General features: G+C 43.1%; 10 protein-coding genes and 1 pseudogene across 29 annotated transcripts in view; 5 read left to right on the top strand and 6 right to left on the bottom strand.

The window, feature by feature from the left end:
- Positions 1-8,217: 8,217 nt before the first annotated feature.
- On the top strand, positions 8,218-28,341 carry LOC118369676 (rap1 GTPase-GDP dissociation stimulator 1-like). Of its 2 annotated transcripts, XM_052498516.1 has the most exons (14): positions 8,218-8,441; positions 12,131-12,235; positions 21,697-21,819; positions 22,583-22,708; positions 22,955-23,083; positions 23,449-23,574; positions 23,739-23,882; positions 24,238-24,369; positions 24,589-24,723; positions 24,946-25,071; positions 25,784-25,923; positions 26,239-26,365; positions 26,695-26,823; positions 26,937-28,341. In XM_052498516.1, exons 1-14 carry the CDS (start codon positions 8,429-8,431, stop codon positions 27,062-27,064), a joined length of 1,683 nt encoding a protein of 560 aa, XP_052354476.1. In that variant the 5' UTR covers positions 8,218-8,428; the 3' UTR covers positions 27,065-28,341. The 2 variants fall into 2 exon arrangements, with proteins under 2 accessions (XP_052354476.1, XP_035610162.1); XM_035754269.2 differs by lacking the exon at positions 12,131-12,235 and having other exon boundaries at positions 8,219-8,441.
- Positions 28,342-33,640: 5,299 nt separating this feature from the next.
- si:dkey-191g9.7 (uncharacterized) lies at positions 33,641-52,027 on the top strand. 2 transcript variants are annotated; one of them, XM_035754268.2, is made up of 3 exons: positions 33,641-33,878; positions 42,629-42,864; positions 48,183-52,027. In XM_035754268.2, the coding sequence occupies exon 3, from the start codon at positions 48,192-48,194 to the stop codon at positions 49,755-49,757; it is 1,566 nt and encodes a 521-aa protein (XP_035610161.1). In that variant the 5' UTR covers positions 33,641-33,878; positions 42,629-42,864; positions 48,183-48,191; the 3' UTR covers positions 49,758-52,027. The 2 variants fall into 2 exon arrangements, with proteins under 2 accessions (XP_035610161.1, XP_035610160.1); XM_035754267.2 differs by having other exon boundaries at positions 33,642-33,878; positions 42,316-42,864.
- Positions 52,028-53,382: 1,355 nt separating this feature from the next.
- zgc:153981 (dual specificity protein phosphatase family protein) lies at positions 53,383-55,522 on the bottom strand. Its single transcript, XM_035754683.2, has 3 exons — positions 55,319-55,522; positions 54,620-54,837; positions 53,383-54,473 (listed from the first exon to the last, which is right to left on the bottom strand). The coding sequence occupies exons 1-3, from the start codon at positions 55,438-55,440 to the stop codon at positions 54,262-54,264; spliced, it is 552 nt and encodes a 183-aa protein (XP_035610576.1). The 5' UTR covers positions 55,441-55,522; the 3' UTR covers positions 53,383-54,261.
- A 7,810-nt stretch (positions 55,523-63,332) lies between these two features.
- Positions 63,333-70,331, top strand: LOC118369674 (DNA-directed RNA polymerases I and III subunit RPAC1-like; annotated as a pseudogene).
- A 691-nt stretch (positions 70,332-71,022) lies between these two features.
- On the top strand, positions 71,023-77,087 carry LOC118369673 (F-box only protein 28-like). Its single transcript, XM_035754265.2, has 5 exons — positions 71,023-71,490; positions 72,344-72,453; positions 73,147-73,285; positions 73,685-73,880; positions 74,045-77,087. Exons 1-5 carry the CDS (start codon positions 71,302-71,304, stop codon positions 74,536-74,538), a joined length of 1,128 nt encoding a protein of 375 aa, XP_035610158.1. The 5' UTR covers positions 71,023-71,301; the 3' UTR covers positions 74,539-77,087.
- Positions 77,088-88,637: 11,550 nt separating this feature from the next.
- Positions 88,638-109,384, top strand: LOC118369672 (sphingolipid delta(4)-desaturase DES1-like). Of its 2 annotated transcripts, none has more exons than XM_035754264.2 (3): positions 88,638-89,143; positions 105,611-106,353; positions 107,283-109,384. In XM_035754264.2, exons 1-3 carry the CDS (start codon positions 89,062-89,064, stop codon positions 107,427-107,429), a joined length of 972 nt encoding a protein of 323 aa, XP_035610157.1. In that variant the 5' UTR covers positions 88,638-89,061; the 3' UTR covers positions 107,430-109,384. The 2 variants fall into 2 exon arrangements, with proteins under 2 accessions (XP_035610157.1, XP_052354474.1); XM_052498514.1 differs by lacking the exon at positions 88,638-89,143 and adding an exon at positions 99,244-99,391.
- Positions 109,385-110,277: 893 nt separating this feature from the next.
- Positions 110,278-129,314, bottom strand: LOC118369671 (nuclear valosin-containing protein-like). 4 transcript variants are annotated; one of them, XM_035754262.2, is made up of 25 exons: positions 129,260-129,314; positions 122,884-122,930; positions 120,431-120,496; positions 120,219-120,289; positions 120,066-120,118; positions 119,822-119,912; positions 119,666-119,726; positions 119,260-119,505; positions 119,016-119,151; positions 118,616-118,692; positions 118,207-118,341; positions 117,932-118,033; positions 117,699-117,816; positions 117,196-117,340; positions 116,747-117,101; positions 116,370-116,588; positions 115,568-115,672; positions 115,399-115,461; positions 114,807-114,926; positions 114,590-114,689; positions 114,335-114,441; positions 114,139-114,215; positions 111,858-111,946; positions 111,526-111,623; positions 110,278-110,775 (listed from the first exon to the last, which is right to left on the bottom strand). In XM_035754262.2, exons 3-25 carry the CDS (start codon positions 120,482-120,484, stop codon positions 110,731-110,733), a joined length of 2,667 nt encoding a protein of 888 aa, XP_035610155.1. In that variant the 5' UTR covers positions 120,485-120,496; positions 122,884-122,930; positions 129,260-129,314; the 3' UTR covers positions 110,278-110,730. The 4 variants fall into 4 exon arrangements, with proteins under 4 accessions (XP_035610155.1, XP_035610153.1, XP_035610154.1 ...); XM_035754260.2 differs by lacking the exons at positions 122,884-122,930; positions 129,260-129,314 and adding an exon at positions 120,728-120,895; XM_035754261.2 differs by lacking the exons at positions 122,884-122,930; positions 129,260-129,314 and adding an exon at positions 120,590-120,725.
- Positions 129,315-130,743: 1,429 nt separating this feature from the next.
- On the bottom strand, positions 130,744-136,334 carry si:ch211-195b21.5 (uncharacterized). Of its 2 annotated transcripts, none has more exons than XM_035754259.2 (8): positions 135,933-136,334; positions 135,587-135,729; positions 134,838-135,474; positions 133,891-134,665; positions 132,556-132,629; positions 132,289-132,385; positions 131,961-132,079; positions 130,744-131,719 (listed from the first exon to the last, which is right to left on the bottom strand). In XM_035754259.2, the coding sequence occupies exons 1-8, from the start codon at positions 136,155-136,157 to the stop codon at positions 131,210-131,212; spliced, it is 2,580 nt and encodes an 859-aa protein (XP_035610152.1). In that variant the 5' UTR covers positions 136,158-136,334; the 3' UTR covers positions 130,744-131,209. The 2 variants fall into 2 exon arrangements, with proteins under 2 accessions (XP_035610152.1, XP_035610150.1); XM_035754257.2 differs by having other exon boundaries at positions 130,744-131,722; positions 135,933-136,333.
- Positions 136,335-136,527: 193 nt separating this feature from the next.
- On the bottom strand, positions 136,528-144,812 carry fam98a (family with sequence similarity 98 member A). Its single transcript, XM_035754256.2, is given in 9 exon segments — positions 136,528-137,389; positions 137,392-137,964; positions 138,180-138,347; positions 138,510-138,626; positions 138,853-138,933; positions 139,064-139,248; positions 139,364-139,498; positions 139,609-139,757; positions 144,648-144,812. Coding segments are annotated over 9 exon segments (1,575 nt in total). The 5' UTR covers positions 144,686-144,812; the 3' UTR covers positions 136,528-137,260.
- A 4,611-nt stretch (positions 144,813-149,423) lies between these two features.
- Positions 149,424-206,074, bottom strand: rasgrp3 (RAS guanyl releasing protein 3 (calcium and DAG-regulated)). Of its 6 annotated transcripts, none has more exons than XM_052498511.1 (18): positions 205,876-206,074; positions 176,350-176,432; positions 166,709-166,889; positions 166,480-166,582; positions 164,866-164,928; positions 163,828-163,959; positions 163,495-163,642; positions 162,916-163,089; positions 160,936-161,052; positions 159,467-159,742; positions 159,185-159,265; positions 158,929-159,042; positions 158,525-158,640; positions 157,550-157,697; positions 156,323-156,359; positions 156,030-156,179; positions 155,568-155,932; positions 149,424-152,016 (listed from the first exon to the last, which is right to left on the bottom strand). In XM_052498511.1, exons 3-18 carry the CDS (start codon positions 166,776-166,778, stop codon positions 152,008-152,010), a joined length of 2,103 nt encoding a protein of 700 aa, XP_052354471.1. In that variant the 5' UTR covers positions 166,779-166,889; positions 176,350-176,432; positions 205,876-206,074; the 3' UTR covers positions 149,424-152,007. The 6 variants fall into 6 exon arrangements, with proteins under 6 accessions (XP_052354471.1, XP_035610146.1, XP_052354470.1 ...); XM_035754253.2 differs by lacking the exon at positions 205,876-206,074 and adding an exon at positions 193,339-193,594; XM_052498510.1 differs by lacking the exon at positions 176,350-176,432.
- A 2,810-nt stretch (positions 206,075-208,884) lies between these two features.
- The window catches only part of ltbp1 (latent transforming growth factor beta binding protein 1), a 147,131-nt gene continuing 104,462 nt past the window's right edge, over positions 208,885-251,553 (bottom strand). For 5 of the 8 annotated variants that reach the window (XM_052498504.1, XM_052498501.1, XM_052498502.1 and 2 more), the window contains 17 exons: positions 250,322-250,444; positions 249,520-249,642; positions 247,383-247,505; positions 246,209-246,334; positions 245,598-245,726; positions 242,694-242,816; positions 242,398-242,529; positions 239,453-239,581; positions 234,071-234,211; positions 232,754-232,915; positions 232,577-232,666; positions 231,299-231,427; positions 229,900-230,040; positions 229,492-229,710; positions 224,975-225,139; positions 223,362-223,511; positions 208,885-210,113 (listed from right to left, as the gene is read on the bottom strand). In XM_052498504.1, coding sequence (XP_052354464.1) covers positions 209,935-210,113; positions 223,362-223,511; positions 224,975-225,139; positions 229,492-229,710; positions 229,900-230,040; positions 231,299-231,427; positions 232,577-232,666; positions 232,754-232,915; positions 234,071-234,211; positions 239,453-239,581; positions 242,398-242,529; positions 242,694-242,816; positions 245,598-245,726; positions 246,209-246,334; positions 247,383-247,505; positions 249,520-249,642; positions 250,322-250,444 — 2,384 coding nt within the window. In that variant the 3' untranslated portion in view covers positions 208,885-209,934. The remainder of the gene's footprint in view (positions 210,114-223,361; positions 223,512-224,974; positions 225,140-229,491; positions 229,711-229,899; positions 230,041-231,298; positions 231,428-232,576; positions 232,667-232,753; positions 232,916-234,070; positions 234,212-239,452; positions 239,582-242,397; positions 242,530-242,693; positions 242,817-245,597; positions 245,727-246,208; positions 246,335-247,382; positions 247,506-249,519; positions 249,643-250,321; positions 250,445-251,553) is intronic. The other 3 variants (XM_052498503.1, XM_052498507.1, XM_052498506.1) reach the window with 2 other exon arrangements.

Raw genomic sequence — 251,553 nt, 5'->3', positions numbered from 1 at the left:
TTGTTTTTACAATTAGAATACTTTTCTCAAATGCAGCTTGTGCTGCGTTTATCCTTTTGCTTCTTGGTAGCAGAGGCACAGGTTTTCTGGTGAGTCAGGGCATATTTTGGTGGGCTTTGGGTAGACCTTTTCCTGATAATTAAGGCTACCTTCTCACTAGCCACACGCTTGGATATTTGAAAGGATCACATAAAGTAATACGTTAAAATTGTCTCCCTGTCAATCAAAAGGCAAGGTGGTTGTTCAGTGGCTATGGATAAGGGGTCGATTAGTAATGCCGGCTACCATATTTACATAACTTGGAGGCAGTAGTGGCTCGAGGTGGGAGTTACGTTCCTCATGCAATTCTAAACACACAATATACAGACTAAAAAAGATTCCAAGTAAACTGAATGTACAAACTGTCAATGTTCTGTATGTTTTAACATACCAGTTTTAAATGATATGAATGTAGTTCTCTTTCAGTTTCTCTTGGAGATTTCGACTTCACTGGCTTCTGTGATTTTCAACGTCTTCACATTGCAATTTTGTGGGTACACATGTATTAGTTGCCTGTGTCAGCACCAGTGTTTAACCCACGGCGACAGTACCCAGTCCAGAGTGTCCAGCGACAGTACCCAGTCCAGAGCGTCCAGCGACAGTACCCAGTCCAGAGCGTCCAGCGACAGTACCCAGTCCGGAACCTCCAACGACGGGCCACAGACCGGAACCTCCAACGACGGGCCACAGACCGGAACCTCCAACGACGGGCCACAGTCCGGAACCTCCAACGACGGGCCACAGACCGGAACCTCCAACGACGGGCCACAGACAGGAACCTCCAACGACGGGCCACAGACCGGAACCTCCAACGACGGGCCACAGACCGGAACCTCCAACGACGGGCCACAGACCGGAACCTCCAACGACGGGCCACAGACCGGAACCTCCAACGACGGGCCACAGTCCGGAACCTCCAACGACGGGCCACAGACCGGAACCTCCAACGACGGGCCACAGACCGGAACCTCCAACGACGGGCCACAGACCGGAACCTCCAACGACGGGCCACAGACCGGAACCTCCAACGACGGGCCACAGACCGGAACCTCCAACGACGGGCCACAGTCCGGAACCTCCAACGACGGGCCACAGACCGGAACCTCCAACGACGGGCCACAGACCGGAACCTCCAACGACGGGCCACAGACCGGAACCTCCAACGACGGGCCACAGACCGGAACCTCCAACGACGGGCCACAGACCGGAACCTCCAACGACGGGCCACAGTCCGGAACCTCCAACGACGGGCCACAGACCGGAACCTCCAACGACGGGCCACAGACAGGAACCTCCAACGACGGGCCACAGACCGGAACCTCCAACGACGGGCCACAGTCCGGAACCTCCAACGACGGGCCACAGACAGGAACCTCCAACGACGGGCCACAGTCCGGAACCTCCAACGACGGGCCACAGTCCGGAACCTCCAACGACGGGCCACAGACTGGAACCTCCAACGACGGGTCCCCAGCCCGGGGTCTCCAGCGACAGTCCTCAGACCGGGGTCTCCAGCAACAGTCACCAGCCCTCAGTGTAAAGAAGGGGGGCGGCGTCCAGAACCAAAGCTGGGAGTCTGCGGCCAGGAGTCTGGGAGGGGGGGTACTGTCACGCCCTGACCTTAGTTATCTTTGTTTACTTTATTATTTGTATTGTCTAGGGTTTTTTCTAGTCTAGAGGTTAATATGTCTATGTTTGCCTGGATTGGTTCTCAATCAGAGGCAGCTGTTTATCATTGTCTCTGATTGGGAACCATATTTAGGTAGCCATATTCCTTGGTTTATCTGTGGGTTATAGTCTATGTATTAGTTGCCTGTGTCCGCACCAGTGTTTATAGCGTCACGGTCGTTTTGTTAGTTTGTTTAAGTGTTCTTCCTTTTATTAAGAGGAATGTATTCTCATCACGCAGCGCCTTGGTCTCCTCGTCACAACGAACGTGACAAACCAATGCAATAAACAATGCAAAGTCCACCATTTTAACATGTCAGGGGTCCTGTTGGCGAGTAACATTTGCATTTTTTTCTAATCCAACTACCATGGTTTCTTCAATGTTACTCCCTTCTTCCACTCTTCACCACCTCCGGATAGGAGACATGCTGGATAGCCCTTACTCTTGTCACCCTGGTCTCCTTCACCCTAACAGGGCACTTCATGAATTTGTGCACATACTCGCCACCACAATTGCAGCATTTCGCCTCAACTGGCATACGATACTCTTCCCGTCTACATACAAATGGTTTACATTTATTACACTGCATATGTTTGGGCACATAGGTTCTTACAGGGTATCTCACATAACCCAAATATACTGTATATGTGAAGGAAGAATGGATGGAGTGGGCTCACTCTATCAACCAATCGGGTCAGTCGGCGTGCACCAATCACGGCATCTACTTTTTCAGCTACATCCTTTGAACTCACGTCTAGCGCCACTCCAGAGATGACACCCTTGATAGGCAATCTGTTACACACACACAACACATTCCAATCCGATATATTTTTCAGTTGCAAAGCTCCTTCTACTCCTCGGACACACAATAAAACAAAACAAGCCCACTTCTTGTTATCCTCACTGACGCAACCTTATCCAAAGCATCTATGATATTCATGGATGTCAGACGGATCTCCCAGATAACACTTATCGATCCAAAACCCCTCACTCCAACAAAAAAAAAAGAGTCAGGTCAAGACTTTGCTTGACTAGATTCCACTAGATTCCACATTACCCATCATATACCCCTCATATACCAGTAGTAGTCACTGTTCAGGCAGGAATCGTTCGCCTGTGACTTATTTCAATATAGGTATCTGTTTATGTAGGTTGATGGCATGACATTGAGACAGTGACATTGATTCAAACATACCATTTTACAATCAACATTTAAACAAAGTCAAATCAAATATGTCTAATCAAATATGAAATTCAACATAATTTCAACCACCCAAGTATATTGAATATAGGATGAAAAACAGACATTGATTAAACAGTGAGAATATGCAAAAACTGTCAACATCTAAAATATGTTGAATATGTGGCGTAGATCTGATGTAGCACGTTCAGTATATTTACACGCATGACATGAATTGTGTTGCAATTTCCACACACATTTTTAACCACTCTATGTGGAATTTTCTACGCAATTTCAACGTATACATAGTTTTTATGATTACGTCGAAATTAGATTGATGTAACAACCTGTTAGTCAGGTTAAGTTATTGTATTTAAATTGATGCCTAATTTCAATGTTTGCAACGCTGGTGGAAATGATATGAAAACAGTACTGGTTGATACCTTTTTGCAAATCCAAATGTGTTTCAAACATAGATTCAACATCACAATACGTTGACAAATGTTGACAAATGTTGATTCAACCAGTTTGTGCCCAGTGGGCATGCAAAGAGATAAAGAGAACTGCTGGAGGAATTGATGTTTTGACACATTGTCGTAATAAGCCATATGAGAGCTTTGGGATTTGACTCTGAGTGTAGTTTTGCATAATGGTCGTTCAATTAATAAAACAGGATAGCTTTGAGGAATTCATCAGTATATGTCAAATCAGTTTACAGCTTCATCTGTCAGAACTACACAGCCCCGGCATCTATAAAAGCGAGTTTGAAGGAGATTTATCTGACAGAGCCTCAAGAACTGGCACTCTCAAATCTCTACAGTCCACATGAGAGCAAATTAAGAAAAGGGGTGTGTGCTTCCCCTTTCATCCAGTCTTAAATATGCAGTTCTGAGTATACTGTAGGGTTGTCATTATATTTCAAATGCTTTGCATGATGTAGGGTACTCTCCAGGGGGATGAAGGGGGTCCCTGTGTTTTGGTGCTTTTGAATATTTGATGAGGGCGTAAGGTCTGGGAGCTGTCTCAGCTGGCACAGGGGGTAACACCCCGACAGGGGGAAGGGGGGCGGAGGACCCTTCCTCTGATCCACCATAGAGCCTTGGTCCACCACCCCAGCAGTCAGAGAGAGAGAGAGAGAGAGAGAGAGAGAGAGAGAGGAACCCCACCCACTCACTCATAAACTCTATAGTAATATGCAGGAGGAGACCTTAACAAATGTCCAGTTTGAACCCATTAGAGTACTTATTGCATTGACAACCATTTTATTTACACTTGTTATGGGACTGTCCTATGCGTCTCAACAGATAATTGTTTTTATCTGAATGAATGTTATCATTTAGTTGGTCATTCTTTTCAAGGAGGCTGTAGTAAATCACATTGCGTCATGACAGGCCTATTGGGCAGTCAAACAGGGAAAGGCATGAGCATGTACAGTATCTCCAATGTCACTGCCTAGGGTAAAAGCCTAGGGTAAAAGACAAACAGAAACAAAGCATGGTTTCTGGGTAGGTGAAAGAGATGGAATAAGGAGAAAACAGAGAAACGAGGGAGAGAGAGTGAAAGAAAGTGGGCACAGAGCACCACTCCCAGAAATTACACTACGTACTGTCTAGGATGGAAAAGGGATGTCTGGGAGACTGAATGGATTAGTCCTGGACAAGGCTATTAGCTAATGAAGGCTGTCTGGGAAAGACAACAGCACCACTCCCAGAAATTACCTTCCTTACTTACCTAACACTGGGTTTATCTGGCCAGTGGAGGGAGTCCTGACAACACTACAAAATCCACTGGTATTGTCAAATACCATGCGTAACAGCTGTTAAATAGATGTAATTTTAATTTTTTTCCTTTATTTAACCAGGCAAGTCAGTTAAGAACAAATTCTTATTTTCAATAACAGCCTAGGAACAGTGGGTTAACTGCCTGTTCAGGGGCAGAACGACAGATTTGTACCGTGTTGGCTCAGGGGTTTGAACTTGCAACCTTCCGGTTACGAGTCCAACACTCTAACCACTAGGCTACCCTGCCGCCCCAGATCATTCAGTTTGGACCAGATGTGACTTTCTGACACAAACTACTACGGTACATAAACTATAGACAGTTCTATTAGGGAATTTAGAGTATGCCTGATGCGCTGACTTTGACGTCATGCAGAAGGGCACAATGAATCACAAAGCTGCCCTTATGCTCTTGTGCATTAGTGTGAATAATGTCTCTGTTATAAGGCATGACATGAGGAAGGAACGTGTGAATACGAATGACCGCTTCTCTGTCATAAGAGCTGATGCACTTCTGAAGTGCTCCTGGACTCTTCTCTTAGAACAGCCCAGAGGTTGATCTCAACTTGCTCTGTCCATGAAATAGAGTTATCTGAACTGCTCCAATTAGATTGTCTGGTGGGTTAATTGAATGCCGTGTTTTCTCTGCGGCAGGCACACGTGCTATGAATAAATGTTCTTGGTTTTGTTTCATCAGTCTAACAAAATAGGATTCTCTGTCTATGTACGGAGCATTTAACATACAAATGATGCATTTGATCTGGGTCTAGGATATATAAATATCACTGAACAAGATGTATTTCTTTAACTCTGAAGCTTCACCATTGGTCGGAATCTGTCAACAGGACACAATAAATAGTCCCTCTGTGCCCAGTAACCTTCTAGACCATTTTCAGACCTTCCAGTACGTTTAGCTGACTTGTCTGCGGCACAATCCCTAATAAGTTGTGTCAGAGAGAACTGGGTTTCCCCATGATTGTCTTGTGATCACGTGTCTTGTCTGGTCATGATGGATTCTGTTCATTGGGTTAAATTGAACAGATAGACAGGCCATGTTGAAAGTCAATAAGGGGGAAACTATTTACAGACTTCCTGACTTCGTCGTCGTTGTCCCAGGTGGGACATAACTCGTAAACAAAGAACAGGCCTGGATATTGTGTCCACATTATTGGTACAGAGTGGAGGAATCAAACAAGCCACTGAAGCTTTGGCCAATGGCATTGCCATTTTTACATGACCGTTTTTCACTAGACACCGCAACTGTCACGAACATTGAGAAAGGATCCAAGTTGGGGAGCCAAAATGTTATCATCAACCTTGGAGCATTAAAAAAAAATGTACTTTAGTGATCTGTCTTACACTGCCACCTGCTGATCAAAAGCAGGCTAGGAGAAATTGAACGATCCAATCATGTGGCTCTTAGCCGGAGGTATTCATAAGTTAATGTCCTCTGCTGGTGACTTCTATGCTCATCCATCGTCATGGTAATACAATTATTCTTGGCATCAATTTGGTTTTAAAACTCCCCACACAGTATCGGTATGGATCATCTTGCTGACAGAAGCTCTTCATGTGTACCAGCAGTTCCTGGCACCGCTCCAGCAATGGCTTCTATTTGTATTTCTATCTTTATTTGTATTCATTTACATTATGTGTCGCCGGTGGGGCCTCATTTTGCTACTTCTTATGAAATGAATGTCTCTTGCTCTGTTGGCCGAGCAAGTCTTGTCGATAGGATGGAATTATGATGTAATAAGACGTATTAAAATGAGGTCAGATAGATAGTCCAATCACAGCAGCTTACCCGTTGTAGTTTATATTTGCATTATGACCTTTATTCAGTAATCACACCATCATTTTTTATTTGTTGTTCTTGTTCCTTTTTAAAGTAATCTTAGAAGGTCTTACAATGAGGCTGAATCCATAAAGGGAATCAGTGTTTTGTGTCATTATTATGGCTTCTTGTATTTCAGTCTCAGTGTCTCCTGGGAGCTATTAGTCGGCTGATGAGCTTTGGAGAGATTTAGGATTTAGAGCGTATTAGAAAGGAAGCGAGAAGGAGGGCTGGATGGAGGTAGAGAGCATCGAAAGGAGAGAGCATCGAAAGGAGAGAGCATCGAAAGGAGAGAGCATCGAAAGGAGAGAGCATCGAAAGGAGAGAGAGAGAGAGAGAGAGAGAGAGAGAGAGAGAGAGAGAGAGAGAGAGAGAGAGAGAGAGAGAGAGAGAGAGAGAGAGAGAGAGAGAGAGAGAGAGAGAGAGAGAGAGAGAGAGAGACATTAAATTCTACAACCACCTAAAAGGAAGTGATAAAAGCTTCCATAACAAAGCCATCACCTACGGAGAGATTAACCTAGAGAAGAGTCCCCCCTAAGCATGCTGGTCCTGGGGCTCTGTTCACAAACACAAACAGACCCCACAGAGCCCAAGGACAATTAGAAACACAATTAGACCCAACCAAATAATGAGAAAACCATAAGATAAGTACTTGACACGTTGGAAAGAAATGACAAAACAATAGAGCAAACTGGAATGCTATTTGGCCCTAAATAGAGAGCACACAGTGGCAGAATACCTGACCACTGTGACTGACCCACAATTAAGTAAAGCATTGAGTATGTACAGACTCAGTGAGCCTTGTTATTGAGGGAGGCTGCTGTAGGCAGACCTGGCTCTCAAGAGAAGACAGGCTATGTGCACACTGCCCACAAAACGTGGTGGAAACTAAGCTGATCGATTTTGATAAACTCCAATATCTACAGGGTGAAATACCACAGTGTGCCATCCCAGCAGCAAGATGTGTGACCTGTTGTCACAAGAAAAGGGCAACCAGTGAAGAACAAACACCATTGTAAATACAACCCATATTTATGTTCATTTATTTTCCCTTTTGTACTTTAACTATTCACACATTGTTATAACATTGTACATAGCCATAATACGACATTTGAAATGTCTCTATTCCTCAGAAACTTTTCTGAGTGTAATGTTTTTTTAATTGTTTATTTCACTTTAGTTTATTATCTATTTCACTTGCTTTGGCAATGTAAACAACTGTCTATCATGCCAATAAAGCCATTTGAAGGAGAAGAAGGAGAAGAAGGAGAAGGAGAAGGAGGACGAGAGAGAATTAGAAAACAGAGGCAGGGACGGAGCGATACAGACAAGACTGACAGTTTTCCGAACCCTCATTGGTTTGAATGGTGTCAGCAATTTTTATCAAGTATTCTTTTGAACTTAACATGAATTGGGGTATTGAGAGTACTATATAGGTAGAGAACATTGAACAGGAGAAGGCTACGTCAAGAACTACATTTTGACAAAAATACAGAGAGAACCCTCTAGTCCCAAGCTCTGGTACTGTGTGTGAGAGAGACAGAGGGAAATAAAGACAGAGAGGGGGAGTGGGAGAGAGGGAAAGAGAACGCAAGCGCAGTGGTGAGAGGGGGAGCAGGGTGGTAGAGCAGAGAGAGAGGGAGGGAGGGAGACACAGGCTGCTTAGCTGACTGAAGCAGAGCTGGGAGAAGAGGCACGCCTGGCCTGAAGGAGGGCTGCTCTTCTCTCATTACTAAGCCAACACACACACACACACACACACACACACACACACACACACACACACACACACACACACACACACACACACACACACACACACACACACACACACACACACACACACACACACACACACACACACACACAGCCAGGGAGCCGGGATAGAATCCTAGGGAGACAGAGTGAGCGCCTGCCGACCTGCAACCATGGCCGACATGGGTGAGTAGAAAAACCCTTTCTGAAATCCTCCCTTACAGCGTGTGCATGCCAATGAGTGCGTTTAGCAATGGAGGCTTTGACAATATTTGGAGCCGGGTGGGGATGTACAGTACAGTAGGGATCGACACGGACGTAGCTCAGGCTAGACTCCAGGAGACAAGGAGTTTTCCTTTCATGTCTTGTGTTTAAAGGTCATAGAAACATAGGCTGATATTACCAGCTCAGGTAAGTCCGTTGGGATAGACAAAGGTAGCAGGGGGCTGTTGCAGTAGAAACCCTGGAGACAGGGAGAAGAGTGGACAGAGAGCCTGTAGGGCTGGAAATGTCTAAATGGAAGCGCACTCCCACTGGTTGAATCAACATTGTTTCCACGTCATTTCAATGAAATGATGTTGAACTATCGTGGAATAGACGTTGAATTGATGTCTGTGCCCTGTTGGTGGGCTGTTGGTGGGATGTCAGTGGCAATAAGGACCAGGGGGGGGTTCCTATAGCGCTCGGTGGGACAGATTAACACTCTGCTGTAGGCAGCATTTCCCCTGTCTAGACACGCACACACATATACACACACAGACTGACTGACAAATGGAAACAGGGAAATGGGGGTCTGTATGATAATTGACACTGTGCATATAACCCTGATAGTACCCTACTGCAGACTCTATTTCCACACTGCTTACCAGGGATTAGCCAAAGTGATTCGTCTCTGTGCTGTGACTCTCTCTGTGCTGTGACTCTCTCTGTGCTGTGACTCTCTCTGTGCTGTGACGCTCTCTGTGCTGTGACTCTCTCTGTGCTGTGACGCTCTCTGTGCTGTGACACTCTCTGTGCTGTGACTCTCTCTGTGCTGTGACTTTCTCTGTGCTGTGGCTCTCTCTGTGCTGTGACTCTCTCTGTGCTGTGACGCTCTCAGTGCTGTGACGCTCTCTGTGCTGTGACTCTCTCTGTGCTGTGACTCTCTCTGTGCTGTGACGCTCTCAGTGCTGTGACGCTCTCTGTGCTGTGACTCTCTCTGTGCTGTGACTCTCTCTGTGCTGTGACACTCTCTGTGCTGTGACTCTCTCTGTGCTGTGACTCTCTCTGTGCTGTGACTCTCTCTGTGCTTTGACGCTCTCCTTGCTGTGACTCTGTGCTGTGATGCTCTCTGTGCTGTGACTCTCTCTGTGGCGCTGCTCAGAAAGTGTGTTAACAGAACAGCACAGTGGACAGCTGATGGTCACACCCACACATTGACGAGGCTCTGCCTTTCTCTCTCTTTCTCTCTTTCTCTCTGCTCTCAATTTAAGGATGATTTTTTGTTCATATGGCTTTATTTTCAGATCGGTTAAATTAAGTTGGAAAGGGATTTACGGCCAAGACTATAGTAATCAATAACAGTCTTGGCTACAAAGTATTGTAAGACAACTCTTTGATTAGTCTACAAGTAGACTATATGGGGAGACCAATGGAGAGCCTGAATGGCGAGACCGCCCCCATGCACACGTGCCACACGCACGCACACTGTGTCCCCTGTCACAACAACATCCTCAAGCAGGAAAGTGTGTGACGTGACAAAACACTGTCGCACCAAGCGGTCAGGTATTTGCTAGCTGGAGGGGACAGAGGTATGTTGGAGAAATGATGTACACACACACCATCCCCCCTTCTCTCCCGAGCCTCTGGCATGGGGGATACCAGTGCCAGCCATCCCTTGCAATCTCTGATGTAAAACGGCATGATGCGACTTGATCTCTCAGCCTGTGTATTCATATCTTCATGTGACTCTGGTCCGATACAGTATGTGCCAATGTGTATTGTAGAGGTGCATTGCAGCAACATTTATTTGCGATCACTGCAGTGTGTTTGGGGGAGTCACTTGAAATATCCAGAATTCACAGAAAAGCACCTTTATTGTAGCTTGTGTTGGGTTTGCATTTATTGACAGAAGGCAGGATGATGAATGAGTGTAATTATTTTATACCAGTACTGATGTGTATGCGCATTGGCAAGCCACTTTGAGATTGGAATAGCCTGAAGGTTCATGAGGGGTTTCAGTGTAGATGTTTTTGTGTGTGTGTTTACAGTGTACAACATCAAAATGTACAGCACAGGCATGTATTGTTTCTACAGAAATATTATGTAGTACATGTAAGTAGTGTAGTTGTTCTGCAGGAGGATGTGACTAATATACAGTGGGGCAAAAAGTATTTAGTCAGCCACCAATTGTGCAAGTTCTCCCACTTAAAAAGATGAGAGAGGCCTGTAATTTTCATCATAGGTACACTTCATCTCTGACAGACAAAATGAGAAAAAAAATCCAGAAAATCACATTGTAGGATTTTTTATGAATTTATTTGCAAATTATGGTGGAACATAAGTATTTGGTCAATAACAAAAGTTTATCTCAATACTTTGTTATATACCCTTTGTTGGCAATGACAGAGGTCAAACGTTTTCTATAAGTCTTCACAAGGTTTTCACACACTGTTGCTGGTATTTTGGTCCATTCCTCCATGCAGATCTCCTTTAGAGCAGTGATGTTTTGGGGCTGTTGCTGGGCAACACAGACTTTCAACTCCCTCCAAAGATTTTCTATGGGGTTGAGATCTGGAGACTGGCTAGGCCACTCCAGGACCTTGAAATGCTTCTTACGAAGCCACTCCTTCATTGCCCGGGCGGTGTGTTTGGGATCATTGTCATGCTGAAAGACCCAGCCACGTTTCATCTTCAATGCCCTTGCTGATGGAAGGAGGTTTTCACTCAAAATCTCACGATACATGGCCCCATTCATTCTTTCCTTTACACAGATCAGTCGTCCTGGTCCCTTTACAGAAAAACAGCCCCAAAGCATGATGTTTCCACCCCCATGCTTCACAGTAGGTATGGTGTTCTTTGAGTGCTCTCTAGCAAACTTCAGACGGGCCTGGACATGTACTGGCTTAAGCAGGGGGACACGTCTGGCACTGCAGGATTTGAGTCCCTGGCGGCGTAGTGTGTTACTGATGGTAGGCTTTGTTACTTTGGTCCCAGCTCTCTGCAGGTCATTCACTAGGTCCCCCCGTGTGGTTCTGGGATTTTTGCTCACCGTTCTTGTGATAATTTTGACCCCACGGGGTCAGATCTTGCATGGAGCCCCAGATCGAGGGAGATTATCAGTGGTCTTGTATGTCTTCCATTTCCTAATAATTGCTCCCACAGTTGATTTCTTCAAACCAAGCTGCTTACCTATTGCAGATTCAGTCTTCCCTGGTGCAGGTCTACAATTTTGTTTCTGGTGTCCTTTGACAGCTCTTTGGTCTTGGCCATAGTGGCGTTTGGAGTGTGACTGTTTGAGGTAGTGGACAGGTGTCTTTTATACTGATAACAAGTTCAAACAGGTGCCATTAATACAGGTAACGAGTGGAGGACAGAGGAGCCTCTTAAAGAAGAGGTCTGTGAGAGCCAGAAATCTTGCTTGTTTGTAGGTGACCAAATACTTATTTTCCACCATAATTTGCAAATAAATGTATTAAAAATCCTACAATGTGATTTTCTGGATTTTTTTTTCCATTTTGTCTGTCATAGTTGAAGTGTACCTATGATGAAAATTACAGGCCTCTCTCATCTTTTTAAGTGGGAGAACTTGCACAATTGGTGGCTGACCAAATACTTTTTTTGCCCCACTTTACAATGTGTGTGCGTGCACACGTGCATGTGTGTATGTGTTACAGAATCTCTAACAGAGGCATTGAGTGCCATCAGTGTGAGCACTGAGCTGGTAGAGCAGGAGTTGAAGCCTCATCTGGACACCCTGCTGGCTGTGCTACTGGAGAAGAGTGAGTTTGTACTCTACACACACCACTCTACACACACCACTCGACACACACACACACACATCACTCTACACACACACACCACTCTACACACACACCACTCTACACACACCACTCCACACACACACACACATCACTCTACACACACCACTCTACACACACACCACTCTACACACACCACTCTACACACACACCACTCTACACACACACCACTCTACTCACACACCACTCTACACACACACCACTCTACACACACCACTCTACACACACCACTCTACACACACACACCACTCTACACACACACACCACTCTACACACACCACTCTACACACACACCACTCTACACACACCACTCTACACACACACACCACTCTACACACACACCACTCTACACACACACCACTCTACACACACCACTCTACACACACACACCACTCTACACACACACACCACTCTACACACACACACACACACCACTCTACACACACACCACTCTACACACACCACTCTACACACACACCACTCTACACACACCACTCTACTCACACACCACTCTACACACACACACACCACTCTACACACACACACCACTCTACACACACACCACTCTACACACACCACTCTACTCACACACCACTCTACACACACCACTCTACACACACACCACTCTACACACACACACCACTCTACACACACCACTCCACACACCACTCTACACATACCACTCTACACACTCACCACTCTACACACACCACTCTACTCACATACCACTCTACACACACCACTCTACACACACACCACTCTACACACACACCACTCTACACACACCACTCTACACACACACACCACTCTACACACACACCACTCTACACACACACCACTCTACACACACACACCACTCTACACACTCACACCACTCTATACACAGTACTCTACACAACACTCTACACACACCACTCTACACACACACACACCACTCTACACACACACACCACTCTACACACACCACTCTACACACACACACCACTCTACACACACCACTCTACACACACATCACTCTACACACACACCACTCTACACACACCACTCTACACACACATACCACTCTACACACACCACTCTACACACACCACTCTACACACACCACTCTACACACACACCACTCTACACACACACCACTCTACACACACACCACTCTACACACACACGCCACTCTACACACACACACCACTCTACACACACACAGCACTCTACACACACATCACCACTCTACACACACACCACTCTACACACACCACTCTATACACATTACTCTACACACCACTCTACACACACCACTCTACACACACACCACTCTACACACACCACTCTACACACACACGCCACTCTACACACACACCACTCTACACACACACAGCACTCTACACACACACACCACTCTACACACACACACCACTCTACACACACACCACTCTACACACACCACTCTACACACACCACTCTACTCACATACCACTCTACACACACCACTCTACACACACACACACCACTCTACACACACACACCACTCTACACACACTACTCTACACACACCACTCTACACACACACCACTCTACTCACACACCACTCTACACACACCACTCTACACACACACCACTCTACACACACACACCACTCTTCACACACACCACTCTACACACACCACTCTACACACACCACTCTACTCACACACCACTCTACACACACCCCTCTACACACACACCACTCTACACACACACACACCACTCTACACACACCACTCTACTCACACACCACTCTACACACACACCACTCTACACACACACACCACTCTACACACACACCACTCTACACACACCACTCTACACACACACACCACTCTACACACACACACCACTCTATACACAGTACTCTACACACCACTCTACACACACCACTCTACACACACACACACCACTCTACACACACACCACTCTACACACACCACTCTACACACACACCACTCTACACACACCACTCTACACACACACCACTCTACACACACACCACTCTACACACACACACACAGACACACATCACTCTACACACACACACCACTCTACACACACCACTCTACACACACACACCACTCTACACACACCACTCTACACACACATACCACTCTACACACACCACTCTACACACACACCACTCTACACACACACACCACTCTACACACACACACCACTCTACACACACACGCCACTCTACACACACACCACTCTACACACACACAGCACTCTACACACACATCACCACTCTACACACACACCACTCTACACACACCACTCTATACACATTACTCTACACACCACTCTACACACACCACTCTACACACACACCACTCTCTACACACACACCACTCTACACACACACCACTCTACACACACCACTCTACACACACATACCACTCTACACACACCACTCTACACACACCACTCTACACACACCACTCTACACACACACCACTCTACACACACACACCACTCTACACACACACACCACTCTACACACACACACCACTCTACACACACACACCACTCTACACACACACCACTCTACACACACACCACTCTACACACACCACTCTATACACATTACTCTACACACCACTCTACACACACACAAGTAGACACTGACCTCGGATTCATCAATCTTACTCCTGTCCTGTTCCCAGCAGTTAGCTTTTATGACATTGCTTTGGCCATGGCAAGCAAGGCCAGTGCATTTAGAAACGATATATCGTCTCAGCTTCAATTATCTCAGCATATTTATCATGTTGTTTAGGGATCTATCATTCCCCCCTTTTTTGATTTGCTAGGCTGAGGCACAAACGTTCGCTTTTCTGATCATATTTTGGATGCCTGACGTAGTCTCGGCCCAAATCTTCAGTTATAAAAAGACTGAGTGTTACAGCAGCGTTCAGAACACCCCTGCTGTTTCTCATCTGTATTCATTAAACATCATAGTGCTGTGGAGAGGGGGAGGGGTGTCTTAAGAATGAAAGGAAGGAAGAGTGACAGGTCAGGTTATTCTCCAGCTCTCCCTCTTTCTGGTTCGGCAAATATACAATTTATATGAGGTTGCACTGTGCACAAGCAGCCACATTTGGTTCTCCTCAAAAACGGGCAAGGGGACGTTACCATAGCAGCGCGGCCTAGTGCCTGACAACCTGAGCTGCCTCCTCGGCTGTTGTGACATTCTCTGAAAGGAGAAATGCTAACATTAAGTCTTCCTCTGTGTCTATTGCATCTTGCTGCTTTAATAATCACAAGGAATGTCCCTCCCAAGCTCAACAGAGGAGGATTCTGTTTTAGTTTCTCTCTCCGGTCTTCTCCTGACATCACAGATGGGTTAGAGTCACTGTTAATCGGAGAGAGGAGAAGAGAGAGGAAGTCCAGACAAGCGGTGCACTCAGTGATCCTGATCAATCTCATCAAAGAGAAGGGGTGGATCAGCTTTAATCTTGTGGAAAGATTGCTGCTACCATCAATGTAATTGTCTGCATCATTTCCAATCCCCCATATATTTTTGGGGTAAATGTATATATCCATGTACAGTGCCTTGCAAAAGTATTCATCCCCTTTGTGTTTTTTTTTATTTTGTTGCATTACAACCTGTAATTTAAATTGAATTTTATTTGGATTTCATGTAATGGACATACACAAAATAGTCCAAATTGGTGAAGTTAAATTTGAAAAATGACTTGTTTCAAAAAATAAAAATAAATTAAAACGGAAAAGTGGTGTGTGCATATGTATTCACCCCCATTGCTATGAAGCTTCTAAATAAGATCTGGTGCAACCAATTAAGTCACATAAGTAGTTAAATAAAGTCCACCTGTGTGCAATCTAAGTGTCACATGATCTGTCACATGGTCTCAGTATATATACACCTGTTCTGAAAGGCCCCAGAGTCTGCAACACCACTAAGCAAGTGGCCCCATGAAGACCAAGGAGCTCTCCAAACAGGTCAGGGACAAAGTTGTGGAAAAGTACAGATCAGGGTTGGGTTATAAAAATATCCCACGGAGCACCATTAAATCCATTATTAAAAAATTTAAAGAATATGACACCACAACAAACCTGCCAAGAGAGAGCCGACCACCAAAACTCACAGACCAGGCAAGGAGGGCATTAATCAGAGAGACAACAAAGACACCAAGGTTAACCCTGAAGGAGCTGCAAAGCTCCACAGTGGAGATAGGAGTATCTGTCCATAGGACCACTTTAAGCCGTACACTCCACAGAGCTGGGCTTTACGGAAGAGTGGCCAGAAAAAAGCCATTGCTAAAAGCAAAAAATAAGCAGACACGTTTGGTGTTCAGTAAAAGGCATGTGGGAGACTTCCCAAACATATGGAAGAAGGTTCTCTGGTCAGATGAGACTAAAATGTTGCTTTTTGGCCGTCAAGGAAAATGTCTGGCGCAAACTCAACACCTCTCATCACCCCGAGAACTATTTCCCAACTATTTAGCAATTTATATAGCATTTATATAGCTGTCCATTTTTTCCATTTGAAATTAAATTGATATATGTTTTTATTTATCACAATTTTCTTTAACCATTTAAGGTCTTTAATGCAGGGCCGAGAGACAAGTTCCTTACTTTTTCCCCCTTCTACTTGCCTCTTCCATTTTTGTGGTAATGCTGCAATTAGTTGGTTGTAATTTTGGGTAGAGCAGACATTTCCATATATCTGTGTTAGCTGCATGTGTGACATAACTCCATCAGTCCTATTTATAATATCATTCCCAAAAATGATAATAAAAAAATAAAACATTTTATCGAAAAATATGAGTTTTTTTTTAGCAATTAGTATATTTGAGTTTAAACACAATATTTGTTGTATCATTTGTTCTGTATTTTCAGGTGGATTAAACTGAAATTGCAACCAACTCTCTAAGGCTTGTTTAAAAAATAACTATATTTTGGAGATTATTTTGTTTTCGAACAGCCGAAAGTGAACAGTTGTAATCTGAATAAAGGGAAAAAGGCCATTCTTGAACATGGGGTGAGGCATTCCTACCAATTTACTAGAGAACCAGTTTGGATTTAAGTATAACTTTTGTGTGACTGATGCCTTTAGTGAGAGGTCTAATGCTTTAATATTTCATCATTTCTGCCCTCCGAATTCATATTTGGCCATATAAATAGGCCCTTTTAATTTTGTCTGGCTTGCCATTCCAAATAAAATTGAATATTTTTTGTTCATATAATTTAAAAGCAGGTCACTAGGTGTAGGCAAAACCATAAGCAAACAGGTCAACTGTGATATGATTAAAGAGTTAATCAGGGTGACAGGTATTTTCCTTTACATTGTAGCAAGATCTTATCTATTTTTGCTAACTTTCTATAAACATTTATTGGAGGGAGATCATTTCTTTCTTTCGGGATTTGTATAGTGAGTATGTCCACATCCCTGTCAGACCATTTTATTAGTAAACTACATGGTAATGTAAAAGTATATTTTTTTGTGATCCAATAAATAATATTGTACACTTATCATAATTTGGTTTTAATCCAGAGAGTTTAGCAAAAGTATCTACAGTTGAAGTCGGAAGTTTACATAGTGTCTCTTTGCTTGACATAATGGGAAAATTGAAAAAAATCAGCCAATTTGTTGACCTCCCAAGTCTGGTTCATCCTTGGGAGCAATTTCCAAACGCCTGAAGGTACCATGTTCATCTGTACAAACAATAGTATGCAAGTATAAACACCATGGGACCACGCAGCCTTCATTCCGCTCAGGAAGGAGACGCATTCTGTCTCCTAGAGATTAACGTAATTTGGTGCGAAAAGTGCAAATCAATCCCAGAACAACAGCAAAGGACCATGTGACGATGCTAGAGGAAACAGGTACAAAAGTATCTATATCCACAGTAAAACTAGTCCTATTTCGATATAACCTGAAAGGCCGCTCAGCAAGGAAGAAGCCACTGCTCCAAAACCGCCGTACAAAAGCCAGACTACGGTTTTCAACTGCACATGGGGACAAAGATTGTACTTTTTGAAGAAATGTCCTCTGGTCTGATGAAACAAAAATAGAACTGTTTGTCCATAATGACCATCGTTATGTTTGGAGGAAAAGGTGGGAGGCATGCAAGCCAAAGAACACCATCCCAACCGTGAAACATGGGAGTGGCAGCATCATGTTGTGGGGTTGCTTTGCTGCAGGAGGGACTGGTGCACTCCACAAAATAGATGGCATCACAAGGAAAGAAAATTGTGTGGATATATTGAAGAAAATCTCAAGACATCAGTCAGGAAGTTAAAGCTTGGTCACAAATGGGTCTTCCAAATGGACAATGACCCCAAGCATACATCCAAAGTTGCGGCAAAATGGCTTAAGGACAACAAAGTCAAGGTATTGGAGTGGCCATCACAAAGCCCTGACCTCAAAGCGTATGCGAGCAAGGAGGCCTTCAAACCTGACTCAGTTACACCAGCTCTATCAGAAGGAAACAATTTAAAGGAACTGCTACCAAATACTAATTGCGTGTATGTAAACTTCTGACCAACTGGGAATGTGATCAAATAAATAAAAGCTGAAATAAATCATTCTCTCTGCTATTATTCTGAAATTTCACATTCTTAAAATGAAGTGGTGATCCTAACTGACCTAAAACAGGGAATTTTTACGAGGATTGAATGTCAGGAATTGTGAAAAACTGAGTTTAAATGTATTTGGCTAAGGTGTATGTAAACTTCTGACTTCAACTGTAGATCCTCTATGAGGCTGTGGAGGGATTGCAATTGTGGTTTTAAAATAAAACATGAATCATCACCGTACAACGACACCTTTGTTTTTAAGCCACGGATTTCTAATCCCTTAATATTTTTTTTCTCATTTTAACAGCTAACATTTCGATGGCAATAATAAATAGATATGCCGACAGTGGACAACCTTGTTTTACTCCTCTTGACAGTTTAAAACTTTCTGAGATGAAGCCATTATTTACTATTTTACACCTAGGGTTACTATACATACAGTAACTTTGATCCATTTTATAGGAGATTCTCAAAATTATATATAAACTCCAGTCGTACTTTATCAAAAGACTTTTCAAAATCAGCTATGAAAACTAGGCCTGGTGTCCAAGATTTTTTATAGTATTCTATTGTTTCCAGTACTTCTCTTATATTATCTCCAATGTATTGTCCATGTAAAAAAACCTGTCTGTTTAGGAGGAATAATATCTGACAATACCTTTTTAATTCTATGTGCCAAGCATTTAGCTAGAATTTTTGCATCACAACACTGAAGTGTAAGAGGCCACCAATTTTTTTAATGGACTGGATCTTTATATATACCAATTGGATCATATTTCAGTAATAATGAAATCAGACCTTCTTGTTGCATGTCCAATGATCTACCATTTATATAGGAGTGGTTAAAACATGCTAATAATGGTCCTCTGAGTATATAAAAAAGTTTGGTATACTTCCACTGGTATCCATCCAGCCCTGGAGTTTTCCCAGCCTTAAAGGCTTTAATTGCGTCATAAAGTTCCTCCTCTGTAATTTGGCCTTCACTTGAGTCTTTCTGTACAGATGTTCATTTTACATTATTAACAGGGAAAAAATCCATGCAATTAGCTTCGGTTAGTGGAGATGGAGTAGACTGAAACGAAAACATATTCTTAAACTACTTTACTTCCTCTTTCAAAATATAATTCAGTGAATCATGCGTGACTCCATCATTTCTAAACAAGTTTCAATACATTTTTGGGGGTAGCATTTCTATATTGAAGATTGAAAAATTATTTGGTGCATTTTCCCCCATATTCCATCCAGTTTGATTTATTTTTATAATATATTACACTGGATCCATTTATTTTTGTTTTTCCTCTAACTTATTCTGTGCCTCTATGGTACAGTTTTTATTGCTATCTAACTGTACTGTTAGTCCTTCAATTTCCTTTGTTAATATGGACTCTTTTGATATAAATTGCTTTTGTTTTATAGATGAGTAGTGAATTGCATGGCCTCTAAAGGCACATTTAAATGTTTCCCATACAATAAGGGGATCTGCTGTACCTATGTTATGTCAGAAAAGTCAGTTATAAATTATTCTGCCCTAGTTATAAACAAGTTATCATCCAGTAGGATTTGAGTACATTTCCAATATCCTCGCCCATGTGGAAATTCTGTAAGAGTAATATATATATGCCAATTATGTGATGATCCGACCGCATTCTGTCCCCTATCAACACTTTTAAAACGTTTAGTGCCAGAGAGAATGACATAAGAAAGTAATCAAGACGACTAGCTTGATTAAGCCTCCGCCATGTATATCTCACTAGGTCAGGGTATTTAAGCCTCCATATATCCACTAATTCCAATATATTCATGACATTCATGATTTCCTGTGCCTGAGGGTGATAGTTAGTTTGTAGTGTGATTTCTTTTACGGTCCATAGATGTGTTTAAACCCGTATTAAAATCCCCCACCATAATAATAGAGTCTAGTGTTGCTTGTAGAGTTAATACATTCTTATATATATTTTCAAAGAAGCTTGTATAATCATTATTTGGACCTATAGGTTAATAAGCCTTATCTGTTAACTGTCCAATAACATATTTAAAATAATCCATCTACGTTGATGATCTGTTTGGACAATTTGCACATTTGGATCAAAATTCCTGTCAATTAATATCATCATCCTTTTGAATTTCTTTGCCCATGGGAGAAATATATTTCTCCCCCCCCAGTCCTTTTTCCACAAAACTTAATCTAAAATTGTTGAATGAGATAACTGTAAATAATAGATATTATATTCCTTCTCTTCTCGAACATGTGTTTGAGACACGTTTCAATTAAATTATAACTGGCTATACTTATTTCACCACTTACCATAATGAGACACATGTTTCAATTCTATTTATCAAAATATATGTTTCAAAATATATGTTTGTAATCGTACTATTAACAAGTAAAATTATTTGAGTGTCTATATAGCTGTACCATGATATTTGCATTGTTACTAAGTAAACCTCCAATTGGTCCTCACTATTCCACCCGCTAAAAGCCCTCCTCATCCCGGGTTGGGTTGTCATCCCAATGCCCGGCAGACCACCCCCGAACCCTCGGATCCCATAGCCACAGAGAGACCGGGACCCATCCTTCGAAAAGAGTACACAGTGCCACCCACAGAACAGATGCAGAGAAGAGACTTGGCACAGGAAATGGAATGACAGTTAATGCTGGGACACTTTCATTTGCAAAAATTGTGTCTGGATTAGTTTCTGGTTAACAATTAGCTGGTTTGTCTATAAGTCAATAAAGATGATTTATGTAACTATAAAACCATTTGTCATTTTCCGTCTTCAGTTATATTCCATTCCATTGTATCTCCATGCCAAGGAGTAGTTGACATATAAGTATGTGTATGATCTGTCCCCAGAGAAGGGTGCTGCTGAGGAGATCGCCTCCAGTGGGATCCTTCCCATCTTAGCCCAGTCCCTCAGGGTGAAGAGTCCTCTCACCAACCAAGTGGCGTTGGTGGTTGCAGAAATGGCCAGGGAAGGTGAGATGAGATGCCAGCCCACAAGACAGAGGAACAGGGGGCATGAATACCAATCTGAGTTTAATAGAGAGAACCAAGCTCTTAATCACTACTACTCTGACTCACACTGTGTTTGAAAGACTCACTGATTAAAATAAAATAAGTTGATTTTATTGTCTGGCTGCAATCAAACTATTACCATTGATGGACAGTTTAGACAGAAAAGTGGTCTCTGTGCTACTTCACCTGCTCCTACTCATTACCTATCAACTAATATTCATGACCTCTACTAAGTACCCACTGGGCACAGACGTCAATTCAACTACTATTCCACGTGGGTTCAATGTCATTTCATTGAAATGACGTGACATGGAAACAACGTTGATTCAACCAGTGTGTGCCCAGTGGGCACTTGAGGTTCAAAGTGCCCTTTCAAAATAAGTTATGCTAATGTGCTATTTTAATTAGCTTTATGTAGATGATATCTATGCATAATATATGTTACTGATGTGCCCTCTGCTTCCTTCACTATCCTTTGTTCTTTAATCTATGCATTTTCTATGCATAAAGCAGAACTTCTGTCACTGACTTTTGTGCATTCTGTAAGAACCGCTCCCTGAATCAAAAATGAGGGGGTGGTTTTGGTTGCTACTCATTGACAGCAGCAGGACTTCTTTCTATTTGCATCTACCAAGATCCAGTCCTCCGTTTGCAAACACACCAATTCCATAGGCTTACTGTGGGTACAAACAGAGATTGAGGAAATGCTGTCCCTGTGTTCCAGCGGCGGTGAGGGACCCGTGCATTGATGCGGGGCTGGTGACGGTTCTGGTGCCCCTGCTGAACAGTGCAGACGAGGAGCTGCTGCTCCACACTGGCAGAGCCATCGGACGCATCTGCTTCGACAACAGTGAGTGGGACTGACTCTCGCAGGCCCTTCCCAGGGGGAATCGGGCTTTACCTGCAGTGATAGGATGAATCGGAACCAGAACCTGCCTACTAAATTAATATGTAATCTTACTACGCAATGCTTGTCCTGATGGATTAGCTGGGTGTGCCTCCACCTCTCCAAGTCTATTTATCTCAGTCTCACTCCATTACTCTCTACCTCCTCCTCTCCCTTCTCCTTTTATCCCTCTCCTCCTCCCTCTCTCAGCGGCCCAGCAGGATCAGCTGGTGCAGTGTGGGGTGATCCCCAGGCTGGTGGCCATCATGAGGGAGAACCTAGAGAACGACCCACTGGTCAACGTGTGTCTGCTGGCCCTCTGTAACCTGGCCGACATGGGTGAGGAACACGAGAGGAACTTTAGTATACTCTAGACAGGGTCACAGAGAGGACCCATTGGGCACACACTGCTTGAATCAATGTTGTTTCCACAATATTTCAATGACATTATGTTGAACCAACACGGAATAGACTTTGAATTGACCTCTGTAGCCAGTGGGGAGGAAAGCCTGTTTGTTTTTGGTTACATTTCTGAACCAAAATGGTGTGCTTGTCTCATTTGTTTACTTGGAGACTGCGTATACTGAGTTGAACCAGTTATTGTGTTTCTCACATTCTTATCTGTGAATGAGAATTGTTTCTTAACTGACAGGCCTGGTTTGATAAAGGTGTCAATTCAAATATGTGGCCTCTGACCCCTGCAGACACGACGCGGGAGGCTCTGGTAGAGGTGGGTGTGGCGGAGGTGCTGATGGCCCAGCTAAAACTGGCTACTGACGCAGAGAGAAGACACATCATACTGGAGATTCTGGGATCACTGGGAGAGAGTGGTACATCTGGGCAAGGGCCTGAAATGTGGTCATTCAAATGATGATAATTTATACAGACACGGATGAGATTAAATAGGCTGCAAGTGAGGTTTAAGCTTTTCACATAGAGGGTTGAATGAATGTGTGCTCAGACTAACACACTCCTCCTGTGCTGCTGTTGTCAGATGTTCTGAAGCTGCAGTTTGTGGAGTCGGGGGTTCCTGAGGCTCTGTCCGAGATGATTCGGGGGCTACAGGGTGGCTCTGACCCCCATGACCTCTGCAGCATCAAGATTGCCTCTAACCTCATCGTTTCCCTCCTGCTGGGAGGTAAGGAACGCAACCTGACCTGGAGGCACCAGAATCCCTCTATGGTTCTCCCCTTGAACCTAACCCCATAGTCCATGCCTCACTCACCCACACCCCTTCACTGTCTGTCAGCTCACATCACTCAAATTGATTGATGTTTGATTCCGAATGTAATCGAGCAAAGATACTCTCAGACTAAGAATCACATTTTATCCATAAAAATTAGCTCATGCGATGTGTTGATGATGATGATACGTGGTTTTCTTGTTTATTTCTTTTATCTGTTTCGATTTCTTTGCTAAATTAAATATGGATGATTGGTGACTGACTAGTTTGATGTGCTGCCTGTCCCTGTGTGCTGTATTTGGTACATTAGATGAGTCCATGCAGAAGTGTTTTGGCGAGGGCACGGGTGTGGTGTACCGGGATGTACTCTCTTGGCTACAGTCCTCCAACACTCAGCTGCAACTGTCTGGAGCCCTGGCCATCGCCAACTTTGCCAGGAACGGTGAGATGGCAAAATGCCTTCAGATTGACTTATCTGCATTGACTGCTTTAGTTTTGAGAAGTGATTCTCCTCAGTCTCTGATGTTCTTAGCCCATGTCTATATTCATATTCAATTACCTTATAACCTCTCTTCACCTTTCTCTCTCTGTATCTTCTCTCTGCCTCTTCTCGTCAATTATTGTATCCTCTCTCTCTCTCTCTCTCTTTCACCCTTCTCAGACAGTAACTGTGTGAAGATGTTGGAGTTAGGGGTGGTTCCTCATATCCTGACCCTACTGGAGCAGCATGTGGACGAAGGCGACGTGTCCGTCCAGCATGCCGGACTGAGTGCGCTCAGAAACCTGGCGATCCCAGGTACATAGTAGGATGGATAACCACAAACACATGCGCACGCACACACAGACACACACAGACAAACACACACACACACACAAACTGACCCCACTGAACCCACCACTGAATGACCAACTGGCAGCGGGAAATGAATGACTAATGTGTTTATCTTGTAAGCTGTTCTTACACTGAGGACTCTCAGCTCTGAGACCACTGTGACCCCTCTTCTCCCTGGTGTTTCAGCCAGTAATAAGGTGAGGATGCTGGAGGATGGGGTGACAGAGAGAATAAGGACCTTGCTGCGCTCTGACATGCCCCCAGTGCAGTTCAAACTGCTGGGCACCCTGCGCATGATGGTGGATGGACAAGGTTCGTGGGAAAGGTGTATGGTGAAGAAGAATGGGATGTGTGCTTAACGTAGAGGTCTGGGTTATACTGTATGTGACTAAACTAAAATCACATAGGTCAAATGCATTTATCTAGTGCAGAGTTAACTAAATGTGTGTTGTAGTCATTTTTATTTATGATAAACTAAGAAACAGGGCTGTTGTTCCTAATAACTGTAGGATATTTATTTCAGCCCCAGTAGATGCTGTAAAATGATTCTATGTCCAAAGGCACAGTTGGAATCACAGCCTATTTACACTGTATGTGGGATATAAAATCCACCACAGGCACTACTATGACCTGTCACAGTAAATTGCAGGGTACAGTGTGTCCCCTTGATTACTGTAGTCTACTGAGGTAATATACTCCTATAAAGGGAATCACCACTCTGAGTCTGCTTTCTCACTTCTAATCCTTTCATTGTTTATTTCCCCCCCATTTCTCTCTCTCTCTCTCTATCTTTCTCTCCCCTTCTCTCTGTCTCTATCTTTCTCTCCCTTTCTGTCTCTCTCTCTCTCTCTCTATCATTCCCTCACTTTCTTTGTCTCTGTCTCTATCTTTCTCTCTGTCTCTCTCTATCTCTTTCTAACCATTTTTCTCTCATCTCTAATCTCCTCCCTCACTCAATTTCTCACCCCCCACTCTCTATCTCTGACTCTCTCCTACTCCACTCCCTCCTCTTGTCCTCTCTCAGAGGAGGCAGCTGCAGTGCTGGGTAAAGATGAGGTTTTGTTGGCGAGGATAATGGAGTGGTGTGAGGCACGGGACCATGCAGGGGTCAGGGGAGAGGCCAATCGCCTCCTGGCCGCCCTTATTAGACATAGCCGTGCCCCGGTGAGTCAATCGTGGGCATGCACACACACACACACACACACACACACACACACACACACACACACACACACACACACACACACATACATACATACATACATACATACATACATACATACATACATACATACATACATACATACATACATACATACATACATACATACATACATACATACATACATACATACATACATACATACATACACACACAGTACGTGGATTACATACACACACAGTACGAGGATTACATACTGTATGTGTGTAATCCTCATCTCTTCTAGAGACTGATTCTCTCCATTCCGACTCTTACAGGAAGTCATCAATGCTGTAACCAAAGCAGATGGGGTGCGACACCTCATCTCCATGGCAACCAGTGAACACTTGATCATGCAGAATGAAGCCCTGGTGGCCCTGGCGATTGCATCTGCCATTGACATCGGTGAGGGATTCTACTATCCTTTGAGAGCAAAGAGGGAAAGATCAATACATCTAAAGCTATCCTTTGGACTGACAGAACGTAGCTAGATACAGGTTTACTGACAGAAACCAAAATAAATAGATTTGTAATAATATCTGTATATACTGTATTATGTCAGCATGTAATAATATATAATGCTTATATTTTACAATGGTGAATTACTCTAAACTCTTTTTTAGGTTATACTAATTCCCCTGCATACCAACGTTCAATACCATAATGTACTTCCTGTAAATGAGAGACTAACACTCCTTGCATGTGTGCTTGTGACATGTCCTTCTGTTTTCCAGCCTCCATGCAGGAATCATTCCGAGAGGCAGAGCTCTTGCCCACACTGCAGAAGATGCTGGATGACCCAGTGGCGACGGTGGAGTTCAAGTTCAGTGCCCTAGGGCTTATCTGTAGCCTGGCCAACTCCAGTAGGTACCCCACGCATGCACGTGCATCCACACCCACACGCATGTTCTCTCGCTCCTTCTTTCTGTCTCTTACTCTCTCTCTTTATCGTTGTCTCTATACTCCTCCCTCTTAGGCTCGATGAAGGAAGAAATGGAATCTCTTAACCTGAAGGAGACGCTCAACAAGCTCTCTGGTCACTCCAGCATCAACGTAGCCACACAGGCCGACACAGTGCTGGCCATGCTTTCTGAAACCAGCTAGACTGGCCTGACCGGACCACTGCCCGGGTCAATGTGACCATAGACTCTCAGCACCACGTGCCACCACAACCTCCCCTACTATCGTGACTACAACATTCTCTCCATGAAAAGAAGCAGATATTGAGTCTTCCAAAGCTGGGCCTCCATTCACCTGGTCTATGGAGAGCACAGCTGGACAGAGCTACATTAAGACTGACCAACCCAATCTGACAGAGCGCTAACAAGGTGATAGCCTATGTTCTAAGCACAAGCTGAATGAGCCAACCCATGAAAACACACACGAATCACAACAACCCCAGTTCAGTCCTCATGACCATCTGTAAAAATAGTGTTTATGTGTGAAATAGCTCTTATAATCAGTACTCCAATCAATTCAATGTATGTATGATTTCCGATAATGACCAGTGTATATTATCAAAGGAAAGGTTTGCATATAGGGTTAATCATGGCTACTGTTTCATAGCATCTAATGTGCTTACCCTCAATGAAAAACACAAAACTAATGCCTGACACTGTTTATCCATGTGATGTTCTATCTATACTCTGTATTGACCAATGTACATGGATGTAAATGTTCCTAGAATAGGACCTGTCTCTTCTCTGTGGATCTTGCATAGTGAGATCCCCTCTGTAATATCTACAGTTTACAGCTCAAGAAAAGCATTCAAAGCCAATATCTCTGATATTTTACCAAAGTACATTTTAATTAGTGATAGTTATCTGAGAGCACAGGTGGGTGGGCACTGGGGATAATCATTACAGAGCTGTAAGAGTGTCAGGCAGCTCCCCCACTTGTTGCCAGCTCCAAAATTCAGACTGAAAGGGATCAATATGTTATGTTGATGCTGGGCCAGCAAAGGGCTTGTGATGAAGGGAGCTTTAATGTTGCACTCAGAGCCCTGCTGATTCAACTCCTTTTAACACCAATTTGTTAAGGGGTCTTGAGCCCAACAGAGACTGACTGGCTATTTCAAAAGGATTAATAGAGCTAGTAGCAACTGAAAAACAGCTCTCCATCTGTCTTTCCTTTTAGTACCTAATAGGCTACTCAATGGGAGCTGAGTTGGTAAATTAGCTTTTAATGTTGAATGAAATTATGAAACAGATTGGTGGGTTTACTCACTATCTAATCGTGGCATGTGGTTGTTCAATGACAGACATGTATTTGTTTAAAATCTATAACTTTTTCATTTCAAACACATATTCATGTTTTTTTTGCAAATTGCTAACAAATATGTAACAAATAACTACATTTTTAATAAAGAAATGTAGAAATTACACTTTTGTGGCATCAATAGTATTTAATTTTCTAAATAAGTTATTCAATACAGTAATATGAGTTCTGTATGTAAAACATTTACATTTGACATTTTTGTCATTTAGCAAATGCTCTTATCTAGAGTGACTTAGAGTAAGTGCATTCACCTTAAAATAGCTAGGAGAGACATCCACATATCACAGTCAAATATACAGGACATGAACATTCCATTCCAGCTAAACAATGGATATATAGCGTTTTGCAAATAAACACATTTTCATACACATCTCATATCTATTATATACAAATCTAAGAATAGTAATAGTTTACACACACATGAAGGTAACCATAAGCAATCATTTCTGATGCAAAAACACAAATGTGAAAAATGTGTGGATATAGCGGTATGGAAATAAACTCTCAAATGTGTGGATATAGCGGTATGGAAATAAACTCTAAAATGTGTGGATATAGCGGTATGGAAATAAACTCTAAAATGTGTGGATATAGCGTTATGGAAATAAACTCTAAAATGTGTGGATATAGCGTTATGGAAATAAACTCTAAAATGTGTGGATATAGCGTTATGGAAATAAACTCTAAAATGTGTAGATATAGCGGTATGGAAATAAACTCTCAAATGTATGGATATAGCGTTATGGAAATAAACTCTCAAATGTGTGGATATAGTGTTATGGAAATAAACTCTAAAATGTGTGGATATAGCGTTATGGAAATAAACTCTAAAATGTGTGGATATAGCGTTATGGAAATAAACTCTAAAATGTGTGGATATAGCGTTATGGAAATAAACTCTCAAATGTATGGATATAGCGTTATGGAAATAAACTCTCAAATGTGTGGATATAGTGTTATGGAAATAAACTCTAAAATATGTGGATATAGCGGTATGGAAATAAACTCTAAAATATGTGGATATAGCGTTATGGAAATAAACTCTAAAATATGTGGATATAGTGTTATGGAAATAAACTCTAAAATAAAATGTGTGATATGGAAATAAACTCTAAAATATAGTGTTATGGAAATAAACTCTAAAATATGTGGAAATAAATATAGTGTTATGGAAATAAACTCTAAAATATGTGGAAATATAGTGTTATGGAAATAAACTCTAAAAAAATATGTGGAAATAAACTCTAAAATATAGTGTTATGGAAATAAACTCTAAAATATGTGGATATAGCGGTATGGAAATAAACTCTAAAATATGTGGATATAGCGTTATGGAAATAAACTCTAAAAATGTGGATATAGCGGTATGGAAATAAACTCTGGAAAAAATATGTGGATATAGCGTTATGGAAATAAACTCTAAAATGTGTGGATATAGCATTATGGAAATAAACTCTAAAATGTGTGGATATAGTGTTGTGGAAATAAACTCTAAAATGTGTGGATATAGTGTTATGGAAATAAACTCTCAAATGTGTGGATATAGCGGTATGGAAATAAACTCTAAAATGTGTGGATATGGTGTTATGGAAATAAACTCTAAAATATGTGGATATAGCGGTATGGAAATAAACTCTAAAATATGTGGATATAGCGGTATGGAAATAAACTCTAAAATATGTGGATATAGCGGTATGGAAATAAACTCTAAAATGTGTGGATATAGCATTATGGAAATAAACTCTCAAATGTGTAGATATAAAATGTGTGGATATAGTATGGAAATAAACTCTAAAAATGATATGTGGAAATAAATATGGTGTTATGGAAATAAACTCTAAAATATGTGGATATAGCGGTATGGAAATAAACTCTAAAATATGTGGATATAGCGGTATGGAAATAAACTCTAAAATATGTGGATATATATAGAAATAAACTCTAAAATATGGATATAGCGGTATGGAAATAAACTCTAAAAAAAATAAATAGTGTTATGGAAATAAATAAAATAGCATTATGGAAATAAACTCTAAAATGTGTGGATATAGTGTTATGGAAATAAACGTTATGGAAATAAACTCAAATGTGTGGATATAGCGTTATGGAAATAAACTCTAAAATGTGTGGATATAGTGTTATGGAAATAAACTTTAAAATGTGTGGATATAGCGGTATGGAAATAAACTCTAAAATGTGTGGATATGGTGTTATGGAAATAAACTCTAAAATGAAATAAACTCTAAAATATGTGGATATAGCGGTATGGAAATAAACTCTAAAATATGTGGATATAGCGGTATGGAAATAAACTCTAAAATATGTGGATATAGCGGTATGGAAATAAACTCTAAAAATAAAGTGTTATGGAAATCTAAAATATGTGGATATAGCGTTATGGAAATAAACTCTAAAATATGTGGATATAGTGTTATGGAAATAAACTCTAAAATATGTGGATATAGCGGTATGGAAATAAACTCTAAAATATGTGGATATAGCGGTATGGAAATAAACTCTAAAATATGTGGATATAGCGTTATGGAAATAAACTCTAAAATATGTGGATATAGCGTTATGGAAATAAACTCTAAAATATGTGGATATAGCGGTATGGAAATAAACTCTAAAATATGTGGATATAGCGGTATGGAAATAAACTCTAAAATATGTGGATATAGTGTTATGGAAATAAACTCTTCAATTGATCTTTGAAATAACTATGTTGGTGTTTTAATAAAAAAAGGATGGCTTACAGAAACAACTGGCAATGGCCTGTAACTTATCTGTTCATTGGAGTATGTACTGTATGACTGAATGTGGGTGTGTGAAAAGTCCAGGCTGGAGAAGCACAGGGAAACAACGTGCCACATTACGGAGAAGACAACCACTCTGACCACTAGGTGGCAACATTGTCTTTACACTACAGTCAATGCTTATTCAAAGCTCTTTATTGAAATGTGGCTCAGTATGTACACAATTACATGACTCAGTGTGTGGGTGTGTGTTTGTTTGTGTGTGTGTGTATGTATGTGTCTGTTTACTGTGTGTGAGTACAAGCTTGCGCGTGTATCATTGGGTAGTGGCTGATTTTCAGAGATTGCACTGTAAAATTGTTGATCTCTGCACACTGCCGGCGAGTGGGATTCTGGGCCAGGAGCCCAGATGTGTGTGTGTGTGTGTGTGTCTGTACGTGCCTGTGTCTGCACATTCAACTGCCTGCTATTTCCTGAGCAATCTGTTAAGACAGATAAACATCAGTTGAACCAGGGAAAACCACAGCAATACATGGGACTGCTATCAATGAAACCACCCCTTTAACAACTGGTGTTGGGAAAAAGATTGCGTGTGTGTGTGTGTGTGTGTGTGTGTGTGTGTGTGTGTGTGTGTGTGTGTGTGTGTGTGTGTGTGTGTGTGTGTGTGTGTGTGTGTGTGTGTGTGTGCGTGTGCGTGCGTGTGTGTGTGTGTGACTCACACCAGGCAGAGCACAGCTGAGTCCTGAGTGTGTCATTAACACTTCTGTACCCTGAACCAATTGGATAACCTCCTCTATAATCACTATGGTTGTGTACCAGGTTGTATTTGTTGTAGTCGCACTGCACATCTCCCATTGGAGTTACAGCCTGGAATGTGCCTTTCATGTCAGTGGCTTCCATTTCTATTGCAGTATTTACTGTTTGGGATAAACATTTAGGACCGCATAACCTACTAGTAATAGACATCTATAATAGTCACCCAGTCGCAAGATGGCACCAACATAGATGGTCGCCTCGCTTCAGGTCCTTAGAAAACTATGCAGTTATTTGTTTTTTTATGTATTATTTCTTACATTGTTACCCCAGAAAATCTCACGGGTTTTTACATAGAGCTGGGAAGAACTATTAGATATAAAAGCAATGTCAACTTACCATCATTACAACCAGGAATGCACCTTTCCAGAAGCAAATCCTTTGTTCAAACCTCCACCCTGGACATGCGATCTTATCCCAGAGGCTGACCCAAAACAATGCGGTCGTGGCAGGAGAGGCAGACGGAGCGGCCTACTGGTCAGACTCAGAAGGTGAGCTCACCATCCACCGCTTCCGAGCATATTACCCGCCAATGTCCAATCTCTAGACAACAAGGTGGATGTAATTGGTGCACGAGTTGCCTTCCAGAGAGACATCAGAGATTGTAACATTCTCTGTTTCACCGAAACAATGCTCACTCGGGATACGTTGTCAAAGTCGGTACAGCCACCCGGGTTCTTCACGCATCGCGCCGACAGAAACAAACATTTCTCTGGTATGAAGAAGGGCGGGGTGTATGCCTTATGATTAACGACTCTTGGTATAATCACAACAACATACAGGAACTCAAGTCCTTTTGTTTACCCAACCCAGAATTCCTTACAATCAAATGCCAACCGCATTATCTTCCAAGAGAATTCTCTTCGATTACAAGCAGATCCCTCGTCGGCCCTGAAAGAACTTCATTGATGTATACGCTGACTCTGTGAGCGAGTTTATTAGCAAGTGCATTGGAGATGTCATACCCTCTGTGACCATTAAAACCTTCCCTAACCAGAAACCATGGATTGATGGCAGCATTCGCGTGAAACTGAAAGCACTAACCACCACTTTTAATCATGGCAAGTTTATCGGAAACACGACCGAATACAAACAGTGCAGCTATTCCCTCCACAAGGCAATCAAACAAGCAAATCATCAGTATAGAGACAAACTAGAGTCGTATGTGGCAGGGTCTACAGTCAATCACGAATTATGTGGCAGGGTCTACAGTCAATCAATACTGTTAATTTAACCTTGTGTTAGTTAGTTAGTTACAGGTTTTCAGTGAATTTATATAACTCCTTTATGTAAAACAGAGTGATCAAATTCAGAACCTACATCTGTATATTGTCTGTCTATTGTAGCTCCATCGCTTTAATCTCAATTTAGATTGCTGCTGTTGATCCTCGCCCTTTGACCTCAGTTGATTACAGGCCATGTTAACTTATAGGTGATGATCCTAAAGCTTTGACAACTTCTACTGTCAATCTGAAAGGTGTAGATAAAGTATGACAAAGCAACCCGCAATAAAACACATTCAATATCTATAGTTTATGAGGAGTCACACTCTGTAGAATCTGCATACTGCGACTCGCAATGTAATATCATTTGTTATTTCCTTTATTTCAGCTCAAAATGTCATCCTAGGTTTCAAAATGAAACAGTGCTTTGTATGAATCACAGAAAGCCATCAGACGAGAATCATGCATGCTATGCAGATTCCTTCTATCAGGCAGTGAAGCCAGAATAGGAAAAACAAATGGGTTTAGGAATGCATTCTAGGTCAAGGTGAGTCTGTGTGTGAAACTGAATTTGCAGATATACTGTAGAGTAGATGTGTCTCAGGGTTGTGTGCGTAGGCGTGTTTGCAGGGCCAGAATACAAGGAACTGAGCTCTAAAAAGCACCTGTGAATGAACAATAGTGCACTTTGGAACTGCTGATACGCTCTACACTGAATCCACAGTTTTCGCAGGATCAGGCGTGAGCAACCACAGTCAGAGAGGGGTGTTGTGGCTAATGCAGAGGTCGCTAAAACAACAAGAGAACGAAGAAACCAGAGAGGAGCATTGGAGCACCATAGATCTGAAGGTAATACTATTCGTGAAATGGGACAGGACAAGTTAAAACGCCTTACAATTTGTCCAATTACCACATACCTGCATGGCTTTGTGTGATCTTCAGTTGGTGAAAGGTGATTATACTGTATAAGATAATAGGTTTGAATCCAGATAAGAATTTTAAAGTGTCCAACAGGTCAAATGTTTTGCTGTGTTGTATGTGTGTTGTATGTGTGTTGTATGTGTGTTGTATGTGTGTTGTATGTGTGTTGTATGTGTGTTGTATGTGTGTTGTATGTGTGTTGTATGTGTGTTGTATATTCCATTACCATATGGTTCTGTTCCTTTATGTACATTTTTGACATGGTGTGTAAACATTTTTTCTTGTAATATCAAAATTGGCTCGCAGGCCAAAGAAGTTCAGGAACCCCTTTAGTTTAGTTTTAGTTTTTTAATTAAACCATTTAAAAAAACAAGCACACATAAAACCTGAAAAAGCCATACATGCACATGAATAAAATCATTGAGGATAACACACAATAAAGTCTGGGACTTGTTTCCATTGTGGTCCTCTTGAGACAAGATGGCTGGACAAGATGGAACACAGTATGGCAGTGAAATAATACAACAACAACAGAGAAGAAGAACATCTATCTCATCATCCCAGTCACATCATAGGGGTTATTCATATGGGCACAGAAGACATCAAGCTTATTTTTAATTTATTTTTAAAGCTGCCCAGAGAGGACATTGTTTTTATAAGCAGAGGAAACTCTTCCATTCTGGGGCTCCAGTATACAAGCTAGTACCTTACCCAGCATTACTCCTGAACCTGTATAAGCACACATCAGCAACACCTGCTCTGGTGCTGTGATTGTGTGCATCCCCAACACGAGGAAAGTAATCACTTAGATATCTGGGTGCAGGACCATAAATACTCCTGTAAACCAAACCTAGTCTAATCTGGGAAACCCTAGCCTCAACAGGCAACCAGTTTAGTTCCTGAAAGCAGCTCCTGCCTATGTGAGTAGTACATGGACTCACCTTCAATACTAACCTGATCAGTTTATTCTGGGCTATCTGGAGCTTCCCCTTCATATGTTTAGATAAGCCCCCAAACGAGGAAGTACTATTATAGTCAAAATGGTATTGAATGAGGGCAGTAGCTAGCACTTTCATGGAGTCCTTATCAAGCAGCTTGGACTTTCTTGACAAAAACGTAGTCCTGGCATCTAACCTTCTCTAGCACCTTATTGGCCATGCTCACACCTCCAAAGCTTCCATCAAGGATACATCCCAAGTAGCTAACAGAGGTTTTAATAGTCAACACCTCCCCCCCTAACTCCACTCTGATTTCAGACGACCTACACAATTTATGTCTGGATCCAAAATAATTACTTCAGTTTTCCCTAAGTGCAGAGATAGATTATTATCTCCAAGCCATTTGCTAATGTTAGTAAGCTCTGTGCTAAGTATGCTCTCCAACATAGTTTTACTTTTGTGAGACACCAGAAGTGTAGAGTCATCCGCATAAAGAAAAAGACAGCAAGAACAAGCATCTTTCATATTGTTAATATACAATAAAACAGCTGATGCCCAAGCACGCTCCCTTGCGGAACGCCACAACTCATTGGTTTTGCCTGAGACAGTGAACCATTAACCTCTAATACTTGGTCACCTGACAAATAGGACTTTACCCAGCCTAGAGGGATACTGCTTATCCCCAGTGCTAGTTTGGAGATTAGGAGACAGTGGTTGACTGTATCAAAGGCCTTCTGTAGGTCAAGCCGTACCATTCCACACAGATTTCCCTCATCAATCTCTTTCCTGATGAAGTCAGTCAAGTAAAGTAGACAGGAATCAGTGGAGTATGTTTTTCTAAAACCTGACTGAAAATCATACATTAGACCCTGTTTGTTAACATATTCATACATTTGCTCATCTACAATTCTCTCCAGGATCTTTAATGTTACACAGAGGATAGATACAGGCCTATAATTCCCAGGATCATAATTCCCCTTCTTATATAGAGGTATAACTTTAGCTTGTTTCATGTCCCTGGGAGAGAGATTAACGATATGCGTAATACAAGGGCCAATTTGCTCAGCAGAATCTATAAGAAACCTTTCAGGAATATTATCCAGGCCTGTGGCTGGATAAACTCTGCCAGCATACTGACTATTTTGGCTGTTGCTACCTTTGCAAAAGAAAAAGAGTTTGGCTGAACCCCTAACTCTACATAAAACTTCTTGACTTGGTTGCTTCCATACAAACCAGAACTGGTGGGCAGCTTGCTAACCAGCTTGCTGAATTCAATGGCAACCTCTGCTTTTTCATATACCATCTGCCCTTTGATGTTCAGTCCAATACTATTTAGTTTGTTTTTGGTAGTACTACTACAGCCTAGTTCCTTAAATGATTTCCGAAGCTTTTTAGGGTCATTTTTGTTCTCAATTATTTTCTCAGCAAAGTAACCCCTCTTAGCTTCCTCCATCCTGCTCTGTGCTTCATCCATCCTGCTCGGTGCTTCATCCATCCTGCTCTGTGCTTCATTTCTGTGACGTTTATATAGTACAAAATCATGATGCTCTTGAAAGTTCTTACATTTTTTAAGTAAAGACCTTATTCCTTGATTGGATAGATTCTAGAATATCATGATTAAACCAAGGGCTAGATCTCTGCTTTACCCTGACCCGTCTAATGGGAGCCATCACATTCACCACATCAAGGAATCTACATTTAAAGACTTCCCAGGCACTGTCTTACCCCTACACTCTCTAGCACAGGTGACCAGTCAATTTTACCCACTTCCTCCCTAAACCTTTCAACACCTTTCAACCTTTTTTGAGTCCTCTAATATCTTTACAAATCCTCCTTGTGCAAAATGTAATAAAAGGATCACTGATTCCATATACTATTACTCCACTCTGCGAGTCCACTCCCTCTCCACTCCCTGTCATACAGTATATACAATATGTACACAGCACAAGAGCTCAAAGGCAGCACATGTGGCACTTTCCTTTTGTTCGCTGTCGTGAACACAAACATGGATATTAGAGTGCAGGTCCGCAGATTAAACTGTCCCCAAGGGGAGAACAGCTTTACTGAATATGCAAAATGTTGTAAAGTGAAACTTGACCGAGGAGAATGACCTATTATGACAGATAATGTTCAATGCACATATAGGTGTCGTCTTCTCTTTCCAAGAGAAAAGGTTTAGCCTACAGTTGATGCTTGAATAGTGCTATAAAGTTTCTAGCCTTACTCAATCAATCAATCAATCACATGTATTTATAAAGCCCTTTTTACATCAGCCAATGTCAAAAAGTGCTGTACAGAAACACACACTAAAACACCAAACAGCAAGCAATGCAGGTGTAGAAGCACGGTGGATAGGAAAAACTCCCTAGAAAGGCCAGAACCTAGGAAGAAACCTAGCGAGGAACCAGGCTATAAGGGGTGGCCAGTCCTCTTCTGGCTGCGCCGGGTGGATATTATAACAGAACATGGCCAAGATGTTCAAATGTTCATAGATGACCTGCAGGGTCAGATAATATTAATCACAGTGGTTGTCGAGGGTGCAACAGGACAGTACTACCTGGTAGAGTTTCTCACACCACAGATGTTTTACTGCTGATGCACCTCTTATGTGTTTGCTTCAGGCCAATGGAACTCCAAGGAGATGGTGTATATATTTTTTTGTTATTTTCTTACATTTTTTTACCTTTATTTAACTAGGCAAGTCGGTTAAAGAACAAATTCTTATTTTCAATGACGGCCTAGGAACAGTGGGTTAACCGCCTTGTTCAAGGGCAGAACCTCTGCAGCTCGGGGATCCAATCTTGCAACCTTTCGGTTACTGGCCCAACGCTCTAACCACTAGGCTACCCTGCCTCCCCATGTGTATCTTTATCTCTGACGGTCGTTGTTGGGAACGAGGCATACTGAAACAAAGCATTATTCAGATATCAATGCCTGCTCCAGTTTTTTTTAAATCACAGACATTGTTGATAAAAGGTGTTTTTGTAATGTTTATTCAAATTTTCACGGATAGTTTGCATATAGAATTGGAGAGTTGTTTGTGTGTGCAGGGATTAGGAGGGGATCTATTCAGTGAGCCGAGTGTGTCAGTCATCCATACTCTTTTCAGACAGTTTTTTTCTTAGTGCTCTTCTCTGCCGGTAATTATATCTGAGCAGCTCGGGCTTTCTTGTCTCTCACAATGCCGGGAAGATAACACGACCATGTTAGGGCATTGCTGTTGCTGAGATCCCTTGTCGAAGCAGGGTTGTATGGTAGTGCATCTAATTTCATTTCAGTCTGAAATTCAACAGACAATTTGTCAATCTGTCTCATTACCCCTTCTGTCTGATTCTATTCAGGTCCTGAAACTGTTACTATAATTGGAACAGGAGTTCTGACATCATTCTTAGCAGTGTAGGTTGTCAGTCAGCAGGGTAACACACTATGGGTCTGCCTCAATCCTCCATCCCTCGCTTACTGTCACTCTTTGAAGATAACCCTTAATCCCCACCTATATGTCCCTGGTACAGCCCCCCTCCAGATGTTCAGTCTGTCTTAATGAGACTGGTGCTCCTAATAATAACTCTTCCTCCCTCCCCTCCCCCCAAGGCCGCTACAACAATCACAACCACTGATATACAGACACACATTTACATTTACATTTAAGTCATTTAGCAGACGCTCTTATCCACACAAGCATAGCCCATCCGATCAAACGCAACCCCTTTCCACACCTCGATAAGACTTGTTAACAATGCAACTCCAGGCAATGTGTGAAAATGATGTTCGCTTTTTCATAAAAGCATGAAACGTAGTACGCTTGTATAGTTTTGGGTCCTGGACATTTTCAGAAAGGGAGCCATTGCAAAAACGCCTCTTGGCAGCCAATTCTATTTTCTGCCATAGCCGGTCAATCCATTTTCCTTCATATGATTACAATGGTAATATGAATACGGATTACTGCCAGTACAACATCATAAACAGTTTTCATTATTATATAATGGTCGTTTCTAAAAACGTACAAAATAGAATATATATATTTTTCATACATAATGCTGGAAAGTGAAGCTCAGTTTGGGGGTAATGCCATCAAGCATTTTTTAGTCAACCATTTTTGATTCTGCATCACAAAAATGTATGGAGTCAGCCATTGACACCAAGCTAAGGCAGGAGCAAGCAGGATTCTGGGACAAGGATGTATGGTCCCTGTCAGGATTTGGCCAGGGTTGTTCCGGTTTTTGGTCACTAGATGCCCCCATTGTGCTTTTTTTACCTTTTGTTTTCCCTTGATCCCCATTATTATTTGCACCTGTGCCTCGTTTCCCCTGATTGTATTTAAACCCTTAGTTTTCCTCAGTTCTTTGCTCTGTGTTTGTATGTTAGCACCCAGCCCTAGTATTCTGTGAACTCTTGTTGATCCCGGCTCTTGTGGAATTCTGTTTTTTGTTCTTGTTTATTTATTTTTGAGTATCTTTTGAGGCTTTTTATGCTATACCTACCACCTTGTGGATTTACCTTTTTGTCTTGGAGGATTACCTTTGTTCTTGTGGAATTCCTTTTGAGGTTGCGGAGTTACATGTTTTCCTGAAGGACTTCACTTTTTACTTCATTAAATACACCGTCTCAAGTACTGCTGTGTCTGCCTCATCTTCTGGGTTCTGCCGACTATTCGTGGCTCAGTTGGTTAAGTGACTGTTTCTCACTCCGGAGACCCGGGTTCGTAACCGGGTCCTGACAGTCCCCCCACTTCCCCATTCTCACTTCATAGACGTCAAGGCTTTTGCTAGTATACATGGTAAAACTCTCTGGAAGACCTTGAGATCCGATTCAATATACACTAATCAAGGTATACTATTTTTGCGCCAGGTCGCAATTGTAAATGAGAACTTGTTCTCAACTTGCCTACCTGGTTAAATAAAAAAATAAATACAATTTTTGACCACTTTGAATGCAGTGTCATTATGGGCAAGTCTGCGTGGTTCACTGTGCAGTCTGGAGTGAGACAGGGTTCCATCATCTCTCAGATCCTCTTCCTTATTACTATTGACTGGATCATGACCAAAACCACATCATACAAACCCAGAGATATTCAGTGGACCCTGTTTTCCCAGATGGAAGATCTCTAAACTTAACCAAAAACCTCACATTGTGCACATGCCCAACTCATCCCATCTGGAGATCTGATCAATTCAGCGTCAAAATAAATACCCCCTATATAACAGCAATGTCAAATCAGTTGTATTGTATGCTTTGTCCGTGTTTGGAGACAAATCTCAGGCTCGGGTCTTGTACACTCTGATCTACTATGACCCTGTTGGTCATCCATGTACTTATTATAACTCGTCTTGCCTAAATGAACAACTGTCTGGTGGTCAGATGTACTCTGCTGTACTTTCTTGCCTAAATTGACAGCTTGTCAGAGCTCACACTCCAACCTTTTACTATGTACAGCTAAAGAAGGTTTCTTCCAGCCACATAGCTGCTGCTTGCTCTTTGGGGTCTCGGCCAGGTTGTTGTAAAGCACTCTGTGAAAATCGCTGTTGTGAAAAACGCTATGTAAATAACATTTGTTTTCATTGATTTTGATGTGATGTGAAATGAGCTTAATTGATGTTATATTGACTGCTAGTGCCATCATAAAGGAGAATTGTGAAGTGTTCAAAAATGAAAATGTTCTGTTCAGAAATATAAGCTGAGGAGTGGTGAGTGGCATTTGGGACCAGCAATCGCTTGAGGTACATACCTGCCCATGAAATCACCCCATGAGCTCCCTGGGTGCAGACCAATCAAATGCCCTTCCTGTGTTCTGTAAATTTAAGCAGCATCACACAATATCCACTTTCATAACCAGGAGCAAGAAGACAGCAGCTGTATGGCTTTTTATGCCACATACATGATATTCTATTGTGTAAACATTGTCAGAAACTGAAATTTTACTGGATTGTCTTCCATGGCTTACCATGGTGGTCCACTAGTAAATAATCATCTGAACAATTTGTGATGTTGTCCATGGCAACATTGTAATCCGTAACCATCAAAACATAGGTGTACACATCATCTTTTCTGTGTTATCAGGTTTGGTTCAGCAAATACGAAGTAAAGTACATTGTCCAGTTATGTCAGAATAGAGAAATGTCCGCCACGGCCATCAGGAGGCGTTTTGCGATGGCTCCCTTTCTGAAAATGTTCATGCTTTTATGAAAAAGTGAACATATCACCTAAAATTAGTCACATATCACCTGGGCTATAAATAACAATATTTTTTGTATCTATCTCAGCAGCATGCACTATGCACAGCTAATTAGGAAGATCAAAGGTTACTTTTGTTCCCTCTGCTAGATAAATAATAATTATTTAATTTGACCCTCCATGTACAACTACGATATCCCAAACAAGGACATTTGATATGTCTGATAGGCTTTGTCATGACTGCCTTTTGTTTGATCACACATTTTCTGTCTTCCTATCAAACACCATCCCTGCCTGTGTTTTTCACCAGTTACCGCGGTGAGGATAGGTCCTTTACTGATCTTTACCCTTCTCTCGCACAGCCAATGGACTCACACTGTTGCATTTGAATGTTGTCCAGGAGTGTCTGACTCACATGTTATCAAAGCAGGATATAGTATGTTGGTTGCCCCTGGATACTTATCTACAGTCAGTTATGCATTCCCAATTTTTAAGGTTATGATTTGGGAAAGGTAAGCTGATCCTAGATCTGTGCTGAAGGGAAACCTTATGAATTACAATAAGTACTGTTTTATAGTGTCATAGTTATCTAATCCATTCTACCACATAGTACTACAATACTCCCATATTCCCATTACTTTTCATCTTAATATGCCAACTCAAGCAAATTACATTCATGCTTTTGGTTGGTTGGTTGTCATGCAAAGACGGACATACAGTACCATGGCATGTGACATCCATGCAGAAGTAGTAGACTTAAAATCACATTGTTCTCTTGTTACTTGACAACTATGAGCACTGTCAATTCCAGGTGGACATGTTTTCACTGTCTGTCGCCACCCAGCAACTTAGAAAATGAACATTCATCCGGGTCCCATTGAGTATTGCAGTTTCCATAGCAACAGGGACAGAGTGATGGAGAGTGTTCGAGAGTGATGGGGAGTGTGACAGGGAGTAGGTGAGGTAGAAGTCGAAATAATGTGTGTGTGTTTGTGTGTGTGGGGGGGGAGCAAGAGAGAAAGGAGGATGAGAGAGAAAGAGGAGGATGAGAGAGAGAGAGAAAGAGAGAAAGAGGAGGATGAGAGAGGGAGCGAGAGAGGAGGAAGAGAGAGAGAGAGGGGGGAGGATGAGAGAGAGAGGAGGATGCAAGAGAGACAGAATGTCTGTGTGAGGGGGTGTTTTTTTCACCATCAAACCTTCTATTTTTGCCAGAGCATTCATTCATGCAATTTCCTCTCTCTCTCTTCTTCTTCCAGGTGGATGGAGTGGCAATGAAGCTGTCTGCCTGACTGAGCATCTCCTCATTATCATTCCCCCTCCCCTCTCTACATCCATTTCCCTAGTCCTATCTGCCATCCCCTTCTCCACCACATACAGAGCCAAACAACTACCACCACCGATCACTAACACCATCGCACACACATATAGAGACACACACACACACACACAAACACACACTACCCCTCTCTCCTGGGATACGATTTGAAGATTTACAAGTGCAGCCTCTCATTTGTAATCAGATGAAAGAGAGTATTATCTCAAGGTTTGCCCAATCTTGTTCCCGGCCAGGATCGAGGGACGGAGTAGGAAGAGGAGGAAGAGACTGGAGAGGAGGGAGGGCTCTGTGGATGGTGCGTGGCGAGAGGAGGTCACCTGTAGAGAACCACTTTCCTTTCCTTTCAAACAACCTGGACTAACAGAGGTTTATCCTGGGATCCTGGGGGATAACTTGACTCTGACACAAAGAAAGAGAGAGAGAGTAAATAAAGAAGAGGAACATAAGGATCTTATATTTTTTCTAAAAGGTAAGCAGGGGTTACAACAGAGACCTTTCAGGTTGAAAAAAGTGAAATCGCTGCATTCCAGAGGTGTAGAAATATTGTTGTTGTGTTTGTGTGTGTGTGTGGGGGGTAATGGATTTTACTTACAGGTTATTTGGGGGGGTAATGCAGGCCTTGAGTGAGTCAGTCAGTCACCATCTGGCCCTGGTCTCATACACACTTCAGATACTTGGCGCATTAGTATTGTTTAGGTGTGTCTATAGCATAGTAGCAGGAATATCCCGTTGTTGCATTACGTGAGGTACATTCTAAAATGTTTGAAGCATTTATGTAAAAAGAAAAAAGGCAACTAATGCATTTATCTGACTTCTCACACCTCCACTTTCATACTACCACACATCAGGTGTTGTGTTCTGGTGTTGTGGGCAAAGTGTTGGTATTCCTTTCTTTATTACTGACTGGTCGCATGCTCCTATAAACCTTTAGGCTATATCACCTGCCTGCTTTGTCTATTTCCAGAAGTGACCTAACCTCTGATTTTACCAGCTTAGACGTAACCAATTTATAGGAGACAGATGACTTGTTGTGCCTCTGTGTGTAACGGATGTGAAACAGCTAGCTTAGTTAGCGGTGGTGCGCACTAAATAGTGTTTCAATCAGTGATGTCACTTGCTCTGAGACCTTGAAGTAGTAGTTCCCCTTGCTCTGCAAGGGCCGTGGCTTTTGTGGAGCGATGGGTAATGATGCTTCGTGCGTGACTGTTGTTGATGTGTGCAGAGGGTCCCTGGTTCGAGCCGGGGTATGGGCGAGGGGACGGTTTAAAGTTATACTGTTACATTGGTGCCGTGACCTGGATCACTGGTTGCTGCGGAAAAGGAGGAGGTCAAAAGGGGGGTGAGTGTAACGGATGTGAAACAGCTAGCTTAGTTAGCGGTGGTGCGCACTAAAGCGATGGGTAACGATGCTTTGTGGGTGACTGTTGTTGATGTGTGCAGAGAGTCCCTGGTTCGAGCCCGGGTATTGGCGAGGGGACAGTTTAAAGTTATACTGTTACATGTGCTTAGTTACACTTTATTTGGATAGTCCGGATAGTCAACTATCTGTTCATAAGCAACTACTTGCTAAGGTTAAGGTTGGGGTTAGGGTAAGGGTTAAGGTTAGGGTAAGGGTTAAGGTTAGGGTAAGTGCCAGGGTTTAGTAGATAGTTGAAATGTTACTGATGGTCTGTAGATGGTCTGTAGAGCATGTACAGATGGACTTTCCAAAAAGTGTTACTCTGTGCTCTGTACTTCAGGTCAGCTTGCCCACTGACACCAGGCCCTACAGTGATTCCATCGCACAATGTTAAATGACTTACACAAACACATAATGCGGTAATAGACTGTGAAAACACTCAGCTTTGAGCTGTCAACACAGATGACTTCAAGAAATACATTGAACAACACATGTCATGCATGTTATCCCAAAAAGACTGTTCATGTTGTTGCAACTGCTTTCTTATTCAGTCTGTAAAGCTCTCACAGAGCCCCTACATGTTACTAATGAGGAGGTGTACCATGGGACTGGGGTGGGATGGAGAGCTACCATGGGGCGTTAGGCTCCCAGGGTAGAGCAGGCTCATTGGTGATGCTTTTAAAGCTAAACTGACCCTAGAGGCCTCTTATGTGAAGTAGAATAACAAGACACTAAATGGGAATGAAATGCACCATTTTAAAAAGCCCATAGAAGGGTATATAGAAAGGCCAAATTAAAATTCTATTGTTGTGTGTACCAGTCTGGTTTTAGACCAGGACATAGCATCTTTTCAGCAGCTATGCTCGACTTAAAGGACGTGTTAAATTGCTTAGATCATAGGAATCACTGTGTTGCTTTATTTACAGACCCAAGGCCTTTGATACTGTTGACCATCCCCTACTCATTCAAAGGTTGTCTGAAATGGGCCTCGGCCAGATGTCTCGCAAGTGGTTTGGACGCTGTCAGAAAAGGACACTGTGTGCTTTCTGATGGTGTCAAGTCAATATCACTAAAGGTGTCCTGCAGGGGATGATTTTGTGACCGGTCCTTTACTATTTATATCAATAATATTGGTCTATCTGCAAAAACCTGGAACATTCATCTGCATTCAGATGACACTGTCATGTATGCTGTTGCTCCTACTGCTGACCAGGCTGTTGGCGCTGCAATCGGATTTTTGTTGCCTTACAGGAAGCCCTTGTTGATTTCAAATGTGTACTTAATGCGGGAAAAACTAAATGTTTGTTGTTTTCTAATTCTCATACAAATATTTCAGATGGTTCTCTCAGCGAGCAGATTCCAGCCTATAAATATCTAGGCTTTTGGATTGAGAATGTGAGGTTTAAAAAAATTAATGAGCTAATTAAGAAGTGGAGATTTAAAGCAGGCTTCTTTTATTGAAGAGCACATAAAGAACATGCACCATACATACACAATGTATCTTTGCAGCCTTACACAGGAGAGTAATTACATTTACATGTTAAGGGTACATTTTGGCTGTATAGAACAAATATTTCAAGAGTCTAAATAAGAGTAAATAAGAAAACCTTCCTGCCAGCTCTTGATTATGGTGACAGCATTTATCAGAATGCAGCAACCACTACTCTAAAACCCCTGGATACACTGTACCATAGTGTGCTTCGCTTTATCACAGGTAACAGGTTAAATACTCATCACTGCATCATTAATCAGGAGGTCGGCTGGACCTCTCTAAATTCCTGTAGATGACTTAATTTCTACCTTTTTTTTTACAAAGCGATGCTGCACAAGTTCGCAACTCACTTTTCTGTTAAAGTAGAAAAATATGAGGCACCAAACCCGCTCACAGGGTTGGTTAACTTGAGGTTTGTTGTGTCTCTACCGACCTAGGTCGATTAGTTCTAACACCTCATTTACAATCCTCATTACATCTTGAATCCCTGGTGCCAATAGGGCATCTTAGAATACTGATGAGGAATGAATTCACTGAGGTCTTAGTGTGTTTTGGTTGAAATAATTTATTTGTGAAATGTAGTATATCTGTCACGTTCGTCATAAGGAGTAGACCAAGAAGCAGCGTGGTATGTTTCCATCCTGTATTATGGAATAGAAAACTTCAAAGAACAAACGAAACGTGAAGCTATAATAATGCTCACAGGCAACTAAACATAGACAAGATCCCACAAAGCACAATGGGAAAATGTCTACCTAAATATGATCCCCAATCAGAGATAACGATAAACAGCTGCCTCTGATTGGGAACCATACTAGGCCAACATAGACATATAATTCACCTAGATAACCCACCCTTAAATCACACCCCGACTTAACCAACATAAAGAATAAAATCTCTCTATGGTCAGGGCGTGACAGGATCTGTAACTGCTTCATCACATAGTTGATATTTTTGCTGTTTTATTGAATTAGCATGTTGATTTGTGAATTGTTTGTTCTTAGGGCACTATTGAGAATGAGACCCGTGCTTCTACACCTGCATTGCTTGCTGTTTGGGGTTTTAGGCTGGGTTTCTGTACAGCACTTTGAGATATCAGCTGATGTACGAAGGGCTATATAAATACATTTGATTTGATTTGATTTGGTCTCAATTGGGCTCCACTGAATAAATACAAGTAAAAAAATACATTAAAAAAATAATACATGTTAATAGATTGAGCAAAACATCCTTTTAATCATCATTCCTGTGTTGGGAAGCTTGTCGTTGGTTAAGTGAAACCTATTTCGTGTATACAGTATAAGGGTGTTTGACTTAAAGGTTATGTGACCGAGGTTTAGCACTGTAGCCGACATCGTATCATCACGCCATGTCACAAGTTAACACATCCAGTACAAAAGCTTTAGAGAGGCTACATTGGAGACATCCCTTAATGCTCTCAAAGAAGACACAGACAATCCTGTGTTTCTCCTGTAATCTTATAGAACATTGAGGGGCTGATCCAGACCTAATCTGACGGGCTAGTCTCTGCCACTGTGAGTGACGGATACCTGGCCAGTCTGCTCATGGTGTAACAGATGTGATTGTACTTCGTAACTCAATTTCTTTCTTTCTTTTTATTTAACCTTTATTTAACTAGGCAAGTCAGTTAAGAACAAATTGTTATTTACAATGACGGCCTACCAGAAGGCTAAAGGTTTCCTGTGGGGACGGGGGCTGGGATTAAAGAACATTTAAATAATAACAATATAGGACAAAACACACATCACGAGAAGAGAGACACCACAACACTACAGAAAGAGAGACCTAAGACAACATAGCATGGCAGCAACACATGAAAACACAGCATGGTAGCAACCCAACATGACAACAACATGGAGGCAACACAACATGGCAGCAGCACAACATGGTGCAAACATTACTGGGTACAGACAACAGCACAAAGGCAAGAAGGTAGAGACAACAATACACCATGCGAAGCAGCCACAGGTGTCAGTAAGAGAGTTTTTGAATGAAGAGATGGCGATAAAACTGTCCAGTTTGAGTGTTAGATGCAGCTCGTTCCAGTCACTAACTGCAGCGAACTGAAAAGAGGAGCGACCGAGGGATGTGTGTGCTTTGGGGACCTTTAACAGAATGTGACTGGCAGAAGGGTGTTGTATGTGGAGGATGACAGCTGCAGTAGATATCTCAGCTAGGGGGGAGTGAGGCCTAAGAGCGTTTTATAAATAAGCATCAACTAGTGGGTCTTGCGATGGGTATACAGAGATGACCAAAAAATATATAATTTGGTATTTGTTTCATTAGTCTATTGTTGATACAGTCCCAAAATGTTTTGCATGTCAGCAATCATGTTTTCAAGATAAATAACTTTCAAAATACAGAAATACAGCCGGTAAGATGCATTTAGCATCATATTTTGCATCATCACAAAAGTCAATATATTGATAAGCAAGCAGTAGGTCCTGTTCTGAAATAATGCATTCCATTTTCATATTTACAATGTGTACGAATTTACAAAACACTTTATACAGGCTGTATTTTGAAGAATATATATGTTGGAAACTTGACTGCTGACATGCTAAACATTTTGGGACTATATCAACATGAACTAATGAAACAAATATCAAAAGATAGTTTTGGTGTGGAGTTTTCCTATAACGTGTCAAAACACTTGGGCTCGACTTGACTTCAATTATTTAAAAAACATTTAAATTCTAGCTGTCAAGTCTGTCGTTACAGTACACTAGCTCCCAGCAGGATGATGAGTCATCTCATAATAAATCAATTAGCATAGTACCAGATCACTGGTTTCATCATGCATAGACTGTGTACAGTAAGCTTCCATTGACATAAATAAGAGCTTATGTCCCTGTCTGTTTCCATTGTGTTCCAGGGCTTTCCCATGGCAGAGAGTGGGCATCCCGTGTCAGCACTATACCCACCAGGGGGCAGTGTGTCCCCTGACTCTGCCCTCTGCACCGACCCCCTCCTGCCTCTCTCTAAGAGCTCCACAGATGGGCTGACAGGTCCTCAGGAAGAACTCAGGAAGGGCTCCAGTGAGCATACGGCTCCATGCTCCCAAAGAGACAAAGAAACGGGCAGACAGGGGCCTTCTCAGGTCGTCCAGCACAACATCCAACCGGACACATCTCTCCGCGTGGACCTCAGGAATGCTGTCCGCCCTCACACAGCCCATCACCACGAGGAGGGCGTCACCAATCATGGTCACCAAGCCTTCGGAGAGAGCCAGGCGCCCCACCCCTTATCATCATCACAGAGAGACCTGGGAGGACTGGATCTATCCAGGCTGAATGTCCAGAGGAGTCACTCAGATCCCCTCCACATGCTCAGGGAGGTCCCTGCCCCTCCACCTCACAGTGAAACCAGCTGCCCTTCGTGCCCAGGGAGAGACTACCTTTCCCAGGATGCCTCTCGTAAGGCTTTCTCCACCTTAGCCTGCAAGCAGCCCTTGCAGCTCCAGCACTGCAATACAACCACAACCAACCCCACTGCCTGCAGATGGGGAAACGGCGGGGGAGGCAGACCCACACAGCAGCCTCAGGCTGGGTGTGTCAGGCTTGGTGCCCCTAGCCCCTCTAACACAGCCGCTAAGGTCGGCGGTGAGGCCCAACGCCTACAATCAAGTGAGGAGGCCATCTGCTATTGCACTTTCGTCCACCCCCACGGGTCGTTGAAGGACACTTTTGCGGCCTACTGCCACCCCCAAACCATTCCCACCCCTGCCCAGCTGCTGCCACACCTTCCGGGCACAGAAGCTGAGTTCAGGGACCAGAGGGTGCTCCCGCCTCACCTGGCGCCTACCCTCCTCTCCCTCCCTCGCCTCATGTCCTCCGTCAGCGAGACAGGGCTGGATGCCAAGCGCCTGCTGCAATGCTGCAACCTCAATTGTAACCTCAACTGCTCCTGGGCCAAAACTCTACACCCTAGTGGAGCCCTGCAGCAGGACATTCAGAAATATAGCTGTATGAGCAGCAACAATGGAGCCACCAGGGACACAGGGACCATGATGTCCCCCAGGGAGCTCAGGGACGTGGGGGTGCAGACGGTCCAGGTCCACGAGACGTGTCGGGCCCACGTGTTCCCTCAGGTCTGCCTGGTAGAGGAGAACGGGAATGAGAACGGGAACGGGAACAAGAATGAGAACGGGAATGAGACAGACACGTCCCAGAAGCCCCCAGTGAAGGAGGTGAAGTGGGATGCGGAAGGGATGACATGGGAGGTGTACGGGGCTTCTGTGGATCCTGAGGAGCTAGGTCTGGCCATCCAAAAGCACCTGGAGCTGCAGATCAAGGAGACTGCTGGCCTCGCTGCCAAGCTGTCCCGCCAGGATCCAGCTACATCCAGGAAGAGCATTGGTGGTGCCGTTGGCTGGAGGAAGAGGAGCGGGGTGTTGGGCTATATCAGAACCCCAGCCTGCTGCGCACGCTCCAGCACGGCCGTGGACTGAGAGGGGAAACCTGAAAACTGGGTTCCATGGTCAAGATGGCAGTTGCTTTATTACACATCAAATGTGACTCCAATTCACCAGAGGTAGTGTCTGGATTAGGTCTGGATTAAGAGAATCTGTGTGGCTGTCAGAATCATGGCAAGTGTACAAGAACCTACCATCATATTGCTGAAAGAGGTGAATGGAAAGACAGTGAAAGGTTCCATTTGGATGGATTTGATTGGTGACGGTACCTTGGGGGGGGTAACTCGATCTGAACAAGGGGTTTCTGTAAATGAACATGCATAAAGGTATAAACAACACAGTGTAGGAAAAGAAAGCTCCAATACATGACAGACTTCGAATCACTATGGCTAGAAATATGTGTCTATCTTCCTCTCATTTCTGATGCTATGATTTAGTCAAATTCTGTGTGAATGTTTGAAACATACCGTATGCTGTATAGGATTTAGAACATGGTAGAGACCACAGAAATGTATACATTTTCACAATCACTTCTACCGCTCCGTATTCACATAGAAAATATATAGAGAATATATATTTAATATATATATATATAGAAAACAATGCTGAATTGACAGTACGTCATTAGACTAGCATAGAGCAAGACTTAAACTGAGCTCCGATGATTCATGCATCATCACATCATACAATATATTAATGCACATAACAAAAGGTGAAATGGCGTGTTTGTGAATACATTTTTCATTCCATTTTTCAACTTCTCTTATATAAACAGTTATTGCGTTTGACCCTTTAATGCCAGGTAGACAAACTCATTCCATGGAGGACGTAGTGTCTGCTGGTTGTTGATTTTCCCTGTTAATTAAGACCTAGACAACAAGGTGCGGGAAGTTCCTCATAATCAGTGGCCTTAATAAAACAATGAAGTACAAGAGAGGAAGCAAGAACCCGCAGACACTCAGCCCTCCGCGGAATGAGTTTGACACGTGCTTTCATGTATATGTTCTGTGTGATGATTGTCTTGTGGACTCAAAACCACAGCCAAATAATTATTTTAGTCATATATCTAACCAGAAGGTTAAAAGTGAACTGTTAACCAGTAAACAGTCATGTTGTTTATCAAATAACAATCACTGAAAAGACCCACACCTCTACTCTGAGTCTGAATTATATCACTACTGTAACAGTATCTTGTCAATTTACTGTGCCATAGCAATGTACTGCATTGGTATTGTAAAATGGATGAGTTACAACTAGCTGGTTAGATTGATACACCTGTCAAGTATGTAATTTACAACATATTGCATTCGCGAGAGATTTTGACCAATCACAACAGGTGCTGTAACCTGATTTAAAGTTGATTTTTACTGTGGCTACAATGCAGGAAGAATTGTTTAATCATGATATCAGGTGTATAATGTTGAAGAAAGCTATTGATGTTTATTAAATAATGACCAAGCTTGGCATTAAAGGGCTCTTTAGTTTTTTTACAGTATAATTTGAATACAATTTTTTCATCCTACTTTAGTAATAATCACAAAGTTGCCATTTCAGGTCACACACCTGCAGTTAGCACAGGTTGTTCAGTATTGTTGGGTTTCTATTGGAGGCCGTGAGACCAGATGACAGGTTAAATAGGAGTCCTTATCAGTAGAATATTACTGCTGTTATCAAGTCTTTAAAACACCCACCTGTATTGATGGTTATCTGTATTGATTGTTATGTCCAATGTAAGTCGATTTGTAACTTGGCAAACCCAGTAATAACACAAATGAAGGGTCAATATACAGTATGTCTCAGATAATGTGTTCTAGGCTACTGTTGATATCAGCAATAAAGTATCTTAGATGAAGTTGTGATGGTGACGTCTAGGAAACTGTGTTTCCCCCCTCTGTATTATGGAGCCTAAACGGACCTCTGGTGACACTAATGTCAGAGTGTAACACTAATGCAGTCACTACAAATAAAAAACATGTTTTTTCTTGCTGTATCAGAATCAATGTCACTGGAGTGGCAAAATTCACAAAATGACAAATATTTTTAGACTACGGAAGGTTCAATCTGCAATTGAGAGCTTGGTAAATGTAACCATTGACCATGCATGATATCAAAATTATAGTTTTAACCATGTTTTGAGGCTATACAGTGCTCATTTAGAATCAAGGAAGTAAAACAAGCTTATATATTGGGTTCTGATGGCGCACAACAGTTGAACTAAGCTCATGAGACATTTATACGTTATTTTCCTTAAGAATCAATGGTTGTATATCAGTAATAAAAAATACAATTAAAAAATAAGTACCAACCGAAGATTGCCCCTTTAAATGAAACTGCATGGTGTGTGTGTGTGTGTGTGCGTGCGTGCGTGCGTGCGTGCGTGTGTGTGTGTGTGTGTGTGCGCGTGTGTGTGTGCACGTGTGTGTGTGCACGTGTGTGTGTCCTCTGCTCCTGAGGAGAAGGTCCAGCTGTATGAGCTGGTACAGGAAGCCAGAGTTTGGTCCATTATGGCATCCACCAGAGAAAGGTATATCATCAGATACGCCAGAACATCACGGCGGCTGATGCCCATAGCACAGTGGACAAACACCTTGACTCCAGGACATACATAGTATTATACCTTAATAACCATTTTGTTTCAGAGCGGTGTATGTGTGTGTTTGTGACTGCACTCAGCGTCTTGAGTCATGGTGGTATAAATTAAATCTGCAGTGGGGTTGAAGTGAGGAAGAAGGTTAAACTCCGTGTCATCTGGAGCCTCCACCACACCATAGTACTCCACCGGCAGGTCGCTATAGTAACCTGAGCCAGTGATGATCCGGTGACAGCCGTCCGTACTGTTTACGATGTGGGTGATACCCAGAGATGACAACAGGGCTTTATCACGAGCCACAGCCCTGCATATTACATACTGTTCTATAAACTATAATTCTACACACACACTCCGATGTAGAGGTTGGGCCAGACTAGGTCCTACAGGCTGCCTATTGGTCCATAAGATCTGACACAACTCTGACAGATGGAATGTTTCCTCTTGGTTGGCTGACAGACCACTGCTGGGGCAGAGACCAGTGTGTGTGTGTGTGTGTGTGTGTGTGTGTGTGTGTGTGTGTGTGTGTGTGTGTGTGTGTGTGTGTGTGTGTGTGTGTGTGTGTGTGTGTGTGTGTGTGTGTGTGTGTGCGTGTGTACCTACTGGTTGCCGATGTAGCGGTTGAGGTGGCCGGTGGGCCGTTGGTTGGCTAGCAGGATCTCCAACCGCTCAGGCAGGCGGACACTCACATCACCGCTCCCTCAGAGACATGCTGACACAGTCTGGAGAGGAGGTGTGTGTCACAGTGACAGATAAACCAGAGCATAACAGAAAACAATCTGATCAGGTCAACAATTTCAAATAAAACGTCTTTCCCCTCTGATCCAAGTCAACTTACTTTTGACAGGCAGCATAGTCCCTCCTCTCACTGTGTCTGCTCCTCTTCCCACACACACCTGCAGTTAGTTTCCATTTTTAACCCTTTGTAATTCCAAACCTCCTCACCAATGACGAAAACATCCTCCAGAATTTACTGGACAGCTGACACTATTCAAAATGTAGAGGAGTTATTGTTCATACCATAGTTGTAATAGACATCTGAAAGTAATAAAACAGACACCAAACTGGAAAAAAGTGCCTTTTTAATTGTGTAATCTCATTATTAGTGTTTCTACTGATTCCCAGGAGACAATGCTCAGCTGCACAACTCACAGCAGGTTCAACTATCACCACTGGCTAACACCGGGATATTGAAAAGTTCAAATTCTTTAGATATTTTTGATTTTAAAAGGCATTGAGCATCGACATTATCTCCATGGAATCCTGCTACCGCATTATATGGTATATACATCATGCTGTGTATATACAACATACAGTATATACATCATGCTGTGTATATACAACATACAGTATATACATCATGCTGTGTATATACAACATACAGTATATACAACATGCTGTGTATATACAACATACAGTATATACATCATGCTGTGTATATACAACATACAGTATATACATCATGCTGTGTATATACAACATACAGTATATACAACATGCTGTGTATATACAACATACAGTATATACATCATGCTGTGTATATACAACATACAGTATATACATCATGCTGTGTATATACAACATACAGTATATACATCATGCTGTGTATATACAACATACAGTATATACATCATGCTGTGTATATACAACATACAGTATATACAACATGCTGTGTATATACAACATACAGTATATACATCATGCTGTGTATATACAACATACAGTATATACATCATGCTGTGTATATACAACATACAGTATATACAACATGCTGTGTATATACAACATACAGTATATACAACATGCTGTGCTTTAATACCAGTTTGTACCTACTGTAAAAGTCCTACAACTACATATTTTCAACCAGTATAAAGGATTGTGTGTGAGATGGATAGATAGATATGAGGTGAGACGAGCGAGGGATGGGAGGAGAGAGGGATGAAAGAAGGACTGTCAGAGAAGAGGACATAGTCTCCTCTTGCGTGTGAGCTGTGTGTCGAGCGTGAGCAGTAGTGACAGGAAATGTCTGTTGGGGTAGATGGCGCGTCGCTGGGTCACATGTTTGAGCGCGGTGCGAAGCGGCAGACGACAGTGCATCATCAGGAACGCCAGCACCAGCGTGGCGGAACGACTTATACCCATGATGCAATGCACCAACACCTTCCCTGGAGAGGATAGAGAGAGTGTGGGAATAAAGAGAAAAGGAGGGAATGAAGGGAGAGGCAGAGTTTGATGAAGGAACTCAAATGTCCCTAGAGACAGTCTTAAATGAACTATACAGAAGTAAAAACCTACGTTAAAGTGCCCCTACCATCTTTAGTCTTCAGGGCCTTGTGTATGAAGTCAGCTGCAGGTTTAAAGTACTGGCTGAGGTCAAAATGGGACGAGTCTTCTGTAGGGAAGCCACAGTACACACAGGTGTTTCCATAGTAATCCTGGTCACCGATGCTGCCCTGCTTAAAGTGAGCTGCGTTCAGGATGTGTGTGATGCCAAGCTTCTTTAATGCACCCCTGTTCTGAGCTATGGCCCTAAGGGAAAGACAGAGGGTGAAATATATGGGGAGAGAGAAGTGTGAAATGTGAGAATGCATAACTGTTTGAACAGAAATAACACGCAGAGAACGGATTAATCAGTGAACAGCCTGGAATAATATAGACAAGATTTAGGCAAAAAATGAATGCAGTAGTTTAAAAAAAGAGCAATATTCAGTAATTCCATGTTCAGTATGTGTTCAACAGTGTTCTGTAAGGTTTAGTCGTGTTCAGCAGAGTTCAATAGGGCAATAGAGTCCACTATAGGAACTTGAGATGCTGAATTCCAAATCAACCTCTAGCCTCTGACCCTTAGCCTCTACTTTTTAGCTCTTACTCATACCTCTGTAGAACCAAAAGGATTGGATAGGGGGATCCAATATATTTAATCTATTATTATCTCTATTGCCGTATTTCTAAAACCCATCCAACCCAGGGGCAGGGGTAAGGGAAATTTGAAAAGAAAACAAAAACTTACACGTTTCCGATGTAGAGATTAGGCCAGACCTCATCTAGTGGTGTCAGTTCAAGCTTGCAGGACTCCAGGATTGACTCTAGTTCTTTAATAGCCACCAGGTCTTGCTGCTCTCCCTTTGACATTCTCCCTAGACAGTGGAACTACCTTGACTGACTCAACTACTGCAGCCCTCTGGCCGTGTGTGACCAACTCCAGCAGGCGAGGTTGTGTGTGTGTGTGTGTGTGTGTGTATGGGGGTGGGGGTAGGTGTGTGAGGGACATAAGCAGGTGGCTGCTGGTTGTCCACCGATTTAGCTCTGGGTTCAGCCTGTTCTTTCTTTCTCTCTGTTTCTTTCTCAGTCTGCCTCTCTCTCTCTTTCAGTCTCTCCCTCTCTATATATATAGTGCATTCGGAAAGCGCATTTACTCATCAATCTACACACAATACCCCATTTTAACAAAGCGATAACCATGTTCAGAAATGTTTTCAAATTTGTTAACAATAAAAAATTAAAATATCAAATACATAAGTATTCAGACCCTTTACTCAGTACTTTGTTGAAGCACCTTTGGCAGCGATTACATCCTCAAGTCTTCTTGGGTATGCCGCTACAAGCTTGGTACACCTGTATTTGGGGAGTTTCTCCCATTCTTCTCTGCAGATACTCTCAAGTTCTGTCAGGTTGGATGGGGAGCGTCGCTGCATAGTTATTTTCTGGTCACTCCAGAGACGTTTGATCAGGTTCAAGTCCGGGCACTGCCTGGGCCACTCAAGGACATTCAGAGACTTGTCTCAAAGCCACTCCTGCGTTGTCTTGGCTATGTGCTTATAGCTGTTGTCCTGTTGGAAGGTGAACCTTCGCCCCAGTCTGAGGTCCTGAGTGCTCTGGAACTTTGCTCCGATTATCTTTCCCACGACCCTGACCAGTCTCCCAATCCCTGTCGCTGAAAAACATCCCCCCCAGCATGATGCTGCCACCACCATGCATCACCAGGACTACAATACGAGGTAGAAAAATAAGGAATGGAAATTGAGATAGGATAAAGATGGATTAACAAAGGAAGGCAAAGAAAGAAAGAGAGTGATGTAACAGGCATTACATCACAGCTAAGGTCATCAGATGACAGGAGGGAGGAATGGAGGGGGAAATGAGGTGTGTGTTTGTGTCAAATCAAATTAAATTAAATGTTATTGGTCACATACACATGGCTATCAGATGTTAATGCGAGAGTAGCGAAATGCTTCTGTTTCTAGTTCCGGCAGTGCAGTAATATCTAACAAGTAATCTAACAATTCCCCAACAACTACCTAACACACACAAATATAAAGGTGTGAAATAGAACATGTACATATAAATATATGGATGAACGATGGCCGAGCAGCATAGGCAAGGTGCAATAGATGGTATAAAATACAGTATATACATATGATATGACGAATGTAAGATATGTAAACATTATTAAAGTGGCATTGTTTAAAGTGACTAGTGATCCATTTATTAAAGTGGCCAGTGATTGCGTCTCAATGTAGGCAACAGCCTCTCTGAGTTAGTGATTGCTGTTTAGCAGTCTGATGGCCTTGAGATAGAGCTGTTTTTCAATCTCTCTGTCCCAGCTTTGATGTACTTACACATTGTTTATAATTTGTGTGAGTGTGTGTTTTCTGTACCTGTACTCCAGGTTAATGATCTGCATTAGAAATATTTTATTGAGGAAGACACATTGTTTCTGCTGCCATGAGAGGATGTATGTTTTTTTACCCTTATTTTACCAGGTAAGTTGACTGAGAACACATTCCCATTTACAGAAACAACCGGGGAATAGTTACAGGGGAGAGGAAATTAGCCAATTGGAAGCTGGGGATGATTAGGTCACCATGATGGCATGAGGGCCAGACTGGGAAATTTAGCCAGGACACCAGGGTTAACATCCATACTCTTACGATAAGTGCCATGGGATCTTTTAGTGAACACACGGAGTCAGGACACTCGTTTAATGTCCCATCCAAAAGAGGTCACCCTACACAGGGCAACATCCCCAATCACTGCCCTGGGGCCCTCCAATACCACTCCCAGCAGCATCTAGTCTCCCTTCCAGGGACCAAACAGGACCAATCCTGCTTAGCTTCAGAAACAAGCCATCAGTGAGATGCAGGGTGGTATGCGGCTGGCTTGGATCGTGAGGAAGGCTCGGACCAACGCAGCAGACCTTGCCTAGTGAACACAATAGCATACACACAGTGACACACCAGTCACACGCACGCATGCACACACATACACACAGCCCATACCTCTCATGTAGCTAAGCAATACCCCAAAATATTTTTTTAGGCCTTAAAGGGCCTCAAATTGCCACTTTCATAATGATTTTCTCAAAAGTGGTTTGTGATACAAATGTTAAAATCCTGTCAAACATCCTTCCTTCCAATGAAGTTTCTATGTGAGAATAGCCAGAAAAATCTGAGATACCACAGATCTGTTCTGCTCCTCTGGCGTGGAATCACCCAGCTGACACACACAACACACCATCACACACTCCACATCCAAACATACTTGGTAAAATCAAATCAAAGTTTATTGGTCACGTATGTAAGGTTCTGTTTTGTTGTATTCTTGAACTTAGCCCTGTTTCTTTGTGTTCTTGAACGTAGCCCTGTCTTTCATTTTTGTTAATTGATTTCACCTGTGTTAGTTACTCACATGGTCTCATCAGCTCCTTATTTAGTTCAGTTCATTCTGTTTGTGCCTTTGTGAGGTATTGTTCATTTTGACTCCACTAAGCCTTTTCCTAGCTCGTTTGTGAGAACCAATTATAGCCTTCAGTCCTAGTTTTAATTCACCTGCCTATTTGCCTACCTGTGTATGACCATTCCCTGCCTGTGACCACAATTCCTGCCTTCTGCAAAGTTGAAATAAACACCATCGTCGTTGTGTTGTCAGCAAACTTAATGATGGTGTTGGAGTCAAGCATGGCCACGCAGTCGTGGATGAACAGGGAGTACAGGAGTAGACTAAGCACGCACCCCTGAGGGGCCCTAGTGTTGATAAGGATAAGCGTGGCAGATGTATTTGTATTTGAATTTATTATGGATCCCCATTAGCTGCTGCAAAAGCAGCGGCTACTCTTCCTGGGGTCCAGCAAAATTAAGACAGTTCATACAATTTTAAAATATTACAATATATTCACAGATTTCACAACATACTGTGTGCCCTCAGGCCCCTACTACCACATATTTACAGTATTAAATCCATGTGTTGGAATTGTTGGAATTGGCTAAACATTGAACATTGAGATATTAAATTAATGATAGGAAATGAAAGAGACTGGGTGTTATGTTAGAAGTTAATGGTTCTCTGAAGAAAGACAGAAGGCTTTGGAATGTGTTTGATGGAGGAGAGGAGAGCCATGGGTTGATATAGGGAAGACAGATGGACATCTGTGTATTAGATGCGTGGGGCTGAGGTCAGGAGGTGAGGACAGATTCTCTTAATGTTTGGAATCCTGTTACCCTCTTTGTTAGCTTTCTGTAGAGCCATAAAATGTAAGGATTGCAGAGAAAGAGGAGTGTCTTAAGTGGGATGTACATAAACTGTGATGTCTGAAATGTTTTGCTGTCTGATTTCAGCTTTACAGAACCTTTGGGAAGAATAAGCTTGGTTAAAGCTTCTCTAGTGTCCGTGGGTTATTTACTCTGAAAAATAAGAACCTAACAGTATGTATAGTGTGTATGTTACCGTGTGTGTGTGTGTGTGTGTGTGTGTGTGTGTGTGTGTGTGTGTGTGTGTGTGTGTGTGTGTGTGTGTGTGTGTGTGTGTGTGTGTGTGTGTGTGTGTGTGTGTGTGTGCCTGTAGAAAAGGCCCATGGAGTTGGTGGAATAATCCTTTAATTCATTGCCATTTACTCAGCTGGGCCAGGGGTGCTTTAATTAGGTCAGGTGGAAATGTCCGACAGATCTAAACTCCATAAAAGGAGGAAATTGCCATCGCCTGATCTCGCTGATTTCTCTTCCTTAACTCCATCTGATCCAGAAGTTCTGTGCGTCCATGAATCCACGTAAGTCCACCGACTCTGTTACCTTTCATCTGAACTATCTGTTGCGATCCGGAGATGGGCCATCAGTTATTGTCTATAGTTATTACCGCGGAGCGCGGCTTGGAGCGCATGCTTCAAACATATTGTATAATGTGAAATGTCAATGATCACGGCCCTACGGATCCTCATAGGCCAATTATGCAATTGATATGGTTCATATGTATTGAAATTAATATGTACACATGAAGACAATTGAAAGAGTGAAATAAGAAATGTCATTGTTTGCTAACTGATTGACTTTGATAATGGGGATTATAGATTGTATAACTATTCACTGTTTGTATTCTTTCATAATTTATGATAAATAGTTACAAGCCTAAAAGACTCACGGATGATTACTATTGACTTCTTAATGAACTGGACTGTTGAATTCCCTAAATTATGTTAATAATGAATGATATGATTTGATCTTTGATTATGAATTTGATTGGATACATGTAATTTGTTTCCTTTGTGATGCAGCACAGACTACTCAGTAAATATACCACTTTATGGTTAAAGGAATTCCTGCCTCAGTCTCATCCATTCCTCTGTCACCTTACACGTGACCACCTGTTCACCTTCACTGTCAGTCATCCTACCTGTCCAGCAACCCACACAGATTCCACTAATCTTTCAGTGACAATGTTTGTGTTGCTTCACAGTCCCCGCTCTTCCATAAGGTGTTTTTTAATGTGTTTTTTAAATCAAATTTTACTGCTTGCGTCAGTTACTTGATGTGGAATAGAGTTCCATGTAGTCATGGCTCTATGTAGTACTGTGTGCCTCCCATAGTCTGTTCTGGACTTGGGGACAGTGAAGAGACCTCTTGTGGCATATCTTGTGGGGTATGCATGGGTGTCCGAGCTGTGTTCCAGTAGTTTAGACAGACAGCTCGGTGTATTCAACATGTCAATACCTCTCATAAATAAAAGTAGCGATGAAGTCAATCTCACCTCCACTTTCAGCCAGGAGAGAATGACATGGATATTATTAATATTAGCTCTCTGTGTACATCCAAAGGCCAGCTGTGCTCCCTGTTCTGAGCCAATTGCAATTTTCTTTTGGCACTTGACCACACAACTTAACAGTAGTCAATGTGCGACAAAACTAGGGCCTGTAGGACCTGCCTTCTTAACAACACTGTCAACAAGGCAGAGCATCGCTTTATTATAGACAGACTTGTCCCCATCTTAGCTACTACAGCATCAATATGTTTTGACCATGACAGTTTACAATCTAGTTTTACTCCAAGCAATTTAGTCATCTCAACTTGCTCAATTTCCACATGATTTATTACAGGATTTAGTTGAGGTTTAGGGTTTAGTGAGTGTTATTCCAAATACAATGCTTTTAGTTTTAGAAATATTTAGGGCTAACTTATTCCTTGCCACCCACTCTGAAACTAACTGCAGTTTCAGAGTGGGTGAGTGTAGAAGTCATTTCAGTCGCTGTAGTAGCTAACGTGTATGAGTCATCCGCATATATAGAAACTCTGGCTTTACTCAAAGTCAGTGGCATGTCGTTAGTAAAAATTGAAAAAGCAAGGGGCCTAAACAGCTACCCTGGGGAATTCCTGATTCTAACTGGATTATATTTGATAGGCTTCCATTAAAGAACACCCTCTGTGTTCTGTTAGACAAGTAACTCTTTATACACATTATGGCAGGGGGAGTAAATCCATAACACACAGGTTTTCCAGCCGCAGACTAAGATCAATAATGTCAAAAGCTGTACTGAAGTCTAACAAGAAAGCCCCCACAATAATTGTATCATTAATTTCTCTCAGTAATTTATGTAAGTGCTGTGCTTGTTGAGTGTCCTTCCCTATAAGCATTTATTTTTTAAATTTAAATTTAACCTTTATTTAACTAGGCAAGTCATTAAGAACAAATTCTTATTTTCAATGACGACCTAGGGACAGTGGGTTAACTGCCTGTTCAGGGGCAGAACGACAGATTTGTACCTTGTCAGCTCAGGAATATGAACTTGCAACCTTTCGGTTACTAGTCCAACGCTCTAACCACTAGGCTACCCTGCCGCCCCGCATGCTGAAATTCTGTTTAAATTTGTTTACTGTAAAATAGCATTGTATCTGGTCAAACACAATTCTTTCCAGAAGTTTACTAAGGGTTGGTAACAGGCTGATTGGTTGGCTATTTGAGCCAGTAAAGGGAACTTTAGTATTCTTGGGTAGTGGATTGATTTTAGCTTTCCTCCCAGCCTGAGGGCACACGCTCTCTAGTAGACTTAAATTGAATATGTGGCAAATATCAGTGGCAATATCGTCTGCTATTATCCTCAGTAATGTGTTGTTGGCTACCCTTACCACCTGGGGGCGGACTGTCGGGAAGTCCAGGATCCAGTTGCAGAGGGAGGGGTTTAGACCCAGGGTCCTTAGCTTAGTGATGAGCTTTGCGGACACTATGGTGTTGAACGCTGAGCTGTAGTCAATGAACAGCATTCTCACGTAGGTGTTCTTTTTGTCCAGGTGGGAAAAGGCAGTGTGGAGTGCGATTGAGATGGCATAATCTGTGGATCTGTTAGGGCGCTATGCGAATTGGAGTGGGTCTAGGGTTTCCAGCATTATGGTGTTTATGTGAGCATTGACCAGCCTTTCAAAGCACTTCATGGCTACCGACGTGAGTGCTACGGTCGGGAATCATTTATGCAGGTTACCTTCGCTTTGTTGGGCACAGGGACTATGGTGGTCTGTTTGAAACATGTAGGTATTACAGACTCGGTCAGTGAAGACACTTGCCAGTTGGTCCTCGCATGCTTTGAGTGCATGTCCTGGTAATCTATCTGGCCACGCGGCTTTGTGAATGTTGGCCTGAATCCCGGAACATATTCCAGTCTGTGCTAGCAAAACAGTCCTAGCATTCGCATCATTGGACCACTCCATATTGAGCGAGTCACTGGTACTTCCTGCTTTAGTTTTTGCTTGTAAGCAGGAATCAGGAGGATAGAATTATGGTCAGATTTACCAAATGGAGGGCGAGGGAGAACTTTGTATGCATCTCTGTGTGTGTAGTAAATGTGGTCTAGAGTTTTTTCCTCTGGTTGCACATGTGACATGCTTGTGGAAATTAGGTAAAATGGATTTAAGTTTGCTTGCATTAAAATCCCCGGCAAATACGAGCCCTGCTTCTGGGTGAGCATTTTCTTGCTTGCTTATGGGCTTATACAGATTGTTAAGTGCAGTCTTACTGCCAGCATCGGTTTGTGGTGGTAAATAGAAGGCTACGAATAATAAAGATAAACTCTCTTGGTAGATAGTGTGGTCTACAGCTTATTATGAGGTATTCTACCTCAGGCGAGCAATATCATGAGACTTCTTTAATATTAGACATCGCGCACCAGCAGTTATTGACAAACAGACACACACCCCCGCCCCTCATCTTACCAGACGTAGCTGCTCTGTTCTGCCGATGCATGGAGAAGCCAGCCAGCTCTATATTATCCGTGTCGTTGTTCAGCCACATCTCTGAAACATAAGATATTACAGTTTTAAATGTCCTGTTGTCTAAATCGTAAATCGTCCTGCTTGTTTACCAATGATTGCACGTTGGCCAATAATACGGAGGGTAGTGGAGGTTACCTACTCGTTGGCGAATTCTTGCATGGCACCCCGCCCTCCTCCACCTTTTCATCCATCTTTTCTTCAGGTTGATGACTGGAATTTGGGCCTTGTCTTGACAAAGCAGTATATCCTTCACGTCAGACTCATTAAAGAAAACTTATTTGCCATGTTGCAATTGTGGTGGGGATCATGACCCAGAGTTTGTGGAGCGGAGGAGGCTGGTCAGAGGAGCTATAGGATGAGGGGCTCATTGTAATGGCTGGAACAGGCACCTGAGTCTGTGTAGGGATCTAACACGTGTTATTTATGTTAACAGTAGAGGCAAGGAGCATGTTGAGTGACATTCTGGTAGTCAGTATTTTTATCCACATAATTTTGGGGATCTTTTATTTTCATCCAGCACAGTAGATGGCGGCAATAAAACTTTTGGATGTAGTCTGTCATAAAACCCCAACTAAGGAGAATAAACCCGAAGCTTGTGGCGTCTATGAAAACATTGGTAAAATGGTAGTGACCATGAGAAACGTGGATGAAATTCGGGATAGAGTAATATTAGCTGAATTTGATGTCAAAAGTGTAAGTGGTGTAAGATTATCCATTAAAAACAAATAATTTGAGATGCTGTCTATGACCAGAATATGTGGGCAGGTATTAAAAAAAAAAAAAATTTAAAAAAAATATGCCATTTAGCAGACGCTTTTATCCAAAGCGACTTACAGTCATGTGTGCATACATTCTACGTATGGGTGGTCCCGGGAATCGAACCCACTACCCTGGCGTTACAAGCGCCATGCTCTACCAACTGAGCTACAGAAGGACCATTCTTGGAATAAACTGGTGGGCATGTCAGCTAACATCATAATGTGCAGCTAACAAGTTAGCTAGTACAGTAGAAAATACAACACCGTTCTCATGCAGTTTTGTCGTAAAAAATATTTCCTGTATTTGATAGGTTCATACAACCGATTACCCTGGCAATTATCCAGGCTACGATGACACATGGAGCTTGCAGAAATTCCAAAAGGTAACGTTAGCTAGCTAACACAACAAACTATTATGCTGTCCAGATTTTACATTCAGATCTGTTGCGTGTCATGCCCATATATGCACAGTACACTATAATATATCTATTTCAGAATCGACGTGGTGCAAATGGATGACACTTCTCTGGAGTTCGACACGGTGGGCAAAGATGCAGCTATCGCCAATGCCTTTCGACGGATATTACTCGCAGAGGAAGCTTCTACTTAGATAGCATCCTGCCAATGAAAGCAGCATACGAGGTGGTCTCCGTGTTTGATGGCACAGAACAAAATAACATGTATTAATCCGCCCTCTCCTAGGTCCATACTATGGCTGTCGAGAAGGTGTTCATTTACAACAGGGGTGTCAAAGTCAAATGGACGGAGGGCCAAATAAAAAATTTAGCTACAAGCCGAGGGCCGGACTGTTCGAATGTTCATTGAAAAATTTTTAAATGACGCATATAGTCTAGTGAACCTAATTGAACCTACTGAAAACCTAACAAATATATTCCAATATGATCAGATAAATAAAGCAATATTTTCTTATGGCTCTGTCAGTAATCTTTAATTTTCAACAGACACAAAAGACAAATTTCCTTTATATAAAAATCCCCATAACATGAACATTAAATGAAAGAAACCGGTATTCAAGGCACCATCAGTAGCCTATATTTTCTATTTTAGCAAAAGTGGGCTAAATTTACTTCAAAGAAAAAAACAATAATAGCAATTTTCTATCATCCACTCAACTGAAATATTTTTAAAATATAATTGGATTGAAATACAATAAAATAAAGTGCAAAAATCTATTAATCAAAAACAACACTTTGTTTAAGGAGAAGTAACATGCAGTGAAAACAAATATTAAACTTTAACTTTTAAACTTGAACTGAGTAAAAACTCTAAATATGTGATTGCACAGTAATGTTCACTTGTTTGAGGTTGAGGGTGATACTTGGTGGTGTCCCATCTTTTCCACAAGTTCATCAATGTTCGGGGTAAGGCTCTGAGCTGAGGAAATCCTCAGAATTGAGTGGAGGTGTTCAGCAGTAAGTCGACTTCTGTGTGATGTTTTGTTCAAGTTCATCAAAGAAAACAGTTGTTCACACAGGTATGTGCTGCCAAACATAGACAACGTTTGAGCAGCCTGGATGCGCAGCTGGGGCATTGTGTCGGGAGGAAACGGGCGAACTCCGCAGCACCCACTGCCGCATATTTTGCCCTCAGTGCATCATTGCATTGGAGGTCAATCAACTCCATTTGGAGGTTTGGTGGTGAGCTTTCCACGTCAACAGCAAATGGGTTACCGAGCAGTTCCAACCTGCTTTTTGTGCTTCAAAGTCAGCAAATCGGCGTCGAAAGTCAGCGGCAAGCATACCTATTTTATCAGCCAACTGTGCGCTCGGGAACGCACTGGTAGAGAGCTTCTCTTTCATGGTCTGGCAGCTGGGAAAGTGGCTCAAATTTTCTTTCCGCATCTGCGTCTCCCACAGAGTCAGTTTGGTTTTAAATGCCTTCACTGTACTGTACATATCAGAGATGACACGATCCCGACCCTGCAGCTGCAAGTTCATTGCATTCAGATGACTCGTAATGTCACACAGAAAAGCCATTTCACACAGAAACATTTCGTCTCGGAGTTGTGTTGTGTCTTTCCCTTTGCTGTCCAAGAACAGACAAATCTCCTCACGAAGCTCGAAACATCTTTGAAGCACCTTTCCCTGGCTTAGCCATCGCACCTCTGTGTGATAAGGCAAATCACCATGCTCCGTTTCTAACTCCGTCAGAAATGCCTTGAACTGGCGGTGATTCAAACCTTTGGCTCTGATAAAGTTAACTGTGCGCGTGATGATGCTCATTACATGCTCCATTTTCAAGGCTTTACCGCACAACGCTTCCTGGTGTATGATACAATGATAAGCTGTCAGCTCACCTGTCGCGTTTTCCTCTTGCATCTTTTCCCGTATCTTCGCCACCAGTCCGCTCCTGTGTCCATACATCGCAGGTGCTCCGTCGGTTGTCAAACCCACGAGTTTTTCCCAAGGCAGCTCCATCTCATTTACACATCTTGACACCTCTTCATACAAATCATGCCCCGTAGTTGTGCCATGCATAGGACGTAAAGCCAAAAACTCCTCTGTCACGCTTAGGCTGGAGTCCACTCCGCGGATGAAAATTGACAACTGGGCAATGTCAGAAATGTCGGTGCTCTCATCCACAGCCAAGGAATATGCAATGAAATCTTTTCCCTTTTTCACAAGCTGCTCTTTTAGATTGATGGACAACTGGTCTACTCTCTCGGCAATGGTGTTTCTGCTCAGACTCACATTTAAAAAGAGTTGCCTTTTTTCTGGGCAAACTTCGTCACAAACTTTAATCATGCAGTTTTTGATGAAATCCCCCTCCGTAAATGGCCGGGCTGATTTAGCGATCTCTTCTGCCAAAATAAAACTGGCCTTGACAGCAGCCTGGCCTTGTGATTTGGCTTTTTTGAACAGAGCCTGTCGAGATTTGAGGCCTCGTTTTAATTCCTCTGCCTTTTGTAGCCTTTGTTCCATGTCCATATTCTTGTTTTTGTCCGCGTGTTTCGTTTCATAATGTCGTCTCAGATTATACTCTTTCAGTACCGCCACACTTTCTCCACACAGAAGACACACAGGTTTTCCAGCTACCTCCGTGAACAAATACTCCGACTCCCACCTTGTTTGAAACCCCGGTTCTCAGTGTCCACCTTCCGTTTTGCCATTTTTGATGGGTATCTGAAAGTTAATTTTACTGTGATGCTGACAACTGCTGTGCCAATAAATATTGAAATGAAGCAGCCTACTGCTCGGTGCGTCACCGTTGCATTGTGGGAAATGTAGTATTGGTGCGTGTAAAAGATCTGCGGGCTGCCGGCTTGCTGCGGTCTGCGGGCCGGTTCTAATAATAAATCAAGATCATCCCAGGGGCCGTAAAAAACCTTCTCGCGGGCCGGATGTGGCCCGCGGGCCTTGACTCTGACATATGTGATTTACAACAACACATCCATAATTCAGGATGAGATCCTTGCCCACAGGCTGGGCTTGATCCCTATCAAGGCTGACCCACGATTGTTTGAGTACAGAAACGTTTATACTGCTTACCTTGCCTGTCCCCACTGACGATGGCCAAACAAAGTGTCATGTCGAGGGCCACCACCAGCTACATCAGTTTTGTTTGTACACGTTTAAGTAATTTGTGCTTTTCTCAGGGGATGAGGAAGGCACAGAAATAGACACAATTCAACTTCAACTGAAGATCAAATGCACCAGGAACCTCAGAGCCACCAAAGACTCTGCTGACCCCCGGGAACTTTACCTGAACCACATGGGTAGGTAAGGCTATGGACACACTGGGAGTTTGTGTCCAAGAATGGGAGTGGGAGTCATCCATTGCTGGATTAATGACAATGGAGATGTACAACAAACAAACACAAATGGTATGTCTTTTTACATATGCAACTCTTATGGAGAAAAATGGTAGAGGTGAGTTGTACTTTTGGCTGGGGAAAAAATTGTCAATCATGTACGTCATATAATATGAGAAGCTGAACATAATTTTCTCATGACTTCAGATTCAGTGTTTACAAGTCACATTTTCAGGGTTGCAGGTGGGATTGCAGAGTAAAGTGCAAATCATAGGCTCCGAGCCCCAACATGCAGGACTAAGTGAACTAAAATAATGAAAATGGTAATAAACATTACATGAACTGGAGCCGGAAGAAATGGCAGCCGTTTTACGGGCGCATAGCCAATTGTGCTATTATGTGTTTTTCTTTCATGTTATTTGTAACTTGTTTTGTACATAATGTTTCTGCCACCGTATCTTACTGCAAAAAAAGAGCTTCTGGATATCAAGACAGTGATCACTCACCTCGGATTAGACAAAGATTTCACGCACAGGATGTACTTCAGACACCCGACAAGGCCGATATCCCCGTCATTGGCAGGAGAAAGAGACGCTGGTATAGAGGACACAGGGTGGGTGCCTTGTAAGGATCTGCCAACGGCGAGTGGGAAATCTGCCTTTACCATCAATATTACTTGCCAACTTACAATCATTGGACAATAAATTAGACGAGGTACGATCACGAATACCCTACCAATGGGACAGAAAAAAACAAATATCTTATGTTTCACTGAAACGTCGCAGAATGACGGCAGGGTAGCCTAGTCGTTAGTGTTGGACTAGTAACCGAAAGGTTGCAAGATCAAATCCCCGAGGTGACATGGTATAAATCTGTCCTTCTGCCCCTGAACAAGGCAGTTAATCCAATGTTCCTAGGCCATCATTGAAGATAATATTTTTTCTTAACTGACTTGCCATGTTCAATAGAGGTAAAATAGAAAGGGGGACATGGGGGTTTTATGTGTTTTTCTTGTCTAGGGGTTTGTATCTTTATGGGGCTGAACCTGTCTAGGTAAATTGTATGCCTATGGTTGCCTAGATTGGGTCTCAATTAGAGGCAGCTGTCTATCGTTGTCTCTGATTGCGAACCATATTTAGGTAGCCATATTCTTAGTGTATTTTGTGGGCGATTGTTTCCTGTGTCAGAGTTTGTGCCACACGGGACTGTTTCGGGAAGGTCACGGTTATTGTTTTTGTATTTGTGTTCATGTTGAGTTTTTCGTATGAAAAACCATGGACACCTTCCACACTGCGTATTGGTCCGATCCTTGTTTCACCTCTTCAGCGGAAGAGGAGGAAATCTGCCGTGACATCATCAGAGGAAGAAGACTGTTGCACTCAGTGTACTCCAAGGACATGAAGTGGGTCCTTATTGGGAACCAAGCTAATGTGTTTGCAGATATCGACATCGATCCAATACATGGGGACATCCTTCTGGCACAGCTCCGGCCTGGACAGGAGATGGATATAGTCATGCACTGCGTGAAAGGAATTTGTGAGGACTTTCTCTGAAAAATGTGATAATGTCTGCACAATGGCAATCTCAGACTACAGTTAACCTAAAGCTTTCTCAATCCCTGTAACTAATGAAGTAGTGGTAAAATATTTAACAGGTGGGTGTTTGCTATCTGGTGTGAATTAAGTTATGCTTCCTATAGTTTCAGTGCATTTCTTTGTGAAATGGGTTAACGCTTGTGCAAAATAGTGTTTACATGAATATACCCTCACTACACCATTTCCTGCAAATACTGCTCTCCGTCATATGATGTTGACATGAGTGATTGCTTTCTTTCCTGTTCTGATGGCTCAATCCTATGTATCTTTCCAGGTCAAGACCACGCCAAGTTTTCACCTGTGGCTACAGTCAGTTAGACTCCTTCCTGAAATCACACTAATGGGAACAGTGGAGGGGGAAAAAGCAGAGCGACTAAAACGCAAAACGCTGCTTCTCCCCTGGAGTCATTGAGGTGGCGAACCATGGGGGTACAACAGTAGCTATAACATTTTGAAGCATTATGTCAGGATGACTGAGGGGGTTTAGTGCACTGAGTTCAGGTCGCAGTCTCCCCTGGAGGCGTGGGTTTGAATCCCACTTCTGAAAACAACCTTTACCGGCAGCAGGTAACCAAGGGGTTACAGCATTGGGCCAGGAACTGAAAAGTCGCTAGTTCAAATCCCAGATCCGACAAGGTGAATTTTTTTTTATGTGCCCTTGAGCAAGGCACTTAACCCTAATTGCTCCAGAGTCGCCATGACCTCACTCTCTTAGGGTGTCTCAGGGGGAGTTGGGATATGCAACAACAAAAAATGCTTTATTTAACACAAGTATAATAAGCACTTGTACATGTGTAAAACAGGACAAATATAAGCACCCACCAAATTATTAAAGTGTACTTACACTGTAGCTATTTATGATCTATGTAGTTTATAATCCCACTTCTGAAAACAACCTTTACGGGGGTAGGTAGCCTAATGGTTAGTGTTGGGTCAGTACCCGAAAGTTTGCTGAATCGAATCCCTGAGCTGACCAGGTAAAAATCTGTCGTTCTGCCCCTGAACAAGGCAGTTAACCCACTGTTCCCTGGTAGGTTGTCACTGTGAATAAGAATTTGTTCTGAACTGAATTCCATCCTTTTAGGTAAAACCATTACAAGATAATTTGTTTTTAGTATTTACTGAAGAGTGTGGTAACTCTTAAGCATATAGTACACAGCGAGGTACAGTTATGTTTTGTGTACTGTATAGACTTGTGCGACAGAAGTAAAGCATATTACATTTTACTCTAGATATTGCAAAGTCTGTATTTCCATCAGTCCTATTCCAGTGTGTACATTGTTTGAAGGTGTCTTGAAACAAGAGAGGGTATGCATTGGGCCCAGTTTCCCGATAGCGATGCAACATGCGTTTCCCAAGAACTTCGCTAAGTGCGTCGTTACTGATCGAAATAAATTATGCACTGCTTTCAGATCAACGTTCTCCCTGTCACAAATATTGAGGCGGCTTATTCTAATGCGTACCCTATAATAAAGCACTAAAGATTTGGCACATTGCGCGCACATGAAATACATTGAGGCAAATTACACTGCGCGCACACATAGCTATATACTACTATTGAAATCACATGAATTTTTCTTCACTATAATTCAAATATATAGGCACATGTGGCCTATACAGTATTTATCTTGTAATAGTCATCTCGCTTTTCGTTTGAAGCGTATATCATTCGCTTGTTATGCAAAGAAATGGGCGTCTTTGTATTTGGAAGGTCAAACGATGTTAGGCTACATATGAAATGTATTGAGACAAATTAGCCTACTGATCGTAGCAAAATAACTTCATTGATTGAGCATTTAATGTATTTCAATATGATTGAATAGGCATATAGCCTACTGTATTTGTATTTTAATGCAGTCATCTTGGTTTTAATTTGAAGCTTTTTTTATACGTCGCTGGTTTGTATCAATTGAAAGACGTTGCCAACTTTTTATTTTGTACTCAACTTTGTTATTTAGCGGTCACGGAGAGGGGGATAATAAACCACGTGATTCCGTGTTTAGTGGAAATCTGTGTATTTAAGTGGTCAAAAAAGCATCGAACGACGCTGTTGCAGGTGTGCATCGTTACAAGCTTTTTCAAGTGCAACGTTAATAAAGATGGTTTTGGGAAACAACTCGGAGATGTAACGATGAATTTAGCCTTAACATGCCTTTGGGAAACCAGGCCTAGCGCTGAACACAGCTCCTTGCACGGACGACAGCAGCGACATAGACTGCTCCTTTCTTTGCTCAAGTGAATTGAAATGGTTGTGTACAGTATTGCAATACTTTCTTCGAGCACAGTTCAGAGAGAGAACGTTCCCTATAAAACGTCATTTCCCCTATCCGTAGAAAATTAAGATGGCTGCCGTTGTAGAAGGAGTAGAGCGAGGTTTTGAAGCCCTGGATTGCGACTCGGTGTTACCGAGATTGTCTACACCACCCCCGGATCAACCACACCAGAACAACCCGCTATTAGGACTTCCCATTGTGGCGATTGAGATGGTTTTCAATTTCCTGTCTTACGACGAAATCAGCCTCATACGCTTGGTGAGAGGGAACAAAAACAAACCACGAAGCAAATGGCAATGCGGCTTCTGGCTAATCTAGTTGTTGCTAGCTATGTCAGAGACGTTGTCGGCTATCGTTATGTAGCTAGTGTGAGTAGCAAGTGAGGTTATTAGGTAGCTAATAAGTTCCTTCCCTAGTTAAGGCGTAAAATGCTTTGATTCACTGCTTATATGTTTGAACAAAAGTATCTTCCCCACTCTGAATAATAATATGGTGCCGAACGTGCTAAGTTTATTTGCACCAGCTTTGTCAACAACACACCTGTTCCATTTCAGGTTGCTATAGCGCGCTGGTAGGGGTCTCCTGGATGGAACTCGTGGCAAACTTGCCAAATGTATATTAACATGGGTATAATATTGTCTGTCTAATGAACTGTATTGGTATGTTTTCTATCTTGCTAAATGCTTTAACGTTACCTAGCTAGCACTAGTATGTTTTTAGATTTTGGAAAAGTGTGTTTGCTACCAATTTTGAAGTTGGCATTTCTGCTATCCCGAGTGAATCAAGTATTTCCTTTCATTTACTTGCATCTGAAAGAAAGTGGTGCAAGAGACCAATTTAACATTTTGATATCACTTTCAAGGAATTTCAATGTGATATCAAAATAGTAAATTTTCCAGGGAAACCAGATAACTCGTTGGATGTTGGAGCTATATCTGTGTGCATATTAGGTAGGCTATTTTTAAGTTCCATGCTTTTGATCTGGCTACTTTGTTTGAGCATCACGGGCCGTAAGTGTCATGCAAGGGCATGGAGAGGTTGGAGGTATTGTAAAAGACGAGTCCCAATAGCCACTAATTCAAACATACCTTCCCGCCCGTTATTTTCCCAGGTATGCAAGCGCATGGACATGATCTGTCAGCGCATGCTGAACCAAGGCTTCCTCAAGGTGGAGCGCTACCACAGCCTGTGCCAGAGGCAGGTCAAAGCCCAGCTGCCAAGGTCAGTATCAACACCATTGGAGGGAATTATATAGAATTCTACTTGAATACAGGTGGTTTTTATAGCTCGGCCTATGTCCTGAAGCAAATCATTGAATGGGCCTACTGTGTAGAGGCAATGAAACCAGAAGTGCTGAATGGTTTGACCTCTGTAGGAACCACAGATTGGTATAAAGCACATTTGTGAAATCTGTAACTTTAAGCCAGGCCCATGTGTTTCTCTCCTGGTAACAAGTGGATTATTTTGGGATAATGAAATAATAAATACACTGAACAAAAATAGAAACTCAACATGTCCTGTGGTTCATGAGCTGAAATCTAAAAAATCCCAGAAATGTTCCATATGGATAAAGCTTATTTCTCTTTAATTTTGTGCACACCTTTGTTTATATTATGTTAGTAAGCATTTCTCCTTAGCCAAGAGAATCCATCCACCTTTTAAATGTGCTACTCACCCCATTGTCAGAGGCACCAGTGTATTACAGAAGTGATTACCTTATACCTCGAAGCTAAAACGCATTTCCTGTATGTTTTTGTTGAATTGCTTCACCTCATTCTTTTATTCCAAATCATTTATTATCTTCACTGTTGGATGATCTTTGGAAACTGATCATTGACTCATAAAGGTTACTTGGATCATGAAGGTCTCTATCTGGTCCCATGTGTATATTTAGTGAGTTTTGTGTTGTGGCAGGCGGGAGTCAGAGCGGAGGAACCACTCACTGGCCCGTCATGCTGACATCCTGGCTGCTGTAGAAACGCGCCTCTCCCTACTCAACATGACCTTCATGAAATATGTGGACTCCAATCTCTGCTGCTTCATCCCTGGCAAGGTACCTAGTTACATCCTCTGTAACCTACCAGTCACTATCTACCTGGCACAATATATGCCAACTAGTAGAAGGAAATGTTAATTTCAGGTATTTTTGTGGTATTCTTAATTTAAAAAAATTGTCAACAAGCTTTAGCTCTCTTTGGCCACAAGATGGCACTCCTGCTCTTAGATTGACGATAGTTTAGGGAAATAATCTGGTCTGGGTAAATGATGAAAGCAGAATCTCAATTTTTAGTAGAAGACCAGTTCTATCCCAATATGATGATACTAGCTACTTCCTCAAACTTGCAAAGTCTTAGCCTCAACAACATAACACACACATTTGTAACATTCTAAGCCAAATGAGGCTTAGGATAAATTGTATAAGGTTCCCAGCATGTGACTGTCTTTCCCTAAGGTGATTGATGAGATCTACCGTGTGCTGCGCTATGTGAACTCTACACGCGCTCCCCAGCGAGCTCACGAGGTGCTGCAGGAGCTGCGGGACATCTCTTCCATGGCCATGGAGTACTTTGATGAAAAGATTGTCCCTATCCTGAAGAAGAGGCTTCCTGGGGCCGACCTGTCAGGGCGCCTCATCGGATCTGCCCCAGGTAATGGATAACTACACTGACCCTTCATGGCCAATAAAGGTCCTGTAATGTACAGACGCCCATGTAACTTAGTCATGTTAATTTTATTCATATCTTTATTGTTTAGCTTGGCTACCCGTTTTAAGATTGTACCTAATATCATCGTTCTCTCTGCCTACCTTCAGTGGCCGGCCCCTCTACCTCCCTGACCACCATGTCCCTGCTGGCCAAGAACACGCCGTCACGCTCTGAGATGACCAAGGTGCAACAGCAGGTGAAGGTGAATGGGGTGTCCATGACTGCGCTGCGGCGGGAGATGCAAGAGGTGCGCGTCAAGCAGCTGGAGCAGCAGAAGCAGCTGCAGGACCAGGAGCAGAAGCTGCTGGAGCAGACTCAGGTTATCGGTGAGCAGAATGCCCGGCTGGCTGAGCTGGAGCACAAGCTCAGGGAACTAATGGACAGTACGGTGGGGGGAGGGGGCAGGCCAGCCGTAGCCTCCACCTCCTCGGCTTCTTCCTCAACAGGCTCAGCTGCCGTCGCCACGTCTTCTGCTGCTGTCACCACGGCAGCCAGTGCCATGGCCGCAGCGGTGGAGACGGAGGGCAGCCCGCCCCTGAAACGCACCAGGAAGAGCTCAGACCTCCTGCGTCAGTCCAAACGTCTGCGTAGCAAGAAATAAGACGCTCAATGTGATTTGGGGTTTAGTCTGATTGGACCTCCCATGTCCTGTGACATGATTTTAATTCTTATTGTTTGGAATGTCTTTAAGAAAGCGGGGTCATGGTAAAGAAGTCTAGAGTCACTGTGTCCCTGGTGTTGTATCCCGCTTGTCATTGCCCTCTCAAATTCACACACACTACACCATGGACATGTTTTATGCTGATTAGACCAGCATATTTGGGCAAGAGTGCTTGTGGTCTCCACAGTTTAACCACTGACTCAAAAGCCACTAAGAATTTGCACATTAGTTAAAGGGTGAGGGTTAGGTTAAAGTCTAAAACACTCAATCTTTGTGTTCACTCTTGCTTGTCCATCAACAAAAGTCAATCCACATTAGGGTTTTGGCTCCTAGTCAGGAGAGAGTCTTTGCTGTGAAGATGAGAAGTAATGAGTTTTCTAATGTGCATTGAATAACCACTGTAGAGGTTGACTTTGGGTGGGAAAAATGCATTGAAAATATTGTCTAGACGAGATCACTTCGTGGGGGTGTTCTGCCTCTGAACCAATTTTGTTGACTCAAATAACATTTTTTAGTTTAAGATTCTAATTGTTTTGTTCTGTCTTTGCCAGGTTGGATTGCTTCAAAATATCCTTGCTCAATGTTGACCCTTTACTGTCCCCTGATAGGAATACCATCTTATTTCTTTATTTTCTGAGACCGGCTAAATTAGTAGATCGTGTGAGATTTTGGCAATTACCATTTTGTGTGCGTGCAGTTTTAAGGTAGTTTACAAGCTAGCTGTTCTGTTAGACTTCGTCATTACGCTAACGCTACTTTGCAATGGCTCGAAACTATCGTTAACCTCAAACTGCACGCAGGGACAAATCTTACACCATCCCTTTAAAAAAGGATTTGATTCCTGCCTTGGGGGGATATTACATTACTTGCCCTTCCCATCGAACATTTGGTGCAATGAAATGTTTTTTATTTTGAGGAAGTTATTCTCTATTTTTAATACTTAAGTTAACCCTCCCCAAAAAATGTCATCTTGCCCAGAGCAAATTGTCTATTTTAGTCTGGTTTTGTGAGATTTCACATAATGCAATGGAGAGGTTTTTTTCAGTTAGTGAGTTCAGTTTTGTTCAGTTAGTGAAAGGAAAACGGCGTTGATTTGAAATGCATTCCTGTGTTCCACATGAACATGCTGTCTTTAGCACGCCCTGTTGAGTTGAAGACGGGCAGGCTAATGTGTAGATTGATCATGCAGCCGAGGTAGCGTCTCTAAAGCCATGGTGCCTGGGAAATGGAGGAAAGGGACTCTTTACATTAGGCAATGGAAGGACTGCTATAGGAGCCCACAAGACATACTTTTCAGAGATCATTTTTCCTTCAGTGCTACAGTAATTTTGCTCCACCATTGACTATGTTTTTGAGATTACTTTCATCGATCAAATGGCTGAAATTATGCTAGCTCAAATACTAACCCCATGTTTATACTAGTCTGTGTAAAAGGGGAATTGTATGCAGTCAAGTATCTGCTCTCTTTGGGGAAGATGAATCAAAGCTTTATGTAAGGAGTTGAAATTGCCACCTGAATCAATTGACCAGACTGGTGGTTCTGTCTTAGTGGTCAAAGGTAAATTTGGCACAATGTCTCCACTCCAGTGTGTCATTTGCAGTTGTCATCTAGGTCAGCGTCTGTATATTGAACTTATTGTTATGCTATCTTTGTACACCAAAAAAGTTGAGTCCTATGTAAACACCAATATGAATCTGTTTAAGAAGCATTCAGATTTGCCAAAAAAAACTACAGTTGAGGTTTACCAATGATGTTTTAAGCCCTACTAAAGAAATTGTGAAAGGAGTTCAACTAAAAGTGACAAGGATTTTAAGTCTTAGTTTACTCCTTAATTGCTACAAAAAGTAAATTTCTCTTGCACAACATCACCCATCCCATTTTAAGATATTTTTGCACTCACGGTTCTCTTTTGCCTCATGAGGTTTGGGGACACTCTTTTCATACCACTTTGATACAGCTACGACCGGTATTGTTCTTTGTAGCCGATTAGGACATTTTTGCTAACCCCCCTACCCTTAACCTCAGTGTCCTAACATGCTACCTTAATTATCCTAACCTGCGTAAGTTCTCTTAACCTGCTACGAAAAAGTAACTTCTGGTCGTAGCTGTATCGAAGTGGAGTGAAAAGGTTTTCATTTTTTGTGAGGCTAGCTTGTGAGCCCATATTGCGGCTGGAAATTAGTTAGTGACCACTGCTTGTGGCATGAAACTTTTGAGGCATACTGGGTAATGCAGTTCACAACTGAGTGGACTCAAGTGTGTATTATAAATGCACTGGGCAGGAAACACTTATCTAGTGGCTTAATTTGAGACTGCGTCTCAGTTTAGAAATGAGTGTACTGTGAAATTCATGTACTTCAAAAGTGTAGATTGCATTATTGTATGTATTAAGACAAATCTTGTAAATTGGCCTATTTGGGGTTAACTGTATGGGTTGTTACACACATTACCGTTACAAATGAAGCATTAAAAGAAGTTAACATATCCAGATATTGTTGTGTTTAGTTTTGTATAACTTTATTTACTGTAATTAAAATGTGCTAATTCCTGAGTGCATTGTGACAAAGCACGATCCAAATGAGGAACATATAGTACCATTCAGAAGTTTGGACATTACTCATTCAAAGGCTTTTCTTTTATTGAAGAATAATAGTGAAGAACTCAACTATGACATAACACATGTAGTAACCAAAAAAGTGTTAAACAAATCAAAATATATTTTTGATTCTTCAAGTATCCAGTCTTTACCTTGACAGCGTTTTCTCAATCAGCTTAATCTGGAATGCTTTTACCACAGTCTTGAAGGAGTTCCCACATATGCTGAGCACTTGTTGGCTGCTTTTCCTTCACTCTGTGGTTCAACTCATCCCAAACCATCTCAATTGGGTTGAGGTTGGGTGCTTGTGGAGGCCAAATCATCACCTCTCACAGTTCTGGGCGACTTTAACCTCTCCACGTCTACCTTTGACTCATTCCTCTCTGCCTCCTTCTTTCCACTCCTCTCCTCTTTTGACCTCACCCTCTCACCTTCCCCCCTACTCACAAGGCAGGCAATACGCTCGACCTCATCTTTACTAGATGCTGTTCTTCCACTAACCTCATTGCAACTCTCCTCCAAGTCTCCGACCACTACCTTGTATCCTTTTCCCTCTCGCTCTCATCCAACACTTCCCACACTGCCCCTACTCGGATGGTATCGCGCCGTCCCAACCTTCGCTCTCTCTCCCCCGCTACTCTCTCCTCTTCCATCCTATCATCTCTTCCCTCTGCTTTAACCTTCTCCAACCTATCTCCTGATTCTGCCTCCTCAACCCTCCTCTCCTCCCTTTCTGCATCCTTTGACTCTCTATGTCCCCTATCCTCCAGGCCGGCTCGGTCCTCCCTCCCGCTCCGTGGCTCGACGACTCATTGCGAGCTCACAGAACAGGGCTCCGGGCAGCCGAGCGGAAATGGAGGAAAACCGCCTCCCTGCGGACCTGGCATCCTTTCACTCCCTCCTCTCTACATTTTCCTCCTCTGTCTCTGCTAAAGCCACTTTCTACCACTCTAAATTCCAAGCATCTGCCTCTAACCCTAGGAAGCTCTTTGCCGCCACCTCCTCCCTCCTGAATCCTCCTCCCCCTCCCCCTCTCCTCCCTCTCTGCAGATGACTTCGTCAACCATTTTGAGAAGGTCGACGACATCCGATCCTCGTTTGCTAAGTCAAACGACACCGCTGGTTCTGCTCACACTGCCCTACCCTGTGCTCTGACCTCTTTCTCCCCTCTCTCTCCAGATGAAATCTCGCGTCTTGTGACAGCCGGCCGCCCAACAACCTGCCCACTTGACCCTATCCCCTCCTCTCTTCTCCAGACCATTTCCGGAGACCTTCTCCCTTACCTCACCTCGCTCATCAACTCATCCCTGACCGCTGGCTACGTCCCTTCCGTCTTCAAAAGAGCGAGAGTTGCACCCCTTCTGAAAAAAACCTACACTCGATCCCTCCGATGTCAACAACTACAGACCAGTATCCCTTCTTTCTTTTCTCTCAAACTCTTGAGCGTGCCGTCCTTGGCCAGCTCTACCGCTATCTCTCTCAGAATGACCTTCTTGATCCAAATCAGTCAGGTTTCAAGACTAGTCATTCAACTGAGACTGCTCTTCTCTGCATCACGGAGGCGCTCCGCACTGCTAAAGCTAACTCTCTCTCCTCTGCTCTCATCCTTCTAGACCTATCGGCTGCCTTCGATACTGTGAACCATCAGATCCTCCTCTCCACCCTCTCAGAGTTGGGCATCTCCGGCGCGGCCCACGCTTGGATTGCGTCCTACCTGACAGGTCGCTCCTACCAGGTGGCGTGGCGAGAATCTGTCTCCTCACCACGCGCTCTCACCACTGGTGTCCCCCAGGGCTCTGTTCTAGGCCCTCTCCTATTCTCGCTATATACCAAGTCACTTGGCTCTGTCATAACCTCACATGGTCTCTCCTATCATTGCTATGCAGACGACACACAATTAATCTTCTCCTTTCCCCCTTCTGATGACCAGGTGGCGAATCGCATCTCTGCATGTCTGGCAGACATATCAGTGTGGATGACGGATCACCACCTCAAGCTGAACCTCGGCAAGACGGAGCTCCTCTTCCTCCCGGGGAAGGACTGCCCATTCCATGATCTCGCCATCACGGTTGACAACTCCACTGTGTCCTCCTCCCAGAGCGCTAAGAACCTTGGCGTGATCCTGGACAACACCCTGTCGTTCTCAACTAACATCAAGGCGGTGGCCCGTTCCTGTAGGTTCATGCTCTACAACATCCGCAGAGTACGACCCTGCCTCACACAGGAAGCGGCGCAGGTCCTAATCCAGGCACTTGTCATCTCCCGTCTGGATTACTGCAACTCGCTGTTGGCTGGGCTCCCTGCCTGTGCCATTAAACCCCTACAACTCATCCAGAACGCCGCAGCCCGTCTGGTGTTCAACCTTCCCAAGTTCTCTCACGTCACCCCGCTCCTCCGCTCTCTCCACTGGCTTCCAGTTGAAGCTCGCATCCGCTACAAGACCATGGTGTTTGCCTACGGAGCTGTGAGGGGAACGGCACCTCAGTACCTCCAGGCTCTGATCAGGCCCTACACCCAAACAAGGGCACTGCTTTCATCCACCTCTGGCCTGCTCGCCTCCCGACCACTGAGGAAGTACAGTTCCCGCTCAGCCCAGTCAAAACTGTTCGCTGCTCTGGCCCCCCAATGGTGGAACAAACTCCCTCACGACGCCAGGACAGCGGAGTCAATCACCACCTTCCGGAGACACCTGAAACCCCACCTCTTTAAGGAATACCTAGGATAGGATAAGTAATCTTTCTCACCCCCCTAAAAGATTTAGATGCACTATTGTAAAGTGGCTGTTCCACTGGATGTCATAAGGTGAATGCACCAATTTGTAAGTCGCTCTGGATAAGAGCGTCTGCTAAATGACTTAAATGTAAATGTAAATCTAATGCAGCACTCATCACTTCTTGGTCAAATAGCCCTTACACAGCCTGGAGGTGTGTTGGGTCACTGTCCTGTTGAAAAACAAATGATAGTCCCACTAAGCGCAAACCAGATGGGATGGTGTGTCACTGCAGAAAACTGTGGTAGCCATGCTGGTTAAGTGTGCCTTGAATTCTAAATAAATCACAGTCCCCAGCAAAGCACCATCACACTTCCTCCTCCATGCTTTACGATGTGAACCACACATGAGATCATCTGTTCACCTACTCTGCGTCTCACAAAGACACAGCAGTTGGAACCAAAAATCTCAAATTTGGACTCATCAGACCAAAGGACAGATTTCTACCGGTCTAATGTCCATTGCTCGTGTTTCTTGGCCCGAGCAAGTATCTTTTCATTGGAGTCCTTTAGTAGTGGTTACTTTGCAGCAATTCGACCATGAAGGCCTGATTCACACATTCTCCTCTGAACAGTTACTGTTGAGATGTGTCTGTTACTTGAGCTCTGTGAAGCATTTATTTGGGCCACAATCTGAGGTGCAGTTACCTCTAATGAACTTATCCTCTGCAGCAGAGGTAACTCTGGGTCTTCCTTTCCTGTGGCAGTCCTCATGAGAGCCAGTTTCATCATAGAGCTTGATGGTTTTTGCGACTGCACTTGAAGAAACTTTCAAAGTTCTTGAAATTTTCCAGATTGACTGACCTTCATGTCTTAAAGTAATGATGGACTGTCATTTCGCTTTGCTTATTTGAGCTGTTCTTGCCATAATATGGTATTTTACCAAATAGGGCTATTCTGTATACCACCCCTACCATAGCACAACACAACACAGCTAAAATGAACTAAGAAGGACAAAAGTTCCACAAATTAACTTTTGACAAGGCACACCTGTTAATTGAAATGTATTCCAGGTGACTAACTCATGAAGCTGGTTGAGAGAATGCCAAGAGTGTGCAAAGCTGTCATCAAGGAAAAGGGTGGCTACTTTGAAGAATCTCAAATATAAAATATACTTTTATACTTTTTTTCTTACTACATTATTCCATGTGTGTTATTTCATAGTTTTGATGTCTTCACTATTATTCTACAATGTAGAAAATAGTACAATTAAAGTCCAGTCCAAACTTTTGACTGGTATTGTATGTGACATTTTCCTCGGGTATGGATCTTCATATCCATAACATTTTCATAAAGGGTAGCTGTAGTATGAGAACAAGTATCAGGCATTTTATCTGATGCAGATGTATAGTTGAAGTTGGAAGTTTACATACACCACAGCCAAATACATTTAAACTCAAGTTTTTCACAATTTCTGACATTTAATCCAAGTAAAAATTCCCTGTCTTAAGTCAGTTAGGACCACCACTTTATTTTAAGAATGTGAAATGTCAGAATAATAGTAGAGAGTGATGAGTGAGAGTGGATCAGAAGTTTACATACACTCAATTAGTATTAGGTGGCATTGCCTTTAAATTGTTTAACTTGGGTCAAACTTTTCGGGTAGACTTACACAAGCTTCCCACAATAAGTTGGGTGAATTTTGGCCCATTCCTCCTGGCAGAGCAGGTGTGACTGAGTCAGGTTTGTAGGCCTCCTTGCTCGCACATGTTTTTTCAGTTCTGCCAACAAATTTTCTATGGGATTGAGGTCTTTGTGATGGCCACTCCCATTTTGCCACAACTTTGGAAGTATGTTTGGGGTCATTGTCCATTTGGAAGACCCATTTGTGACCAAGCTTTAACTTCCTGACTGATGTCTTGAGATGTTGCTTCAATATATCCACATAATTGTCCTGGCTCATGATGCCATCTATTTTGTGAAGTGCACCAGTCCCTCCTGCAGCAAAGCATCCCCACAACATGATGTTGCCACCACCGTGCTTCAGGGTTGGGATGGTGTTCTTCGGCGTGCAAGCCTCCCCCTTTTTCCTCCAAACATAACGATGGTCATTATGGACAAATAGTTCTATTTTTGTTTCATCAGACCAGAGGACATTTCTCTAAAAAGTATGATCTATGTCCCCATATGCAGTTGCAAACCGTAGTCTGGATTTTTTATGGTGGTTTTTGAGCAGTGGCTGCTTCCTTGCTGAGTGGCCTTTCAGGTTATGTCGATATAGGACTTGTTTTACTGTGGATATAGATACTTTTGTACCTGTTTCCTCCAGCATCTTCACAAGGTCCTTTGCTGTTGTTCTGGGATTGATTTGCACTTTTTGCACCCAAGTACGTTAATCTCTAGGAGACAGAACGCGTCTCCTTCCTGAGCGGTATTACAGCTGCGTGGTCCTGTGGTGTTTATACACATACTATTGTGTGTATAGATGAACGTGGTACCTTCAGGCATTTGGAAATTGCTCCCAAGGATGAACCAGACTTGCGGTCTACAATTTTTTTCTGAGGTCTTGGCTGATTTCTTTGATTTTCCCATGATGTCAAGCAAAGAGGCACTGAGTTTGAAGGTAGGCCTTGAAATACATCCACAGGTACACCTCCAATTGACTCAAATGATGTCAATTAGCCCATCAGAAGCTTCTAAAGCCATTACATAATTTTTAGGAATTTTCCAAGCTGTTTAAAGGCACGGTCAACTTAGTGTATGTAAACTTCTGACCCACTGAAATTGTGAGACAGTAAATTATAAGTGAAATAATCTGTCTGTAAACAATTGTTGGAAAAATGACTTGTGTCATGCACAAAGTAGATGTCCTAACGAACTTGCCAAAACTATAGTTTGTTAACAAGAAATTTGTGGAGTGGTTGAAAACCAAGTTTTAATGACTCCAACCTAAGTGTATGTAAACTTCTGACTTCAACTTTAAGTGACCCAAACTTTTGAACGGTTGTGTATATTGCTCTTGTACATATCTGTTACGGATACAGTTATCCTGTGTGTGTGTGTGTGTGTATCCTGTGTGTGTGTTTCTTTTCTCTCCTTCTCCCCTCACAGGTGAAAACCATCACTCCCCAATCAATCAGCAATCAGAAGACACACCTCCTCCTATTTCCTGACCTATCACAGTTCCTTCCCCATGGTTTAAAAACCCCATCATTTGTTTGTTCTAGAGCTCAGCTCAGCTCAATCTCTCTGTAAATGCCATGTCTGTAGGTCTCTGTGTTTCACTCTCGCTTTGTGTCTTAACCTCTCTTTTGTTTAAAGCACTTCATAGCACTTTGTCATCACCTGTGAGTATTATTTTTGGTTATGGTATTTGTTTGTTGCTGGTGGGAAAAGGGGGAAACCAAGACAAGTCGCCCATGGGCATACACTACCCGTAGGTGAACTTTGTTAAATACACTAGTTAGAACTGGGCGGACCACCCACTGTATTTTTGGTTAGTTAGTTAGTTAGCTGTTGTTAAAGTAGGCTAGTCTAGCTTAGGGGTGTGTTTTTGAATACTTATTGTTTCTTTCCTTGGGTCCAGCTCAGCCCCTTTTCCTGCTCCCCCCCATTACCGTGTGTTTATAAATAAACCTAGAGTTTGACGGTAGATTTCTGTTGTCGTGGTTATTTCGTTCACACTTTTACTTTGTCACAATAATAATTTGCATGAGTTATGTTACGGGTCTCATTACCATCCCCCCCTAGACCGTCGGGCCAAAAGGGATTCGTAACAATATCTTTCATATTAGATGTTTTATATAATATTTTTTACAAGTGTATTGACAAGTGACTAAATGATTCTAGCTGCATCAGAAATCAATAAAGTTTTTGAAACTCATAAAATGTTTTTGGAAGTAACTACTACTTTAATTTGTTGTCAAGTAAACATGTTTCAATGAAATAGTAGATTAGTCTGTCATATTAATGTAGCAAATAAGTAGACATGTCTTGTATTCAAGACCAAGTTTATTTGCTTTGAAGACTGAGTTGAGTTTACACAGCCGTATGCAGGAAGAATTATGGAAATGTACTGTATGACATACGCAGAGTATACAAGACATTTAAGAACATCTGCTCTTTCCACTACAGACTGACCAGGTGAATCCAGGTGAAAGCTATGATCCCTTACTGATGTCACTTGTTAAATCCACTTCAATCAGTTTGGATGAAGGGGAGGAGACAGGTTAAAGAAGGGAGTTTTAATCCTTGAGACAATTGAAACATGGATTGTGTACCCGTCTCATTCAAAGGGTGAATGAGCAAGACACAAACATGTAAGGGCCTTTGAACTGAGTAGGATCGGCGCCAGGCACACCAGTATGTGTCAAACTGCAACACTGCTGGGTTTTTCATGCTCAACAGTTTCCCATATGTATCAAGAATAGTCCACCACCCAAAAAACATCCAGCCAACATGACACCGCTGTGGGTAGCATTGGAATCAACATGGCCCAGCATCCCTGTGGAATGCTTTTGTAACGGATGTGATTGAAGTAGTAGTTCCCCTTGCTCTGCAAGGGCCGCGGCTTTTGTGGAGCGATGGGTAACGATGCTTCGAGGGTGACTGTTGTCGTTGTGTGCAGAAGGTCCCTGGTTCGCGCCCGGGTATGGGCGAGGGGACGTACGTAAAAGTTATACTGTTACACTTTTGACACCTTGTGCCCTTGCCCATGCCCTTGCGAATTGAGGCTGTTCTGGGTATAAAAGAGGGGAATGTCACCAAATAATTGATTAAGGGAAAAGGAAAGGGGGATACCTAGTCAGTTGTACAACTGAATGCCTTCAACTGAAATGTGTCTACTGCATTTAACCTAACCCCTCTGAATCAGAGGGGTGCGGGGGGCTGCCTTAATCTACATTCCTGTCTTTGTCATCCGGGGAACAGTGGACACATTGTTTTGCAATAAAGGTCTACAGTAGACTAAACAGCACTCTGGGGTAGCACCATGGTGTAGCCAGAAGACAGCTTGTTCCATTCTCCTGTGGGTACACTGATTTAAATACAAAACCTAGGAGGCTCATGGTTCTCACACCCTTCCATAGAATTACACAGTAATTATGACGACTACCCGGAGGATGTCCTCCAACCTATCAGAGCAGCATGAACTGACATGTTGTCCACCCAATTAAAATATCACAGAATTGATCTAGTACTGAAAGCATACACTACAATTAGCTAGCATTGCAGTGTATAAAATGTGGTGAGTAGTTGACTCAAAGAGAAAAACAGTAGTTGAACAGTTTTGAACAAATTTCATTATACAAACATTTAGGAGAAGCAAGAGGGAGAGAGAGCTAGCTATATTTTTGGTTGTATTTGCTTCATGTTCACTTAGTGAATGCAGCTAGCTAATTTAGCCTACTCAAACACTCAACTCAAACAGAGAGGGGTGCTATGTTAGCTAGCTGGCTAAGGCTATCCAACACTGGAACTCTTCCAAGTCAAGGTAAGCTTTTGGTTTTGTTAATTTATTGCCTGCCGTTGTAACTGCAAAACTGCTTGCTGTACACTGTACTGCATGATTGTCTTACTAACAATCAGAATGAGTTTTTCCCCACAAAAGGGCTTTATTAGAGACAGAAATAATCCTCACTTTCATCAGCTGTCCAGGTGGCTGGTCTCAGACGATCCCGTAGGTGAAGAAGCCGGATATGGAGGTCCTGGTTTGAAGTGGTTACACGTGGTCTGCGGTTGTGAGGCCGGATGAGACATCTATGGCATTGTGATGTGTGACAAAACTGCACATTTTAGAGTGGCCTTTTATTGTCCTCAGCACAAGGTGCACCTTGTGTAATGATCATGCTGTTTCATCAGCTTCTTGATATGCAACACATGTCAGGTGGATGGAGTATCTTGGCAAAGAGAAATTCTCACTAACAAACTTCTGCACAAAATTTTAAAGACATTTTAATGAAAATGACTGGTATGTTTTATTTCAGCTCATGAAACATGGGATCGACATATGTTGCGTTTATATTGTTGTGCTTACATTTTTGTTCAGTATAGTTTGTTGAAAACATGTAATCTAAGCCCGTAGTTTTTGTTGCTAAACGTTTAGCAACAAAACCCACCTATCTGAGAATGTCGAATTATGTGAGGCTTATTTGATCAAATGCACGTTTTGTAATGTTTAGGCCGTTAACGTGACAATATGTAACTTTTTGGGCGACCTGCCAAATTCACATATAAATGTGAGTTATAGATCTTTCATTCCCGTTGAAAGCAAGTCTAAGAAGCGGAAGATCTGTTCCATGTGTGCTATTTCTATGCTTCCCGTTCTGAAGTTTCATTTTTGCATCTTTAACTTTCGACTTCAAACAGCTGACTATACAATATTTTTGGTTATGGAAACTATATTTCACAGCGGTTTAGATGGTACAATGATTCTCTACAAAAAAAGTATGCGTCCATGTGAGCATCGCCACATCCTTTACAGTTCTTACTGTAGGTTATGGAAAGAAAGCTCTTAAAGCCTATCTTACATAACCAAGCTTCAAATACATAGTTAGCCTTTTCAAGCACCAACCACACCAGGAATTCTCTTCATGTATTCAACCTGAACATCTGTCGTCACCCCTGAGATGACCCCTTTGAAGGGTGCCCTACTCCCAAATTCAAAGCAAGAAACTTAGGTTGTCAGGATTATTTTGAGGCCCACTGCAATCTTCCTGTTCTTCAGAACGTGCCGTCCTTGGCCAGCTCTCCCGCTATCTCTCTCAGAATGACCTTCTTGATCCAAATCAGTCAGAAATCAGTCAGGTTTCAAAAGCGTCTGCTAAATGGCATATATTACTGCTCTTCTCTGTATCACGGAGGCGCTCCGCACTGCTAAAGCTAACTCTCTCTCCTCTGCTCTCATCCTTCTAGACCTATCGGCTGCCTTCGATACTGTGAACCATCAGATCCTCCTCTCCACCCTCTCCGAGTTGGGCATCTCCGGCGCGGCCCACGCTTGGATTGCGTCCTACCTGACAGGTCGCTGGTGACGTCGCTCCTACCAGGTGGCGTGGCGAGAATCTGTCTCCTCACCACGCGCTCTCACCACTGGTGTCCCCCAGGGCTCTGTTCTAGGCCCTCTCCTATTCTCGCTATACACCAAGTCACTTGGCTCTGTCATAACCTCACATGGTCTCTCCTATCATTGCTATGCAGACGACACACAATTAATCTTATCCTTTCCCCCTTCTGATGACCAGGTGGCGAATCGCATCTCTGCATGTCTGGCAGACATATCAGTGTGGATGACGGATCACCACCTCAAGCTGAACCTCGGCAAGACGGAGCTGCTCTTCCTCCCGGGGAAGGACTGCCCGTTCCATGATCTCGCCATCACGGTTGACAACTCCACTGTGTCCTCCTCCCAGAGCGCTAAGAACCTTGGCGTGATCCTGGACAACACCCTGTCGTTCTCAACTAACATCAAGGCGGTGGCCCGTTCCTGTAGGTTCATGCTCTACAACATCCGCAGAGTACGACCCTGCCTCACACAGGAAGCGGCGCAGGTCCTAATCCAGGCACTTGTCATCTCCCGTCTGGATTACTGCAACTCGCTGTTGGCTGGGCTCCCTGCCTGTGCCATTAAACCCCTACAACTCATCCAGAACGCCGCAGCCCGTCTGGTGTTCAACCTTCCCAAGTTCTCTCACGTCACCCCGCTCCTCCGCTCTCTCCACTGGCTTCCAGTTGAAGCTGGCATCCGCTACAAGACCATGGTGCTTGCCTACAGAGCTGTGAGGGGAACGGCACCTCAGTACCTCCAGGCTCTGATCAGGCCCTACACCCAAACAAGGGCACTGCTTTCATCCACCTCTGGCCTGCTCGCCTCCCTACCACTGAGGAAGTACAGTTCCCGCTCAGCCCAGTCAAAACTGTTCGCTGCTCTGGCCCCCCAATGGTGGAACAAACTCCCTCACGACGCCAGGACAGCGGAGTCAATCACCACCTTCCGGAGACACCTGAAACCCCACCTCTTTAAGGAATACCTAGGATAGGATAAAGTAATCCTTCTCACCCTCCCCCCCCTCCCTTAAAAGATTTAGATGCACTATTGTATTGTGGCTGTTCCACTGGATGTCATAAGGTGAATGCACCAATTTGTAAGTCGCTCTGGATAAGAGTGTCTGCTAAATGACTTAAATGTAAATGTAAATGTAGAAATGTACTTAATCAAAATAATAGCCCTCGGACCGAATCCACTTTTCCCAGCGCATCTTTACTCAACCAACGCATCCCAACAAAAAGTAATTCATTATCATTCATAGATGTATCCTCTGCTTTTCTTTTTTGTTCCAGTTTTTGACACTGCTGTTGTCCATTTAGGACATTCATCTTCACCAACTTCGCAAGAAGCACCGCTTGATTCAAACTCTTCTTCTTCTGTGGCTTTTACGGCAGACTACAACCACAACATGTGCATTACTGCCACCAACTGGACTAGGTTGGAAAAAAGCTAAAAATAACAATCTAACTTAATCCACCTAAAATAAAACAATTAACACCACATTGACAAAACCTAAACCCCAAAACTCCCACGTATTCCTTCAATCTCTATATCTCCCTTCTCAGGCTATATGACCTCAGAGGGTGCAACTCCTCCGCAAAGAATTATTTCAGTCCCAGGAACCGTTCTGCCGCACCCACAATGATATCTATTTTCATGGAATTCAAACTCACATCTACTACAGTCACCAACGCTCTAGACAACATGAAAACATCCTAACCACCAATGCTAGGGCGAGTAAAATGGTCAGTTCTTTCATTTGTATCTGGAAGTAACTAGCCAACTTTGGCCAGTTTTTTTTTTCCAACTTTGGCCAGTGACCTTGCTTGACTACCGTTGTTGTGAGGTCAGAACGCTCGGATCAACCCTACTCGTCGACCATACCTTCTAACGTGTGCTCTGAGCGCACTATGTGAGCGAATCAGCATCCAAAACGTTTGTTTGTGACGCAGATTGGTGTATGCGATCTCTATTTCAATCAGATCCTGCGTTGACACCAAGCAGGGTGGCTTGAGTCCGTTAGGTAACCGAGAAGTTGGAGTCAATTTAATACTTTTATCTAGTAATATAAATGGTTTGAGATTCATTACCTGTTACTTACACCAAATAAATATGGGGAACCGTGTCCCTCGTGAGGATTACGAATGGGTTTATACAGATCAGCCACACGCAGACAGGAGGAAAGACATATTGGGTGAGTATTTTCCTTTCTCCTCATAGACCGCAATAGAAGCTAACATTAGCTTGTCAGTTTGTATTGCTGGTCATGAATGATTTAGCTTGTTAGCTATAAGTGTTCCTCTTGTCTTTCATCAAAGCTGGCTGCTAACTACCTAAAGTTGGCTAGCTAACTAACTATAATCCCCTTTCAGATATGCTATGTAACTAGTAGTTGCTCACTGCAGCCACGGATTAATATTTAATTATCTAGCTAATGATAGATAGATAGATAAATAATATATACCTATAATAATATGCCATTTAACAGACACTTTTATCCAAAGCGACTTAGTCATGCGTGCATACATTTTTCATATGGGTGGCTGGCTAGTTTCCTTGTGAGGCAGGCAGGGAGAGGAGAGTTGGATAGCATCGGATGTAATTGCAACCATTGCTGTTGTTACCTACACTATTCGTCATCTAGCTAGCTAGCCAGACCAATTGTTATGTAAATCGATTCTACAGGAACCCCTCTTTATACTTATATCGTCCATTATAAAGGTATGACTCAGTACATAGGCGGGAGGCGCTCCAGTACAGTATACGGCCGTAATGCACCATACATAACATTGGATTAAAAAAGCAGTTGGTTAAGCTCCAGTGCACAAGTGCAGATATCTCACACAACCAACATCAGACAATATGTAATCATATATATGGTAATGGCTATAATGTAAAATACAGAATCCCACACCAACCACTGATAAATCAAATCACATTTTATTTGTCACATACACATGGACATGGTTAGCGGATGTTAATGCGAGTGTAGCGAAATGCTTGTGCTTCTAGTTCGACAATGCAGTAATAACCAACGCGTAATCTAACCTAACAATTTCACAACTACCTTATACACACACAAGTGTAAAGGATGAAGAATATGTACATACAAATATCAATGAGTGATGGTACAGGACGGCATAGGCAAGATGCAGTAGATGGTATAGAGTACAGCATATACATATGAGATTAGTAATGTAGGGTATGTAAACATTATATTAAGTGACATTGTTTAAAGTGGTTCTTGATACATTTTTTAAAATCAATTTTCCATTATTAAAGTGGCTGGAGTTGAGTCAGTATGTTGGCAGCATCCACTCAATGTTAGTGGTGCCTGTTTAACAGTCTGATGGCCTTGAGATAGAAGCTGGTTGGTTCAGTCTCTTGGTTCCTGCTTTGATGCACCTGTACTGACCTCGCCTTCTGGATGAGGTCAGTACAGCGGGGTGAACAGGCAGTGGCTCGGTTGGTTGTTGTCCTTGATTATCTTTATGGCCTTCCTGGGACATCGGGTGGTGTAGGTGTCCTGGAGGGCAGGTAGTTTGCCCCCGGTGATGTGTTGTGCAGACCTCACTACCCTCTGGAGAGCCTTACGGTTGTGGGCGGAGCAGTTTCCGTACCAGGTGGTGATACAGCCCGACAGGATGCTCTCGATTTTGCATCTGTAAAAGTTTGTGAGTGCTTTTGGTGACGAGACAAATTTCTTCAGCCTCCTGAGGTTCTTCACCACGCTGTCTGTGTGGGTGGACCAAGTCAGTTTGTCCGTGATGTGTACGCCGAGGAACATAAAACTTACTACCCTTTCTACTACTGTTCCGTCGATGTGGATAGGGGGGGTGCTCCCTCTTCTTTTTCCTGAAGTCTACGATCATCTCCTTTGTTTTGTTGACATTGAGTATGAGGCTATTTTCTTGACACCACACTCCGAGGGCCCTCACCCCCTCCCTGTAGGCCGTCTCGTCGTTGTTGGGAATCAAGCCTACCACTGTAGTGTCGTCTGCAAACTTGATGATTGAGTTGAGGCGTGCATGGCCACGCAGTCATGGGTGAACAGGGAGTACAGGAGAGGGCACAGAACGCACCCTTGTGGGGCCCCAGTGTTGAGGATCAGCGGGGTGGAGATGTTGTTACCTACCCTAACGGGGTAGCCCGTCAGGAAGTCCAGTACCCAGTTGCACAAGGCGGGTTCGAGACCCAGGGTCTCGAGCTTGATGACGAGTTTGGAGGGTACTATGGAGTTAAATGCTGAGCTGTAGTCGATGAAAGGCATTTTCACATAGGTATTCCTCTTGTCCAGATGGGCTAGGGCAGTGTGGTTGCGATTGCGTCATCTGTGGGCCTATTGGGGCGGTAAGCAAATTGGAGTGGGTCTAGGGTGTCAGGTAAGGTGGAGGTGATATGGTCCTTGACTCGTCTGTCAAAGCACTTCATGATGACGGAAGTGAGTGCTACGGGGCGGTAGTCGTTTAGCTCAGTTACCTTCGCTTTCTTGGGAACAAGAACAATGGTGGCCCTCTTGAAGCGTGTGGGAACAGCAGACTGGGATAAGGATTGATTGAATATGTCCGTAAACACATCGGTCAACTGCTCTGCGCAAGCTCTGAGGACGCGGCTGGGGATGCCGTCTGGGCCTACAGTCTTGCGAGGGTTAACACGTTTAAATGTTTTACTCACGTCGGCTGCAGTAAAGGTGAGTCCACAGGTTTGTAACGGGCCGTGTCAGTGGCACTGTATTGTCCTCAAAGTGAGCAAAGAAGTTGTTTAGTCTGTCAGGGAGCAAGACATCGTGGTCCGCAACGGGGCTGGTTTTCTTTTTGTAATCCGTGATTGACTGTAGACCCTGCCACATACCTCTTGTGTCTGAGCCGTTGAATTGTGACTCTACTTTGTCTCTTTACTGATGCTTAGCTTGTTTGATTGCCTTGTGGAGGGAATAGCTACACTGTTTGTATTCGGTCATGTTTCCGGTCACCTTGCCCTGGATAAAAGCAGTGGTTTGCGCTTTCAGTTTTGTGCGAATGCTGTCATCAATCCACGGTTTCTGGTTTGGAAATATTTTAATCGTTGCTGTGGGTACAACATCGCCGATGCACTTGCTAATAAACTCGCTCACCGAATCAACGTATTCGTCAATGTTTGACGCAATGCGGAACATATCCCAATTCACGTGATCGAAGCAATCTTGAAGTGCGGAATCAGATTGGTCGGACCAGCGTTGAACAGACCTGAGCGCGGGAGCTTCCTGTTTTAGTCTCTGTCTATAGGCAGGGAGCAACAAAATGGAGTCGTTGTCAGCTTTTCCGATAAACCCCACAAGAAGAGGGGGGTGGGGAACAATGTTAGCTAGCTATAGCTAGTACACACCGGGGTAGAGCGTCCTTCGCTCCCACTGGTCGGGCACTGGTTTCCCGCCTGTCAAGCACGGTTTTCTCCGGTACACAGTGGGTGGGAGGCAGGGGCGAAGTACACTCTACCTCAGTGTGTACTAGCTAGCAAGGGGTGACCGGTAGACTGTGTCCTTGCAAGTGGTTATGACAGAGATGAAAATATCTTTTAAAATTTGGGAGGATCTAATGACGCAACAACAAACATGGGTTGTTAATATGACTAGGATTGTATCTTTGGCTGCTGGATAATGAAAGAAAGTTGAGAACATGAGAGAGATACTTGTTTCAATGGCATATGAGGAAGTGTTTATGAAAGAATCCATTCCTATGGTTGGAACATGTCCAATAAAATGACAATGATGACAATTATGTTTATGGTTAAATGGTTTCAGAGGTGGGTGATGTTGCAGTGCGCAACAGACAATGGCCCTTCTCTCCTATCTGAACGAACAGTGCCTCAAGTACAGTGCATTTGGAAAGTATTCAGACCCCTTGACTTTTTCCACATTTTATTATGTTACAGCCTCATTCTAAAATTGATTCAATTGTTTTTTCCCCTCATAATGACAAAGGCGAAAACAGGGTTAGAAATTTTAGCAAAAATGTCAAACAGATACCATATTACATAAATAACCAGGCCTTTATGAAACTCATGTAACAATTTTTTCTGCGGAAACACTGACGTGTGTAATATCTGAATTCAGCACAAGTTGAAAGATTAGGATTGAAGAATGGTGACGAGGATGTTTTAAAAATAGTTACATCTGAAAAGTTAGTGACCACGAGATGAAAAGCACCATGCCAAAGTTTAACTGCTTCGTTCTTTAACTACGATTTTAGTTTTTTCTGAGTAACTTGTTAATTTCAGTCGTTCCTTTTGACCTGCTGGTGTCATGGAAATATTCCGTCAATAATATTTCTCAAATATTGGATCTTGTGAGTTCAAATAGACTTTATTACAAAGTAACAGAAGCTGAGCTGGTTCATGAAGCAACTTCCTTTCCAGCCTTGGCAAACACCTTTTATATAGGTTTCATCCTTACGTCACACACATAGTAACTCCTCTTAATGATAACGATTCATCTGGCATTTAGCCTACGTTATCTTTTTGCCTTGCACTAATTTTAGCTTGGTTTCCCATTAGAGCTTAGAAACATTATGCCATAGCAATGGTGCAAAAATAAACAGACATGCCCACTCCCAAGACAGGTGCATGTCTAATGGTGCCTAATGACCTAGACACTCACAGAGTGCACTTATTTTACTCTAAGATGTCACACGTGCTGGAAAATTCCCAATACTGGTCGCTATGAATCCTATATAACAGGATTGATACACACTTCTCCAGCTCAGCCAATAGTCTGCAACTGCGTTCCGCAATTCAGGGTGTTCCTTCATTTAGGCATTCAGTAGAGTTCGACATCTTTATGGTTGTGACACGCTTTTTTAAAAATGTGGGACAAAGGGGAAATAAAACTTGAGTTTTCGCACCCACCTCCCGGAGTCCTCCTTGCTTGCTAGCAGGAGCGACACCGATATTCCGTGTCCTTCACTCTCACCTGCCGAACACCTGTCCTCACCGCCATTAACCTCTCTATGGTATGTGGGATGCTAGCGTCCCATCTGGCCAACATCCAGTGAGATTGCAGAGCGCCAAATTCAAATACAGAAATACTCATTATAAAAATTCTGAAAACAAAACATATTTTACATGGGTTTCAAGATTAAACTTCTTGTGAATCCAACCACGGAGTCAGAATTAAAAAATGCTTTATGGTGAAAAAATACCGTACGATTATTTGAGAACATAGCCCAGTTGACAAGTTATTACAAACAGTAACCAGCCAAGCAGAAGCGTTACAAAACTCAGAAATAGAGAGAGAATTAATCCCTTACCTTTGATGATCTTCATATGGTGGCACTCAGAAGACATTCATTTCCTCAAAAAAATGTTCCTTTTGTTTGATAAAGTCTCTTTATATCCAAAAACCTCAGTTTTGTTTGCATTTTCTTCAGTAATCCACAGGCTCAAATGCAGTCAAAACAGGCAGACAAAAAATCCTAATTGTATCCATAAAGTTCATAGAAACATGTCAAACAATGTTTATATTCAATCCTCGGGTTGTTTTTAGCCTAAATGATCTATAATATTTCAACCGGACAATAACGTCAATATAAAAGGTAAACAAGAAATGCACTCTCTCGAGATTGTGCATGAAAAAGCTCTGACACCTCAGGGTCCACTCATTCAGACTGGTCTTACTCCATCATTTATAAGAATACAAGCCTGAAACCATTTCTAAAGACTGTTGACATCTAGTGGAAGGCATAGGAACAGCAAATCGAGTCCTAAGTCACTGTATACTGTAATGGCATTGAATAGAAAACTACAAAACCAAAAAAAACTACTTCCTGAATGGATTTTTCTCAGGTTTTTGCCTGCCAAATCAGTTCTGTTATACTCAGACACTATTTTTAACAGTTTTGGAAACTTAAGAGTGTTTTCTATCCAAATCTACCAGTTATATGCATATCATATCTTCTGGGCCCGAGTAGCAGGCAGTTTAATTTGGGCATGCTTTTCATCCAAAATTCCGAATGCTGCCCCCTACCCTAGAGATCAACAGAACTGCTGGGAAAACTGTTCCCGACAGGCAGGGCTTAAGACAATTATATACCGCTAGCACACCAGGCGGGAGGCTGCGACACTGTGCTAGCTTGCTAGATAGCAAGCACACGGTGTCGCTCCCGCCTCCAGTGTACCGGAGGAAACCGTGCCCAACAGGCGGGGGCAGAGGAAACTGTCTACCGGTCCAATGCCAAGGATTTTTTTATAATGAACCCAAGATAGACCAGAGCCTGTCATTTCCAATGGGAGCAAATTAATCACAGTGCGTAGAGCAAGCAAGAGGTGTGCAGAGCCAAGCTCAAGCTAGTGAGGTCTGATTGGCACGTTCTAGCATTTATTTGCATATTTCTGTTAGGGCACACCTACTCTGAAGTGTGAATGTACAATTTGCCCTTGCACACCTAAAAAATAAAATTAACTTTGGCAAAGGGTAAAGTCTACAAAATGCACTCCACTGTTTTTTTTTACAGATTCTAGCTTTGGAAACAAAGTGTATGGAGATCAAATGTTTAATCGATGAGAAAATTAGCAGAATGTCGACCAACATCCATTTCTCTCCAGCCTTCTCCCACATCTCATTTCCATATTTGGTAGTGAGTGGAAACGCCAACCGGATACTACAAATGTATTCATCCAGTGAAATATCTGGCACATTGTTTGGTCTGTGTTGACACTTTGTACTACAGTGGTTCCTCCTTTTTAAAGTTGCGAGCATACACCGCTGGGCTTAGAGGTACTCAGCGTCACGGCTCCAGACCACCACAAGGGGGAGTTAGAGCACTCGTTATGCATTTGGGTCCCAAGGTTTTTATATGACCAATCATATCGAGTGATTCCAAGGATGAATTTGACGCTAGCCACCTGTCCCTGGTGGTTTTCAACAAAGTTGGCTGACAAAACATTACGGGGGAAGCAAATGTAATAACGAGTCAAGCTAAAAATGTACAATTGAGAGATGTGTTTGTTAATGTAGAGACAAACGATTGTGCATATTTTTTTGTTGAAGTTAATTGACAAACTTGCTAAATCGCAATTAACTGACTAGCTGATATTAGCTAGCTATCTGGTGTTATGACACGAGTACAGTATGACATTGTAATTCGTGTTTAATGTTTTAGGGACTCCTGGGAAACAGTGGATGTAGAGAATCTAGCTAGCTAAAGCATTTACTGCAAATTGAATGTACAATTGTGTAAGCTTGCCTTGCAATGCAGCTGAAGTAACATAGCTAGTTAGCTATTTACTTGCTTATTGTGTAGTGGAGGATAAAAATAACTGTGATCTGTGTAAAACATTTGGTATGAATATTAGTTCAGAACCCATGATCCTCAGCTATCATAGTTGTTGTATCACCTTCAAGTCTGAATGGCGTTAATGAGATCCCCACATTGTAGCCTGTACATTGAATATATTCACTGATCATGTACTCTTCCTTGGCAAATAAAGGTGTGGTTCAGGTAGGAATCTGAAACACTTTTTTTAGTCATATCCAAAAGCAGGTGTATCAAACTCCATTCTTTGAACGATGCTGTGTTTGCATGTACACTTAAAAACGATGCATATCTAACCCTTCATCTGCGTTAATCCGAGGACACAGGATAGTATTTCAATGAGATACTTAATTTCAACCAGTGGAGAATGTGAAACGCTTAATTGAAAGAAGTTCATTATCCAGGTGTTATAAATAGTTCAATCTGTACTTCAATGCACATATGGTGTGCATTATAAAATGTAGAAGAAAGATGAGGTGGGGAAGGGTAGACAGAAAGGGAAAGAGGTATGAACAGAGGCAGACAGCATATGATTAATGAATTACAGTGTTACCCGAATATTCTCTCAGTTAGTCTCTATTGGTGTCTCCTAACCAGCCTTGTGCCCCCAGTTGGACCGACGGTTATCTTCAGAGCGGGTGAGGTGGCTGATGGGACTGGCTTCATCTCTCACATCAAAACATACCTGCAGACGAGAGGCAGTTGTTTTTCAATGTAACGCACCTCTTTAATAATGCTTCCTGTTGACCTGACCTCTAACCTCTGTCAGCCAGTTCAGATGAGGGAGGGGTACACCGACACAGCTGATATAACCTAGAGGGTTTAGGGAGAAGTGGGAGAGGGATGAAGTAAGTGTGTGTGTGGTCTCACTTGGAGTCCACACTGTGGTTAGAGTAATGTGCACAGGTGTTTGGAGCATTCTGATATGCCACAGCTGGTGAGGTGTCAGGTTTGCCTCTAAGTACAGAGGGTGATTATTCTAACTCTGAAATGTTGCAGATCTACCCGCAGACGAGGTAGGAACATAAGTGGATAGAATTCGACAGGTCAAGGTATCCTTCTTCCTCCAAACTGCATGTGAGACAGGTTCCATGTACAACAAGACAGGAAGAGGAAAAAGAACACCGAACAGTTTAATTACCTCTGATTATGGACTCTTTTCCCAACAATAAAGCTTCCACGGCCTGATCCTCACAGTGAACATCTGGCATTATCTACATTTTCGACCCCTTGATCAGCTCGCACTCTGAAAGTAAAGAAAATAGCTTGTTTTTTTGTAGCTATGAAAACAATAACTGAGATGACTGTTCAATCTAAAGCAGCAATGTCATTTTCAGGAGACGTCAAAACAGCACAAAGCTTAACACCAGACTGGTATTGTGGTTCATTAGGGGATGGGGAAATATGCAACATGTATACAAAATAATATGCTTACCAGTTGTATCTTAAAGCATTGGAATTAAAAGTGAAATGTTTAACCTATTAACCTGCTTCATTATTTATGTATTACCAGTTGAAGAAACACTCCAGTTTCATACATTGAACATTTGTCTAGGAATGAAAAAGTTAACTTTTTAGATTTGATGGAGACATTATACATCTTAGTACCTTATCAATTTATTTGTATCAATGTGGACGAGAGACGGGTGCAGAGTATTTTTGCCGAGCAATGTAACGAAGCTTGATCATTCTGGCAATGATACCTGCACCATCTACACGCTGCAAAGACTCTTCGCCATTGTACACAATGGGCCATTGCTCTGAGACTTCCTTTGACCATTCTAAAGCCCCCATGGGGCATCCTTGCCTTAATGGCGCTGACTTTCTGGTATAACTCATCTGACATATCAGAATAGCATTCCCTGACGGACATTGTTCTTTCATCCTTCTGTAAACAAAGCTAACCGTCACACTGTCATGAAATATTATATTTACTATGAAACAAATAGGACATGGCCTGCTTATGAGTTGCCATGAAAGAAAGTTAGATTAATGCAACTGAAAATGACGAGAACAGGCATTCGTAGCTAAATGCTTTAATTGCATGATTTATCATTCTACGGTATGTATGTAATATAGTACAATGTTATGAACCGACATTGAATCGTAGGAGCCATGTAAAAGTTGGACGGAAGAACGCCCAGTGCTGCTTACCTGAGATGCCATCATTGCACAGTCCTTCTTCGGTGTCCACTATGACTTCCTTTTTTGTCTGAAAGAAAGGCTGAACAGTATTGGTTGTAGCCAGACTGACACTCAAAAAAATGGCCAAATGGAGGGTGGTTGATAGCAAAATTGAATTAGTTTTGTTTTCAAATAAATTGGGGAATAAAATGCATAAAGTTTTGCGCTCTATTACAAAATATTTGATTGCAAATATTAACTATAGGCTCTTAACTACCCAACGTTTGACTGTCATTCTTAGCTTAGCTAAATGGTTTAGTCGGAGTGCGTCCTCAATGGACATTCGGGTGCTTTCGTAAATTCGCTCTGGCCATCTACTCTGATTTCAGAGCACTCTCGTCTGAGTGCAGAATAATTCATTTTACGAGCTCTGAATATGGCCCGTTGAATATGGCCGGTGTCAGTTGTCACGAACCGGCTCAAAGCCCGTAACAAAAGGGAGACCACGTGGAGATAAGGAGTAACAAAACATATATTTATTAAATAATGTAAACTAAGTACAATATACAATGGTGTGTGTAATCAGTAGTGTAAGTGAGTGTTTTGCATGCATGAATGTGATAATGCAGGGTGTTGAAAGGTGCCAATGCAAACAACCAAAAAGGCCACCAAATTAAAAAAAAAAAAAAAAACATTTTATGACAAAGAAACACAAAACGGCCACCAAAATACACAACAAAATCTGTAAAGGTGTCTGCATGGAGAGAGTCTCTTCCATGAATGGGGAAGTGGTGTATTTATCCTGGGACACACCGGGCCCAGGTGTTTCCCATGTAGCTGACGACCCTCCCAACTCCGCCCACCAGCATCCTAATAAACAAACAAGAACAAATAGAGAATACGGCAGACAGTGGGAGGGTCGTCACACAGTAAACATGGGCAAAAAAAAAAGCTTAATTAAATTGTTTCCAGCAGCACAGTTAGTCACCAACGCTTTGGTTAACACAAACTGCCTAACCAGCTCTGCTAGGGTGAGTAAAATGGTCAGTGGTCTCATTTGTGTCTGGAAGTAGCTAGCAAGCTAGTCAACATTAGCTTGGGTGCTTAACTGCCTCAGCCCGAATGTCCAATGTGCGCTCCGGGAGCAAAACTGTCTGAATTTAACCAAAGGGTTTTGTGTTTTTTTTATGGAATAAAAACACCATAATATTAATTAAGCAAGTACCAGTCAAAGGTTTGGACACCTACTCATTCCAGGATTTTTCTATATTTTTACTTTTTTCTACATTGTAGAATAATAGTGAAGACATCACAACTATGAAATAACACACATGGAATCAGTTAAGAACTCATTCTTATTTACAAGGACATCCTACTCCTTCCTCCCCATTGGGGGATTGAACCCCGGTCTCCCGCGCGTCTGCAATATGGAAGACGATCAAATTATTCTCAAAGATACCATCTGGTGGTCAAACTAGCTATAACTTGCAGTAACAGGAAAAAATGACTGATAATTAAATGACGTGCCACAGAATGCTGCGGCAGCATGCACGGCGTGCCGCAGTGTGACGCAACTTTTAAAGGAGGAACCACTGTAGCTAGTTTGATAGTTCGCGTCACTGTGTGCTAGCACTCGGTCTCACTCCCGCCTGCTGTGTACCGGAGTTCTGCTTAGGACTAGCCAGCTAAGCTAGCACACAGTGTCCTTCGCTCCTGCCTGCCGAACACCTGCCGTCGTTAACAAACCTGCAGGAAAAGTGAGCCCGACAGGCGGGGGCAAAAGGCACTATTTACCGGTGTACAACTAGCTAGCTACCATTGTCACCGCTTCTTCTGTGGGGCTTATTGGCGGCTGGCATCCACCGTTATTGTGCATTAATGCCACCTACTGTACTTGAGCTCACCCGCCTGGAAGTATAAGGAGGGGTTCCTGCAGATAAAGGGAATGCCCACATGCATGAACGCCCAAATTGCGGGTCGCAATTGCACACTTCTCGGCTCAGCGTGGTGGTTAGTGGTTAGAGCGTTGAACTAGTAACCGGAAGGTTGCAAGTTCAAATCCCCGAGCTGACAAGGTACAAATCTGTCGTTCTGCCACTGAACAGGCAGTTAACCCACTGTTCCTAGGCCGTCATTGAAAATAAGAATGTGTTCTTAACTGACTTGCCTAGTTAAATAAAGGTTAAAAAAAATACCTATCCATAAACATCAATGCCTTTCTTAAAATCAATACACAGAAGTATATCTTTTTAAACCTGCATATTTAAATAAAAGAAATTCATGTTAGCAGGCAATATTAAACTAGGGAAATTGTGTCACTTGCGTTCATTGCACGCAGAGTCAGCGTATATGCAACAGTTTGGGCAGCCTGGCTCGTTGCAAACTAATTTGCCAGAATTTTACGTAATTATGACATAACATTGAAGGTTGTGCAATGTAATTTAGATTTATGGATAACACCCGTTAGATAAAATACGGAACACTTTCCCCACCCTGTGAAGTTCATCATAACTTGTTTCAGCTGTCAACATATCATCATGTGACTCTGAGGTTTACTTCAATATGATGGTTATTATATAAATATTTGCTTCTTGGGAATTCACAATTCCTCTGGGGAGAGAGAATCTGCGAGAAATCTGAGTAGTCTCCAAGACAAAACAGAGCCATATTTGCAAAATATTTACCATAGGGCTATTTCTGACAGTTCCCGGGAAACTGAGTTTCGTTTTCACTTCTGGAGTAATGATTATGAAGTCTGCTTTACCTGTTCACCTGATAAGATCTGGGAATTCACAATTCCTCCGGGGAGAGAGAATGTGTGAGAAATTTGAGGAATCTCCAAGACAAAACAGAGCCACCTTTACAAAATATTTACCTGAGGGCTATTTCTGCCAGTGCTGGGAACCAGTTTAGTTTTCACTTCTAGGAAATCATACTGTGCTTTTATTCATATTTCACGAGTGCTTAGGTTTGTATTGTTGTATTACTTACTGTGAAGGCGAAGCCATAAGGATTGCAGTTAATATAGGGGACAACAACACTGATAAACCCTAAAATACATCACCAGACTGCAATACTAGCCAGTCTCAACAGTAGTAACTAGCAGTGTCCCTCTGTGCCTCCTGGTGCTGCTGTACAGTCATGGCCAAACGTTTTGAGAATGACACAAATATTAATTTTCAGTCTGCTGCCTCAGTTTGGATGATGGCAATTTGCATATACTCTAGAATGTTATGAAGAGTGATCAGATGAATTGCAAAGTCCCTCTTTGCCATGCAAATTAACTGAATCCCCAAAAACATTTCCACTGCATTTCAGCCCTGCCACAAAAGGACCAGCTGACATCATGTCAGTAATTATCTCGTTAACACAGGTGTGAGTGTTGACAAGGACAAGGTTGGAGATCGCTCTGTCATGCTGATGGAGTTTGAATAACAGACTGGAAGCTTCAAAAGGAGGGTGGTGCTTGGAATCATTGTTCTTCCTCTGTCAACCATGGTTACCTGGAAGGAAGGAAATGCGTGCCGTCATCATTGCTTTGCACAAAAAGGGCTTCACAGGCAAGGATATTGCTGCCAGTAAGATTGCACCTAAATCAACCATTTATCGGATCATCAAGAACTTCAAGGAGAGCGGTTAAATTGTTGTGAAGAAGGCTTCAGGGCGCCCAAGAAAGTCCAGCAAGCGCCAGGACCGTCTCCTAAAGTTGATACAGCTGCGGGATTGGGGCACCACCAGTACAGAGCTTGCTCGGGAATGGCAGCAGGCAGGTGTGAGTGCATCAGCACACACAGTGAGGCAAAGACTTTTGTAGGATGGCCTGGTGTCAAGAAGGGCAGCAAAGAAGCCACTTCTCTCCAGGAAAAACATCAGGGACAGACTGATATTCCACAAAAACTACAGGGATTGGACTGCTGAGGACTGGGGTAAAGTCATTTTCTCTGAATCCCCTTTCCGATTGTTTGGGGCATCCGGAAAAAAGCTTGTCCAGAGAAGACAAGGTGAGCGCTACCATCAGTTCTGTGTCATGCCAACAGTAAAGCATCCCGAGACCATTCATGTGTGGGGTTGCTTCTCAGCCAAGGGAGTGGGCTCACTCACAATTTTGCCTAAGAACACAGCCATGAATAAAGAATGTTACCAACATATCCTCAGAGAGCAACTTCTCCCAACCATTCAGGAACAGTTTGGTGACGAACAAGGCCTTTTCCAGCATGATGGAGCACCTTGCCATAAGGCAAAAGTGATAACTAAGTGGCTCTGGGAACAAAACATTGATATTTTGGGTCCATGGCCAGGAAACTCCCCAGACCTTAATCCCATTGAGAACTTGTGATCATTCCTCAAGAGGTGGGTGGGCAAACAAAAACCCACAAATTCTGACAAACTCCAAGCATTGATTATGCAAGAAGGGGCTGCCATCAGTCAGGATGTGGCCCAGAAGTTAATTGACAGCATGCCAGGGCGGATTACAGAGGTCTTGGAAAAAGAAGGGTCAACACTGCAAAAATTGACTCTTTGCATCAACTTCATGTAATTGTCAATAAAAGCCTTTGACACTTATGAAATGCTTGTAATTATACTTCAGTATTCCATAGTAACATCTGACAAAACTATCTAAAGACACTGAAGCAGCGAACTTTGTGGAAATTAATATTTGTGTAATACTCAAAACCTTTGGTTACGACTGTACTCCCATAGCTTACAAGTTATTCAGACATGATAAGATTCCTTTGTCACTAGCCAGGTTTCCATCCAAACTTTTAATGCGAGGGATGTACATGTCGGATAGAAAAATGTCACGACGGGCCTGATGGAAACAGCACATTTGTCGGTAAACTTCACAAATGTCGACAAAACAAAATATGCTACAAAAGGTGGGCTCTTTGTCTGTAAAATTAATTAAGCCGACTTTATAATAATTACTCCAGACATCACTCCATAATCTAACTATTGATTTGATCACTCCACAAAGTGACAAGTTGTGCAATTGGATGAGAGTGCTGGACTATTGTCAGCTATAGCTACCTTCCACCTGATTTATTTTTTCTCTCTCTGTCAGCCTTTATCATCCTTATATATCAGTAGCATTGATGAAACTAACCAAAGTGTGTTATGCTGTGATAGGACAGAAAGCCAACAACTTCAATTGTTGGCCAAGTAAAGCCCCCCCCGGCCAAACCCTTCCCTAACCCAGAGTATGATTTGGTTATAATAGTGCCTTGATAAACCACCCATTCCCATGGTTAGAAAGGTCATTAGTCAAGAAGCAGTCAGTGAGTCGCAGGCTAAACAGTCTGTCCACATAAGTCCGGCCAAACCCTTCCCTAACCCAGAGTATGATTTGGTTATAATAGTGCCTTGATAAACCACCCATTCCCATGGTTAGAAAGGTCATTAGTCAAGAAGCAGTCAGTGAGTCGCAGGCTAAACAGTCTGTCCACATAAGTCCTGTCTGTCACCACATCCATTACAAGTAACACAGTAAACTCAAGGTCAACATGGCCTGGTTTTCACTTTCTAGCTTATAGCCTAGTTTAATAAATCCCAGTGATTTTAATATAGGCCTACACACACACAATACTCAACTTCTGCCCACTGCAGGTGCTACTAACACTTAAACAAACGTTTTAAAGTAGTCTACTACAACCTGGTAATGTTGTATGGGACCCAGCAATTGTGATTGGATCAGGCTATATCACCATGTGCATTGTTACAATTGACTGTTCCACCTACCTGATAAAGGTTTCCCTATTCCTTTGTACACCCCCATGTTTGTGTGCCCAAAATGTGTTTTTTATTTGATTATTTCTCCCCAATTTTGATCTTGTCTCATTGCTGTACCTCCCCAATGGCCTTGTAGGCGAAGGGTGAGTCATGCATCCTCCGAAACATGACCCGCCAACACCCACTCGCTTAACCTGCAAGCCAGCCGCACTAACGTGTCGGCGGAAACACCATTCAACTGACGACCGATGTCAGCCTGCAGGCGCCCAGCCCGCCACAAGGAGTCGCCAGAGCGCGATGAGCCAAGTAAAGCCCCCCCCGGCCAAACCCTTCCCTAACCCAGATGACGATGGGCCAATTGTGCACCTCCCTATGGGACTCCCGATCAAGGCAGGTTGTGATACAGCCTGGGATCAAACCCGAGTCTGTAGTGATGCCTCTAGCACTGCGATGCAGTGCCTTAGACCGCTGCGCCACTCGGGAGGCCCCGTCCAAAACTTTTCTAACTGGTTTGGAAGAGAGGGTGGTAAAGTTCCACATTTTACCCATTCTCCATCGGCTGAGAAATCAAGGTGGTCATAAGGATGACAGTGTTTTTTTGGTGTTGCTTACCTTAACCCATATTGGTGAAATTCTAGTTAGGTGGTACATAACCTGATAGGCCTGCATCAACCTTCCACCCATGTCCCAGACTTGACCTCCTGTATGGTTTGTTCTCATGAATATGGCATGTTTTTCGGGCCTATGTCATTTGAAGGCCAATTAGCCCGCTTAATGTAGTTGGCAATAATTACTCTAGGCCTACAGTGACTTATAAGACTTTGATACTAGCAGAGAGGCATTTCATTATTTTGATACTGTGTGATAACTTTGATCATGCTGTAGGCCAAACCATCTTCTTTGATTTTGTCACTCATTGGCTGGGCCCTAGTGGACCTAGGCCTAACCTGAAACCACCCTTTGTGCACATTAGGTTACTTTTTAGTCAGGAGAGATTTAAGATAAGTTCTCAAGGTGACATGACATTGCAGACTGATTTATTTGCAAATGGAGGGTGGATTTGGTAATCTTATTTGCATTGCCCTTATTCTTTAAAAGTACATGAATCATTATGGTCTCTCGTCCTGCTGTGGCTGCCAGTCAAATAAGATACCAGTATAATTTAGTGCTGTTTTGAATGGCAATTGCCAGACCATTCCTGCAGGCACTTTTTTATCAATGGTGTTTGTGGTTGACAGTTTGGTACCTCTGGGCCTGTCCTGACTGAGCTTTTTAAGGGACCATTTGACAGAAGTAGCAATGATGCAAAACTAGGGCTTGAGGGCTTGCAAACAGTTACAAATTGTAGGAAATGGCTGATAGTCTTTTATATTGTGATTGTAACAATTTAAAGTTATGAATTAGAATGACATGACGTAAGGAGTTGTGTATCAGTGTTTTTTTTTATTAGTGCTTTGCCAAATAAGTAGGCAACGTTTAACAAATAAATTAACCAAAATTATATTCTTTCTCTTCTCTAACAGCAAAGTACCCAGAAATAAAGACCCTAATGGGGCCTGATCCCAGGCTGAAGTGGATTGTTTGCATGATGGTACTCATCCAGTTTTTAGCATTCTATCTGGTCAAAGACCTAGACTGGAAATGGGTCTTGTTCTGGACTTATGCCTTTGGCAGCTGTATCAACCACTCCATGACCCTGGCCATCCATGAGATCTCCCACAACACGGCGTTTGGCAACAGCAGGGCCATGTGGAACCGCTGGTTTGCCATGTTTGCCAACCTGCCCATCGGGCTGCCGTATTCTGCCTCCTTTAAGCGCTACCACCTGGACCACCACCGCTACCTGGGAGGAGATGGCGTGGACGTGGACATCCCCACTGAATTTGAGGGCTGGTTCTTCTGCACACGCTTCCGTAAGTTTGTCTGGATCATCCTCCAGCCTCTGTTCTACGCCATCCGCCCTCTCTGCATCAACCCCAAGCCCATCACCAGGCTGGAGGTGGCCAACGTGGCTGTGCAGCTGTCCTTCAATGTGGCCCTCTACTGGCTGTGTGGAGCCAAGCCTGTGGTCTACATGATGGCAGGTTCCTTGCTGGGAATGGGCTTGCACCCCATCTCTGGACACTTCATCGCTGAGCACTACATGTTCCTCAAGGGCCATGAGACGTACTCGTACTATGGCTCCCTCAACCTGCTCACATTCAACGTGGGCTACCACAACGAGCACCACGACTTCCCCAGCATCCCAGGACGTAGGCTACCTCTGGTACGGTATAGCTGTTGAAAACATTGGGGCTTTATGGAGAGGAAAGACATGTTATCGAACCAATTTTAGCATTCTAACTGTTAAATAAACAATAGGCAATTGGTATTTGGGGGCAGGGGCAGTAGTTGTAATAGTCTTAGTATCAGTTCCATAGCTCCTTTAATGAAGTGCTTAGTAATGAACTTTTATTTGTATACAGCTTACATTTGCAGCCAGAAGTGCATGGTGAAACAGGTTAAGTAATAAAGAAAGGGGTAATAAAAATAAGGACATCTGTAAAACAACCATATTCCTCCAAATATGTTTAGGCAGACTGTTCCAACGTCTAGGCTCAGCAGAAAAGCATTTGACTTTAACCTCTAGCTCTATTTCATTGCACATTCTATGTTTGGAGATGTAAATGATTTAAAAGAGTACCATTGTACAAAGAACATCTAGCCTATATGTTGGTTTGTGGGGAAAACTGTTGCATTGAGTATTCTTCTGATTCAGGACGCTGCAATTTTGCTTTGATTGGAACTTAGAGAAACACTTGACGATGCAATATGCATCAATCGCCCCACCATTTCCTTGTTGCAAAAAAATCTAATAGTTTTCCTAATTTCAGTTTGTGACAAAACAAGCAGTCATTGTGTAGAGAATCCCAGTACCATCTTTATCACTGAAATATATTTTATATAACCAAAATTATTGTATTTTCAGCTGTTTAAAGCAGCTGTACAAAACCGAAAGTAACAGATGCAAAAACTACACTTAAGAATGGGCAGCATAGAAATAGCAGACAGAACAAATTTACCTAATTAGACTTGCTTTCATTGAGAATTGACAGCTCTAGAACTCAATTTATGTGGATTTTGTCTAGTCGACCCAAAAAGGTACATATTGCAGCTTTATGCTGAAGACACTGTTTGATTTCTCCCTTCACCTAGGTGAAGAAAATCGCATCGGAGTACTACGATGACCTGCCCCAGTACACATCATGGGTGAAGGTCCTGTATGACTTCATTATGGACGACCGGCTCAGCCCCTACTCTCGTGTGAAGAGGAGGCTAAAGGGAGTTGTCAAGCTGGAGTAAATCCTTCCCCACCCTCTCTCTTACTCTTAACAAAAAAAACAGAAGTATATTGAGACTAGCCCCAATTAACCACCAAGACTTAACAGCTTTTGCATATTAATAGACATTTGAACAGAATGTGTAGTGTCTGTGGACAGTATGTGTGACATGTATGTGTTAATGTTTTCCTCCTCAGGAACAACTGAAAGGGGTGATGGAACATGGTTATATAGTCTTCTCTAGCAGAATTACAACCAATACTGCTTGCATTCCAATTAGTCCTTATTACACAAGATTGTCATTTCTCCTATTTGTTTTTCCTGAAAAGCCCATTTATTGCAGTTGTGGTCATTTTAGAAACCTGTAATGGGGATGATGGCAAGTCAGAATATTTTTCTATTCACAAATTTGTATTTTTTATTTATATGAAGAATTTAACTCTGACTTAGAAGTTCAGCATCAGTTGCTGAATGTGTTGAATATTTGAGATCCTGTTTGTATAGTTTATTTTATGATCAGTTTTATTTAATCTTTTTGAAAGAGGTGTAGCAATATACAACCATATCTTATTGTGAAAAAGTTTTATTGGAAAGGGTGGAGGATACTCTTGCACCAGTTAGGAGATCAGGCCACCTAAACAGTTTTTTGCTGCTTTGGGGGGGTGAGAAGCCTAGCTTATCACTTCTCTTATGTGTCTACTGAGGCGAGTTGCAAATTCCATGCTACAAATGTTCTCATTTCACTCGTAAAATATTGAGTTCTGTCCTTTCTTGTAGACTACTACACTTACCATATCACAGTGTGTGTAGAATGAACATATTGGCTAAAGTTGAGCTTATTTTAGCTATTTTTAGATTGGAGTGCCATTTTGTACTGTGCTTGCCAACACCTCTGTTCAATAGCTGATTGTCTGAATCGGTTATTGCTCCAATTTTACATTTAATTTGACACCATGGGGAGAAAGAATGGCATTAGATCAAACATTCACTTGTTTTGTTTAATTTATGTTTGCCCTTTTATGGAAAGACAATGTGGCCTTAAATGTGTAAATGACTGTAATGCAGATGCTGCGTTCATATCTTGTCAGATGGTGGAAATACAAAAGGACTAGCCTATAGCTTATGTATGCGCTAAACACCAACTTGTCAGGACTAAAAACTCTAAATGCACATTGAAAATCTACTGAATGTTATAGCAAATTTTGTTTTTAGACAATGAGTCTTTCAACAATCACTATTCTGACAGTCTCTTATGAAAACCCAATCAAAGGCCAAATGAATTGAAACCAAATCTAGATAAGAGTAACTCTTAAGTCTGTCCTTTTTTCCATGTACAGTATGATTGTTACAATTCCACTAGATTCTGAAAGTCTTGATGATTTCCAATTGTGTCCTTAACATTTGCAATGACGTAAGTAGCCTAATTTGTGAGAGACAAAATAGCTTATTTTAAGATGATTGACCTCAAGAACCGGGCCACACCCTTAGTCATTGAGTTTGAAAGCCTCTCAAATATGTCACTTTAAAGTAGCTACCACTGAGGGAGAGAAAGCCAATTGGTGTATCACATAGCCAAACCATGATGTGGATAGATATTGTCCAAAGTGGATTGGAAACTTGCTGACATTGGTGCTGAATCACAAATTGACCCTTATACTCTCCATGTAGACCTGGAATGGTAATAGTTCCATCTTGCCCTCTGATAGGCGTGGAGGGAGATTAGGTCTATTCGATATGGCCACACTTATCCAATCTATTACAGATGTATCTAGGGTTGATTTGCGATTCAGGGGGCCTCTGACACAAGGTAGAGGGGTTGTTGGTTACATCTACATCAGTATTAAACAAACTGAACTCATGCTAAGGGTGAAAGAATGTTTATATTCAACTCAAACATTTTAATTTGGAATATTCTGCAGCAAGAGTCATGATTGCATAACTGCATCCAATATGATTTTATTAAACTAATTGACCTTGTTTTGTCTCATCCTTTTTGATGGTTAACTATAAGGTCCTGTCTTAAAATGGAATAGCAGGTCAGATCTATCGGGTATAGGCTAGAGCTGTACTGGTAATTGCATTAAGGCTGGGGTTGGGTAGGTTACTTTTATGTAATCCGTTAGTTACCCGTCACGTGTAATTAGGATTACTATTGCAACAACACCATCAGTAGGGTAAAACTAACCTGTCTCATGACGGTCTAATCCCAGCTCACGTTAATGTAACAGATTACCCAAACTAACAATCTGATTACATTCAGTTACTTTGACTACTTTAAAGGCATTAGAAGAAAAAAAGTCCTCAACAGGGTCTTTGCCTGACTGCAGTTCGGTGTCATAACTGGGATTCATCCGTGTCTCAGTTTCAACTGTACCGGGCAGACGGCGGACCGCATGTATGGCATTGTGTGGACAAGTGGTTTGATGTTGTGAACAGAGTGCCCCATGATAGCGTTGGGGCTGATATAGCAGCAAAGGGGGGACCATCTCCATATTAATGATTTTGGAATGAGATGTTCAACAAACAGGATCTCTAGCTACAAAATTGTACAAATCTCTTGGTAAAGCTACAGAACTCCAAGCACGCGCAGATTCAATAGCTTAAGTATTTTTGATTCACAGCAGGATATTCCCTCGTAAGTGGACTTATTCCAATTATTCTGAAAATAAATTATACTTGCAGATCTCATTGAATGTATTCATGTCAAGTTACGTTTGCAACCGTTAAGTCTCACACAATACAAACTTGCAAAATTAAATGACACATTTGAAGAATCGTACTTGCAACCACTAATCTCAATGTGTGACCACAACATTCAAACGCAAGTCATTATAATCCCATATCAATGAGAACAAATTGTAATCAAATCATACATCTCCATGTTTTTAATAAAACAGTCAATAGATACAGTAATGCATTTTTTACTTAATTCACAAGGTTTACATTTCTTTTATACGAATATAAACATGTCTTAATGTGGTTTGGACTACTACAAAACAATCCAAAATAGTCAATATGTCTTAATGTCTACTCCCAATAACTCACCTCTCCTGACTGATATGAAGTCCTGTGATACGCACAGAGAGATCATTGGTAATGAGTACATCTTTGTGGAAGGGAGGGGGTGAGAGCCAAGGGTGTAAGTGGACACCGCACTGTATTGAATGCATACATGTATTCCGCTGGTAAATCTTTGCCGAGTTACCCTTTGAAACATCACTCAGAATTTGGACTCTTGTCTGATAAATGTTTATTGTAGATTGAGATATTGGTCTTCTTATCAGCATTGATATCCTTCATTCTGAAGGACTGGTCAAATCCTCTCACCTTGTAAGAGATTCCTTTAGCTGCTCGTACATACGCTGGTCCTGTAGAGGGGGAAATGAAGAGCATGTGTGAGTCATTCAAAATCCTTACATGCTTTGTTTGTTGTTCAGTCTCTTCCTCTTTGTAGTGAAGCCTAAAAAGGGACCCTGCGCCTATCTACAACCAATCACAAACCCGTAACACCATACAACTGGCGAATGAGCAAGTAAAAGCACACAACTTCATTATCTGACTATGACTAGACCCGGTTTACTTTAGGCTTAATTTAGGATTACATTAGCATGCAAATATGGATGGAAATAATAAATATGGATGGAAATAGTAATGGTGGAACAGTTAGTGCCCAGTGACCATAAACCCCTGAGGCTGTGTGGGAACCTACATGTTTAACATAAGCATTTTGCTGTAACACCTGCAAGATCGGTGTACACAACAAATAAATTAAAGATTTTATTTTTGACAATGCAGTGTTTACTGACGGGGACGAGAAAGACTGGTTCACCTGGGAGAGATTAAAGACAGGGGGGCAATCATGTGCTAACCTACGTCATTATTAATTACCACATACAACAATGCTGCTCCCAATGACAACTGAGGCAAATCAAAACAAGCCATTACCAGACACTGGATTCTGGAAACATACCTAAATACTTAAGACTTGTCTAATTCCTAACCATTTGGATTTGAGGAGAGTCACTCACTGGGTAAATGATACGTGTCAGACTGTCTACGGGGATTCAGGGTTCGGTTACATGCAGTCATTCATTTGTCCACGTCCCAATGCATCTCACCTTTTTAGACACAGACGGCCGTACTTTCTTGAAGGCGTCCTCAAAGTTCTGCTTGCTGACCCGGATGTCGGCCACAGGGCCGTTGGAGTAGCTGTGACCTGAGGGGTTAATAAGTACAGACTCAGATGGAGAGGAAGTGGACTGACAACCCTGGTGGAGGATACTGTACAATTACTATGACCTTGGGTATGGTACTTATCTTGCCTTAGAAAGTGTAAACAGAAATCCATCTTGATAAATTAAATGTATGGGAGCAATCAACCAACGATGCAGTGTTCTGTTAAAGAGTCAAGAGGCAGACAAGACCTAGAAGTCTTTAGGCTGTGTATTACCTGTGTAAGATGGGTTGGGTTGGGTCAGGAGGTAGGCTCTCAGAGCATTGACAGAGGCTTCCCTCACCAACGCAGACAGGTCTGCCCCACTGCATGAAACAACAAACACACAATATCCACTGTGTTGAAGGCTCTACGGGAACATCTGTAAGGTTTTGATTTGGTCAAAGAGTACAGTTCTGCAATCAAAGGGTCTGCCCTACCCCTGTGGTTGTTTCGAGCTGTGATGAGCGAGCCACGCGTGTACTCCCTCTCCCCCCCAAAAATGTGTGTTCTGATTGCAAACTATTTTTTTAAATGCAATAGGGTGTAAAAACTGTTTTAAATGCAACAACAGCTGAAAAGAGGGCCTCCGCTTTCTGGAGGTGTGATATTTATTTCTCAACTCCCAATACTGAGCTCTCTAGCACCATTACACAACCAAAGTAATTGGTATTGCTTTGAGATAAGGCGAGCGGGAAGCAAGAGAAGGCCATTGGCAGTGATTGCATAAGTCTATAGTGACATCCTTGGGTAATATGCTGCAACGTTTAGGTAATAACATTTAACATTTAAGTCATTTAGCGGACGCTCTTATCCAGAGCGACTTACAAATTGGTGCATTCACCTTATGACATCCAGTGGAACAGCCACTTTACAATAGTGCATCTAAATCTTTTAAGGGGGGTGAGAAGGATTACTTTATCCTATCCTAGGTATTCCTTAAAGAGGTGGGGTTTCAGGTGTCTCCGGAAGGTGGTGATTGACTCCGCTGTCCTGGCGTCGTGAGGGAGTGCGTTCCACCATTGGGGAGCCAGAGCAGCGAACAGTTTTGACTGGGCTGAGCGGGAACTGTACTTCCTCAGTGGTAGGGAGGCGTGCAGGCCAGAGGTGGATGAACGCAGTGCCCTTGTTTGGGTGTAGGGCCTGATCAGAGCCTGGAGGTACTGAGGTGCCGTTCCCCTCACAGCTCCGTAGGCAAGCACCATGGTCTTGTAGCGGATGCGAGCTTCAACTGGAAGCCAGTGGAGAGAGCGGAGGAGCGGGGTGACGTGAGAGAACTTGGGAAGGTTGAACACCAGACGGGCTGCGGCGTTCTGGATGAGTTGTAGGGGTTTAATGGCACAGGCAGGGAGCCCAGCCAACAGCGAGTTGCAGTAATCCAGACGGGAGATGACAAGTGCCTGGATTAGGACCTGCGCCGCTTCCTGTGTGAGGCAGGGTCGTACTCTGCGGATGTTGTAGAGCATGAACCTACAATTCAATATACTGTTAGATTAATCAGTTATACAGCTAACTAGCAGTATATTCTATTTAGCTATCTAGCTAATGAGTTTTGAGTTTCCAATTCCTTAGATGGTGGATAGGCCATAAGACTGTTGAATAGCCAACTACCCCAGCCCTCCCTCTCTCCCAAAGACTATCTGCATAGACTCTATTCCCATCCTCACCACTCAGCCACATGGTCACTCTTCACATTCACGCATACTGACAGTCACTACTGACACCTGACATATACTCTCATTACCATGCAAGCACCACATATGCTGCTGTCTTGATTGATTATAGTGATAAATATTACCATTCATTGCTGCTATATTGTTTATTAAGATTATATTATTAGCATTAGTATTTATCCTGCTACGTTTACATGTACATTCCTTCCTGAAAAACAAAACTCCAGCACCCCTGCACATTGTATTAACGGTACCCGTACTGCACTGACCTGTATAGAACTACATTCTCTTGTTCATTTGATTTATTCTCTCACACTTCAAGTGTTTTATTTCTTACTTATATGACTACCTCTATTGTGCATCGTTGGGAAAGAGCTTGCAAGTTAAGCATTTCACTGTGCTGTATCCTATGCATTTGACAATAAAAACTTGTAACTCAAATTAGCCCCAAATGAATTAGCCTATGTGATGCTAGTACACAAAGATGTAAGCTAATTAATCTCTATTGAACCAGAGACTAATTCTGGAGCCACATTTTGATTTAGCAACAATAGCCTAATTGTAAACCCAAAATGTATGAATAATCCTGCTGCTTGGACATGTTAGTATGATTAAAGAAATACAAGTTGTTTTATCTATCTCAGTAGCACTGGGAATTATTATATAAGAGGATTACTCGTTTTTTCTATTGCGTGACCCCTCAGCAGCATTTGGGTGTGACCATATCATGGGCTGGTGCCACCAACTGAAAATATTAGTGGCAACAATGGCACAAGGGTAAAGGGTTAGTCTGGAGCTCTGTAGGTTAAGATTGATTCTGCTCCTTCCTTCTCTGGGACACTCACGTGAAGCAGTCACTGCGCACGTCATGGGCCATCTCCTCCAGACTCACATCCTGCTCCAGATGAGGCCTGCTGCCCCCCTATGAGACAGAATCATGAAACAACCCTTCTCACAGCAACACCAGCCACCAACTAAGACATTATACGAGGCTCATGGACTGTTGAATTGTGAGCTTCCATCCATGGCATTCCACATTACCTTGGTGATGGTGAGTAAGATGGCGTGCCGGTCTGATGGAGGTGGGAGGCCCACATACAGGGTCTTGTCCAGACGACCTGGTCTCAGCACAGCAGGATCAATGATATCTACAGGGACAGCGTCAACCATGGTGAATAACTTCACAGATTTGTATGTGTCAACATAAACCATAACATTGAAAAATAATCTCCCTCAAGTTTTGCGACTGGTGAATATCTATGTCAACGAGGGAGGGAAATGATGCGAGGAGCCCACCTGGTCTATTGGTAGCCGCCATGATGAAGACCTGCCGCCGGGTCTCCAGTCCGTCCATCTCAGTAAGCAGCTGGTTGACCACACGGACACTGGCTCCAGACTGAGGACACACCGCCACCATTAACCTCATGTCAACAATACTATTCTCATCATCATCATTCACCTCCATTTCACTCAGATGGTGACCCTCAGATCGCGGATTATTAGCCCTTCTCACCTCGTGCCCGGAGCGGCGGGGGCACAGTGCATCGATCTCGTCGAAAAAGATGACACAAGGGGCAGAGTTCCGTCCTCTCTGGAACACCTGTCGCACGGCCCGCTCGCTCTCTCCCACATACTGAGGATCAAGAGACACGAAGCTGTGTAACATGTCTAACATACATAACACACATGTCTAACCTACATAATGCTAAATTAATAATTCAGGCCCCCAGAATCAAAGTCTGTTTCTTTTGTGTTTTAAGTTATATAATGTCTGTGGGCATGAGTTAGGCCATTAAAAAGCATCCAAGTGATTTAGGAGTGTAACCTCACAGTGTGAAGGGTCTGATATAATGCCTACTAAGGGTATAGATAGCTGTGACTAAAGGTGTGACTAAAGGTAACTGAGCCCTCGCCAAGTAAATAATGCACAGGGCTGTTGGATCACTTGTGCTTACCGTCTATGAGAACGCAATGATTTCAGTGGGGCACTTCAGTTACAAATATAATTTCAGCAGATCTACCAACACAGAGTTAATATTACTGGGCAACGTGTCACAGGGCAAAGTCATGTCGAGGCATTCCAGGAATCTGTATAGCTGACTCACCATGTTCAGCAGCTCTGGCCCCTTGACAGAGATGAAGTTAAGTCCTGACTCATTGGCAACAGCCTGAAATCGGAGACACACAGCACGGTATACTGTTGTAACTGATGAATTACTAAAACCACCACAAGTCTTCAACATTCCACTGATTTTAGCAGCTGGCAAATAGTACCTTGGCCAGCAGGGTCTTTCCACAACCGGGAGGCCCAGCTAGCAACACCCCTGCAGGAGCACTGAGACCCAGAGCTTTGAACTGCTCAGGAGAACGCACAGGGGCCTGAGGACACACACACACTACCCTTATTCATCTAAGCTGCACAATGGCAGTATTCATTCTGAAGTCAACAAAGTACACCCTTACGATCCAGTTTGAATCTGGATGAGTTTGGAGTTAGATAGAGCCGACAGAAATACAACGTTAATGGCACATTGTAAATGTTATAGAGTAACTCTGTGGCCATTGACAGTGTACATTGACTGACACATCATGCTGTTGTTAAATTAACCTGAAGAAAACCTATGGTTCCTTGTGTTGCTACTTATTCAACCATAGCAGTCGAGTCAGGTTTCCTTACCAACAACATGGTAGTCTATTATATATGGTTAAGTTCCTACAATCAACCACTGTTGTTCTGAATGACATGCTCCAATCACACAACAGGTACAGTATATGTCCCATTTTCTGATGACAAAATATGTTTAGGGTGGGAACAATTGTTGTATGGTGTTACGTTTTTGGAATAAATAGTTAATGTGTTAACCGTGATAGAGGTGGATATTTTATTCTACGAGCTTAAATGCTACGAGAAAAGGAACTGGTCAATTATAATTTTCCTGACCACGTGACCTGAACAGAAGAAACTCCTGGCCCAAATTATAATACAACAAGTCCAAATCCTTATGTTGTTTTGCAGTGGCTAACACTGAGCCCAACATATCAGATAGAACATCAGCTGTGTTGAGGCGATACCCACCAGGATGGCCATGGTGAGCTCTTCGCGGATGTCATGCAGGGCCCCCACGTCCTCCCAGGTGACGCCTGGCACCGTGGCGAAGCCTTCACGCTTTGCAGAGGGTTGTACGCTGGCCAGGGAACCCTGGAAGTCTGACATGAGGATGCACAAGCCAGCAAGCTGCTCCTCAGATAGCGACTCACTGCTCTTCAGCAGGGACAGCAGGCGACAAAGCTCCCCCTGGTGGTAAAGACAGAAGTGGAACATTTTCACACCACTGACCATCAAGGTGGGATGTTCACCAGATTCAGAGGGAACAGTGGATCCAAGACCATGTACAGCATACTTCCCTAGTGAAAAACACAGCTAGCATACATAGATGGAATCAAATATATCACCCTGAAGGTTGTCTCAGTAGCCAGAGGCAGCTGCTGCTTGTCTCCCTGTGGTACGTGGCTAAGGTCTGTCATCTCCTGGATCACTGTGTCTGCTGAGGCCTGGAATCTCTCTGGGCCCTGTGGGAGAGGACCTGCGCCCTGAGGCCCCTCGGACTCTGCTCTCTCCTCCGCCATGGGGACCAGCCCCTGGTTCTTGTCCTGCCTCTCCAGCAGGACCCGGTTGACGGCGCTCATGGCGGCCTCGCGGCACAGCGCCATGAGGTCAGCTCCCACGTACCCCGGGGTAAGACGCGCCAGCTGCCGGTAGTCAAAGTCCTCAGGGAGCTTCAGCTTCCGACACAGGGTCTTCAGAATTCTGAGAGCAGGAATCAACACACGGTCGCAACACCAGAGCTCGCAACCACATTAATGTCAACACCACTATTATTATAGGAGACAAGCCCACTCACCTGAGACGAGCTGCTTCATCAGGTATCCCCAGACAGATTTCTTTGTCAAAGCGTCCAGCCCGGCGCAGCGCTGGGTCCAGAGAGTCTGGCCGGTTGGTGGCACCAATAACCATCACCTGGGCTGTGACCGCTAATGAGTTTAGGTCTAGAGAATCACATAGATGACAGAGTGAAGGGAAGATTAACATCATCCAATAGTACCAGAGAAGGTGAATTGATAATCTCCCAACCCTGCCAACAAAATATATTCAATTGATTTCTTCATCTTAAGTACTCAAAGGAGATATTCCTATAAAAAAAAAAATAGATGTATCGTAATCATCAACGCAAAAGTCATGAAATCAACCAGATGTGTTGCACGAGCATACATCCCGTGGGTACTGTATGGCTCACTTGCAATGCTAGGGTTGTGGGTTCGATTCCCATGGGGGACCAGGACGAATGAAAAATGTGTGCGCTCAGTTGCTCTGGACAAGAGAGTCTGCTAAAATGACATCTCTTACCATCCATGCAGGTGAGCAGCTGAGCAACAATCCGTCTCTCCATGTCCTTGGAGGCCACCTCTCGCTTAGGAGTGATAGCATCAATCTCATCAATGAACAGGATGCAAGGGGAGCTGGTCTGCAAGGGTAACAGGACCAGAATGGTTCATTTGAGCGAGCTGTCCTTGAGGGGGCATTCTTATAAAATGTTCTTCATTTAATTTCACAGTGAACTGTGTAGGAGTGACACTTACCACAGCCTGCTCAAACAGCTCTCTCAGCTTCTGCTCAGACTCCCCTGACACCCCAGACACCAGCTCTGGCGCCGACACCTTCAGCATGGGCAGCTCCATCTCCTTAACATACAGAGGGAAATTAATCAAGTATTTTTCACCTAGAAAAAAAACTTGTCTAAATTAGGAAAGGTGAAAAAATGTCAGTGAGGAAAAATGTGGAATAAGATTAGTGAGGAAAAACTATCTCTATATGTAAAGTGGGATACCATCATATGGACACCATCCAGACTCACCCCAGCCACAGCTTGGGCCAGCAGGGTTTTTCCACAGCCAGGGGGGCCATGGAGCAGGAACCCCCGTGGAGGGACCACCCCCAACTGCTGGTACACCTCTGGGTGACGCATATGTATCAGCAGCTTACACACTTCCTTCAGTGACAGAGAGCCAGATAAGAATTCAATCTACAAGCCATTACAGTTCAGTGCATAGGTCATGTTCAGCAGGATACAATGTAAAAAAATTAAAAAACATTTTCAAAAACGGGAAATGAATAGGAGTATTCTTATTGGACAAGTTCAGGTATGAGCTTGTCTGCTTTCTCCCGTTTCGTGCATACCAAATACATCTAAATGAGGTTTGACAGCTAAGAACACTGACAACACTAAAACGGACCAAACAGAAATGTAAATGTAACAAGCGTACCGTCAATGTGTCCTCATTGCCTCCAACATCTTCAAACTTTAATGTTGAATACTGTAGTTCAATGGATTTAGTCCTCGCTAGAACAATCAGAGGAAAACTTATAGTTTACAAAACACAAACCATTCTGACTTCAAGTGATACTGTAAAACAGGGTATTCAAATCTTACCCTACGAGGTCAGGACTACTGCTGGTTTTCTGATCAACTTGATATTTAATTGCACCCACCTGGTGTCCTACGTGTAAATCAGTCCCCGATTAGAAAAAAAAAAGCAGTGGAACTGGCTTTGTGGTCCAGATTTGAATTTGAGGGCTGTTTAATTTATATTGTTTGTGTCCTTGACTGGCTACAATGTTAAACTTCTTAAACATCAGCAAAGCAAGGTGGGAAGCAGCGTTTACCTTTCTTGTTCATGATACTGGCCTCGATGTCACCATCATTGCCCTTTGACGCTCCCTCTTTCTGCCGTTTAGATTTTTTAAATGTGCCTTTTTTTGGTGTCTTCTCAGGCTCAAGCATTGAGGCATCTGTCTGCTTCTGGTGAAGTCAATATAAGCATTCAAATTGTTGTAGCGAATTGTTAGACATAGAGAGATGTAGTCATCCACCACTGACAAAAGACAACATAGAAAATGTGAGACATACATTTCCTGCAGGACTGGCTGCCTCCTCTTCACACAGGTCAATGAGGATGCTGTCATGCTCCAGGCCTCTGCCCTTGTCTATGAACCAGCCCCCTGCAGACACCTTGGTACCAACACTCTGAGGGGTGGAGTGAGCCTCAGGGGCAGGGCTGTCTGATGCAGACTTGTCCCTCCTGGGAGATGCCCCACTCTCTGGGTTCCCCTTCTTGTACAGGGACATCAGGGAGTTATTCATGAGGTTGATGGGCTGTTAAAGGATAATCAGAAGGAAAAACAAGTTTAATCTATTAGCGTATTGTTCTGAAGCATGTATTATATTACAATGACTCACATGGTAATAAGCAACACATAAGGATGGTAAACCTGACAAATGAATGTATGGAAAGAGGTAGTAGAGAATGATGTACCGGTTGTTCAGGAAGGTCCTCATCACTATCAGTAGTGTCATCCAAGTTACTGCTGCCATCCCTGTAAAAGACCAGAATATGCACTGTATAATCACTCAACTCCGGGGCATTTACAAATCAAAACAAAAGATTATGAGCAGATGGCGTGGCCCTTACCCAGCATCCTTCTCACTGTGTCTCGCTCTCTTGGCCAAGTGCTTGTTCTCCAGATCATTCAGTCCAGATTCATCGCATATCACTCCATGGACTGAAGGTGTAAAAATGCACAAGGAATTGTAGGATCTGGTTTGCTCTTGGAGAAACCGGCTAACATGCTTTAATAACAAGTGAAATGATCGGCAGATGCCTTGTTGGACTGCACATGGCGATAAATGAGGTACTTGTATCAGTTTTTACTCACCTTTTTCCACCTGAATCCTGAATGCAGTCTTGTTTCGCCTGCCATAGTCCATTCTGAGGAAGATACAATATTAAGCTGCATGCATAAACCCTGAAGGATTTCAGAAAGGCTGTAGAAAGAATACAGGGGGAAATTATGATAAATCAAACTCACCTGTAGAGTCTCTGAAGATCATGTGCCATTGAAGTAATGTCAACATACTGGCCACTCTGGTTACTCAAATACTATCAGACAAATTTGAACAGATCCCCCAAAAAAATTACAGTAATGTGTTACGATGTTAGCTAGCGTGTTACAAAATAGAAATCAGTCAATATGACAGGCGACAGTTGGTGGATACTGTCAATAACTAGTCTAAAATGTACCTGCTCAACTCTCTGTTTGAGTCGGTTGTCCACTCCGCAACGTCTGTTATTCATGTCTCCTGTCACCTGCAAACATTAACTAGCATTAGTTTATCTCGGGAAAAATATATATTTACCAGTAGCTAAAGTAGTATAGCTAGATGAAACCGATATATTTACCTCAGTGGGATGAAAGGGGAAGTATGTGCAGACGTTAATGTCTCGAGCAGTATGATGCTAGCTAACGGTGTCGCTATACCATACGATTGTCTATGCGTATGTACTCTAAACAGATAACATTTCATTCTAGGCACGTACCTTTTGTAATAATCGTACATAGCAGTTGATGAACAAGCAACGACAATTGTAGATAACAGATCAAAAGTATTTACAGTTAGCACGAGTTTGTACTCCACGTGAAACTACGGATTTTTATACGGAGCTGTCCAAGATGTTGCCTGTTCGAAATTGTGGACAAATGCCAGAAGCAGAGGATTCTTCAATTTATTCAACTTTATACAACTGATATCTCATACTGGTAGAAATCACCCATGTTTTATAATCATAAGAAATATGGGTGGACTATTTGCGAGTTAACATAAGAACAGCTATTTTATTTTAAGTACAAATTACAAATATCAGGCACAAATATGTATTATACAAATTATCAGCAATCAACAATTTACACCACTACGTCAAACATGTCTAAAACAAAACACAGGTAAAAACAATAAATATTTTAAATGCAATTGCATTCACCTAGAAAAAAAATGACATTATAATGATTTCATCCGGACAGCTATGAATTTCTGACTGGGGCCTTCGTGACAGAAATAGAGTCGGAGATATTAGAGAAAGGAGGAGATAGAAATCCCAACGGACAATTGACGTACGAACGTATAACGCCCCCCAGCACACTGTCGACCAATGGCTTTCACGTTGTCATGTTGCGTCACGTGGTTGCTAAGCCTATCGTCACGTAATCTCTTCTCAAAGTCAGGGAATGCCAACGTATGTAAAGTCACGATTCCAAAGCTATGCAATATTATAGATAGCAAGTTAATTATCTATTGGAAAATATGTGTAATGTTGTACTTATTGTTGACAATTAATTTTGAATTTTTAGCTAGTGCCCAATTGACTGCTATTCACTCATTGGCTGCGTTTCAAACTCAAAGTAGACAGCTCTCAGCCCTAAACCCTCAGCCCACTTGAAATACGTTTAACTTCTTAAGGATGACGCAGAACACAGTTCCCATGCAGGAACATCACTCAGCGGAATTTCAGAGCGCCACCTATAGTTTTTGATAAAACTCAAACTTTCATTAAACTTTCATTAAAATACACATTCAAGGTAGTGAATTAAAGCTACACTCGTTGTGAATCTATCCACCAAGTCAGATTTGTAAAATGCTTTTCGGCGAAAGCATGAGAAGCTATTATCTGATAGCATGTACACCCAAAATACTGCAACGTCACCTAAACACGACAGATTTTGCGTTAGCCGGCGCTACCCAAAACGCAGAAATAAAATATAAAACATTCATTACCTTTGACGAGCTTCTTTCTTGGCACTCCTAGATGTCCCATAAACATTTATTTGGGTCTTTTTTTCGATTAAATCGGTCCATATATAGCCTAGATATCGATCTATGAAGACTGTGTAATCAAGGAAAAAACTGAGTTTGATAACGCAACGTCATTTTTAAAAATTAAAAAAGTTGACGATAAACTTTCACAAAACACTTCGAAATACTTTTGTAATGCAACTTTAGGTAATAGTAAACGTTAATAATCTATCAAAATGATCACGGGGCGATGTATATTCTTTAGCTCCAAGTCTTGAAATCATGTCCGGATATTTCTCAACCAAAACATCCTGTCGGAGACCGGAAGAAATCGGCTCCCTTGTTTCGGTTGACCAAGAAACAAATCCGAGACAAATGACAAGACTGTTGACATTGTGTGGAAGCTGTAGGTAATTGCAACCTCAGCCCCATTTAATGTGGGTCACTTTTAACAATTGGTTGAAGTGGCGCATGGATATATTTTCCCATTTTCAGTGATCAGATTTTCCTGCACTTTTCGATGAAACGCACGTTCTGTTATAGTCACAGCCGTGATTTAACCAGTTTTAGAAACGTCTGAGTGTTTTCTATCCACACATACTAATCATATGCATATACTATATTCCTGGCATGAATAGCAGGGCGCTGAAATGTTGCGTGATTTTTAACAAAAAGCTGCGAAAATTCGCAGCCTCCCCAAGCATCGTCACATCCGAGTGTACCTTAAATGTCCCTCTTCCCAGGCAAGGGAGAGTGATGGTCAGAGGCAACGTCCATCTTGAAGTTGGGTTTAAAAACAACCAACCTAAAGCTATTAATGTACCTAGTAAGCTAACGTATTGTAGCGACCCGCACAGACAGCTGTGTGTTATGTGTTAGGCTAGTAGGTGGTTGTGTTGTACTTACCAGTACCCAGTGTTTGCGGGGTCCGTGGGCTACGGCCAAACAGTAACCTGTATAAAGTTGGTTTAATAAACCGTCAATTCGTAAACTCAATCCTCTGTCTGGACAATTGTTCCTTTATGATCTAGTCAGGTCATTACAGTATCTAGCTACAGTTGCCCGTAGCTGGCTAGCTAGTTTTATAGTTTGGTCATTTATTCCAATACATTTCAGAATTGCAAAAAATATGTTTGTGAATCTAGCAAAGTTTTTATAGGCTTCTCACAATGAGACGTAGCCAATTTGCCAACGCTAAAATCAGTGTGTGTGTATATATGCACTGCTCAAAAAAATAAAGGGAACACTAAAATAACACATCCTAGATCTGAATGAAAGAAATATTCTTATTAAATACTTTTTTCTTTACATAGTTGAATGTGCTGACAACAAAATCACACAAAAATGATCAATGGAAATCAAATTGATCAACCCATGGAGGTCTGGATTTGGAGTCACACTCAAAATTAAAGTGGAAAACCACACTACAGGCTGATCCAACTTTGATGTAATGTCCTGTGTGGCCTCCACGTGCCTGTATGACCTCCCTACAACGCCTGGGCATGCTCCTGATGAGGACAGTCTGTGGTGCAACGTGGCGTTAATTTTAGTTTTGTCTTGATTATTTACACCTGGTTTTCATTCCATTAATTATGTTCATTATTTAACCCTCTGATTTCCTTCTCTGTTTTGTGCGTTATTGTTTGTCATGTGGGTTCTAATTGTTTGTGCTTTAGTTTATTGTATATGGTCCTTGTTGGAATCTTACTATTTATTGAATAAATCGTGGATTATTACTCAGAATTGTGTCCTGTGCCTTACTCTGCCCTTATTCAACTTTACCGACGGTCTCACAGTGGAACTTCAAGAGGAAAGTCAAAGGCTTCTTCTGAAAAAATCGAAATATTTGTAAAAACCAAAATGCAATATCTGTGCGCGCCTAATGATGTCATGTTCAGTTTGAGAGGGAGAGCGTGAAGATGAGGACCGGAGTTAAACTTGCTTCTGCTTCAATTGATTTCAATAAAAAATAATGTTTTGTTGCCCATAATGAAGCTATTTATCAGAGTTATTGACCTCACAATAAATCCTATTCGAGAAATTTACATAACCTACTTTATTATCACACGGCGGCCGCGGAGATGGACAGCGCATGGGTGCTGAAAGTAGGCTAATTCGAGAAGGTCTAATTAATTTAAACGGTTCATTTTCATTTAACTTTAGGCGCCTAACACTAAGAGGGCTTTGTGTTGGAGCATATTTCTTCCCATTCAAGAAATAAGAGGTAGTCCTACCTCTTTGACTTTATAGTCTACTATCCATAGATTTTGTTAGCCATGTCACCATGCACTCCTTAAATATCTTCGTGTCAGTGTGTTAAATTAAAACCAGGGCTCGAATTGAGGTGGTAGATGAGTTAACTGTTTATTTTGTTAAAGAAGATGACTAAAAGAATAGGCCCTTGTTAGCTTATTAAGATTGAAAAAAATCTAATGGACCTGATTATATAAAGATATCTATAACGACGCTTTTGACCGCAATGCTTTATGCTAGAAAGAAGTTGTAAATTGCCGGGAACGATGTAACTCCGATGCATATAGGATATATTTGGTTTGTCACTGTGAGGCTGCGCTACCACCACATTCAGAGGCTGCGCTACCACCTTCTATAGCCGAGGACACAATGTTTGGAAAGTAATGTGTGATTCTGTCACTATGACGTTATACATTTCAACAGGCTATTTAACAACATAACTCTAAATCAGTCAGGAGTAAGCCAAGTAACCTAAAATTAATTAGGCTATATTAGTATTTCAATGCTATAGCCTGCAATTTAAGAAATACATTGTGAAGCTTTGTGACAAGTTACAGGCTGTCAGAAGCGCTCAACAACACATTGATTGCATTTGGGCTGTATAAAATGACATTTAAAAAGTAATTTCATAATGAAATGAAATGTACCTTATTAGGCTATACAGTGCCTTTGAATTCAATTTTAGAAACACGAGTTTGGCCAGTCTTTGGTTTGAAGATCATACGGTGAGCTATGCATACCTAGTTTGTTCATTTAGCCAAGCAGATGCTCTTATATTCCCATGCCCTAATCACAGTCAACACAAATACATTTTTTTAACAACAATATCATGGAATATCATAAAATAGAATAAATTAGAAAATGATAGTTTCCCAAATGAAAAAAAGGTTACAAGTGCATAAAGGCCTACCTGATGATATGCGGCTACTGTGTTAAACAAATAGATTTTTTTTTCGAATTCATTGATGAGCAGATACTTACTTCAGTTGTAACTTGTTCTGTTGCGCTACATTTTTATAGTTGATAGACAACCTTAGCACTGTTCCAAAATTAAGACTATTCTCTTTTTAACAATAGCATTGAACATAAACATTACACAAGTTGGAAATCGCAAATTAAAAATTAGGGGTTTGGAAGGAATCTGCGGCTAAATGCAAGCGTTGCAAAGCAATCACTAGCCTGCAATTCAGTGGAGTGGGTGTGTGGTCCAAATCTGGGTTTATGGGTCTATTTTCCAAGCTTAAAATGATAAACATTCACATGCCATGGGCTAGAAAAGATTGAATTCATTGGCCATGCTGTCAATCCAGCATGACTTTTGCCACTTTCAAAATAACTGAAACTCGGAAGTGGGATATCTCAGACTTCGGGGTGTTCAAGACAACTTGGAACTCTGAAGAAACGAGCTCCGACTGGGAAAATTACGTTTTGAAGGTCATCCAACTTTGAATTCCAAGTCAGGTACTCATGCCTCTTTCTAGCGCTCCGACCTGAAGATCACTGACGTCAAGATTCAACCTTGTTTTTTTCCGTGTTCCCAGTTGTCTTGAGAGAAACGTAATCATCGAATATTGTCTGCTTATGTGCCCCCTTTATTTATCCTACAGTTCTAACTTGGTGTACCGGGAGAATACTGTGAGCTTAGTTTTTTTTAAAGGCAGTAAATGAGGCTCAATTAACTGTTTTTCTGCCAGACAAGGCTCCGCTGATAGTCAGGTGTAGCGGTGGTAAGGATTCACTCAATTGTTCTGAATGAAAGCTCTGCTTTTGGGACAGCTTTATGTAGGCCCTAACAGTTTGTGGGCATCGTTTGTCACCATTATAGTACAATTAATGTATTTTTTAGTGTTACGTTGTGTAGTGGCATAGCTGGCATGTGTCAAAAACAAAGTGGGAGTTAGCACCATCAATATTTACATGCTAAAATCGCCACTGCATGGTACGGATTTGTGTGTGTGTGTGTGTGTGTTTGTGCATAAATAGAAATAACGTGTTGACTCAATTTACTTGGAGAGAAACGCCAATGCCACCCTCTCTTTCATGTTGCCGAAATGGTCTATGACTGTCATACAGTACAAGCTTTTAGTTTTAGTTGTCCTAGGCTTCTTGGCTAAAATGCTTGCTCGCTAGCCTAACTTCCTTTCTTGGGCAACGATTAGCCTGCTAGTTAACATTAGCCTACTACATTTAGCTACATATAGAACTTCCATCCTCTCAGGCCAGCGGCACAATGTATGCATTTATGGTTGGATCAGAATCACCATTATAATCATTGGCCACTATAGAGAATTAAGTAAAACCACAAGTCCAAATCCCTGTCTCCGTTGATGACTAATTTAGGAAAGGGCCAATTTTAGCTAGCTAGCTAGTCACCGGAGGACAACACTACTACTAGATGCAACAATTGTATTTTTTGGTGTGAAGCCAAATCCAAACTGTCTTCCCTTGACACTTTTTTGGATGTGGCAGGACCATTCACACAACGTTGATTGGCTACTAATGTATAATTTTTTTATCAAGGGAGGCCAAATGCTACGGGCGGAAACAATATCATATTCTTTTTGACCAAAAAGCATCAGCTAGATTGGCTACACATACAGAGACAGAGGGACGCTGTTTCGCTCGCTCTGATGTTTTCTCCAGTGAGATACATTCAGCCTCTTGGGAATTGAAGGAAAACTATGAAACCCAGAGATTTGTATTTTTTTATTGGTACATTTGGAGGGGAAGCCTGGCTTCCCTTGGCATCCATGAATACACACCACTGCAAGTTTTACTATCCAATTATTTCAGATATACAGGAGTGCAAGTTTCACCAGGGCACGGACCATGGCAGTACATTGGCACATGAGAATTATTAGAATTTGGCAAATATTAGTAGATTATTGCATTCTATACATGTTAGCTTTTACGGGCTACCTGAGACATGAAACAGATAGGTGGGAGGGCAGACAGGCTACCTGAGACATGAAACAGATAGGTGGGAGGGCAGACAGGCTACCTGAGACATGAAACAGATAGGTGGGAGGGCAGACAGGCTACCTGAGACATGAAACAGATAGGTGGGAGGGCAGACAGGCTACCTGAGACATGAAACAGATAGGTGGGAGGGCAGACAGGCTACCTGAGACATGAAACAGATAGGTGGGAGGGCATACAGACTGTCATCAATTTATTAATGTGCAATTTGCCTAAATGAGTCATGGAAACACTTCAAACACAAACATTTTATTTGACTAGGTTTATGTGGAAAATTTATAATTTATAGGTGTGACGCCATTACATCCAGCTGTATTTATCGACACAAAATAATTCATCCTTATGAGTCTATTGACTCATCCGTGCATCAATCTAATGAATATTAATTTAAATAATTCAGTTTAAGCAGAGGTAGAGACACCCAACTCTTCTGAAAATCTGTCTTCCTCCAGCAGGTGGTTTTTGTTGTTGTTTCGCCCACCAAGCAAAGAGTATTTGTATGGAGGTCAACGAGTGTTGAATTTGGTCAACAACATACATTTGGTTTATTTGCTACGTGAGGTTTATTTGATCGAATAGAAGTTTCGGAATGCTTAAGTTATGAGTGTACTGATATAAGTAGGACACATGACAACCCGCCAACTTAGAGAAAAAACACTTTCATATCGGAGTTGTCTCGAGATGGCTATGCATATTCATGGTATGAGGCTAGTAGCATAGCATATCTCTCCTTTGAATTACAGGCGGTTGACGTCAACAACCCTCATCGAAAATTCAAAAAGGTTTACAATAATGAGATGTATCCACCAATCTAAAGAAAGGATGGGTGGGAGTTAGACAGCCCGCCGTGCCGCTTTGTGTACAAGGACTCTCATTGTCAGGGTGGAGAGACATGTATCTTGTCAGTATATCCATAATCTTTGGTTTAAGATAGCTCTATCTGTTTTTTTGTATGGGCTGCATCTCAATTTCAATGCATCCGCCTAACCTTGTTCTGATCACCTCCAAAACAAAGATTATGTGGTTTGGTGAGAAGAATCCCCCCGCCCCTCCCTCCACTGGTGTGATTGCGACCTCTGAGGGGTTAGAGCTTAATGTAGTCTCCTCATACAAGCACTTGGGAGTATGGCTAAACGGTACACTGTCCTTCTCTCAGCAAACATCCAAGTTGCAAGCTAAATTAAATCTAGACTTTGTTTCCTCTATCGTAATTGCTCATCTTTCACCCCAGCTGCCAAACTAACCCTGATTCAGATGACCATCCTACCCATGCTAGATTACGGAGATGTAATTTATAGATCGGCAAGTAAGGGTGCTCTCAAGGCAGGTAAGAGTGCTAGATGTTCTTTACCATTCGGCCATCAGATTTGCCACCAATGCTCCTTATAGGACACATCACTGCACTCTATACTCTAAACTGGCCATCTCTGTATTCCTGACGCAAGACCAAATGGTTGATGCTTATTTATAAAACTCCCCTCAATCTGAGATACATACTGCAATCCTCATCCTCAACATACAACAACCGTTCTGCCAGTCACATTCTGTTAAAGTTCCCCAAAGCACACACATCCCTGGGTCGTTCCTCTTTTCAGTTCACTGCAGCTAGCGACTGGATCGAGCTGCAAAAAAACACTCAAACTGGACAGTTTTATCTCCATCTCTCCATTCAAAGACTCAATCATGGACACACTTACTGACACGTGTCGCTGCTTCATGTGATGTATTGTTGTCTCTACCCTTTTGCCCTGTTGTCTGTGACTAACAATGTTTGCACTATATTTGTGTTGCTACCATGTTGTTGTCATGTGTTACTGACATGCTGTTGTTGTCTTAGGTCTCTCTTTATGTAGTGTTGTGGTGTCGCTTGTGTTTTATACTACATTTCTTATTTGAATCCCAGCCCCGTCCCCGCAGGATGCCTTTTGCCCCTTGCTATGCCATCATTGTAAATACGAATTTGTTCTTAATTGACTTGCCTAGTTAAATAAAGGTTAAATAGAAACAATTTTAAAAATAAAAACAAGTCTACGCTAGTTATCATAGTTACCCAGGTGTGCAGTGGTGCAGGCTGATTGGTGATGGTGCTTTTGCTTCCTGTCACTCAAAAGTTTTGCAGCAAGTTAACATGACAACAATGCCTGCCATGGACATTTCCCAGTTGCTTTGAATCTTCAAAATCATAGGGTAAGAACATTTTTAAAGCCTCAAAGGATAAGATGATCCAACTTTCAAAACAAGTCCTTTGTGGTTAGCCACAGTAGTAAACTAGCTCACCTGCGGTTTAGCTATAAAGCACATTCACTAATTTGTTGTAAACAATTATCAAGCTAGTTAGCTACCACATGTTCTTGTCAAACTGTCAACAGAGTAGCAAACAAGATATGCTGAATAGCAGTCTAAAAACCAGAAATGAATCAGATTTGACCATTCAGACAAGTCACATGGCCAGGAATCAGTTTTCTCTGACTTAATACTACCCTTGTGTGGCTTGAAATATCCAATTCCAATGTGCTTTTTGGCTGTTCAGACTGCAGGAAAAAGAACAGATGAGTCACTTCAAACTGTTTATGTGAACAAGCCTTTAGAGACTTACCCAGAAAGACTCATAGCTGTAATCGGTGCCAAAGGTGAATCTAACATGTATTGACTCAGGTGTGAATACTTACACTACCGTTCAAACGTTTAGGGTCACTTAGAAATGTTCTCGTTTTTGAAAGAAAAGCACATTTTTTTGTCCATTAACACCAAATTGATCAGAAATACATTGTAGACATTGTTAATGCTGATTGTAGCTGGAAACAGCAGATTGTTATGAAATATCTACATAGGCGTACAGATGCCCATTATCAGCAACCATCACTCCTGTGTTCCAATGGCACATTGTGTTAGCTAATTCAAGTTTATCATTTTAAAAGGCCAATTAATCATTAGAAAACCCTTTTGCAATTATATTAGCACAGCTGAAAACGGTCGTTCTGATTAAAGAAGCAATACAACTGGCAAGCAGTAGGCATTTAGGAGTGGAGCCTAGTTATGTGATGACATCACATGCCCAGCATACCCTAAAGTATTTTACAATCAACATTTATTCAAATTCAGTTTCCCTCATTAGTTGCAAGTTCAACAAAAGAAAAATAGAACCCTATTGAACGGATAAAAATGTTGTCGAGCTTTAAAATGTCTCATATCTGCCGTTTCTATTACGTCAGAATATTTTTTTCCCCCTGCTTTTGTCAAATAAACCTGGATCAATGAAAATGCCTAATGTGTGAGAAAGAGGAAGTCAGAGTAAGTAACAGCAGACAAAAACAATGTATATAATCAGAAAAAAAAGTGATCACCTTACAAAAACATGTCAACTGTTCCTATCCTGATAGGATCCAATGACTTTGGCAAGATCATGTGCGCTTGCAAATAGCCTTGCGCCATCAATTGCAGAGTACTAGATAAGAGGACAATGTATAAGAATTTCTTCATTACAGAATAATTCCATCTCATTGGTTTAACATTGGGAAGTAAAACAGCACACGCTTCAAATGGCAGTTGACCTTTAAATGGAAAAAGTACATTTGATAACACTCAAAGCACTAAATCAAGGTTGTACCGGGTGAAATATACACAAACATGGCCCAATATAAAGAGGGTTATTTAATAAACATCTACAGTAACTAAAGGTCTGAACAATAGGATCAGTAGCTGGCAGCAAAACAATTCTGGACATCATAAATGCTGCATATGCACCCTGGAACAGCCTGTCCTCCAACAGCATTCAATAACAATGTGCTGTTATCCACTACAACACAGAGGAACACAGTTTGTTGAAAAACAAGACAACCCCAAAAGGAGAGAACGAATCAGAGGAATACTGCTTATTTTTAACATTAAACGCACCAACTTCTGAAAACAGCTGCAATGATGCCAAACAATGACCCAAGGCCAGGTCCTCCAGAGATACAGTACAATCAAACCAGGACTTACAGTACAGCAGCTATTACTTCTAACCCTTTTCCTTCTTCTTCTTCTTCTTCGTCTTCTTTTCCTTCTTTTTCTCCTTCTTTTTCTTTTTATTGCCTTTAGGAGATTTGTCTTTCTCGTCATCACTGTTAGAACTGCTTTCTCCTTTATCTTTGTCCTTTTTGTCACATACTTCCACGTTGGGCTTTCCTTTGGTCTCCACTACCTCCAGTTTGACCCTACCATATTTCCCACTGGCATGGCCAGAGGAAGCAGCACAAGAGCCCTTATCCACCCTCCCCTCCTCTCTCCCCCTGGCCTTCTGCAGACCTGGTGGGGTGTGCCCGCGGACCATCGACATCTTTATCCTGGGGCTTCCAGGGCGTTCCTCTTTCACGTAGATCTTCTCCCTGTAACCCTTTGGGCCCTCGTCTAGTTTGCGAAACCTCTGATCTCTTGGGTCTCCCTGGTCCCTCCACTCTGGACCCAGGGGGTTCCCAATGTAATGGCTAGGGTGTCTTCGGTCCTCTCCAGGTCGTCTGTCTCCATGCTGCTGCTATAGACAAGGTGAAACAAGTAGCTACAGTTTGGGATTATAATACCACAAATCTTTTGGGGAATTTGACTTTTCTATGGATGCTGAAGACAAGTGGACTGGAAAGGAACCTAAAGTTTATACTGAGGGGTGATCTAGGTTGAACAACGCAATGGTTTAACTATGCTGTTTCTTTGGTCAATGCAGTGTATACAGTTGGGTTACTGTGTGGGGCGAGAGAATGTAGCTAGGTACATGCCATGCTAGGCTCATTCCGCCGGTGGGTTGCTGCATGGCCCTCAGCAGTGGTCAGGTCTCCGAAGAACTCCTCACACCTCTGACAGTAGAACCCGATGACCGGAATCAAAAAGGTAGACCCTGAATATACGAATGAAAAGGCATTTAGGTGTCATTCTATTACCAAGTAATGATGGCAACAAAAATAACGCTTATATTTATTTATATTTAACAAGGCAAGTCAGTTAAGAACAAATTCTTATTTACAATGACGGCCTACCAGTCATTTATATTATGTAGATAGAGAATGACTGGGTAGAAAGACAGGTCTATAATGAACAATACTATACCGTCCTGCTTTAGCAATTCCTCCAGTTCCTTCACAAGAGTTTCTTTCCTTTTCATTTGGTCATGTCTCGATCTCCTCTGACTCTCGTCATCTTTGCTCTAGAAAGTCCCATTTCATCACAATGTTAAAATGCAGTGTTTTCTAGTTTAGACATCACAACATGCTGTGACACAACAAACATCAGGAGTAATTATCATCAGTAATAGTGAGGTTTGTCTCAGAGGAAAAAAAGAGTGTGATTGGAATGACACTGCCAAGTAAATGTTACCTTCTGTTTGTCTGAATTCCTTTGGGAATGGTTGCCATCATGTGGATCACTATTGGCCCTTTTCTCCCTTGTTGCTAAAGAAAGGAAGAAAAATGCAATTAGTCGCATCCTTAATATATACTGAACAAAAATGTAGTGTTGGTCCCAAGTTTCATGAATTGAGATGAAATATCCCAGAAATGTTCCATATGCACAAAATGATTATTTAAAAAAATAAAGGACATACATCAAATCAAATGTATTTACATAGCCCTTCTTACATCAGCTGATATCTCAAAGTGCTGTACAGAAACCCAGCCTGAAACCCCAAACAGCAAGCAATGCAGGTGTAGAAGCATCCCTATTAAGTGAGCATTTCTCCATTGCCAAGATAATCCATCCACCTGACAGGTGTAGCATATCAAGAAGCTGATTAAAAGCCATGATCATTACACAGATGCTGGGGACAATGAAAGGCCACTAAAATGTGCAGTTTTGTCAGACAACAAATCAAATGTATTTATATAGCCCTTCGTACATCAGCTGATATCTCAAAGTGCTGTACAGAAACCCAGCCTAAAACCCCAAACAGCAAGCACGGTGGCTAGGAAAAACTCCCTAGAAAGGCCAAAACCTAGGAAGAAACCTAGAGGAACCAGGCAATGTGGGGTGGAGATTATAACAGAATACCACAGATGTGCAATTGGCATGTTGACTGCAGGAATGTCCACCAGAGCTGTTGCCAGAAATGTTAATGTTAATTTCTCTGCCATAAGCTGCCTCCAATGTCATTTTAGAGAATTTGGGCCAACGGGCCTCACAATCGCAGACCACATGCAACCACGCCAATCCAGGACGTCTACACCCAGCTTCTTCACCTGCGGGGTCGTCTGAGACCAGCCACCTGGACAGCTGATGAAACTGAGGAGTATTTCTGTCTGTAATAAAGCCCTTCAGTGGGGAAAAACACTTTGATTGGCTGGCTCCCCAGTGGGTGGGCTTGGCTCCCTATGCCCTCCCGGGCCCAGTCATGATTGTGCCCCTGGCCAGTCATGTGAAATCCATAGATTAGGGTCTAATGAATTTATTTTAATTGACATATTTCCTTATATGAACTTCAACTCAGTAAAATCATTGAAATTTTTGCTTTTATATTTTGTTCAGTATATATTAACATTTTTTCTGCAAGAGTGAATGGGTTTTGTGTGTATGTAATATATATATATATATATATATATATATGAATTCATGAACTGAGATAAAAGATCCCAGAAATGTTCCATATGCACAAAATGCTTATTTAAAAAATAAAGTACATACAACAAAACAAATGTATTTATATATGACTGCTCTAACCTTTAATAATGAACTGTAATGACTCCAATGCTTGTCGTATTGGTGCTGTCCCAAGTGCTGGCGAGGCCAGTCTGGGCTCCTGTGATGCCCCAATTACAAGAGGAAGAGGCAGCACTGGTGCTGGTGATGGCACTTTCTCCTCCCTCTTCTGCTCTGGCATCTTCCCCTCCTTCTGTTGCTGCAGCTTGACCATCATCTTACTGATCTCTGATGTGCCCAGATTCAGTCCAATGTTCTTCAACATGGTCTTGAACTCCTCACATTCCTTCTCAGTGGGGGCGGGCTTCACATCAGGAACAGGCTGCACCCTCTGCTCAGGCCTCACACTGGACTGGACCGGTTGAGGAGGCATCTTGAACTCCAGGACTTCACCATGGTTCCCGAACAGAGGCTGGCTTTGATAGTAGGGTGGGCCTGCTGGGGAGATCTCTGCATCGCTCTGCTGGGTAATGGATGTGGACGGTGCAAAAGGCAGGGTGGCAGGGCGTTGTTTTGACTGGTTATCCTCATTCCCATAGAGGAAGTTCTCCTCATCCTCGACCTCCTCCAGCTTCTGAACAGGCGAGACCTCCCTGGTGCCCTGCAGCCAGGAGAAGTCACAGCCCACTCTCTCGTGGGGGAGAAGATTGCTGTCGGTCTCCTCCTGCCTGCTGATTGGCTTGGGCCCATCTGAGGCTTGAAGAAATTCCTGTCTGCTGGCCAAGACTGGTCCACATGGAAGACAGTTGCTCTGGATTGCTCTGCTGCTCTGGATATCTCTGCTAAAGTTATTGGCCTATGGAACAAACAGAAAAGACATCAATGGGTTTTATTGAGGTTTGATTTTACATTTGTTAGATTGTCTAGTCTTCACTGCAGATATACATTAAACATGGGTCTCGCCATGTTTGTAGAACATCATTAACTAAACATACCCCATAACAACCCATGACTTTCTCATACTATACCTGTATTGTGAGAATGGCATTCTTGATGGAAGGCATACTGTCCTCCAGTTGCTTGCTGTTCATAACCCGTTTCAGGCCCTCGAGCAGGTCATTGTGTACGGAGGAGTGATTACTGATCCTGCTGCTACAGCTCCGAATGGGGCTCCTTTTGTCCCTGTGGTCGGAATGATGGTCCACTCTGCCCCGGCTCTTTCCATAGCTGCGACTCCTACTCCTTGATCTACTTTTGCTTCTCACCCGACTTTTCCCTCGGCTCCGGCTCCTACTACGAGCCTTGCTCTTACTTCTGACCTGGCTCTTTCCACGACTGCGACTCCTGCTTCGCGATCGGCTTTTGCTTCTTGCCCGGCTTTTCCCTCGGGTACGACTTCTGCTGCGCGGACAGCTCTTGCTTCTTGCCCGGCTCTTGCTTCTTACCTGGCTCTTTGCTCGGCTCTTACTCCTGCCCCTGCTTTCCGTCGCTGGACTGCGAGATTTGCTCCGGAGTCTCTGCCTCTCATAACCCCGGTTTTCTGGTACACCTGGAGCCTTGACTGCCTTCCCTGCGTCCAACAGGTTGACTCCTTTGAGGAAGTCAGGGACTGGCTTATTAGCTGCAAGGCATCTGAGGAATTCTTCCCCAGCTGTCAAGTTCTCACTGAAATACAAGTAAAAACGGTTTAGATTACTGTTCATTGCAAGCAGCCATAGCTGAAAGAGGTTGTGAACAAGGTTGTGAACAAAATCCTTGAATCTTGACATTTCCCCACCTCTTGTCTCTTTGACATGATTCCAAAGGATTGGCGGGCCACTGTGGCATCTGAAGATGCTGTGTGTCTGGTGGGAGAATCTGTTGACCACCCAGACTGATCACTGTGCTGCGGTCAATGGAGTAACTGCTGCAGTGTGGAGTCTGGTTGAGGTACAAACAACATGGAAACATCAGCATACTATATAGCTGACCATTGTAATCATTAACATTATGGTGTTTTGGCTGAGTGCACCAGTATCCTAGTTTAAGCATTAATACATTTTATCAAGGAACAAACTAAAGAATATATCGACTAGCTATGGATTTGTTGTGAAGCACATTAGCTGACAACGTTAGCTACGTACATTGATATAATGTTCCCTCATGGGCCTGTGGAGGTATTCACTTCCCGATCCGGGAGGTAAGAAAGGATGACAAGATCCAGGAGGTAAGTGTCCAGGCATTGGAACGTGGGGTGGCGGGCCAAAGGGCCCTCCGTAGCTGGGACCGGGTGGCTGTACATGGGATGGGTGGCCTAAGGGAGCAGGGCCCCGAGGAAGTTCTCCGGGATGGTGAAAACCACGAAACATTGTAGCCGTCAAATGATGACGGCAATTACATTAATGCTAGATATCAAGACTTATCAGGGAAACCCCGAATGTCAAAACAAACATTTACTCATTAGCTCGCTTGCTTTGCAGTAGCTAGCGGGTGAAAGAAAGCGGAAGACCTTCAAGCTGTAAAGTGTACAACATCCGGTATCCTGCATTTCAAAATAAAAGCCCACCAAGGATTAGCAATAGCATTACAGCACGTTTTTAAACTATAATCTTTGATTACATTATGATCAAGCATTAATTGATATGCGGAGCTAATGTGTGTCCACTGGTTTTCAAATTGTGTACAAAATACTGGTCACAATTCAGCTGAAAGTATGACCAAATAAAGATGACAGGCATGTTAAATCAATTAGATTTTATTGCTCACCTCTCATTCATTCACACTTCCAAGTAGTCTTTATTACATCCAAGTATGTACACAATTTTGTTTATAAGCATCATTAGGTGGCATATTTTAAATAAGTAATAGAGGAGATACCAGTCAAAACTATTTGCAACAGCAAAACATTTTTGAGGCTCAAGCTTATTTTTAACCCATTCCTAGTAACAATAATGTAAACCAAAGCTTACAAAAAAAACCACTGGAGAAATAAAGCTTGTTTCTTTTCAAGTATTAATTAAATTAACTAAGGATGGACTACAATACTTCCACAATTGTCACCTTATCATATGTAGTTACATGACATTCAACTCCTTTTTCAAATAATCTTCAAAATAAGGCTTTATAATTTAGGTGTTACAATGGCAAACATTGGCTTCAACTTTCATGTGGCAAGATAGTGGAACACAGCATAAACACAAGCACTCACATATGCAAAAGAACACATGGGAACAGTCATTTGTTAACAGCCATGGAATTGTGGAAAAGTCTGGTTTGTTTGAGCTCTCATGTCATGCATGACTTGGGACATTTTCTCTTCTGTTGGAGACATGGTCACTCTCCACATTCTTATTCGGTTTAGGGAAGAAATTATAATAACCATGCTTTATATTAATATTCACATTTAGAAAATAAGGCGTTTTCACTTCATGGCTCTTGCATGATCTCTGCTTCAGTGGCCTGCACTTTCTTTTCAACTAGTGTAGTTTTTGCTCCCCTGGCTAAAGCCTGCTTGATTGTACTGCTGGCCACCCTGCTGGAAGAACTGTTCAAACTGTCCTCCTTGGTTCAAATTCTGACCCCCTCGCCAACCTCCCCCTGTCCTCTTCCCCTACCATCACCTCTTCCTCTACTATCACCTCTTCCTCTACCCCCGCGACCCCCTCTGCCACCCCTGTCCTGGTGGCGACCTCCTTCTTGATTGTGGTTGTCCTGTTGGTAACCACCTCCTCCGCCTTGATGCCCTCCTGCAGGGTAACCAGGGCCCTGGAAGCCCCCTTGAAATTTTCCACCCCCGTAACCTCCTCTCCCCCCACCCCCTTGGTAGCCACCTCCTTCCTGGTTATGACCCTGGTAACCACCACCACCACCACCACCACCACCACCACCACCTCCTCCTCCTCCGTCCGACCAGCCTCCCTGCACCTTGCCCCCTCTGCCACCCCCTCCTCCACCCCTCCCGCCCCTTTCATAACCCCCTCCTCCTCGCTCGTAACCCCCTCGGCCCCCCTGAGAGTGTTGGTCGTAGCCCCCCCTGCTGCCTCCTCGTCCACCACCGCCATACTGTCCACCTCCCTGTGGACCGTCTTGCCTCTTCTGCCAGGTGGGCATCTCTGGTGGGGGGGCCTCAATCTCAGTGGGTCGCCCACCTCTGTCTGGCACACGTCCCATTAGAACCTGCACAACAAAAATGTAAATAAAAAAAGTTAATCAACAGAACGTGTACAAGCCAAGGGGTGTTTTCTGACAGCACAGCCAAAGTAGCCAAAGTAGTTTAAAAATAATTTCTTGACATGAGGTATGAAAAAACAGAATGTGACAGCAGCTCTCAAGGTAGTATTGAGATAAACGTTAAAAGTTAGCAAGTGGAGAATTACAAATCTGCTCCCTACCTTGTTAATGGCACAAGCAGTCTTCTCCCTTATCCTGCCACTACTTGTGCGCATAATCTTGGAGAGGTCCTCTCGTGCAGCAAAGAGGTGAGCCACCGAGACTTTGCTCTTTGTGGCGAGGGTTGAACGCAAAGGCGGGTATACATTGGCCAGCTTTTCAGCATGTTTCTGTGTAACAATAGAAATTCAATTTCTACATACAGTACTCAATTGTTTACAGTACAAATGCATTGTGATTGCAAATATACTGTAAATGAATAACACAGACTACAACCACAACCAGTTACACTTTGAATAATTATAACAATCTTCCCAGTACAGAGTTCTCACCTTAGCTTTGTCAGACCAACCAAAGGACTGAACTGTCACGTCAAGACGTTTCAACAACATCTTCCTTCGGACTTCATACTCATTCACAAGTGCTTGATTGATGGCTTCGATTTTTTCCTGTAAAAGAGAAATGTAAATTAGATTAGAACGTTTAATAGTCACATGTACAGGGTTGCAGATGTAATTACAGGGTACAGTGAAATTCTTGGAGATTCGAGCTCCAACAATGCAGGACAAAGTGGACTGCAGTATAGTACGCTGCTTAAGAATGTAACATATATTTTGGTTAGCAGTGGGAAATGTATTCCGCTATGCACATCTTTATTGTTTTTAAGGGTATTACAAAGTGAACTGGTCCAAGTGCCTTCTTCATCAGAGGACCCCCAACATGAGTTGATGGCACTTTGGCTAGAGCTTCTTTCAGCTGAGAAAAAAAGGAGAGAATATTAATGTTGAGAGAACCAAACCTTAGCTAAAGTATAGCTGTATTCAACAAAAAGACACATACCTATCATAACATAATACTGACATAGTCTGGTGTGACATGGACTGACCTTCTTCTCGATCCCACTGAAGAACTGGAACATGGTGATGTTGGCTGGGGGTTTGGACATGCCCAGGGACACACAGATTCCCTTCAGCTCCATAAAGACAACACTGCCTCCGGCCTCCTGGGCTGCCTTCTGAGGCTTGTTGACCAGGATCATCCTGGAGGCCTCCAGCTCCGAGATCAGAAAGGCTGAGAGAGAGCATATCATTCAAACGGCAATCATCATACTGTATTAATATGAATTCTATAAATGATAGGGAAACTGACAACACAGGGAGAAGGTTGACTTATGCTGTTCACATACTGATGAGCAGTAGGCAGTTTGTCTTGTTGAGCAGCCTCTGGGTGACATCTCCTGTGGTGAGGACATTGTAAGGACAGGCCAGCTCAGACAGAAGACCACTCATCTCGAGCTGGAACCCCTCTGCCTCACTGGGACCTGGGTGGGGTAGATGGAGAGTTGGTGCAATGACAACCCAGAGAAATACAATTTTATTTTATTATTCAATTCACAAGCACTGAGATGAGTTAAGAATAAAACCGACTCACAGTTGGTGGCATGGACATTCTCCTCCAGGTGACAGTAGAGCTTGAGCTCTGAGACGATCCAGGCACACACCTTGGTGAACTCTGGTGCTGCTGCTCCCCCGCTCACCGCAGCCTCCAGTGCTCCATCCTCCAACAGAGGGCCTTGGTACCTGAGAAAACAAAGACAGTAACCTCATAAGACTTTCACTAAAAACTTATACTTACCAGTTAATCTAGCTAGTCATTAAAGCAGCAATCAACAGTTGAAAGAATAAAGCCCCCTCCCCACCCCTGTTTTGGTAAAAAGCTGAGGGATGGAGCTGGGAAAATGTAACCACTCAAATTCATAGAGCTATGGTGCAAGGACTGTCCATCAATGATATAAACATTGATATAAAAATTATAGTTTTAACCATGCTTAGGTATTTTATTAGGATCCCCATTAGCTGTTGCAAAAGCAGCAGCTACTCTTCCTGGGGTCCACACAAAACTTAATACAAAATGACATAATACAGAACATCAATAGACAAGGACAGAACTACATAGTTGGTTTTTTAAAGGCACACGTAGCCTACATATCAATACATACACACAAACTATCTAGGTCAAATAGGGGAGAGGCGTTGCGCCGCGAGATGTTGCTTTATCTGTTTTTTTTAAAACCAGGTTTACGGTTTATTTGAGCAATATGAGATGTAAGGAAGTTCCATGCAATAAGGGCTCTATATAATACTGTATGCTTTCTTGAATTTGTTCTGGGAGTGTGAAAAGACCCCTGGTGGTATGTCTGGTGGGACAAGTGTGTGTGTAAGTTGACTATGCAAACAATTTGGGATTTTCAACACATTAATGTTTCTTATAAAAAAAGAAGACTTAGCCACTGGCATGCATAATATTTATATCAGCCACTGATTACAATTAAGAGCAAAATGTGCCACTCTGTTTTGTGACAGCAGCAGCTTAACTAGGTATTTCCTTGCCGCACTGGACCACACAACTGGACAATAATCATGATAAGACAAAACTAGAGTATGCAGAACTTGCTTTTTGGAGTGTGGTGTCAAAAAAGCAGAGCATCTCTACGGCCAGACCTCTTCCCATCTTTACAACCATTGAATCTATATGTTTTGACCATGACAGTTTACAATCTAAGGCAAGGCCAAGTTATTTAGTCTCCTCAACTTGTTCAACAGCCACATGATTCATTACCAGATTCAGATGAGGTCTAGAACGTAAGGATAGATTTGTACCAAATACAGTGCTCTTGGTTTTAGAGATGTTCGGGACTAGTTTATTACTGGCCACCCATTCCAAAACAGACTGCAACTCTTTGTTAAGGGTTTCAGTGACTTCATTAGCTGTGGTTGCTGATGCATATATGGTTGAATCATCAGCATACATGGACACACATGCTTTGTATAATGCCACTGGCAGGTCATTGGTAAAAATAGAAAAGAGTAGAGGGCCTAGACAGCTGCCCTGCGGTACACCACTCTTTACATGTTTGACATTAGAGAAGCTTACCTTAAAGAAAACCCTTAGTTCTATTAGATAGATAGCTCTGAATCCACGATATGGCAGAGGTTGAAAAGCCATAACGCATAAGTAATTTCAACAACAGGTTATGGTCAATAATATCAGAATCTGCACTGAAATCTAACAGTACGGCTCCCATAATCTTCTTCTTATCAATTTCTTTCAACCAATCATCAGTCATTTGTGTCAGTGCAGTACATGTTGAGTGCCCTTCTCTATAAGCATGCTGAAAGTCTGTTGTTAATTTGTTTACAGAGAAATAGCATTGTATTTGGTCAAACACCATTTTTTTCAACAGTTTGCTAAGAGCTGGCAGCAAGTTTATAGGTTTGCTGTTAGAAACAGCAAAGGCCGCTTTACCACTCTTGGGTAGTGGAATTACTTTGGCTTCCCTTTAGGCCTAACAAAGACTTTCCTCTTGGCTCAGATTAAAAATATGACAGATAAGAGTGGCTATAGAGTCAGCTACCATCCTCAGTAGCTTTCCGTCTAAGTTGTCAGTGCCAGGAGGTTTGTCCTTATTGATCAATAACAATTTTTCCACCTATCCCACACTAACTTTACAAAATTCTAACTTGCAATGCTTTTCTTTCATTATTTGTTTTGTTATGCATGAATACAATTGCTCACAGTTTGTTGTTGGCATTTCATGCCTAAGTTTGCCAATGAAATAATCATTAAAATAATTGGCAACATCAAGTGGTTTTGTGATGAATAAGCTCTCATTTAATGTAAGATGGAGTTGAATGTCTTTCTGCCCATAATTTCATTTAAAGTACTCCAAAGTGTTTTTCCATCATTCTTTAAATCATTGATATTGGCTTCATAATACAGTTCATTCTTCTTTTTGTTGAGTTTAGCAACATCATTTATCAATTTGCAGTAAGTAAGCCAGTCAGATGTGCAGCCAGACTTATTAGCTACTCATTTTGCCCCATCTCTTTCAACCATACAGTTTTTAAATTCCTCATCAATCCATGGAGCCTTAACAGTTCTTACAGTCAGTTTCTTAACATGTGCATGTTTATCAATAGTTGTAAGAAGCAATTTCATAAATTCATCAAGTGCAACATCTGAATGCTCCTCATTAAATCACATCAGACCAACAAATCATTTTTGAGGGTATTTATTATTTGTTTACATTTACTTTGTTAGAAACATTGGGAGTAAAACAAGTTATATTTGGGGTTCTGATGGGGTACGACAGTTGTAAATGCCTCATGAGCTTAGTTCAAGTTATATTCTTCAAGAATCAATGGATACATAATGAGCTTAGTTCAACTGTCATACCCCATCAGATATTATTATTAACGTATAAGTCCAAAAATGTACCTATCAAAAGGAGCTGTGCATGCTGGGCAATTCCATGGAAACAGAATTAGTCCATTTTTTCACTTTAAAAATGTATGCCAAACAAAAAACTATTGATTTCAAAGTTCAACAAACCATACAACTCTATGCACAAAGATGACTTTTAACAATTTCCCCTGAAAATTGTACAAAAGCGAATATAATGGAGGAATTGTGTAAATTAAAACTTTGGTAACAGGATAATAGTAAAATGTCCCTCAGATTTTTATGCTACTAGGTTTACCCCAAAACTCTTAAATATCTGCTCCGAATTAAGATTCAAAGATGTCTGCAGATAGAATGGGGTGTCAGCTACGACATGGCACCTTGAGTTTGAAGAAATCTATTTTCATTATTGAACTACAGTATGTGAAGTGGATATACACCCGGTAACAGAATTACATCATGTGTCCCATAATCTGTACTACATGTAACCGATGTGAAATGGCTAGCTAGTTAGCGGTGGTGCAAGCTAATAGCGTTTCAATCGGTGACGTCACTTGCTCTGAGACCTTGAAGTAGTGGTTCCCCTTGCTTTTGTGTAGCGATGGGTAACGATGCTTCGTGGGTGACTGTTGATGTGTGCAGAGGGTCCCTAGTTCGCGCTTGGGTCGAGGCGAGGGGACGGACTAAAGTTATACTGTTACATTGGTTCCGTGACCCGGATCACTGGTTGCTGCGGAAAAAGAGGAGGTCAAACGGGAGGTGAGTGTAACCGATGTGAAATGGCTAGCTAGTTAGCAGTGGTGCGCGCTAATAGCGTTTCAATCGGTGACGTCACTTGCTCTGAGACCTTGAAGTAGTGGTTCTCCTTGCTCTGCAAGGGCCGCGGCTTTTGTGGAGCAATGGGTAAAGATGCTTCGTGGGTGGGGTCGGGGCAAGGGGACGGACTAAAGTTATACTGTTACATACACATAAATGTATAATTATATGAATGTCATTCTAATTTTTCACAAGTTTGACATCACAGCGTTACAGAGCAGAGCACAATACAATAGAATACAGTTTTCCCAAACTAAATATAAGTGTTGATATTAGTTGGCATGGGTCTTTACATAAAAAAAATGTGATTTGATGTATTTCTGATACCTTTTAAGACTTTCTGGTAGATGTTTTCTAAGACCCCCTTTCCACCTGTTTAGCCTGAAAGCATAGTACTTATAGTACTTATTTACTTATGACTAAATGTATCTATGCCTTCATTTCCCAAAAATATAGCGACTCTTATCTTTCACTTGACACCCAATTTTATACACTTAAATGAACTTCGCATGTTGGTGCTCATGGGTCCTTTTCTATGGAAATGCCCTGTTTCAATTGACAAGTAATGGCGTCTTTAGGTAGGCACTTTCTCCGTCGTGGTTCGTTGGACAAAGCCTATGGGAAAATGAATGTTTGTTTTTTTGATAAATGTTTTTTATTTTTATATAAGATCTGTGGTAAACTCAGGTTTATGAGATCGTATACGTTTTGTTCTATGAGATAATCTGCATCAACTAACGTCACTTTGTGAATTTTGAAGCACATAATAAAATAAAATAAATCTGTACATAAAGCACATAACTAACGTCTTCAGAATTGATAAAGGTAATGTTAAAGGACTGATATCTCAGATATCCTCTGTTAATCTCAGACTTTATTTTCGGGGTTTATCCCAAAACCCCATTATTTTCCCCCATAGGAATGGCTGGACGAAACAGCCGTAGCTAATTCATTTCCGGTTTTACGACTACAAACCGGCGAGCTCTATTGAACTGATTTTTATTGTGAATAGCAACCAGTCATGAAATAAGTGGGACCTTTCCAGCTTCAGTGTATTCATAACACTAAGGCGGTGCCTGTCCTCTGTTTGTGCCGGCTGAATAAACATCAAACGGTTGGCATGATAGGTAATTTCAGACTAAATAGATATGTCACTTTTACATTCACAATATAATCTAAAGTAAGTCATAAAGCCGTATGTATAGTAGCTAGCTAGATGCCACAAAAATGTATGAAAGAGCCTGCAGAGTTTAGATTACTGCTCAGCTGTCTCTGGCTGTGACAGTAGTCCGATGACAGGCAGTCAACGTATCAGCTAACGTTAGCTAAATTAACCAGTTGAGCTAGCTAGTTAAAATATAATCAGATAAACTAAATAAAGACTATTCTCAAAGAAAACTATTTAAACCTACCCCAGATCTTCCAGTGAGTCAATAATATCTGTCTCCATTTCTGTGATGAAACTTCAATTGGTTAAACCGCAAGAATAATCTAATATCACTAAAGAACAACACTTCTGCTGGGTTGGCATGCTGGGTCCTAACTCAACCTCTTACCGGTGATAGGGCTGCCCGATACAATGCCTGTCCCTCACGGAGTAATGCCAATGCCTCACGGAGTAAGCTTTCAATTCCAAAGTATTAGAGGTGTGCTCTAATCTACGGAAGAGTATCAAATCCAAGTGAAGAGAAACATTTTAAAAACTGCGACATGAGGTGAAACTTTGATATTTATTTGCATGATAGTCATTTAAAAAAGTGGCAATATTTCGAGAATAAAGTCGAAATTAAATGTAGTTAATAAAGTGACAATATTTCGAAAGTTAACTCGACATTTAATTTCGAGAATAAGGTAGCAGTTTGGCTATATTTCAAGATTAACATTGGGGATTTGGTGAAACGCATATGTGCCTGGCTCCCTATTACTGTGCGCCACCACCGTTGAAATGCCTGAGTAAAATGACCTCGGCAAGCCAGTTAAAGAACAAATTCTTATTTACAATGACGGCCTACCCCGGCCAAACCCTCCCCAAACCTGGACGACGCTGGGCCAATTGTGCGCCGCCATATGGGACGCCGATCACAGGACCCCCTGATACAGTCCGGGATCAAACCAGGGTCTGTGAAGACGCCTCTAGTAATGCAGTGCCTTAGACCACTGTGCCACACAGGACCTGGTGAAACAATACTTGAGAATTGGCTTTAGTTAGAGGGAAATATGTGCTCTATTAGCACATAATAACCCTATTATTATGTATTCGGATTATTTTCAGAAGGAGGAACCGTGGTTACATACATAAGTGTCATTAGCAGTGGAGGCTGCTGAGCGGAGTACGGCTCCTAATAATGGCCGGAACAAACCAAAAATACCTGTTTGATACCATTCTACTTCAGACATTACCACGAACCAGTCCTCCCCAATGAAGGTGCCACCAACCTCCTGTGGTGTGTGTGTGTGTGTGTGTGTGTGGTGTGTGTGGGGGGGGGGGGTTATGATATTTAAAATATAAGCAAATACACATTTAAATAAGTTTTACAGGAATCTTATCAGACTCTTTGTACACAAGGCCATTGGGGCATTGCCGACAAACACATGGCCATCAATCTAGTGATCTAATACACGCACTCGCGCTAATCAATCTAATGATCTAAATCGCAAACACACACACCAAGTTTCTCCCAGACAGTTTCAGACTATAGGAATACACTATTCTAACGGTCATGGTGCGTTATGAGCACAAACGAAACATGTTCTTGGCGCTGTCATTGAATGCGAAGAGAACTGAAGTTGAGTCCCTGTCAGCCTGCCCTCCGAATTCGCAACAACGTTCTGCTGCGTAGCAGAACACCTTGCAAAAAAATCTATGTATAATGGGCACTCGTAACAACTTTATCCATGGTGCTTTACTAACAAGAGGTTTTCCCTCTTATCACAACTATGCTTTTAACGGCTAGTAGGCTACGTGAGCACACCCAATAAAACGATTTATTTTAGGATGCTGAAGACCGGGGGTTATGCGTGTGTATGTCCCATGTCAAGCTGCTCTCCAAATTCGCTACTACACCTCTATTTTGCAGCCAATTATAAAGCTATAGCTGCCCACTAGATTGAGTACCCTAACCTGTAGGCAAATCGTACATTACAGTGGGCAAGTGAAAGTAAATTATAGGTTTATCCAACGCTTGAGGGAGGAATGAACAATGAAGCAGCAAGGATTTCAATCAAGTGTCTGTGGGAGGAGAGGAAATTAAAGGACCAACTCTCCACTCCTGCATGCGCGAACCAGCATACCTCATCCAAATCCGTGTGGTTTCTCCTTCTGAAAATAATATGTGGCACAACCTCTTCCAGGTCCTAATAGGCCTATTTTATAAAAATATGGTTATTATGTGTTAAAAGAGAAAGGATTTCCTAAGTATAGTTTCACCAGGTCGTATAACTGCAGGCAATTTCAATGGTGGCGCGCAAAGCACCAAGAAGCCAGGGAGACATGCTGTTAACCAAATCCCATACTTTAATCTTGAAATATAACTGCGACATTATTCTCAACATTTTGACTTTATTCTCGAAATATTGCCACTTTTAATCCAAGTTCCACCATCCTTTGCCATTTTTTTTCTTCTCTTCACTTGGCCCTAAAACTCTTCCGTACAAATCGAATCATTTGACATGCACTGGAGAAAAAATAAAATTAATTTACAGGCATACAGAGATAGCTTTCGTCTGCAATATGTGATATAAATCTAGCTATCAATGGGGTCTATTTAAATTTGATAAATATTTATGTTCAGTCTTTGTGAAGTCCCTGAAGTACTTATGGTCAGCTATCCAACCTATCCTCACCAGGCAATGGTAAACTGTAGTTGGTCTGTGCCATTTGATCGCCACTAGGGGGTGGTGTTTGACAACATATTTCCATGTTTAGAGAAAGGTTTCATCTTTCACTTCAGATGTCAGTGGTTTCAGATATCTAAATAGAACATGAAAGGCATTTTTCCAGATGTTGTCTACCCTTTATTCTTTGAAGACTAAAGATACATATCTTCAAGATAAATTAGATATAAATGCACCTGTACCTGCTCTCTGTGGGAGACATCCTGTTGTGGACATGTCACTCCATCTTCCTTCTCTACTTCCCACTGGATCAATAAGTCATAAATAAATACTGATACTCCATTCTCCTTAAAAAGATAAAATATCTTTGTTTCTATGAAATAGAAATGTCGGCAATGCCCCAATGGCCTTGTGTATAAAGAGTCTGATAAACAGGATTCTCTTTTTTATTTGGCGGTTTAAAGTGTAAACAGTTTACAGCTGTTTATCTTTATGGCATGGTGCTCCCCAGTGAAGATACAACAAATATATGCCTAGCGAAGACAGAATTGGCAAATCAACCCATAGCACATGGTCGACAAGATGGAGCAGGACAACAGTATTGAAACACAGTATCGAGCAGATTTACAAATAATAGTGAAATATGAAAGATATAGGAAATGGGTACGAACAGCGTACGGTTCACAAGATTCCTGTAAAACTTATTTAAATGTGTATTCGCTTATATTTTAAATATCATAACCCCAAAATAATCCATCAAGGTAGTACATTTTTGGAACACAAAGATAGGCATTTTGATCAAGGTAATAAGTACACTGAACAAAAATATAAACCCAACATGCAACAATTTCAAAGATTTTACTGCGTTACAATTCAAATAAGGAAATCAGTCAATTGAAATAAATTCATTGGGCCCTAATCTATGGATTTCACATGACTGGGAATACAGATATGCATCTGTTGGTCACAAATACCTTAGCTTCCAGGAATTGTGTACAGATCCTTGCAACATGGGACCATGTATTATCATGCTGAAACATGAGGTGATGGCACGTCAATGGGCCTCAGGATCACATCACGGTATGTCTGTGCATTCAAATTGCTATCGAGAAAATGCAATTGTGTTCGTTGTCCATAGCTTATGCCTGCCGATACCATAACCCCACCGCCTACATGGGGCGTTGACATCATCAAACCGCTCATCCACGCTGTCTGCCATCTGCCCGGTACAGTTGAATCTGGGATTTAGCCATGAAGAGCACACTTCTCCAGCGTGCCAGTGGCCATCAAAGGTGAGCATTTGCGACGCTGTACTGCAGTCAGGTCAAGACCCTGGTGAGGACAAAGAGCATGCAGAGGAGCTTTCCTGAGGCGGTTTATGGCAGTTTGTGCAGCAATTCTTTGGTTGTGCAAACCCACGGTTTCATCAGCTGTCCGGGTGGCTGGTCTCAGTTGATCCTGCAGGTGAAGAAAACGGATGTGGAGGTCCTGGGCTGGCATGGTTACACGTGGTCTGCAATTGTGAGGCCAGTTGGACGTACACGCAAATTCTCTAAAACGATGTTGGAAGTGGCTTATGGTAGAGAAATTAATTATTGCATTCAGCATGCCCATTCCACACTCCCTCAAAACTTGAGATATCTGTGGCATTGTTTTGTGTGACAAAACTGCACATTTTACAGGGGCCTTTTATTGCCCCCAGCACAAGGTGCACCTGTGTAATAACCATGCTGTTTAATCAGCTTCTCCATGCCACACCTGTCAGGTGGATGTATTATCTTGGCAAAGGAGAAATGCTCACTAACAACATATAAACAAATTTGTGCACAACATTTGAGAGAAAAGCTTTTTGTGCATATGGAGAATATCTGGGATCTTCTATTTCAGCTCATGAAATATGGGACCAACACTTTACATGTTGCGTTTATATTTTTGTTCAGTATTTATTTTGGGATGTAGCCTATCACGTTACTGAGAGATATGTCCCTTCATAAAATAATTGTGATTCTATGGGTAAATATACATTCATATTACATACATAAATCCAGAATTCAGGTTGATTAGTTGGTGCATTTTCCCCCACTAATAATTCATCAGATATTGGGCCGGAGGGAGTTTTCTGGCCTCAGAATATGTATTGGCTTAACTTTTCCCTTATAAACATAGACTATATGTCTACTGGGTCAGCAGGTAACAGGCTAGAGATGGTACATTTCACTGTTTCACAAATACACAAGGAGTAAAAAACATTGCCATATGATTGGTTACAGGATGCACTTATAAAGATTTGACCGAGATAGTAGTTTACTGTGGTAGCCATCAATAACAATTTGACAAATCTGAACTGATTAAACTAGGTGCTGAAAAATCTGTTTAATACTGTACATTATCAAAATGTGTATCAATTTGCCACTCATCAACAAATAAAATAACATTGGCACACAATGACAAAATAAACAATGCTACATAATTCTCTCCATAAACAATACAAATAGATAGAATGAAAATAAAATAGATGAAACACAATCAAGTGAGATAACACACTTTTCTCAAGTAGACCAGTTCATGATAATAATGTTGATAATAGTGTCATCAATATTGTTGACAATAATCTGACTGAAAAAATATAAAGTCTTGTTGGAATGTGTCCCATTTACAACAACAAAAAGTATGTCGTGGCAGAAGTGAAGTTGCCACTGCCTTAATATCCCTTATCAACATGATAACTAAACCGTTTTCAAAACAAACAATAAAGCCATTTGATGTCAAGTGTGGTAACACCTGTATGTGAGTGTGAGACAAGCAGGGACTTCAGAACCTTCAAAGATCAGATTATTGGTCTTCATTAGTGTAATATTATACATGCACTTATACTGTATGTTCTCAATACCCAACAGCTCCAATAGAGCTACTGTTTGTAGGATCTGGCACCAAGATCAATGAGAACTCAAGCAGACCAATGTACTCTAAAAGCAGCTCAGCCATTTAGAGAATAACCTCTGTGGCATCACAACACTTTTCTGTCTTTGATTTCAGCCAGGTATGAGGATATTGTGGGTTTAAGACCTTGCAGGAACACTACATTATCCATGAGTGGTCCAGTAGCAAAGAGAGTGATATTGCTCTGACTCACTAAGCACTGAATAATTTCCATCCCTTAACTCTTGTATATGTGGCTTTGGATATCTCTTGCTAATATACACTATCTTTTCCCCATGCCCCTCCTCCAACACGGAGTGCTCTGACCCTGAGGCCCTGTTCTTGTCTCTGTCCTACTGTGTCGAACAAAAGGTCAGACCCTATTGTCTCTACAGAGATCCATGTCCAACTCACCTGCCCATACCTAGTTCTCCCTACCCTGAAGGGGGTGGAGTCCCTGCAAGCAGTCTCTCTACAGATGAAAATAAACTATCTCCTCTTACGTAACCTGCTGTATCCTTGGTGATGGAGGAACTGACCTGCTCACTCAACTGATGCCTGGCAACCACAACACAATGAGCACCTGGGCTCACATCTGGTGCCACTGTAAGCAAGTTAGTAATCAGTGCTCCACTGACTGAGGGCTTAGTGGAGATTCCATTACCTCTGCCTGAAGGCAACAGGCTTGATCCTTCAGCTGATTAAAAAAGGTCAAAGGTCACTCAATGGCTTGTGTGGACAGTGAGACAACAACGTTGACCCATATTCACATATTTAACCTGCATTGCTTTGAAAAATCCAGAATAGATTGACCACTGACCAGCTTCACTAGTATCGCATGACTGTATGAAAAATCACATGCCTAAACCCATAAATATGTGTACAGTATACATAGTTCACCTTATTGTCCTGAGTGGGCACATATTACAAAGACTAGATTTCATCTTTTGAGTTCAAATCCCTTTAAAATAATATGGTGGAAAACAATAAAGCTTTCTTGACTAACCAAAAGACACAACTATTCCTTGATTTATAAAACAAGTCTCAGTGGTTATATTGTTCTTTATCTCATGCTCACACAGCAAGTACCATTTCTTGGATTCCAGAGTAAGATACAGAACTGGCACATAAATGATCATCAGTAGTCATGTTACAATAAACTTACCTTTAGAAACAATGTACCTGCCTCTGTTTCCCTCATCACTCACTTCATCTTTAACTTTCTATTGCTTCACATCTCGATCCATGTATGCATTCTCCCATCTCCAATTGCATTCTCACTTTGCATCCCTCTCCGAGTCCATTATAAAACGTTCACTATGTTCTCAAAACGTTATTGCAACTTAGTCACGTGACCCAAATAACTTCATTTCATGGTATTATACATGCCCTTAATGATTTCTTCAGCGAATCAACAGTAGATATCACATATAGTGTATGTGCACCACAGACCACACACACTGTAAATAGTAAGCATGTACATGCTCCGACATTCATACAGGCACAGGTGGACACCCAATCAGTCTGTCAAACACTGGTGAGCCCCGTTTGAGCCCCAACAAACCTAAATCACTTATAGGTAGTCCAGGATCCTTTCCCCATGACACTGATGGGGTGGAAAGGCAGGTGTGTAGAGCAAGGGAGCATTCAGGAGTGTCTGTACCCTACCAAACAAGGGCTTTTTCAGGTCCACCACCCACATCCTCTCACTCCCCTTCACGCTCTTATGGCATGTGAACTCTCATGGTGAATCCCAAACCAGCCCTTTACCCGAACCAACCTGCTTGGCGTGAGGGAAGGTGAAAGGACCTGGGAAGAGACTGGTTTGGGATTCAGCATCACTATTCACATGTGGTTCACTGAAGACATGTCCGTCTAGGTCAGAGGAGGTCCGTCCTACTCCAGGTCACCAAATGGGGGCCTCAAGCAGCCAAGTACTTCCCCCAGTAAGGACAGCTTCATGATGCGGGCTGCCGAGGACCTCCTGGGGCCCTGGGTCCGGCCCTCGGTGTCGCCATGTCAGCTGTTCTGAGGGCAAGAGGAGAGAGACATACCGTCATCACATTTTTAGAGATGACGACAGAGGAGAGAAGACAGGAACACCCTTGCCAGTCATTCAGAAGAAGTCACAACTGTAAAGAGATGTTTAGTGTTTGTAGATTGCCTACAGTGGCAACAAATTGGCTAATGGTATGGATTACGTTCATCTCATAATGGGATCAAGCAATATTTGTGAGTTTCGTTGAGGCTCTGAGGATGGAAACCACTTGCAAATACATTAGATTGAATTTTGATCCAAATGTTCCCAAGGTAGATGACCCAATAATACCATTAGTGCCTCAGGTTGTAAAAGCAAGATTTGTCTCGATAAAATCGTCAATGCTCTGCATTTGAGCCAAACTATATGGTCTTTATTTAGCCTTCTTAGGCTGATGAAAATCAACTTCTTGACACAAACCACCATCAATCTGAATGCCTCTGTGGCCTCTGTGCTCCCTTGATCTAGATAATCTCCCAGTGAATGGAAGAGAAAAAGTCCCTCTTTCCCATGTTACTGAATCCCTTGTTTCCATGGGTATGAAAAGAATTGAGGCTTTAATAACAAAACGTTCTGCGGTGGTGAGGCCGTAGGTAAAAGGTGAAGGACACAGACTCTGACAACAAAGACAAAGAAAAGACCTTTCACTGTATTGTCCTGCGTCCCTGAATCTGACCTTGCCAGGTCATCCATTTTGGGCTTGATAAGAAAACACATAACACAATGATAACTGTAATGCTGTTATTGGGCTATTGTTAGAAGTAAGAAAAGACAAAGTGTTCAATCATGCATGAGAGAGGATCACCATTAACAAACAGAAGGTGGATAACAACCACTTGAGGGAAAAAGGAGTGATAATGGGAGTCTCAATGTGACACAGGTAAGTGCCAAAATTATTTATTTGGGCAGTTATCTGTATGTTGTGTCACAGAGCATTAAAGCATAACCATCTCCTAAAGACACAACAATACACACATTTCAGGCCGTTCCCAACAACGCAGAGAGAAAGAAAATAGACAAAAGTAAAACACGTAATAATAAAAGTAATAATAAATACACAATAAGTAATGATAACTTGGCTATATACACACACGAAGTACCAGTACTGAGTCATGTGCAGGGGTACGAGCCCCGTCAATGTGAATGAGAGCGTGCTCGGCCCTCTGTTTCCTGTAGTTCACGATCAGCTTCCTTGTCTTGCTGATGCTGAGGGAGGAATTCTGTTCTAGCAACACACTGCCAGGTCTCTGACCTCCCGATAGGCTCATTGTCGATGGTGATCAGGCCTACCAGCATTGTCAGTAAACTTAATGAAAGTGTTGGAGTCATAGATGAACCTGGAGTACAGGAGGGGACTAAGCAAGTACCCTTGAGGGGCCCCTGTGGTGTTTAGAAGGTGTTTAGTCCCAGTGTCCTTAACTTAGTGATGAGCTTGGAGGGCACTATGGTGTTGAACGCTGATCTGTAGTCAATGAACAGCATTCTGACAAAGGTGTTCCTTTTGTCCAGGTGGGAAAGGGCAGGTTGGAGTGCAAAAGAGATTGCGTCATCTGTGGATCTGTTGAGGCAATATGCGAATTGGAGCGGGTCCAGGGTGTCTGAAATGATGGTGTTGATGTGAGCCATGACCAGCCTTTCAAACCATTTCATGGCCACAGATGTGAGTGCTACGGGGTGATAGTCATTTAGACAGGTTACCTTGGCGTTCTTGGGTACAGGGACTATGGTGGTCTGTAGGTATTACATGTAGGTATTACAGACTGGATCAGGGAGAGGTATAAAAGTTCAGTGAAGACTCTTGCCAGCTGGTCAGCGCATTCTCTGAGTATGAGTCCTAGTAATCCGAATGTTAACTTGTTAAAAGGTCTTACTCACATCGGCTACAGAGAGCGTGATCATACAGTCGTCCGAAACAACTGGTGCTCTCATGCATGGTTCAGTATTACTTGCCTTGAAGCGAGCATAGAAGGTATTGAGCTCCTCTGGTAGGCTCGCGTCACTGGGCAGCTCACGGCTGGGTTTCAGTTTGTAGTTCATGACAGTTTGCAAGCCCTGCCACATCCAACGAGCATCAGATCCAGTATAGTAGCATCCTGTATTGATACTTTGCCTGTTTGATGGTTCATTGGAGGGCATAGTGGGATCCAGATTAGTGTGCCGCTCCTTGAAAGTGGCAGCTCTAGCCTTTAGCTGAGTGCGGATGTTGCCTGTAATCCATGGCTTCTGAATGGGATATGTATGCACGGTCACTATGGGGACAACTTTGTCACACCTATTAATGAAGCTGGTGACTGATGTGGTAAACACCTTAAAGCCATCAAATGAATCCCGGAACATATTCCAGTCTGCACTAGCGAAACAGTCCTGTAGCTTAGCTTCCGCTTCATCGGACCACTTGTATATTGAGTGCATCACTGGTACTTCCTGTGAATTTTTGCTTGTAACCTGGAATCCGGAGGATAGAGTTATGGTCAGATTTGCCAAATAGAGGGCGAGGGAGAGCTTTGTATGCATTTCTGTGTGTGGAGTGAAGGTGAAGTTTTTTTGCCTCTAATTGCACGTGACAGGCTGGAAGAAACTAGGTAAGACAGATTTCAGTTTTTCTGCAATAAAATCAACAGCCACAAAGCTCGCCACTTCTGGATGAGCATTTTTTATTTGCTTATGGCCCTACACAGCTCGTTGAGTGCCATCTTAGTGTCAGGATCGGTTTGTGGTCGTAAACAGACAGCTACAAAAAAAATATAGATGAAACTCTCTTGGTATGGGGTACAGCTTATCACGAGATTCGAAATCAGGGGAGCAGAACCTCGAGACTTTCTTAATGTTAGAGATCGCGCACCAGCTGTTGTTAACAAAGAGACACACCTTCTCCCTTGAGCTTTCCCGACGCTTCTGTTCTGTCCTGCCGATGGATACTAACTAAATCTATATTATCCATGTCCATGTGCACTCAAGACGCTGTGAAACATACAATATTACAGTTCTTCAGGTCCCGTTGATAGGATAGTCTCGAACGGAGCTCGTCCAGTTTGTTCTCCTGTGATTGTATGTTCACACATATAACAGAGGGTAGAAGAGGTTTATGTACTCGCTGACATATTTTCGCCAGGGCCTGGTCCATTGTGAACAGTATGTCCTGCGCCACCGACTCGTTGAAGTAGAAATATTCATCCAAATCGAGGTCAGTGATTGCTGTTCTGATTCTCATTAGCTCTTTTCGGTCATAGGAGACAATGGCGGAAACATCATGTACAAAAACAGTTAAGATCAGCTCAAAATAAAACACCCAAAATAGCAGAATTGGTCAGGAGCCTGTAAAACGTCTGCTATGCAATACAGCACCATTCTCAATGTACAGAGATCCCCTGACCCATACACACACATATACACGCACACATATACACGCACACATACACACACACACACACACACACACACACACACACACACACACACACACACACACACACACACACACACACACACACACACACACACACACACACACACACACACACACACACACACACACACACACCTTCTCTCTGTGTGGTGTTATCCCGTTCTGTACCACCTCTGCAGGTCCGTCCGTCTGCTCCTGGGAATCCCGTCGACCCCTGGGCTGCCCCTGGGCCTCATTCTCCCAGCGGGCAAAGCCTTTGCTCTTGGAGGCCTTCCTGTGTGGTCGGTATCTCATCTTGGGGAAGGTGTGGGAGCTCCCGTCCCCAGCACCCCACGTGTGCTCTGGCCACAGAGGCTCTGTCTGTGTGGCCTGACTGGTGGTGGCCCGTTGCAGACGCACAGAGATCCGCTGGGCCGAGCCCGTCATCAGGGTGATTGACTTATGCTCCAGGTCAGAACCACCAGGTGTCACCGAGGGGAACTCAAACACTTCGTCCTCATCTGCAGGGAGGACAATATGACATGAATGAAATACACTGACCAACCATCATAGTTGAAACGCTGTTGGTTACAGTATATCACTAAAGTGTTGCTGTACCTTTGCAGGTGGGCATGGTGGGGCTGCTGGGTAGAGAGCTGTGGGTCAAGCCCCCAGGTGAGACACTTCGCAGAGAGGTGGAGCGCGGCAGCTTCCTACAGGCCAGCACCAACAGCTCCCTGCACTGCTTATGGCAGTTCACCCCACAATCTGAAATAGAACATATAACAGTGCTATCAGACCTTGGCCCTCACAGTGCATGTATAATGAAAAATCCCAAATGTCTTAAATGTGCAGTTCTCCGAATAATAGAAAACAGGCCAATACATATGCACACAGTCCATAGAACCTACCCTTACACTTGTATCCCTGTTTGATTATTCCCCAGAGCTAAGAGCAACAAGTCCAGAGGGGCAGGAATTGGAGGGAGTGGGAAAAAGACAAAGGAATGTTAGAATTTGTAATGGTGGAAGCATATTCAGTGTAAACCATTGTGTAATAAACAGGATACAATCTCTCACAACACCCTTCCTGTAAACTCTGTGTGTGTGTGTGTGTGTGTGTGTGTGTGTGTGTGTGTGTGTGTGTGTGTGTGTGTGTGTGTGTGTGTGTGTGTGTGTGTGTGTGTGTGTTCATTTTTGAATAGGAGGACTTCTCTGTAGAAATTCTCCTTTATTTTCACTGATGCCTAAAACAACACAAAATAGAAAGATAGAGGGAACATAATTTGTGTACATATTTTGACACGCAACAATAACTTTTCTGTCACGTAAGATGTGCATCCTTTCATTGTTGACTATGTGAGTGGTGGCATTACCACATAAAATCACATTATTGTTCTGTCGACATGATTCAGTGTCGTTTTATCAACTTTAATAAACCAATGTATCCTGAAGTCATGTCATCATATTGCATCTCTGTATTTCTAATCCCTCTATGCACTGTGAATCATCTCTGTATTTCTAATCCCTCTATGCACTGTGAATCATCTCTGTATTTCTAATCCCTCTATGCACTGTGAATCATCTCTGTATTTCTAATTCCTCTATGCACTGTGAATCATCTCTGTATTTCTAATCCCTCTATGCACTGTGAATCATCTCTGTATTTCTAATCCCTCTATGCACTGTGAATCATCTCTGTATTTCTAATCCCTCTATGCACAGTGAATCATCTCTGTATTTCTAATCCCTCTATGCACTGTGAATCATCTCTGTATTTATAATCCCTCTATGCACTGTGAATCATCTCTGTATTTCTAATCCCTCTATGCACTGTGAATCATCTCTGTATTTCTAATCCCTCTATGCACTGTGAATCATCTCTGTATTTCTAATCTCTCTATGCACTGTGAATCCTCTCTGTCTCAGAAGGTCATTAATCAACTTCGTCAAGGAGTAAAGATAGACTTATCTTCTCTCAGCATTGAATGACTCTTGCACTAATTTGATGGCAGTATATTGCTGACATAAACAATCAGAAAGCATTATACTTTTCTTCCAACCAAAAGTGTGCTGTCTCTCTGAGCATAAACAGTTAGTTTATATTAGTGTGTATTACAAAGTGCACAGTATACATACGAATCCAGCACAGTGCTCGCAGAAGGTGGGCTTCAGATACGTCATCTCTGTAAAGTTGTGGATAAAGCCAGGGCCCATTTTATACTGGAGCAAGGGGTTGGCCCTCAGGAAGTAAGCCATCATCTCATCCTTACTAATCAGACCATCCCTGTAGAAGAGGAGCGAGAAAGAGAGACAGACAGAGAGAAAAATACAGATAAGAGAATAATCAGATGGAGAGAATGACAGCTCCTGTTATGCAAACATTACAGTAACTTCCATCCCTTCTTTCTGTTTTATCCAGACAGGAAGAGATCTACAACAGTGCTCTAGATTAGACACCCAGGTGGTTTGTGACAACTCCAGCCCCTGCATATCTCCAGTCTCCCTCCTAAGGAGCACTGCCTCCCAGACCTATTTTCTGAGTCATGGAGCTGCTCAGGCGAGCTGAAATGTGATTTGAAGCGTTCCAGTGAACAGATGAACCGCCCAGGACACGAGGGCAGAGCACTGTGTGTGGCACTGTGTGTCTTTCACGGGCTGCCATAACCTTCACCTCCCCCCTCCTCAAACCTTGGCGACAAAGCGCCACTCCCAGTCAAGACAGGGCAAGGCTAAAAGCAGATATGACTCTGTTGTGACTTCACAGGGTTTTCCTGCAGATTTACGAGAGGATGTTTGATATTACCAATGACCTCATTTTCACTGTAGCTTTGTGTGGTGAAACATGGTTGTTGATGGCCAGTTACTGTATCTCGCTGTGAAATGTTTAGAATACCCAAAATTGCAGTCTTATTGCATCTTGGATGCTTGTAGCTGCTTTAAAGGCAAATGTGTGGAATGTGCGTGTGTATGTGCGTGCGCATGTGTGAGTGAGAAATAGGGAGAGGGTGTTTGTTGGTGACAGAAAGAGGGAAATCGAAGAGGAGGATGAGGTGGCTTAGTTGCGACACCTCTGAACCCGTCATATTTCAAATGGTAGACAGGGTCACTTACTGGTCCTTGTCCAACACACAGAAGGAGTCCAAGAAAGGAAAGTTGGCAGCAATACTCTCAAAGTCCTCCTGAGAGATGTAGCCATCATGGTCATGGTCGTAGTTCCTGAATACAGACTTCCCAGAAAAAGACATGAACAAAATACTGTAAGTGATTTACAAGCACCAGACTTTTTTTGAGTCATATTTGAGTAATTGTTGGTTTATATACCTACTCAATATTTGGTATTGTGACAGAAAAAGCCACTGACTGATTGTTGAAATAATGTATGAGATATTTATGGACGGGTTACCCATCCTCTAGATAGTAACATTTTCAAGCGTTCAGACCACAGCCAAGCTATGTCCTCCTGGACTTTATTCAAGAGAAGACACAGATCAGTTACTGTAATGGAAACAACTCACATCCACCACCTTCCTGATGTGCTTGTTCACCACATTGGGGTCAGGTTTGGTTGTCACACCTGACGCCCAGTCCAGAGGGGCCATTGGCTTGTTGGGGGTTGTCGGAGAGGTAGGCTGTGGAGATTGAAAAGATAGAGAGTTAATATAGGAACTCTCAGGTATACTGTATTATTTCTATTTTCACACTTTTTTTTCATGTTTTCTAATAACTACAGCTCCAACAATGCAGCCTATAAACCACAACAAGAAGTCTTACCAAAGACTTTGGGTTACGTGGTTCCCTTAGTAAGGATAGCTCATATATTTCATCTTCGGTGTAGTACAGGTCTAGAGAGAGCTGGAGGAAATTGTTTATGATTAAACATGAAAATAGATTCAGCCTTTCTGCAATAACAAACACATTTATGATCATGTTACTCTTTTGTACGATCCCACAAAACGTTGTTTGATACCCACTGAAATGACAAATTGAGTGACAGAACGATAAAACAAGTCCATTTCCTGTTGACGGGGAACCCTTTTGGGGCGGGACACTCACAGTGAGCAGGTAGATGAGGTCCATGTTGGGCTCCACCTGGGCTGCGGCACTCTGCAGGGACACCAGCTCGTTGAAGGTGAGGTAGAGCTGGTGCATCTTTACGATGTTCACCTTGTCGTCGTCCACCCAGTCGGAGAAGACCACGTGCACGGCGATCAGGTCCTTCAGGTGGACTCCCAGGATGGGGACCTTGAAGCCTTCGGAGTCTGTGAACGCCTTGCGGTAAGCACAGTAGTTCCCATTGGAGGAGACCAGCTCCGTCATCTCATTCCAGATCTGACGTTGAGAGGGGTAAGATGTCAGGAAGTGGAGGACAGCATAGTTATTAGGGTAATAACCATTACAGCTGACATAACGTGTCATAACCGGTCATAACACTATCACAACCCATATATTACCCCTGCTATCACAACCCATATATTTACACCTGTTGTGACATATATTGTGTTATTTTAAGGCTGGTTATGACACCTACATAAGAGTGCCAAACCCCACATTTATTCAAATTAGTTTTTTCCCCTGACAAAAAGTTTTTTGAAAGTTTGTTTCTTAAAACTTTTGTTGTTGTTGTAGTAATGAATTCTTTAGAGTCATGTTTTCCCCCCTCATATCTTAATAAATAACTTGTAGAAAACACACTTTATGACACTCATGGAGCCTCATGACCATCCTGTGTCACTTTACTTGGACTAAGAAAATACACTTTATGACACTGTCAAGAAGCATTATGACCATCAGAATCATATAAGCCAGATAGACCTGTCATGTACATGCCCTTATATCAGTCATCAGTCAAAAGGTGGGTGAATTCTCCTGCTCCTGAAATCTGCTCCTGCATTCATCCCAGTCATCAGCAACAGAGCATTGGGGTACGTGCATGTCTGACATCAATGTATGCACAATTACAATGACAACTTCATATGGTCAATTAAAGAAACATATATAACATAAGTATACTGTTGACACGCAGGCTATGGTGTAATGGAATAGTTTTGCCTTGTGTTTTGTGGGTTGTGACACTTATATGTAGGTATCATAACCAGCCATAAAATAACGCAATATGTGTCACAACAGGTTTAAATATATGTGTCATGACAGTGTTATGACCATAGTATAACAGGCTGTGACAAGTTACGTTGGCTGTTATGACATATAACAGTTATGACGCTGTGTGTCAAGTAAAGTGTTACTGATATTAGATACAGCACCGGAAAGATACAGAGAGAGTGACATGACAGCAATCGATACAATACAGATGGTATCAAATGCCAGGAAATTAGGACGGTATCAATTCTGTGTGGTGTCCTTTCTCAAACCATCACTACATGGTAGTTGATGAATTGGTCTAAATGTATCCTTAGCAGACGCTAAATGAATACGACCATTATCTAAAGTAAACGAAAAGGTAGAATCACATCAGATGATATTAGTGAGGCTGTGACAGAGCAGAGGCAGGCGTGCGTGCTGACCTTGGTGACCTCGGGAGCCAGATGCGAGTGGGTCTCCTTCAGACGAGAGATGGAGCTGTGACTCAGACCTCCCACCACAGCCATCAGCGTATTAAAGTTCTGCAGTTGGAGGAGTTTCTGAAGGACAGAGTGGCATGGAACAAAGTGGAAGAGAGGGAGAGAGAGGAGTTAGAGTGAGATGGAGAGAGGGATAGATAGAGCGAGAGCAAATGAGGAAGAGAAATACAAATTACAATTTTAAAAAACAAACATACATAAAACAACTTTATTCCAATACAGTATCTAAAGCAACATTCACCAACATCAATGAATATCTCTTTACATCAGGGGAACATGCTGTAACATCTTATTTAAAAAATGTCAGAAGCTTTGCCTGTAAAAAATTAAAAACAAAGAGCCCTCTTGAGTTGAACAGACTCGCTTCTGCATTAACTGAGAAATTGCCTTCATAAATAGATATGAGTTTGAGTGCTAGACATTAGTCTTCTGAATAATTCCTTTATCTAATTCCTTGTAGATGATAATGGAGGGAGAAGCCCCTGGTATCTGATCAGATTAAGAGGCCCAACAGCATGCATGATGCTTAATGTCACCCCCTGGCCCCCAGCAATTAGACATGGAGAATCGCATGAATCGAGATGAGACAGTGTCATTGCTAGAGGGAAGCCCTGTTCTTACGTCAGATAGCGCAACGATTCCTCCTGCATTGATCCGTCTCGTTTCTCACACAGAGCAAGGGGATGGATCAAAAGTTATTCAATTACAATGTGCCATCATCATCACTTTTCAAAAATACTGGGTGCGTTCGAGTTGTAAGGTTACTTGTGTAATGAATCTTGTGAAAGCTCTTGTGGATTAATGTTGAGAAATGTTATGATACGCAGCTTGTTAAACAGCATTAAGAAATACCATTTCTCACCATAAGCTATGAGACTAGACTTAAATAGCTGATGAAGATACATAAGGAAAGCATAGAGAGGAGGCCTTTCTATAAGAGAAAAGAAAAGCATGTGTGGGCAGCAGTAGCTTTTAATGAGCGGAGGGTGTTTGTGATCTAATTGACAATGTTCCAGTTTCATTGATACAGACGATTTAATGCAAGTCAGGCTCAGCTAACTGTCTGATTAATATACGGTACATGCTTCATATTGAACCATGAGTCCCTCTAGCTTCCTCTGTTGTTCCTTCTCCTTCGGGATGTTCACATACTTATAATGAGAGATTTTCTGAACATGGAGGCGAAAGAAACCGCCTATTCATTTCAAGCGTTACAATGTTGTACAGTTAATGAGAATTTATGCCTCAAGAAATTGCCCCGACCTCCTTTACAGTTGCTTGTGTCAGAGTGGGCGGGTTTTAGCTCATCAGAGAAATTAAATTGTGAGGAGTTATGGAATATAGGATGTAAGTGGAGAGGTGGGGAGAGTGAAGAAGCGTGAACCAGCAACGCCCCAGCTGTCAGAGAGAGACAGAGATAGAAAAAGAGAAAGAAAAGAAAAAAAAACACCCACTAATAAACACTGTGGTAATATGAAGGAGTCAGATTGAACCTTTTAGGGCCCGCCTATACGACTCCACAGATACATTTATTTTTAAACATTTAAATTATACATTTATTTATTTATCATTTATTTGGTCGTTTCATTTTGAGGAGGCTGTCACATTGTGTCATGACAGGATTCTTGGGCAGTTAAACAGGGAAATGCATGAGCCCAGTTGAGGGACGAGTGTCTCGTAAGAGTGATGCCACCTGACGTAAGACAATGCTGTGCTCATCTATTCATGCAGCATAATGGACACGTCTTCTATCTACACTCTTTATGCTCCCTGCATCCTTATTCCCAATTCAACCGTTGCCCTGAACCTAAATATGGGGTAAGTAACAATACATGGCACACAGAAATAATGACACAGTAATAAGTGCACTGTAATATAAAGTGTTACCATCAAACCTACAAATAGGAAGTGCTCTCTTCCTACCTGGGCCACGTTGATGTATTTGGTGATGACCTCAGCACGGTGTTGGGGTGTCAGCTTACTGAGCACCATGAGCTGAACCCACTGGGAGACTCCGTTGAACAGGGCGATGGAGCGCTCCAGCGTTGGGTTGTCCACCAGACATCCGTGCATCACATAGCTTTGGTAGTCTGTGAACTGGGTTTGGGGGTTGGAGAAAGGGAGAGTTAGTGTCCATGGCATGTACAGTCGGCTGAGTAGATAACACAGACGTCATTGGCATATACTGTGCCCTACATAACTGATGAATTCACACGTGAACTACCCAGCAAATAAAACTAACTGCAATGTAGAGCAAGACGTATCTAAGAACATACTCTGTGGTGGTGCGCAATTAGCCTGGGGACGAGGTTAGTTGACAGCCAAAGCTTTGTTCTTGTACTTAGTAACAGTACTAGAGGGGCTAAAAAGAGTTATGTGGAAAAAGTACTCTTGGGAAAGAGTCTTGAGGAATGTCACACACAGGGGTAGATAGAGAAGAAAAGGCCCCAGCAGGTGGATGGGTTCTCAGGCCAAGTGTCTTTTTCCACCGGGGACACTCACTGATATCCTCCTGATGGACTTGTACTCCAGGAACGTGAGGTGTTCAGCCAGCTCCATGGGCTCTAGGTGGTCAAATAGGAGTGAGGCTTTGCCCTTCTTGGCCTGCTTCTTCCTCTGGGTCAGCTTTCTCATCCAGTCATATGATGGACTAGAAAGGAATACACACAATCTGTTGAAACTTGTGACTGTGTGTGACTGTGTGTGACTGTGTGTGTGTGTGTGTGTGTGTGTGTGTGTGTGTGTGTGTGTGTGTGTGTGTGTGTGTGTGTGTGTGTGTGTGTGTGTGTGTGTGTGTGTGTGTGTGTGTCCGCCCGTCCTTGGGTAGTCCCTCACATGGTGGAGATGTCAATGAGTTTGAAGTGTTCCTCACAGCCCAGCTGAGCCGCCACGTCTCTGAACTCCTCAGTGAGGCGGATAAGGCCCAGGTCCAGATTAAACTCTGCAGGGAACACCGTAATCCAGTACCTAAGAACACACACACAGCACAGCGGACTGGCTGATTTAACATATACAATATGTTGACTGTTTGCATGTGTACATTATGGCTGGACATCATAGTGTGTAGCCACAAGCACCAGTGCCTGTTGTAAATGAAGGATTCACAATGATATTATAGTCTCTCTCAGAGGGCAAAGGCCGACTTGAGGGGGACTGACCCTGCACAAGGACTGCTGGGGGCTCCTTGCACAGTGAGTAGTAGTAGTGTGATGTAGTGAGATGGACAAGTCCAGCAGATAGTCATAAATGTGGCCTAGATCCTTCTCTAGCCAACAAATCATGTTTTCTTAATCTGGAAACAATACATGAATACAAAGAACCAATAGCATTATGCTCCTTTAACAAGTGAATGGCCATTGTGGTATTCCCCCTTCAGATTAAAATGAACTGCAAAATAACATGAACTTTAGGATGGCCATCGTTACAGTAGATAACATTACATTCAGATGATTTACTTAGTCCTTGAATTTCAAACCAAGGTTGCACACAACATAGTGGGACATATATAATGAATTGGCAGACATTGGTGAAGGGGTTTACCCGTGAAATGAGAGTTTGAGTATTCTGTTAAAGATTGCCCGAGGACTTTTCTGGGTAAGTAATGGATCACAAGACTCCTGAGTCATTGAACGCTTTCGCCCCAAACAATATCTCCACTTCAGATGGCTGGCAGTGGCCCACGTCACATGAGGACAGCCACTGGCTGTCACTTCCAATGACATCATCTCATTGCACCAGCCAGTCAGTCACAGAGCCCCGAGAGAGGAGCACAACATTTTCAGCCGAGGGGGTGGGTTGCCTAGCAATAAAAAACATCTTCAATACTAATAAAGAGCTCAGAAGCTCCTGGGTATGAAGTAGTGTTTTTTTTACCTCATTAAATAGCAGATCTTCAGTCTCGTTCTTTGGCACTCATCTCCCTGGCAGTCACGGTATGTGGGGTTGTGTCAAGGACAGTTTAACACTTTTTGAAGACATTTCCCAAAGCCCCATTACAAATGGACACCAGTCCCCATTTCCAACAACCCCCATCCCCTCCCAAAAAACACAACAATAAAAAACATCTTTCACGAGAAGCAGCTGTAGATTTATTAGTTGGACAAAAGGTCTCCACTCATAAAGAATAACTAAAGTGTTCAGAGAGGAATGCCCAGTATCTGGAAATAAAAACAATGGAAGTTCAGGCCATGTGATGAACCTCTCCACCACTGCATGTGTGCATTCTCTAAATAACTGTTACTGGGCCAATGTTTTCCCTCCTCGAACCATTGAAATAGAGATCTTAGAAGTAGCTTTGGAGAGGCCTTGGGCAGAGGGAGCCATGTATGCTGCGTAGCCTGTCTGCTATCACCTTCAAAGGAACACAGCTGTTTCTCTGCCCAGGATCCAGTCACAAGCATATGCAGCAGAGCAGACAAACCCCTGCCTTCTCTGTAGTACATTGGAACTCTCCCAGCATGGAGGGTCACGATGGATGCATATTGGATGTATACATGACTGTGAAAAACACACAATCAGTTGCTCTTCTACTCTCAAGAAGAGCGAAGAAATACTCTCATGGGCTAACTCACAAACAATGAGGTGAATCCATGAGAGATATAAATATAAGTTCTGTGTATTAGGTACTGAAGGACAAAGATAAGTACTGTACATTTTGTTGGGTTAAAGCAAAAGCAAAAAGTGAGAGTAAAGGCAGAATAGTGCCTTTGTATTCTGTCACATGGAAGAGACTATCTGCTCTGGCTCTCGTCATACCACATGGAAAATGTAGAATTTGCCACAAACTGGTCCCGGGTCACATATTTTTAAGATTAAGATTGGAGGTAGGCTTATCTCTAATCTGATTCTAGATCTGCGCTTAGGGGCAACTTCCATCTGAATCACCACAGCCATTACTCCAACCAACAGCAGGGAAAAGATGGGGGGTTCATCAGTCATCAGTGGAGAGGCCTGACGCCAGGCAGAGTAATATCTCAGGGTCATGATGTATGATGGAAGCAAAGAGTTCAGAGAATAAGGCGTTCCCTGTTGAGTGGTCGTCTGAAGACCACGCACGCGACAACAAACCACTTAGTGGTATGGAGTCTCCAGGAAAACACCGTCCAGAACCCTGCTAACTGAATCAGATTCAAATGCAGTCATGACGCACTAGATACAAATCATACAGAGAAATAGGACACTATTAGGTATCGATTGGATCCAGGTTGCACTTCCTTTGAAGCGGTTCTTTATCTCAAACATTTTGCTCTCAAATGCATATATATACTGTCCCTTAAAATAAACAAGCGTTTGTATCCTCAGGAAAAGTCAGTCAGGGTTAGTTAGTGTCGCACCACCCAGAAAATACATTTGGCACAGTCAGGGAACACAGCATTCCATAGCGTCCATATTGCATACTCTGCCATATCTAAACACTACCAGAAAGGCAAAAAATAGCATATGACCATTGTTCTTTGTTGTTCTGGTGTGAATCCACATAAAGGATATATCATGAGCAGCTTCCCAGCCAGCTCTTTGGACGTGACATACCAGCGGTGCATTAGCAGCAGGGTGCGAGGGAGCTGGTTGGACTGCAACTCACCATTGTCATCTGTGGAGAGTGATCACAACATAGAAGAGGAACAATTAGAACACCTACAGTATCTATATCTCCATGGATCACATCACACACCACTAAGATAGCTTCCCCACTGTGCTTCTGTGATTGGTCACTCACCAAAAGCCTGGATGCAGGCATCCAGTAGCGTGTTGAGGGGGGCTGCCTTCCCCAGCGTTGATGATCCCATGGTTCCGCGGGGGGACTCCTCACAGATACGGGTTCACGCCCCCGGAGCAGGAGAACACATGGTACACCTCCACACCTGGAGGTCAGGGGTCAAAGCCTGCTTAGGAGCTCTCTATGAGAAGAGAAGACACAGGGATGCGTCTAGATGTCAGCTTACGCTAAGCAAACATTGCTTAGATCTCTTTTTAAGATTCTTGTAAACACATATAAGATATGGTTGTGGATGTTGTTTATTCATAAAGCACACAATCGGAATTTGTGTTCTAAAGTATGGACACATACTAAATCCACCAGACACATTTCCTTTTACAATACATACTGCCACTACATGGATGCTATACCAGGTTTTTCAATAAACTACAGTGGCTAGTGAAAAGAGGTGATTTCTCCAGCGTCATGCTCCTCTCCTCCATGCTCCTCAGCCATACATTTTTAATTACTTTCCGATGTGCTCAGTGGGTGGTACCACTAACAGCTCATGATTCCATACAAATTGCATAATTTCTGGCCCAGTAAGCCGGACAAGACTATATCTGTCTACAATGGGACTGGGTTTATGTAATCTGGATACAGTGGTTTCTCTCTCTGCCTAATGAATATCAGTGATTGTCAGTTCATACAATATCACCACTGATGCCAACACAAAGTAAGTTAAGTACAGAAAAGGACATTTCAGGATGTTATTCTAGGGTTTTAGATTTCCAGATTAGATTTTACGACACAACAATAAAGGTTGAAATAGCAGAGCAAGTTGTCTGTAGTGATGACAGAGGTGGCGTCATAGGTAGGTTTGGTCGGTTGTTTAGGAAAGTGTTGCTGATTGGGATTGGTTGAGATTGGCCTAAGCCTCGAAGCAAAACAAATCATCAACCAGTGAATAAGGATTAGAGGTGCTTTGTGGGAGCAGGGGACCAAGTCCCTGTTGATTTGGAACTTGTTAATGGTTTTGTGTGTAATCTGTTGCCGTCACCTTGGTGAGGCGCAAACAAGACGTCATCCCCAAGCCTTGTAATTGATTGTGCGACACTTATGTCAATATCATAACTAGTGCAATTGGTGGGGGTTAGGGTCAGGAGTAGGATATGTGTGTGTGTCTGTGTGTGTGTCTGTGTGTATATGCACATGCTTTTCTGGAAATGAATCAAGCCCTTGTCCCTTGACTGTAAGGAGATTAGTGAACTCTATCTGCAGACGGAGTTGATAATATCTTAGATGTTGAATGTGTTACCATACTGACTAGTATGTATCCCTCAGGTATGATTCATATTTGTTAGTGTTAAAATGAATGACGTCCATGGCCTTGACTGAAGGCAACCTTTCTTAAGGTTCAATTCAATCAGATCCGCTTTAGCCGACATCTGCATAGCGGTTGTTTTGGTGGTGTTGGAGGTGGGACTGCGTTAGAGCTGTCAAATCCACAAGTGGCTCCTGGCATTATACCTAAAGCGGACATTGCCATTGGCTGCACTGAGTCGCATTAAGAGAAATCCCATGCACATACAGTATGTGTACATCCGTTTATATTTCAAATGCATCTCAAAATGTGATAGGTAGGAGGCTTGAGATAGGATTGAAGTAGATATTAGAACATGAATTTGCTTTGCAGATTCTATACATTTTGGGTACTATGCCTTGATTTATGTTTGTCCCGAGTATTAATTAAGTCCTAGATTCAAATCGATCAAGCGTGAATTGGCGATCATCGACCCCCGCATAGCTGGTGTTTTGGAGATGTAACTGTGTTGGAGCTGCGAAATCAGTGAGCAGCTACTCTTGATCATTGTCACAAAGCCACACCCGTCCCACTCCCAGGCTATATAGAAATAATGATGCTCAAATTGAAAATCATTAAACAAAATAATAAGGATTTACATAAGCCTCATCGATGTCCAGATTACATCTCACATTCCATTTCATGTTGGAATTTGTAGATTTCGCAGCTCCAACACAGTTACATCTCCAAAACACCGGATATATTGATGAATACACAAATACAAAGAACGCCTGCTCTTTCTATGACAGACTGACCAGGTGAATCCAGGTAAAAGCTATGATCCTTTATTGATGTCACTTGTTAAATCCACTTCAATCAGTGTAGATGTCCGTGTAGATGAAGGGGAGGAGACAGTTTAAAGAAGGATTTTTAAGACAATTGAGTCATTGACTGTGTATGTGTGTGTCATTCAGAGGGTGAATGGGCAGGACAATAGATTTAGGTGCCTTTGAATGGGGTATGGTAATAGATGCCAGGCGCACCGGTTTGAGTGTGTCAAGAACTGCAACACTGCTGGGTTTTTTACACTCAACAGTTTCTCATGTGTATCGAGAATGGTCCACCACCAAAAGGACATCCAGCCAACTTGGCACAAATGTGGGAAGCATTGGAATCAACATAGGCCAGTATCCCTGTGGAACGCTTTCAATATCTTGTAGAGTCCATGCCCTGACGAATTGAAGCTGTTCTGAGGGCAAAAGGGGTTGCAACTGAATATTAGGAAGGTGTTCCTAATATTTTACACACTCAGTGGAGGTCAATAGTCTATGCAGAGGGAAGAGCAAATGCATGAGGAAGATTTGATCAACATTCAACTAGGTGGAAATGAAGTGTGTACAGTATCTGTTACGTTATTCCCTCGCCAATAGTGTATCACTGCACTGAAACAAAACAGCTGATGCCTGGTGCCAAAATGGACACCATGGCAGGTATGCCCGAGCTTGTTTAGCTCAAGCAATTACAGTTGATTAATATGCGTTAAAGGCCCTAACAGCAGCACTCCTCACAGATAAGATCTTTCTGAAGCACCACTGTTTTCCATCATGATTTGCAACGTGATCTCCACTACATGGACTTGTATGTATTGAAGCAACTACGAAAGCCATAAAAATTGGTCTAAAATCCTCTGTTTTTTTGTGCAGAGAAGATGTCTACCTCTTATTCTGTTTAATAAACCTCCAATTTCCTGTGCAGTCACACAGTTTGCCCCTCTACAGCTGGGCACAGAGCCAGTGTCCAGATAAATGGAAAAAGCCATGCAGCCTTGGAGGGTCACACTTCAATAAGTTGAGACGGGCACTGATAAATGAACAACCAAAGGTCTGCAACTCCACTACTGCGCTGACTCCAGATATACCGTACCTGTTGTGCTCATCTGTGACTCTGAGTTGAAGTTCACATTGTCAACTTCAGAAAACCTTCCAAAGTATGCGATGAGCTTATTGGTCAAAACACAAAGTTGTACGGCAGTGTCCTGACATAAACTCAAACCTCAGCTTTTAGAAGGACGCGTCAGTCAGCAGAATGACTCTCCTGCTGTACATTCTATTCTGATTACAAAGTGCCGAGACAGACAGAACCAACATCATCACCTGTCAAATGGAAAATAAATGTTTTTCCAGACACGTTACATTATATGCCATTTAGCAGACGCTTTTATCCAAACCGACTCGCAGTCATGCTTGCATACATTTTACGGACTGGTGGTCCTGGGAATCAAACCCACAATCCTGGCATTGAAAGCACCATGCTCTACCAACTGCGTTAGAGGACTACATGACCTCCCACTGGACACAGACGTCAATTCAACATCTATTCAAATCAAATCATAAATCAAATTTTAAATCAAATTTTATTTGTCACATACACATGGTTAGCAGATGTTAATGCGAGTGTAGCGAAATGCTTATTCCAAGTTGGGTCAATGCACACTATGTATACACACAAGGACACCACTTCAAGTTGGTGGATTCGGCTATTTCAACCACACCCGTTGCGGACAGGTCTATTCAAATTGAGCACAGAGCCATGCAATCTCCATAGACAAACATTGGCAGTAGAATGGACTTACAGAAGAGCTCAGTGACTTTCAATGTGGCACTGTCATAGGGTGTCACCTTTCCAACAAGTCAGTTAGTCAAATTTCTGTCATGCTAGAGCTGCCCCGGTCAACTGTAAATGCTATTATTGCAAAATGGAAACATCTCGGAGCAACAATGACTCAGCCGCAAAGTGGTAGGCCACACAAGCTCACAGAACGGGACCGCAGAGTGCTGAAGCGCATACCACGGATAAATTGTCTGTCCTCGGTTGCAATACTCACTACCGAGTTCCAAACTGCCTCTGAAAGCAACGTCAGCATAAGAATTGTTCATCGGGAGCTTTTATTTTTATTTTTTTATTTCACCTTTATTTAACCAGGTAGGCAAGTTGAGAACAAGTTCTCATTTACAATTGCGACCTGGCCAAGATAAAGCAAAGCAGTTCGACAGATACAACGACACCGAGTTACACATGGAGTAAAACAAACATACAGTCAATAATACAGTATAAACAAGTCTATATACAATGTGAGCAAATGAGGTGAGAAGGGAGGTAAAGGCAAAAAAGGCCATGGTGGCAAAGTAAATACAATATAGCAAGTAAAACACTGGAATGGTAGTTTTGCAATGGAAGAATGTGCAAAGTAGAAATGGAATGGATTTGGATTTCCATGGCTGAGCAGCGGGAATCTGGAATCTGGGTTTGGCGGATGCCAGGAGAACGCTACCTGCCCCAATGCATAGGGACAACTGTAAAGTTTGGTGGAGGAGGAATAATTGTCTGGGGCTGTTTTTCATGGTTCAGGCCAAGCCTTTTAGTTCCAGTGAAGGGAAATCTTAACGCTACAGCATACAATGACATTCTATATACGAATATGTGCTTCCAACTTTGTGGCAACAGTTTGGGAAAGGCCCTTTCCTGTTTCAGTATGACAATGCCCCCCATGCACAAAGCGAGGTCCATACAGTAATGGTTCATTGAAATCGGTGTGAAAGAACTTGACTGGCCTGTACAGAGTCCTGACCTCAACCCCATCAGCAACCACAGCGAATTAAGTCACTGAAACTCTTAACAAAGAGTTGCAGTCAGTTTTGGAATGGGTGGCCAGTAATAAACTGGTCCTAAACATCTCTAAAACTAACAGTATTGTATTTAGTACAAATCATTCCCTAAGCTTTAGACCTCAGCTGAATCTGGTAATGAATGATGTGGCTGTTGAGACTAAATTATTGGTGTTACCTGTAAACTGTCATGGTCAAAACATATACACTACCATTCAAAAATTGAGTCACTTAGAAATGTCCTTGTTTTTGAAAGAAAAACACGTTTTTTGTTCATTAAAAGAACATCACATTGATCAGAAATACAGTGTAGACATTGTTAATGTTGTAAATGACTATTGTAGCTGGAAACAGCAGATTTTTTATGTAATATCTACATAGGCGTACAGAGGCCCATTATCAGCAACCATCACTACTGTGTTCCAATGGCACGTTGTGTTATCTCATCCAAGTTTATAATTTTAAAAGGCTAATTGATCATTAGAACACCCTTTCGCAATTATATTAGCACAGCTGAAAACTGTTGTGCTGATTAAAGAGGCAATAAAACTGGTCTTCTTTAGACTAGTTGAGTATCTGGAGCATCAGCATTTGTGGGTTCGATTACAGGCTCAAAATGTCCAGAAACAAAGTACTTTCTTCTGAGAAATTAAGGCGATTCCATGCAAGAAATTACCAAACAACTGAAGATCTCGGACAACGCTGTATAATACTCCCTTCACAGAACAGCGCAAACTGGCTCTAACCAGAATAGAAAGAGGAGTGGGAGGCCCTGGTACACAACTGAGCAAGAGGACAAGTACATTATAGTGTCTAGTTTGTGAAACAGACGCCTCACAAGTCCTCAACTGGCAACTTCATTAAATGGTAGTACCCGCAAAACACCAGTCTAAACATCAACAGTGAAGAGGCGACTCCGGGATGCTGGCCTTCTAGGCAGAGTTACAAAGAAAATGCCATATCTCAGACTGGCCAATAAAAATAAAAGATTTAGATGGGCAAATGAACACAGACACTGGATAGAGGAACTCTGCCTAGAAGGCCAGCATCCCAGTCGCCTCTTCACTGTTGACATTGAAACCATCTGACATGATGTAGTCCATGACACCAAATGACTGTTTAGTTTGTGGTCCAGGGGTAAACATCCCTTGTGTCTTCTATATACACCCATTATATTATTGGTCTTTGAATAGTGATGTAAAACATAGCCAGTCGCGTTAAGAGCACCCTCTGGGTGCTTAGATTACATGCTACATGTCACAGAGCCCTAAGCTCTGAGCTCAGATCAACAGCATCAAATGTGAGCAGTATATTGTTGCACAGTAGTATGGTATCTCAATGACATGCTAAAATACATCAACAAGAAATTACCACAAAAATACCTTCTACAATTTATCCTCAACTAAATACCTTGTACAACCTGTCTTCAACCAAATAACTTTCAAAACCTCTCTGTAACCAAACGTCTTCTCCAACCAGAGAGAGACATCCAGGGCTGATTGGTTAACCTCACAAGGGCAGTGATGTACAGAACTGTGCAACATGGCTTCTTACATGAAGAGTCTGCTGCCCTGTGCTTCCACACCTCTAAGAGGATATGAATCAATGAATCGATTAGTTGTCTGTTAGGTGGTAATCAGGCATCCCTACTCTCCAAAGGGACACCCAATGATTCCTCCACAGCTTAACCCCAAACAGCCAACGAGATGCCAGATAACAGCATCTCATTCCACAGATAATTCCTCCCTTCTATACCACCTTAGTCACTCCATTGTCCAGATCTGATAGGAGCAGATAGGTGGAAGCAATATGGCGGAAACCAGGTATTGACACCTATTTAGTAATATCTAGTACTATTGTATATGTGAATGTGAGTGAATGAAGGCAGATGGAAGGGAAATAGGGAAAATATTTCTGGAATGAAAAGCAGCCTTGCTTAAATCTGTATCCCTATTCTATAATGCCATCCACACCACAAGTGAAACACGTAGGAGGGAAATAAGAAGGAAAGAAGCTTGTTCTGAAAATGTCCATTCAAATTTAACAGAATGACTTCCTATAAGAAACAAATAAACCTCAACAGAGCAGGAAAGGGTCATATATTATTTATGACAATGCTTTAATCTTGTATTTTCATGTATGACTTGTTTCCTATACTTGATTGATTGTTTGGATTTGGACTGCAAAGTCACTTGCCCAAGGCATCCCACTGGGCACTGACATCAGTTCAATGTCTAGTTTTGATTGACATTTTGTTGAGTTTTCAACTAACGTGAATGAAATGTGAAATAAACAAACAAATTCACCATGTCATTGTATTTAGGTTAACAGTTAGGTGAAAATTAGACGAAATTAACTTTTGCAAATCCAATCCAGTTTTACACTTTAATTTAACGTCATCACATAGATGGGTTGAATTGACGCGGAAACAACATTGATTCAACAATTCTTTTCCCTGTGGGACGGTGGTTGTTTGTAAATCAAATGTTTTATCGAAACAAAATCATTACTCAGAGTCCTTTGTGGATTCAAAACCATAGCAGTTTTTTAAACCAAACAATAATATTTTACACAGCACTGCCAGGATTTTCCTAATCCTACTGACATGGGTCCCATACGATCGGCCTTGGGTGGAGAACGGCTATAATTGTTTTGATAAATGTTCAAATTCCAAGGAAGTGTTTAACGTCTCTTTCTGTGAGTCACTGATTGACAGCAGGTCATCTCTGTGTTTTCCAGGAAGCTTTACCATTGAGACAACTCTCTACACAACATTAACACACTTCAATGGTCATGCTATGTGAGTATAGGTGCATTTGGGCGAAAGAAAAGCACCGCACAGTACTAAGAAAAATAGCTATTTCAACACAAATAGTTGTTTCATATAGCAGGTTTAAGACCACTAAAGAAATATGGAACAGTTGCTATTATTTATTATTATCAGGAGGATAGGATGAATCCGCTAAAGTAACCTCAATACAAACACACATCTCTACAATATCAACAACAACAACCACCAACTGACCACCACTGTATTGATGCAAACACCTCAACCCAACCATGTCTCTGAGCTGGTTGAGGTTGCTGGCTGAGGTCATAATAACAACTGAAATACACGAGGGCGTGGATTCAACGCAAGGTGCGTTATACAGCCAACAATGCAGCTTTTAAAGGCATTTTCCTGCACGGAACGGCTGATGCCTGGAGCCGAAATGGGCACCACGGCAGATGTACCCAAACAGACCTATTTATTATTATGGTACAGCCTCAGTGAGATTCAAACCTATAATGTTATGTTCTCTATATATAGAATTAGTCCCCTGCGCCAACAGGATGGAGCTGGCATGCCATGTTTTTTTAATTCTCAAAGCTGTTCATTTTAGCCTATTCAAACAGACCCCATTTCAAAGGAAACAAGCACTAGTTGTAAGAGCTTGTGACAATGAAGACTTGCACTGTTGAGAGATTAATAGGCATTTCACAGTAACTTAATGGTTGCTGGTCATCAGCACGTTAATGTTTAATTTTCAGTAACTTGTTACTAACCCACTAACCCAAATTGATCAGCTAGTTGCAAGTGGGTTATTGATCAATTTGCTTAATGTTGTCATCTGAAAATCACTGGAAGTTAATGTACATTTAACAATAACTTGCTGTTTGCCAGTTAGGTAACATTAAATTCCCAGCAACTTTCTGGGAATGATGCAGGATAGTTCAATGGGCTTTGGAACATTCTTAACACAAAAACAAAATATTGGTTAGATTTATGGCTCTATTAAATCAGATCCGCTTCAGCCAACATCCGCATAGCGGTTGTTTTGACACTGTCAGAGGTGGAACTGTGTTAGATTGTAGAACTGGAAATGGACAAATGAGGTGATCAACCTTCATCAACATATAGATAAAACCACTTCAACGGGTACAACACTTCCACTAACGGTTGGCATAGAAACCATGCCCCAAATACTCTAATGAGCCCTGCCAGCATATTGCCCCCACCCTAGAAAATGTACTATAAAAATAGATTGTAAACACAAATACTTAAAAAGATACTGAACAGCCAATGCCATGTGAGTTCTTATGTGTAACTTTGACCATTTCGTACCCCAGGGAACAACGCAGTTGCCAAACTATACTCTTATTTTTGAGAGTGTGTGAAAATATGTTATAGGTAATAAATATGTACCTGGTGGCACTGCAGAAATACTGACACACTCCCCACTTATAGGTTGCAAGTTCAAATCCACAGAGAATTCATGCACACTTTGTGTCCTTGAGAACTACTATTTTTACGTTGGTGTAATCAGATAGTCACCCAATTATTGACTTGATATTTTAGCAAAGTGCAGAAATGTATTGTTGCCAATAAGTCTGTGGCCAATCTCCATCACACCCACAGATATGGTGGTGTCGCATGACATTTCAGGTTGCTGGCAACCATGAGGTTGTGAGTTCAAGTCCCAGGAGAGGTTGAGTCCCAAGTGTGCTCACAGTACACCATTTTACAAGATTGTACAGCATGTTAAATTACAATAGCTTACCGGCTACGGAGTTGCCGCAAAAATACAGTGAATATAATTTACAAGAGTGTATTGTAATGAGAAAACAGCAGCATACTGTCATTTTACAGCAATACCACCTTCACGTTTTCGTATACAGTATATACTTTATTTTTCTCTTGTATTATCACTGACCTGGTGGCGCAGCAGGACATTCAAGAAGTTACCAACCAATAGGTTGCGAGCCAAAATCCGAAGTCAGGGAACAGTGCAGTTAACTGTAGGTTAGAGTAAAACAACAGTACCAAAGATTACAATAAGTATTTGTTACTGTAAAATGACTACAGTAGCATTATTGGTACTGTAAATCAATTATACCGTAAAATACCGTACGGTAACATACTGCACCTTTTTTTCTTGCAGGTAACTGGCTGCCAGTAGGTTACCGTAAAAACAACAGGACATTTTTACAGTGTAGCATCCTGACTTAAACCCAAACCTCAGCTTCTAGAAGGACGCGTCGGTCAGCAGGATGACACAGTTCAGAGTCGGACAGAAACAACAATCATCACTTGTCAACTGGAAAAGACAACGGACCTGAATAAGGAAAAGTCCTATATACTTATTTGGAGAATGTGTAATTAACGGTTACAGTCCACTAATAATGAGCCCAAGCCAAAATACGATGATCCCTCCCTCTTCCTAGATAATCCCCAAGCCAAATCTCTGATTTAACCTTTTGTGTCCCAGTATTAGAATTCTGCTGCCTTTTATTACATGGTTCCATCTGCTGTATAAAGCAGAGGAAAATACTAAGAATTAGCAGCTACTTATACAAGTTATTTGACAAATATGATATGACATTACAGTCACATTCTGCATCAGCTTTACCGGCAGTAGGGTCCACTACTCCTCAATATCCATATGAGAAGACCGGATACACTGATGCATTTGACGTTTCCTCACTCATGCTGGTTTGAATACAGCCATGCATTGTTGGGGTCAGTTCTGCTATGTTGGGATCAGTTCTGCATGACTTGTACTGTTCGCTCAACAATAAGCAAGTGTTTCTGCCTGGGGTTTGCGCACACGCACACACACACACACACACACACACACACACACACACACACATACACACTTCCCAGACCACTAGTGTCACTAGCCCAGCATCAAAGAACCACTCTCTTCCTCAGTTCTGACAGACAACTGTAACACAGAGATGCGAGAGCACATTGCCCTGTTGACCTCTAGCAAAAACAAAACACAGCACACATCAACCCCAAGTCAGACAACAATACAAGCAGTCTCTTAGCCACCAACAACAAATAGACAGTACATACAGAGATAAACAAGAGCAGAGTAAGATGTACAACAACAAGGTTTTACATAAGCCTTTTCTGTCTGTTTCAAAATGCTCTGTTAACAGTGCCACAAGCATCTCAGTCATTGTCTTTAACATATTATGAATACTGAAATGTCCTAATACATCCATGTGCAGTCTTACCACCAAAAGGCATGGCAACAATGTCTGCCTTTAGTAAGTCCAGGGCAAAGATCATTCTTCCCAAAGGCTACACAATCTTAGATATAGTCGACCAGACCAGTGCTCCAGGCTGCTTCTGGCTGCAGTAGAGTCCCATGGTAGAGTGCAGTACGGTACCCTGGTCCTCCTCCTGTTTTAAACACAGCCTGCAGCAGTGTAACACAGCCCCCATGTGACCCCACACTACAAAAAAATCAAAGGAGCTCTGCTCAGAAAACCAGAACCCCCAATACCACACGTACACATACATCCACACACTTTGACACCTATCGCACAGTCCCCCCCACACACACACACCAAAAAGGAGAGAAAAACACAGCAGACATGGATAAGGTATGGCATCCAGACCTGGAGTATTTGAACAGAGCCCATGCAGCAGACAGTCAGGGCACACACAGAGGATGAGGCAAGGGCAGATGTTGTTGGAGACACACATGGCTAGAGCCGTGCTCAATGATTTGGCAGGAAGAGAGCAACAGCTGCCCACCACAGCCGTTTGTTGTTAGGCGTGAGAGAGAGAGAGGCACACACAGACAGAGAGAGAGAGTTTGTGTATGCACGCCCCAGACAGTCACATGTCTCTTCTGATCACTGAGCAGATAATGGACTGAATAGTGGCCTGCAGCCTTACTAATCCTACCTACAGCAGCCCTAATGAGTGACACTAAATGGCTGCTGACATCACCTATAGACTACAGGGTTTTTAATTGACATCATCTACAGTGCATTCGGAAAGTATTCAGTCCCCTTGACTTTTCCAAATGTTGTTACGTAACAGCCTTATTTTAAAATGATTAAATCATTTTGATTTAAATCATGATTAAATCAACAACAAAAAATCCTCAATCTACACACAATACCCCATAATGACAAAGAGAAAACAGGTTATTAGAATGTTTTGCAAATGTATACATTTTTTTATAAATATCTTATTTACATAAGTATTCAGAACCTTTGCTATGAGACTCAAAATTGAGCTCAGGTGCATCCTGTTTCCATTGATCATCCTTGAGATGTTTCTACAACTTGACTGGAGTCCACCTGTGGTAAATTCAATTGATTTGACATGTTTTGGAAAGACACACACCTGTCTATATAAGGTCCCACAGTTGACAGTGCATGTCAGAGTAAAAATCAAGCCATGAGGTGGAAGGAATTGTCCGTAGAGCTCCGAGACAGGATTGTGTCGAGGCACAGATCTGGGGAAGTGTACCAAAAAATGTCTGCAGCATTGAAGGTCCCCAACAATACAGTGGCCTCCTTCAATCTTAAATGGAAGAGCCACCAAGACTCTCCTGAACCACCAAGACTCTTCCTAGAGCTGGTTGCCCGGCCAAACTGAGCAATCGGGGGAGAAGGGCCTTGGTCAGGGAGGTGACCAAGAACCCAATGGTCACTCTGACAGAGCTCCAGAGTTCCTCTGTGGAAATAGATGGACGCCACTCTTCAGTAAAAGGAACATGACAGCCCGCTTGGAGTTTTATAAAAGGCACCTAAAGGACTCTCCTACCATGAGAAGCAAGATTCTCTGATCTGATGAAACCAAGATTGAACTCTTTGGCCTGAATGCCAAGCATCACATCTGGAGGAAACCTGGCACCGTCCCTACGGTGAAGCATGGTGGTGGCAGCATCATGCTGTTGAGATGTTTTTCAGCACCAGGGACTGGGAGACTAGTCAGGATAGAGGGAAAGATGAACGGAGCAAAGTAAAGAGAGTACAGAGGGGCGGCAGGTAGCCTAGTGGTTAGAGCATTGGACTAGTCACCAAAAGGTTGCAAAATCGAATCCCGAGCTGACAAGGTAAAAATCTGTCATTCTGTCCCTGAACCCACTGTTCCTAGGCCGTCATTGAAAATAAGAATTTGTTCTTAACTGACTTGCCTAGTTAAATAAAAGGTCAAATAAAATAAAAAAATACTTGATGAAAACCTGATCCAGAGCGCTCAGGACCCGGGGCGAAGGTTTACTTTCCAACAGGACAACAACCCTAAACAGTGGGGCAGTGGAACAAGTCTCTGAATGTCTATGAGTGGCCCAGCCAGAGCACAGACTTAAACCTGATCGAACATCTCTGGAGAAACCTGAAAACATCTGTGCAGCGATATTCCCCATCCAAGCTGTCAGAGCTTGAGAGGATCTGCAAGGAAGAATGGGAGAAACTCCCCATTCATACAGTTGTGCCGAGCTTGTAGCGTGATACCAAAGAAGACTCCAGGCTGTAATCACTACCAAGGTCTCAATACTTATGTAAATGTGATATCAGTATTTTATTTTTAATACATTTGCAAACACTTCTAAACACCTGTTTTTGCTTTGTCATGATGGGTTATTAATTGACATCAACAGAGGATGGGTTATTGTGATGAGGGGGGAAAACGATTTCATCCATTTTAGAATAAGGCTGTAATGTAACAAAATGTGGAAAAAGTGAAGGGGTCTGAATACTTTCCGAAAGCACTGTACACAGTGCACACAACTGACATCACCTACAGTGCCTTGCGAAAGTATTCGGCCCCCTTGAACTTTGCGACCTTTTGCCACATTTCAGGCTTCAAACAAAGATATAAAACAATATGTTTTTGTGAAGAATCAACAACAAGTGGGACACAATCATGAAGTGGAACGACATTTATTGGATATTTCAAACTTTTTTAACAAATCAAAAACTGAAAAATTGGGCGTGCAAAATTATTCAGCCCCCTTAAGTTAATACTTTGTAGCGCCACCTTTTGCTGCGATTACAGCTGTAAGTCGCTTGGGGTATGTCTCTATCAGTTTTGCACATCGAGAGACTGAATTTCTTTCCCATTCCTCCTTGCAAAACAGCTCGAGCTCAGTGAGGTTGGATGGAGAGCATTTGTGAACAGCAGTTTTCAGTTCTTTCCACAGATTCTCGATTGGATTCAGGTCCGGACTTTGACTTGGCCATTCTAACACCTGGATATGTTTATTTTTTAACCATTCCATTGTAGATTTTGCTTTATGTTTTGGATCATTGTCTTGTTGGAAGACAAATCTCCGTCCCAGTCTCAGGTCTTTTGCAGACTCCATCAGGTTTTCTTCCAGAATGGTCCTGTATTTGGCTCCATCCATCTTCCCATCAATTTTAACCATCTTCCCATCAATTTTAACCATCTTCCCTGTCCCTGCTGAAGAAAAGCAGGCCCAAACCATGATGCTGCCACCACCATGTTTGACAGTGGGGATGGTGTGTTCAGGGTGATGAGCTGTGTTGCTTTTACGCCAAACATAACGTTTTGCATTGTTGCCAAAAAGTTCAATTTTGGTTTCATCTGACCAGAGCACCTTCTTCCACATGTTTGGTGTGTCTCCCAGGTGGCTTGTGGCAAACTTTAAACGACACCTTTTATGGATAAGAAATGGCTTTCTTCTTGCCACTCTTCCATAAAGGTCAGATTTGTGCAATATACGACTGATTGTTGTCCTATGGACAGAGTCTCCCACCTCAGCTGTAGATCTCTGCAGTTCATCCAGAGTGATCATGGGCCTCTTGGCTGCATCTCTGATCAGTCTTCTCCTTGTATGAGCTGAAAGTTTAGAGGGACGGCCAGGTCTTGGTAGATTTGCAGTGGTCTGATACTCCTTCCATTTCAATATTATCGCTTGCACAGTGCTCCTTGGGATGTTTAAAGCTTGGGAAATCTTTTTGTATCCAAATCCGGCTTTAAACTTCTTCACAACAGTATCTCGGACCTGCCTGGTGTGTTCCTTGTTCTTCATGATGCTCTCTGCGCTTTTAACGGACCTCTGAGACTATCACAGTGCAGATGCATTTATACGGAGACTTGATTACACACAGGTGGATTGTATTTATCATCATTAGTCATTTAGGTCAACATTGGATCATTCAGAGATCCTCACTGAACTTCTGGAGAGAGTTTGCTGCACTGAAAGTAAAGGGGCTGAATAATTTTGCACGCCCAATTTTTCAGTTTTTGATTTGTTAAAAAAGTTTGAAATATCCAATAAATGTCGTTCCACTTCATGATTGTGTCCCACTTGTTGTTGATTCTTCACAAAAAAATACAGTTTTATATCTTTATGTTTGAAGCCTGAAATGTGGCAAAAGGTCGCAAAGTTCAAGGGGGGCGAATACTTTCGCAAGGCACTGTATATAGGATGGGGTTTAACTGACATAACATATATAGGACGTGGGTTTTAACTGACATCACCTACAGAGGATGGGGTTTTAACTGACATCACCTATAGAGTTTTTTTTTATTTTTAACTGACATCACCTATAGAGTTTGGGGTTTTTAACTGACATCACCTATAGAGTTTGGTGGTTTTAACTGACATCACCTATAGTTTAGCAGTTTGAACTGACATCACCTATAGAGGATGTGGTTTGAACTGACATCACCTATAGAGGATGTGTGTTTTTTAACTGACATCACCTATAGAGGATGTGGGTTTTAACTGACATCACCTATAGAGGATATGGTTTGAAGTGACATCACCTATAGAGATTGGGGGTTTGAACTGACATCACCTATAGTTTGGCAGTTTTAACTGACATCACCCATAGAGGATGTGGTTTTAACTGACATCACCTATATAGTTTGGGGGTTTTAAATGATATCACCTATAGAGTTTGGGGGGTTTAACTGACATCACCTATAGTTTGGCAGTTTTAACTGACATCACCTATAGAGGATGTGGTTTGAACTGACATCACCTATAGAGGATGTGGTTTGAACTGACATCACCTATAGAGGATGGGGTTGTAACTGACATCACCTATAGAGGATGGGCTATTAATTGACATCACCTATAGAGGATGTGGTTTGAACTATAGAGGATGTGGTTTGACATCACCTATAGAGGATGTGGTTTGAACTGACATCACCTATAGAGGATGTGGTTTGAACTGACATCACCTATAGAGGATGGGGTTTTAACTGACATCACCTATAGAGGATGGGGTATTAATTGACATCACCTATAGAGGATGGGCTATTATTTGACATCACCTATAGAGGATGGGGTATTAATTGAAATCACCTATAGAGGATGGGGTTTTAATTGACATCACCTATAGAGGATGGGGTACATCACCTTTTATTTGACATCACCTATAGAGGATGGGGTATTATTTGACATCACCTATAGAGGATGGGGTTTTAATTGAAATCACCTATAGAGGATGGGGTTTTAACTGACATCACCTATAGAGGATGGGGTATTAATTGACATCACCTATAGAGGATGGGGTTTTAACTGACATCACCTATAGAGGATGGGGTATTAATTGACATCAACAGAGGATGGGGTATGAATTGACATCAACAGAGGATGGGGTATGAATTGACATCAACAGAGGATGGGGTATGAATTGACATCACAGAGGATGGGGTATGAATTGACATCAACAGAGGATGGGGTATGAATTGACATCACATCTACAGAGGATGGGGTTTTAACTGACATCACCTATAGAGGATGGGGTATTAATTGACATCAACAGAGGATGGGGTATGAATTGACATCAACAGAGGATGGGGTATGAATTGACATCAACAGAGGATGGGGTATGAATTGACATCACCTACAGAGGATGGGGTATGAATTGACATCACAGAGGATGGGGTATGAATTGACATCACACGGGGTTTAATTGACATCACTTATAGAGGATGGGTTTAATTGTAGCGGGCGGGGTTTAATTGACATCACCTATAGAGGATGGGGTTTAATTGATGGTTTAATTGACATCATAGAGGATGGGGTTTTTGACATCACCTACAGAGGAGAGGATGGGATGGGTTTAATTGACATCACCTATATTGACATCACTTATAGAGGATGATTTTTTTATTGACATCACTTATAGCGAATGGGGTTTTAATTGACATCTAAAGAGGATAGAGTTTTTACTGGATAGGGGGTTTAACTGACATCACATACATAGGATGTGGGTTTAAATTGACATCAGCTATAGAGGATGTTGGCTTTAACTGAATCACCTATATAGGATGGGGTTTAACTGACATCACCTATAGAGGATGGGTTTTTAATTGGCATCACCTATAGAGGAAGTGGGTTTTAATTAACATCACTTATGTAGGATATGGGTTTTAATTTACATCACCTATAGAGGATGGGGTTTTATTTGACATCACCTGTAGAGGAAGTGGGTTTTAATTGACATCACCAAAAGATGGGGTTTTAATTGACATCACTTATAGAAGATGTGGGTTTAAATTGACATCCCCTATAGAGGATCTGGGTTTTAATTGACATCACTTACAGAGGACGGGGTTTTAACTTACATCAAATATAGAGGCTGGGGTTTTAATTGGCACCTATACTGGATTGGGGGTTTAACTGACATCACCTACGTAGGATGTGGGCTTTAACTGACATCACCTACTGTATATAGGATGTGGGTTTAAACTGACATCACCTGTGTAGGATGGTGTTTTTGCTGACATCACCTATAGAAGATGTCGATTTGAACTGACATCACCTATATAGGATGGGGTTTTAATTGACATCACCTATAGAGGATGGGATTTTAACTGACATCAACTATAGAGGATGGGGTATTAATTGACATGGGGTTTTGTTGACATCTATAGCGGACAGGGGTTTTAATTGACATCACCTATAGAGGATGGGGATTTAACTTTTATTGACATCACTATAGAGGATGGGGATTTAATTGACATCACCTATAGAGGATGGGGATTTTTTTAACTGACATCACCTATAGAGGATGGGGTTTAACTGACATCACCTATAGAGGATGGGTTTTTAATTGGCATCACCTATAGAGGAAGTGGGTTTTAATTAACATCACTTATGGAGGATATAGAGGATTTTAATTGACATCACCTATAGAGGATGGGGATTTAACTGACATTTAGAGGATGGGGATTTTGACATCACCTATAGAGGAAGTGGGTTTTAATTGACATCACCAAAAGATGGGGTTTTAATTGACATCACTTATAGAAGATGTGGGTTTAAATTGACATCCCCTATAGAGGATGGGGTTTTAATTGACATCACCTACAGAGGATGGGGTTTTAACTGACATCAAATATAGAGGCTGGGGTTTTCACCTATAGAGGATGGGGATTTACCTGACATACTGGATTGGGGGTTTAACTGACATCACCTATAGAGGATGGGGCTTTAACTGACATCACCTATAGAGGATGGGGATTTAACTGACATACCTATAGAGGATGGGGTTTAAACTGACATCACCTATAGAGGATGGTGTTTAACTGACATCACCTATAGAGGATGGGGATTTGAACTGACATCACCTATAGAGGATGGGGTTTAACTGACATCACCTATAGAGGATGGGATTTTAACTGACATCATCAACTATAGAGGATGGGGTTTTAATTGACATCTGATGATTTATTAAATATATCAGGATGGGTTTTTATGGACATAACGTATACAGGATGAAGTTTTTAGTTGACATGTATACAGGACAGTTTTTGGTCTGATCAGGATGAAGTTTTTGCTACATCCTCTGAAGACATAAGTATACAGGATGAAGTTTTTAGTTGACATAACGTATACAGGATGAAGTTTTTAGTTGACATAAGTATACAGGATGGTTTTTAGTTGACATGACATCACCTGTATAGAGGATGGGTTGACATTTATACAGGATGACATCACATAATGTATACAGGATGAAGGTTTTAGTTGACATAATGTATACAGGATGACATGACACCTATAGAGGATGGGGATTTAACTGAAATCGACCTATAGAGGATGGGGTTTTAACTGACATCACCTATAGAGGATGGGGATTTAACTGACATCACCTATAGAGGATGGGGATTTAGTTGACACATAATGTATACAGGATGGGGTTTTAGTTTTGACATCACCTATAGAGGATGGGGATTTAACTGACATCACCTATAGAGGATGGGGATTTAACTGACATAACATAACGTATACAGGATGGAGGTTTTCTTGACCTATAGAGGATGGAGGTTTTACTTGACATTATACAGGATGGAGGTTTTATGACACCTATAGAGGATGGTTTTACTTGACATAACTATACAGGTTTTCTTGACCTATAGAGGATGGGGATTTAACTGACATCACCTATAGAGGATGGGGATTTAACTGACATCACCTATAGAGGATGGGGATTTAACTGACATCACCTATAGAGGATGGGGATTTAACTGACATCACCTACAGAGGATGTGGTTTTAAATTACATTTATAAAGGATGGGGTTTTTAATTGACATCGATACAGGTTGGGGTTTTTCATTGACATAACGTATACAGGATGGAGGTTTTACTTGACATAACGTATACAGGATGGAGGTTTTAGTTGACATAACGTATACAGGATGGGTTTTTAATTGACATAACGTATACAGGATGGGTTTTTAATTGACATAACGTATACAGGATGGAGGTTTTAGTTGACATAACGTATACAGGATGGAGGTTTTAGTTGACATAACGTATACAGGATGAAGGTTTTAGTTGACATAACGTATACAGGATGGAGTTTTTAGTTGACATAACGTATACAGGATGGAGGTTTTAGTTGACATAACGTATACAGGATGAAGTTTTTTAGTTGACATAACGTATACAGGATGGAGGTTTTAGTTGACATAAGTTCAGGATGGAGGTTTTAGTTGACATAACGTATACAGGATGGAGGTTTTAGTTGACATAACGTATACAGGATGGAGGTTTTAGTTGACATAACGTATACAGGATGGAGGTTTTAGTTGACATAACGTATACAGGATGGAGGTTTTAGTTGACATAACGTATACAGGATGGAGGTTTTAGTTGACATAACGTATACAGGATGGAGGTTTTAGTTGACATAACGTATACAGGATGGAGGTTTTAGTTGACATAACGTATACAGGATGGAGGTTTTAGTTGACATAACGTATACAGGATGGAGGTTTTAGTTGACATAACGTATACAGGATGGAGGTTTTAGTTGACATAACGTATACAGGATGGAAGTTTTTACAGGAGTTGACATAACGTATACAGGATGGAGGTTTTAGTTGACATAACGTATACAGGATGGAGGTTTTAGTTGACATAACGTATACAGGATGGAGGTTTTAGTTGACATAACGTATACAGGATGGAGGTTTTAGTTGACATAACGTATACAGGATGGAAGTATACAGGATGGAGGTTGACATAACGTATACAGGATGGAGGTTTTAGTTGACATAACGTATACAGGATGGAGGTTTTAGTTGACATAACGTATACAGGATGGAGGTTTTAGTTGACATAACGTATACAGGATGGAGGTTTTAGTTGACATAACGTATACAGGATGGGTTTTTAATTGACATAACGTATACAGGATGGAGGTTTTAGTTGACATAACGTATACAGGATGGAGGTTTTAGTTGACATAACGTATACAGGATGGAGGTTTTAGTTGACATAACGTATACAGGATGGAGGTTTTAGTTGACATAACGTATACAGGATGGGTTTTTAATTGACATAACGTATACAGGATGAAGTTTTTAATTGACAATGTATACAGGATGGAGGTTTTAATTGACATAACGTATACAGGATGGAGGTTTTACTTGACATAACGTATACAGGATGGAGGTTTTAGTTGACATAACGTATACAGGATGGAGGTTTTAGTTGACATAACGTATACAGGATGGAGGTTTTAATTGACATAACGTATACAGGATGGAGGTTTTAGTTGACATAACGTATACAGGATGGAGGTTTTAGTTGACATAACGTATACAGGATGGAGGTTTTAGTTGACATAACGTATACAGGATGGGTTTTTAATTGACATAACGTATACAGGATGGAGTTTTTAATTGACATAACTTATACAGGATGGAAGCCACCGTACACCTAGCGACCTGGTCAGCGTGCACTGCGCCCGGCCCGCCACAGGAGTCGCTAGTGCGCGATGAGACAAGGACTGGCTAAACCCTCCCTAACCCGGACGAAGCTTGGCCAATTGTACGTCGCCTCCCGGTCGCGGCCGGCTGCGACAGAGCCTGGACGCGAACCCAGAGTCTCTGGTGCGATGCAGTGCCTTAGACCACTGCGCCACCCAGGAGGCAGAAGATGGGGTTTTAATTGACATCACCTATAGAGGATGGGGTTTTAATTGACATCACCTATAGAGGATGGGGTTTTGAAATCTATACAGAATGCAGTTTTTAATTGACATAACGTATACAGGATGGGTTGTTAAATTGACATCTATACTGGATAGGGGTTTTAAATAACATCACCCATATAGGATGTGGGTTTTAACTGACATCCCCTATATAGGATGTTGGTTTTAATTAACATGACCTATAGAGGAAGTGGTTTTTAACTGACCACTTACAGAGGACAGGGTTTTAATTACATCACCTAAAGAGGACGGGGTTTTAGTTGACATCACCTATAGAGGATGGGGTTTTATTTGACATCAGTTATAGTGGATGGGGTTTTAATTGACATCAGTTATAGCGGATGGGGTTTTAATTGACATCTGTCACGACTTCCGCTGAAGTCGGTCACCCTCCTTGTTCAGGCGGCGTTCGGTGGTCGACGTCCCCGGTCTTCTAGCCATCGCCGCTCCACCTTTCATTTTCCATTTGTTTTGTCTTGTTTTCCCGCACACCTGGTTCACATTTCCTCATCAGACTAAATGTATATTACCCTCTGTTTCCCCCATGTCTGTGTGTGGAATTGTTCTTTGTGTAGGGTGTTATGCTACAGGCTGGCTTGCGCTAGGTTTTGTTTCAAACCTAGATGTGTTTGTTTTGTTTAATCCGGTTCATGTTACCGTGGTTGTGCTTTGTGCTGCCTTGCCTGTGCCTTTGGGCCAGGGTGTACATTAAAGTTCTACTGTTATCACGCATCTCTGCTCTCCTGCGCCTGACTTCCCGGAAACCAGTCACTCAGCCCGTTACATCACCTGTGCTTAACTCTACTGCATCTTTTCCATAATACTGTGCAACCTATGGCAACACTAATACAGTCTTTAACAAATGTACAGTATTTGGACAGTGAAGCTAGAATGTGTATTTTGTCTCTATTCTCCAGCATGTGGGATTTGAGATCAAATAAGCAATACGACTCAATAGCACAGAATCACCTTTTGTTTGAGGGTATTTTCATACATAGGTTTTATTATATAGACATAAAAGTCATTTTCTTTCAAAGTGAGCAGGTTAGAATTTTCTCAATGCTGCAATGGTTAAGAAAATGAATAAGTGGCTCATTAATAATGACAAGTATGAAAGTTAAGCTACAACAACAGATCATCATAAGCAAAAACAGGGAAGATTAGCATTTTTGTGGGAGTATCATATTTGTCTCTCTGTGACGTTGTCACACAAATCATTGACCAGAATCCCTGATGGATTCAAGGCCTTATCAGTTTACAGAGCTGCATGGCTCTTCCTAAAATCCTACTGATATGATCCCATACTATTGGCATTGGGTGGAGAACGGCTATAATTGTTTTGCCTATGATAAATGTTCGTATTCCAAGAAAGTGTGTACAGTGCCTTGCGAATGTATTCGGCCCCCTTGAACTTTGCGACCTTTTGCCACATTTCAGGCTTCAAACATAAAGATATAACTGTATTTCTTTGTGAAGAATCAACAACAAGTGGGACACAATCATGAAGTGGAACGACATTTATTGGATATTTCAAACTTGTTTAACAAATCAAAAACTGAAAAATTGGGCGTGCAAAATTATTCAGCCCCTTTACTTTCAGTGCAGCAAACTCTCTCCAGAAGTTCAGTGAGGATCTCTGAATGATCCAATGTTGACCTAAATGACTAATGATGATAAATACAATCCACCTGTGTGTAATCAAGTCTCCGTATAAATGCACCTGCACTGTGATAGTCTCAGAGGTCCGTTAAAAGCAAAGAGAGCATCAAGAAGAACAAGGAACACACCAGGCAGGTCCGAGATACTGTTGTGAAGAATTTTAAAGCCGGATTTGGATACAAAAAGATTTCCCAAGCTTTAAACATCCCAAGGAGCACTGTGCAAGTGATAATATTGAAATGGAAGGAGTATCAGACCACTGCAAATCTACCAAGACCTGGCTGTCCCTCTAAACTTTCAGCTCATACAAGGAGAAAACTGATCAGAGATGCAGCCAAGAGGCCCATGATCACTCTGGATGAACTGCAGAGATCTACAGCTGAGGTGGGAGACTCTGTCCATAGGACAACAATCAGTCGTATTTTGCACAAATCTGGCCTTTATGGAAGAGTGGCAAGAAGAAAGCCATTTCTTAAAGATATCCATAAAAAGTGTTGTTTAAAGTTTGCCATAAGCCACCTGAGAGACACACCAAACATGTGGAAGAAGGTGCTCTGGTCAGATGAAACCAACATTGAACTTTTTGGCACCAATGCAAAACGTTATGTTTGGCGTAAAAGCAACACAGCTCATCACCCTGAACACACCATCCCCACTGTCAAACATGGTGGTGGCAGCATCATGGTTTGGGCCTACTTTTCTTCAGCAGGGACAGGGAAGATGGTTCAAATTGATGGGAAGATGGATGGAGCCAAATACAGGACCATTCTGGAAGAAAACCTGATGGAGTCTGCAAAAGACCTGAGACTGGGACGGAGATTTGTCTTCCAACAAGACAATGATCCAAAACATAAAGCAAAATCTACAATGGAATGGTTCAAAAATAAACATATCCAGGTGTTAGAATGGCCAAGTCAAAGTCCGGACCTGAATCCAATCGAAAATCTGTGGAAAGAACTGAAAACTGCTGTTCACAAATACTCTCCATCCAACCTCACTGAGCTCGAGCTGTTTTGCAAGGAGGAATGGGAAAAAATTTCAGTCTCTCGATGTGCAAAACTGATAGAGACATACCCCAAGCGACTTACAGCTGTAATCGCAGCAAAAGGAGGCGCTACAAATTATTAACTTAAGGGGGCTGAATAATTTTGCACGCCCAATTTTTCAGTTTTTGATTTGTTAAAAAAGTTTGAAATATCCAATAAATGTCGTTCCACTTCATGATTGTGTCCCACTTGTTGTTGATTCTTCACAAAAAAATACAGTTTTATATCTTTATGTTTGAAGCCTGAAATGTGGCAAAAGGTCACAAAGTTCAAGGGGGCCGAATACTTTCTCAAGGCACTGTACCACCTGGGCAAAAACTGGTTGAATCAACGTTGTTTCCACGTCATTTCAATCAAAAATATCTATGTGATGATGTTGAATTAACGTGGAAAACTGATTGGATTTGCAAGAAGACATCAATGTAAAGGCATTTCATATTTTTTTACCCAACTTTTCAAAACTAGACGTTGAACTGACGTCTGTGCCCAGTGAGTAATGTCTTGTTCTTTGATTCACTGATTGACAGGAGGTCATCTCTGTGTGTTTTCCAGGAAGCTTACCATTGTTACCACTCTCTACACAGCTATGAAACACTTCAATGGTCATTACTGGCAATCCCTCAGCTAGACATACTGCTACAGTATATGAATGTGGGCGCATTCGGGCTGAGGATTAGCACTGCAGTACAAAAATATATATATATATATATTTCAACACAAAGGGTGTCTTCATATAACAGGTTTCAGACCACTATAGAAACATGGAACAGTTTGCCATTCTTTATTATTATCAGAAGGATATCATGAATCCTCTAAAGTAACCTCAATAGACACACACACACACACACACACCTCTCTACAATCACTCCTTGACAACAACCACCATCACCATGGTCTGGCCACCACTGTATTGATCCAAACACCTCAACCCAACCATGTCTCTGAAGTGGCTGAGGTTACTGGCGGAGGTCATTATAACAACACAATAACAAACCCATATGTACACATCGAAATACACTATCGGGATGTTTCAATGTAATGTGTGTTATAGCGCCGCACGTTATGGTAAATGATGCGCATGCATGCCCAACTTAAATTACCTTAAATAATTGTTTATATAATGCGCTGTACTATAACGCGCTTTGCATTAACTCTGGACTAAGGGAGATTCCACGCCAGGATTGCCCCAAAATATTTTCGGAATCTAAGACTGTTCTTGCAATTCTCACATATAAACTTCATTGGGCGAAAGGATGTTTGACATGCTTTTTACATTTGTATCACACATTTAAAAAAAATTCACAATGAAAAGTTTTAGGACCTTTTTAGACCTAAACACGTCTCCTGTAAGACCCTATGATCTGTGGTACCGCACAGGACACAGACGACATCTTGGTATCATTACACTCTTCAAAGTGTGAGCTAACATACGAAGTATGTCTGGATTCTGAAGAAGAAAAAAAATCACAATAATTTATTCAACATTAAAAATATGAACCTCAAGAAAAACGTTTTAATTTTGTTAATTTTAAAACAGATAAATATTTGAAATGTTGAATAAAATTGTATTTCAGAATCTAGACATACTCCATAAGTTAGAACACACTATAGGTAGTATAATGATACCCAAGATGTTGTCTGTATCATGTATGGTACCACGGACCATAGGGTCTAAAATGCCCGCTAACATCATGATTTTCAGAAAGATGGTTTGTGATACACATGTAAAAAGCATGTTAAACATCCTTTCTCACAATTACTTTTCTTTGTGAGAATTGCCAGAACAATCTAAAATACCTCAATTATTTCGGACTATCCTGGCGTGGAATCGCCCGTAAGAGATCTGAGAAGTTCAAATGGTTCATTATGCAAATGTTCCAACAGAATATAGAGAGAAAAGACACTAAAGCCCTGTTAATACCTGGTTCTAACATCTGTCCTTTGTCCTGATCTTGTCCACATTCTGATTGTGCCCTAATTTTTAGACTGGTGTATACAATTAAACAAAACATTGTGATCTGTGAATTAATCAGTCTGTTGAAGAGGGCTATCTTGTTGCAAGTATGCATTGTGGGAGCGAGGAAGCGTCAGATGGATGTAATTTCAATGAAGTGCGCCCCCTTCTTATCTCAGGCAATGTCATTCCCATGGTATCGGGGTCTACATTATGAGCATAGCGCACGCTCAGCTTGACTCCTCAGCTTGAGCGGATTCTAACAGGGCTCAAACATGAACTAAATGCTCAACCCACAAAAATGCTCAAATGGAGTCATATTATAGCAGCCAATTAAGATAATCCATAAAGACAACCCTACCATGTTGAAAGCATAAACCTTTGCAGAGTCCTCCAACTTCTCCGCACCTTGCTAACCCCCATCACAATGTTTCGCCAGATTATACTAACATAATGTCACTTTGACAGTGCAAGAACATTCAAACTTTGTCAGAAAAGCAGAGCGACAAATAGGTCACAAAGCAAAAATGTTAGTTTACTTTCGAAACTGAACACGGTTGGGTTACAACCAGACCCCAAAACCAATAGAGGCTGCTGAGGGGAGGACGGCTCATAGTAATGGCTGGAATGGAGTCAATGGAAGGGTATCAACCGCATTGGAAACCAGGTTTTAATACCACTCCATTGACTCCATTCCAGACATTACTATGAGCCGTCCTCCACTCAGCAGCCTCAACTGCCCAAAACAAAGTGAAGCGCTTGTGTTAGAGCTGAAGATGGAACTTTTCTTTAGCACGGCCCCACCTACCTCAGGAAGAACAGTCAGGTCCTACCAGTAGATGACTTGGATCCACCACCTTCCACACATGGCCTCTGATTGAGAGACTCAAATCCACCTAAGGAGCCTGGCCTGCTACTACTCATACCCATTCACTGGAAACACCAGCATACTGCTCCAGTACTGTGTATCTTCTCTGGTCTTTTCTGTGGCTGACCCACTTCTATTGTACCTCTCTCTGTCCCCTCTCTCTCTCCTCGTAAAGAGCAGCAGCTCACTCCCGCTAGACCGCTGATTGTTTGTCTAAATGGCAAGTAGACTTCCTCCTATTCTTTCCCAACTTAGTTTTCCTGCCTCTACCTGACTGTTTCCCTTGGCCGGACTAAAAATAGGGCCAACACAAGGTAAAGTGGAAAAGAGGAGGGCAGGAAATGTGTCACAATACCTTTAAGAGGAGGGGGTTGTTGTTGGTCTCTCTTTCACCAAATCAATCTCTCTCTCAAGGATTGCTGTCACTCCACCAAAGACACTCATTTAAACCAAGTGAAGATATCCAGAGGTACATTAGATAACTAACCCTGGTTAACAGATGTCTGCTTTCACTCAAAGCGACGGGGCTGTAACTATTTGGCCCTCAGCAATAGAAGCCCGATCAATTCCCCTTCTCTGGAGCAGCAAAGACAGAGGCAGCATGTACCAGACACTTAGGGAGCCCGTCCGTGTTCAGTCAACTTCAGTGTATGTGTGTGTGTGTGTGTGTGTGTGTGTGTGTGTGTGTGTGTGTGTGTGTGTGTGTGTGTGTGTGTGTGTGTGTGTGTGTGTGTGTGTGTGTGTGTGTGTGTGTGTGTGTGTGTGTGTGTGTGTGTGTGTGTGTGTGTGTGTGTGTGTGTGTGTGTGGGCATGCTGCAAACCCAGCCCCCTCTGATGCTGCACACGTCGTTTTGTCTTCTCCAGAGTCTAAAAACTAAACAAAAACAATGACTGCATATCCTGTCGCTTGGGTGTGCAAGTAACAAGCAACAATGGACCATGGGCTTCTACAGAACATCCCCGCCCATTAACACTGCAACAATGGACCATGGGCTTCTACAGAACATCCCCGCCCATTAACACTGCAACAATGGACCATGGGCTTCTACAGAACATCCCCGCCCATTAACACTGCAACAATGGACCATGGGCTTCTACAGAACATCCCCGCTCATTAACACTGCAACAATGGACCATGGGCTTCTATACAGAACATCCCCGCCCATTAACACTGCAACAATGGACCATGGGCTTCTACAGAACATCCCCGCCCATTAACACTGCAACAATGGACCATGGGCTTCTACAGAACATCCCCGCTCATTAACACTGCAACAATGGACCATGGGCTTCTATACAGAACATCCCCGCCCATTAACACTGCAACAATGGACCATGGGCTTCTATACAGAACATCCCCGCCCATTAACACTGCAACAATGGACCATGGGCTTCGACAGAACATCCCCGCCCATTAACACTGCAACAATGGACCATGCATGGGCTTCTACAGAACATCCCCGCCCATTAACACTGCATTACCACTTCTCAGGAGAAGTCTTCCTTTCAATGTCTGCTCTCATGTGAAGATGTTACTCTTACTCCACTGATACTGGTGACATATGGTATGCAGCCTTTTGATGTAAAGAAACAATATTGAGGCAATGTGTGACTTTTCCACACTATGATCCATTCATATATGGAGAAAAAAAGATGTTGGTAGCAGTTTCAACTCTACTCCAAGAAGAGAATTACTAATGATTCTAATGATGATTAATTACTAATGATTCAGGTCTTTGCCCTCCAATGCAGTCAGTCTGGTCCAACAGAATATCATTCCTTAAATCAAAAAAATTGCGACATTGTCTATATGACAAGTAGATTTGTCTCAGTTTTGGATTTGCGCAACACTTATTGTGAATGGTATGTTGACATTTTCAAAATGTTTCCAACAACAATGTTGTCATCTGTCCTCCCTTTCCCATCTCATTCTGTATCAGTAGAAGTTCTTCTTGTTTTGGAAAGCATTGTGGTACTGTAGGCCCCGCTGTTTTGTCACGCAGTTCACTCCATCTATTATGTAAGATCTTTGACTTTACAAGGGTATGATTCATGCATGCAAGTCTTCATTCTGTATTTGGTCCTCTTGTCAATAGAAGTTAATGTTTCAAACTCGCTAAATTTCAGAGCGTTTCACAAACAAACAGAAAACAAAACAATGATGTGCTTCCAACAACGGGGAGTTTGCTTACTGATCCAGAACGATTGTCTCAGATAGAGGAGGTGGACGACATACAGTAGAATATGTTGCATTGTGGGAAATCTGGTTATTCCACAAGAGTTGTTGTGAGCAGTTACCTGTAAACAGAGGCGCTTACACATGGGCCGCTGGGGTCTGTGGTGGGGCATCAGGACATGGGGGGGCATAGCACATGGACCCTCTGATGGTTGCTAAGTGCTTTCTGCTGTTACACCGCCGTCATACGTCTGTTATTAAGGGAAGCGGTGGTAGTAGGGGGCAGTGGATGGGATATTTCTCCCTTTCTCCTCCTATCAAATTGTGGCAGAACTGGAACGTGCACAAACATACTCCTAGAAAAGGGATTCTCAACCAGGGGGGCCCGGACTCTAGCGGGCATCAATTAATTTCCAAGTGGTATTCATGGACAAGCAGGGAAGAAAACTGAAATAAAATAAAGTTTGTGGAAGATCCCTGTCTGACGGGACATTTACACATAAAACGATACATAGAAAGTAAAAATAGCATATAGTTCAGAGGCCAGTTAAACTGGACATCAGCAAGTACAAAGAGACAGTGTGCAAAGCCACAACTTCAAGCTACCTGTCTACTAAAGCATTAACATTCTTATTCCTTCTAGCATGTTCTTAATACTGTCCAGGAAGTATAGTACTACTCACACATCCTTTAACCCCAGCCTTCCAGAGTAACAGACCACTCCCCTAACCGCCTCAAAATGTACTGCCTACACTGCTCCCAACTGGCCTCTTCTGCCCAAAACAGAGCCCTCACCATCACAAACCTGTCTTTCACATGGCCCTTCTCTCCCTCTATCATACTCTCTTTCGGCACAGTCAGTGAAACACAGACACCCCTTTAAGTGTGGAGCAAGTGAGCGCTGCCAATCCACACCCACACCCACACACACACACACACACACACACACACACACGCCAAAAAAGTATTATATACATTTTTAAAAATGTGTTGTTATCCAATGTTTTTCCACAATGATCCTGGTGTTTTTTGCTCAAAGTCAAAAAATGTGCTAAAACTGCATCAAAAGGGGTGCATGCCTTCCTCCTCATCCACAAGAGTTAGACACTTTCTATGATCGGTTTGATAACCCAGAGGTTCACCTTGAAGGACAGACGAATGGACAACATTTACACTTAAAGCCTAAATACATTTTCCTTTTGTAGGTTGGGGGGAGGGGGTGAACATGAGACTAGACAACATGAGAACAGCCATAATCCTCATGAACATGGGAATAGGGTCAATAGACAACATCCCTCTGATGCATTTGATTTATCAAGCTCGAATGTTGTTTTCATGAGTCACTTTTTAAAATGTTATGAACTGCATTTTTCAGTCATTTTGATTGTAACTTTGGATGCTACATTGGTCAATAGCTGAGCGTCATTTTGTCAGGTGCTACGAAATATGCCGCCATATGGCTACAATGGTATTTGCATTTGGGGGAAATGATTTGTAAATTTAGGTTAATGTCACTCTGGTTGTTGGAGCCATCTGTTGTATGGTATATGTATGGTATATTTGTAAGTAAACCTGTCTTTGATAATAGTCAGTACATACCCAGCCACCGACCTCATCACACGTCACTTACACACGTCACTAACACACACACACACACACACACACACACACACACACACACACACACACACACACACACACACACACACACACACACACACACACACACACACACACACACACACACACACACACACACACACACACACACACACACACACACGAGGAGGCTGTTGGGAGGAGCAAAATGAGGACGAGGTCATTGTAATGGCTGGAATTGATAAATGGAATGGTGTCAAACACATGGAAACCACACGTTTGACTCGGTTCCATTTATTCCATTACAATGAGCCGGTCCTCCTATAGCTCCTCCCACCAGCCTCCTCTGGTGTGTGTATTTGTGTGTGTTAGTGACGTGCGGTGAAGCCGGTGGCACACACACACACACACACACACACACACACACACACACACACACACACACACTATAAATAGCCCCAGAGTTTAATGGAAACAAGAGCCCCGGCCCATGGCCGCTCTGCAAAAAACAATCTGTGTAGCCTTGCTGGAGAAAGAGATTCAGATCGTGTTTAATAGTCACATGTACAGGGTTGCAGGTGTGATTGCAGGGTACAGTGAACATCTTAGGCTTTGAGCTCCAACATGCAGGACTAAGTGAAATAAAATAATGAAAATAAATGGTAAAAAAAATATATATATATAAATAGAACTATGTACAACTGTAGCAGAGATGAATAAATACAGTTGAAGTCGGACATTTACATACACCTTAGCCAAATACATTTAAACCCAGTTTCACAATTCTTGACATTTAATCCTAGTAAAAATTCCCTGTTTTTGGTCAGTTAGGATCACCACTTTATTTTAAGAATGTGAAATGTCAGAATAATAGTAGAGAGAATGATTTATTTCAGCTTTTATTTCTTTCACCACATTCCCAGTGGGTCAGAAGTTGCATACACTCAATTAGTATTTGGTAGCATTGCCTTTAAATTGTTTAACTTGGGTCAAAAGTTTTGGGTAGCCTTCCACAAGCTTCTCACAATAAGTTGGGTGAATTTTGGCCCATTCTTCCTGACAGAGCTGGTGTAACGGAGTCAGGTTTGTAGGCCTCCTTGCTCGCACACACTTTTTCAGCTCTGCCCACAAATTTTCTATAGGATTGAGCTCAGGGCTTTGTGATGGCCACTACAATACCTTGACTTTGCTGTCCTTAAGCCATTTTGACACAACTTTGGAATTATGCTTGGGGTCATTGTCCATTTGGAAGACCCATTTGCGACCAAGCTTTAACTTCCTGACTGATGTCTTGAGATGTTGCTTCAATATATCCACATAATTCTCCATCCTCATGATGCCATCTATTTTGTGAAGTGCACCAGTCCCTCCTGCATCAAAGCATCCCCACAACATGATGCTGCCACCCCCGTGCTTCACAATTGGGATGGTGTTCTTCAGCTTGCAAGCCTCCCCTTTTTCCTACAAACATAACGAGGTGCATTATGGCCAAACAGTTCTATTTTTGTTTCATCAGACCAGAGGACATTTCCGCAAAATGTACTCTCTTTGTCCCCATGTGCAGTTGCAAACCGTAGCCTGGCTTTTTTATGGCGGTTTTGGAGCAGTGGCTTCTTCCTTGCTGAGCGGCCTTTCAGGTTATGTCGATATAGGACTCGTTTTACTCTGGATATAGATACTTTTGTACCCATTTCCTCCAGCATCTTCACAAGGTCCTTTGCTGTTGTTCTGGGATTGATTTGCACTTTTCGCACCAAAGTACATTCATCTCTATTCTTTTGATTTTCCCATGATGTCAAGAAAAGAGACACTGAGTTTGAAGGTAAGCCTTGAAATACATCCACAGATATACCTCCAATTCCAATTGACTCAAATTATGTCAATTAGCCTACCAGAAGCTTCTAAAGCCATGAAATCATGTTCTGGAATTGTCCAAGCTGTTTAAAGGCTCAGTCAACTTAATGTATCTAAACTTCTGACCCACTGGAATTGTGATACAGTGAATTATAAGTGAAATAATCTGTATGTAAACAATTGTTGGAAAAATTACTTGTGTCATGTACAAAGTCCTAACGGACTTGCCAAAACTATAGTTTGTTAACAAGAAATTAGTGGGGTGGTTGAAAAACAAGTTTTAATGACTCCAACTTAAGTGTATGTAAACTTCGGACTTCAACTGTACATGTCCATTTGGGTGGAGGCAGAGTAAAGACTGTTTAGGGGGTGTGGGGGAATGACCATAAGTGGAGCCTGGGGGAGGGGGGAGCAGGTAGCTGACTAGCGGTGACTATTCAGCAGCCTGATGGTCTGAGGGTAGAAATTATTGGCCAGTGTTTCAGTTTTGCCATGATGCTCCTGTACTGCCTGTGTCTGAGTGATTGAAGCAGGGAGAACAGGGCATGGCTCGGGTGGCTGGGGTCCCTGATGATCTTCTTGGCCTTCCTGCGACACCTGGCAGTGTGCACCCAATGGTGTGTTCGGCTGCACGTATCACCCTCTGAAGAGCCTTGCGACAGTATGGTCTTGATGGTGCTCCTGTAGAACACCGAGTGCCCTCAAGTAATGGCCGAAGAGTTGCCGTCATGCCTTTTTCACCACGGTGTCTGTGTGGTTAGACCATTTCAGCTTCTCTGACATGTGTACGCCGAGGAATTTGAAGTTATTGACCGTCTCCACTGGCAGCCCAGTTGATGAGGATGGGGGCGTGTCCAGCCTGGTTTCTCCTGAAATCCACAATCAACTCCTTTGTTTTGCTAACGTTGAGGGAGGGGTACCTGGCAACACGCCGTCAGAGTGCCTACCTCTTCCTTGTAGGCTGTCTCGTCGTGTTGGTGATTTGTATTTATATTTATTATGGATCCCCATTAGAGGCTCCCAAGACAGCAGCTACTTTTCCTGGGGTCCGGCAAAATGAAGGCAGTTTTAAAAACATTACAATACATTTCACAACACATTAAGTGTGTACCCTCAGACCCCTACTGTACTGCCACATCTACAACACAAAATCCATGTGTATGTGTGTGTATGTTATCGTGTGTGTATGCATGTGTCTGTGCCTATGTTAGTGTTGCTTCACAGTCCACGCTGTTCCCTAAGGTGAGTTGATGTGGAATAGAGTTCCATGTATTCATGGCTCTATGAAGTACTGTGCACCTCCCATAGTCTGTTATGGACTTTGGGACTGTGAAGACCTCTGGTGGCATTTCTTGTGGGGTATGTATGGAGATTTAGTACGGACAGACTTCTCCCCATCTTAGCTACTGTTGTATCAATATGTTTTGACCATGATAGTTTACAATCCAGGGTTACTCCAAGCATTATTTCCACATGATTCATTACAATATTTAGTTGAGGTTTAGTGAATGATTTTTCCCAAATACAGTGAATTTAGTTTTAGAAATATTTAACTTAACGTATTCCTTGCCATCCACTCTGAAACTAACTGGAGCTCTTTGTTGAGTGTTGCAGTCATTTCAGTCGCTGTAGTAGCTGACGTGTATAGTCCTGAGTCGTCCTCATACACAGACACTCTGGCTTTACTCAAAACCAGTGCCATGTTGTGAGTAAAGATTTTTAAAAGTAAGGGGCCTACTACTGTTGTGTCGTCAGCAAACTTGATGGTGGAGTTAGTACTGTATGAGGTCACGCAGTCGTGGGTATACAGGGAATACAGGAGGGGACTGAGGACGCACCCTTGCGGGGCCCCCTTGTTGAGGATCAGTGTCGAGGTGGTAATGTTGCCTACCTTCACGACCTGGGGGCAGCCCGTCAGGAAGTCCAGGACCCAGTTGCATAGGGAGGAGTTCAGGCCTAGGGCTGTGAGCTTTGTAATGAGCTTATAGGGCACTATGGTAATGAAGGCCGAGCTGTAGTTGATGAACAGCAACCTCATATATGCATTTGTCCATTGTAAGGGGAATGGCGATTGCGTTGTCCGTGGATCTGTCAGCGAATTGGAGAGTGACGAGTGTGTTGGGGGAGGTAGGAGGTGATATGGTCTTTGACTTGCCCTTCATGGGGCTCCCGAGTGGCGCAGCGGTCTAAGGCACTGCATCTCAGGGCAAGAGGCGTCACTGCAGTCCCTGGTTCGAATCCAGGCTGCATTACATCCGGCTGTGATTGGGAATGCCATAGAGCGGAGCACAATTGGCCTAGCGTCGCCTGGGTTTGGCCGGGGTAGGTCGTCATTGTTAATAAGAATTTGTTCTTAACTGACTAGCCTAGTTAGATCAAATAATAATGATGACGGAAGTGCTGCTCGTCTGGAGTCATTCGGTTCAGTTACTTTCCCTTTCTTGGTGATGATAGTGGACATCTTGAAGCAGGTGGGTATAACAACCTGAGTTAGAGAGAGAAATGTCAAAGCACACAACAGCCGGCTGGTCTCCAATGCTCTGAGGGCACGGTTAGAGATGCCGTCTGGGCCGGCAGCCTTGTGAGGGTTAACACGTTTGAATGACTTACGGCCAGTCCTCAGTGGAGACTGAGTGTTTAGCCCACGTTGTCATCAGGGGCTCTCTGCAGCTCACGGTCATTGTGCTCAAATCTTGAGAAAAAGGTGTTTAGCTCGTCTGGTATGGTGACGTAGGTGACCGTGATGTGGCTGGCTTTCATTTTGTAATCCGTGATCGTTAAGAGCCCCTGCCACATACGCCTTGTGTCCGATCTGCCAAATTGCTCCTCCACTTTGTCCCTATACTTGTCGTTCGCCCTCTCAAGTCATATTTGTACTGTATAACCAAACAGTACACTAGCCAATCACCTTGCTCTGTTTATAAGCAACATCTCTCTCTTTCAGAGGGAGGGAAAGGGAAAGAGTGAGATAATAATGAGAGAGAGATAGAGGGAAGAGAAGAGAGGATTGTGTCTGTGTAAGAGAGAGAGCAGGGGGGGAGAGAAAAATAAAGGTGGGGAAAGGAGAAGGGTTAGGAGGAGGAGAGAACTCTCCCATGGTAGTGATTTATCTCTCCCTCTCAGTCGCCTGCAGTGCTGGCCATAATTAACATCAGTTGGGAGATGCAGGTGGAGCAGATAGTGGCAGCCGTGATGTGAGCGAGAGAGAGGAAAGGAAGAGAAGGAAGAGAGGAGAACCTGTTAGTAAAGGTTAATTATTGAAAAGTTGAATAAACAGGCTGTCTATCCCAGGCTGCTATCTGACTGGGACCTGACAGTCAAAAGTTTGGACACGCCTACTCATTCAAGGATTTCTTTATTTTTACTATTTTCTACATTGTAGAATAGGGAAGACAACAAAACTATGAAATAACACATGGAATTATGTAGTAAACAAAAAAAGTGTTAAACAAATAAAAATATATTTGAGATTCTTCAAAGTACCCACCCTTTGCCTTGATGGTAAAACCGATTCAAAATGTATGAATCGCCAGATCATGAATGTTTTTACTCATTTTGTTTCATTCAGAAAACACCTTTTTTGTTGTGACTGAATTAATGCGTATTTGAGGCATCTAACTGTGTATGACTGTCAGATAATTGTGTGCACCCCGCACAGTGCGGGAGACAGCCTCTCATGCAAATGAGAGGTAGGCCTATCTCTGTTCTAGGCTATTCGTACATCTGCGCGGCAACTTCAGCATTCAGATACTTGTAAAATGACAGTCACAATGTCAAATCATAGGCTTTAATAGTTGAGCGACAACCAACGTAATTTTCTGGGTTTACTGTTACTCATTGTAACTAGGGTTACTAGGGTGTATTCATGGATGCCAAGGGAAGCCAGCCTTCCCCAAATATTTGACCAATAAATAAATTAACATTTAAAATAATTTATCTTTCCTCTCTGTCTTTTCATAATTTTCCAAGTGAGGGAAACAGCACGCCTGTCTCATATGTGTAGCGCATGTATCTGATGCTGTCTGAACCAAAATGTTGCTGCCATAGCATTTGATTGATTGATGCCAGCAAGCATTTAACCTGCCTTGATAATAATTAGCCAATCAGCCTTGAGCTAAGCACAACTGTGGATTGTCCGGGTGCAGCAAATCAACCCCCCAAGGGAGGGCAGTTTGGATTTGGCTTCAGACCAATCAAATCACTTCCTTTATAAAACGTAATTTTCTGAAAAATGTGTCTGTTTCCGGTCTGCTTGTTTTGATGTCCTGCACAAGCTAGCCACATTGATAGGAATACATTTTTGTGTAAGTTTGTTATCAGTGTATTAAACTAAGCATATATATAGCGCTGTTGATTTGATTTTTTAATTGTTTAAGTTTAAATGGTGCTGGAATAGCGGCCTTATTGTATATCATGGTGGCGTATGAACGAATGGGTTATAGAGCAAACAATGCGATTATCACAACCTAAGTTGTAACATGGCTTTTTTACTGGTTTGGCTTGCTCAGTTACCATAACCAAATGCGCTGTAGAAAATTGTGTTTGACCGGAGTTCTGTAGGCCTACGCAACTTACATCCAACTGCTGATTGGGGTATTCAATCATTCAGATTTTCAGATGTTGATGTTTCAGGTTCAACATAAATACTGATCAAATCAAAATCTAATTTTATTTGTCACATACACATGGTTAGCAGATATTAATGCGAGTGTAGCGAAATGCTTGTGCTTCTAGTTCCGACCATGCAGTAACATCTAACAAGTAATCTAACCTAACAATTTCACAACAACTACCTTATACACACACACAAGTGTAAAGGAATGAGTAAGAATATGTACATAAAAATACATGAATGAGTGATGGCTGAACGGCATAGGCAAAATGCAGTAGATGGTATAGAGTACAGAATGTACATTTGAGATGAGTAATGTAGGGTATGTAAACATTATATAAAGTGGCATTGTTTAAAGTGACTAGTGATACATTTATTACATTGATTTTTTCATTATTAAAGTGGCTAGAGATGAGTCAGTATGTCGACAGCAGCCACTCAATGTTAGTGACGGCTGTTTAACCGCTTTGATGCACGGAGCAGTTGCCATACCAGGCGGTGATACGGCAAACTACCCGCCCTCCAGGACACCTACACCACCCGATGTCACAGGAAGGCCAAAAAGTACATCAAGGACAACAACCACCCGAGCCACTGTCTGTTCACCCCGTTATCATCCAGAAGGCTTTAAACAGTCAGTGTATTTGGTCATTTTTACATGAATAGGGTAATTTCATAAAAGACATCAATCATTTTTTCGAGATGCGCATGGTCGCAATCAGAGAGAGAATGGCGTCTTTTTGTAGGCACCAACTCCGCCATGGTTCACTGGACAAAGCCTATGAGGAAAAGTAATGCAGGTTTTTGGAGGGTTTTTGGATAAACGCATAAAGGCTTCAAAATAAACACATAAAGGCTTCAAAATTCATAAAGGTCATGTTAACTGACTGCTATCATCTCAGAACAAAATGTACAAGATATTTTAAGCCTGTGTTAACCTCAGACCATATTTTCACAGTTTATTCCAAAACGCTATTCTTTCACCATTCATTTTCCCGTAGGGATGGCTGAACGAACCAGAGGTAACTCATTTCCGGGTTTTAGGACTACAAGCTGGTCAGGACAGGAAAAGCGCTCCATAAAATTCCAAACGTCTAAACCATTTGCTTTTGAGACAGGGGTCAAATCAAAAGTTGCATTATATTAATTGGCTAAATGTCATGCTAATTTCGAAAGATAAATATTTACAGTACTAGGACAACAACAACAAAATGTATCTGCAAAAATGACAAGTTTATCAGTAGGTGGTGGTGATTTCAGTTAAAAGGTGGGTGAACAAAAAGCATAAATTGCCCCCCACCCTAATTTGATAGTGGGGTGGTAGATGCTCAGCCTTCCCTATGGCTCAGCTCAGGTGCCTACTCACACCACTGACATTGACACACACACTAACAGAGTGCCACTCAGCTTAGAGAAGTCATCTCAGACAGATCCAGCTCAGAGAGGCCCAGCTCCTGAGCTCCCATCAGCAGCAGCAATTACTTTCAAATGGGAAATTAATATGTTCATACAAAACAAGTGCATTGAATTGTAACGAATAGCATCAAATCGTTCCCCTAATCAAACTAAAATCGCTCGAATTGTTTCAAACTAAAACATATCGTTCTTGTATCGGAGCCCATGTATCTAGTTGCGTATCGAATCGTTCATGAAAGGAGAGATGCACATCCCTACTGTATAAGCATCCTCTATGTTGATTACACAAGGACAGCTTGTGTGCTAGATGTGTGAGCATCATTACTGCAACTAAATTGCCTCACCCCCAAAAAAAAAAAAAACAAATGTACTTTTAACTTTTAATAAATGAAATTCCTTTCATAAATCTCAATGTGTGATGACAGGCTGTCAGGGAGCTACTCCTGTGTGATGTCATCTGTCACGCTCCAAACACACACCACGGGAATGCTGACACAGTGCCCAGCTAGATTTACTGTCTTCAGGACAGATGGATAGACACACACACGCACGCACACACACACACGCACACACACACACACACACACACACACACACACACACACACACACACACACATAGTACATCACATTCTACTCTCACTCAAACAATCATCCTCCAATAACAGCACAGCGCACTCCTGTCTCATCAACATTCAGGTGAAAAGAGATTTGTCTATGTGCATATGCCCGGTTGTACAGTACGACAGACACAGTGGTGATGTGATAGTCTCCAGTCTCAGTTGAACAGCTGAATTTGCTGATTTGCATATTGCTCTTACCTCTTGTCTCTTCTTCAGTATCGTTTCCTCTCAGTGTTAGTCTCAGTGGGACAGGAGTAGTTGCGTACCGACTCTGGTTATGCTGCGGGGAACTGTCCACTCATGCTTAGACAACACTGTGTGCTGTGCGGGGCTCTCTGACCGAGCGAACGGCTCTCACTCCCAGCTGCTCTGGAGAGGCTCAACAAAAACATCACGCCTGAAGAGAGGGGAGAGGAGCATGTGACCACAGCAGTCTGTGTGCCTGCCCTCTCTCTCTAGCCTCTGAGCCCTCTCTTGCACACTATTTTTGCTCTCTCTCTCTCTCTCTCTCACACACACACACACACACACACACACACACACACAATCTCTCCTCTCGCTCTCTTTCTTACAATCAGTGCTCTCTCCTGCTTTCCCTCAGAACTCTCCTCTCTGGGGCTGGTGCAACTATCTCTCATCTAATGTCATTTGAAGCTTTGTGAAGCAGTTCTGGCTGCAAGAGTAGAGTTTTATCAGCCAATAAAACAATTCCTCCATACATGCACGTACGCATGCTCACACAAGTATATTTTTCAAACGCACGCACGCAAACACACGCCTGCCAAGCACTCGTCCCTTCATCGCAAATTTGCTTGAAAATCACATGTGGTATGGATTTAAGACAAATCCTGTGTGGAAAAAGAGGGTCTGATCTGTTCGAATAGGAGCCGTATAAATCAAAAGAGATACTGTACTTCTCTCCCTTACCATGCCCTGGTACAGCACCGGAGAGACAGGTGGAGAACAGGTGTACAGTCCGGACAAGGGGCACATTCCTCTGCCCAGGCGATGCCGACACCTACCAGATCTTACAACGCCTGGATAGGTATTTGACTTACCAGGAAACCACATCACATGTTATAGCAATCTGTGACACAGTTGACGACGTGGCACGCAACCATTGGTTGTCTGAGCAGTGGAAGGCGACCAAGACCTGTCGACTGCAGGTGGTTCTCAGAGCTAACGAGCATAACCCTGATACAGAAGAGAGCTGTTTGTGATAGTCTTGCCCTATAGGTCAGTGGCTAACACGGTGCAATTTGACCAAAGAGAAGGGTTCCACTGCAACATATCAAAACCAATAACAAGCATACAAACAGGACGGCAGGTAGCCTATTGGTTAACAGTTTTGAGCCAGTATCCAGAAAGTCTCTGGTTGGAATCCCTCCGCCGACGAGATCAAAAAAATATGCCGATGTGCCCTTGAGCAAGGCACTTAACTCTAATTGCTCCTGTAAGTCGCTCTGGATATGAGCATCTGCTCATATGACAACACATTTAAACATGAGAAAATGATTAAACATATTTACGTATGCAAACAGCTGTCTCTTACCTCCTCCTTATGTTAAGACTCAGTGTAAGGTTGCTTTCATCAAGACCACAATGCTACTACTTAAATGTAATATATATGTACTACTTGGTACAACTTATCCCTCTGACATGGCTTTTCTCTTCACTCGTTCTTTAGCAGACTGCCCAGTGAGACATGACTTAGGGGACTAGAAACCTGGACTTTTGACCTTGGAGTGACTAGTTAAAGTCAGCCCTGACCATTGGCTGAGCCGATCTAGGTCCTGACACCAGAAAAGATCCCAAACCCACAACAGAAACCAAGCCCTCCAAAACAACGTGGGCTTAGCAACATAGGATGTGATGCCACATAGATAAAGGGCTTGGTGACTGAAAAAACGTAGAATTTGCATGCTATTGGAGAACACATCTGAATAAGCATTAAACACACAATATTCTTAGTGGTATTCTACAGTGGTCAAGGTAGAAGTCAGAATACTCTCACTGTTGCAGTTATACATGTTATACAGGGTGGGATTCCGATGTGATCGAGAGGCAAATTGAGAAATGACCCATCTCTTCCAAATGACTTAAAAAGGGGGAATTATTGGTTGCCACCCGGGTCGCTCTCTTTTGTTCGGTAGAAATGATGGTCAAGCCTGACACTGGAGGTGCTAAGCTGAGTTTAATGCCGTTTGAGTCCCTCGTCAAAGGTTTCTGCTGGCCCCTTGTCACTGTGGGAAAAGCCCCATCTGGGTGACACTGGGTAGCTAGCCAGCCAGGAGGAGGGCAACAGTAACACCAAACATGTATTACCTAACTGGCTGTGGTGTCCTTTACTCTGCCATTCAGATGCTATTGGTTAGATCAGATCCATAATCACAAACGCACAGGTCCACAATGACCAGATGCAACGACTGAGCTTTTGTCATGTCGCTGTTGGCCTATATTAAGAACAGCAGCAGGAAAATAAAATGATTAGTCAAGTCTTCTCCGATGTGTTGACATCAGAGGTGTTGTGGCGCTATCACTGTCTGTGTCAATGGAAAGAATGACAGAGGGGACACTGGAAAATGGGGCAATAGGGAGGGTGGGGGGTGAGAGGCATGTACTGAGATCAAGATCTATGAGCAACAAGAATGCAACAGCAGCGAGGTCATTGGTAGTTGAGGCCACTCATGCGTCTCTTCTATTTTGCGCTGATTAGAGAAGGGTCTTGACACCATAATGTTCAGGCCAATTCATATTCTATATGATGCAGAAAACAGGGAGGAGCAAACTTCACCTCTGACCTAGGTATTTCTCTACTGATCAACCAGTTCATGTTAAGTGAAGTGTGGTCTCACCCTGAGCCTGAGTCTACACAGGCTAATAATAGCACTGGTCTGAGGGTTATATGGAGTGACTAAAATAATGAACATTAACAATATGAATATAATACGAATTTACAATATGCAAAGACTAGTGTTGGAAAGGTATGATAGAACATGTCTTGTTAGTATGTATCCACAGTTAATTAGTAACCACAGTTGTGAAGTCGTAAAGACCACCCATTTCTTTTGTGCACATTGTAGTCGAACTTATCTAAACGGGCATGTGTCATATGTCACGACTATATGGTTCTTCTAGGTACAGCTATTGTGCACAATGTGAATAGGTCTTTGTCACTTCTAATAATAAAGGCCATCACATACCAGCCAGTATAAATATCACCATTTGTGATTTATTACCAGGGGTTTAATATACATAGTAATATGAATATTCATACAAGAGCTATTTTTCATGTACAAATTACAAATACATAAACTGGTTTCTCAACTCTTCTGTTTAAATGTACAAAATTTCTCCCACGGCTGTCCCATAGCAGCTTTGCAACCTGGCAAGACTTTTACACATTGCAGTAAAATGCTGAAAAATATTTCATTAAAGTATGAAAAAAAATTAAGCAAAACTTCATTTAATTTTTGTTCAATGAAATAAAACAATATCTCAAGAAAATAAATGAAAGAGTAGGGAATATGACTGCTCCACAGGGCAGGCAAGAGAATAAAACCAAACAAATCCAAAAATAAAACAAAAAAATAAAAACCTGCTATTGTCCAATGTCCCAGACACAGAAGTAGTTTTGTGTTTGCATTTATAATTAATACAAAAAATGCCTAGAAAAAAAGCTTATTCCAAAGAATTTACATGAACAACATTCTATTACAGTAATGTGCATACTGCATGTTTGTGTGAAGCCACAGAGCAAAGATCAGATGGCTGTCCATCCATGGCCAGGCAAGCAGTCCTCCGCAGTCACCGTACAAGGAGGAGGAAGAGAAGGGCTGGAAAGAAGAGGGAGAACGGGGAAAACGAAAGGATGGCTGGCCTCTTCACTGAATTAAATATCCACACACAAGGCATTTTGGACTGGGTAGAAAATAAAACGTTATCCCCCAGTAGGAGTTCATAGGGTTTGTCGTTACATTAGGAGAGCGAATGCTCCTCTAGCGTGCATAAGCTCCTTTTAATATAAAAAATAAAACGGACAAAAACCAGACAAAACAAACATACATTTTATACAATGCTGTGTTTCTCCTCCGCACACAGGCACCACATAGTAGGTTAAATTTGATCTTTATCTCAAGTAAATTATTTTTGTTGTTTTATTTAGTGTGTTTTTATACAGTGCAGAGTATATGGGCTTGGATTAAATAAGTGTATTTTGTTTAGTGTTTTGTGTTTCCCTCTAGTGGCTGTGGGGGCTCACTCCCTCTCTGTGGCCACTGCTGCCTCCCCCTGTTCCCTGGCCACACAGTAGTTAGGCCGCTCAGAGGGGGTGTATCCCGGCAGGCACACACACTTGTAGGATCCTTGCGTGTTGATACATTTGGAGTTCTTGCAGAGGGACATCCGGTTGTTGAGCTCAGAACACTCATTCACATCTGTGTAAAAGAGAGGAGGGGAATCATGTTAGCAGTATACATACACTACCATGAGAAACAGAGGCCTCACAAGTCCTCAACTGGCAGCTTCATTAAATAGTCCCCTGCAAAACACCAGTCTCAACGTCAACAGTGAAGAGGCGACTCCGGGATGCTGGCCTTCAAGGCAGAGTTCCTCTGTCCAGAGCCTGTGTTCATTTGCAATTCTTAATCTTTTCTTTTTATTGGTCAGTCTGACATATTACTTTTTCTTTGCAACTCTGCCTAGAAGGCCAGCATCCCGGAGTCACGTCTTTGAATGTTGATGTTGAGACTGGTGTTTTGCGTGTACTATTTAATGAAGCTGCCAGTTGAGGACTTGTGAGGCGTCTGCTTTTCAAACCAGACACTAATGTACTTGTCCTCTTGCTCAGTTGTGCACCGGGGCCTTCCACTCCTCTTTCTATTCTGGTTAGAGCCATTTTGCGCTGTTCTGTGAAGGGAGTAGTACACAGAGTTGTACGAGATATTCAGTTTCTTGACAATTTCTCTCATGGAATAGCCTTCTTTTCTCAGAACAAGAATAAACTGACGAGTTTCAGAAGAAAGTAGTTTGTTTCTGGCGATTTTGAGCCTGTAATCGAACCCACAAATGCTGATGATCCAGATACTCAACTAGTCTAAAGAATGCCAGTTTTATTGCTTCTTTAATCAGGACAACAGTTTTCAACTGTGCTAACACAATTGAAAAAGGGTTTTCTAATGATCAATTAGCCTTTTAAAATTATAAACTTGGATTAGCTAACAATGTGCCATTGGAACACAGGAGTGATGGTTGCTTATAATGTGCCTCTGTACGCCTATGTAGATATTCCATAAAAAATCTGCCGTTTCCAGCTACAATACTCATTTACAATATTAACTGTAAGTGCTGTTATTGTGAAGTGGAAATGTCTAGGAGCAACAATGGCTCAGCTGCAAAATGGTAGGCCACACAAGCTCATAGAACGGGACCGCTGAGTGCTGAAACGTGTAAAAATAATCTGTAACACCCACTACCGAGTTGCAAACTGCCTCTGGAAGACATGAACTATGTGTCGGGAGCTTCATGCAATGGGTTTCCATGGCCGAGCAGCCGCACACAAGTCTATGATCACCAAGGCTGGAGTGGTGTAAAGCTCACCGCCATTGGACTCTGGAGCAATGGAAACTCATTCCCCCGAGTGATGAATCACGCTTCACCAACTGGCAAACCGACAGATGCCAGGAAAACGCTACCTGCCCGAATGCATAGTGCCAACCGTAAAGTTTGGTGGAGGAGGAATAATGGTGTGGGGCGGTTTTTCATGGTTCGGGCTAGGCCCCTTAGTTCCAGTGAAGGGAAATTTTAACACCACAGCATACACAGCATACAGCATACAATGACATTCTTGACGATTCTGGGCTTCTCCAGTTTGGAGAAGGCCCTTTCCTGTTTCAGCATGACAATGCCCCTGTGCACAAAGCAAGGTCCATACAGAAATGGTTTGTCAAGATCGGTGTGGAAGAACTTGACTGGCCTGCACAGAGCCATGACCTCAACCACATCGAACACCTTTGGGATGAACTGGAACGTTGACTGCGAGCCTGACCTAATCACCTAACATCAGTGCCCAACCTCAATAATGCTCTTGTGGCTGAATGGAAACAAGTCCCCGCAACAATGATCCAACATCTAGTGGAAAGCCTTCCCAGAAGAGTGGAGGCTGTTATAGCAGCAAAGGGGTGACCAACTCCATGTTAATGCCCATGATTTTGAAATGAGATGTTCGACGAGCAGGTGTCTACATACTATTGGTCATGTAGTGTACAATTATCTGTACGGTCCCCTCAATTGAGTAGTGCATTTAAAGCACAGATTCAACCACAAAGACCAGGGAGGTTTTAAAAAAAGAGGCAACTATTGATAAATGTGTAAAAAATAAAAATAAAGTAGACATTGAATATCCCTTTTAGCATGGTGAAGTTATTAATTAGGCTTTGGATGTTGTATCAATACACCCAGTCACTACAAAGATACAGGCGTCTTTTCTAACTCAGCTGCCGGAGAGGAAGGAAACTGCTCAGGGATTTCAATATGAGGCCAATGGTGATTTAAAACAGTTTCATAGATTAATGGTTGTGATATGAGAAAACTGTTGTAGTTACTCAACAATACTAAGCTAAATGACTGAGTGAAAAGAAGGAAGCCTGTACAGAATAACAAATATTCCAAAACATGCATCCTGTTTGCAACAAGGCACTTAAGTAATACTGCAAAAAAATATGGAAAAGAAGTAAACATTTTGTCCTGAATACAAAGCGTTATGTTTGGGGCAAATCCAATAACACTGAGTACCACTCTTCATATTGTCAAGCATGGTGGTGGCTGTGTCATATCATGGGTATGGTTGTCATCGGCAAGAAAGTTTTTAAAGATAAAATAAATGGAATAGAATTGACCACAGGCAAAATCTTAGAGGTAAACCTGGTTCAGTCTGCTTTCCAACAGACACTGGGAGACTAGTTCACCTTTCAGCAGGACAATAACCTAAAACACATGGCCAAATCTACACTGGAGTTGCTTAACACCAAAGGTGCTTCTACAAAGTATTGACTCAGGGGTGTGAATACTTACATAAATTAGATATTTCTGTATTTAATTTTCAATAAATTTGCAAACATTTCTAAAAACATATTTTCACTTTGTCATTATTGGTTATTGTGTGTAGATGGGTGAGAATTGTATTTATTTAATAACTTTTGAATTGAGGCTGTAATACAACAAAATGTGGAATAAATCATGGGGTATGAATACTTTCTGAAGGCACTGTACACACTAAGAAGCAGATACTGTAAATGCAATAAGGTAAATTATTCCATCCTCTATACATAAAGACCAAACATATGACCACAGCATCTGATTACATTGTGTTTAATCCCTCTTGAATATACTACAACCAGATACTATAGCAATATAATTATATCTTCATGGTCTATTGGAGGGATTGGCAACTGGTTCAAGGGGACCACAGTGTTCTCTCTTTTCTCTGTGTGCATGTCCAGAGTGATACATTTCAGAAGAAAGAATATCAAACAAGCACTCAAGTTAAAGGGTTGGCAGAATTCCTAGAAACGCTGCGAGGCCTGGTAGTTTAGTTTGGTCTCCTAGAGCAACTGTGCCGCGTTGTTATGGTACATTTGAGTGCAATGTGTATAAAGAGCCCTTTGGGGCTTGTGAGCTAAGTGGCTGGGCTCACCTCGGGGCAGTACTCAGGGCTTAGGGAAAGCGTGGACCACTGGGTGTGTAGTCTGAAGTAGCTACAGAGTGCTGTGTGTGCGTATGTCCAACCGTCATGGTTAGCAAGAAAATACAGTGGCACCATGTAAAATTAAGTTTAAGTGCTGTGGTTGCAGGTTCACCTCATCTGAAGCCTCTTCTTTTAGGGTGATGCTATAGGCCACCAAGATCCAACTGTCAGTATCTGAAGAATAAATGTGTGATGTTAAATAAGGTCTCTGATGCTAACAGACCTCGGTCTTGGTGATCTGAACATTGACTGGTTGTCATCGAGTTGTCCTCTCAAAAGAAACCTTTAACTATGATTATCACTCAACCAATTAGAATGTATACCAATAGTATTGGATCTCTGACATCTACTTGTATTGATCATATCTACAGTTGAAGTCGGAAGTTTACATGCACCATTTAAACTCAAGTTTTTCACAATTCCTGACATTTAATCCTAGTAAAAAGTCCCTGTCTTAGTCTGCCTGTCAGTTAGGATCACCACTTTATTTTAATTATGTGAAATGTCAGAATAATAGTAGAGAGAATTATTTATTTCAGCTTTTATTTCTTTCATCACATTCCCAGTGGGTCAGAAGTTTACATACACTCAATTAGTACTTGGAAGCATTGCCTTAAAAATGTTTAACTTAGTCTCCTGGGTGGCACAGTGGTCTAGGGCACTGCGTCGCAGTGCTAGCTGTGCCACCAGGCTCTGTCGCAGCCGGCCGCGACCGGGAGGTCCATGGGGCAACGCACAATTGGCCTAGCGTCGTCCGGGTTAGGGAGGGTTTGGCTGGTAGGGATATCCTTGTCTCATCGCACACTAGCGGTAAAATAAAAATAAAAAACAAACTTAACTCGGGCAAAACTTTTTGGGTAGCCTTCCACAAGCTTCCTACAATAAGTTGGGTGAATTTTGGCCCATTCCTCCTGACAGAGCTGGTGTAACCGTGTCAGGTTTGTAGGCCTCCTTGCTCACACATGCTTTTTCAGTTCTGCCCACAAATTGTCTGTAGGATTGAGGTCAGGGCTTTGTGATGGCCACTCCAATACCTTGACTTTGTTGTCCTTAAGCTATTTTGCCACAAGTTTGGAAGTATGCTTGGGGTCATTGTCCATTTGGAAGACCCATTTGTGACATTCTGACTGACGACTTGAGATGTTGCTTCAATATATCCACATATTTTTCCTTCCTCATGATGCCATCTATTTTGTGAAGTGCACCAGTCCCTCCTCCCACAGCAAAGCACCCCCACAACATGATGCTGCCACCCCCGTGCTTCACGGTTGGGATGGTGTTCTTCGGCTTGCAAGCCTCCCCCTTTTAACTACAAACATAAAGATGGTCATTATGGCCAAACAGTTCTATATTTGTTTCATCAGACCAGAGGACATTTCTCCAGAAAGTACGATCTTTGTCCCCATGTGCAGTTGCAAACCAGAGTCTGGCTTTTTTTATGGTGGTTTTGGAGCAGTGGCTTCTTCCTTGCTGAGTGACCTTTCAGGTTATGTCGATATAGGACTCGTTTTTACTGTGAATATAGATAATTTTGTACCCGTTTCCTCCAGCATCTTCACAAGGTCCTTTTCTGTTGTTCTGGGATTGATTTGCACTTTTCGCACCACAGTACGTTCATCTCTAGGAGGCAGAACGCGTCTCCTTCCTGAGCGGTATGACGGCTGCGTGGTCCCATGGTGTTTATACTTGCGTACTATTGTTGTACTGATGAATGTGGCACCTTCAAGCATTTGGAAACTGCTCCCAATGATAAACCAGACTTGTGGATATCTACAATATTTTTTCTGAGGTCTTGGCTGATTTCTTTTGATTTTCACCTGATGTCAAGCAAAGAGACACAGAGTTTGAAGGTCGGCCTTGAAATACATTCACAGGTACACCTCCAATTGACTCAAATTATGTCAATTAGCCTATCAGAAGCTTCTAAAGCCATGACATCATGTTCTGGAATTTTCCAAGCTGTTTAAAGGCTCAGTCAACTTAGTGTATATAAACTTCTGACCCACTGGAATTGTGATACAGTGAATTATAAGTGAAATTATCTGTCTGTCAACAATTGTTGGAAAAATTACTTGTGTCATGCACAAAGTAGGTGTCCTAACCGACTTGCCAAAACAATAGTTTGTTAACAAGAAATTTGTGGACTGGTTGAAAAACAAGTTTTAATGACTCCAACCTAAGTGTATGTAAACTTCCGACTGCAACTGTATATTACGATACGCTTCTAAGCTGTGGGAGGATCAGCTCCTACAATTTTGGGACGATTTTCTTCATTTTAGATTCAAAAGCAGCGCAGCGTCATCCCACATTGTATTATCCACTTCATATTCTGATATGTTTTGTATTTATGTTTATTTCACTGTTTTTTTGTGTTCGGAATAGAACAGATACTATTGCATCAAATCAAAATCAAATCAAATTTATTTGTCACATACACATGGTTAGCAGATGTTAATGCGAGTGTAGCGAAATGCTTGTGCTTCTAGTTCCGACAATGCAGTAATAACCAACGAGTAATCGAACCTAACAATTCCAAAACTACTTATACACACAAGTGTAAGGGATAAAGAATATGTACATGAAGATATATGAATGAGTGATGGTACAGAGCGGCATAGGCAAGATGCAGTAGATGGTATCGAGTACAGCATATACATATGAGATGAGTATGTAAACAAAGTGGCATTGATTCAAGTGGCAAGTGATACATGTATTATATAAAGATGCAATAGATGAAATAGGGTACAGTATATACATATACATAAGCGATGAGTAATGTAGGGTATGTAAACATTATATTAAGTAGCATTGTTTAAAGTGGCTAGTGATATATTTTCCATCAATTTCCATCAATTCCCATTATTAAAGTGGCTGGAGTTGAGTCAGTGTGTTGCCACTCAATGTTAGTGGTGGCTGTTTAACAGTCTGATGGCCTTGAGATAGAAGCTGTTTTTCAGTCTCTCTGTCCCTGCTTTGATGCATCTGTACTGACCTCACCTTCTGGATGATAGCGGGGTGAACAGGCAGTGGCTCGGGTGGTTGATGTCCTTGATGATCTTTATGGCCTTCCTGTGACATCGGGTGGTGTAGGTGTCCTGGAGGGCAGGTAGTTTGCCCCCGGTGATGCGTTGTGCAGACCTCACTACCCACTGGAGAGCATTACGGTTGTGGGCGGAGCAGTTGCCGTACCAGGCGGTGATACAGCCCAACAGGATGCTCTCGATTGTGCATCTGTAGAATTTTGTGAGTGCTTTTGGTGACAAGCCGAATTTCTTCAGCCTCCTGATGTTGAAGAGGCGCTGCTGCGCCTTCTTCATGATGCTGTCTGTGTGGGCCAATTCAGTTTGTCCGTGATGTGTGCGCCGAGGAACTTAAAACTTACTACCCTCTCCACTACTGTCCCATCGATGTGGATAGGGGGGTGCTCCCTCTGCTGTTTCCTGAACTCCACAATCATCTCCTTTGTTTTGTTGACGTTGAGTGTGAGGTTATTTTCCTGACACCACACTCCAAGGGCCTTCACCTCCTCCCTATAGGCCGTCTCGTCGTTGTTGGTAATCAAGCCTACCACTGTAGTGTCGTCCGCCAACTTGATGATTGAGTTGGAGGCGTGCATGGCCACGCAGTCATGGGTGAACAGGGAGTACAGGAGAGGGCTCAGAACGCACCCTTGTGGGGCCCTAGTGTTGAGGATCAGCGGGGTGGAGATGTTGTTACCTACCCTCACTACCTGGGGGCGGCCCGTCAGGAAGTCCAGTACCAAGTTGCACAGGGCGGGGTCGAGATCCAGGATCTCAAGCTTAATGACGAGTTTGGAGGGTACTATGGTGTTAAATGCTGAGCTGTAGTCGATGAACAGCATTCTCACATTGGTATTTCTCTTGTCGAGATGGGTTAGGGCAGTGTGCAGTGTGGTTGAGATTGCATCGTCTGTGGACTTATTTGGGCGGTAAGCAAATTGGAGTGGGTCTAGGGTGTCAGGTAGGGTCGAGGTGATATGGTCCTTGTCTAGTCTCTCAAAGCACTTCATGATGTTGGAAGTGAGTGCTACGGGGCGGTAATCGTTTAGCTCAGTTACCTTAGCTTTCTTGGGAACAGGGACAATGGTGGCCCTCTTGAAGCATGTGGGAACAGCAGACTGGGATAAGGATTAATTGAATATGTCCGTAAACACACCAGCCAGCTGGTCTGCGCATGCTCTGAGGACGCGGCTGGGGATGCCGTATGGGCCTGCAGCCTTGCGAGGGTTACAGATAGCTGATGTTCTGAAAGAGCTGCAAAATCTGGCCCCCTACAAATCAGCAGGGCTAGACAATCTGGACCCTCTCTTTCTAAAATAAAATTGTTGCAACCCCTATTATTAGCCTGTTCAACCTCTCTTTTGTATCGTCTGAGATTCCAAAAGATTGGAAAGTTGCCGCGGTCATCCCCCTCTTCAAAGGGGGTGACTCTCTAGACCTATATCTATCCTACCTTTCTAAGGTCTTCGAAAGCCAAGTTAACAAACAGATCCCACCACCATACCTTCTCCGCTATGCAATCTGGTTTCAGAGCTGGCCATGGGTGCACCTCAGCCACGCTCAAGGTCCTAAACGACATCATAACCGCCATCGATAAGAGACATTACTGTGCGGCTCTGTCAATCACCACATTCCTATTGGCAGACTCGACTGCCTTGGTTTCTGAAATGATTGCCTCACCTGGTTTACCAACTACTTCTCTGATAGAGTTCAGTGTGTCAAATCGGAGGGCCTGTTGTCCGGACCTCTGGCAGTCTCTACGGAGGTGCCACAGGGTTCAATCCTCGGGCCGACTCTCTTCTCTGTATACATCAATGATGTTGCTCTTGCTGCTGGTGATTCTCTGATACAACTCTACGCAGACGACACCATTCTGTATACTTCTGGCCCCTCTTTGGACACTGTGTTAACTAACCTCCAGATGAGCTTCAATGCCATACAACTCTCCTTCCGTGGCCTCCAACTCATCTTAAACGCAAGTAAAACTAAATGCATGCTATTCAACCGATCACTGCCCGCACCTGCTTGCCCGTTCAGCATCACTACTCTGGACAGCTCTGACTTAGAATACGTGAACAACTACAAATACCTAGGTGTCTGGTTAGACTGTAAACTCTCCTTCCAGACTCACATTAAGCATCTCCAATCTAGAATTGGCTTCCTATATTGCAACAAAGTATCCTTCACTCATGCTGCCAAACATACCCTCGTAAAACTGACCATCCTACCGATCCTCGACTTTGGTGATGTCATCTATAAAAAAAGCCTCCAACACTACTCAACAAACTGGATGCAGTCTATCACAGTGCCATTTGTTTTGTCACCAAAGCCCCATACACTACCCACCATTGCGACCTGTACGCTCTCGTTGGTTGGCCCTCGCTTCATACTCGTCGCCAAACCCACTGGCTACAAGTTATCTACAAGTCTCTGCTAGGTAAAGCCCTGCCCTGCCTTATCTCAGCTCACTGGTCACCATAGCAGCACCCACTCGTAGCACGCGCTCCAGCAGGTATATCTCACTGGTCACCCCCTGGTCTCACTGCTTTTTGTTCTATGTTGCTCTGTCTGTATGCTAAGTCTTGCTTGTCCTATGTTTCTCTGTCTGTATACTCTGTCTTGCTTGTCCTATGTTGCTCTGCGTGTGCTCACTGCTCAATGATTGTCTATATTGTAATTGTTTTTAATAACCTGCCCAGGGACTGCGGTTGAAAATTAGCCAGCTGGCTAAAACCGGCACTTTTACTGAAACGTTGATTAATGTACACTGTCCCTGTAAAAATAAAATAAACTCAAACTCAAAGCCAATTCCTCCTTTGGTCGTCTTTCCTTCCAGTTCTCTGCTGACTGGAACGAACTGCAATAATCTCTGAAGCTGGAGACTCATATCTCCCTCACTAGCTTTAAGCACCAGCTGTCAGAGCAGCTCACAGATCACTGCACCTGTACATAGCCCATCTGTAAACAGCCAATCTATCTACCTACCTCATCCCCATACTGTATTTATTTATTTATCTTGCTCCTTTGCTTGGCCAGGTCGCAGTTGCAAATGAGAACTTGTTCTCAACTAGCCTACCTGGTTAAATAAAGGTGAAATAAACAAATAAAATACAACCCTTTGTGTAAGAGCTATTGAAGATTTAATGGACCCATCCAAAATCCTATCATTAAATAAATTAATGATAATAACAATAAAAAGTGTGGATTTTTCTCCACCCAAATCTGATTCAGAATATTCCATTTTAATAGTCATGCTTGGTTCAATAGCTATAAAAAAAAAAGGAAAAAGATAAAAACTGCACCACCCATAAACCTGCAACTACAAAACCCCAAACACCCCTCTTATCCCACCGTTGTCCTACCGTTCCTACTCCTGGCCACCGGCCTAGTCGGACGGGACTCCTTCCTTCAACACCCCCTGTATCTCTTCTGCTGTGAAATCTTTCACTCCCACTAACTTTTCTGCTGCTACTACTATTAGCTTCTGCTACTTCCTTTCCATCTGCAATGTATAGTTAATTACCATAGCAATGAACGCCAAGAAACCAACCTTGCTAAAACACAAACTGTTTGGGTCTCTCAGTCCTGGCCAACTACTTACTGGTATCCTCTCATGATCCTTCACCCTTTGCCCACCATCCTGCACTTTCCTCACTGCCTCAGCATATGACACTCTTCACTGCTCAAACACTGGCCACCTCAACCTGTCTCACTCGCACAGGACATTTCTGATCCCCAGCAACATGGGCTCCATCCACAATTGAAACACTAATTTGCCTCCAAAACTACACACTCCTTTGTCCCATGCACACTTCTCACACCTTGGCCTTCATCCTACAATACTGCTGCTACATTACCATAACCGTGGCACCTGAAACACCGTAGCAGGTTTGGAACAAACACTTACGGGAAAATTCATATCCTAGCATGACTTTATCAGGCAACCACTCAATATCAAAATTCAAAAGGATAGACAGCCTTCCCCACACCCGTCAACGCAAGTTCTTCCTGTCCACTTTTGTCAGATTCAATCTCTGAACTTCCACTATCTGACTCAATCTCAAGGTTCTCAAGCGATAAAGTAGATATATAACTGATTCCACTTGGCTTGTATTCCGGGAACATAGGTTCATGTTAACGCCATTGTTTCGCCTTCGCATCGTCGCACTTCCTTCCTGGCTCCACTCTGCTTCTAGCTGATGTTCTATGATGGTGTGGCTGGTCCAGTGAGTAACGTTAGCTACCTGTTAATCCACCTCGGCGGGCAGTATCCCGCCCTGAAATCACTATGAATTCTGGATATTGTGGTGTGCTTACAACCAGGAAATATACAGTAGATGGCCCATTTCTACTGGTGAAATGCAAAAGAGCTCATATAGTGCGTATAGTGAGGAAATTCTAGATTTTTATGACATTAAATATTAATAACATATAAATGATTAGAGCCTGTGCTCTTTTAGTCCTTACTACTGAATAGTGTCTGATCCAGGTGGGTAGGAGTCAAAATAAGAATATTGGAAGAGATATGAGACCCGGACACTATCAAAAAAAGGAATAATTCCCAAAATTAGGTTTGAATGCAACATAAAGTTATTTATTAAAATATCATGGGGTCTAAAAAAATCATAGTGCAAGAAAGTGCATAAATGAAAGGTGAAAACTAAACAAACTTTTAGGCCACATATTTCTGGCTTCTATCTCAAGGATAATCTATGAATCTGTAATCCAACAGAATGCATGATCTAGATTATATACATATTAATGGCCATACAGTGCATTCGGAAAGTATTCAAACCTTTTCCCCCTTCTTCAATCTACACACAATATAAAAAAGCAAAAACAGGTTTTTAGAAATGTTTGCATAAAAAACAAATATCACATTTACATAAGTATTCAGACCATTTATTCAGTAATTTGTTGAAGTCCCTTTGGCAGCGATTACAGCCTTGAGTCTTCTTTGGTATGACGCTACTGTACAAGCTTCACCCACCTGTATTTGGGGAGTTTCTCCCATTCTTCTCTGAATATCCTCTCAAGCTCTGTCAGGTTGGATGGGGAGCGTCAGTGCACAGCTATTTTCAGGTTTCCCCAGAGATGTTCGATCGGCTTCAAGTCCAGGCTCTGGCTGGGCCACTCAAGGACATTCAGAGACTTGTCCCGAAGCCACTTCTGCGTTGTCTTGGCTGTGTGCTTAGGGTTGTTGTCCTGTTGGAAGGTGAACCTTCGCCCCAGTCTGAGGTCCTGAGTGCTCTGGAGCAGGTTTTCATCAATGATTTCTCTGTATATTGGTCAGTTCATCTTTCCCTCGATCCTGACTAGTCTCCCAGTCCCTGCCACTGAAAAACATCCGCACAGCATGATGCTACCACCACCATGCTTCCCCGTAGGGATGGTGCCAGGTTTCCGTCAAACGTGAAACTTGGCATTCAGGTCAAAGAGTTCAATCTAGGTTTCATCAGACCAGATAATCTTGTTTCTCATGGTCTGAGCTTGATGATGAATTGGTTATTTGAATCAGAAGTGTAGTGCTTGGGCAAAAACGAGCAACCAGGGGGGGGGCAGGACCAAGTTTTGGAAACCCTGGTATAGACAACCTAGATGGGAAACTATTGAGAATGGTAGGAGACTGTATTGCCACCCCTGTATTTGCCATGTCTTTAATCAAAGCCCGAAAGAGTGTGTATGAAATTCTAAAAATCAACCTTTGCTGGCTCTAACAGCCGCCCATTCAGTTTTCTTCCTGTTCTTAGTAAACTGATGGAGAAAATTGTGTTTGACCAAACACAATGCTATTTTCAAAGAAGTTAACTACTCAGCCATAGTCGCGATAGTAGGGGTGCTGCAGCACCCCCTGATAAATTGAAAAAATATATAAAAAATCACTAATTATATTACTCCTGTGTGAACTAGGGCTTTATTACTCCTCTGTGACAGGACAAAATAATACTCCTCAGCACCCCCAACATCTTCCCGCTGCTATGCTTCCAGCATGCATATAGGGAAGGGCACTTAGTCATCTGAGTTAGTGCAGTACAACCTAACGATTGGTTAAAATAAATGAATAAGAAGATGATAGTTGGAGATGTATTGTTAGATTTCAGTGCAGACTTATTGATCATCATTTTGTTATGGGCTTTACATCACATGGTTGGAGAGTTACTTATCCTATAGAACCCAGAGAGTGTTCTTCAATGGAAGATACTCTAACATCAGATATGTACAGTGAGGTGTCCTTCAGGGCAGTTGCCTTGGGCCATTACTCTTCTCTATTTTTTTTTTTTTACAAATGACTTACCACTTACAATAAGCTAGAATGACTACGTATGCTGATGATCATTGATTCCACAATCTACATGTCAGCACCCACAGCCAGCGAGCTCACTGAGACTCTTTACAAGGACTTAATCACCCCTTCTGATACCAACTAACAATACACTGGTCTTCATTACATATAATACCAAAAGCATTGGATTTTGTTCAAAACATTCTCTAAGACCTAACACTGAACTGGAGATGAGCATAAAGGGTGTGCCTATTATGGAAGTTGAGGAAGCTGAACTCGTAACATTGGATGTTCAGTTATTATGGTCAAGTTGTTGTGAAGATGGGGAGAGGTATGTTCCTCTGTTATCATTTTTATTTGATTTTTTTAATGATTATGCACTGCTCGACAGCAGTTGTTCAGGCTCTGGTCTTGTCCCATCTTGATGACTGTCCGGTAATATGGTCAGGTGAAGCAAAGAAAGAACTAGCAAAGCTGCAGCTATCTCAAAACAGAACAGCACGCCCTGCACTTCACTGCACATGCAGACCTAACATCAACAACATGCATGATAGCCTTTCCAGGTTGAGGGCTGAGGAGAGATTGACTACTTCTCTTCTAGTCCATTTAGTGTGCGTGTCCTCCACCTGTCACTTACCCACACACGCCATGCGGGACATGTCCAGGGTGTACCCGTCGAAGCAGTCGCAGGTGTAGCCCTCCTGTACCCGCACGCAGCGCCCGTTCTCACAGCCGTTCAGAATGCCACACTCTTCCGCTCTCAGGCCCTCAAACGCATCGGACAGGTCTGCAGGATGGAGGAAGTGGGACAGGGGGTAAGAAAGAGGTGTTTTATTCACCCAAGTCAGATGAGGATATAAGTAAGCAAAAAGGCCCGAGGGGGCAGGGTATATGGCCAATATACCACGGCTATGGGCAGCTCTTAAGCCATATACCACACACCCCTGAAGTACCGTATTGCCATTATAAACAGGTTACCAACGTAAATAGAACAGAAAACAAGTCGTTTTGGTATATTATTTACTACGGCTTTCAAGCAATCAGCATCCAGGAGCGAAACTACCCGTTTTATAATGAATGATAATGACTCAAACACCATCATTAAGTTTGCCGATGACAACAGTGGTAGGCCTGATCACCGACAACAACGAGACAGTCTATAGGGAGGAGGTCAGAGACCTGGCCGTGTGGTGCCAGGACAACAACCTCTCCATCAACGTGATCAAGACAAAGGAGATGATTGTGGACTACAAGAAAAGGAGGACTGAGCACACCCCCATTCTCATCGACGGGGCTGTAGTGGAGCAGGTTGAGAGCTTCGAGTTCCTTGGTGTCCACATCACCAACAAACTATCATGTCCAGACACACCAAGACAGCTGTGAAGAGGGAACGACAAAGCCTTTTCCCGCTCAGGAGACTGAAAAGATTTGGCATGGGTCCTCAGATCCTACAGCTGCACCTGTAGAACTGTTCGGCCTCCGACCGCAAGGTACTACAGAGGGTAATGCACACGGCCCAGCACATCACTGGGGTCAAGCTTCCTGCCATCCAGGACCTCTATATCAGGCGGTGTCAGAGGGAGGCCCTAAAAATGGTCAAAGACTCCTGAAACCCTAGTCATAGACTGTTCTCTCTGCTAACGCACGGCAAGCAGTACTGGTACCCCCTGTATATAGCCTCACTATTGTTATTTTATTGCTGCTTTTAAAATATTTGTTACTTCAATGTTTTTACTTATCTATTTTTAACTTAACACTTATTTTTCTTAAAACTGCATTGTTGGTTAAGGGCTTATACTTAAGCATTTCACTGTAAGGTTGTATTCGGCACATGTGACAAATAACATCTGATTTGATTTGACTTATGTAAGATGTGAATGCAGTGAAATTACTTAAGAATGTATACTCACATTAGTATGACAGAAATGTCTTCATTTTAAGTAAAATATTGAGATTTAACTTGCTTGATTAGATACAATAATTTATCATTAATAATAATGTATTTATGACCTTGGAAGACCTTGGTTACACTGAAAATACAGACTAACATGACAACTATTTCTGCCTACCTACAGAAAAATAATTGTGGTCATGACATGTAGTAATTCATATGGACACATGATGGCAGCAACGAGCTATCATTGAGAGAATAGGCAGCTTATCCCAACCTCTCCATCAGCTCCTTATTTTCTCTGCCTGTTTGAGCTTCATCAGTGTGTTTTACAGTGTGGTGGGGACTGGTTCACTCACTCTCCTCGTCCTCGTACAGGGGCAGGGCACCAGGCTGGTCGGGGTGAGGCTCGTAGTCCAGGCTGACCTCGTACTCCTGGACAGGGCCGGCCACGAGGGCATCGCGACCATACGGATGCCCCTGTCCTCCACTCATTGCCACGTTACACATGGAGGCATAGTCCTCTGTGAGATAATGGAGAGAGAGACTGAGACATGACCATCTGACGGAAACGAGAGAGACATACATATCCTCTAAGAGAGAGAAAGAAAAAGAGAAAAAGAGATTGAAAGAGATCGAGACATCTGAAACAAAGAGAGATAAGAGAAGAGAGAGGCTGAGTAGCCTTCTGACCACAGTAGATATGAGGAGCCAGAGAAGGATATCTGCAGCCGTCACTTCTATTCCAACCCAAAGAGAGAAAACATGACAAAAATCTTATACGTTTGATAAATACAACTCTTTTCTGTCATTCTGAGAACTGCAGAACATCCAAAATGGCAACACTTCCATGGTTCTTCCAAGTAATTACATTGCCATCATCACTTGGCTTAGAAGACAGAGGGATATTTGACTAAAGTGAATTACTCTGGTTTGTGGCTAGCGGCTGACTTCCCTACTGAATGTGTCTTTCAACACACAGCACAGCACCTGCTCTGATCCCCCTCCTTCCTGGTTACTGTACTGTGGGAACCTAACCCAGAGTCTTTCATCTGCACACCCTGGCCAGCCATCCCCTACAGTCCCCTGCTAATCCCACGCACCTGCCTGCCTCCGCTCTCTCCCACAAGAACGCCTACACGGGAGACGCATCAGAGAGGGACTGCAGAGAGATCTGGGTGGACCTGATGAGAACAAACGAGCGTATGTTCTGTTCTTGGTCCCTCTATGGAAAGCAGTGGTGAGCTCACACACCTCACACACCTCACACACCTCACACACCTCACACACCTGCATCTGAGTTATTCAGTGAAGATCCGAGTGGGAGATCGGATGTTGGACGAGAAGAAACACTCGCAAATCTTTGAAAACCTAAAAGTGACCCAGACTTCGAAATGTATTATTCTGGATTCTGTCAATGTTTCTGAAAAAACTGCTTTTGTAAAGCGTTGCAAGCGGCAGAAAGAGCAGCTGTAGACCGATGTCGCACAGCTACAATGTTCAAACCAAGCTCTTGTGACTTATCAACGGCACCTACCAAATTGTCGGTTCAACATCATTCTCACACGAAGATACGAATTCCAAGACAAACTGAATTGAAATCACTCAAAACTCACATTTAAAAAATCCCCAACTACAAGTTCCATGTTCCAGTGGGCTGGAATAGCAGTTTATTCAGAGGGAGGTCCCCACGTCCCAGTCCGCAAGTCCCCATAATACACATCGCAGCCCTCCACCCTGGCAGCGTGGTGGGGACACGCATTAGCAACCAGCCCTCCACCCTGGCAGCATGGTGGGGACACGCATTAGCTACCAGCCCTCCACCCTGGCAGCGTGGTGGGGACATGCATCAGCAACCAGCCCTCCACCCTGGCAGCGTGGTGGGGACACGCATCAGCAACCAGCCCTCCACCCTGGCAGCGTGGTGGGGACACGCATTAGCAACCAGCCCTCCACCCTGGCAGCGTGGTGGGGACATGCATTCGCAACCAGCCCTCCACCCTGGCAGCGTGGTGGGGACCCTTCGCAACCAGCCCTCCACCCTGGCAGCGTGGTGGGGACACGCAACCAGCCCTCCACCCTGGCAGCGTGGTGGGGACATGCATTCGCAACCAGCCCTCCACCCTGGCAGCGTGGTGGGGACACGCATTCGCAACCAGCCCTCCACCCTGGCAGCGTGGTGGGGACATGCATTCGCAACCAGCCCTCCACCCTGGCAGAGTGGTGGGGACACGCATTCGCAACCAGCCCTCCACCCTGGCAGCGTGGTGGGGACACGCATTAGCTACCAGCCCTCCACCCTGGCAGCGTGGTGGGGACACGCATTAGCAACCAGCCCTCCACCCTGGCAGCGTGGTGGGGACACGCATTAGCTACCAGCCCTCCACCCTGGCAGCGTGGTGGGGACACGCATTCGCAACCAGCCCTCCACCCTGGCAGCGTGGTGGGGACACGCATTAGCAACCAGCCCTCCACCCTGGCAGCGTGGTGGGGACACGCATTAGCAACCAGCCCTCCACCCTGGCAGCGTGGTGGGGACACGCATTCGCAACCAGCCCTCCACCCTGGCAGCGTGGTGGGGACACGCATTCGCAACCAGCCCTCCACCCTGGCAGAGTGGTGGGGACACGCATTCGCAACCAGCCCTCCACCCTGGCAGCGTGGTGGGGACACGCATTAGCAACCAGCCCTCCACCCTGGCAGCGTGGTGGGGACACGCATTAGCAACCAGCCCTCCACCCTGGCAGCGTGGTGGGGACACGCATTCGCAACCAGCCCTCCACCCTGGCAGCGTGGTGGGGACACGCATTCGCAACCAGCCCTCCACCCTGGCAGCGTGGTGGGGACACGCATTAGCAACCAGCCCTCCACCCTGGCAGCGTGGTGGGGACACGCATCAGCAACCAGCCCTCCACCCTGGCAGCGTGGTGGGGCATCCGCAACCAGCCCTCCACCCTGGCAGCGTGGTGGGGACACGCATTAGCAACCAGCCCTCCACCCTGGCAGCGTGGTGGGGACACGCATCAGCAACCAGCCCTCCACCCTGGCAGCGTGGTGGGGACACGCATCAGCAACCAGCCCTCCACCCTGGCAGCGTGGTGGGGATACGCATCAGCAACCAGCCCTCCACCCTGGCAGCGTGGTGGGGCAGCTACCAGCCCTCCACCCTGGCAGCGTGGTGGGACATGCATTCGCAACCAGCCCTCCACCCTGGCAGCGTGGTGGGAACATGCATTCGCAACCAGCCCTCCACCCTGGCAGCGTGGTGGGGACACGCATTCGCAACCAGCCCTCCACCCTGGCAGCGTGGTGGGGACACGCATTCGCAACCAGCCCTCCACCCTGGCAGCGTGGTGGGGCGTGGCAGCGTGGTGGGGACATGCATTCACAACCAGCCCTCCACCCTGGCAGCGTGGTGGGGACACGCATTCGCAACCAGCCCTCCACCCTGGCAGCGTGGTGGGGACATGCATTCGCAACCAGCCCTCCACCCTGGCAGCGTGGTGGGGACACGCAACCAGCCTGTGGTCCTTCTGTAGCTCAGTTGGTAGAGCATGGCGCTTGTAACGCCAGGGAAGTGGGTTCAATCCCCGGGACCACCCATACGTAGAATGTATGCACACCTCGCTTTGGATAAAAGCGTCTGCTAAATGGCATATATTATTATTATTATTATAGCCCTCCACCCTGGCAGCGTGGTGGGGACACGCAGAGTGGTGGGGACACGCATTCGCAACCAGCCCTCCACCCTGGCAGCGTGGTGGGGACACGCATTAGCAACCAGCCCTCCACCCTGGCAGCGTGGTGGGGACACGCATTAGCAACCAGCCCTCCACCCTGGCAGCGTGGTGGGGACACGCATTCGCAACCAGCCCTCCACCCTGGCAGCGTGGTGGGGACACGCATTCGCAACCAGCCCTCCACCCTGGCAGCGTGGTGGGGACACGCATCAGCAACCAGCCCTCCACCCTGGCAGCGTGGTGGGGACACGCATCAGCAACCAGCCCTCCACCCTGGCAGCGTGGTGGGGACACGCATCCGCAACCAGCCCTCCACCCTGGCAGCGTGGTGGGGACACGCATTAGCAACCAGCCCTCCACCCTGGCAGCGTGGTGGGGACACGCATCAGCAACCAGCCCTCCACCCTGGCAGCGTGGTGGGGACACGCATCAGCAACCAGCCCTCCACCCTGGCAGCGTGGTGGGGACACGCATCAGCAACCAGCCCTCCACCCTGGCAGCGTGGTGGGGACACGCATCAGCAACCAGCCCTCCACCCTGGCAGCGTGGTGGGGACACGCATCAGCAACCAGCCCTCCACCCTGGCAGCGTGGTGGGGACACGCATCAGCAACCAGCCCTCCACCCTGGCAGCGTGGTGGGGACACGCATCAGCAACCAGCCCTCCACCCTGGCAGCGTGGTGAGGACACGCATCAGCAACCAGCCCTCCACCCTGGCAGCGTGGTGAGGACACACATCAGCAACCAGCCCTCCCTGCCTAGACACAGGGGAGTGGAAAAGGGGAGTGGTAGAGGATTGGCCCCAGGGCAGGCTAGATCTCGGAGCCTCCAGGGGACAGGAGCATTAGAAGGCAGCTGGAAGAGGCCAAGCCTAATGAGGTGTCACTAGTCCTGGGTATGAGGTCTGAAAGGGCCTGGTCCACCACAGCAAGGACCACGTCTGGTTCAAGCACTGACCACCATAATCACTCTGAGACCAGCTGTATGGGGTTCTATAATATACCTCACACGAGACTGGATGAAGAAGCATTTACCTAAAAGTTAGCTCTATTCACAAGGGATAATAGGTCATGGATAAAGTCATTATAACAGTAGCGTTGATAGATGGACATGAATGCTGGTGTGGTTTGTAGTACCTGTGTTCTTGAGGGGGCAGAGGGTACAGTCCATGCCCCAGGCCTCTCCAAACAGACAGCAACACTCTGTGTATGTGGTCTTTCTGTTGGCAAGGGGCTTGGTGCAGGTCAGCGTGTCTGTCAGAGTGTCTGTCAGAGTGTCTGTCAGATTGTCTGTCAGATTGTCTGTTACCGTCTGCCAGCAAACACCCTGGTAGCCAGTCTGCTCACCATGTTGCTCTGCAACAGACACAGTACATCTCAATCACAATCGTTACCTCACTATGAAACACACAATACGGTCTGACAAGTTATACGATCTCCACGAGAAAGACCTTTTTAAAAACGTGTTTACGAAAACAGAGACAATATAAGAGCATGCTAACCTTAAACCATGCTTATTTTAGCATCCTTCCTAAGGGTTCTTACCTGCCACGTCAGGGGCGATCACACAGCTCCTGTTGTCAGAGTCCAACACCATCGGGTGTGTACAGAAACACATGTAGGAGCCATGTGTGTTCAAACACACTCCCTCCACACAGCTAGACACCTCCTGACACTCATCAATATCTGTGGGGGAAGGGGGGGGGGAGTGGAGACAAATATTTGAAAAGGTGCTGTTGGGAGTTCTGTCGTCTCAGCCCGATTCCCTTAATGAAACGCAGTCCGCACGCCTGCCGCACAAACACACAGCCATTTACACTCATTAACCTATCCAATTAAGCATCCACTTACATAGAACGGAGACAGAAATGCTTCAATTTAGGAATCAGGCTAATAAACTGCATTTTCTATTTCCTATTGATGAGAGGGCAAATCCATTTTCCTTGTGTTAGTAAAACAAAAAGTATGTGTCAGAGACAGTATGCTAGACAGTAAACATGTTTTTGTGAATGATAGCTCAACTACTACAGCTTCAAGGGGGTTGTTTGCAGGTGTTGGGACAAATACACCTCGTATTTGGATTGTGTGTCAGCCCCAAAAGGAAAGACATGTATTTCTGAAATGTGCAGCCACAGCAAACGCATTAGATACACATCAGGCCTGTGGTTTCATAATTGCTGAGGAAATGAATGAACAAAAAAAAAAAACATATCCACCCAGACATACAACTGAAATACACATCCACTCAATATTCTACACTTTCAAAAATACCCCTCCATCCCTTTTAAGAAATATCCTCATATCCCAAATAGAACACTGCCATAAGACTGGTTGGTGGTGGTTGGTTTCTCTAGTCCACGCGTAACGGGGTAAAACCAGGACCGTCCGGGGTACAGGCCAAACCTCTGCTGGAGCCTCCGCCCAGTCTCAGCCTGTCCAAATAATCCAACACAAATGTGGTGGAACTCCGCAGGCGGACCACAGGCATCCTGCACTTGTGTCCCGGGGCCAAGGGTGCGGTGTGGGGCCCGGCAGAGGGCCAGGGTCCCTCCAGTGTGGCTCGGTTGGTGGTTTGGGACTTGCTGCCTGGGCCTGCTGGGTTTGGCACATAGGTCACCGCAGTCTGGCCCTGCGTCACCCCCAAGGTGTCCCGTGTCCCCGCCCTGCCTCTCACCAGGCCATGACCCTACCTAACCCAGGGAGGGGCCCCACCCTACACACCCCTGGCCAGCCAGCCAACACACAGGCTGTGGTACAGCACTACTAACTTTTAATGTGTGTGGACAGTTTAATGACACAGGGCTGTGGAAATGGCATATTAGTAGACTGAGGGCTATTGATTCCAATCTTTCGAATGTCGCAAAAAATGGCATCATGTTGTGAGTAAATCAAATATGTTTGGGTTTAATTAATACTAACTAATGTGAATGACCTTCCCACTGACCTCTGCACTGCAACTTGACCTCGTCGTAGTACAGGCCAGTCTTACAGTAACACTCATAGCTTCCTGGGCTGTTGAAGCAGAAGCCATCCTTACAGATCTCCTGGCCAAACAACGCACACTCATCTGCATCTGGGAGGGAGAGGACAACAGAGTGTTAACAACAGCCCAGACAGCCACAGAGATAACCACAGAGACAGTCACAGAGACAGCCACAGAGACAGCCACAGAGACAGCCACAGAGACAGCCACAGAGACAGCCACAGAGACAGCCACAGAGACAGCCACAGAGACAGCCACAGAGACAGCCACAGAGACAGCCACAGAGACAGCCACAGAGACAGCCACAGAGACAGCCACAGAGACATGTTTAGTTCATCTCTTGCTATTGAGATAACAATGTAAGAATGCAGTTACTTCGCCACTAAAGCTGAAGGAACACCAATACTACTCAATTTCCAGTATTCAAACGGTCTCTACTCTTCCTGTTTCTGGAAAGGTGAGACCAACTCAACGCTTTAATGAGATGAAACCCGGAGAGGCTTAGAGAAGAACTCCATCAACAAACAGTGCTGTGTCACAGTACTCTCCTCTCCATTGTGTGTGCTGTCGGTTGGGCGTTGGTGTTTGCAACTGAGACCACAATCAGCTGTGCTAACAGATCCACCAATTGAAGACATTTCCAGACGGGTGCTCAGAAACTGTCTCTGGAAACCTGCCTTCCCAGCCCGTCTCTCCCTCTCTCAGAATATACCATATTCACTTGCTGCCAGCCCCTCTCTACCAGACTGCCTTTGCTGTAATAAATTATACTATTGAATTAAGGCCGTTGGTTCGATGAATTAACTTTCGTGCGAGTGGAACAAGCTACAGTAAGATTGTGGGGCTGGGAAAGGAGAGAACAGGAGAGAAGAGGAGAGAGGAAGAGGAAAGGAGAACAGGAGAGCGAGAGGAGATGTGCTAGTGTTAGGTCTCCAGACATCAGAGGCTGGCATTTCTGTTCTGGGACTCCAAGCCTGAGAGAGAGAGGCAAACTAAAGTGACAGACACACAGACACACAACAAGAGCACAGACAGAGGCCTGCCTGGGAGAGAGGCAGCTGCGATGACATTAATAGCAGCATCTCAACAGCAGAAAACAGAGCTCCGGAAGGCTATTCAAGTCCCGGGTTTGTTGTTAACACGTTGTCTGATTCATAGTGTTCTCACTGCATTTTCTGAACACTACTGCTGTGAGCCAAGGCTCTGTTTAGCCTGTACTGGGTCTCTGAGTTCACATACCTTTATAACTCTCGGCTGCAGTCACTCCAAACACAGTGTCACCGGTTGGGACACTGCCTCTCCCAGCTGGACACATCTGGGAAAACTGATCTGTTTGAAGAGAGAGACAAGGAAATGTGTACTATGTCATGTGTTTGTGTGTGTGTGTGTGTGTGTTTTATGTGTGTGCTTCCTCACCAGTGCCCTGGACGGGGCAGGGGTGCACCTCACAGTTGTCCCCCCAGCCTGCCCCCAGCGTACAGCAGCACTCCTCCATGGTGACACTGCTGGTCAGCACGTTCTCACACAGGTTCTCATCATTGAGGTTGTAGTAACACTCCTTCCTCTCCACTGACGAGGCTGTACAGGGAACAGGGGGGAGAAAACACTTTATTGCACAGAAATCGCTCAAGGATCGTGTTCAGTGACATCACCCGTCGTGCGTAACGTTTTAGAGTGACAGCAATGGGTTAACCCGGGGAGGGATGAGTCTCTCTCTCTGTGACATTTCCCCATGCAGGAGTGTAAACTGACACATTTAGAGCGTGCTGGAGAGATAAGGCACATGATGAATGTGATACGCCTGGAGGACCGGAGTACACAGCTGCTCACACGGCTTTTAAGATATTCACGGAGAGACGAGAACCCCCCGTCCCCCCGTCCCCCCCGTCCCGTCCCCTCTTCCTCCTCCGCTTGGTTTCCCCTAAACCCTCCACACGCACGCAAACACACACACACTGCGGTTTCTGTCTCATTGTTTTGTGCTCTGTGAATTCCTATGATAATTACAGATCACCAGAGACTCATATCTAATTGCCCATTCTCAGAAAAACCCAGCTTTTCCTGCTACAACATGGAAATGGCCTTTCACATTCTTCCAAAGCAAATCACACTATTACGTAACGTCTGCTCTTGTGAGCACAGGGCATGCTCTAATTCCGAACATTACGTAATGATAAACTGTCCTCCTTAAATATTTGGGACTGTTTTCAGATGTAACAGAGAACATACTCTACTTGAGGTCATGTGGTTAAGTCGGACAAGAAGTCTAGGTTAATGTCGAGCTTTGGGACCCGACCTAAAGCCCCGTACTACAGTATACATCCACCAGAAAGACACACAGCCGGCTCCATTTCTCATTAGATATTTACACTCAGGCAGAGACAAGGGAGTCCCCCGAACGTGCGAACGTGGGTCCAAAGAGCCAGGCCCCCTCATTCATCAGAACACCACTCCTCTCAAATTGAACAACAGAGTGTTAAAGGTTAATATGGTCGTCTGAGACAATGCCCTTAACATTCCCTATACAGTCTTGCTAATGTAAGGGGATTCACACAATGGAATGTCACGATCACCACTAATGTGTTGATTTCAATGAACCATGTAACTTGGGAGACTTCTTAACCCTCCATCACCCCCTTTATCTGCGGACAACTTTACTCAGTTGTAATTTGAAACTATTTTGAAAAGCTTTATATCAACTCTTCATTTGTGTTCAGGCAACGTGTGGGTCACCTGTGGGAGCGGGACTGCACTTGGCGGTCATCTGGTTGTACTCCTGGTCCTCGTCGGGGCACATACACAGGAAGGAGCCCTCCACGTTCTCACACAAGGCCTCGCCACACACACCGCTCAGCAGATCACACTCGTTGACATCTGCAGGGAGAACACAACACCTTGGTTTGCGGTTAGCTCTAATATGCAAGGTTAGCAACCTTCCATCTCATTCATGTAATGCCTCACATATGTGGCTTTGTGCGGCTTCATTCACTGGGACAAGTAGCTGATGAAGACAAATGAAGACAAGTGATGTACTGTGTGGGGAGCGGTTGAAAAACCTTTGGAAATGGATTCCTCTTAAACAAAACAGTAAGAGCTCAAAATCAATAAATAGGCTTATACATTGAAGAAGAGACACTCAAATATCTATTTCACTCTCCAACAACATGTACTTTTTCCTTTGACTTGGCCGCAGTTATACATGTGCACCCATCCATGTATGTCTCTCCAGTTATGAACGAACGTGCAGAGAAAACATCAACCCGGAAGTGGAACTTAACGTAAAAAGCCATCTGGTTCCTACGTGCTCTGATCTGCTCCGTATCCCCAACACCCTGTCCGATACTTCACACCGTGGTGTGGGCCAGATTGTCAATGAGCTAGAAAGTGTTAAGGAGAGAGCGGGGAGGAAGAGAGTGGGTGTGTCCCAATAGGGGAGCACTAAAAAGGGGGTGGGCCAGTCCAGAATCACAATGGAAAAGGCAGATTTTGCCTCATAAGAGGATGATATATAAACATATTGCACGGCCTTTCCTGCTCAGCAGAATGGGACGACCGCAAAGTACATTTGTAGAAATGTTCTTTCTCCATTTCAGAGGATTCTGTCCTTATGCATTAAACATTTTATATACCAGTTTATATACCACAATTTGGCTACACAGTACATCTCTGCTGCCCAGCCATCAGAAGTGATTTAATATGTAAACCGAGAGAAATGCTGAGTTACAGTATAGTATAGCTAGATAGGTTAGTTAGGAAGAACGACTGGCTCTATTTCGATGGCGATATATACTGTGTAAAAAACATTATCAACTTTCCATGACAGGTTGAACAGGTGAATCCAGGTGGAAGTTATGATCCCTTCCTGTCACTTGTTAAATCCACTTCAATCCGTGTAGATGAAGCGGAGGAGACCGGTTAGATAAGGATTTTTAAGCCTTGAGACATGGATTGTGTATCTGTGCCATTCAGAGGGTGAATGGGCAAGACAAATTATTTAAGTGCCTTGGAACGAGGTATGGTAGTAGGTACCAGGAGCACCGGTTTGTGTCAAGAACTGCAACGCTGCTGGGTTTTTCACGCTCAACAGTTTCCCATGTGCATGAAGACTGGTCCACCACCCAAAGGACATCCAGCCAACTTGACACAACTGGAAGAAGCATTGTAGTCAACATGGGCCAGCATCCCTGTGGAACGCTTTCGACACCTTGTAGAGTCCATGCCCCGAAAAAACGAGCTGTTCTGAGGGCAAAAGTTGGGGTGCAACCCAATATTAGGAAGGTGTTCTTCATGTTTTGTATAACTTATTTTTATGTACGCAGAGAGGCAACTTCCCAGCCTGCCTCTCTCTTTCCCACTCTCTTCTCCTCTCCCTCCGGTATGTGACTGGGCAGAAATAGCCAGTTGCAGGAGCCAGAGAGACTATCATTGTGTGATTCAGAGCACAGATGGCTTGGCATATTCACCCACAAATGGCCGCTATCGCATATATCTGCCGCCACGGATCAAAAAGCTCATCAACAGCCCAGGTACCTACTGTAATGCAGGAAGCAGACAAAAATCAAAAATTAAAAGTCCCTCCCTCTAGTTATAAGCCTTCCTTGTCGCTTGGCTCAACGCATCCTGAGGAGAAACTATAATTAATTTGACATTAAAACCTGCTACTGCTTTTCTGGTGTCAGCACGCACCGCGGTGCCCTCTGTCTGGCCCTGTAGCACCTTGTTCACTATGCACAGTCATTGTCTGGGTTCAGCCACAACCGCTACCTCAGCCTCAGTCCAGCAGTGTCAGAAAAGGCACAGCTGTTGGCTTTTTCATCTTGTTTAAAGTTGTAGCTAGCTGGACTTGAGGGAGAGAGAGTAGCATCAATGAAACGTATCACTTAAATCACTTGACAGTCAGACAGTGTTCCGTTCAATGACATGAACTGTGAAAAGGAAGGACACAGACAGATAGGCTACGCTGTCTGAATCCCAGTATGTAACAAACAGGTTAATACGATCCAAAATGGCTTCTTTATCTGGGAAGCAGAAAACTATCCGAGAGGCTCAGGGGTGCGTCTGTCTGGGTGTAACCAGAGATGGGGAGAGGAGTGAGGGAGTGAGGGGTTGGCGGGTTGGGGTTGGCGGTTGACCACTTCCAGTAGTTTGGGGGGTGAGACCATCTGTGCAAGCCACAGCAGAGTGAAGAACAGAGGCAGCTGGCTGTACAGGGCTGGGGTGGGACCCACCAACACTTGCCAAGGTACAGATGGAGAGTGTGTGTGTGAGAGAAAGAAAGCAAGAGAGACCGTATGCGTAAGTGGACGTGACTGTGTGTGTGTGTGTGTGTGTGTGTGTGCGAGCACGTGTGTGCGCGTGCGTTGCAGGTTAGTGTATGTGTGTATGGTGCAGGGAGTGCATGTGTGTGTAAAAGTGTTTGTGTTAATGTATGAATGTATACGCGCGCGTGTGTGTATGTATGTGCGCACAGGTCAGAGAGGTCTGGCTGAAGGAAGTATTTTATCAGCTTCAATATGGGAGTGCCTGCGACCCACTTTCAGGGCTCTGACAGGCCTTTCTGCAGGAGGAAATTGGAATAGATGGGAACTGCATGGGCCCAGTTAAAGAAACCACCAAGACAAACGAGCTCCAATTCTTCAGCTTGTCCAAAAACATGAACTCACTGGCTCTCTATCTGATGATGATTCCCCACTCCCTCAAACCGAGAGAATGAAAATTGAGAGTAACAAAAAAAACAGCATTCTGAGCTCTTTTGACAGAGTGAGCAGTGGTTTTCTGTGGGTCTGTGGAAGAATGACCCCTGGCTTGGCTGAGGAAGACATCAGTCCAAGGTGATGGGGTTGTCTGGGGTTTGATTTGGTATCAGGGATGGATTTTGGGACAGAACACACTCACCTTTGAATCCACTGCAGCCCGGGGCTGAAATGAAAGCCATGCATCACTGACAGCAAACCACCACAGCCAAGCCCAGACCAGACCAGAAAAAAGCTATTGACTGAGAAAGAACCTGGTCGACCAAACATACGGTACATTACATCAAGAAAGAACATTTTGTGTAACCTATAGATCTGATTCAGACAACTCCAGTATTAAAACAAGTCAAATCAAAAGGAAAAAAATGTCGTCAAATTCTCTGTCTTATAGTCAATCTTTCTCTTCAGTGGGGATAGGCAGACAGGAACCAGAACCCTGGACTCACACTGACATACAGCAGATACAGCTTTTACAACTCTCCATCACTTCCACTTCAACGGTATGTGTGTGTGTGTGTGTGTGTGCGTGTGTGTGTGTGTGTGTGTTTGCGTGCATGTGTGTGCCTGCGAGTGTGTGTATGCTTGTGTGTGAGACAGCAGAGTCTAAGCTCCAGTGAATTTTCCAATCCTAGGGTCTGAGGAGCACTGCAGACACAGCGGGAGATGTTTAAAACGTAACAGCGTGAGCTACACCTTCAAAATGAATGAAAATAAATGGCCACATCGATCAAATGTCCGGCGACATGTCTACCATCTTTTTTTTTTCATGCAAAGAGGGGAAACTACTGTCCCAAAATGGCCCTGCATTAAAATGGCCCACACCATATCAGCACATGTAAGTCTTAGATGACATGATTTCATATCTACACAATCTGGAAGACTAGCATGAAGCATACATTTCTAGCACTGCCAACAAATTTCAGAGGAAAATAGCTGTCAGGAAAATACACTCAATAATACACTCAATCATACTTCCTATGAAGTCCTGCTTTGCATGGACAAAATCATGTTTATAATTGGCTAAAGGCTACAGTAGTTGCCATTGAATGAGGAACTAAATCTCATTTTAAGATTGAAAAGGTTACTCTTGGTTTTCGAGGTTGACAGATATAGCCATGGCAGACTACCCAGCATATACATAATAGGAGTGAGCTGTCATTCAGTCGTCATGACAACTCTGCTGGAGTTGTCTCAAGAAGGGAGCAGAAGTTTTAGCCATCAACGCTAGCAGTTTGGTTTTAAGAGTGTTCCAATGCTTTCAGCAGGACACTTACACTGAGAAGAATGAAGGTTCTTAAATATGCCCGATAAAGAACCTTTGAGTTAAGTGGGGGATTCTCGACGTGGCATCTACGGTTCTTCAGAATCCTAAAAGGTTCTTGAAATATATGGAAGCCCTTTCATAGCACACAGCAAATTGGCCAGTGTTAAAGGGGCAGTGCAGTCAAAAACGTTATTTTCAGTAAAAAAAATATATATATATATATTTCCACACTATGAGGTCGAAATTACACTCTGAAGTTGTAAAAATGATAACGCCCTTTTAGTGTAAGAGCTACAAAAAAAAAGCCTGTTTGGGTGGGATGGAGTTTTTGGCTCACATCATGATATTAGAGTTCTCATCGGGCCTGAAAATTTGAGGTCGGTCCGACCCAAGCCCGGTGAGCTGAAACCCAAGCCCGGTGAGCTGAAACCCAAGCCCGGGCCTGGTCTGACATCACAGAAATGAATTGAGCCCGAACACCAAAAAAAGCCTGATATATAAAAAACAGCATATAGAGTTAAACTGGTGTTGAGAAGAATGCAGCCACTGGGCCTTTGAACAAGCAGAGAGAGAACAACTCATCTTAGGTAGGAATGGTTCAATATTGGAACCAAGTAGGCTATTGAAGGCATGTATCAAATTCTTGCTTAAAGTTCGACTGAAACTCCCAAAGTAATATCCAACACTAATTTAAAGCAACAATCATGTATTGCCACCAAGACGATCATTTCAGCACTGTTTTGATTGGGACAGCGCCATCGTGCTGCTTGGAGACAAGCATGGGGGACTTGTCTTGATAAATCAATCAATGTCAGATTTTGGTTCACACTAAATCCCGGTTTTGATATTTGGTAACAATTAGGCTGGGAAACTATTAGCTGAGGTGACTGAGTGCTCATGATCATCTTTATTCTAGTTTGCTCATATGATCAGAACATTTTGCTACTGTAGCATGTTACGTAGCTTAGCATTATGCACTTCACTGGCGTAGTAGCCTGAGTCATAACCAGAAGCCTGTGACTCGTCTGATAATCAATCAATGAGATTTTGTCGCCCAAAACCCACCCACCCACACTGACACACCCCACTCCTACTCACCCACACAGCCGAGGCCCTCCTGGGACTCCTGGTAGCCCCGGTCACACAGGCAGCGGAAGGATCCGACCATGTTTTCACAGAAGCCGTGGCTGCCACACCCTGTGGCATTGACGTTGCACTCATCAATGTCTGCAGAACGAGAAGGGTCAAAGTTTAGTTACCTGTTCTTCTCTCGGTGGTAGAGGTGGTTCCTCAATTAGGACCAGTTGACCTAAAGAACAGCAGAGGCCTACACCCACTGAGCTGCAGTGGAACTAGTCTCAGGTTTTGAAGCAAATCTCTCATTGGTGCCATTTATTATGAGTATGACAGTCCAAGCTGAACATATTTGCTGTGTCCAGAGGCAAAGAAGCACAGTACCACGAAGCATATAGAGGCAGGGACAAAATAAATGAAAGGCAGATCCACACTGAAAAAAGTGTGTGTGTATGTTTGCATGAACAGTGTGTGTGTGTGTGTGCGTGTGTGTGAGTGAGTGAGTTTGTGTGTGTGTGTATGGGTGTGTGTGTGTGTACATTAGACTCCACACTCTGCGAAGACTGTAATAAATATGCTCAAATATTATCACAAAAGAACACTAGGAAAATCATGGCGAGCCGTAGACAAAACATGTCTCGCATAAACGTCCTCTTGTCTCGGCTGAGCTTGGCAAACAGAGCATTCTAAACTGGAACACTGTGTAACCCAAACAGTTTAAACAACCGCCAGACCCCCAAACAAGCACACGCAACAGACGTAATGCTGCTGCCTCACAACAGATGCTCATAGTGAGTTACTATGGTCACTGAGGAATCTGTTCTGTGGAGATAATTAGTAGAGAACAAGCTTGAGTTAGCTGGACCAACAAGATGGTGCAAAGTCTATTGACACACACCCCAACCCCCAAAACATACAAGAGACATACACTACATGACCAAAAGTATGTGGACACCTGCTCATCAAGCATCTCATTCCAAAACAATGGGCATTAATATGGAGTTGGTCCCCCCTTTCCTGCTATAACAGAGCCTCCACTCTTCTACATTACATTAGCGAGGTCGGACACTGATGTTGGGCATTTAGGCCTGGCTCGCAGTCGGCGTTCCAATTAATCCAAAAGGTGTCTGTGCAGGCCAGTCAAGTTCTTCCACACCGATCTCGACAAACCATATCTGTATGGACCTCACTTTGTGCACAGGGGCATTGTCATGCTGAAACTGGAAAGGGCCTTCCCCAAACTATTGCCACAAATTTGGAAGCACAGAATCGTCCAGAATGCCATTGTATGCTGTAGCAGTAAGATTTCCATTTAGGGGCCTTCCGAGTGGCACAGCGGACTAAGGCTCTGCATCGCAGTGCTTGAGGCGCCACTACAGACCCGGGTTCGATCCCAGGCTGGGTAACAGCCGGCTGTGACACCCATGAGGTGTCGCACAATTGGCCCAGCGTTGTCCGAGTTTCCTTGTCCCATCGCGCTCTAGCGACTCCTTGTGGCGGGCCGGGCGCCTGCAAGCTGACTTCGCTCGCCAACTGGACAGTGTTTCCTCCGACACATTGGTGTGGCTGGCTTCCGGGTTAAGCGAGCAGTGTGTCAAGAAGCAGAGCAGCTTGTCAGGGTCTGGGTAACAGCCGGCTGTGACACCCATGAGGTGTCGCACAATTGGCCCAGCGTTGTCCGAGTTTCCTTGTCCCATCGCGCTCTAGCGACTCCTTGTGGCGGGCCGGGCGCCTGCAAGCTGACTTCGCTCGCCAACTGGACAGTGTTTCCTCCGACACATTGGTGTGGCTGGCTTCCGGGTTAAGCGAGCAGTGTGTCAAGAAGCAGAGCAGCTTGTCAGGGTCGTGTTTCGGAGGACGCACGGCTCTCGCCCTTTGCCTCTCCCGAGTCCGTTTGGGAGTTGCAGCGATGGGACAAGACTGTAACTACCAACAGGATATCACAAAATTGGCGAGAAAAAGGGGTAGAGGTACAAAATATATATATAATTATGATAAAACATTCCCTTTACTGTAATTAAAGGGCTTAGCCCGAACCATGAAAAACAGCCCCAGACCATTATTCCTCCTCCACAAAACTTTACAGTTGGCACTGGAGCGTTTCCACTGCTCTAGAGTCCAATGGAGGCGAGCATTACACCACTCCAGCCGATGCTTGGCATTGATCATGGTGATCTTAGGCTTGTGTACGGCTTATCGGCCATGGAAACCCATTTCATGAAGCTCCCGACAAACACTTCTTGTGCTGAAGTTGCTTCCAGAGGCAGTTTGGAACTCGGTAGCGAGGACAGACCATTTTTATGTGCTACTCGCTTCAGCACTCGGCGGTCCCATTATGTGAGCTTGTGTGGCCTACCACTTTGTGGCTGAGCCGTTGATGCTCCTAAACATTTCCACTTCACAATAACAGCACTTACAGTTGACCGGGGCAGCTCTAGCAGGGCAGAAATGTGATGAACTGACTTGTTAGAAAGGCAGCATCTTATGACGGTGCCACGTTGAACGTCACTGAGCTCTTCAGTAAGACCGTTCTACTGCCAATGTTTGTCTATGAAGATTTCACGGCTGTGTGTTATATTTTATACACCTGCCAGCAAATGGTGTGGCTGAAATAGTCAAATCCACAAATGTAAAGATATTTCCACATACTTTTGTTTATATAGTGTACATGTACAAATGTCAAGCCAAGGTGACTCTTTGTAGTGCTCACTGTCCACCAAAAAGCAGTTGATAGGCCAGAACAAAAATGTATGTAGATGGATGGGGAATGGTATGGAAAGGTGTGTTGATGGGTGAGGGGGTAAGGTGAGTTTTGATGGATGGATGGATGGATGGATGGATGGATGGAGGAGGGTAAGATGAGATACATGTGTGGAATAGGAGTGCATGGGTATTTTAAAGCAAAGGATTGGATGGGGCGATAGCTGAAAGTTTGCAGGGCTATTGCTGCCCTGATGATGCCGACTCACCCATACAGATGCCCTCTGGGCCATGGTTGTGTCCAGGGGGGCAGTCCACCACACACCTATAGGAGCCCTCCATGTTCTCACACTGCCACGCCCCACAGATGCTCCGCCCCAACTCTGAACACTCGTCGATATCTGGGAGAGCACAGAACCACAGAATCCCAGTCAAAACCCAGCTAAACACTTATACACCCCACTGAACTGAACACAGTAGCGATGCTTGAATTGTGGTCCTCAGGAAATCATGATCGGCATAGAGAATGATGGGATATGTAGTTGTGTGACAGAGTGTTACCAACCCAGGCATGTGTCAGTGTCTGCCTGCAGGCGGTAGCCACTGTCACACAGGCATCTGTAGGAACCCTGGCTGTTCTCACAGGAGCCGCCAACACACCTGGTGCCATGCGAGCACTCATCGACATCTGCAAAGAAACACACACGTACACACACAAACTCAGCATACCGGTATGCCCTATATGCCGACAAAAAAAATGTTCTCAAGGGGTGTTTGAAACAAACACCAAACAGTTGAAGACTTAGATGTCCTTGAATACCCTGAAAGTCTGTTGACCGAGACTCATAGAAAAAGCTTCACGTCATCAGAGCCAGAGATGAAACAGACAGAGAGAGAGACAATGGCAGAAGCAGATGTGACAGGCCACAGCAGCTTTCATCTTCCTCTTGATCTCTGCTGGACCCAATTCAATCTAGATGTCAAACAGGCCCTCCCTGGAGCCCAAACATCCTTCTTCTTGGGTCAGACCATCCTTTGGCTGTTACAGGGGAGGACAGTCTGTGGCCCCTTGGGGTATTACTGTACTAAAGCCAAGCTGGAGTCTGGGTAGAAGAGCTGTGGGCCGGGACCCCTGTGCTTTGATTGTGGTCCGGGCCTCAGTCCCAGTCTGCTCCTCAGCTGTGGTTCTGCTGGTCCAAAATAAACAGGGAAAGCGGTGGGCTGAGCTGCGGGGGCTGAGCTGGGGGGGCTGAGCTGGGGGGCGCTGAGGTGTTTTATGGCCCATGTCCTATTGCTGGTTCACTGGGCCCATGTTCCCAGGATTAAACAAGGTCGTGGCCCCACCTCACGGGGGCCTATCGTGGAGCCATGTTCAGGCTGAAAACATATTTATACCACAGGAGGAGGGAAGAGGAGAACTCCCCTAACAGTAAATGCTATTTCCTCTGCTTGCCTCCTTTTGGCTTGGGAGGATCATGTGTCTGTCTTTAGCTAATTGGAATCCCACCCCTCAGCCTCAGTGATGGCACCTGCAAAAGTAATCTGCTGTTAACTCTGCTGAAGGATGTCCTGTTGTCAGCTTTACAGACTTGTACAACATGCAGGATGCTCACGTACGATGGCGTATCCCCCTAATTCATTTCCTCAGTGAAAGGATCAGTGAAATGACATGAAAGGTTCAAATTGGATTACGACCAAAAATACTATTGTGGTGGTAATTGCTTATGATGTCCAGAACTCCATACGTATGTGGGTACGCTGCCCGCCCGCGTGTCCACGTGTCCACGTGTCCACGTTTACACACACACACACACACACACACACACACACACACACACACACACACACACACACACACACACACACACACACACACACACACACACACACACACACACACACACACACACACACACACACACACTGAGCCTGAGCTCCTGCATAAATCAGGAGTAACAGAGTACAGCAGAAAATATTCCTCCTTGTCTAGACAGCGAGCTCAAAGGCTTCCTTCTCTGTTTTTTCTCTTTTTTTACTGCAGGAAAGGGCATTTAAAACAACTCTGGCACGGGGCAAGACTCCTGGCATCAAGGTCTTTGGTGGAAGAAAAGCAGAAACCATATGCGAAAGAAATGAAAGCCACTCTCTTCCAGGAGCAACAAGGCATCGGCAGCGAGAGAGACGGAGCCAGCAGGGAGAGAGACGGAGCCAGCAGGGAGAGAGACGGAGCCAGCAGGGAGAGAGACGGAGCCAGCAGGGAGAGAGACGGAGCCAGCAGGGAGAGAGACGGAGCCAGCAGGGAGAGAGACGGAGCCAGCAGGGAGAGAGAGACGGAGCCAGCAGGGAGAGAGAGACGGAGCCAGCAGGGAGAGAGACGGAGCCAGCAGGGAGAGAGACGGAGCCAGCAGGGAGAGAGACGGAGCCAGCAAGGAGAGAGACGGAGCCAGCAGGGAGAGAGACGGAGCCAGCAGGGAGAGAGAGACGGAGCCAGCAGGGAGAGAGACGGAGCCAGCAGGGAGAGAGACGGAGCCAGCAGGGAGAGAGACGGAGCCAGCAGGGAGAGAGACGGAGCCAGCAGGGAGAGAGACGGAGCCAGCAGGGAGAGAGAGACGGAGCCAGCAGGGAGAGAGATGGAGCCAGCAGGGAGAGAGACGGAGCCAGCAGGGAGAGAGACGGAGCCAGCAGGGAGAGAGACGGAGCCAGCAGGGAGAGAGACGGAGCCAGCAGGGAGAGAGACGGAGCCAGCAGGGAGAGAGACGGAGCAAGCAGGGAGAGAGAGACGGAGCCAGCAGGGAGAGAGAGACGGAGCCAGCAGGGAGAGAGAGACGGAGCCAGCAGGGAGAGAGACGGAGCCAGCAGGGAGAGAGACGGAGCCAGCAGGGAGAGAGACGGAGCCAGCAGGGAGAGAGACGGAGCCAGCAGAGCGGAGGGAACATGCGGCATGAGACGGAGGCGTTAGACAAGCATCCGACTAACATCGTATAAATGTCAGATACACATCAGTTGAACCAGAGAAAACCACAACCAAACATGGCACTGCTATCAATCAAACCACCGCTAAAGAACTGGTGTTGTGGATAGATCGTGTGTGAGCGTGTGCGTGTGTGTGTGTGTGTGTGTGTAAACGCTGATCGCCATTCATGGCAATTCACAGCAAATAGAGTAACAGCCCCTCTATTATCAATGCACTTCTCTGCGATAGGAGGGTAAAGGTGCTTACGTGCATTTTTCTTCTACTACACCAACACATGTGGATGCAAAGAAAGAGCGACTCGAGTGAGTGAGAGAATGAATGAGTGACTGGGTGAAGAAAATGAGTCAGTGAATCAGTGAGAAGCCTCCTAACACTTCTAATCACTCGAACTCGGCTTATATCGCATTTCACCAAGCCTCTTGGCCCAGGGAAACACCGCCACAACAACTGCAGATCACTGGAAGAGGCAGGGTGTCATATTATTGTGTGGCCTACCTTCACAGGTGTGTTTGTCCTGGCCGGCAGCGAAGCCTCTCTCACAGACGCAGTAGAAGGAGCCCTCAGCGTTGAGACACTCCCCGTGTGGGGAACACAGCTCCGGGTCGTCCAGACACTCGTCAACATCTGTTGGGGACAGCCAGACCAAGGCGCAGGTGTGAGGTCATTCAACATGACACACCAGGAAAAGAAGGAAGGAGGAAGGGAGAGAGATACAGGCCAGAGGCTTGTTAACTGTTGCAGGTGCCTCAGTGTCTGATTCCTTTGTACACACGTATAATGAAGAATGACATCAGCATTACCACAGGCAGGGGAGATATGTGAAATCACCTGGCCTGTCAGCTTCTCTGGCACGCTCACATGATGTGGGTGTGCGTATGTCAGAATAAGTTCATGTGTTGGTGAGAGTGTGTGTTCAGGTGTATGTGTGTGTGTGTGTTTATAGGCATATCAAATTATTGCATCAAAGAGAGTGTGAAGGTGTCTGTGTCTGCATCTATGTCAGTATGTGTGCGTGCGTGCGTGCGTGTGTGTGTGTGTGTGCGTGCACGTATGTGTCTTTGCATGTATGTTTTGAGTATGTGAGGGAGGGAGTGAGTGGCCTATACCTAGGCAGCTGGTGCCGTTGATCTGCTGGTAGCCCTGAGGGCAGCTGCAGTGGTAGGAGCCCATGTTGTTGACACACTGGCCCACCCTGTCACAGGGCATGGTCAGCTTCTGGCACTCATCCACATCTGCAACCAAAGGGACAGCTCTCAATACAGGCAACACACACACACACACAATCATGGACGTACACAGACACTATGCTTTATGGGAAGATAGAGGACATGCTCGACCGGTGGCTGAGTCCGTTTCATGGTTTTAATTAGGGTAGCTAGATATTTTCTACCATGTGTTTGTACATTACATCATTCAAAATACATTCAATTAGATTAACAATGTACAAAATATTGATACCAGTTCAGAAATCCAATCTTCTGAATCATTATCAGATTATTATATATACTGAGTGTACAAATCATTAACAACACCTTCCTAATATTGAGTCCCCCCCCATTTGGCCTCAGAACATCATCAATTCGCCAGACTCTACAAGGTGTCGAAAGCGTTCCACAGTGATGCTGGCCCATGTTGACTCCAATGCTTCCCACAGTTATGTCAAGTTGGCTGGATGTCTTTTGGGTGGTGGACCAGTCTTGATGCACACGACAAACTGTTGAGCGTGAAAAACCCAGCAGCGTTGTAGTTCTTGACACAAACCGGTGCGCCTGGCACCTACTACAATACCTCGTTCAAAGGCACTTAATTATTTTGTCTTGCCCATTCACCCTCTGAATGGCACACATACACAATCAATGTCTCTATTGTCTCAAGGCTTCAAAATCCTTATTTAACCTGTCTCCTCCCCTTCATCTACATTGATTGAAGTGGATTTAACAGGTGACATCAATAAGGGATCATAGATTTCACCTGGATTCACCTGGTCAGTCTGTAGTGGAAAGAGCAGGTGTTCATAATGATTTGTACACTGCGTATATTTTAAGAACTTTTTTCAGATCTATCTAAACACAGCTAACTCCAATGTGTCCCAAATATCCACTGCACAGTAAGACATTGTACTGAATGAGAAAATGTGTAATTGTGTATCTGAGGGTGTAATTGTGTATGTGAGGGTGTGAGGGTGTAATTGTGTATGTGAGGGTGTAATTGTACGTGCAAGTGTACAATGGTATAAGTCAGTGTGTAATGGCAAAGGTCAGAGGATAATGAGAGTCTTACCGTCACACTGGTCCCCTGCCGGGGAGGCCCTAAAGCCGGGCCCACAGTTACAGAGGAAAGAGCCCTCAGTGTTTTGGCAGTGTCCCCTGGTACACACCTGCTCATCCTGGCACTCATCCACATCTGTGGCACAACACACAACACTCTTAGGCAAAACCATCACACAAACCATCACACAAACCATCACACAAAAGCAGTAAGGCTCAGGGTGCTGCACTGAGAATTCTGAGCGGTGTCACTAAAGTCAATAACATCCAACATGGCCCATTGCTATTTGAGGATGAGATCATGCATAACAAGAGGCATAACACGTCTAGAACTTATAATACTTTCAATAATGTCAATTTAATGCACAGGTGTGTTCAAAGTATTGTCAATGCTGGAGGACTTTATACCACATCTTGAATGCCCAGTGTGTCCTCACATTGAATAAGTCATATTTTGATACAGACCTCCTGAGCAAGGTAGCAAAGAGAGAATTCTTATCATTTCAGGTGCCAGAGGGCAAATTGGGCCAGGTAGGCCAGGTAACAGCGGCATATTGATGTGGCATATTGGGAGAAATATGAAAAGACATTGATATGTGGTAGCAACTTGAGTGGCAACTCAGTGTTTCATATCATTTCATTGCCCCAAACAGACCAAGTTGGTTATTGAAATTCCATGATTTATTCAGCAGGATCCAATAGCCTCACTGTGGGCACTATGGTCCTCTGAAAAAGTTGGGAGCTGCCGGGCAAATCCTGAATGATTTATAAAAGTGCCCTACAAAGTCTCAATCTTAAAGGGGAATTTTACCCAAAATATATTTTCACGTGTATTTTTTTATTTCTAGTCAATCCACCATACATACGGTCTGGTAATCTAATTTAGCCTACAGTTGCATCATAGCTATCGAAACACGCCTTTTGTCAAAAAGTTGCATAGCCGAATCAAAGTACTTGCTAGCTGAATCCACCTGTCGCGCTGTTCATATGTGTTCAACCGACTGTGGGTGTGTAATTCAAATTATCTCTGTGACCAATGTTTACTAGAGCTCGGCCCGAACCCTACCCATGCCCGCGACGTTCAGGGCCTACACTACCCAGGCCTGATTGGTTCTGCCCGAAACCAGAAATGATAAATAATTTCCTCAGTTAGTAAATTAGCTGCTCCTCTCTGTGTGTCACCTGCTTCCTGCTGGCTCTGCATGTGTGTGAGTATAGCAACGGCTCCACTTGGGCTGCTCTGCTCAGAGCATGGCTGTTTGCTACTTTCCGTCACTCTAAACTCCGGCAAATCTCAAGGAACATGACTATTTTCTGTGAAATAATCTCTCCTGTCATATATTTGATTAAGGTGAAGCACTTTTGGGACACCACAGGAGGTTTTGATGGCACCTTAATTGGGGAGGATGGGCTCAAAATAATGGCTGGAGCAGAATTAGTGGAATGGTATCTATGTGTTTGATGTCCTTCCAGTCATTATTATGAGCCATCCACCCGCCAGCAGCCTCCACTGTTTGACACCTGCTGTTGAACCAAGTTCAAGCCACACACCGGCCACTCTACCCAGTTAGAGAGAGGGGAATCTTGGGAGTTGTAGGAATTGACTCAAATGGACAATGGTGAACATCAGGACTGGATCAGGACATTCAAAGCTAGATATCTAGACATCGTTTTGAAATGCTTTTTTGTGTGTGAATGCATTTACCTTGGGACTACTGAAAACAACAAAACCACTCAATTGCAAGGTGCCTTGTGACTGGCATGAAATACTGTGGAAAAAGCCAAGAAAAAGTGCTTCGCTGGGCTAAACTGACAGTCTAAGGCAGGCAGAGTCATTAACTATGTCACATATACAAACAGTGCCCGAACAAATGAGTAACTATGGGGTAGTACTTACTTTTACAGCATTCACTCTGTGCAGCAATTATACTGTATATATTTATGGGCATTCTGGAAGTTTCTAACCAGTGGCTAATTCAGCTTGGGCTAAAAGGGTGATTCTCTAAACTATGACATCATCCAGTTATAATGTCATCCAGTCTTCTAGATCATTCAGGGACTTGGTAGAGCTAGTTTGGGGATGTCATTTGAAAGTCAAATAGAACCATGAAAAACTAGATAGACACTACGGATTAGAATTAGGATGTTACCTTCGCATGACTGTCCATCTAAGCTGAGTGTGAATCCATCGTTACAAAAGCAGACAAAGTATCCCTCAAAGTTGGAGCACCTCCCGTTGGCACAAGTTGACGGGTCCAGGCATTCGTCTACGTCTGGACAGAGTCAAGAAAATGGGAGTCAAACACTTTTACAATGTGCTTAATATCTCAAATGTCTAAACATGCTGGCATGTTAGGAAGGATATTTGAAAAAGAAACTCCAGCACACTGGTATTTGTGATTAATGGATTAGGCCAACCTTCACCTGGGTTAAGGTAATGCACCTGGAATTGCATAATGTGTGTAAACAACCCTCATTATCTTGGATAGGATACACATGAACACAGTCCTTGTACAGTTGTGCCGAAATATATTAACACACATGTAGTTTCCTTAAGTAATTCTCTATTTCTTCTAAAATTAGTTCAAAAATATATATTGGTTACCACAACTTGTGATTACATTTTCAACATTAAACAACCAATACATTTTTGTAAACTAATGTTCACAATTTTAATTGAGAAACTAAAGACAAGTGGCATGGACAAAAGTATTGGCACCCGGAGCTAGAACTTGGTTGCGCAGAATTTCACCAAGATAACTGCAGAAGGGTGCCAATATATTTGGCCGTAATTTTATGTGTCCATGGTTGGTATTAAACAGAAATGGATTAGGTTCCTAGAAACTCATGTTAAATATGGCTGTGCAATACTGTCCATACAGGTTTGGGCTGTCGTTTGAAAGTCACATAAAACATAGAGATAGACACTAGGGAAAAGAATTAGGATGTTACCTTCGCATGATTGTCCATCTAAGCTGAGTGTGAATCCATCGTTACACAAGCAGACAAAGTATCCCTCAAAGTTGGAGCACCTCCCGTTGGCACAAGTTGACGGGTCCAGGCATTCGTCTACGTCTGGACAGAGTCAAGAAAATGGGAGTCAAACACTTTTACAATGTGCTTAATATCTCAAATGTCTAAACATGCTGGCATATTAGGAAGGATATTTGAAAAAGAAGCTCCAGCACACTGGTATTTGTGATTAATGGATTGGGCCAACCTTCACCTGGGTTAAGGTAATGCACCTGGAACTGCATAATGTGTGTAAACAACCCTCATTATCGTGGATAGGATACACATGAACACAGACCCCTTGAAAGTTGGCATGACCTAGCCTTAGAAGCTAAACCAGCACCACTACCTCCAATAAGACTTTGGAGGGTCTCCCTATGGGATTGTCTGTGTGACCTATACATCTGCAGGCTGGGTTACTGCTGCTATAAAGGCCTATCTGGAGTGTGTCATATGGTCTAACGATTTCCTGTTCCGACTCGTATCATATTTACCCGCTGTGGCTGGGTCAGGATACTGTGTGAAAACTACTCACAGCCATCCACCACATGCAACACAGACTCTCTGGAAATGCTGAGTGACGCACCTTTCCTAAGGTGTTCTTTGTCCTTGTACAGTTGCGCCGAAATATATTAGCACACATGTTCAGTGCTGTGAAAAAGTATTTGCCTCCTTCCTGATTTCTTATTTTGTTGCACATTTGTCACACTAAAATGTTTCAGATCAAACACATTTAAATATTACACAAAGATAACCCAAGTAAACACAAAATGCAGTTTTTAAGTGATGATTTTATTTATTAAGGTAAAAACGCTATCCGAACCTTCATGGCCCTATATGAAAAAGTAATTGCCCCCTAAACCTAATAACTGGTTGTGCCACCCTCAGCAGTAGCAGCTGCAATCAAGTGTTTGCGATAACTGGCAATGAGTCTTTCACATCACTGTGAAGAAATTTTGGCCCACTCTTCTTTGCAGAATTGTTTTATCCTTTTTGGGATAGGGGGCAGCATTTTCACTTTTGGATAAATAGCGTGTCCAGAGTGAACTGCCTCCTACTCTGTCCCAGATGCTAATATATGCATATTATTAGTAGTATTGGATAGGAAACACTCTGAAGTTTCTAAAACTGTTTGAATGATGTCTGTGAGTATAACAGAACTCATATGGCAG

The sequence above is a fragment of the Oncorhynchus keta genome, chromosome 36, assembly GCF_023373465.1.
Source record: "Oncorhynchus keta strain PuntledgeMale-10-30-2019 chromosome 36, Oket_V2, whole genome shotgun sequence".
NCBI lineage: Eukaryota > Metazoa > Chordata > Actinopteri > Salmoniformes > Salmonidae > Oncorhynchus > Oncorhynchus keta.
The sequence above is the reverse complement of the archived record's forward strand: the minus strand, read 5'-3'. Positions and strand labels throughout refer to the sequence as shown.

Coding starts and splice junctions, on each gene's coding strand:
- LOC118369672 (XM_035754264.2), top strand. CDS start 89,062: ATGGGGAACCGTGTCCCTCGTGAGGATTACGAATGGGTTTATACAGAT. Junction 89,144..105,610: donor CAGGAGGAAAGACATATTGG/GTGAGTATTTTC, acceptor CTTCTCTAACAG/CAAAGTACCCAGAAATAAAG. Junction 106,354..107,282: donor CAGGACGTAGGCTACCTCTG/GTACGGTATAGC, acceptor CCCTTCACCTAG/GTGAAGAAAATCGCATCGGA.
- LOC118369671 (XM_035754262.2), bottom strand. CDS start 120,484: ATGAATAACAGACGTTGCGGAGTGGACAACCGACTCAAACAGAGAGTT. Junction 118,342..118,615: donor GCAATGAGGACACATTGACG/GTACGCTTGTTA, acceptor CTGTCACTGAAG/GAAGTGTGTAAGCTGCTGAT. Junction 115,462..115,567: donor GAAAGACCCTGCTGGCCAAG/GTACTATTTGCC, acceptor CTCCGATTTCAG/GCTGTTGCCAATGAGTCAGG.
- LOC118369676 (XM_052498516.1), top strand. Junction 12,236..21,696: donor GGCTGTGCTACTGGAGAAGA/GTGAGTTTGTAC, acceptor ATCTGTCCCCAG/AGAAGGGTGCTGCTGAGGAG. Junction 24,370..24,588: donor CGCCAACTTTGCCAGGAACG/GTGAGATGGCAA, acceptor CACCCTTCTCAG/ACAGTAACTGTGTGAAGATG.
- zgc:153981 (XM_035754683.2), bottom strand. CDS start 55,440: ATGTCAAAGGGAGAGCAGCAAGACCTGGTGGCTATTAAAGAACTAGAG. Junction 54,838..55,318: donor AATCTCTACATCGGAAACGT/GTAAGTTTTTGT, acceptor TCTTTCCCTTAG/GGCCATAGCTCAGAACAGGG. Junction 54,474..54,619: donor GGCCCTGAAGACTAAAGATG/GTAGGGGCACTT, acceptor TATCCTCTCCAG/GGAAGGTGTTGGTGCATTGC.
- LOC118369673 (XM_035754265.2), top strand. CDS start 71,302: ATGGCTGCCGTTGTAGAAGGAGTAGAGCGAGGTTTTGAAGCCCTGGAT. Junction 73,286..73,684: donor GCTGCTTCATCCCTGGCAAG/GTACCTAGTTAC, acceptor TCTTTCCCTAAG/GTGATTGATGAGATCTACCG. Junction 73,881..74,044: donor CCTCATCGGATCTGCCCCAG/GTAATGGATAAC, acceptor GCCTACCTTCAG/TGGCCGGCCCCTCTACCTCC.
- si:ch211-195b21.5 (XM_035754257.2), bottom strand. CDS start 136,157: ATGTTTCGTGGTTTTCACCATCCCGGAGAACTTCCTCGGGGCCCTGCT. Junction 135,730..135,932: donor TGAGGGAACATTATATCAAT/GTACGTAGCTAA, acceptor TACCTCAACCAG/ACTCCACACTGCAGCAGTTA. Junction 132,386..132,555: donor GGAATTCAGACAAACAGAAG/GTAACATTTACT, acceptor GGGACTTTCTAG/AGCAAAGATGACGAGAGTCA.
- rasgrp3 (XM_052498511.1), bottom strand. CDS start 166,778: ATGGGATCATCAACGCTGGGGAAGGCAGCCCCCCTCAACACGCTACTG. Junction 158,641..158,928: donor ACATCAGGAAGGTGGTGGAT/GTGAGTTGTTTC, acceptor TTTTCTGGGAAG/TCTGTATTCAGGAACTACGA. Junction 156,360..157,549: donor GCGAGCACTGTGCTGGATTC/GTATGTATACTG, acceptor TGTTGCTCTTAG/CTCTGGGGAATAATCAAACA.
- si:dkey-191g9.7 (XM_035754268.2), top strand. CDS start 48,192: ATGGCAGAGAGTGGGCATCCCGTGTCAGCACTATACCCACCAGGGGGC.